Source organism: Microcaecilia unicolor, chromosome 8 (genome assembly GCF_901765095.1).
Source record: "Microcaecilia unicolor chromosome 8, aMicUni1.1, whole genome shotgun sequence".
Classification (NCBI taxonomy): Eukaryota; Metazoa; Chordata; class Amphibia; order Gymnophiona; family Siphonopidae; genus Microcaecilia; species Microcaecilia unicolor.
Genome location: NC_044038.1, coordinates 65686345 through 65974702, shown reverse-complemented (window position 1 = coordinate 65974702; position 288358 = coordinate 65686345). Strand labels below are relative to the sequence as shown.

At 43.3% G+C, this 288358-nt stretch overlaps 4 protein-coding genes across 6 annotated transcripts in view; 1 reads left to right on the top strand and 3 right to left on the bottom strand.

Annotated features, from left to right (window-relative positions):
- LOC115476432 (enoyl-CoA delta isomerase 1, mitochondrial-like) overlaps positions 1-27789 on the bottom strand; it is a 29321-nt gene extending 1532 nt beyond the window's left edge. The window contains exons 1-6 of the mRNA XM_030212808.1: positions 27697-27789; positions 22984-23088; positions 20634-20761; positions 15928-16074; positions 4436-4557; positions 3252-3430 (exon numbers count right to left, since the gene is read on the bottom strand). Of these exons, the coding sequence (XP_030068668.1) occupies positions 3252-3430; positions 4436-4557; positions 15928-16074; positions 20634-20761; positions 22984-23088; positions 27697-27742 (727 nt within the window). The 5' untranslated portion in view covers positions 27743-27789. The remainder of the gene's footprint in view (positions 1-3251; positions 3431-4435; positions 4558-15927; positions 16075-20633; positions 20762-22983; positions 23089-27696) is intronic.
- A 19769-nt stretch (positions 27790-47558) lies between these two features.
- LOC115476185 (uncharacterized protein C7orf26-like) lies at positions 47559-70936 on the bottom strand. Of its 3 annotated transcripts, none has more exons than XM_030212414.1 (7): positions 70880-70936; positions 69691-69889; positions 68955-69176; positions 62675-62840; positions 59704-60231; positions 54711-54750; positions 47559-47950 (listed from the first exon to the last, which is right to left on the bottom strand). In XM_030212414.1, the coding sequence occupies exons 2-7, from the start codon at positions 69880-69882 to the stop codon at positions 47779-47781; spliced, it is 1320 nt and encodes a 439-aa protein (XP_030068274.1). In that variant the 5' UTR covers positions 69883-69889; positions 70880-70936; the 3' UTR covers positions 47559-47778. The 3 variants fall into 3 exon arrangements, with proteins under 3 accessions (XP_030068274.1, XP_030068275.1, XP_030068276.1); XM_030212415.1 differs by having other exon boundaries at positions 70811-70887; XM_030212416.1 differs by lacking the exon at positions 70880-70936 and adding an exon at positions 70576-70726.
- A 31030-nt stretch (positions 70937-101966) lies between these two features.
- On the top strand, positions 101967-107210 carry LOC115476935. Its single transcript, XM_030213524.1, has 2 exons — positions 101967-101984; positions 106152-107210. The coding sequence occupies exon 2, from the start codon at positions 106193-106195 to the stop codon at positions 107030-107032; it is 840 nt and encodes a 279-aa protein (XP_030069384.1). The 5' UTR covers positions 101967-101984; positions 106152-106192; the 3' UTR covers positions 107033-107210.
- Positions 107211-153159: 45949 nt separating this feature from the next.
- Positions 153160-284998, bottom strand: CLCN7 (chloride voltage-gated channel 7). Its single transcript, XM_030212156.1, has 25 exons — positions 284732-284998; positions 251935-252006; positions 241703-241774; positions 240719-240784; positions 238724-238856; positions 230533-230642; positions 225489-225569; positions 223451-223513; positions 220739-220822; positions 218955-219048; positions 214380-214444; positions 213500-213616; positions 211502-211556; positions 203298-203358; positions 201311-201449; positions 197637-197730; positions 190002-190171; positions 179481-179532; positions 178048-178175; positions 175075-175160; positions 172298-172430; positions 164648-164707; positions 157172-157348; positions 156872-156952; positions 153160-156123 (listed from the first exon to the last, which is right to left on the bottom strand). Exons 1-25 carry the CDS (start codon positions 284864-284866, stop codon positions 156037-156039), a joined length of 2415 nt encoding a protein of 804 aa, XP_030068016.1. The 5' UTR covers positions 284867-284998; the 3' UTR covers positions 153160-156036.
- Between the last annotated feature and the right edge of the window lie 3360 nt (positions 284999-288358).

Below are 288358 nucleotides of genomic sequence, written 5' to 3'. Positions count from 1 at the left end.
AGCGGCTGCGAGGGTCAAAAATTTACACCAGGCATGGATGCTGTTCAAAAACACCATCCTTGAAGCACAGGCCAAATATATTCCACGTATTAAAAAAAGGAGGACGGAAGACCAAATGACAGCCGGCGTGGTTAAAAAGTGAGGTGAAGGAAGCTATTAGAGCTAAAAGAAAATCCTTCAAAAAATGGAAGAAGGAACCGACTGAAAATAATAAGAAACAGCATAAGGAATGTCAAGTCAAATGCAAAGCGCTGATAAGGAAGGCTAAGAAGGACTTCGAAAAAAAGATTGCATTGGAGGCAAAAAAACACATAGTAAAAAATTTTTTTAGGTATATTAAAAGCAGGAAGCCGGCAAAAGAATTGGTTGGACCTCTAGATGACAGAGGAGTAAAAGGGGCACGGGCAATCAGGGAAGACAAAGCCGTAGTGGAGAGATTAAATGAATTCTTTGCTTCGGTCTTCACCGAGGAAAATTTGGGTGGGATACCAGTGCCGGAAATGGTATTTGAAGCTGACGAGTCGGAGAAACTTAATGAATTCTCTGTAAACCTGGAGGATATAATGGGGCAGTTCTACAAACTGAAGATTAGCAAATCTCCTGGACCAGATGGTATTCATCCCAGAGTACTGACAGAACTGAAAAATGAGCTTGCGGAGCTATTGTTAGTAATATGTAATTTATCCTTAAAATCAAGCATGGTACCAGAAGATTGGAGGGTGGCCAATGTAACGCTGATTTTTAAAAAAGGTTCCAGAGGAGATCCGGGAAATTACAGACCGGTGAGTCTGACGTTGGTGCCAGGCAAAATGGTAGAGACTATTATTAAGAACAAAATTACAGAGCATATTCAAAAGCATGGATTAATGAGACAAAGTCAACATGGATTTAGTGAAGGGAAATCTTGCCTCACCATTCTACTACATTTCTTTGAAGGGGTGAAACAAACATGTGGGTAAAGGTGAGCCGGTTGATATTGTGTATCTGGATTTTCAGAAGGCGTTTGACAAAGTACCTGAAGAAAGACTACAAAGGAAATTGGAGAGTCATGGGATAAGAGGTAGTGTTGTATTGTGGATTAAAAACTGGTTAAAAGATAAAAAACAGAGTAGGGTTAAATGGTCAGTATTCTCAATGGAGAAGGGTAGTTAGGGGGGTTCCCCAGGGGTCTGTGCTGGGACCGCTGCTTTTTAACATATTTATAAATGACCTAGAGTTGGGAGTAACTAGTGAGTTAATTACATTTTCTGATGACACAAAGTTATTCAAAGTCGTTAAATCGCGGGAGGATTGTGAAAAATTACAAGAGGACCTTACGAGACTGGGCGTCTAAATGTCAGATGACGTTTAATGTGAGCAAGTGCAAAGTGATGCATGTGCGAAAGAGGAACCTGAATTATAGCTACATCATGCAAGGTTCCACGTTAGGAGTCACAGACCAAGAGAGGGATCTAGGTGTCGTCGTTGATGATACGTTGAAACCTTCTGCTCAGTGTGCTGCTGCGGCTAAGAAAGCAAATAGAATGTTAGGTATTATTAGGAAAGGAATGGAGAACAAAAATAAGGATGTTATAATGCCTTTGTATTGCTCCATGGTGCGACTGCACCTCGAATATTGTGTTCAATTCTGGTCACCACATCTCAAAAAAGATATAGTGGAATTAGAAAAGGTGCAGAGAAGGGCAACGAAAATGATAAAGGGGATGGGACAACTTCCCTATGAGCGGCTAGGACTCTTCAGCTTGGAGAAAAGGCGACTGAGGGGAGATATGATAGAGGTCTATAAAATAATGAGTGGAGTTGAACAGGTAGATGTGAAGCGTCTGTTTACGCTTTCCAAAAATACTAGGACTAGGGGGCATGCGATGAAGCTACAATGTAGTAAATTTAAAACGAATTGGAGAAACTTTTTCTTCACTGAACGTGTAATTAAACTCTGGAATTCAATGCTAGACAATGTGGTAAAGGCGGTTAGCTTAGCAGAGTTTTAAAAAGGTTTGGACGGCATCCTAAAGGAAAAGTCCATAGACCATTATTAAATGGACTAGGGGAAAAGCCACTATTTCTGGGATAAGCAGTATAAAATGTTCTGTACTTTTTTGGGATCTTGCCAGGTATTTGTGACCTGGATTGGCCACTGTTGGAAACAGGATGCTGAGCTTGATGGACCTTTGGTCTTTCCCAGTATGGAAATACTTAAGTACTTATGCAGTGAGTAAAGTAATAGAAACACTGCTAAAACACAGGATGGTGAGGTTTCTGGAATCTAAACGACTTGAGCAGCATGGTTTTTTTTACTAGAGGTAGGTCTTGTCAGACAAAACTAATTTCTTTGACCGGGTGGCGTTCAAGGCCTTCCACATACATGGCTTATAAATAAACTAAGTCCCATAGGTAGGGGCACATTTGTGGGGGGGGGGGGGGGGTGTTGAAGTATGTCTGTGCACAAAACAGCAGGACCTGGGATGATCATGTCTGATGATCTTAAGGCAGCCAAAACATGTAGAAAAGATGACAGTAAACGCCAAAAGGATGCTTAGCTACATTGGGAAAGGAATGGCCAGCAGGAAAAGGGAGGTACTAGTACCTTTGTACAAGTCCCTAGTGAGACCTCATTTGGAGTGTAGTGCACAATTCTGGAGACCACACCTTCAAAAAGACAAACAGGATGGAGTCAGTTCAGAGGGAAGCTACTAAAATAGCCAGTGGGTTTCATCATAAAGCATATGGAGAGAGACTTAAAGATCTCAATTTGTATACTTTGGAAGAAATGCGAGATAAGGAGATAATAGACATTTAAATACCTCCATGGCATAAATGGTGCACAGAAGGTACTGAAAGGAACCTCTGGAACACGGGGTCATAAGATGAAGGTGGAAGGGGATGACTAAAAAATAATCCAAGGAAATATTTCATTACAGGAAGGCTGATGGATATGTGCGATGGCATTGACGCAAAGGTGGTAGAGACAAGAACTGCATCAGAATTCGAGAAAGCATGGGACAAGCACAGAGAATCTCTGAGGAGTAAGAAGAAATAGATTAGCTTAGTAGTTGGCATGGATGGGCTGACTAGAAAGGCTGTATGGCCCTTACTTGCCATCATTTTTTATATTTCTCTCTGCTGCCCAACATGATTCTCTATTGGTTACGAATTTTCTTTCACTTTATTTTTCTAAACAAAAATTAATCTATTTCTAATTTGTCAGTATATAAAGTGATACAGTGATATATATATACAAGATCCTTTACCTGGAACAGCAAACCACTGCGCCATCACAGCAGAAGCAGTGCTCAGGACCTTATCTTCTGCCACCACCTCATCCACAAGGCCTATTTTCAGTGCATCAGTCGGGGAGTATAGCATACCGAGTTCAAGGGAACGCTCTGTAGCCCTGTGCCCAATAGTGTCTGTCATTATATCCTTAAACCTAGGATTAGAACAAGAGCAAGTTATCCAGTATTTTCAGTGCCGTGAGAAGAAAGTGAATTAATCTTTGGAGGTTAGTGTGTACCTTACACCAAAGTTTGTACGCGCATGTACAGAAGATGAAAAACTTAACAGTGTTTGTGTATAATACTGATCTGTTGGGAAGTCTCTTTTCTGCTACTGGCCTGGATGTAATACTGGTTAGTGCAGAGGTTCTCAACCCATTCCTCAGGGCACACCTACACAGTCAGGTTTTCAGAATATCCACAATGAATATGGATGAGATAGAGTTGCATACAAAGAAGGTGACAAATATTCACTCTGGATATCCTGAAAACCTGATTGGCTAAGAGGCATATTTTCAAAGCACTTAGCCTTCCAAAGTTCCATAGAAACCTATAGAATTTTGGAATGCTAAGTGCTTTGAAAATATGCCTCTAAGTGTGCCCTGAGGACCACACGGTAAATAGTATGTCTCACACCAACTACACATTTGGGTGTATGGTGGTTGAGGTGGTCTCACCTGTGCCATTAGTTTTGATATAATGAAGGTTGGTGCATATTGCATATTGGCTATGGGGTTTGGGTGCAATTTTGCTTGGTGTGTCTCACATTAATTAAGAGTTTGATTAGTGACTTCAAAATTCAAGTTTCTTAAAAAAAAAAAAAAAAAAAGTAATGAGGTCTCATAAATAGAAACACAAATAATTTTGGAAGAAAAGAATCATTTGGTCCACTCTCTGTCTGCCCCTTTATACCTGCCTGTGCTGCTGTTGCAAGCCTTACTTGATCATTAATCTTTTTTCTCCCTCTGTCACTAAGATTCCTGTGTGTCTATCCCATGCAGTCTTGAATTCTGCCACCATTTTTGTTCCTAAAAATAGTGCCAGAATTCAAGCACATATTGGAAATGTACTGTAAATATGTAGACTGAATTTGAACACAAAACTAATAACCAAGTTACATATCATTAGTCTGTCCAAAACAATTCTCAGAAGACCTCTACCAAAATGGTGCAACGATGCCCAGCTGTGTCTCATTGAGTCCAATGGTGTATTTCTTGTTGTCAGCCATGATTCGATAGTCACAAGACACGGCCAATAAGCAGCCTCCTGCAGGGCTGGATCCCTGGAATCAGACAGGAAAAGCTTATGTCTACTCTGACATATACCAAAGGTCCCACAGTAAGGAGGCGGTGGAATGCAGCTAAAAACAGAACTGCATTCCCTGGACTTCTGCCCTTTTAATATGTGTTTATTTCTATAGTACATGGAACTACAAAGGCCCTGGCCAACCCAGTGTTTCTGATCTACTGTTGTAGGGACACGAATTCCTTCTATTCACAAGTTTTATGTGCCCATTATTTCTTTAAAGCAAAAGGTAAAATTATGTCTTACCTGATAATTTTCTTTCCTTTAGTCCTACTGGACCAGTCTCGAACCAGTAGGTTGCGTCAACCAGCGGAGGGAGACAGAAAAGAAGTAGTTCTTTGTGACTCACTCCTTAAGAATATCGTACAACCATAGAATGTTAAGTATTTCAAATAACCAAGCAATGGTGTTTATAAACTGTGGATCAATACAGAATAGACAAGAATAAATGTCACATCAGTAATAAATACAGTAACAATGGAGGCATATACTTTACTGACATACAGATATTTCACTGAATCAGGAGATGAATAAAACTGTGCACACTGAAGAATATTGAAAAACAGGAGGCATGAAATCTGCAAGGAAAAAAAAAAAAAAGAGGAACAGGAAAATACACCCTGTAGGGGAAAGGCATGAAATCTGCAAGGAAAGCAAAAAGAGGAATAGGAAAATCCACCCTGTGGGGGAAATATAATCAATCAGGTGAGTTTCTGAACTGGTCCAGTTGGAGTAAAGAAAAGAAAATGATCAGCAAGGCATAAATTTTAACCTTCCTTTTGTTCCATACCTGACCAGTCCAGAACCAGTGGGATGTAGCAAAGCAGTACCCAAAATATTTGAAAGGTATCAATTTACAAACAAACCTTTTCCAAAGACGGGAATGTGGTAGCACTAGAGAACATGAAGGAAGGGGCCGACTATCCTATCAGGAAGTACTTTTTCATGGAGAGGGTGGTAGATACCTGAAATGCCCTCCCACATGAAGTGGGTGAGATGAAAACAGTAACTGAATTCAAAAATGCATGGGATAAACATAAATGAATCCTATATAGAAGGCATGGAACCAAACAAGCTTAGTGGTAATTAGATGGAAACATCAGTAATTGGGAAGTAAAGCCAGTGCTGGACAGACTTCTACGGTAATTGCCCTGATCATGGCTGGACACCTTCAGTAACTGGCAAGGCCAGTGCCGGGCAGACTTCTACGGTTTAGGCCCCAAAAAATGGCAAGGACAATCAAGATCAAGCAAACGTATGTAGTATAGTATCATACCTTATGCTGTGAGTTTCTTGTCGGGCAGACTGGATGGATCATACATCTACTATGTTACTATGACTACAAGATCGAAACAAGATAGAGAACATCCAAAGATTAAAACTGAATTCCTTAAAAGATTCTGCAGTATACAATCCCATCAAGAGACATGTAGGTACCAAAGGTCCATGAACAAGTACATAAATATTGCCATACTGGGACAGACCAAAGGTCCATCAAGCCCAGCATCCTGTTTCCAAAAGTGGCCAATCCAGGTCACAAATAACTAGCAAGATCCCAAAAAAGTACAAAACATTTTATTTATTTGGTTCACTTATGCTACTTATCCCAGAAATAAAAAGTGGATTTTCCCCAAGTCCATTCTAAAAATGGTCTATGGACTTTTCCTTTAGGAAGCCGTCCAAACCTTTTTTAAACCCCGCTAAGCTAACCACCTTTACCACGTTTTCTGTCAACAAATTCCAGAGTTTAACTACACATTGAGTGAGAAACGTTTTCTCCGATTCATTTTAAAAAAAGGAAACACTAAATTACTGGAGGGCACAAGATGGAATACTCAAGAAAATTATTAATTAGAACAGTGTCAAGAGACAGAGGTTCTGTTGGAGCTCCTCAGCTGATCTCCATAAGGATGTGGTATTGAAAACAGTTGAAGGAAATAAGGGTAAATGCTGAAATTTGAATGATAAAAACGAAGCTTCTTTGTATCAAAGCATCCTATAATTCTGCCCGTAGGAAGTTCTAAGACATAATCCTTAAGGCAGGAAAGGAAGGGCAGATCATGTGAAGAGGAAATTAACTTCCTAGAATGAGCACAAAGGCTCGTGGCTGACACAGAGGTCTACATATTAGAACTAAGACCATGGATAGGGAAAAAACATCCATAAGCCTGGAAACTGCACAAAGAACGGTAACCAGAGTGCCACTGTAGGAGTACAGCATTCAGGAAAAACAACCAGACAGCAGCAGATAAGGAACTAAGGGGCCCTGCGATAGTGTAGATGCCGGTTTTTGGGCGTGTGCAGGTCCATTTTTCAGCGCACCTGTAAAAAAGGCCTTTTTTTAAAAAAATTTGCCGAAATTTTGCTTGTCAATTTTGCATCCGAGACCAGCCATTGACCTAGTGGTAAAGTCTCATGCAGTAACCGTGCAGTAATGACCTACATGCATCAAATGCTACTTGGCATGCATCTAATACGCGCATACGAAAATAAAAATTATTTTTCGGACGTGTGCCAAAATTGAAATTACCGCAAGAACCACACGGTAGCCGGGTGGTAACTCCATTTTGGCGCACGTTGGGCGTGCGTAGATGCTTACGCGGCTTAGTAAAAGGGCCCCCTACTACGCTCCTAAAAAGGAATACAGTCCCTTCTTTTCACAGCAAAGGAGCACTGGTTAGGAATGAAAAGGAGTAAGTTAGGTTCTTCTGAACTTTATAAAGGTACCAATACACAGGAAACTCCAAACACAAGTATGCAATGTCAGAGGGTAATGTTGCTGAGCAACAGAGATAGGTTTACTAAACAGGTCATCCATGGAGTTGACCAGAACAGTAGGTCTGTACAGTTTGTGTAAGACAGGTAACCGCTGTGGCTGGGTAAGAGAGGCAACTGGTGTGAGTGTGTCATCCATTCTGCTGTGGAAATACAGTACAACCTGCTGCTACAGGTGTGCACAACAGCGATTGGAAAAGGTAAATTTATGTATAATCATACCTGATAATTTTCTTTCCATTAATCATAGCTGATCAATCCATAGACTGGTGGGTTGTGTCCATCTACCAGCAGGTGGAGATAGAGAGCAAACTTTTGCCTCCCTATATGTGGTCATGTGCTGCCGGAAACTCCTCAGTATGTCGATATCAAAGCTCCATCCGCAGGACTCAGCACTTAGAGAATTACACCCACGAAGGGACACTCTGCCCAGCTCACCACCGCCGAAACGGGGGAGGGGAATTAACCCAGCTCATCCCCACACAAGTGGGGGAGGGGAATCCGTCCAGCTCATCCCCGCGGAGCGGGGGAGGGACACCACACCCGCCGATGCGGGGGGATCTGGCTTATCCTGCAACCGCAACCGCGGGAGGAGCTGACTGACCCTAACACCGCCGAAGCGGGAGGGGTACAAAGCTGCCCTACAGCCGCACGAAGCGGGAGGGAGTGCCGGCAGAATTTATGTCTCAATCCAGCCCCGTAAAACGGAGGGGAGAGGAATGCAGCAGCTCACTGTAACACAAACTCGTCTCAACTCTTGAAGAATCCAAGTGAAAGAAGAACTTGAACACGAAGTCCTCCTGAAGTAACTGAAGGCTAAACTTGAACCCAAAATTCAACCAGAATATAAACAGTACAGATATCTGGGAGGGGCTATGGATTGATCAGCTATGATTAATGGAAAGAAAATTATCAGGTATGATTATACATAATTTTACCTTCCATATCATCAAGCTGATCAATCCATAGACTGGTGGGATGTACCGAAGCAGTACTCACCCAGGGCGGGACATAGAAATCCCTGACCTCAACACTGAAGCTCCAAACCGGGCCTCCGCCCGTGCAGCCACAGTCAAACGGTAATGCTTGGAGAATGTATGAGCCGAAGCCCCCGTTGCCACCTTGCATATCTCTTCCAAGGAGATGGATCCGGCCTCTGCCATCGAGGCCGCCTGAGCTCTCGTGGAGTGAGCCTTCAGCTGGATAGGCGGCACCTTCCCCGCGGCCACATAAGCCGCTGCAATGGCTTCCTTGACCCATCTTGCCACTGTAGGCTTAGCAGCCTGCAGACCCTTACGAGGACCTGCAAACAGGACAAACAGATGATCCGATTTCCGGAAATCATTGGTCACTTCCAAGTATCTGATGATGACTCGTCTCACATCCAGATATTCAAGAGCGGAGTACTCCTCTGGGTAGTCCTCCCTACGAAAGGAAGGGAGACAGAGCTGCTGATTCACCTGGAAGCGAGAAACAATCTTGGGCAGGAAGGAAGGCACTGTGCGAATAGTCACTCCTGCCTCAGTGAACTGCAGAAAAGGCTCTCGACATGAGAGCGCCTGGAGCTCGGAAACTCTTCTGGCTGAAGTGATAGCCACCAAAAAGACTGCTTTCAACGTCAGGTCTTTCAGAGATGCCCTCGACAAGGGTTCAAAAGGCGGCTTCTGCAATGCTCTTAGCACCAGGTTGAGATTCCACGCAGGTGATTAACTCCCTTGAGAAAGCGCACCACATCTGGCTGCGAAGCCAGGGAAGCACCCTTCAGGCGGCCCCTGAAGCAAGCCAGAGCCGCTACCTGGACTTTAAGGGAACTGAGCGACAGGCCTTTCTCCAGACCTTCTTGCAGGAACGCCAACACTGAAGAAATTGGAGCAGTGAAGGGAGAAAGTGAGCCTGCTTCACACCATGCTGCAAAGATACGCCAAACCCTGGCGTAAGCAGTAGAAGTAGAGCGCTTCCTCGCTCTCAGCATAGTGGCGATGACCTTGTCTGAGAAGCCCTTCTTCCTCAGACGCTGCCGCTCAATAGCCAGGCCGTAAGACCAAAGGGAGAGGGATCCTCCATCACCACGGGACCCTGATGTAACAGGCCCTGCTCCACTGACAGCCGCAGAGGATCGTCGACTGAGAGCCTGATCAAGTCCGCATACCAGGGACGTCTGGGCCAATCCGGACCCACCAGGATTACCCTGCCGGGATGCTTTGCCACCCGGTCTAGCACCCTGCCCAACATGGGCCAGGGCGGGAACACATAGAGGAGCTCTTGTGTCGGCCACTGTTGGAGAAGAGCATCTACTCCCAGGGATCGAGGGTCCCGTCCTCTGCTGAAAAAGCGCGGCACTTGGCAATTGGCCGATGACGCCATCAGATCTAGGCTCGGCTGGCCCCAGAGCTTCGTGATGTCCAAGAACGCCTGAGCAGATAGTTGCCACTCTCCGGACTCCAAGGTATGGCGACTGAGAAAGTCCGCCTTGACATTCATGACTCCGGCAATGTGGGCCGCTGAAAGCTGCTCCAGGTTCGCTTCCGCCCACTGGCAAAGACTCATAGCCTCCTTGGCTAGAGGGGCGCTCTTGGTACCTCCCTGGCGGTTGATATAGGCCACAGCCGTGGCATTGTCCGACAGGACCCGTACAGGCTACAACACCAGTACCGGGATGAACTCCAATAACACCAACCGAATGGCTCTGAGTTCCAGGAGGTTGATAGACCACTTGCCTCTGCAGGAGACTAGCCCCTGCGCTGTCCTTCCCAAGCAGTGGGCTCCCCAGCCCATCAAAGAGGCGTCTGTCGTGACGACAATCCACTCCGGGGTCACCAGAGGCAATCCTGCAGACAACTTGTCTGTCTGCGTCCACCAGCTCAGCGCCTTGCGCACTGCTGGGTCCACGGGAAGGCGCACAGCATAATCCTCCGACATCGGAGTCCAGCGCAGCAGCAGAGATAGCTGTAGTGGTCTCATATGAGCCCTGGCCCAGGGCACTACTTCCATCGTGGCCGTCATAGAGCCCAACAGCTGCACGTAGTCCCAAGCCCGAATAGGAGAGGCTACTAGGAACTAGTCCACCTGAGCCTGAAGCTTGACAATCCGATTGTCTGGCAGGAACACTCTGCCCACTTGGGTGTCGAATCGAACTCCCAGATACTCCAGGGACTGAGTCGGGCGCAGCTGGCTCTTCTTCCAGTTGATGATCCATCCCAGGGAGCTCACAAGAGCAACTACCCGGTCCATAGCTTTGCCGCACTCTGCATAAGAGGGGGCTCGGATCAACCAGTCGTCCAGATAAGGATGGACTTGTACTCCTTCCTTTAGCAGGAAGGCCGCTATGACCCCCATTACTTTGGAAAAGGTCCGCGGAGCAGTAGCCAACCCGAAAGGGAGGGCTCTGAACTGGAAGTGTCGTCTCAGGACTGTAAAACGCAGAAAGCGTTGGAGAGGAGGCCAGATGGGAATATGCAGGTACGCTTCCTTGATGTCCAAGGAAGCCAAGAACTCTCCTGCCTTCACTGCCGCTATAACAGAGCGGAGAGTCTCCATGCGAAAGTGCCTCACTTTCCAGGCCCGATTGACCCCTTTGAGGTCGAGGATAGGCCGGACAGAACCTCCTTTCTTTGGAACCACAAAGTAAATGGAGTAACGTCCCTTGCCAATCTGATTTTTTGGCACCGGAACGACCGCACCCAGGCGGATCAGGTTGTCCAAGGTCTGCTGCACTGCCACAGCTTGACCGGAGACTTGCAGGGAGAGAGTACAAACCCGTCTCTTAAGGGTTGGCAGAACTCTAGCTTGTAGCCGTCTCTGATGACTTCCAGCACCCACGCGTCTGAAGTTATAGTGGTCCACTCGCCCAGAAACGAGGACAGCCGTCCTCCAATCTGCACTGGGGCGTGGACCAAGGCCCCGTCATTGGGTACGAGACCCTGGGGGAGGACCGGAGGGAGCACCTCCGGGACGGCGGTCCTCTGCGAAAGGAATGCTGCTTGGGGGAGAAATTCCTCTTGAAGGAAGAGGGGGCAGAGGAACCCGACTTGCCCGGGCGGTACCGACGGGCTTCCAGCAACCGTCCTCTGGAGGTACCGGGACGAGTACTAGCCCGCGCCCTGACCTCTGGTAATTTCTTGCCCTTAGACGTGCCGAGATCGGTCACGATTTTGTCCAGCTCGACCCCAAAGAGCAGCTTGCCTTTAAAAGGCAATCTAGCCAGGCGGGATTTAGAGGCGTGGTCAGCAGACCAATGTTTCAGCCAAAGCCACCGCCGCGCAGAGACTGTCTGAGCCATGCCTTTAGCTGAGGCTCTCAAGACATCATACAGCAAGTCTGCCAAATAGGCTAAGCCCGATTCCAGGCTGCCTCAAAGGACGACCTTAAGGCCGCCTCCAATCTTCTGTCTTGGGCGTCCTTTAGGGCCGTGCCACCTTCCACCGGCAACGCCGTTTTCTTAGTCACCGCAGTGATTAAAGAATCCACGGTAGGCCACAGATAGGCCTCACGTTCACTCACAGCCAAAGGATAGAGGCGGGACATAGCCCTAGCCACTTTAAGGCTCGTTTCCGGGACATCCCATTGAGCCGCAATTAAGGTGTGCATGGCATCATGCACGTGGAAGGATCTAGGCGGGCGCTTCGTCCCCAGCATAATGGCAGAGCCAACAGGGGCTGAGGGAGAGACGTCCTCCGGAGAGGAAATCTTCAAAGTGTCCATGGCCTGTAACAACAGGTTGGGCAAATCCTCTGGGCTAAAAAGCCGCGCTGCAGAGGGGTCATCCGCTCCATCCGAGCGGGGATCTATCTCCTCCAAGGAATCCGCAAAGGACCGTTGGGAGACCTCAGACACGCTGCCCTCATCTACATCGGAGGAGACAAAGTCCTCCAAGGCCTGGAAATCAACCCGAGGGCGTTTACCTCTGGGAACCTCAACCTCTTTATCAGAAGAGGGAGCAGGGGCAGCGTTTTGCATGAGGAAAGCCTGATGCAGCAGCAAAACAAACTCGGGGGAGAAACCCCCCAGACTGTGCACTTCCGCAGCCTGGGCAACAGCCCTAGACGCACTCTCAACCGGCGCTCGCAATAGCGGGGGAGAGACATGCTGCGCATCCAAATGGCGTCCGGCGCGAAACTCCGCGAAGGAGCCGCGCGGGAAGAACGGCGCTTAACTTTAGCCGCTTTGTGCCGTTGCCCAAATTAAGGGCGTTCATGGCATTAATGTCTCCAACCTCAAGGGCGGCCCACGAAGAAGCCGTCCGAGCCGCGTGGCCGGCCAAGATGGCGGAGGCGAGGAGCGGGGGATGGGCGTTTATGGCGGGAAAAAACCGCCACGCCGGAGGAACGACCGGGACATTCATCGGTCACTAAACTGTCACCCATCAAGGGCGAATCAGGTTGTAAAACCCCCGCATCCCCTCTAGAAGCGCTCCAGCGATCCGGGGAGCGACCCTTTGCGCCCTCGCCCTCCGATGCCATATGCCACGAGGAGAAGAATCGGGGAACCCCCTGCCCGCTATAAAAAGGTAAAATTACCTGCTTGCCGCTCCGAGCTGTAACGAACTGGTGTCCCAGTGAGTAGCTGCAATGAACGTTTAAAGAAACGTCGAATTAAACGCCTTTAAAGACGTTTAAAATTTTTTTTTTTTTTTTTAAACGGAGCCAGCGGGAGGGGGGAGAAAAGGAGGGACCTGGCACCACCAGGTTTGCACTTGCTCAAAAGAGCCCTCAACCCCAGGCCTCAACAAAACCTAAGGATTAGGCTTGGAGGCCTAGCCAGAGCTGCTGCTGTGTGTGACCACCACCTGCTGAGATAGAGAACATACTGGGGAGTTTCCGGCAGCACATGACCACATATAGGGAGGCAAAAGTTTGCTCTCTATCTCCACCTGCTGGTAGATGGACACAACCCACCAGTCTATGGATTGATCAGCTTGATGATATGGAAACTGTATTATACAGCTGATGGGTTCATTCTGTTAAATAAAGGCGGCAGAGACAGATAAGTCCTACATGTGGCTGCTGTAGCTGTGCGAAGATGATAATCTCTTGAGACAAAACAGTACCTCAAGTAACAGTGCAAATATTATGTCACACAGAAGGCACTTTAGCCTCTTTAATGCCTTAAACTGCAGTGAAGAGAAGGAGTGGGTGGGGGGAAGGGGAGGGACTAGGCACCACTGAGTGTCAGCCTGGCTCCAGACAAGCTTTCAACATATAGAAAAGCAGCATAAACTGTCCGTTAGGAATCCCCTGCTGGTTCAGGAGCTCTGTAAGAAGCACCTAATAGAAGCTGCACAGTCTGTCCACCATCCACTTGAAGCAGAGAAATATTCTGAACATTCATTCTATGGCTGCACAATACCCTTAATGGGCGAGTCACAAAGAATTACTTTTTTTTTTTCTCTTTTCTCCATCCACTGGTCAACGGACACAACCTACTGGTTCCACACCGGTCTGGTATGGATAAAACGAATGTTTGCTTAAAGTGGTTTTTTTGCCTATAGAATCTTTATACCCTACAGTGCATGTGCTGAATGAATGCCTACAAAAACTTGTACTACACAGATTTGCTTAAGGCAAACTAATTTCATCTCTGGGGTTGTCAGGGATGTAGTTCTACAAGAAGCTGTGTGGCACACATATTCAAGTTTCATTTGTCAGCTAAACAGGAACCACTCAACAAATATGATCATGGCCAATTGCTGGCAATCTTAGTCATCATTATACAAATAGGCTGGCTGCTCTGTATGTCACACACGTGTATCTTACACAGAAGCTGGGTCCTTCTAAATCTCCAGTGACATGGCAGCATCCCCTGAACTGTAAGCAAAATTTCCTGCAGTGCACTGACATTCCTCCCAAATTCGCAGAGGACCCAGTATACCCATTAGTTTTACAGGTTTAGGGGTTCTTTTACTAAGGTGTGCTGAAAAATGGCCTGTGCTGGTGTAGATGCGTGTACTGGATGTGTGCAGGTCTACTTTTCAGCGCACCTGCAAAAAAAGGGCCTTTTCTTATTTGGCCGAAAATGAATGTGCAGCAAAATAAAAATTGGCGCACGTCCATTTTGGGGCTGAGACCTTACCCCCACCCATTGACTTAGCGGTAAAGGATCTCACACAATAACTGGGCGGTAAGCGCCATGTGTCGGAAATTTTCCAGCACAGAGTGGACACGTGCATAAAATGAAATCACCGCCCGGGCCATGCAGTAGCCAGGCAATAGTTCCAAACTGGTGCGAGTAGATGCCTAAGCAGCTTAGTAAAAGGGCCCCAATCATTTCAATTTGGCCAAGCCCAAACAGTTTTGTATCCCCTAAGACCTTGGTCTTCACCCCCAGTCCTTGAGGACTGCCAACAGGTCAAGTTTTCAGGATACTCCAAATGAACACGAATACCAAACTTTAAAACTGGAGATAACCCACAAAAACATTTATTTCAACCAAGGTATATTTATTTATTTATGAACATTTATACCCCACGTTTTCCACATAAAGCAGACTCAAAGTGGCTTACAATGTAATCTAATATAAATCTAATATGACATAATATATAATATAATATATAAGGCCCTGTTTAATAAGTCACGGTATAGGCGTTAACGCATGTTAACTGTGTACGAGCCTACAATATCCCTATAGGAATACATAATATATAATGTATAATATATAATAACATAATTATATAATATATATATTACATATTTTATACATTACAAATCATATATATTACATTATATATATGTGATATATAACATAATATGTAATGTAATATATATATTACATACATAATATATTATGGGTACTGTTTACTAAGCAGCGTTATAGCCATGTTAACGTTTTTAACACACGTTAATCATATAGGCGTGTTAACCATGTATATGCCTACAATATCCCTATAGGCACCTACATAGAACGTGCACTAAGTGTAGGTGCACTAAAAACACTAACGCACCTTAGTAAACATGGCCCTATATATATATATATATATATAAAATATACTATATAATGTAATATATAATATATAGGGACCTGTTTACTAAGCCGCGTTACAGTTTGTGTAAGACAGGTAACCGCTGTGGCTGGGTAAGAGAGGCAACTGGTGTGAGTGTGTCATCCATTCTGCTGTGGAAATACAGTACAACCTGCTGCTACAGGTGTGCACAACAGCGATTGGAAAAACTGTACTATACAGCTGGTGGGTTCATTCTGTTAAATAAAGGCGGCAGAGACAGATAAGTCCTACATGTCCTACATCATTTTTAACATGCATTAACAGTGTATGCTCCTACAATATCCTTATAGGCGCCTTCAGTTAGCGCGCGTGCTAATTGTAGGCACATTAAAAACGCTAACGTACCTTAGTAAACAGGGCCCATAATGTATAATATATAATATATTATAATATATAATATAATATATTTTCACCCTGTCAAATATATCCAAGATAATAAAATGGTCTCAATCAGCATATCTGCTAATCTCATATATTCTGAGTTTTACCACTCAGAACATTCATGGACTTTATAAGCTTTTATCTACCTCCCTTGCAAATTTAAATACGCCCCAATTCACTATATAAAATACTTGCATTAATGGCCGCTATCGTCACCATGTTGGACCCATAGAGTTTCAGCCACATTTCCTGCAGGGCTCTCCAGAATTCCCCATAATGATCTGCATTCTTCCCACACATCTCAGTTATATCTAGTCCTGCTGAGAAGATTTTAGGAATTGCCTGTAATAGGAAATAAAATAAATATGCATCAATATAGATTTTAATGTAGATTCCAGGGATTTGAATTCAGCAGACATCTTTTTCAGTAGTAGCTGAAAGCAAGCTACATTCAGGCACAGCAGGTATTTTTATGTCCCTGGACAGCTCACAATGTAAATATGCACCAGAGGCAATGGAGGGTTAAGGGGTCCTTTTACTAAGGCATGCCAAAAAATGGCCTGCGCTAGCATAGGCGCATGTTTTGGGAGCACACAGATCCATTTTTCAGCACGTCTGTAAAAAAAGGCCTTTTTTTAAATTTTTGCCAAAAAATGGACGTGCGGCAAAATGAAAACTGGCACGTGTTCATTTTGGGTCTCAGGACCTTACCACCACCCATTCAGTTAGCGATAAGGTCTCACGCGCTGTAACTGGGCAGTAATGGTCTACGCACATAGAATGCCGATTACCGCTCGGTTTTCACCTCACGTCCGAAAATAAAAATTATTTGCGGATGTGCGTAAAAAATGAAATTACTACCCGGGCCACGTGGCAGCTCCAAACTGGCGTGCGTAGGTGCCTACGTGGCTTAGTAAAAGGGCCCCTAAGTGACTTGCCCAAGATCACAAGGAGCAGCAGCAGGATTTAAACTGGGCTTCCCTGGTTATCAACTCGGTGTTCTAACCAGTTGCTACTCCTGCACTCCTGTTTACAATGACCATCTCCACTAAACTGGTAAGGTCCATAAGCTGTATCATATTGCCCAGGGTTTGCTTGATGCTGTACAAAAAATGTCACAATCACATTTTTTTTTTTTAATTTCCAACAAACAAACCATTTGCACCATTGGGGCTTAATTTTAGTATTTGGGGGATTAAAGTGAGGGTGTAGAATTTCTGGTAGAAAGGAGGTATGAAACGCTCGCTCAAACAATAAGAAGCTGGGGAAAAAATCCATTGGTGAATGCAGAGGAATTCCTTTTCTGATATTCCATTACAAATTGCAGAAAAACTACTTCCTTTTTTGTGGCGGTTAAAGACAAGCTCATGTCCTGGCTGTTAATAACTTCTATCCATCCTTCCAGCAGTCCAATTAGTTAGGCTTTTAGAGGACAGAATTCAATATAGTGATTCATCTACTAGGGAAATAACATTACCATAGATCACCACCACTTCTTTTCTTTGCATCCTATTAGGGATGTCCATTTATAAGCATGCATTTGGTAAAGTGCAGGCAAATCACTTGTACATGAGTATACCAAGAAATCACTACTACTACTACTTAGCATTATTATAGCGCTACTAGGGTTACGCAGCGCTGTACAAGTTAAAACATGGGGAAGGACAGTCCCTGCTCAAGAGAGCTTACAATCTAAAGGTAACAAACTATGTAGTCAGTGTAGTCAGTGTATCATGAATGGGGAAGGTGGTTAGGCGCCAAAAGCAAGGGAGAAGAGATGGGTTTTGAGTAAGGACTTAAAGATGGGCAGGGAGGGCGTATGGGCTCGGGGAGTCTGTTCCAGGCATAAGGTGATGCGAGGCAGAAGGGACGGAGTCTGGAGTTAGCGGTGGTGGAGAAGGGTACAGATAGGAGTGATTTGTCCTGAGAGCGGAGGTTACGGATGGGAACATAGGGGGAGAGGAGGGTAGAGAGGTAATGGGGGGCTGCAGATTGAGTGCATTTGAAGGTCATTAGGAGAAGCTTGAACTGAATACGGTAGCGAATCGGGAGCCAGTGAAGCGACTTGAGGAGAGGGGTGATATGAGAGTATCGGTTCACGCGGTAGATAAGACGTGCAGCGGAATTTTGGACAGATTGAAGGGGGGATAGGTGGCTAAGCGGGAGACCAGCAAGGAGAAGGTTGCAATAGTCAAGACGAGAGGTAACGAGTGAGTGGACGAGGGTTCGGGTGGTCTGTTCAGAGAGGAATGGGCGGATTTTGCTAATATTATAGAGGAAGAAGCGACAGGTCTTAGCTGTCTGCTGGATATGGGCAGAGAAGGAGAGGGAGGAGTCGAAAATGACTCCGAGATTGCGGGCTGACGAGACGGGGAGGATGAGGGCGTTGTCAACAGAGACAGAGAGTGGGGAAAGAGGAGAGGAGGGTTTGGGTGGGAAGACAAGGAGCTCAGTCTTTGCCATGTTCAGTTTCAGATGACGGTTGGACATCCAGGCGGCGATATCTGAGAGGCAGGCCACACATACATTTCACATACATAACAAGCACAAATTGGGTGCAGATGTATAAAACCCAAAAAACCTTGTACAATGTGTGCGTGTTAAATGTATGAAAATATCTTTGTCCCTGGAGTCCTATTTAGGCCAATGGTGAGGCTACTGCCTTTGGACTCCCCCTCCCCTACCGAAGTCCTCCACATGCCAGATTTGCCTCCTCTCCTTGGCTGCCTTCCTGCAGTCCCGCTGTCCTCTCCTTCTCCCTCCCTGCAGCCCTCCTTACTTATTTTAGTAATCTGCTCCAGCAGGAACTCTCACAGGCAGCCTTACACATCATTGGGGGCCTTTCCTTTTCTGATGCCACTTCCTGTGTATGCGTTAGAGGAGGAAAGCCCCCCCCCCCCCCCCAATAATGCGCAAGATTGCCTTGAGTCCCTGCTGGAGCATATTACTTAAACAAGTAAGGACAGCTGCAGGGAGGGGAAAGGAGAGGAGAGCGGATGGCAGGAAGGCAGTTAAGGGGAGGGCATGATGCTGGCACAGCAAGGATTCCAAAGGCAGCAGCTGTGTAAAAAAATATTTTTTATAGTTTAACTCACAGGGGGATGTTGTGGTTTCTAAAAACATGTATAACAAATGCGTTATTATGCATTAAAAAATTGTAATCTGCATACAATTTGTGCACTTAAGTTCTAGTGTGATTCAATGTATGCCTAAAGAATGTAAAATATACACGAAAACATTTTTTTTTAAATGGAAATAAGGTGAAATTTAGGCTTACCTGTTAATTTCTTTTAATTGAGTCCTGATAGACCAGGGCCAAAGTATCTGGTCTCCCCCCCCCCCCCCTAATGGTTTCACCCTGCATTTAGGGCAAGGCAATCCAGCCATGGCAAACACGTGGTGGCCACTGCAGGAGCCACAGCATCTGTCAGGCATGCAGCACAAAACATCCAGCAGAACTGAGAGCAACAGGCTCCTGCTGACTCCAAGTGCTGTGAAGTCCACCTGGCCATCTCTATTCCCCAGCTCACTGGGACCTCGCACTGCTGGAATGCTGGAAACACAAACACAACCTGTTTTGTTTTTGCACCTGAAAATTTGATCTTCTGCTGGAAGGTAGACAAAAATACTGGCTAGTTCCAGGATGCACCAGCTATTATTCTGGCAATGTCACCAGAACTTGCTTATGTTTTTCTCTACCTCCATCTGTTGGTCGGGGCACATAGCCCGGTGGTCTGGGCTGGTCTACCCGGACGAAGAGGAATTTGTTTTAAACATAGGTGAACCAAACTATTTTTCGGGGGCTATGCACACCCCTACAAACATTTCAATGACACTTCCTTTCTCCAGTATTAGCCCTCCCTGACCTTTTTCTCCATTGTAGACCAAGCTAAACATTACATCCACTGTTCCATTTTCTACTTCTTATTCATCTTGTCTATGTGACTAGACTAACTTCCAGGGAGCAGGGACCGTCTCTTAAGACGGTCCATATAGATATTGTCTAACTGATGTCTAGGCTATGGACAGTTGCATTTTTCAGTGTTGTTATAACCAAACTGGTGCCATGTTTCACCATGGAGTAGCACAAAGAATGTGCAACTGTATTAAGTAAAATTATTTTTTTGTGAAACCATGTTTGGGTATGTAATTCTATAACACTTTTTTTTTTCCAGAACACATGTGAAGTCTGATTTGGATTAAAGATAGCAAAATCCCTGACCAAAATGAACAGTGCAGTGGGCTAGGATGGATTAGAAAGGAAGAGCACAGAATCAGAAGAAGAAAATTTTATTGAAGTATCCGACGGCCTATGTTTCAGCATGGTGTCTGCATCAGGGGTCAGATGTTGTCTCAAAGGCACAAAGCTTCCTGCAGTAATTCCACAACAGGAATTATCATGAATTAAAAAACAACTTTGTGTGGACAGCTCAGCCTCTGTAACCCATATCTTCTACATGGGGTGGGGCTCAAGGCAATCTGCTGCGAGTTAAGGGATGAGCTACTCCTCCCGTCCAAGGCACTCAAAATGGGGGGAGGGGTGTCTCCTCAGAGCTCCAATCAGGAAGCAAGGGGTCCCCTCAGTCAGAATACCGGTCAGATGGTTGCTCCACAGCAGCTACTCCCTACATGCCGTGAACTGTGTTGACTTGCTACAATGCTATAATATATACGCATTTTAGAAATAACATGTTTTATGGTGGGCTTTTCTTTTCAGACCAATGATTAGAAGATCACAAAAATGCTAATTTTTTTTTAACTTTCTGTAAAGAGAAGTGTTTAATGGCTGCTGAGCTCTTTTGTCTTTGAATTGTCAGTATATCACAGTTTACCAGCACATTTTGGCATTAGGTTTAATTTTGTGACCTTACACTAAGTTCCAGGCTCAGCCTCTTACTTACAGAAGTCAGGATGACACCTCTGCAGCCACGATCGATTTCTAGCTTCTCCAGACTGATGGCAAACTCAGTGAGCAATTCCAGGTTGAGGCTATTCACAGGGGGACGCTTCATCTTCATGACAGCCACCCCTAGCACACAGCATAATCAAAACATACCAGTTACTCTATCAAAGCAAAAACCAGTACACCTTACAAATCAATTTTCATCCAAAGTTAAAAAAAAAAAAGCTAAAGGATGCATGCAGGTCTCTTATCTACTATAATAAAACGCACCTCCAACGTTCTGAAGCTGACTCCGTGGCTTCACTGAAGGGTTCGTAACGGTGTCATATCTCTCTCTCCTGCTCCCTCGCGTCAAAACGTGATGACGTCGAGGGCGGGTACTCAGACTAACTAAGGAACAAACTCGAGACGGCCAGGGCTTTCAATAACGGGGGCAGGGGATACAGGACAACCACTGGGTGGCTGGAGGGGGGGGGCAGGGAACACAGGAGAATAGCTGGGTGACTGAAGGGGGGAAGGGGAGATGAGAATTGTGGGGTGGCTGGAGGGGGGCGGGTGTCAGGGGACAGAGAAGAATCGCAGGGTGCCTGGACGGGGGGCAGGGGACAGAGGACAATCGCTGGGTGGCTGCAGGAGGTGGGCAGGGGACACAGGAGAATAGCTGGGTGGGTGGAGGAGGGGCAGGGGACAGAGGAGAATCAAAGGGTGGCTGGAGGGGGGACAGAGGACAATCGCTGGATGGCTCAAGGGGGGGCAGGGGATAGAGAAAAATTGCTGGGTGGCTGGAGGGGGGGCCAGGGCACAGAGACACACTTGCACCCAGTCTCACTCTCTCCATCACAGTAACACACTCGCACGGTCCTGCAAACCACGCGGGGGGGGGGGGGGCAGGCAGGGGGTCCTCAGACCACAGAGGGAGGGGGGAGGTATCTCTGTGACACACACTCTCTCTCTCTCTCTCTCACACACACTCATAGTCAGTGTCTTTCGCTCTCTCACACAGTCTCTCACACTATGTCTCACACTGTATCACCTTCACTCTCTATGTGTCACACAGTCACTCTCACACACACTCAGTCTCACAGACAGTCTGTGTATCGCACACATACTCTCTCTCACACACAGTGTAACTGTGTAAAACACTCTCTCTCTCACACTCACTTTGTCTGACATACGCTCTCGCACACACTCAAACACACACACACTCTCTCACAGACACACTCGCACCCAGACTCACTCTCTCTCTGTCACACACACGCACTCGCACATTCACTCTCTCTCTCACACAGTCACTCTCACACACACTCTCTCAAACATACACACTCCCAGGAAAACCTTGCTAGCGCATGTTTCATTTCTGTCAGAAACGGGCCTTATTTACTAGTAGTTTAATAATGCCCAAACTGACTTTGCAGGACAAAGCGGTGTATATAATAAATAACATAAAAGAAAGGGAAAGGAACTCCATTATTTGATAAGACAACTAAAACGCTCATTTGTAGAAATAGAGAAACGTGTAAAGGAAGAGACTGGGGATGGGGCCAAAACAAAACAAAAAGGCATAAAATCTCAGCACAAATAGCCATGTTTTGAAAGGAGGAATTGCTCTGGAGAGAGAGGGGAAGGGAGTTCTTTTGCAGATTAATACCTTTCAAATATTTGAACGTCTGTATCATGTCACCCCTGTTTCTCCTTTCCTTCAAGGTATACATGTTCAGGTCAGCAAGTCTCTCCTCGTACGGTTTGCAACGCATATCCCATGCCATTTTTTTAGCTTTTCTTTGCACCCCACTTGGAATATTGTGTTCAGTTTTGGAGGCCGTATCTTGCTAAATACGTAAAAAGACTGGAAGTGGTGCAAAGAAAAGCTACAAAAATAGTACGGGATTTGCGTTGTAAATCGTAAGAGAGACTTCCTTTCTCACACCATGGCTGACCACAATGTCACTCTGTCCTTTGGCCCCCCACCTTTGTGTTTCCTGTTGTTCTCTTTAGAGCTCCAACACTGGGAGTTCAAGCAAGAGTCACTCAGGCCTGTAAGCTTTTCCCTCATTTTAGAGCCTGAACCAAAGTCTAGGCAAGGGACCAAGGCTCATAGCTGTAGCATTTTTATACAATAATCAAGACTGTCAGAATAGAAAATGCTGACTCCATTACTAAGAAACGTGCATGGCGCCATGTGGCATCTGTAAAAGAAACCCCAAACTAATAAAGTTGCTTCTGGCTCCACGTCAGTGTTTACTGACTTGTGTTTACTGGTTACCCACAAACTCCCATCACATCAGTAGGCCCAAGGATTACATAACATATTGATTTCTATAATTCATCAAGACCTGGTTCCATATTACCTGTTGCATCATCCATCTCTACTGAAATGTAGGTATTACTGAATTGCCTTCTTTGGTTTGAGATCTGTCCATGTTTCTGATGCACACCATAAGGACTTAGTGTTGCTGAAACAAATATGTACAAAAATTGTTTAATACCTTTTTACCAAGGGAAGCACTCAACACCTGAATCCCCACCTGGTACAAGGAAACCTAAGGATGGAGTCCCCTACATCGTGTAGGAGAAGCATGACGTAGGACCATGTTTATGTTTATTAAAACAATATACCACCATTACTGGGTACAGTAACGGTGACCCACAGGAGCCCTGTTGTGGCTTGCTGAAAAGTTGAACAAACATCTTATGTAAAGTCCAGAGTACACGGTCCCTGGATTTGATTGCGAATACTATAGAAGCCTGCAGCTACCTCATTTATAGATCGCAGTTTGTACCCCGTTATATTCTTATCAACACTCAGCGATAAAAATCGATGATTCATCTGTGAGGACTAATGGATCAATGCATTATTGGAAGTTTTATTATTAATGAATTTGCCGGATACTGATGAACAGTTATCATCTAAGAGAAAATTCTTTTCTGTAAGATTTTCATTGGAGATTGAGTTCCATGGTATAGAACTCAACATGTTGTTTAAATATCATACGGACAAGCTGATTTATTTGTGAGGAAATTTGCTGTAGCGTTCTATATATGACATGATGAGCGTTTTTTATATGATGTGATGTGTGAAAGAGTGAATGATTGTGTTAATGTTCTATTTATGACGTGTAAAGAAAAATTTAAGTACATAGAAGATATTTAATAAAGATAGAAAGTGTTTTGCAAATACTTCAACGGTTGTTTAATAATTTGTATTTTGTATGCTCTATATTATGAGATTTATACTCCTCCCAGCATTTAGACAGCACTTCCTGAAATGCCTTGTCTTTGTATAATTCCGCTGGAAAAACCCAATGCCATCCCCACCCCACTGGCTTGGTCAACACACAGTCCATCCAAACCCAGGCATGGTCCAAAATGACATAAGGCGCAATGTCAGACTTTGATATCGAGTCAAAGATTTGCTTTGAGACCAATAAATAATCAATATAGGCCTGGGTGGAGTGCGCGCGAGATAAATGCGTGAAGTCTCTCTCCTGTGGGTGTAGCACTCACTAGACGTCTACTAAATCTAACTGTCCACATAGATTTGAAAGCCCTTTTCCCCCCCTGGTAAGTCGATGCCTTCACTGGGTGGAATTTATCTATCGTGGGATCTAAAACTGCATTAAAGTCTCCTCCTATCAAAATTGACATCGCCTCACTAGCCAACAACTTTGACGTAATCATTTTGTAAAAACGGCGATCATATTGATTAGGTGCATATACATTCCCTAGTACAAATGCCTAGCATGCAATTATGGCCTTACAAAGTAAAAAAATCTACCTCCAGGGTCTATAAAAAGTGAGCAAATTTTGTCTACTACTCCTTTCCTAAACAAAATGGCTACTCCTCCCTTTTTGCCTTGAGCTGCCGCTGCCAATCAATCCCCCACCCACCAAGTTTTTAGTTTGGCATGTTCAGGTATAGATAAGTGGGTTTCTCGCAATAGTGCAATGTCTATTCTAAGACATTGAAGGTGTTATAGTATTTTTGATCTTTTAATAGGTGAACTGATATCCCCTACATTCCAAGTTACCACCTTCAGGGTCTACCCCCCCCCCCCCCCCCCCCAATTACAACTAATTCTCATCTGATGAAACGTCTAAATGAGAGAGGTGGTGCCCCAGCCTACACCACCCCTCATATTCTCTCTGTCGAAATACATGCTTGCCCAAACTCCTTTGTGCGGACTGGTTATTATACAACCCCCCACACCTTGAATTTACATCCCAAGTTCCTAGAAGCCCTCCCTGAATACCTCCCTTCCCTGTTCCCAGCTACCCTCCCGCAACCCCTAATCCCCCCCCCCCAAACCATTTCTGGGGTTCCCTATATGGAACCATCACGTATAACACCTCCCATAACTCATCCCTCTATTGCCCAGCATCAATAGCAGATGTGTCAGCCATTAACCATAAATACAAAATAGGGGGAAAAAAAACCATCCCCACCTTATGAACATACACCACTTGTTTCATATGAGAGCAAAGCAGTGCTATGCCTCACTTTAAGCATCTCCAGGATCCTCTAGTTATTGAAAGACACTTCTCTATCCAGTCATTGTAGTCAGGCCTTAGGTGGATATTCCGCTCATCTAAGTGCCTCTGTTTATAATCTCTCTCTTTCCAGCGCTCCAGGTCTCCTTCTTCAGTATCCAGCTAGATTACCTCTCTGGTTCACTGCTGTTCTAAGCAGCATAGAAATTCCTGTGCCTGTTCTACTGTATTGTAAATCTTTGTTTCATCTTTATACGTCACTCTCAATTTGGCTGGATACTGTAGTGTGAATCGAATCTTCTGTTCAAAGAGACTGGAGCATATCGGCGAAAATCTTCTGCTTTGTGCAGCAACTACTGCAGAATAATCTTGAAAACACAGTATTTTGTTATTTTCGTATCGAAGCTCCCAACCTCTTCTCAGTACTTGTAATACAGCCGTTTTTTGCGCAAAGTTCAGGAGCTTACATATTACCACTCTGGGTTGCGCATTAGGCTGGGATCGTGGGCCTATCCGGTGTGCTCATTCTATCTGCAATGCCCCAAGCGCAACCGGTAGATTTAACTGCTGTGCTAACCAGGTTTCCATGAATCCTCGCAAGTCGTTATCTCCTAGTGTCTCCGGGAGGCCCACGAATCTTAAGTTGTCCCTTCTGGGTCTATTTTCTAGATCCTCAAGTTTCTCCTCATACCCAGCCACCATTTTCTGCAAGCGCGCTTGTTCCTCCTCCATCTTTACTACCCTGTCCTCCAGGATCCCATGTCTTTGTTGGTAAGCCATTAGCTGCTCTAGTTTGCTGTCAATAGGGCTTAATCGTTTGTTCAGCAGAATTTCCATGGCCCCCGTGACCTCCGCTGCCACCTCTATCACCCAGGCCAATCAGACGGAGGAGATGGATGGGCTCACCGGAGTCGCCATCTTGTCTTCATATGGCCGGATTTTTTCTCTCTCCTTTCTCACCCCTTTCGCAGCCATAGTATCGATATTAGAGTGCGATAAGTACATAAGTACATAAGTAGTGCCATACTGGGAAAGACCAAAGGTCCATCTAGCCCAGCACCCTGTCACCGACAGTGGCCAATCCAGGTCAAGGGCACCTGGCACGCTCCCCAAACGTAAAAACATTCCAGACAAGTTATACCTAAAAATGCGGAATTTTTCCAAGTCCATTTAATAGCGGTCTATGGACTTGTCCTTTAGGAATCTATCTAACCCCTTTTTAAACTCCGTCAAGCTAACCGCCCGTACCACGTTCTCCGGCAACGAATTCCAGAGTCTAATTACACGTTGGGTGAAGAAAAATTTTCTCCGATTCGTTTTAAATTTACCACACTGTAGCTTCAACTCATGCCCTCTAGTCCTAGTATTTTTGGATAGCGTGAACAGTCGCTTCACATCCACCCGATCCATTCCACTCATTATTTTATACACTTCTATCATATCTCCCCTCAGCCGTCTCTTCTCCAAGCTGAAAAGCCCTAGCCTTCTCAGCCTCTCTTCGTAGGAAAGTCGTCCCATCCCCACTATCATTTTCGTCGCCCTTCGCTGTACCTTTTCCAATTCTACTATATCTTTTTTGAGATACGGAGACCAGTACTGGTAATCTCCAGGCACTCCACAAACCCAAAGCTGCCAAAATTATAAAGCTGAATACACATTATACAAGGGATTAGTGGTAGGATGGCAGGAGCGGGGTTTTCAGCAACCACTCCTGAACATGGCATCACGTGATCTCCATTTTAATTTTTAAGTATTAAAACCGGCTTATATTGGATAAAAGTTTGGAAAACACTATTTTAGTGCATAGTTTTACTACAACCAGTTGGATTTTCAGACTATCCATAATGAAAACACATATGCATATTCAATGTGGATATTCTGAAAACCTGGCAGAGGTTTATGAAGCCCCTGATCTAGTCTAGTTTGGGTCTGGTTTTCCTTTAAATAACTTGGTAACAGTTTATCTCGGGCCTCCCTGTATTCTGTTAGTGCTTTTAACTCCATCACATCCACTGGGAAGCTATTTATCTGCTTATCCTTTGAAGGAAAAAAAAAAACTAAACCTCTTAGGACTTCTATGTATAACTTTCATTTCTCTTGGGCTCTTCTTCCCCTATATGTCCTCATGTATATTCTTAATCTGATCTTCAGACCCTACTAATCATTTCTCTCCTCTCCACCCCATCCTAAGACCCTGCGACCCACTTTTCTCATCGCCACCTATTATCCCCGAGCACAGCCCTTTATCATTCACGCCCCCTCTTTTCTCCACTCATTTTTTTCTGTTTCTGAGACCCACGTCTCACTCGCCCTCTTCCCCATCTCCACCCCCATATCAGACCCTCTCTGCACATTCCTGATCCATAGATTCGCTCTTTAAATCCCGAGTACAAAACGCCCCTCTCAACCGAGCTCCGAGGAACCTGTGCATGCTTGCATGAAACCAGAAAACCTTATTTGGTCTGACGCCAATCCAAGGTCTCGAGCCACCAACGCTCTATGTACACCTGCATAATAGTCCAGAACGAACAAACCTATGGCGCCCGTCCCGGAGCAGGCCGTGTGAAACATACCTGCCAAGAGTCGAACAGAAGAGAACCGCATTAGCGCCGCTGCCATCTTGTACGGAACTCGGGAGGACGGCTGCAGAGCGTGACACCATCAGCTGACTGGTAACACACCTCCCGCTACAGGGCGGAAGAGAAGAAATGCTAATACTGTTCAAGGGGGTTGAAGAAAAGAGGAGACGGAGGTGATCCTATCTAGTCCATTACATAAGCTGAAGCCAGAACGCGGAGCTTGTCGCCATTTTAGTACACCCAAAACACTATTGAAAACAGTAATACAAAACGTTATTAGAAACAACGGACTGCAGTTATATCATGGGAGCAAATAGATGGATATGTCTGAAACATTTAACAAAGCTGAGATTAGCATATATACCCAACTTGGCATTTAAAAGGCTGTCCTTTTATGATGCTGCATGATCGGAAATTATAGCCTTAATTAAGGACAGTTATTCAAATATTATCACATGCATACACCAAACAGTCATCCATACACACATTGCAAAAGTAAACAACAACTTCTACAGAGTACATACAAAACTTAATTTTAATTTTCTCATTTCCATGATCTTCCAAAATTCCAGATGCACGGGTCAGCAGTCCAGAACAAGTAAAGTCAGAAACAACACAGTTTATACCTAACTGTTCAAACCACCCTTAGGATTCACGTTTGGGTTTAAATAGCAAAATCATGTGCATGTAAGGCCTGGATAAACAAACTAAAATAAAGTTTAAATCAAATGCCCTTAATAAGGTAATAGTTGGTTGGTAGCAATAATGAAACAGTGATGGAATATTCACATAGCAAGCAGCCTGAGCCAACACATTTATTTTTCACTGAACATAATTAACTTTGTTTGAACTTGGCTGCTAATAGTGTGCTGAATTGGACAATGTTGGCACATTTAGACTGATTCTGGACTTCTGCATGAAGGTAGCTTTGCCCTCATGATTCAATATCTGTCTTTTAAATAGTAGTAATAAAATTTATCAAGTGCATTTTTATAATATACCATTGCAATCCACAAAACAAAAAAAGCTATTGGGAGGAAGTGACGTCACGCAGCGAAATGGAAGCTTGACTCCTCGTCTCCGTTGGAGTGGGGGTAAAAATCATAAGCAGACACACCCGAATTAATTGACCGAAGTTCCTGAACAGCAGCTGAACGCTCGTGGGATGATGGCAGCACGAAAGAAGCTTGCTAAATTCCAGTTCACCACAGAAAAGCGGGTGAGCAGCTTGAATACGATAAAGAAAGTGGTGGTGCCCCAATCCAAAATGGCGGAGCTGGAAACTGACTCGGAGCCAGACCATGAGGAACAGATGCCAAGCGATAGCGAACTAACGAAAGGAGATATAGCACAATGGTTTCAGAAGCTATTATGCCATATGCTATCTTTTTCTTTTGATCTAGGCACAGGAAAAAAAAAAAATGTGCCCAGGTATCAACCTAATTCATGTTTGATGTGGGATATAAATGTCATAAATAAACAGGGCTTTTTTTTGAGGGGGTACTTAGTACCGGCACCTTTTCCACTGTCTGCTAAACCTGACCCATGGTTCTCGTATTTTAATGAAAGAGCTCAGGTTCTACATACAAATTCTGCCTTGTCATAGATTCTATGACTGGTTGCAGGGGTCCTGGCTATTGTAGGGTGGGTCCTTCAATGATCACTCCACCCCTGAAGGGTGGCCTGGCATTTGAGTACCGGCATCTTTTTTGCTAGATAAAATGCACTGTAAATAAATAAATAAATAGACAGATAGATAGACAGACAGATAGAAACTCTGAATGTAGAGCACCTGATTCTCATAACATGATGTCTGTTTTAGTGGCCCTTTACTAGGTGAAAACAACTGTGCACAAATACAGGAAGTGCCTACAGTCAGCCCCTCCAAATGACACAATGATTTAAAACATAGAACAAATTAGTACTCTAACCGATGAAACCAATATTTCCTCTGTGTACATCCATATGCTGCACAAGCCAGCAAGTTTGAAAATATAAGTGAGATTAAATAAAAATGCTACCAACAATAAAGAATGACAAGGATGTATATGACAGCTCATAGGTTTGCTTGCTTTGTTTTGAGTATACTAGAGGATGGCTGAGTTGGGAAGAGGAAACAAAGGCTAACTTAACTGGCTTCAACTTTTTGACGTCATCCCGCCTTCTGTTTTCTTCATCCTCCTTGGTGCTAACCTCACTGCCATTCGCGTTGCTATTGGAGGAGCCCAGATGAGGCTTGAATTTGAAACTTCCTTGCTGTTTTTTTTTTTTTACAAATTCAAGCCTCATTGTAAAGCAAGATGGGACAATGACATCAGCACTCAACTATTAATCATTCATACTGTAGTCTTCACTTAGGTCGGTTTGCTCACTATTTAAGCTGGCCCATGTGTGCTCATTATTTTCAGTTATTTTGGGCACAGATTGGGCTGAAAATTTTTTGGACACAAAGCTACTTTTAGGCACAAATTGGGCTGAAAAACCTTTTGGACACTTGGCAACCCTGAGCTGCAGTGCCGCGTGCAGCAATTTCCACAGTTTTCTGACTCACCTGGTCACGGGTTATCTTTTTACCGGTTGCAGGAAACTTAAAAGCATTGAGGTTTCCTTTGGGGTTATTTGTTTTGAAGTGTTGGGTTGTATGACAATCGCAACTGCTATACTAACCAGCTTATTTTGGAAAGAGAAAGACGCCCATATTTCGACCCAAATCGGGAGATGGGCGTCTTTCTCCCGTGGGCGTCCAAATCGGTATAATCGAAAGCCGATTTTGGGCGTCTTCAACTGCAATCTGTCGCGGAAACGGCCAAAGTTGAGGGGGGGTGTCGGAGGTGTGGTGAAGGCAGGACTGGGGCGTGTTTATCGGCCGAGGAGAGATGGGCGCCCTCGGCCGATAATCGAAAAAAGAAACATTTTTAACGCGAATTTGGGTCACTTTTTTTGGACCCTTTTTTTTCACGAACAAGTCCCAGAAAAGTGCCCTAAATGACCAGATGACCATCCCTGACTCCCCCAGTGGTCACTAACCCCCTCCCACCAAAAAAAAAAAAAAACAACTTTAACAACTTTTTTTTCCAGCTTGTATGCCAGCCTCAAATGTCATACCCAGCTCCATCACAGCAGTATGCAGGTCCCTGGAGCAGTTGTTAGTGGGTGCAGTGGACTTCAGGCAGGTGGACCCAGGCCCATCCCCCCACCTGTTATACTTGTGGTGGTAAATGGGAGCCCTCCAAACCCCCCCCCCCAAACCCACTGTACCCACATCTAGGTGCCCCCCTTCAGCCATAAGTGCTATGGTAGTGGTGTAGAGTTGTGGGGAGTGGGTTTTGGGGGGGATTTGGGGGGCTCAGCACCCAAGGGAAGGGAGCTATGGACTTGGGAGGTATTTTACTTTTTTAATTTAATTGTTACAAGTGCCCCCTAGGGTGCCCGGTTGGTGTCCTGGCATGTGAGGGGGACCAGTGCACTACGAATCCTGGCCCCTCCCACGACCAAATGCCTTGGATTTGTTTGTTTTAGAGCTGGGCGCCTTCGGTTTCCATTATCGCTGAAAAATAAAACCGCCCAGCTCAAATCCGCACAAATCCGATGCATTTGCCCGGCCCAAACCATATTATCGAAAAAAAAAGATGGACGCCCATTTTTTTCGAAAATATGGTCTGTCCCGCCCCTTCACATACCCATTCTCGGAGATAGATGCCCATGGAGATGGGCGTTCACGTTTGATTATGCCCCTCTAAGTCACCAACTGATCTGAGGCATGCTTTTATTTTGCAGCTTCATTGCATGAAGAGTGTAAGGGAGGTGCTGATTGACTCCACCTCATGTTCATAGGGTCCATGCCCGACCAAGGAGGTTTAATGACAGTATCTGGCCCATTATCTGGGCTGAAGGCAATTGGCAGAGCTTATCACCATATTGGTCAGAACAAAACAATAGCAAAATTGTGAGATTTATATTGTTTTATTAAACCTCCTAGGTTTTGCATTTTCTCTGTTAGGAGAGAATGGGGGGGGGGGGGTGTGTAAGGGGAGTTGGGGAGTTTGTAAGGGGCCTGTGAAGGGGGCAAGGGTTATATTCAAAATGTGCTCCAGAGCTTGCTTTATTTGCAATGCTGTTTTGAGGATTTCAGTGCCGCGCTATATGCCTTTATTTTTGTTTATGATAACAATGAAGATATTATTTTTCAAAATAACTTTTATTGAAATTTTGTATAAGTACAATCTAATAAATTAAGCTGAAATATGAACATCAATTAAATAGCATAGTTATAACATGCTTCAAACATGAAGCATCTCAAATAAAACATATTATGACAAAACATTTGAGCAGAAGTATGAAAAGCATTACAGAAAAGATGCTGATAAAAAGTTATCTTGTTTACACCACTAGCATTTACGTTTACAAGCGGGAAAACATTTTAACAAAATGTCTTTGTGTTTTTAAAATAATAATACCACGTTCCACTACATAAAAATGGATAGACATGAATCATCCTTCCAGTGCTGAATTATCAATTTAAGAGCTATTGAAATTAAAAAATCAAATAAAGGAACATCTTCTGAGAAAGAGAGTTCAATAAGAAAGCAAGGAATTTCCAATATAAAAGCAATATCAAATGCTTATGTTTTTTTTAATTTGAAAGCTTCCCATATGAAGATAGATAGATAGATAGATAGATAGATAGATAGATAGATAGATATGAAATAAAATTGAAAATCACTAAAACAGCATTAAAAAATAGTGTAGCTAGTAGAAACAGCAGTAATAAACTGTATTTTTTTGCTCATTTTTCTACACTGTTCTATACAATACAGCTAATTTAAGTGAGAATATCCTGATTCCTGATAGGTTCATCTTAACTGTTGTTGTAATGTGCCTTGTAAAGCCTGGTATTAAGATGGAATATATTGAAATTAAATGGAAGTAAAATTAAACTCTCCTTTCATTGGGGCACATGGAATCACATCTTCATTTCATCTCTTTTATAGATGTTTACATTTTAGATGCATAAATAGATTATTCTGTTTTGAGCATGTTTCAGGGACAAGTGGGTTTATAAGTAAAAATAATAATAAATATTTTGGGCCCTATTTACTAATGTGTGCTAGCATTTTTAGCGCGTGCTAAAAATTATTGCATGCTAACCATGTAGACACCCATAGAAATATTATGGGTGTCTACACGTTAGCATGCGCTAAAAATAAATGTGCCTCTAGCACAGCTTAGTAAATAGGGCCGTTTGTTTTATGCAGATCTCTCATTTGTTTAAACATAACTTCAACAAAGCTGTGGTAAAAAGGGCCCTGCAGTAGCGACAGAACGTGGATTTGCCGTGTGCCGAGGCCCACAGATAAAAGGACTTTTTTAAAAATGGAAATGTCGGTGTGGTAAGTGTAACACTTGCCGTGTGGCTATTTCCAGGGGGAGCCCTTACCATCTCCTATTTAGGAGGTGCTAAGGGCTCCTGCACTAACCCAATCACCGGGCTGCCCAATTACCATCAGCTAAGTGCCAGTAGCACTAAAAAAAATAAAACTATTTGTGCATTGATAGCAGGCACTACCGCTGGGCTCCTGTGGATTAGAACGTGATAAAGGGGCTAATAAGCCCCTAGTGCAGTCCATTGGTTTTCTTATATTTCGTTCTTATGATGACTTATAATGTGCTAAAACTGAAAACTTTCATCACTTCTTTCTGGATGATAATAACATCATGAGAGCAAGTTGATGGATATGTCTGAAACATTTAACAATGTTGAGATTAGCAGATATACCCAACAGGGCATTTAAAAGTCTATCCTCCAGCTAATATGAATAACCTTATCAACCTACCACCTAGGAACTCTCACAGATCATCTCATTCGTACTTAACTCTCCATTACCCTACCTGTTCTGGCCTCAAGTATAAAGCCACTTACGCATTCACCTTTCCTTATGTTGGCGCTCATTTGTGGAATGGATTACCTAAATCTGTAAAAACTACTCCCGATCATCTGACCTTCAGAGAAACCTCCAAGACTACCTTATTTGGAATAGCTTACGCAAAAGTCCCGCCACTGTATCCATAACTACTGAACTGTAACTATCTTAACGACATCCTCAACTCTATTACCCCTTCCCCTTCTCTGTAATTACTCACTGATCTCTCCTACTTCCATGTACTTGATTGTTTGTGCCGGATTGATGTATGCCTTTTCAGACTGATGTAAGCCACATTGGGCCTGCCCGTGGTGGGAAAATGTGGGATATAAATGCTATAAATAAATAAATCCTTTAATAATGCCACATGTTCAGAAATCATAGCCATAATTATACAGTTATTCAATCATTACCACATGCACACACCAGAACAGGCATCCATACACACACTGCAAAAGTAAAACAACAACTTCAACAGAGTATGTCCAAAATTTATTTTTTATTTTCTCTTTTCCATCTTCCAGAATTCCATACAGGAGATGTACAGATCAGCAGGACCAAAAGCAATCCAAAACATGTAAAGTCAGAAACAACACAGTTTATACCGAGTTGTTCAACCACCCTAAGATTTTGCCTTTGGGTTTAAAAAGCAATACCATGTGCATGTAAGATCTGGATAAACAAATTAAAACCATCAAAAATTTTAAACAAATGCCCCAAATATGTAATACTTGGTAGCAATAATGAAACAGTGATGGAATATTCACATAGCAGGCAGCCAACAGATTTATTTTCCACTGAAAACAATTAACTTTGCATGAACTTGGCAGCTAATAGTGTGCTGCTTGCATTTACATCCAAACAGACTTTAAGTAGAAATAAATATATACAACAGAATTGACACATTTTGACTGACTCTGGACTTCTGCATGATGGTAGTGCTTCCTTCATTATTCAATACCTCTCTTTTTAAATAGTAGTAATCAAAAATATGAAGTACATTTTTATAATAAACCACTGCATTCCACAAAATAAAAGGAGCATGTACCTACATACCATCTTTCTCTATTGATCTAGGCACAGGAAAAAAAATTTTTAAATGCTCCCAGTTTTCAACCTAATTAAGGTTTAAAACAACCTTTGTAGTTAAAAATCATATCTGTGAATGTTGAGCACCTGATTCTCAGAAAATGATGTCTGTTTTGGTGGTCCTTTACTAGATGAAAAATTCTCAGCACCAATACAACGCATGCTAGGGTGTCCCTACAACCTGCCACTTGAAATGACAAACTGATTATGATTTAGAACAAATTACTACTCCTATCGATAGGTTATTCCGTTGTGATAGTTCCTCTGTGTATACCCGTATGCTGCACAAGCCGGCATGTTTCTAACTATAACTGAGATAAAATAACAATGAACGACAACCAGAGTTGCCAGATGGCGAAACATTTTCAAGCTCAACTAACCCTCTAGTCCAAAAATAGCAACACCACATGGGGTGGGGAACGGGGCCTGCTCACCTATGTGCTCTGCCTCCTCTTCCGGCATGGCCCATGTACTCGTGCTCCGCTCAGCTGGGCTCAAACTGAACCATAAATGACTTCATCACTCAGACACCCACCTCACCTCCTATTGGTTAAATATGAAGCCAGAATGAAACGCACCAAGCCTCAATCCAGCTCCAAATTCGACCAATAGGAGGGTGAGGAGAAACAGAGCCGGAACCAACCATCGTGGGCTGCCCACAAAAACAGAAAGTAGCCCAAAAAGTTGCAACCAGTGACTCTAAGAACTGCCCGCAAACTACTTAAAAAACCCAATGCCATGGGAAAACAGCGGTGTTGACAACCAATACTGCAGCTGATAGTTTGTTTTGATAGCATCAACATGGCAGCTGCGCAGGGGAGACGGCTTCAGCCTTTTGATGTCATGCTGGCTCCTGTCTTATTAAACCTCCTTGTGACCGATGCACACAGCAGGTGGGGCACTTGGGGCGGGCCCAAGGGTATCTGATGCCTTATCCTCCTAGGCAAATCTTCAGCCATGTGCCCTCCCCAGGATGATGCAACCATTAGGCAAGACTAGGTGGTAGCCTAGGGCAGCAAAGTGTTATAGTAGTCAAGTCAAACAATAGATCTTTTAGTCCAAAACAATAAATCTTGACTACCAAACAAATTCAACGAGCCATCAGGACATGCTTAAATCTGCATTTATGTAGGATTTTTGTGTGATGACCAAGATTGTTGAGTTTAATTATCACAAGTTCATGTGATTTCTAGTTATTTACAATTCCACATGGGACTAAAAACTTGTCTTTTTGATAAATATTTGAATGACTAATTTTTGTGAGCTTTCCTAACTTTCCAATTTGTTTTATATTTATGTAACCCGCTTAGTCTCTTTATTGATTTTAGTGGGATATAAATACTCTGAATAGAATAGAAAGTGTGGATGGGGAGAGGGGGTGCAGGCCATGGTTCCCTCTAAGCCATATACCGTATTTTTCGGACCATAAGACACACCTAGGTTTTCCTCCCAAATTTGGAGGAAAAAAAAAATGCATCTTATAGTCCGAAAAATAGTTACAGGCCCCCCTCCCTGTTCCAGGCACCCTCCCTCCGTTACAGGCTCCCTCCCTCCCTCCGTTGGAATTTTAAAACTCCTCACCTCACTCAGCCAGCCTTCTCTCTCTCAGCTCTCGGATCAGAGAGCTGAGAGAGAGAAGGCTGAATGAAGAGCGACGTGCACACTGAAGCGCTGCTGCTACCGCGAGTCACACCGACGAGGTGAGGAGTTTTAAAATTCCAACGGAGGGAGGGAGGGAGCCTGTAACGGAGGGAGGTGCCTGTAACGGAGGGAGGGAGGTGCCTGTAATGGGGAGGGAGGCTACATTCGGACTATAAGACGCACCCCCCATTTTCCTCCCAAATTTGGGATGAAAAAAGTGCGTCTTATAGTCCGAAAAATACGGTACACACTATTTGCCTTTTGCTGTGCACAACATTTTCATGTAGCACACAGGCCACTGCTCCTTCCTGTCCCATTACTGTGTATTACTGGGCTTATAGGTAATCTCTATGTGCAAGATGCCTGTCATGTTCCTGCTCACTCTTATGGTGTGGGCAAGGACACAGCAGGCCTTCCACATAGAGATGAACTCTAAGCCAGGCTGCAACTGTCCCACTGCAGCAGCAACACATGTGCTGGAATACAGGGGAATCAGGAAAGGAACAGGAGAGATATTGGGCAGAGGAAGAAGGAGGAAGAGAGTATGCTGGACCATAGTATAGAGAAGAGAGAGGGCAGGGAGATGTTGGACTGCATGGACAAAGGAGAAGAAAGAGGGAGAAATGTTGGACTGTAGGGTTGAGAATGGAGGAAGAGATGTTGGATCGCACAAGGTGGGGGAAAGAAAATAGAGAAGATATGCTGGGTGGGGGTAGAAGGAAAAGAGAGATATGCTGGGATAAGGGGGGGCAGAAGGTCCTGGACTGCAGGGGGTAAGGGGAAGATGAAAAGAAATGCTGGACCACTGGGGGTACAGGGGAAAAGAGAGGGACTGATTGATGTTGGACTGCATGAGAAAAGGGGGAGAGGAATACTGGACCCCTGGGGGAGGGCCAGGAAGGCACTGGGCAACACAGGGGAGGCTGCTGCACTGTGAGGGGAGGGAAAGACACAGGAGGAATACAGAAGAGAAACACTGGGACCAAAGAGAATGGAAAAAATAAAATGCACAAACCACAATGGTAGAAAAAAAAAAGTACTTTATTTTGAATCTATTATTTGGAATATGTTAGATTTGGGTAATACACATCCATGATGTACAAGTGGAAATGCATTAATATCACCTACTTTCTCTTATTTTAAATTTTCTATAGTAAGTATTGTGTGCAAAAATGTTCACTTACATAGCAATCCAGTCTTTAAAGGGAACTTGGGTACAGGCTAGGTACCTGAAAGTAATGTGTTTGGGGGGGGGGGGGAGGGGAATAAGGCTGAAAGTTTACCTAGGGCACCCACTACCCATGCAGCTGCTCTGATGTCCCTCAGAGGTGGTTTGCAGCCCTACCCCTACCCCCACCCTTACCTGCTATAGTTCAACATCTCCCCTTCCCTCCCCCCCAGGTCCAGCACATCCTTTCCCCTCCCCAGGTTGAAATCATCTCTGGCTAGCATATTTCCCTCCCCTCTCTGCTTCCCCTCCAAGATGCCAGTATCTTCCTATCTCCCTCCCCCCTTCAGATGTCCAATATCCTTCCTTCTCCTCTATATCCCCACGCATGGGTCCAGCATCTCATCTATCCTCCCCCCCCCCCTTTCTTCCTCACTTCTGGACCACTGCCAATGCTGCCCTACTATCTTCTAAGCCTACCTGAGCGCTTAAGTGCTGTTGTGTCTTTGCCCCCTCCCCCCCAATAGGAAGTCTACCTTAGAGGAGGCAGGACACAGCAGTTCTTGAGGGCAGGCCTGTACATACAGGGCCCGTGCAGTGCTCAGGCTTCTTTAAACTTCAGGCTTCCCCAAGAGAAGGTAGGGGATGGTGGAAGCAGACCTGGCAGGGGAAGGCTCTTGTGTGCACCTGAACCACACCTTTGCTCCCATCCCAAATTCTGTCACCCTAGGCAGACACCTAGTCTGCTTAGTGACAGGACTGCCTCTGGCTCTAATTTCCCATAGCAGCAGCTGGCTACATCCTGGCTGCAGAGTAAGTGTTCACTGCTTATATTCCCACAATTCGTACTGTTGATACATTCTGCAAGATGGTGGCAGAGCCCCCACATCCTCAGTAAGGCAGAGGGTGGGAACGGCAACCAAACTCATTACAAGCACAAGGAGTACGTGTGGCTTCAAGCTCCAGGAGTGTTGCCTGTGCCTCCTGTGTGCATTCATGGCCCTTCTTCACAAAACTTCCCCCATTTCAAGTTCCTGTTCAAGTGCTTTGGCTTGCTCACATGCCCCCCAATATGGCAGCCCACTGTTGAATCCACATGCTTCCCGGTCACGTGATGGGAGATATGTAGTTTTATATGAGAATATGTGTGTCCCAGTCCAGAGAGTGTGGTACAACCTGTGGCAATTTGGTAGTGGAGCATCTCATATAAGGCCTGTGAGGCAGTGAGTACAGGCCTGCTGAGGTACATAGCTGCTAGGTATCTCTTTGATGCTACTGTGGTTTTTTTTTTACTCAATTGGTTATGAAATGCAATATAATATAAAAGAGTTTTTATTTATTTACGGTATGTCTGTTTGGAGGCAGAAAGTGAAGAGGCGTGTTTATGTCTTTTAGTTTTGGAGAGTTTTCATGACAGAGCTATCAACTATTAAGAAACAGTCAAAGGACCACTGACATGGTTTGTCTTATATTTGTGTTTGGTTGGGGATGGTGGCTTATCTTTATCTGGAACTGGTGCTAGGAATTACTTTTTTTTTTCACTAAATACCTCGTTTGCTTTCAGTATGCAGTTGTCTTCCCTCTATCAGCAAACATGCTAGTGGTTTCCCCATGGCCTAGTAGGATATAATCAGCCACCTATGGGCTGATGTCACCACCACGGCACCAGCCCACAAAACCCGAAGGCTTTCTCAGGGTGTGAAAGTGCTTCTGCTTGTGCATCCTGTTGCTGCTCCTTTTCAGTCTGTTTTATTCACTTGGCAACATGACATAGATTTTGCTCTCTCTTCATCTATGTCATGTTGCCCTACGTAATTTTCTGTCTTAGGGGTTCTTAGGCTAGTCTGGTTTTCTAGATATGCACAATGTATATGCACGAGATAGATTTGCATACAATAGAGTCAATGCTTGCAAATTTATTTCATGCATGTTCATTGTGGGTATTTTGAAAACCTGACTGGCTTGGTGTGCCTCAAGGACTGGGTTGAAAACCCCTGAGTTAGCTTGAAGAAAGTCCTCAGGCTCAAAAGAGATGGAGGACAACCTGAGAGGCTCCTTTGTCTTGTATCATGCACACCGCTTAACAGGGTAACAATTCAAAGCTCTTACCCACTCAGGATATTTCTCTGCACAGCGGACTTCCTTTTGTCATGACCAGCGTCAGTTTGCACCAAGTGGAGGAAAGACTAAAACATATATATTCCAGCTAGTACTGCATGATTACCAATGAGGACACTGCTAAGGATTTGGCACAAAAACAGAACTAGAAGACCAGATCAGCCTTTCAGAGAGAGATGCACTAAAGTCCTCAGAAGAGCCGTTCCCTTACCGATTCCATAGCGAATCAGTAGGGAACGGCCATGCATCAAGAAAATGGAATGCAAATGAGCTGCTCGTTGTAGCTCACTTGCATCTCTATTCCCTCGGAAACCAGTCGGCTAGTTAGCCGGTCGAGCATGCGCAGAGCAGCCAAGCGTTATGCTGGCTGCTCTGCGCATGCCAAAGATGTCCAAAAAGGAACACTTGTCAGAGCCGCAGGCCGGAGCGCAAGCTGCAGCCACCGGTACAGCCGGTGATCCCTGCCGCCCCACTCTTGGAAGAAGGGGGTGGATTGCGGCTAACGGTGCAGACCCTCCTCCCTGGGAACGCGCGGCTATGGGGGGTGAGAGTTGCACCAAATTACCACTGCCGGCATTGGGACATGCGAGGACGTCCAAAAAAACTATTTGGACGTCCTTTTCGATTATGCCCCCCTCCAGGTCTCTCTCCGCCAATTACAGCGCGTTTAGCTGACACCAGTGAGAGCTAAACGTGCTGTGATTGGCTGAGAGAGACCTAGAGGGGGCATAATCGAAAGGGACATCCAAATACTTTTTTTATTTGGACATCCTTGCAGAAGAACACCCATCACAAAAAACCTGGGGAAAAACGTCCAATTGCTCGTCAGGGCCGTCCTTTTTTTAAATGTTTCAGTGAAGGACGTCCATGTTAGGCGCTTTAGAAGGATGGCCCTGACGAGCACTTGGACGTGGCTAAGCAGTGAAGGACGTCCGTAAAGAACGTCCCTGATGAGCACTTGGACGTTTTTTTCCCCCAATTTTTTTTGTTACATTTATAGAAGTTTTTAGAGGCTGCGCAGCCCCAATGAGAGGTACAGACCTCCCGTTAGATTTTCCATGGTTAGGCAATCGGAAAACGGTAGTGCATCTCATTACAATACAATTTATACACATTGGGGTACTAATTTGCTCATCTGCATTCCGTTTTCGTTAGCTGCTACCATGATCGGGAAAATGGCTCGGAGAAGCATTTAGTGCATGCCACAGTTTACTACTTGCTCGTTAAGTTTAGTGCATCTGGCCCTAAGCCTGCTTTTGTTGTTTGAGATCCTCTACCTCCAGCAGCAGGATTCTCTGGAATAGTCTCATTCCTTTCTTATAACATGTGGAGCAAGACTCTCGCTAGGAAAAATCCTCCACACCAATGAACTTGCTACTAATTCTAAGGACCCCTTGACTTTCAGATGGCAATGGCAGTAGATCAAGCATTGTAGTCCTAATGAGGATGCACCCAAATGGGACACATATTCCAAGACTCGACAGTACTGACCCCCTTAGCCATCAAAGCTGGTGCCTTTATTTCTCCCAGTGCAGATAACTTTCTATCTCCTGCACCCCTTTCATGCCACCTGCACTGGATCTCCACAGTGGCACAGGCTGCTAATCCCACTGTGCCATACTTCTGCTGCTGATTCTTTCTGACATTCCGACTGTTGTGATGCAGGAGCATGCAGATTATGTCTGCTCCACTAACGACTGAATACTCCTCCTCTGGGAGCAGCACAGGCCTGCCTAGTACTCAGAGGACCATGCTCAACCTATCCCATGTACAACTGTAGGCGCAGGGATGAAAGCTCATGTACAACTATAGGCCAGGGATGAAAGTTGCACTGCTCACTGTACCAACAGACCCTCCTTGTCCTACTCTTACTGTCTGAGAGCACTGTTTCAGTCTTTCTTCCACTTGGTGCAAACTGGCGCTGATCATGACAAAAGGAAAGCTACTGTGCAGAGAAATATCCTGAGTGGGTAAGAGCTTTGAATTGTTGCCCTGTTAAGCGGGTGCATGGTACAAGACAAAAGAACCTCTCAGGTTGTCCTTCAGCTCTTTCGAGCCTGAGGACTTCCTTCACGCTAACTTAAGGGTTCTCAACCCAGTCCTTGGGGCACACCAAGCCAGTCAGGTTTTCATAATATCCCACAATGAAGATGCATGAAATAAATTTGCAAGTATTGACTCTATTGTATGCAAATCTATGTCATGCATATGCATTGTGGATATCTTGAAAACCAGACTCGACTGAGAACCCCCTAACAGATAAAATTACGTATGGCTTACTTTTCCCAGGTGTGTACAGCAGGAGTTCTCAACCCAATCCTCAGGACATATCTAGCCAGTCAGGATACCCACAATGAATATGCATGAGATGTTTGCATACAATAAAGGTAGGGCAAGCAAATCTATCTCATGCATATTCATCATGAGTATTCCGAAAACCTAACTGGCTAGGTATGTCCTGAGGACTGGGTTGAGAACCCCCATTCTATGGAGTTGTCCAAGAATACAGGATTACTGGAAAGGAATGGTTCAGTATTAGGATGCATTACTAGACAAGCAATTAAGCTATGCCTCTTGGGATTACTGTTGGACAAAGTAGAGATATTGGGATAAAAGTGAAAGGAGTTTGGTTCTTTGCACAAAAAGTGTGTTTGGTGGGGAGTGGGGAGTGTATACTTCAATGTTGGGTACAGGAGAATCCACCATTTCACTTGCTCTGGAGAAATAAATTGCACAACCTTATGGTAATGGAACAACAGAAAACTAAGGCTCCCCCAAAATGAAATAAATTCTTCATTTTTATGTGGGAAGATTATGTTCGGTCCTTGCCCCCAAGAACACAAAATCTTATTTTGAATACTATGGTGGTGGGGGTGGGGGGGGGGGGGAGACAGGTACCTTTAAGAAGGCCCAACAATCTCGAAAAGACTGAGATTGTGGAAGGTGGAAACACCTGACACCTCAGTATGGGGTAGGAAAAGAGGGAGTCCTGTAGAGGCAAGAGGGTTTATACGAGAAAAGATCCATCATGCTGATGAAGATGTGGAGGAGGATTGGCTGTAAGTTGGGAGGGAGGGGGGAAATATGAGAGAAAATATTTGGTGATTAGAACATTGGTTGTTATTAATTTGGAATGGTTTCATTGTTTGAGGTCCATAACTGTAATGTGCACTACATTGTGTGGAAATCGCCAATAAAGAGCTTTCAGTTAAATACCACCAAAGGAAACCAAGAGGTCCATTACTATCATGGTATGCACAAAAATAAGATTCATAAAATATATATATAGAACAGCATTTTCAAAGGACATCCAAGTTAGAACATCACAAATGGACATTCATCTCATGTATTTTAAAACAGGATACAGCCTGTTCCGGAGATGAACATCCATGGGCTGGAAACATCCAGCACAAACATTCATTTTATAAACTGGAACTTCCAAATTATGAACAGCAAAAACAAGGATGTTTGTGGCCAGCACAGGAACGTCCATCTTACAAAATGGCCACACAAACATCTATACCGAGTAGAGGGGTAGCCTAATGTTTAGAGCAGTGGTTGAGACACGGGACCCAGGTTCAAATCCCACTTCAGCTGTTTGTGAATTTTATTTTAAATTGTGAGCCTTCCAGGAAAAAAAATACCTTCTGTACCTGAATGTAGACCACTTCAATAGCCTTCAGACTTGCAGGTTTGCCACATATTTAGGTACAGGAGGTATTTTTCTGTTCCTGGAGGATTTACAATTAAAAAAAAAGAGCTGAAGTAGGATTTGAACCTGGGCCCCTCGGGTCTCAGTCCACTATCTTACTACTTCTCAGATCTGCCGGTTACACATTCAGTGGACAGGGAGGGGGACAGCAACCACTGGGGGGGGGGGGGGGGGGGATTAAGGTGGTGTCATGCCTTAATCCCTCCAGTAAACAGATGCTCAATCAGAGCACTTTTCTTTACCAGGTCTAAATAACAATGTCCATCTTTTTAGACATGGCCATAACTTCCCCTTCTATAATTGCAATTGGATGTTCACATTTTGGGGCCCCCCCTAGTCCCACCCAGGCCACACCCCCTTGCAATACGGATGTTCTGTAGTGTTGAATATACATATTCTGACTTGTAAAATTGGGATTTGGATGTCTAAATGGCAGTTTTCAGATGTCCAAAACAAGCACAGAGCTTTGAAAATAAGCGCTGTAGTGTATTTAGATTTTCAGAAAGCTTTTGATATAGTCTCTGAGAGATTCCTGAGAAAATTTAAAAGCTGTGGGATAGGAGGTGGTGTTCTGCCAATGAACTGAGAACTCGTTAAAAGACAGAAAAGAGAGAGTAGAATGACATGGATAATTCTCTCAATGGAGAAAGGTGAATAGTGGAGTTTGTACTGGAACCAGTTCTTTTTAACAGTTACAAATGATCTGGAAATGGGAACGACACACAAGGGGAGCTAATTTGCAGATGACAAAACTATTCTGAGTTCTGAAATTGCATGCAGACTACTTGAAATTGCAGGAGGACCTTGGGAAGCTGGAAGACAGGGCATCCAAGTGCAAATACAATGTAATGTGTCCAAGTGCAAAGTGATGCGCATTGGAAAGAATAACCCAAACTATAGCTACATGATGCTAGATTCCACAATAGGCATCATCACCAAGGAAAAGGACTTAGGAGTCACATTGGACAATGTTAACATTTTTTGCTCAGTGTGCGGCAGCAGTCAAAAAAGCAACAGAATGTAAAGAATTAGTACCAAATAAATTATCATGATGCAGTGGTATTCCTAGGTTGGCTGCTATCCGGGGCGGATCGCCGCTGTGCCCCCCCCCCCCCAAAGTGCATCGCTCCTACCTCCTGACCGCAGTATACTAAGGGCGGGTGGGGGCAGTCCAACCCAGGTGCAGGAAGTAACGTCAAAGGGAGCAGGGAACCAGTGGAGCCGACAGCCACACGGCTGTTCTCTGCACCCCCTTGCAGTGTGCACCCCGCCCTTGGTATGCCACAGTCATGATGCCTCTCTATCATTCCATAGTGAGGCCACGTTGTGAGTACTCTGTGCAATTCTGGTCATTGCATCTCAAAATATAAAGTGGAACTGGAAGAGGTACAGAGAAGGGCTACCAAAATGATTAAGGGGATAGAAGAACTCTCATTTGAGGAAGGGTGGGCTCTGCAGCTTGGAGAAGAGACAGCTGAGGGGCGATACAACTGAAGTCTATAAAATCCTGAATGGGTAAATGTGAATCGCTTGTTTACTCTTTCAAAAGGTATAAAGACTAAGTAACACTCCATGACGTTACATAGTGACACATTTAAAACAAATAGAAGAAAATATTTTTTTCACTCCATATAGTTCAGCTTTTGAACTCTTTGCAAGCAGTTAATATAACTGGGTTTTAAAAAAGGTTTGGACAAATTCTTGGAGGAAAAGTCCGTAAACTGTTAGAATTTTAGAACTTTATCGGTAGTGCACTGAAAAACTATAAAAAATGATGTGAGCACAATGTTATATTAAAGACATTCACACTTAAAGTATAGCAATAGGAGATTCACTATAAGCAAATATTGTGCACTACTGGAGGCTGGGGGCAGTCAATGATTATACTGAGTCACAATTGCAGAGGCTTAACACAAGCATGACACAGTGTGTCTGTGTGACAGTATGAGACGTCCCCTTACAAATAATATATTGCTATTATAGTAACATTGCTCTCCCTACTTACAGTTGTGTATCCTAAAATTAAGCAAGCTGGAATCTTGCCACTTTTTGAGACTCTGCCAGGTACTTGTAACTTGAACTGGCCACTGTTGGAAACCAGATACTGGGCTAGATGGACCCTTGGTCTGACCCACTAGGGTAACTACTATGTTCTCAGATGAGGAAGAACCATACTTCCTCATCTGTTTGTACCAACGTTTATTGAACATTTGATGGTTTTACATATTTTATATAAAGACTCCTGAAGCAGGCTGACTGCCGAAATACGGTGCTGTGTCGAGTCTTCACTAATAAACTGTTTACCATCATTTGAAGTCTCCTCGTTTGTCCCTGGTTAGCCTGGTCTATTTCCCACTCCTTTTGTTTTCCTGCTCTTCTTGCTCCCCTATGAGAGAGACCACTGCCCAATTTTGTAGCTGCCCTCAGGATTGATTCCATCCTGTTTATATCTTTTTGAAGGTGCGGTCTGAAGAAATGCACGCAGTATTTTAAATGGGGTCTCACCAGACACTTACACAAGAAAAAAAAAAATAACCCCCCCCCCCCCACCAGAATTTTCTGCCATTTTCTCAGCAACCGCTTTGAATTTCAACAAGAAATGTTATGTATGTAGTCGTCAAACTTATGTATTACTATTAAACAACATTACATTATCTTAATGCTAAAATGTAACATCAACGTAGTTTACTACCTAGCGATTTTTGCACATTAAAAATGTTGACGTTAAAACACAGTAAAATAACATCAGAATTTCACAGGCACTATGAATGATCAAAGTGTCCACCCCCAGCTTCTGTTGCTTTGGGATGTTCTTAACAGCCTTTTCGGTCCCTGTGGCAAGCTGTCCCAAATCATCTGCAACACTTCCTCGAGTTCAGTGATTGACTGCAGCTTTGGGTGGCCTTCAATCATCCCCAGACAAAAGTCTACATCACTGTGACTTCATTAACAGTAAGCCGGTAGTCTGGACTTTTTTTATTCTTTTAAATTATGGTAGTTTTACAGTGCAAACATTTTAGAGTGCACAAAAATCCCTGGGTGGTTACACTAAAAAGTCTGAAACTTCATCACATTTAAAGAAACTATCTACATTTATGTGCCGCTTTACAAATAAAGCTGTAAAGTTTCACACATTAATTCTGAGTAGCTGCTGAGAAAACAGCAAAAGCCCTAAGGGGTTAATTTTTTTTTTTTGCCCAGCCCTAGGGAACTATCACCTTTTTTTCCTGCTCGTGTTCTTTTTAACCCAATAAGCTCCACCTACCCAGCACCTCAGCCAGGTCTGCAACAAAAATGAACCAACATTCAAGAGGATCCCTGTTTTTATTTATAAAAGCCTTGTAGCATGTAATGCAGTATTTCACAGACACAAGCCATGGCAGCATTACTGGTAATTAGACCAGTGAGCTGTGAACCAGGGAAGCCAGGTCAAAATACTGCTTTTCCCACTGATGTTCTTTGTGATCTCAGGCAAGTTACTTCAAGCTCCATGGGTTGCAGTAGAAACTTAGAGTGCCCTCTGGGGAAGAGATCTACCTATTCTGCTTCAAATCCAGTGTTCCTCAAGAAGTTGTAGCACTCCGAGGCAAATGTCACTCTGGCATTTCTTCCTCCCACCTCCCTTTTCATTGATGTCCTCTCCTCTCACAATGGCCAGCATCTCTCTAGGCTCTCCCCTCTCTTAGACCAGCCTCTCTTCCTCTGTGTCAACTCTCCACCCCCCCCCCATCCCCAATCCACTGGACCTTAAAACATGCCCAAGTCATTGCTGTTGATAGGAAACATAAGCAGTCCATACCATACTTCCCCCCTCTGACATCACTTCCTGTTTCCAGATTGGTGGGATAGAGCAAAGGAAAGGCTCTGGGGCTAGCTACAGGCCTATTGCTGCCACTGGTGAAAAAGATATAATTTAAGGTAAAGTGTAGAGAGGGAGGAGGAGGGAGAGAGAGACATACACAAAGACACTGGAGCAAGGGTGGGAGGAGGGGATTGAGAGAAAAGGAGGAGAAATGCAGGGGCTCCTGAAGCAGTGATGGCAGCAGCATTTTGGCACCTTTTATCTAGCACATCCCGAGCTAGTGGTTCATTAGCTCACTTGTTAATCCAGCTCTGCTCAATATAACTTACCTTTAAATAAAATTTGGAAATGCAAATAAATCTAAATCCACACTGCCACATACCGCTGTGGTATAAAAGAAAAGCTTGAAGAAGCCCGGAAGCAGAGGGTATAACAGATGGAAAAATAAATTCGAGATACAAACATGTTGAAAGTACAAAAGAAAATCCAGACTACCTTAGAAAATATATCTTTCTCCATGTGATAGCTGGGATCCTTTAGTAAGCTACAGTCCACAGAGGTTTGGAATGAAAGGTCCACCCTGCAGAATGTGCACAGCTATGTCAGAACGGCTCTTGGAGCTGTTTTAATGAATAGGCCTGTATGGGAATGTCATTCCTGGTATAAAAGTCTGTACAGGATGGGCTGGGAGCCCAGGATATGCCAATGGTGGGGTGTGGATATGAGGATAAAATCCTGGAGGTAGCGCAGCATGGGACGGTTGCTGAACAGGACCGGAAATCACCAACTGCAGCAAACTGCCAGAAATAAGATAAGATAGTGTTTACTCAAAAAAGCAACGAGCACATTTTTTTTTTTTTGGGGGGGGGGGGGGGGGGGTTAATTTCAGAAATAGCTCAAATGACAACTGACATAGAATACACCAATTATTATTCACCTCAGTACGACCCCCTATAACAGAAACATAAGTAATAACAGCAAAGGATTCACTAGACAGGCCAGCCTGTCTTTAGTACTATCATAGGTCCTACTTTTTATCTTTGGTCTCCTTCCTCTATCACTTATTACTAAGGTCCCTTTGTATCCGTCAAGCATGCTTATGTTCTGTCAATGTTGAAAACCTGCCCGACAGGGATGCGCTGTAGCATGCCTTAAATTCAATGTGCTAAATCAACACACATTAAAAAGTTTTGCATTATAAACATTTTTATTACCATTAATGCATGAAACAAACCAAAAGCTGTCTGAAAATGACTCAAAAACAAACCAAAAATATTTTCCCGTGCACATTCCTACTGCTCAAAGACCCTATCAGGGAAGGTCAGTACCGCAAGCGGTAGACGATTCAGTAATATGATGGACCAGGTTCACATCTTTGGAAAACAACCTTCCCTTTGTTTTTAAGCTCCTTATTGCATGATTAAACATTACTCAGACCTGCTAGACATGAATGTTTCTATCATAGCTCCACTTTCCCTCTTTCAGCATAAACAGTAATTCTATAAAGAGCAGCATTTTAGAAAAGATATTATATACGGTCTGTGCCAGAACCGGTGGTAGGAAGCGGGGCTGGTGGTTGGGAGGCAGGGATAGTGCTGGGCAGACTTATACGGTCTGTGCCCTGAAAAGGACAGGTACAAATCAAGGTACGGTATACACAAAAAGTAGCACATATGAGTTTATCTTGTTGGGCAGACTGGATGGACCATGCAGGTCTTTTTCTGCTGTCATCTACTATGTTACTATGTTACTCAGGAATATGGACATTCAAGTCTGTATGTGACATATGGACATTATATCAAATTGACAAACTTATTTTAAAACAAGATCTGCCAACATACAGCCTGTTCTAAAATAGATATGAAATGGGCCTCCAAGTGCTAGAGTCTAGTAAGGTCCTCTTGCAATTCTGAATAAATTTGTGTCATCAGCAAATTTAATTACCTCATTCTTGTCTCTAGATCATCTATAAATATGTTTAAAAAACAGCGGTCCCAGCACAGACCCTTGGGAAACCCCATTATCTTCCCTTCTCCATTGAGAATACTTACCATTTAACCCTACTCTCCGTTTTCTACCTTTTAACTAGTCAAGCATGAACATCCAAACTATGAACAGGGCAAAACAAGGGACACTGACATCCCGGTGGTAGTAGAGCAGCATCCATATTATAAAATGGCCATAATCAATATCCATGTGAAGGAGTAGCTTAAATAAGCACCACAGTGTGTCATAAGAACATAAAAGTTACCATACTAGGTCAGGCCGAAAGTACATCAAGGCCAGTATCCTGTTTGTAACAGTGGCCAATCCAGGTCACAAGTACCTGGCAAGATCCTAAAACAGTAAAACAGATTCTATGCTGCTTATCCTATGGACTTTTCTTTTAGAAATTATCCAAATCTATTTGAAACCCTGCTGTTCTTACCACATTCTCTGGCAAGAAATTCCAGAGTATAATTACACACTGAATGAAGAAATATTTTCTCCAGTTTGTTTTAAATTCACTACTTAGTAGCTTTATGTCCCCTAGTCCTAGTATTTTTGGAGAGTAAACAAGTGATTCAGGTCTATCTATTCCACTCCACTTATTTTACAGACCTCTATCTTATCTCCCCTCAGCCAAGCTAAAGAGGCCACTTTAGCCTTTCCTCTTAGGGAAGCCATCCAATCCCCTTTACATTTTTATCACCCTTCTCTACTTCTGCTATATCTTTTTTGAGATGTGGCTACCAGAATTGCACACTGTATTCAAGGTGCAGTCACACCATGGAGAGATACGAAGACATTATAACATTCTTATTTTTGTTTTCCATTCCTATCCTAATAGTTCCTAACATTCTATTTGCTTTCTTAGCCGCCGCTGCATACTGAGCAGGGGGGGTTCAATCTATCATCATTGATGACACCTAGATCCTTTTCCTGATTCATGACTCCTAATATGCAACCTTGTATCATGTAGCTATAGTTTGGATTCCTCTTTCCCACATGCATCACTTTGTACTTGCTCATATTGAATGTCATCTGCCATTTGGATGCCCAGTCCCCCAGTTCAGTAAGGTCCTCTTGCAATTCTGAATAAATTTGTGTCATCAGCAAATTTAATTACCTCATTCTTGTCTCTAGATCATCTATAAATATGTTAAAAAGCAGCGGTCCCAGCACAGACCCCTGGGAAACCCCATTATCTTCCCTTCTCCATTGAGAATACTGACCATTTAACCCTACTCTCCGTTTTCTACATTTTAACTAGTTTTTTTTTTTTTTTAATCTATAATAGGATATTACCTACTATCCCATGACTTTCTAATTTCCTCAGGAGTCTTTCATGAGGTACTTTGTCCAATGCCTTTTGAAAAACCAGACACACAATCAACTGGATCACCTTTAGCCACATGTTTATTCACCCCTTTCAAAGAAATGTAGTAGATTGGTGAGGCAAGATTTCCCTTGACTAAATCCATGTTGACTTTCAGGCTCATTTTCAAAAGAGAAGGACGCCCATCTTTCGACACAAATCGGAAGATGGATGTCCTTTTCCCAGGGTCGTCCAAATCGGTATAATCGAAAGACGATTTTGGACGTGTCCAACTGCTTTCCGTCACAGGGACGGCCAAAATTCAAGGGGGCCTATCAGAGGTGTAGCGAAGGCGGGACTTGGCCATGCCTAACACATGGACATCCTCGACCCATAATGAAAAAAAAAAAAAAAGGGCGTCCTTGACAAGCACTTGTACGACTTTACCTGGTTCTGTTTTTCTTAGGTGCCTGAAATGACCAGATGACCTCCCCTTACTCCCCCAGTGGTCACTAACCCCCTCCCACCCTCAAAAAAATATCTTAAAAATTATTTTTTGCCAGCCTCAGATATCATACTCAGGTCCATCACAGCAGTATGTAGGTCCCTGGAGAAGTTTTAGTGGGTACAGTGCACTTCAGGCAGGTGTACCCAGTCCCATCCCCCTCCCTACCTGTTACGTTTGTGGAGGAAACAGCGAGCCCTCCAAAACCCACCAGAAATCCATTGTACCCACATCTAGGTGCCCCCCTTCACCTATAAGGGCTATGGTAGTGGTGTACAGTTGTGGGTAGTGGGTTTTAGGGGGGCTATGGGGGGCTCAGCAGACAAGGTAAGGGAGCTATGTACCTGAGAGCAATTTCTGAAGTCCACTGCAGTGCCCCCTAGGGTGCCCGGTTAGTGTCCTGGCATGCCAGGGGGACCAGTGCACTACAAATGCTGGCTCTTCCCAAGACCAAAGGGCTTGCATTTGGTCGTTTCTGAGATGGGTGTCCTCGGTTTTCATTATCGCCAAAAATCAGAAACGACCAAGTCTAAGGACGACCAAAATTTCAAGATTTGGGCATCCCTGACCGTATTATCGAAACGAAAGATGGACGTCCATCTTGTTTCGATAATACGGGTTTCCCCGCCCCTCCATCAGGACGTTTTGCGAGGACGTCCTCAGCAAAACTTGGGCATCCCTTTCGATTATGCCCCTCCACATCTCATTAATCCATGCTTTTGTATATGATCTGTAATTTTGTCCTTTATAAGTCTCTACCATTTTGCCTGGCACTGACATCAGGCTCACCAGTTTACTTCCTGGATCACCTCTGCAACCCTTTTTGAAAATTAGTATTACATTGGCCACTCTCCAATCTTAACGGTACCTTGCTTGATTTTAAATTACATATTGCCAACAATAGCTCTACACGTTCATTTTTCAATTCTATCAGTTCTCTGGCATGTGACGAAATGCTGGGCATTAAGTACAAATTCTATCACAGGACCTGGCACCCAGATGCTGATATAAAATACTAGTGCAAGTTGGCATTTGCATGCCAACATTTAGACATGCCCACTTATACCATGTCTATGGCAGGGTAAATATGTGCACCTAAATACTGCATTTTGGTACATAAAGGACATTATTCGATGATGTCTGCATAATTGTGAGAGACATCCATGCCCCACCCATATAAATGCCCTGTTGCATTTGTGCGCTATGGGAATCAGTGCTAAGATTACAGAATATACCGCTTAGTGCCCAACAATCACTTATGTACAAATCGTAAGATTCTCATACGTAAGTGCTAGTATTCTATAGTCTAAACCAGGGGCATAGCTAGGTGGGGCCATAGCAGCATGGGCCCCCACAGATTTAGAACTGGCCCCCTCTACTTTCGACCCCTTCCTCCCGCCGCCGACCCTCCCCTGCCGCCGCCAGGTGCCTTTGCTGGCGGAGTCTCCAACACCCGCCAACCGAAGTCCTCTTCAGCGCCGGTCTCCAGCGTGTTCGCTGATCTGTTTTTGTGAGTCCTGACGTCCTGCACTTAGGAAAGTGCAGGACGTCAGGAGCCCAAGACTCACAGAAACAGATCAGCGAACGCGCCGGAGACCGGTGCTGAAGAGGACTTCGGTTGGCGGGGGTTGGAGACTCCGCCAGCAAAGGCACCTGGCAGCAGCGGGGGGGGGGGGGGGGGGGGGCGCTAAAATTTGCCCCCTCACCTCGGGCTCTGGACCCCCCTCCCACCGAGGTCTGGCTACGCTCTGGTCTGAACACACGAATAGTGTGTACATTTAAGTCTCTCCAGGAAAAGCTTATGGCACAGGTCATACACTATTTTGGTGCACCTCCTTTCAGCTGTATCCACCCGATCAATATTCTTTTGTAGATGCAGTGGCCAGAACTGGACACTCTACTCAAGGTGTGGGTTCTCACCAGATATTTGTAGAGAGGTAATATTACTTCTTCTTAGTGAACTTCTTTCCATATACCCAAAAACACTCTTAAGCCTTTCCAACTGATCTGCAACACTGAGTGGCTACCTGAGGACAGCAGAGCGGAAAGTGCTGAGAGTTAGGCTACTTTGAGGGGACAGGAATCAGCTTAAAATGTTCCCTTTTGCTATATTTTATAAAATATGAAAAATGTTTTTGAAAGGGGAAAAAAAGGAGTAGGGTTCTGTTGCTTAAATTTAAAAAACTAGTGTTAAGAAGTTATATATTGCAAGTTTGTTAAGTTCTGACTTACCTGGGCTTACTAACTTTGGTTTGGTTGCAACAAACAAGAAAAAATGTTTTTAACTATTCAACCACAAGCAATATCTGGTTAACCTAACCTCCTATAGCCTGGGTCAGAGACACTAAAAGAGATCACTTATTAAAGAATATGCCACTACCTGTTTCAAATAAATCATCCATATAAGGTGAATGAAGAATAAAAACACTTATGAAATAAAAAGATTTAAAAAAAGTAAATACCAATACATAATAAATGATAAACAAGAGGGGAAAGCATGCAGTGCATGGCTCATAGAATTCTTTACAACCACTCTGCATGTGTGTGCTCACAAGCAGAGAATATCATGGGGGCGGGGACTCGTGGTAACAGAAAAAAAATTAGCACATTTACCATAGGAGCAAAACTTTTTACCACCCCGCAGGAACAGTAAAAATCCTTGAGCCTGCAGAAAAAAAAATCCACGATCATCGCTCCCACGGATCCGGCCTCTGTGTCTCCCCCCCCCCCCCCCCCCCCCGTATCTCTACCTCATGGAGCCGCCAACAGCAATCCCTACAGGCCTGCTCCAGGGCCTTCCCTCTGCCAGATGCCACCTTCTGATGCAACTTCTTGTTTCACGATCCCCTTGGGGCCCCCCACCAAGAGGATGAGGTTTAGGATTAGGGTCAGGGTTAGGATTAAGTCCCAAGAAGGGACCTTTTGCAGGGCCTGCTTTACCACGTGGTTAAATTCTGGAGTCAAAAAAAACCCAGGGCCGCTAGACACCCCCGGTGGGCAGGAATGAAAAAGTCCATCACCTAACCAGGAAGATGGAAGTAGAGAAAACTGAATTCTACCAGTGACATCACCAGCATAAGCAGAAGTGCTCCCTGGAACAATCCAATTCAGCAGGTGGTAGCACAGTCAGCATGATCCTACCTGCTGAATTGGACTGTTCCAGGGAGCACTTCTGCTTATGCTGATGATGTCACTGGCAGAATTCAGTTTTCTCTACCTCCACCTGCTGGTAGGAAGAGATAAAACCTATTTTTGCAAAACGGTGGAGTTGACGCTAAGAAAAATGTATTAATATTTGCCATTTCATGCATGTCACAGATTGGTGGTTTTGGGATGGTGAAGTGGTGGTATTTACTTAGGGATTAGCCAGCTGAATTAAGTATTTAAAAAAATAAATAAAAAACAAAACTTGGGAGTGTGCGGTGAGAGACATATGCTCACACTCATTCAGTACTCCAGCTGCACGCCTAGTCAAGCCTGCCACAATATGATAGGTCTTGCACATATATCTCATTCCATCCACGAAGCATACCTAACACAACACTACGTACTAATGATGCCTGCACATACATGTACCTACATCACACTAAAGATATGCATTTTTGGTTTGTGTACTAAATAATGTACACTAAAATGAAAGAACACGCATTTAGTGTTACTGCATGCTAAAATTAAATAAAACTGAACAGAACATAAAATGAGTCAAGAAAAAAAAAAATTCTCCTCCTCGTACCATAATATATGGGATTCTTACTTGTTATGTGGAAGTCTAGAGCACACTGTTCTCAAATTCTCTGAAATGAAAATAGAGAGGGAAAAAAGTTGGATTTAAAAAAAAAAACAGCAAAAAGTATTATCAGCTCATATATACTGTTGATACATTTCACTCAAAAGAAATGTAATGCCAATTAAAAAGATGACAAATTCTGGCAACAGAAGCTCTCTCTTAACAGAGCAGGTACAGGCCAGGAAGCAGCAATGCAAGCCTCTCCATCTCCTCATGCCATTTCACTCAGCTTTTGTATCCACGTGCCAGTCCCGATCCTTTACTGCAAGCTTCTCGTGAAACTTTAGCACTGAAGGTCTATGCAACTTCTTTTTCACAACTGGTCCTTTTCCATAAACTTACAGATACCCTGTCCAATAAAGGAAAGGTTAGAGAGTTTATCCCCCTAGGTAGCAGCTGACAGAGACCTAACATCCTCACAGCTGACATCTGTATAGTCACAAGGACATATGGTGTGCATCCTCAGTCTGGCAGTTCCCTTGATGCTACTACAATTACTGAGGTATCTGTTTAAATAGAAAGCTGGCACTGCACCAAAGCTGGGTCAGCAGAGAGAAGAGTGTAACCAGACATCTGTCATATGGAGCATGATAGAGACAAGGAGAGGAAAGACAAGAAGCAAAAAGAAACAGAAGAGGGGACGGGGAGACAAACCAGAAGAATTGTGGAAAAAGAAAGGCTGCACAGGGAAGATCAGAAAGAAAGCTGGAAAGGGACTCAGGATGATTCTAGAGCAGTGGTTCCCAAACCTGGTCCTGGAGGCACCCCAGCCAGTCAGATTTTCAGAATACCCACAATTAATATTCATGTGATAGATTTGCATGCAGTGGCGGCAGTGCATGCAAATCTCTCTCATTAATATTCATTATGGGTATCCTGAAAATCTGACCGGTTGGGGGGCCTCCAGGACCAGGTTTGGGAACCACTGCTCTAGAGGGAAATACAGAGGAGGAAGGCAGCAGGATCTTGTAGAAACACAAAAGGAAGCACAACAGAAAACAGAGAAAGGCCAAGAAAAGAACAGAGCAAGGAGGGAGATTGAGGCGGGAGATTGAGGCTGAGAAGTAGTAAAGGGGTAGGTAGGTGCTGCTTCTGTTGCCAGCAGGGTGAGAGAGGGCTATGAGAGCAGCTGCTTGTATCGGGGGAGGGGGGGGAGATACAGGTGGCTTTGTTGTACTAGGGATGAGTTGGTACATCACTCACCCTCTCTAGTGCATCAACTAGCAGTGTCAACCCTATGCCTTTGTTTTCACAGGGAAACAACCCTATGCCTTTGTTTTCATAGGATAGAATACAACTGACCCTGGGATATTTCAAGACAAACTGGGTCTCATCCCTCTTTACCATGTGCAATAAGTATCTGAATAAAAAACTCTGCCAAACGTTACAGAGGCAATTTCCAGAATGACTGTGGGCCTACAAGTCCAGAGAGACATTAGCTCTGCAAGCCCATGGTCAAAAGGGAAACTCATGAAATAAGAGGGAGGAAGGTCTCTGCAATAGTGAAGACAGCAGAAAAGTAGCAATGACAACCAAGGGAAGGATCGAAGACAAATGAGGAGTTCAAATCAATTTGGTTCAAGGTTTATTAGAGAATCATCAAAAATATCCAGCATGCAAATGGCCAGCATACGGCAGTCCCTAATGCAGGCAACAAGCCAAAACTCGGCCGTGTCAGGTCAGTTTGCATTCTGGATATTTTTGATGATTGTTTAATAAGCCTTGAACCAAATTGATTTGAACTCCTTGGCTGTCATATTACAGGGAGCAGGATTCCATGTCGGCACAAACATTTACACCTGCTCTGAAGCAGATGCAGATAAACCAGCAAAAGGTATAAGCAGAGATTTTAAAAGCAAAGCCCTACATGTCCTATATCTCTGGAGAGTGCCTACTGCTGAATGGGAGCAGACAATCTTCAAAGGGGGTTATCCACAGGTAAACTGCCCCATTTACCGCAAAATCCCTTTGATAATTACTTTCTCTATGTTTAAAAACTAAATAGACTATACAAAGTCATACGGTAGAACTTCTTGCCCCAAAGTTCTATTAAATGGGTGCTTACATAATCATTGTACAAGTGTTAACATATTTTTAGAATGATGGTACATAACATGCATAAATGACAAAACTCTGCCTAAGCACTATTCTGTAAATATATGTATATCTTACACAGGGTGTATTCGATTGATGGGCCTACACACAGGTGGAGTCTATAAGGAGAATGAGCGGAACTCATAGTATTCTATACCAGACAGTGAGAGGCAAGCGATTACTCCAGCTCTATGGTCAGCCAGCAGCAGGGTGCAGACTATGCACAAACAAACCCTGCCTTTTATTTCTCAGTATAGTAAGGAGTCCTGTCAATGTAACATCTTAATCGCACAGAGCGTAACTCACTAGCAGAGTCCTTGCAGAGATCAGACTGCATAGCACAAGCAATTAAAAATGTAATATAGATATCTCTCCTCCCACTTCAAATAGTCATTTTGCCACTGGAATAAGACACAAGGAAGCTGATGTAATAAGGTGTGGGAGGCTTTACACACACATTTGTGAACTACCATATATGCCCTTTTGCGCAAGAACTGTGGGCAAAGACACGCGCCGACTTCAGCAAACAGCTCATTTAAAACTGAAGGCAATGAAGATATGAACTATTAAACCCCGATGCAAAGAAGTGCGCAAAAGACCTCAAGGCTGAGCAGAGGGTTTTCTAACCACAGGCCTTTAATGCCAAGTCTGAAGAGAAATAAAGTTATTCTTCTGCATCAGTGAGGATTTTATGCCAATTACTTCTCTTTACTGCCAGCATGAATACAATTTTTTTTTCTGCTTAGGGGCAGGAGGTAAGTAGCTGAGAGGAAGGACCGCAAATATGAACAGTAAAGCACTGGACTGCAAACATTCAAATGATAAGTCAGAAATAGAACAACATTCTCACAGATAAATACAAACAAGGTTTTTTCTGATACAGCTACACTGACAATTGTTGGACATTCCTCAGAGAACACAGTTTTATTCCTCCTTCACTTTTATGAACATAATTGATCGTTTAGAATTGAAGTATATGTGAGCATATGCTCCATTTGAATGTTGACGCCCAACGCAGGCATCCTTGCCGAAACACAGCCGTGTCAAAGTCTCATTCTTTCTGCCGTCTTATCTTGGACCCTGCGATATTTTTTAATCTGAACGGACTCCACTCTTGTTTGACATTCAAATGATGCCATAAAATAATATGTATGCACAGAATAATTACGCTTGGTAGAACAACCACACTAGGTGGAGGAAAAACAAGGAGTAGGGTGAAGAGCTGGCACTCCAAAAACCACAAGGGAAACATATCAGTCCAATTAAATGGTGTTTATTGAAGGTACATTAAAAAGATTCAACTCAGCAGCTGTGTTTCAGCACTCTGGGCGCCTGCCTCAGGAGTCTATAAATTACATATAAATAAACCTAGCTATTTATGTCTTTTTTTTAAACATAATATGGTCTATTTCCGCTTTTAGCAGTTTATGTATTATGTTTGTTCTTTTTATGCTCCAGTGTATAAACCTTTTGATCTCAATTTTTACTTGTTTGCGTGTTATTAGTGCTTTTTTATGTAATTTATATCCTAAATATATAAAAAAGGCAAGTTCAAACTGTATGTCAAAATACTAACTAACCAATCAAACAAATTGTTTGAACCTATAACCACTGTATAGTGAATTAGTTGAGGATTTGCTGTCGGGCGACAGACTATAAGAAACGGAAGCCCTAACCCAATGGATTGTTTAGTTCCAGGGTGAGCCATGAAAGAAGTTATGAAGCCGACCAGGAAGATAGCTGTTGGATTATTATTCCTTTATGAATTGCTTTGAAGACAACTACAGTTGGACCTTTGTGATAGTTGTGAAGACAGCAATTTGAACAGCCTTCTTAAACAGTCTTTTGAACGGCTTTGTGCACATCTGCTGATAAGTCTTGTTTTTTCCTTTTTGCTATAAATGTGGGGAAGCAGTCCTGTCTGTGGATGGGGGATTTTAGAGAATTTTTGTAGAGGCAGTAGGCGATTTGGCAGGTTTTTTCTCATTTTCTATTTTTTGAGATTGTAAGATTTTCCCATTTTTGGTTAGTGTAGAGTGAATATACAACTGCTCCTTAGTTTGACTGAAAAGAGGTTTTGTGTTTTTTTTTTTTTTTTTTTTTGAATCACATGATTTTCTCCCGTTCATGGAGTTTTTGCAGTTGATTCTTTTTTCTTTTTCAGGATTGATAAGGACCAATGATATTACCCTTCTTCCCTTATAGTAGTGGATTTTTTAGTACATTTGGTAGTTATCCCTACTGGGAGTTTTGAGGTTCCTTTTGTTAAAAATTAATTATACTAAACTCTGTACGGAGATTAGCGGAACAGTGTGTTTAATTCACTATACGGTGGTTATAGTTTCAAACAATTTTTTGACTGGTTCGTATTTATATATAATTTATAGACTCCTGAGGTAGGCACCCAGAGCGCTGAAACACAGCTGTTGTGTCGAGTCTTTTTGATGTACCTTCAATAAACACCATTTAATTGGACTGATACGTTTCCCTTGTGGTTTTTGGAAGAGCCAACTCTTCATCCTACTCCTTGGTTTGCTGCGCACCAGAATAATTATGCTAACATTATGTGCAGAGTAATAACACATTCTGGCAGAAGTCAAATGCCATCCTAATTTTTTGTAAACAGAATAAAGGCAGCTGCTAGCACACATTTGTGTGCACGTTTCTGGCGTGGTCTCCCATATTTGCACACTACCTGGTTGCAGCATTGGGGTGCAAACTTGTTTTACACGTGTGATTGGAAGCATGACTTAACACATGGTTTGCGACATTGGGCTCAAGAGATTTGTTTGCTCTGCTGCTACTAATGAGAAGTCAGTGTTAGGGGCACAGCTGCTGTCTGTCAAAAGTGACCATCTTTACTCACCTCTACTGCAAAGCAAAGCACCTGAAGCCATGGCCACCTGCAGCGCCTGGGCCAACCTGTCCAAAGACAGCTCCATCTCTTGTGCTACGTTCAAGGGATTCAGTTCTTCAGACAGTCTATTGATCTCCTCAACCAAAGAAACCACATGATCAAAGAGCACCAGCCCCAAGCGTCCAAACAGGTTCTTCTCTGTCAGATGCACCTGCAGCAGTATCAGCACCTGTAGCACACTCAGGTGTAATTTGGAGTACAGAGTGTGGCAGTCGTTGTCCACGCCCAGAGCGTTTTCCTTACCCATCTTAGTGCCCGTGGCTCCGTTGGCGAGGGAGCTCTTCTTTCTCCTTTTGTAGGCCAAGGGAGCTTTTACACACCAGCGGATCAATCCTGTAATTGAAGTCAGTTCGAGGAAGCCAATGGGGAGATTGGCGGTGATGGGTGTATTTAAAAAGATGATAAGAATTAGCCTAGGGTCCTCAAAGATCCAGGAGACTACAGTTTCAAGGAGGTCATTTGGAGGGATGAGGTCATCTGCAAACAAGAAAGAGATCACTGTATTTTAGTAAAGAAATCAAACCTTGTATCATATCAGGGGTAGTTTTACAATGGAGGAGTTTTACAGTGGAGGAGTGGCCTAGTGGTTAGGGTGGTGGACATTGGTCCCGGGGAACTGAGGAACTGAGTTCAATTCCCACTTCAGGCACAGGCAGCTCCTTGTGACTCTGGGCAAGTCACTTAACCCTCCATTGCCCCATGTAAGCCGCATTGAGCCTGCCATGAGTGGGAAAGCGCGGGGTACAAATGTAACAAAAAATTTAAAAAAAATAAAAATGTCATTTCTGTGGATAAAGTGTGTTTTACACATAAACATAGCTTTTATACAACAGTCCTGATATATGCATAACTGTACAGACACACTGTCAGATGCACCTGCAGCAGTGTCTGTACAAACGAACCTTATTCTACCACAACATTACTGTATTTGTTCATACCGGAATTAGCGAACGCCTTTATGGTACTGTGTAAGCCACACTGAGCCTGCAAATAGGTGGGAAAATGTGGGATATAAATGCAGTGGCGTTCCGAGGGGCGCTGACACCCGGGGCGGATCGCCAATGTGCCCTGCCCCCCCAGGTGCAGTGCCCCCCCCCTGCAGCGCGACCCCCCCACCCCGGCGAAGGAACACCCCCTCCCCGGGTGCATGCCGCTGGGGGGGGGGGGGGGGGGGTGCCGCGCGCCGGTCAACATTGTTGGTTTCCTTGCTCCCTCTGCCCCGGAACAGGTTACTTCCTGTTCCGGGGCAGAGGGAGCATGGAAACCAACAATGCTGACCGGCGCGCGCGGTACTCCCCCCCGCGGGGTGCACCCAGGGCGGACCGCACCCCCTCCCCCTTGGTACGCAACTGTATAAATGTAACAAATAAAATAAATAAATAACCGTGTGCATATAGCCTCTACATATAAGTACATATACTGGGAAAGACCAAAGGTCCATCAAGCCCAGCATCCTGTTTCCAACAGTGGCCAAGCCAGATCACAAATACCTGGCAAGATCTCAAAAAAGTACAGAACATTTTATACTGCTTATCCCAGAAATAGTGGATTTTCCCCAAGTTCATTTAATAACAGTCTATGGACTTTTCCTTTAGGAAGCCGTCCAAACCTTTTTTAAACTCTGCTAAGCTAACCGCCTATACCACATTCTCTGGCAACGAATTCCAGAGTTTAATTACACGTTGAGTGAAGAAAAAGTTTCTCAGATTAATTTTAAATTTACTACATTGTAGCTTCATCACATGCCCCCTAGTCCTAGTATTTTTGGAAAGCGTGAACAGACGCTTCACCACATGCCCCCTAGTCCTAGTATTTTTGGAAAGCGTGAACAGACGCTTCACATCTACCCGTTCAACTCCACTCATTATTTTATAGACCTCTATCATATCTCCCCTCAGCCGCCTTTTCTCCAAGCTGAAGAGCCCCAGTCCGCTTTAGCCTTTCCTCAAAGGGAAGTTGTCCCATCCCCTTTATCATTTTCGTCGCCCTTCTCTGCACCTTTTCTAATTCCACTATATCTTTTTTGAGTTACTGCGACCAGAATTGAACACAATATTCGAGGTGCGGTCGCACCACGGAGCACCAGCATAAGATTATCTGAATGGTATGGTGGCATTTCCAGGTATGGGAAGAGGTCAGTATTTCAATATCAATATATTTCTTAGATCCCACTTATACCTTGGATAGTTCAATACGGGATACAATCAAACAACTAGGTAGAGATGTTTAAATACTTCTGTGGCATTAATATACAGGAGGTGAGTTATTTTACGCTTTTGAGACCACTTCTTTGTGTAATTCTTCTTACATTGGTCCAACAAAATCTAAACAAGATCCAGTTTTCACCTGACCAATATAGCTGACAGAACTGATGACAGTTAACTAGTACACCAGCTCAAAAGTGCTGGGAGCAATCTATTATTATTATTATCAACATTTGTATAGCGCTACCAGACTCACGAAGCGCTGAACACCTGACACAGAGAGACAGTACCTGCTCGATAGAGCTTACAATCTAAAAAAATCTAGAGTTCTTACTGATTAAATTTATCCCAGGAAGGATTTCACATAGGTGGATTCTCAACTCCACAGATCCTTCCCCTCACACCACACACTCTCATTTACATTTTCAGAGCAGAGACTGTTGAACACTTGTAAGGAGGGGCGCAAGCGCTCAGCTACACTCCCGAGAGATCATATGGTGCTGTGACAGATGCAAGATGTACAAGCCCTCAAATACACTCTCAGAAAAGAGAGATCATAGAACACAGTAGATTACAAACTCTCAGCTACACACCTCTGAGGCGGGTTCATAAAACACAGAGTGGTGTAAAGCTGTAAGCTACACATGCTTCCTCGGGTATACCGCATGGAGATCATAGAACTAGAAGGGATACAGACTCGTCTTAGCAACATTCACCTGAGGAGAGATCATAAAGTGCTGTGACAGCTGTAATGAATTGACAGCAGAAGCGGGAGCTGGTGCTGAATATCTGCTTTAACATATGGATGGATCCAGGAAGCAGGCTACAGTAATCTTCCACGAGGGTTCTCGCCAAGCGCACACAATACACAGCAGGCGTCCTCTGCAGAGAGATCAGAACAGTTAAGTGTTAATCTAATGCACAGTGTATTACGTGTTTGTCTAGCAATGTATTTATTCTGTCACTTATAAAACTCACCTTTCTATAATTATGCTGAAAGTGAGGAACACAGAAATAATATAAAGCACAAATTGTAAGTAAATAGTCTAAGTCACAAATCTGATATACTGAAAAAAAAACAAACAAACAAACACATTCCACACCAGGCACTGCTTCAAAGATAGTGATGCACTGCTTTGCCAAGATGGCACCATGACTGGCTGTGCGTGAAACTGCTCTCTGAGTTTTTACATACCTGAGCTGCTGGAAGCACTACAAGTAAGAGGAAGGGAAAAAAGCCATTTTTCTTTGTTGCAAGGGTTCTGAAGAGGGGGCCATAGAACATCTGATCCCCTGCACAGCTAGTGCCACAAATGGGGAGGGGATTGAAGCGTCCCTGAGCCCTGGAAACCCTCTCACCACAGCCACATCCAGAAGATGAATCAGTAGATTACGAGAGAGTCACTGAGGCAGAGGCAGCTGAAAGCCAAGAAATTGATCAGCAGGGAGCTCTGGTGTGGAGAGGACAGAGAGACAGGTGGAAGCTATAAGGATTGCAACTGCAAGACAAGTTGGTACTCAGTTTTTGTAGCAGCTTTGGTCCCTGCTTCCCAAGGTGGTGTCTAAGCCTAGTGGCTAATGCTCCAAGATTCCTGGGCCTAAACGAATGGTGCTGGAGGATATTTGGGAAAGTATTAAAAGGACTGAAGTTAATCTGTGATAATAGTCAATACTTGAATTTACCAAATATTCCACAGCTAAGCTGGGAGATCAGGAGAACAGGTTGGATATGGTTGAGAAGCAGTTGGAAATTGTTTCCCTGTAGGCTGGTAATATTGATGAAGCTGGCACTACTTTTATTAAAGATAGTCTATGGTTACAGCTTAAATTGAGAACATTAGAAAATATGGATCGTACTAGGAATGTAAGACTTCTGAACTTCCCAGTGTAGATATTTGGCACCAGGTGAGCCACGATGGATGTATTTGAGACTGGTAAGCTTGAAGATATTGTTGTCTTATGTGCCAGGAGGGAGACGGAAGAAGGGACCATGGATTCTATACTTTTGGTAGATAGCCTGGACCTTTCTGCCTTTCTGGAAACAGACATAATAGAGCTCCTACAACCACACTGATAATTGTTTTGGGGATCAAAAATCAAACGTTTATCTAATTCTAAGTAATACTAAGATGTGTCCCTCTGTGATCAGAGAGTTATGTTGCTCTCTGATGTGGCTAAAGACAAGCAAACTTTAAAGAAGACATTTTCACTGTCAGCTGCTAGATCCACCTTTTTCTCCCAGTTTCCTGTGTAAGGGGCCCTTTTACTAAGGTGTCTATGTGCATACAACGCACGTCGAATTGGAACTACCGCCCAGCTACTGCATGCCCTGGGTGGTAATTCCATTTTTGACACGCATCCAAAACACGCAATAGAAATTTTCTACCGCATGGCGCTTACCCAGCAGTAATCAGCAGTGTAAGTGAACTGATGATTACAGCCCAGTTAACACGTGAGACCTTACTGCTGTTAATAGGTGGTGGTAAGGTCTCAGGCTGAAAATGGACGCACACTGGTTTTAATTTTGCCGCATGTCCATTTTTGGCCACAAATAAAAAAAAAGGCCTTTAGGCAGGCGCACTGAAAAATGGACCTATGCATATTTAAAACATGCGCCTACACCAGCACAGGCCATTTCTCGGCGTGCCTTAGTAAAAGGGCCACTAAGTGTGAAATCCAGTATCAAGGGAACAAAATATCTTTCTTCATCCAATACAATGTCTTTCTAGAACAGGGGTGGGCAACCTCGGTCCTTGACGGCTACAACCTAATTGGGGTTTCATGATTTCCAAGATGAACATGTATGAGATCTATTTTCATACAATGAAGGCAGTGCACGCAAAGAGATCTCATGTATATTCATATTTCAAGTCCTTTTATTATTTTTTGTCATCTTTTGTTTATTAACATTTATAAAATCAGTCAGTGGAACTGCTTGAATATTAGTGACATCAAGATTCATTTATAGGCCACAATTTAAAGACTATTAGACTAAAAGATTTTATAGGACTCTCTATGTGCGATGATGGGATGGTCGGTGGCTCTCTGTTGAGGGTTCCTGATTCTGAGCACACATCACAATTTATGACAAAGGTTTGTTTGTTTTTCTTGTTACATTTGTACCCCGCGCTTTCCCACTCATAGCAGGTTCAATGCGGCTTACATATTATATACAGGTACTTATTTGTACCTGGGGCAATTTGTCTTTTTGTTTGTTTTTTTAATTTTTAATGCATTTACAAAATTAATTCAAGTACACATCTTGAAAAAGATGACTAATTGTCATGATAAATTCTAATTCAATTAAATCTGTCAAACTATTCAACCACATGACTCATCTATAGTCCACAATTAAGGAGGCAATTCACAATTTTAAGGAAATAGTAAAGAAAAACTTTACCAATAAGGATTAGAAGGTTGAAAAAGAGATTCCAGGGTTACTAATGCTAATTACGGAGTAGAAGTAATTACAATTCTTGGTTGTGATACAGGTGATTCAGCTATCTTAGATTCTAAAAAGAAACTTAATTGTTTAGGATCAAAAAATACATACGTAAATTTGAGTTTAGCTTTAGTACACATTTACAGGGAAAGTTTAACCAAAATAAAGCACCCAGCTGTAAAATGTTTGGACGCAATTTACTTTTTAACATTTTTATTGGTGACTCAGCGACAATACAGTACAGTAGCCGTCAAAGCTATAATAAATGGTACAACCAGTAATAAACAACTTGCAATACTACATGAACAGCAGTCATCACATTTTTCTTTAACTCCTATATTGTCTAATATCTTATCCCCCTTTTATATAACCAAACCCTTTGTTCTCCTGTATGACCCACCCCCTTCTCCCCCCCAGCTCCCCCTCCCCCCACCCCTTAAACCCCCAACTCCATGCGGCTCTCATCTCTTCAGTAGTGAAATTGGAATCCCCGTTCCGCTAACCAAGTCCCTTAGCTAACTTTGTTGTGTCTACGTTCAAGCGATTCAAAATGGAGCTACGGGCCCTGGGAGCCAAAGTATTAATGTATGGCTCCCAGATTAGGTAAAATCTACGCTGTGATTTAGGCTTGTAGTAAGAAGCTCTCAGCTCCATTAATAGAAGTGCATGCCATCTGTTACGCCATTGCCAATACGACAGTGCTTCCGGTTGTACCCAGTTGACTAGGATGCACTTCTTCCCCACTACACATGCTTTGTAAATTAATAGATTATGACTGATAGTACCAGCCCCCCTCAGCAGATCAACCCCCAAAAGGGCTGTCTCCGGTGTTAATGTCACGGTTCGACACAAAATACCCCCCAAATATGCTTCTATTTGTGACCAATAATCATAGATTACCGCATAGGCCCACATTGCATGATAGTAAGTATGAGGGGAGTCTCCACATTTGCCACAAGTAGCTGAATCCGCTCTGCCCATTTTAAACAATCTCGACAATGAGGTATACACCCTATAAATACTTCTACCTTGGCATTCCCGCAATTCAGCACTGCCAATCTAATCTGTTATTTATCTCAATCTACCTAGCAGTGAGCCTGTAGTGATCTGTTTCTGTATGTCTGCCGTCCATCTCTCTACCAGTTTCCCCAGATTTTTTATTCACCAACTTTGTAGCAACCTTTTGTGCAACACCGAGATGGAGGCCGGATCTGTAGTTGGCATTTCATAGAGTTTGCTAACTTTGGAGGGCACATCAACTTCCAATATCTGTGTAGGCAAAGTGGCAATGTAGTGAGAAACTTGTTTGAAAGCATATATATCTGCCCACTCAATAGAGGTCAGATTCAAGGACTCCAGTGGCTTAAGGCGCCCTGTCTGGTCTACAAAATCATCTACCATAGTAAGTCCTTTATCACCCCAGCTTCGAATACGCTTGTTCTCTATTCCTGGTTGAAAGGTTCCATTGCCCCTAATGGGCAAGAGCCTGCTAATGTGTGCATCAAAGGACCAGAGCTTTGCTAGTTTCCCCCCAAATCGTCCGCAATGGTCTCACTAGATTACTCCTATGAATATGTACGGGCAGATCCAAGGCTGCTGCCTGTAATACATAGTTTAAATGCAGGGGACTCATCCAGTCTTCTTCCATCTGCAGTGGGGTATAACGAGATGACCCCTGCAGCCAGTCTCCCAGATGTCGTAGTAAATAGGCTCTGTTATACCTCCAGAGGTTCAGTATACCTATCCCCCCTCTGTTCCACCCCTCCAGCATTCCAATCATACTAATCTGTGGCCTTTTCTTATTCCACATAAATTTTGATAAGCAGTTTATTCCAGTCACCTTTGGTGAGGCTTAGCGGCAAAGTCTGAAAACAATAAAGCCACTTAGGGAATATGATCATGTTAAACAGTGATATTCTACCCAACAGCGACACTGGTAGCTCTGCCCATCTTTCCAGCCATAACTTAGTGCTAGAGATCAGCTTGTCAATATTCAGTTTATACAGCCTCCTCGGATCTCCTGGCAGTTGTATACCTAGGTACCTAAATGTATCTCTCGTTACTTTTAATAGGCAATTGATCTGAGACCACTCTACATCTGGAATATGCAGGGTCTGAACTTCAGATTTATCTAGATTAAATGTTTGGACGCAATTTAAAAAACTCTTGTCGTTTCCTTTGGCTTGCCTTAGAGACGGCTGGAAACATTCTAACTTTACAATTCAAAAAAGTTTGTTCTCTGTGAAGAAAAAATTGCTTCAAAATCCAGTCTCTATCGGGCTGTAATATAAAGGTCACTATCAATGTTGCTGTTGTCAAACCCACTCTATCATTTTCAAGTGTTTGAGTTAAATTCATGTCCAAAGTCTCTGTTGGCACTTCCATTCCTACTTCTTGCACTAAATCTTTTTTTGTAAAAGGTAGCAAATAGTAGATTTTTGATATAGGAGGATATGCCTGTTCTGGAATCTTCAGAATTTCAGTTAAATATTTTTTAAAAAGTTATAAGAGGAGCGATTGAAACCTGCTTAGGAAAATGTATTAATCTCAATGTATTTGAACGTTGTTGATTTTCCAGGATTTCAATCTTATTCTGAAGATATATATTTTCTTTTATCAAATTAACTTGAATTTGCTGGCAATTTTGTATTACTTTAGAAGTGTTTCCAATCTCTTTATCCAATGTGGTAATCTTTTCTTCTATCACAGGTATTTCCTCCTATAGAGTTTTAGATTGTTGACTTAAGGAAATAAACTTTTGTGAGAAGGAAGTTTCCAGGCCCACTAAAGCCTCTCAAATGGCTTCTAAAGTTATTGTATTGGGTTTTTTAGGCAGAAAGGACTTACTTAATAAGCCAAGCTCAGATATAGAGTCTTTCAACAGCTGTCTGGCTGTTGTCACGTTGTAACACTCGAAATGGCATCCGCGCCCGGAGACCCCGTTGCTTATTGGAGACTAGGGGTTTCCTGGTCCCTTCTCGGTGTGTCCGCCAGCATAGGGGGAGGATTCCGTAGTTTGGGGCTAAATGATAGCTCTGCTTCTGGCTGGGAGCGTAGCAGACCTCTCCCCACACTTTCCAGCAGCGAAGACAATCCCGACGCTGCCCACAGAACAAAGAAGCAGTCCAATGCCCCCACCATGGGCGAGACTGGCACTGCGGAGCTAGCGCGTTATCTGCCTCTCCTCTTAGGCATATGGATTAAGTAAAAGACTTTAATTCACCAAAATGGTAGAGGTAAGTTAGGAGCGACTTCTCTCCGCTCTCTTCAAGCCGTCATCTCCCCCCCCCCCCCCGTTTTTTTTTTTAAGTGTTACATATATTGAGATTGGGGTTTAAAAGTTTCCCCCCCCCCCCTTTCTTTTCTTTTTAATGCATATTCATTGGGGAAATCCTGAAAACCCAACTGGGTTGTGGCCGAGGACTGAGGATGCCCACCTTTGATCTAGAATAATCAAAGTTAGTGATGTGAGCACCAGTGGGAATTTATTTTTAAGAGTATTATTTTGCCATGAGCATTACAGGTTCGGACTCCCTTCTCGCATATAAACTTACCTGCAGCCAAGTAGCAGCACACTCCAACACAGGGACTCTACAGACGGCCACAGCCATGGAGACAAGCTTCCCTAACAGAGTTATCCTGCTGTCATCAGCTTTGTTGCCTTGTGGGCTGAATATGGTGGAGAACATAACCTGACGCACAGAGTCCTTGCTTTGCTCCTGGAAGTAGTTACACATGATCTCAAGAAGCTGAAGTTCCTGCAGAGAGTTCAACCTCTGCCAAAAAACATAAGTCAGCAATATTAGTACAGACATTATGATTATCTAAAAAACTAGCCCTTTTCCTGATGAACTCTTGGAGCTTTTGTTCTATAATTTTGGATCTGTTAGGACAAGATATAAGAATCACAAAGTAAGACAAAAAATATATATAAACACATGAAAAAACATACAAGTCAGTTTACATACATATGTGCATGCACACATCTTTTAGACAAGGTTTTGATTTCCAGCAACCTTTGAGAGAGGAAACGTAGTCCGGAAAAAAATACCAAACAAAACAATGCTTTATGCACTAAAGTTTGATTTTTGCCTGAACTTCAACATTTAACTCTTTAGGATAAACGTTCCTTATGCCCCAACCAAGACAATTCATTTGACAAACTAAAGGGAAGGCATGAAGCAAATCTGGATGACATCTGTGATGAGATAAACGTTACATTACCAGTTCACTTTACAATGTCCAGCAGGTAGTCACTAGGAAAGGCTTACCAACCCTGCCCAAACTTACTTTGGGTTGGCAGTTACGCTCTTTGGGAACTTGTAATATAAACTCCTCCAGCAGGTCAGTGCAACCCTTATCCCCAACCGAAAGTGAAGCATTCTGGAGCTGACTGCTCAAATAGATATCCAGATGATAAAGCACTTCCTTAGCAGCGCTAAGTGCATCCCGCCGCAGCAGCGAATGGCGAATATCACTCATTCTTCTCCTATGATAAAACAAAAACAATACAGCATAAAATTTCACATCACTAGTTGCCCTACATCCTTATTACAAAGATCTGTTCCCATAGTATTAATCTATCATTATAAAAATCCCAAAAGGTATAACATACTCCTGAGCATCAAAATCAGTACCTTCTACATATATTCCTTCCTTCTTAAACATGGATGCAACATGGTGCTCTGAAGTTCCTAAATACTGTTAGTCACCAAAAAAGTCATGCCATTTATGATTTATCTCCTACCTACTGTATAGATGAATTTGTTTTCTCAAAACATGCTATGCTCTTTGGGAGCAATTCATTACTTGGGGCCTCCATTTAGGCACCACAAGGCCATGCAGTGAGTGACTATTCCAAAACCAAACCTAACTACTTAGGTTCTGTTATAGAATACTAGCATAACCTGGTATCATCACACCTAACATTAGGCACCAGTGTGGACACCTAAATGCAGCAGGGATATCAGTAACTTATAAAATTCTGTAAGTAACACATGTAAGTGAGAGTCCTGCCTATGTTCCATCCCATCTATACCTCCTTTGCAAACCCCTACTCTAGGTTATGCAGGTATTCACAGAATAGCACTTAGGCGCCCAACTGCTATTTTTGAAGTGCACACCTGTGTATTAAGCACTAGTATTTTAAACATTTACACAGGTAAATGTGACTACCTCGATTACTGCTGTTAATAAGCCTGTGGCATGCCTCTTCTTCCAACCGGACTTTCAGAGGATCTGTGTCAAACTCAGAGAAATCAAGTCACGTGCATTTGACTGCCCTAACACGCTCAACACCTCTCTTCAAACGCGACCAGGGACAGGACTGGACTCCTCTCCTGCGTTCTGTCATCCATCCATCTCTCTCTCTCTCTTCCACTCTCCCCTGTGCAGCACGTCTCCCTCTTACCTCTCTGTCCACGGTAAACTCCTATCCCTTAGTGACACTGTCAAGTTCCCTCTCCCTCTCCAGTCCTACCTTCAAACTCGCGCCTGAAGCCGCCCGCAGCTGACCCCACACTTTTCTTCTTCCGGCGTCACGCTCCCGCCTCCTCTGACACGTCCCTCCCTCCCTGTCGGAAACAGGAAGAAGGGCGGGACGCCGGAAAAGGGAAAAGGTGCATCGAGGGGGCGAGACGTAGGAACAGCAGGACCAAGGAGGTTTAATAGAAAGGAGTGGAAATGAGCCTATCTAATCCACTGTAAGCAAGGAAGCCAATTTGGTTAATCTCTGTTTCCACTCCCCCCGCGCAGTCGTCATTGCCGTACACTCAAAAGAAAGAAGGAAAATCTATGAGCTCTGAGCTGCTGCATCCACCCACGTTGTCTTTCTTTATTGTCGGTCCTTCTGTAACAACAAGTGTAAAGCTGTTTCAGTTGGATAGGCAGTACCTTGAAAGGTGGAGAAAAGAAATAACAACTGAATATCACTAAAACGGCTTCAAAAATTATTGTACCTGGTAGAAACAGCAATTATAAACTCTGTGCTCATTTTTCTTCACTGTTCTATACAATACAGATGGCCAGATTTCAGTGAGGATAACCCACTAAAATGGGTTCATCTTAACTGTTGTTGTAATCTGCCATGGGAAGCCTGGTGTTATAATGATGGAATATATTGAAATTAAATGGAAGTAGAATTAAACTCTCCTTTCATTGGGACACATGGAATCACATTTTCATCTGTTTTGTAGAAGTTTACCTTTTAGGTACACAAATGGATTATTCTGTTTTTGAACATGTTTCAGGGGCAAGTGGTTTTATAAGTCAAAATAACATATAAATATTTTTGATTCATGTAGATCTCTTTTGTTTAAACATAAATGGGCTATAAGCTCCTGGTGCAGCCCATTGGTTTTCTTATATTTTGTTCTTGTGATGACTTATACTGTGCCAAAACTGAAAACTCTTATCTCTGGTTGATAATAAAAGGCACTCATTGTGAACACTATCCACCCTAAAAGGTTGTTTTGTGTATGAGGAATTGTGATATTGAATAAATAAGTGTATGTTTGTGTCCCTAGTCATGCATCCTAAGTTTATATAATCCTTTCAAGAAAGCCAGTTAATCATTTAACTTATTAGTGGAACATAGCCAAAGAGGCATGGTATGGTTGCGAGCCCAGCAGCTAAGGAGCAGGTTATTTTGAGTTAGTCTTTACTGGACCAAACTTGCATTCCTTGTGCCATCCCTATCCAGCTGGTAGGCAGTGTCTTAAAAGGTGGAGGATAAAGGATTTTTTAAAAACATTTATATCACACATTATCCCAAACAAAGTTGGGTTCAAAATGGCTTACATTTGAAAATACAGTGAGACAGAATAATATAATTCAGTTATATCATGGGAATGAATAGATGGATATGTTTGAAACATTTAACAAAGTTGAGATTAGCGTATATTACTATTTAGCATTTCTATAGCGCTACAAGGCGTACGCAGTACCCAACTGGGCATTTAAAAGTCTGTCCTTTAATGATACCACATGTTCTGAAATCATAACCATAAGTATAAGCAGTTATTCAAAGTTTATCACATGCACACCAGAACAGGCATCCATCACATTGCAAAAGTAAACAACAATTTCTATAGAATACATCCAAAATTTAATTTTTATTTCCTTATTTTCATTTTCCAAAAATTCCAGACAGCAGATGTACAGATCAGCAGGACCCAAAGCACTCCAAAACAAGTAAAGTAAAAAACAACACAGTTTATACCTAATTGTTCAACCACCTTTAGGATTCACCTTTGGGTTTACTACTACTAATTATCATTTCTATAGTGCTACTAGACGCAGCGCTGTACACTTGAACATGAAGAGACAGTCCCTGCTCGACAGAGCTTACAATCTAATTAGGACAGACAAACAAGAAATAAGAAAATATTAAAGTGAGGATGATAAAATAAGGGTTTAAAAAGCAAACCATGTGTATGTAAGGTATGGATAAACAAAACAATCAAAGTTTAAAGCAAATGCCCAACCCAGGTCCCCCACACCTGTCCTCGTCCTATCCATGCAACCGATTCCGGAATGCCTCCAATCTCATCTCTATTCCCCTCCTCTCCCCCTCTTCCCTTCCCTTCTCGTGTGTCCTATGGAATGCCCGCTCAGTCTGCAACAAACTCTCCTTCACACATGATCTCTTCATCTCTCGTTCCCTTCAACTGCTCGCCTTAACCGAAACCTGGCTCACCCCCGACGACTCTGCCTCAGTCGCGGCCCTATGCCATGGAGGTTATCTTTTCTCCCACACTCCCCGCCCAGTTGGCCACGGAGGAGGCGTTGGGCTTCTACTTTCGCCCTCCTGTAGTTTTCAATCCCTCCTCCTACCCCAGTCTCACTGCTTCTCATCCTTTGAAGTTCACGCCATCCGTCTATTCTACCCGATACCACTCAGAGTTGCAGTCATTTACCGCCCCCCTAATAAGTCCCTCTCTTCCTTCCTTACCGACTTCGATGCCTGGCTCTCTGTCTTTCTTGAACCCTCATCTCCATCCCTCATTCTTGGTGACTTTAACATACACGCTGACGACCATTCCGACCCCTACACTTCTCAGTTCCTCACTCTGACATCCTCCTTCAACCTCCAGCTATGCTCTACCACCCCTACTCACCAATCTGGCCATTGTCTCGACCTCGTCCTCTCCTGTACCTGCTCACCCTCCGATTTCTGCACCTCAGCTCTTCCTCTCTCAGATCATCACCTAATCACCCTCACACTTCACCACCCTCCCCCTCAGTCTCGCCCAACACTAACCACACCTTTCAGGAATCTCCAGGCTGTTGACCCTCCCACCTTATCCTCTAATATCTCTAACCTCCTCCCTTCCATCATGTCCTCAGAGTCTGTCTCAGCTTATAATGCTACTCTCTCCTCTGCTCTGGATACCCTTGCACCACCCATCTCCTGTCCCACAAAGCGTACTAATCCTCAGCCCTGGATGACCCCTTGCATCCGGTACCTTCGCTCCTGCACCCGATCTGCCGAACGCCTCTGGAGGAAATCTCGTGTCCATGCTGACTTCATTCACTACAAGTTCATGCTGTCCTCCTTCCAGTCCTCCCTATTCCTTGCCAAACAGGACTATTACACCCAATTGACTAATTCTCTTGGCTCCAACCCTCGTCGTCTCTTCGCCACCTTTAACTCCCTCCTCAAAGTGCCCTCCGCTCCTACCCTCCCCTCACTCTGTCTTCAATCACTGGCTGACTACTTCCGCGACAAGGTGCAGAAGATCAACCTCGAATTCACTACCAAGCCACCTCCTGTTCACCCTTTAACCCACTCCCTCAACCAACCAACCCAGGCCTCCTTCTCCTCTTTCCCTGATATCACCGAAGAGGAAACCGCCCACCTTCTTTCCTCCTCGAAATGCACCACCTGTTCCTCTGATCCTATCCCCACCAATCTACTAAACACCATCTCTCCTACTGTCACCCCCTCCATCTGTCACATCCTCAACCTCTCTCTCTCCACTGCAACTGTCCCTGACACCTTCAAGCACGCTGTAGTCACAGCACTCCTCAAAAAACCGTCACTAGACCCTACCAGTCCTTCCAACTACCGCCCCATCTCCCTCCTACCCTTCCTCTCCAAGATACTTGAACGCGCTGTTCACAGCCGCTGCCTTGATTTTCTCTCCTCTCAAGCCATCCTCGATCCGCTTCAATCCGGGTTTCGCCCTCTACACTTGACAGAAATGGCACTCTCTAAAGTCTGTAATGACCTGCTCCTTGCCAAATCCAAAGGTCACTACTCCATCCTCATCCTCCTCGACCTATCCGCCGCTTTTGACACTGTCAACCATAATTTACTTCTTGCTACACTGTCCTCATTCGGGTTCCAGGGCTCCGTCCTCTCCTGGTTCTCCTCTTATCTCTCCCACTGTACCTTCAGAGTATATTCACCCCCATCCTGCTCTCTGTTGGTGTTCCTCAAGGATCTGTCTTTGGACCCCTTCTTTTTTCAATCTACACCTCTTCCCTGGGCTCGCTGATCTCATCTCATGGTTTCCAATATCATCTTTATGCTGATGATACCCAGCTTTATCTCTCCACACCAGTCATCACGGCGGAAACCCAGGGCAAAGTATCGGCCTGCCTATCCGACATTGCTGCCTGGATGTCCAACCGTCACCTGAAACTGAACATGGCAAAGACTGAACTCCTTGTCTTTCCACCCAAACCCTCTTCTCCTCTCCCTCCACTCTCTATTTCAGTTGATAACACCCTCATCCTCCCCGTCTCATCAGCCCGCAACCTCGGAGTCATCTTTGAGTCCTCCCTCTCTTTCTCCATGCACATCCAGCAGACAGCCAAGACCTGTCGCTTCTTTCTCTATAACATCAGCAAAATCCGCCCGTTTCTCTCTGAGCACACCACCCGAACTCTCATCCACTCTCTCATTACCTCTCGCCTTGACTACTGCAACCTACTCCTCACTGGCCTCCCGCTTAACCATCTATCCCGCTTCAATCTGTTCAGAACTCTGCCACGCATCTTATCTTCCGCATGGACTGATATACTCACATCACCCCTCTCCTCAAGTCACTTCACTGGCTCCCGATCAGATACCGCATACAGTTCAAGCTTCTCCTACTAACCTACAAATGCACTCAATCTGCAGCCCCTCATTACCTCTCTACCCTCATCTCCCCATACGTTCCTACCTGTAACCTCCACTCACAGGACAAATCCCTCCTATCAGTACCCTTCTCCACCACCGCCAACTCCAGGCTCCGCCCTTTCTGCCTCGCCTCACCCTATGCTTGGAATAAACTTCCTGAGCCCATACGCCAAGCCCCCTCCCTGCCCATATTCAAATCCTTACTCAAAGCCCACCTTTTCACTGTAGCCTTTGGCACATAACCATTTACCTCTATTCAGGAACCTAGACTGCCCCAATTGATTGTCTGCATACTTGTCCTTTAGATTGTAAGCTCCTTTGAGCAGGGACTGCCCTTCCTTGTTAAATTGTTCAGCGCTGCGTGACCCTGGTAGCGCTTTAGAAATGTTAAATAATAGTAGCAGTAGTTTGCATGCTTTGTTTTGAGAGTACAGCGATGACGGCTGTGTGAGGAAGGGGAAACTGAGACTGACAATTGGTTTCAATGTTTTGATGTCACTTGGTCTCCTGTCTATTAAACATCAACACATTGAAAACAATTAGGTTAATATCTGCTTCCATGCCCCAGCGCAGCCGTTATCTCTTGTACACTCAAAACAAATCTGTGAGCTGCTGCATCCATGTTATCGTTCTTGGTAGCATTTTTATATATTTCCAAAACATGCCGGCTTGTGCAGCATACAAGTGTACACAGAGGAAGTATAATAACGGAATAACTTTTCATAGATAGAGTAGTAATTTATTATAAATCGTAATCAGTGTGTCATTTGGAGGGGCTGGTTATAGGGACACCCTAGCATGTGTTCATTAAGAGATTTGTTTTCTCCTGTTAAAGGGCTTCTAAGACAGACATCATGTTATGAGAATCAGGGCTCAACATTCAGAGTTTCTATCTTTTATTTATTTATTTATTTATTTATTTATTTACTTATTTATGGCAGTTATACCACACATTTAAGAAGAATTAGGTTGAAACCTGGGAGCATTTAAATTTTGTTTTCCTGTGCCTAGATCAAAAGAGAAAGATGGCTTGTGGAAACTACACCTTTTGTTTTGTGGATTGCAGTGGTATATTATTAAAATGCACTTAATATTGTTTATTATTACTATTTAAATGTGAACATCAAAACAAAAAGTAATGTATCTGAACAAGGTGCTGCATAACTGTGAATTAAATGCCAATTAACACAGTGAGAATAAAGGCTCCCATGAAACATTCATAGCTCATTTAACACAGATCCCCCACACCTGACCACTGTAACAATTTGTATTTTACCCAACCATTCAACCTGCCAGCAAACACACCAAACATTCCATATGCACTCACACAGCCCCCTCCCCTGCATAATTGCCCTACCTGTTATTAATGCAGACAAAAGGCAAGGTTAGGAGTGTGTGGGGAAAATATCCAAAACTCTTTCCCACAAGGCTACATAGCATCTGCTGTCCACATGAAACAAGTGCTGATAGGTAACTATTTCAAATCTGGCCAGTTCTCTCATATTGGCCAACCACTGTGGCAAAGATGGTGACTCCTCAGACACCCATGCCCCAATGATCAGAAGTAAACACGGGCACTAGAGGCTGATAGCGCCATACTAGCATCCACGTTTGCTCCTGCCCGATGATCAGAGCGGGCAAGCGTGTGTAACAACGTGCTCATCGGCTCTTAATGCAAGGAGCATGCAAATGCATTCCAAACAGAGCATTACCTATACTCAATGCTCAGCAGGCAACGCGCCAAAGATTGGCGCTGTTCCTGCAGCAAACCCTACTCCAGCTCAGAGCTGGCGTTAAGGTTTGCAGAGCATTGGGGAGGAATGGGGGAGCCCTGTCCAGTATGCATTTGCAAGCTTCCAGGCCCCCCAACCCCCTCTAAAAACAATCAAGGCCCTGGTGGCCTAGTGTCCCCCCCCAAGCCACAACACCCCCATAGACAGTGACATGAGGATGTAGGAAGTCCAGCATAACTCCAACCCCTTCGACCCCTCCCCCCCTGACATGAGAGCCCGGGGTACTGGAGGTCCGGTGGATCTCCAGCCCCCGTAATCCCCCCCAAATACCCAAAAAAGAATCCCTGGTGGCCCAAGTGGGCTGCCACCCCAACCCCCATCCTCCCTGGTGGTCTAGCAGAGTCCTCCCCCCTCCCTACAGCTCAGCCTTCAGAATGCCGGCATCCTGCCCAGTGCATCCTAGGATGCACTGGGTGGAGCTTCCCTACCATATAAGGAAGAAGTCCCTTAAGTATTAGAGAAGCCCTGCCCAACGCATCCCAGGATGCACTGGGCAGGGTGCCGCCATTTTGAAAGTGGCGCTGGATGAGGAAAGAATGTGCTACTCCCTCTTCCATTGGAGAGGTACCACTAGACCACCAGGGAACATCGGAGAAGGGGTGGCAGCCCACTAGGGATTTTTTTGAGTGTTGGGGGGTTAGGGGGGCTGGAAATCCATCAGACCTCCAACCCCCCAGGCCCTCATGTCTGGGGGAACTTGGGGACGGCTGGTGGAGGTCTCCGTCTCCTTGTTTGGCATGTCCGGGCTTTTGACAGCCAGGACCTGTCAAACTAGTATGGGAGGATTGTGCCTGAAATCCTCCCGCACTTTTCCCCTATGATCAGAGCTAATAGCGTGCCTATATTTGTATGCATAGGGAGCGGTATAGCTCCATGCTCTTCCAGTGCTATTTTTAGAGTGCTGTTTGAACATAAATGCTCATTTGAACATAAATGAGCATTTATAGAGAAACCGGCATTGAGGAGCAGATAATCCCTGCACCAGCAAAATATCTTGACAATGCAAAAGCAAGGCACCTTAATCCCATTCAAGAGATTGCTGGATAATCTGGTCCAACAATGGGAACACTGCCCGCCAAATACCTAAAGTGTTGCATTCCAAAGAAGAGTGGACCAGGGTTCCCAGGCAATGTTTACACTTAATACATGTCCCTTCCTCCCATAAGCCATATGTTGTCCCCCTTACCCTTGAAATATATGCTCTATGGAGGATTTTATATTGCAAGGCCACGGATTTGGTGAAGTCAGTCAGTGTAATAAAAAGATCCTGAAACTGTTGATCAGTGTAGTTCAGTCCCAACTCCATACACCATTTCTTCCATAGAGTAGAGATATTCTCTAAATTCAAAGTGTCCTTAAAGGTCTTATACCAGAAAGAGAGTGTGTTAAAGGGGGCTGGTGTCTTATAAAATAAATGATCCAGTGTCCCCAAGCCTCTTGGTGGGTGTGATGCAGTGTGGTTCAATAGTGCTGAACTTGAAGTTATGAAAAAAAATGTGAGGCAACTTCCATTTTGCTCGTGCGTGAGCAAGCAAAGAAAAGGTCCCCCCACCCTCAACAAGGAGATCCACCAGTGTACTGCAACCCTGACCCGACCAGTCCCAGAAAATGGAATGCCCCCTTTGCACTGGGAATTCTACATTGCTCTCTAGAGACAAAAATGGAGAGCCTTCCAGACATCACTCCTGCTTTCTGCGCCACACCAAGTGCATGGGTGCTAGAAAACGAAGTCTATGTTGAGATAGGGGGGTAGGATCCCCATGGCCAAGAAGGAAATTGAGAAATTTAAAGGGGGAACTCCACCTCTCCACCCACTCCTGGGGAAAAAATTTGGCCATGCCAGTAAAGGCCTCATGCATCCATTGCACGAGAGCAGCTACATTATAAAGTCTTATCTCCAGTACGTTAAGGCCACCCCCAGTTCTGGTCCAGATCAAGATTGGCCATAGTAATCTGGGATGCTTTTGCCCGCCATTAAAATTTAGAGATAGTAGAGCGGAATTTCACTTCGTCCTTACACTTCAACCATAGTGGCATAGTTTGCAACAGGTATAATAATTTTGGCACCATAATCATCTTAATCAAAGCCACCCTACCCATCAAAGAGAGGGGAATGTCCCGCCATTTTGAACAAAGCTGCAAATGACATCCAAATGCCGCTGCACATTGGCAGAGTACATGGTCGCCGGGTTATTACTCAGAAAAATACTCAAATAACACGTAGGCTGATACCACGGAGCCCTCTGCTCTCCTGTCAGCACTAAAAGCTCAGATATAGTACAATTTACTTGCAGCCCAGACAATTGACCAAAGGCTCAAACAATGTCCAAAGCTGGTGCAAGATGCCCAGGCGCCTCATCAAGATAGAGAAGAATGTCATCCGCAAATAAACTAATTTTGCACTCCATACCCCCAACCCTGATACCCCAGGATTTTGCATCCTAAACCCGCATCCTAAGCCCAGTCCCCCACTGTAGTTCCTGTGCCTCACTACTATTCCCTGAATTTATTCCAAGATCTCAATATACCCCACACACAACTGGACAAACAACAAAAAGCCCTTCACCCCTCGACCCCCATATCCAGCAGCACTCAAACCCCTGAATCAACTCCCCATGTCAGTGATCACACTAAACATACATCCAAACACATGTCCCTTCCCCACACATACCCATCAATCCCCACCCCCAACACCCTGCCCTCCCCACTTCCCACTTTACCCACATATTGAATGCACTCCCTTCCTCCTACAGTGTGCCCTCCCACAAGGATCTGATGCATCCCCTACCACACATAGCAGAGCCACGACATTCTCCCCCCCCCCCCCCCCAAGTATATTTAACAATTAAATACTGCAAATATATACCATCTAGAATAAGAAAACGCAACACTCTCTAGCATACATTGAACCCAACTTTCTGGAACACCACAGCACACCCAAAATCCCTTGGATGTTCAGACGTAACACACTGGACCTCAGCATCCAGCACTCCAGGGAAAATGGGCCTCTGAAGAAACAAAGTACCTACTGAGAAACTAGCGCCCATCCAGCCAGGATCCCAAGATAACTGAGATGAGCTCAGAATGCACCGCTGCTGCAGCATCCCCCTCCCAACACATTTCAGGCATACAGATCCCATTGGAAAGTGGAAGAGTACAAACCGATCAAGGGCAAAATCCATTTGCCTGCAGAGGGGCATTCCTGAAAGTACAAAAACGATGTTGGCACAACCTGAGCGATTCAAGGATATCCATTCAGGCCCTCCATGTAAGTCCTTGCCTCATCTGCAGATTGAAGCATCACTGTCTTGCCCCTGTGCCAGACTTGTAGTTTTGCTGGGTAAACCAGCGCAAATTGAATGCTTTTCTACATAAGTACATAAGTATTGCAATACTGGGAAAGACCAAAGGTCCATCAAGCCCAGCATCCTGTTTCCATCAGTGGCCAATTTTATTTCTACCTTTGTTGTCTGGTTGTTTCCACACACACCCCACCCCACCCCACCCCACCCCACCCCATCATGTTTGTCCCAGTCTCCAATTTCTGCTTTCATCTGGCTTTTCTTAACTTTCTTCACACAATCTCCAGTCTATCTGCCACTTCTTCTCTCCCTTGCTGCCTTCTTCACTTCCTCTCCTATATCCACCTCTGACTTTGATCTTTCCCGTTCAGCTTTCCTTCATTTAGTTTTCTGCCTTTTAGACTTCATTCATTTTTCTATTCAGTCTTCAATCTTCCTTTTTATTTTTAACCACCTCTGCATACAGTTTTCATCTCCCTTACTCCAGCACTCCCATTCTTCATCCTCTTATTTCAAAGTTGTTGTTGTTTTGCTAACTCTCCCCTCTCTTCCAGAACCTTCTCTTTCTGTACAGCACCCTCTTTCTATTTTCACTCCTGTGACCAGTATATTCTCTCTCATTTTCTCTCACCCCCCTCCATCCAGGATATCCTCTTTCCCTCACCTCCATCCAGCATCTCTCCCTGACCCCCTACTCCCCCCCTCATATGTAGCATTCCTCTGTGTCCTTCTCTCCTGTCCATGTTAGCATGTCCCCTATATTCCTACTCTTCCCATGTTCAGCATACCCCTTCTCGGTCCTCATCCCTGTGCAATGTCCAGTACTCCCCCTCTGCCCCCCCCCCCCATCCAGCATCTCCTGACTTCCTACTCACCCTATGTCCAGCATCCTCCAATATTCCTTTTTCCTTCCTACCTGATCTAGCATCATCTCTCCCCCCCCCCCCCTTCCAAGCCAGCATTTGCCCTCACTCAACCATTTTAGAGACCTATCCCCTTTCATCCATCTGGACAAGGGGGAATAAAAAAAAAAAACAAAGGGGGTACCAGACATTGCACAGGGATGAGGACCGAGAAGGGATATGCTAGACATGGGAGGAGTAGGGATATAGGGGAGATGCTGACATGGAAAGGAGAGAAGGACAAGGAGGAATAATGGATACAAGGGGGGAGTAGGGTGTCAGGGAGAGATGCTGGATGGAGGTGAGAGAAAGAGGATATCCTGGATGGAGGGGGTGAGAGAAAACGAGAGAGAATATACTGGTCAGAGGAGTGAAAATAGAAAGAGGGTGCTGCCCCTCTCCCACTTCCATCCAACGTACACTCTCTTTCTCTTCCCTTTTCCTTCTAGTGTCTGCCCCCTCTCTCACCACTGTTCCATCAGCATCTGCCCCTTCTCTCTCCCTATCTTCCAGAGTCTGTCCCTTCTATCCCACCTTCCTTTCACAATCTGTCTCCACTCTAACCCATCTCACTGTTCTTCCTTCCAGCACCTATCCCTTCTTTCTGACCTTTCCTTCCAGTGTTTGTCCCCTCTATCCCTCGTTCCATCCAGCACCTGTCTCTTCCCACTCTCCATCCTTTCATCCAGCAACTGTCCCTTCCCACTCTCCATCCTTCCATCCAGCAACTGTCCCATCCAGCTCTCCCTTCTCTATGACCCATCCTTCCAAGATTTGTCCCCTCTCTCCATCCTTCCATCCAGCACATGTCCCTTCCCTCTCTCCCTCTGACCTATCCAGCACCTGTCCCCTCTGTATCTGCCCCCTTCCTTCTAGCATCTGACCTCTCTCTCTTCCTCTCCCTCTGACACCCCCACCGCTGCACTACTCTGTCCTTGACTACTCCAGTCCAGACCAGCAGCGTCAAAACAATCTAGAGCTATTGTGGGGCCACACTGTGCAGATTCTCAGCTGCTAGTCCTTGCCCCTCCAACATCATTTCCTGTTCCGGGATGACTGCACTGAAGCAGCAGTGGCAGGAGGGAAGTGAGGCAGGTTTGTGTCCTTGTAGCTTAGAGGGAATGGTGTGCATAGGTGCCATTTCCCCTAAAATCCATTTGGGGGAGCAACCTTTCCCCTTGCACTCCACCTAGCTACATCACTGGAGAGATCAGGCCACAGGGGGTCTGAACCTGTGAAATGGGCATGAGCACATCCTATTCTCTAGTCTGTAAAAAGTGTACATAGTCCTGCTGAAAAGCATCTGTAAATATATCTAAGGGAGAAGAATACAAGAGTTCCCCTGGGGAATATCAGAAGGATTGTGGTTTTAATAGACTTGCATTCAATGTTGGGGAGTTGATATGGTTTGATGTTCCTGCTTTTGGGGAGTTGAAGAATAAACAGTTTGAGTTTTTTCATAAAGTGCTGATTCCAGTGTGATCTTTGGACCTGAGAGAGTGTAAGTGTCTCCTGAATGTTCAGACCACCATCTCGGAGCTGGAACACCCACCCCAGCCCGATCTGATGGCCAGCCTTATTCACAGCAATTTCCCTTTGGATTTCTTCAGTTTCCTGGCGGGGGGGGGGGGGGGAGTGAGGAGGGTAATCCCACCCACTAACGCTTCCTTTCCCCAGGTGGAGACACCAAGCGCCAAGCGAGTAAGGGACCGACTGAGACTGCCTTCGGTAGGGTCCTACTGGGTTGGACCCCAAATCCAGGAGTGCCCAGTACAGGGGTGTTACACAAACATATGGCTATGTATTTCCATCTCAGGAGCAAACTGTAGCGAACAGCAGCTTTTTGTATCTGGAGTTTCAACAGCATCTTTCTACAGGTCTCTACAGCTGCTCTCTTCTCCCTCCACCTTTCCTTAGATAGATTGTGGTGCCTGCTTATCTTTCTATCTAAAAACAACAGGCACAAAGTTTTCAGAGAAGCTTTAATGCTCATCTAATGGCTGAGCTAAGCCAGCAGTGCTTGTGTGCTTAATGGCTTGTGTAATTTATTGTGGTTGCACTTGAGTGCTGACATATTGGCGCTATTGATTTTTGTGCAGGAAGATCAATAGGAGGTGGGAGAGAGGTTACCATCGGGGTGGCACCCTTCAACTATACTCCAGCAACCAGAAAACACAAAGCCAGAGATTTCTTCTGCTGCCTGATGGTGTGATAAGGCTGAGGGAGCCTGGAAGAGCAGAGGCTGGGGTCTTTAGACAGAAATGCCAGTAATATGAGTGCATGCAGAGCAGCAGCTGCTGGGACATATGCTTTATCTCTCAGTAGTGCTTCATTAAAAGGGAAGTAATTGAGGGAGGTGCCATTATTTAGAAAGACAGTCAAACATGGTCGCAGAATCACATATTCTGCATATGGAACAGCCCAGAGAGGTGGAAGTTTTAAACATGTACCCCACCAATGAAAGGAAAGGGATCAACTGTGTGGAATGAACATTGTCAATGTAAGGGAGAAACAGGACTTTCTCTTTTTTCGGTTTAGATTGTAAGCTCTTTTGAGCAGGGACTGTCTTTTCTTCATGTTCAATTGTGAAGCGCTGCGTACGACAGGTAGCGCTATAGAAATGATTTGTAGTAGTAGTAGTTATTTGTCTTTTAGTTATGTATGCCACCTTGACCTGATATTCGAAAAGGCAGGTTAACAGATTTACAATACACGATAAAGGGCCAAATTTTCAGTGCCTCACCAAAGTAAGTAATTACCCAAGTTCTTGTGGTCACTTAGAATCTGTCCTGAATTTTCAAACAGCTGCTGTACATGCCACGTTTATTTAGATTTTGCTCACACCTTTTTCAGTAGTAGCTCAAGGTGAGTTACATTCAGGTACTCTGGATATTTCTCTGTCCCAGGAGGGCTCACAATCTAAGTTTGTACCTGAGGCAATGGAGAGTTAAGTGACTTGGCCTGGACTGGGTGCTGTCGTGGACAGGATGCTGGGCTCGATGGACCCTTGGTCTTTTCCCAGTGTGGCATTACTTCAGTACTTATATTACAAGGAGCAGCAATGGGATTTGAACTGGCCACCTCTGGATTGCAAGACCAGTGCTCTAACCACTAGGCCACTCCTCCACTCAAAATCCAACTATGTCCAGACAAAAATCTACATGTATACTGAAAATGTATGCCTGTGTCTTAGAACACCCTCTGGTTCTGATTCTGTTGTACACAAAACACATTCCTAAGATGACATGCCCCTCCACTGCAAACCCTGCAGGATCTGTTCATCTTAGTGAAGCTATTTCCAATGGAGAAAGGCCAGCTCTTTCCATTCAGGCAGTTTCAACCCAGTCCTCAGGGCACACCCAGCCAGTCAGGGTTTTCAGGATATCCCCATTGAATTCAATGGCAGACATTTTTGAAATATGGCCATGTTCGGTATTTTGGTTGTATAATATTGAAGGATATACTGAAAACCCCAACTGTCTGGGTATGCCCTGAGGATTGGGTTAAAAACCTCTGCATTAGTCACATAGCTGACCACCAAAGAAGAATTAAAAGTCCAAACCTTCAATATTATACAACCAAAATAGCCAACATGGCCGTGTTTCAAAATGTCTTGTCATTTTTATGTTATTACTTTACCTCTGATGAAGACATTTCAAAATATGAGCATGTTGGGTATTTTGGTTGTGTAAAACTAAAGTTTTGGATCTATAATTCTCATTTGGTGGTCATCTGGATCCTCTGTACATCTATCCATCTGCTGTGGCTCTTTTACTTCTTTCATTTATCTACAGCTCTTTCCATTGGACTCAAAGCAGAGTAATCTGGTCATTGGGTCCATTCCCTGGTGTGCCTTCCCATGGGGTCAAGTATTATATCCCCGTAAGAGGAGCTTAGTTGTAGGAGATGTTAGAATCATTGTGAAAAAATGCCTAATCAGGGATGACCATGTCATCTGGCAACAAATTCCGTGACATTGATTGAAAAAAAAAAATCACTTTATTTTATTTGCTTTATATCTGCTTTCAGTTTAGTTTTGTGAAAAGTCTCATAGTCCTTTTAGTATATGAAAGGATAGATAACCATTCCCTATTAACTTGTTCCACCCTACTCATGACTTTGTAAATTTCTAGTATGTCTCTTCTCCAAGCTAAAGAGCCCTAACTTGTTGAACCTTTAGTTCCATCTCCTTTATTATTTGTCACCCTTCTCTGAAATTTTTCTAGTTTTACTATCAGGCTCATTTTCAAAAGAGAAAAACGTCGAAAAAGTGACATGTCTGCATTTGGACGTTTATCTCACAAAAACGTCCAAATCAATTTGAAACCTCTTTTTAGATGTTTTTCTCTGAAGTCCGTCAGAAGGACGTCTAAATCTCAAAGGGGCGTGCCAGGGGCTTGTTCAAGGTGGGACTTGGGTGTTCCTAAGATTTAGATATCTTTTAGCCATAATGGAACAAAACAAAAACGTCCAAGACTAAAACTTAGATGTTTTGAGCTAGACCTGTTTTTATAATGAATAGCTGTAGTGGGAATTGAACCCACTTCCCCAGCATTAAGGTTTGCTGCACCAACCACTAGGATACTCCTGTACTCCACACAAGAGGTGCTCCAAATGACCAGATGACCACTGGAGGGAATCGGGGATCACCTCCCCTTACTCCCCCAGTGGTCGCTATCACCCTCCCACCCCAAACAAATGTAATTAAAAATATTACTTGCCAGCCTCTATGCCAGCCTCAGATGTTATACTCAGGTCCATTAGAATAGCATGCAGGTCCCTGGAGTAGTCTAGTAGTGGTGCAGTGCACTGCAGACAGGTGGACCCAGGCTTCTACTTCCCCCTACTTGTTACACTTGTGAAGGAAACTGTGAGCCCTCCAAAACCCACCAGAAACCCACTGTACCCACATATTGGTGCTCCCTTCACCTGTAAGGGCTATGGTAGAGGTGTACAGTTGGGGGTAGTAGGTTTTAGGTGGGATTTGGGAGGCTCAGCAGACAAGGTAAGGGTGCAATGCTGAGATGTGTACCTGGGAGCATTTTATAAAGTCCACTGCAGTGCCCCCAAGGATGCCCTATTGCTGTAAGGGATGTCACTTTTCCACTATTCTAACTGATGCCAAGCTTTCTATTTGTTTATAACATCTGAGCCTTGTGTCTATTGTTTATCATTAGATTTGGGCTTTGAATTCAAATCTATAGATGAAAAGGAGGTCTCATTACATATATCTAAATACCAGAGTGCTATTTTTCCATACTTCATAGCAACAGTGTACATTCCCTAATTACCTGTCCCAGTGCAACTGAAGCTTCTACCTCCTCAGTCCATGTAAATGGTTTCATCCCTGTGTGGATTCTGATGCTGTGTGAGGCTTTCTTTCCAACCAAAGCTTTTACCACACTCAGGGCATTTAAATGGTTTCACTCCTGTATGTATGCTCTGGTGCATTGTGAGGTTTACCTTCTGACCAAAGCTTTTACCACACTCTATACATGCAAATGGTTTCTCTCCCGTGTGAACGTTCTGATGCACTTTGAGATTTACATTACAACCAAAGCTTTTACCACACTTAGAACATGTGAATGGTTTCACTCTATTATGGATTTTCTTGTGTATTTTGTATGTTTTGCATTTGGATGTTTTTTGTTTGAAAATGAACCAAAAAATAAAACATCCAAATCACAAAATGTTTTTCCAAACAGCATTTTCAAAGGGAAATGATAGACTTTTTTTTTGTAGAAAATGACCTTTCCTGTTCTGATTTTGGACATTTTACAAAAAATGTCCAAATTCAGACTTAGATGTCATATCCTAAAATGCCCCTTGTGCATTTGACTTGCCCAGAGTTACAAGGAGCAGCAGTGGGAATTCAACCCATGTTGCCAGGATCAAAGCCTGCTGCACTAACCATTAAGCTACTCCTCCTCTGTTTTGGACGTTTTGCATTTGGACGTTTTTTGTTCAAAAATGGACCAACCCCCCCCCCCCCCCCCAATCCAAATCACAAGACGTCCATAGTATTTTTGAACATAAAAGATAGCCGTGTATCTTTTTCAAAAATAACTTTTCCTTTCAGAATTTGGACGTTTTATCAAAAATGCACCTCTATATCTTTTTAGAGATAGGATAACCAGAACTGCACACAATACTCAACGTGTGAATGCACCAGGGATCTATATAGAGAATTAGAAAAGAAGCTTGCTGTAAAGGCAAAAATTCATAATAAAAACTTTTTCAGGTGCATTTGACTGTGAGGGAATCTTTTGGACAATTATATGATTGAGGGGTAAAAGGAACACTCATGGAGGACAAGACTATAGCAGAGAGACTAAATAAATTCTTTGCTTCGGTTTTTACTGAGAAAGATGTAAAGGAGCTATCAGACCAGAAATGGTATTTAATGGTGATGACTTGGAGGAACTAAAAAAAATCTCTGTGAACTTGGAAGATGTAATAGGGCTAATTGATAGACTAAATACTAGCAAATCACCTAAACCAATACGTACTGAAAGAATTCAGAATAAAATTGTAGATCTACTATTAGTAAGTATAACATATTATTAAAATCATTCATGGTACCTAAGGATTGGAAGCTGGAGAACATAAAGTCAATTTTTAAGAAGGGTTCCACAGTGATCTGGAAAACTACAGATTGGTGAGCCAGAGCGTGGGTAGGAATCACATGTGTAACCTATGCAAATATATCTTGCATTTAGGCATAGGCAATTACACCAGTTCTATGGCTGATGCAAATGTTCATGTCTAAATTATAGGCATATAATTCACCTGTTAGGCTACTAATTGCTAAAAGAAAGCAGATGCCTAGCGGACCAAACCTGGTCAAACTTCACTTTCCTTACCGCGGAAACAGTCACCCAGGCGATTAATAGGTTCTCCATCTCCAACTCTTACTGTAAATTGGATACCTGCCCCAGCAACCAAATAAAATCCACCCCCCCCCCCCCCCACCGCTTCATAGCAGATCTTACATCCCACTTAAACTACATACTTCAACAAGGTCTCTTCCGTAAGGAAAATGGCAACATCCTACTCACCCCAATACCAAAAGATCCCAAGAAAAAATCAAACAAAATCACTAACTACCGCCCAGTAGCATCAATCCCACTGGTGGTCAAACTGATGGAAAGCATGGTAACCAAGCAACTTACTGATTATATAAACAAATTCACAATATTACATGAATCACAATCAGAATTTCACCCCCTCCATAGCACTGAAACAGTACTAATTACCCTTCTAGCCAAATTCAAGCAGGAAATAGCAACAGGCAAAAGCATACTTCTCCTCCAATTCGACATGTCTAGTGCGTTCGACATGATAAACCATAAAATACTACTAAGACTCCTGGATTACTTCGGGATTGGTGGACACATACTTAGTTGGATCAAGGCTTTCCTAACCACTAGAACATATCAAGTGAAATCAAGCTCAAACATAACACCACCATGGAAAGCAGAATATGGAGTACCTCAAGGATCACCACTATCACCGATCCTTTTCACCTAATGATGACCCCACTAGCCAAATCTTTATCCAACCAAGGCCTTAACCCTTTCATCTATGCAGACGATGTCACAATATACATTCCTTACAAACATGATCTGACAGAAATCACCAACGAAATGAAGCTCAGCTTGAATATCATGGACTCATGGGCAAACACATTTCAACTAAAACTCAACACAGAAAAAACACACTGTCTCATCCTATCATCCCAATACAATACGAACAAACCCACAAACATAAACACCCCAGATTATACCCTCCCTATCTCAGACAGCCTGAAAATTCTCAGTGTTTCAATCGATTGTAACCTGACACTAGAGAACCAAGTGAAATCTACAACAAAGAAAATGTTCCACTCAATGTGGAAACTCAAACGCGTGAAACCATTCTTCCCGAGGGAAACATTTCACAACTTGATAGAATCAATGGTACTAAGCCATGTAGACTACTGCAACGGAATTTATGCAGGATGCAAAGAACAAATTATAAAGAAACTTCAGACCGCTCAAAACATGGCAGCCAGGCTTATATTTGGAAAAATGCGATTCGAAAGTGCCAAACCCCTCGGAGAAAAACTGCACTGGCTCCTAATCAAAGAACGTATTGTTTCAAAATCTGCACCCTGTTTCATAAAATTATCTACGGCGAAGCCCCGAGATACATGACAGACCTCATAGACCTACCAACCAGAAACACAACAGGATGAACACGAACATACCTAAATCTCCACTACCCAAGCTGCAAAGGACTCAAATACAAATCAACCTATGCATCCAGCTTTTCCTACATAAGCACACAACTATGGAACGCATTACCAAAAACCGTGAAAACAACTTATGATCACCTAAACTTCCGGAAATCATTAAAAACTAACCTGTTCAAAAAGGCATACCCTACTGACCCAACCTAAATGCCTGTATCCCGCAACACAATGAAAACAAAGCTTGTAATGGACATAGAATAACTCTTCCTCTCTACAATTCTCTTCCTCTGTACGATTCCCTAATGTGTCTGTACACACGAACCTTATTCTACCACAACATTAATGTATTTGTTCATACTGGAATTGGCGAACGCCTTTAAGGTACTATGTAAGCCACATTGAGCCTGCAAATAGGTGGGAAAATGTGGGATACAAATGTAACAAATAAATGCCTATTTTCCTTTCTTTTTCCTTAAAGAATAGGCACTCTCTGGGAACTACATATATATATATTTGTGAGAGATATTGCTGAAGGGTTGGAAGGAAAGGTTTGCCTTTTTTGTGGATGACACGAATATAGCCAAGAGTGGATACCCTGGAGGGAGTAGAAACAATGAGAAGGGATCTCCAAAACTTAGAAGAATCGTCGAGGGTCTGGCAGTTAAAATTTAATCAAAAAATCCACTCTGGAAATATATACACTGTAAAACTACTGAGTCAATTTCTAAATGACCTCAATGCTATCCTCAGTATTCAATCAATAGACATATATACATAGAATTTAATATTAATGATAATAATGTGCTTGATTCATACCCATCCCTACCCGAGTTGGGGGGGGGGGGGGTTGATTTTGCAGGATTTGGTGACCTGTGTCCAGTTGCCATCTTCCTGCTCAAGATCTTCTCTCCTTTTGTTGGAGATCCCCAGTGTTTCAACGTGCATGTCTGGGATGGATATCTGGGTGTCACAGATGCTTCTTAGTCTTGCCACCTCCTCTCATAGTTCTTGTACTTCTTTCATGAGGGCTTCAACTTGCATGCATTCATCACATGAGTCCAGAATCGTGCCTTGGGCCAAGCAATCAGTCTGGACAGAAGCAGAGGCTGTAATGAGATTCACAGCTTTAGGGGTCCTCTGTTTCTTTAGCATATTGACATTACTGATTAGCATTCATTAGCATATTGACATTATTGATATTTGCTTGCGCACTTAAAATATGTTTTTTTGGCGCCCAGGCCATTCAATTTAGTACTTCTTGATGTAAGTAAAACCTCCCTTTTTTTTTGCTATACCATCTTCAATTTTATTAAGCAATATGCTCTGTCCTAAAATACTATCAATGGTTTGATGGGTTTAATCACTTCCGGTTAGCTTTGCGGGGTTTAAAAAAGGTTTGGATGGCTTCCTACAGGAGAAGTCCATAGACCATTATTAAAATGAGGAGAATCCACTGCTTCTTTCTAGAATAAGCAGCTTAAAATGTATTATACTGTTTTGGGAACTTGCCAGGTACTTGTGACCTGGATTGGCTACTGTTGGAAACAGGCTGCTAGGCTTGATGGATCTCCCAGTATGGCAATAGTTATGTACTTATGGTTTCGCGATTGTCAATTTTGTTTATTTTATTCATGTGTATAATTACAGGTTTATTACTGGCATTTTTAAATGATTTTTGGCTTATGTGTACAATTTAGGCTTCTCTTATGGGTGTTCTTGTATCATTTGTCAGCATAAGTGGTGTTTTTCACTACATAGGTATGAAAGTTTTTTGATCTACTGATTTATAATCACCACTTTTCTTTATTTGGTCAGCAGGTGATTAAGCATTTTCTGTTTTCACTGTACATTTTGTTTCCTAATTGGTTATATGTAGGTAATATTCTTTTTTCTTTAGAAGTACACTGTGTTAGAAGTATATTTGGTAGCAGGGCTCTTCCACAAAATACCAGAGGACGAGAGTTATAATGACCCAAATTTTATTCTTTAAAACCCGACACAGTACTGTGTTTCGCCATAAAGCCTGCATCAGGGGTCTAAAAATAGGACATACATAAAAAAAACACATATGCGCATTAAACATAAAATGCTTAAATCATATAAAATACATAGATATGTATAAAGATTCAAATGCAGTAATAAAATCATGTATTAAAATAGAATGTTAAAAAGAATGTTAAAGAAACAGATGGGCTAAATGAGTGGCCTAGTGGTTAGGGTGGTGGACTTTGGTATTGGGGAACTAAGGAACTGAGTTCAATTCCCGGCATAGGCAGCTCCTTGTGACTCTGGGCAAGTCACTTAACCCTCCATTGCCTGCCGCATTGAGCCTGCCATGAGTGGGAAAGCACGGGGTACAAATGTAACAAAAAAAAAAAAAGTATGTCACACATATCATATGTAATTACATAAAGAATGATGGATAAAAATAACATAGAAAAACTAAAGCTCTAATGATTATGGTTAAAACATTATAATAAGAATGTGAATTAATGCGTGTTAATTAAGTATACCATGCAGAACAATAAATTATTAAAGATATAGATATATATAAAGAATGAAACAGGGGACCCCTCTGTTGGGGAAACAATGTGCAGCTACAGTTTCAGTTTTATGTTTCAATAATTTTTATTGATGATCAACAAGTTAAACAAACCACTGTATGTCTCCCCTAACAATTTAAAGAACTAACCATGGTTATACATCGGGATATAAATCATACAGCTAGATCATCATCAAGATTTCACATTTTCTCCCCAACCCCCTTCCAACATGTTAAGTCATTTTATTGGGAACAATTGCATCAAAATCGAACACAGGTATAAGCAAAAATGTTCGCACCGATGCAGCAATGTTGCAATAAGTTATGCAAGAAATTCACCCCCCCTACCTTCCCACTACCCACTTGTGAGTTTTTTAAATGTTCAAAATAAAGCTTCGTGCTCTCGAGGGCATGGTTAGCCACAATGGCTCCCATACCATGCGGAACCTCTCTCCATCTGTGCTATCCAGTGATTTCACACGGCATCTATCCAGCCGCATTTGATGTATCATCTGCGCATGCCAGCATGCTAGCGGTGGCATGAGATCTGATCGCCAAGATTTCAAAATCGTGGTAATCTCAAATAAAATTGACCACTGCACATATCTCTTGAAGCCTTTAGGTGGTGTCGCAGTAAATTTGTAACTAAAAAATAATATCAGCGGTTCACATACTATAGAGCATTCCCACTGTGACTGCAATGAGTAAAGGATGGCCCTCCAAAAGGCCTGCACCAAGGGACAGAGCCAGAACATGTGCCCAAGTGTGGCTGACCCTCCTCCACATCGTGCGCATGTCCCATCACAAGACTCAGTTATTCTGGCTATTCTTTTAGGGGCTATGTAGGTTCTCATAAAAAATCTGTATAACCGTTCACCCTGAGGGACTGAAAAGTGCATTTTATAAATACTACCCAAGAACCTCTGTCCAGTATCTGTTGTAATTGTGCAGCCAAGATCCTCAGTCCACGCTTTAGTCACCCTTATGTAATCTATTTCTTGAGTTGTGTCTTTTAATTGCTGTAAGTGAAATCGTAAAGGAACTGAGACCTGTGCCCCCAAAGAGTACTGTTCCGTAAGGACATCGATCACGTCTTCCGTGAGATCTGTCCATGTTAAGGAGGACATGTGCTGGTGTTTTAATTGAGCATAGGCGAAATACTGTGATCTAGAAATACCAAACTCTTCAATTAGCGCATCTAGTGTTTTAATCTGTCCCTCTTCTGTAACTATGTGAGACAAGTAGATAATTCCTTTGTCTTTCCATTGCCCAAAAACACTAGCCCCTATCCCCGGAGGGAAATCTGGGTTATTACAAATGGGGAGCAGTGGTGTGACCTTTGCACTAAACTTATATCTTCGACATACCCACCGCCAAGTAGCTCTCATCGGGTGCAAGAGTGGATGTCTTTGGAATGCTCTTGGAGGTAAGCTGCATCCCGTATGCAATAGATAACTAAAGTGAGTCTCAGGGAATACCGCTATCTCTGCCTCTGTGTTAGAAAATTCTGTTGTACCCCGGAACCAATCATTTATGTGACGCATTTCACATGCTATTGAAAGATTCCGTAAACTCAACAGACCCATTCCCCCCTGTTCCCGTGGGGGTGGTGATCACCTCCATAGGCAATCTTGGACGCTTGCCCTGCCAAAGAAAGTTCTGTGTGAGCCTATTTAAAGCCCTCTCCTCTTTCACACGCAAAAATAGTGGGATTTGTTGGAACAAATAGAGCCATCGTGGCGCAATAAGCATGTTAAAAAGTGCGACGCCCCCACAACGAAAGGGAAAGAGCCTGCCACATCTGCAGTTTTTGTTTCATATTCTTTATCATAGGGTCAACATTAATTCGGTATAGAGTCGACAGTTCCCTGGGAATTAATATACCTAAATACTTAAGGGCCTTGTCCACCCACCGCAGCGGGAAATGTCCCCGCCAAGCTTGCTGTAATGTGTCACCCAATGCCAGTGCGCAGGATTTTTGAAGGTTTAATGAAAACCCAGAGAGTCTCCCGTAGTGTTCTATGGTTTCCAGAGTATATTGTAATGAAGTTTGCGGTTCTCTCAGCACCAGCAAGATGTCATCCGCATAGGCCAAGGTTTTCACTTCTTCATTCTCAAGAATCACCCCTTTGATGTCCTTTATCCCGTTTAGTGTCCTGATCAAGGGCTCTAGGGAGATGTTAAATAGGAATGGTGACAATGGACACCCCTGTCTCGTTCCTCTGCAAACCGGGAACCATTCTGACCTGCCCCCATTAACCACTATTTGGGTGCCCAACCCTTTATATAGCACCCGAACGGACTGAATGAAAACCTCCGGGAATTCTAGCCAGCACTTGAAATAAATAGCTCCAATCCACATGATCAAAGGCCTTGACCGCATCTAAGCTAACCACCATACAAGGTTCTCTTCGACCAGTGCACTGAGCCAATGCAAGAAGAATTCGTCGCACATGCAGAACCGAGTGTCGTTTGGGAACAAACCCCACCTGGGCAGTGCTAATTAACTCTGGTATGTATGCTGACATTCTGTTAGCTAAAACTTTTGCTAAAAGTTTGATGTCCACATTGATAAGAGAAATGGGGCGGTATGACTCTGGATCATCCGCTTGCTTGCCCGGTTTAAGTAATAGCGTGATCAGAGCTGTGTTTTCATTTTGACTGAATTCCCCATCATCTATTACTGTCTGATAGTACTCAATTAATGGTGCCACTAGGGACAATTGTAGGACTTTATAGAATTCTCTGGAGAAACCATCAGCACCAGGTGCCGTGTTCGTTTTTAGATCTCTGATAGCCCGCTGTAGTTCCCTCGGTTGCAGGGGTGACCCTAAACAATCACGTGCCCCAGGCCCCAGCTTTGACATCCCTGATTTATCCAGGAACTGGTGCACCGCTTCCCTAGATGGCGGGGCCATAGGAGCATACACATCACTAAAGTGTTTCTGCAACAGTCGTAGTAACTGGATTGTTTTATTATGTACGGTCCCTTGGGCGTCTTTTAAGGCTACAATCGTGCGATTCCCTGTCTGGGGACCCACCATCCTGGCCAATACACCTCCTTGCTTGTTCCCATATTTGTGCAGCCTAAATTTGTGATATAAAAGGTGTTTTTGAGTGTGCTCATGTATCAAGGAATTAATTGTGACCTGCAAGGCTTCGTAACTGTTCCTATGACTTTGAGTAGGGGAGGCCATGAACACGTGTTTTGCCTTGCTCAATTGTCTTGTCAAATTAAGAATACTGGCCGCTACTTTTTTCTTTCTAGTCGCCACATAAGAGATCACCTCTCCTCTCATGACTGCTTTAGCAGTACACCAGAACAGGGCAGGGTCAGATCTGTGCTCTGCATTATGCATGGAGAATTCCTCCCATTTTTGCTGTAAGAAAAGGACAAACTCTGGGTCTTTCACCAGATAACCCGGAAACCTCCAGCGTTTCACCATCGGGATCCCCGTCCTGACATCCAGCGTGAGCCGCACTGGGGCGTGGTCAGAAACCAACACCTGCTCAATGTCGGTCGCTATGACACACTGGAACAAGGATGCCGAGGCCAAGATATAGTCAAGTCGGGCCCATGACCCATGTGTACGGGATCTGTGTGTGAAGTCCCTCCCCTCAGGGTGAAGGGTCCTCCAGGTATCTATCAATCCAAGGGCAGTCGCGAAAGAAGACAACATGCCCTGACACTGTCCCTGCCCTGGCTCCCGGCTCCTCTGCCCCGTGCAGTCTACCTCTGTGTTCATTATTGCATTCAGGTCCCCAGCCAAGACTATCTCCTTTTCTTGGTATGGGAGGAGAGCCCTCAGCAGGCCAGGAAAGAAAACTGAATCTGAGGGAGTTGGTGCATACACCGATAACAAATATATTTCTTTCCCCTGAATATTAAGCTTAACCATCAAATATCTACCCTCTGTATCCCGCAAAAGAATTTCAGAAGAATAGACTAAGTGTTTGCGATACAAAATGGCTACCCCCCCTCTTCTCCCTCCCGATGATACATAGTCCACCTGTCCCACCCACGTTCTTCTCAACTTTTCGTGTTTTTCATCTGATAATCTGGTTTCCTGGAGACAGGCAATGTCAGTGCGAATCCGCTTTAAATGAGTAAGGACCTTTGCCCGTTTTATGGGGGAGGAAATCCCCCCCACATTCCAGGTTACTATGTTATATGATGAAGATCCCACTGAGCAAAGGACCCAACAGAAAGACCAGTAACCATACAATAATGGTTGCAGGGGCCCAGCCCTCCCCCCGCACCCAGAACTCTATTGCGATTCCACACAGCATTTTAGATAATTTAACTAATGTATCAACCAGCCCTCTAACACTGATAAGAATTTGCTCACAAGATTCCCCCCTATCTCTAAGACCCTTGTCTTCCCCTTCCCCTCCCACCCCCTCCCTTATGGCCCAAAACCCCAAACAAACTTCTGTGCTTGGCGATGGATGAACTCTCATCGCTGATGGTCACCCTGATGCAGGGGTCCCCCCTCCGTCTAGAAACATTCATGCTGCAAAACATAACAGTATAGAAAATTCAAGTTATAACAGTTTACTCCCCACTCTATTAGCGTCCCACTCTTCTGATAATGGTATTCCTGTCTTATTTCCAGCTTCACCTGGCACGTGCTGTCTGGCCTTCATGGTGGAGAGTTCAAGTTCTCAGGCTGCTGATTTATAAATTCCAGTGCTGCTTTCTCCGACTCAAACTTTGACCATTTGCCTCCAATTTGAACCTTTAAGGTTACAGGATATGCCAGCGTAAAGCAAATTTGTTTTTCCACCAACTTGGAGCACACTGGATGAAAGCGCTTACGCTTTTCCTGGATGCTTGCAGGATAATCTGGAAAAATCAGAACCGGAACTCCATCATAGCGCAAGGTGTCTCTTTTAGCTCGGAAACCTTGCATGATTTCCTCTTTGTGGATGTAATTATGGATTTTCACAATAACTGCACGTGGTCTTGATTGTTCCGATTGTAGTCTGCCTAAGAGATGCGCTCTCTCGATACAAAAGGCCCCACGGCTGTCTGAGAGCACGAATTCTTGCTGCAGCCACGTTTCTAGCCGAGGCCCCAAGTTCTTTTCAGGGGTTGACTCGGGAATACCGATGATTCGGATATTTGATCGACGGGTTCTGCTTTCAAAATCTTCTAGTTTGGCATTCTGAGCTCGAACTTTCTCTTCAAGCTCCTTAATCACCGGCAAGTGCTTGTTCCAGGAATCTTCCACCTCAGATACACGGTGTTCTAGCTCTGTCGTGCGCTTTGTGTTGTCAGCCATACTCGCCTCCAATTTCTCCAGCTGCCCAGCTAGCGATTCAAATCTAGCATTCTGCGCTACCCCGACCGCTGCTGTCAGCTGTGCTAGTTGTTTGTCAGAAAATTCTGGTTCCGTTTCGATCTTAGCGTCTGCCATCTTGGATTCAGCAGCGAGTGGCTGCTGTTTGTTTTTGTCGCTTTTAGCACTTCTTTTCGCAGATCCGACGGGCATTGGGACAAGGTAGGCTTCCATGCACATTAGTAAGGCCCTCTCACCTTTCCAAATAATCGCCACGGGAGATTTCAGACAGGTTAAAGTACGATAAACGGAGTGGGAACCCCGGAGCACAGCCTAGCCCCTGCTGCTGCTCTCAGTGCATCACGTGATCCCCTCAGTTTCAGTTTTAAAGTCAGTGCTTACCTTGGTTGGATGAAAGAAGTTAATCTCCTACCTAGTGGAAGAAGCTCAGTGACTCCATTTTTCATATACAGTATTTTTTGACTGTGCACATGCTCTTAATTGTTATTTAATCATTCCAGTTTTTGTAAGAGAATTGTTATTAACTTAGGACTTCATTATTGAGCAAAAACTTCCTCTGGCTTTTTTTTTTTTGCTACAGTGTTTTTTTCTCCATTAGGGAGTTGTTTTACACTGTGGTTGTTTTTGGAGGTTATACTGAAACCTATGATGATGAGTCTGTTAAAGGGTAGACCGTCTCTGAAGGCACCCTTGACTCTTGAGGTTTCCTTTGTTTAAATTTATTTAATTTACTATATGTTTGAAGTCCTTTGTCAATATCTTAGCTGTGAGAGCATTTTTGAGGTGTAGTTTCTATATAATTTTGCTCTTATGCTCTTCTTGATTTTTGAGTATTCTATAACCTCCATGCAAAATTTTGTGTGTGCTAAGGACTAGATTTTATATATCCAATAAGTGCTAAATGCTATTCTATAAACAGCGCTCTGATTTGGGCGCCATATATAGAATAGTGCCTAGTGCTGCGAGCCGCGACAACTGAAACCAGGTGTAAATACCTGCGCCTAAATTATGCGTGGATCTTAGAGGATCTATAATTAGAAATGAATGGTATAAAAAACAAAACTTAAAGGGTTGCATATGTGTTTGCTTGTCAAGTGGTGCTTAGGTGGCAACTCTGGCAAACAAACCTTTTCCGGAGATGGGAAGGCGGTAGAACTAGAGGACATGGAATGAGATTGAAGGGGGACAGACTCAAGAAAAATGTCAGGAAGTATTTTTTCACAGAGAGAGTGGTGGATGCTTGGAATGCCCTCCCGCGGGAGGTGGTGGAGATGAAAACGGTAACGGAATTCAAAAATGTGTGGGATAAACAAAAAGGAATCCTGTTCAAAAGGAATGGATCCTCAGAAACTTAGCCGAGATTGGGTGGCAGAGCCGGTGATGGGAGGCAGAGCTAGTGGTTGGGAAGAGGGGCTAGTGCTGTACAGACTTCTACGGTCTGTGCCCTGAAAATGGCAGATACAAATCAAGGTCAGGTTTACACATAAAGTAGCACACATATGAGTTTATCTTGGGCAGATTGGATGGACCGTACAGGTCGTTCTCTGCCGTCATCTACTATGTGATGGGCTGGCTTGTATGGTCTGAGTTCCGCATATAGAAATCTGGTTTTGGATGGGCTGTAGAGAGCTTCAGTGGAAACTCCAGTAATATGAGGACAGTGCTGGTCAGACTTTTACGGTCTGTGTCCCTCAAATGACAAGACAGATTTGGATAGGCTGGAGTGGGCTTTCACGGCAACTCCAGTAGTTGGAACGTAAGGACAGTACTGGGTAGACTTCTACGGTCTATATCCCAGAAACACCAAAGAAAGACCATGATCATTTATATAATATCACATTCATTGCTGATTTAATCTTGAATTAATAATGAATGTGACTGTTGGGCAGACCAGATGGACCATTCAGTTCTTTATCTGCCGTCACTTACTATGTTACTATATTCTGTGAAAGTGCATGCAAATTCTAGGAATGCCCATGACCCTCCCATAGCCATGCCACCTTTATAGATCTACCCACTACCCACGTGTGCATCTTTTAGAATACACCTTGCAAGATGCATGCATAAATTCTAATTAGCATTGATAATTAATAATTAGCAGCCAATTATCGGTTCTAGTTGGTTCATTATTCAATTAATTTGCACACGCAATTTAAAGTGCCATTTATAGAATATGGAGGTAAATGCAAAAATGGGCAAGATTATAGAATTGGGAGAATATGTGCATATGTAAGTACATAAGTACATAAATAATGCCACACTGGGAAAAGACCAAGGGTCCATGGAGCCCAGCATCCGGCCCTGACAGCAGCCAATCCAGGCCAAGGGCACCTGGCAAGCTTCCCAAATGTACAAACATTCTATACATGTTATTCCTGGAATTGTGGATTTTTCCCAAGTCCATTTAGTAGTGGTTTATGGACTTGTCCTTTAGGAAACCGTCTAACCCCTTTTTAAACTCTGCCAAGCTAACAGCCTTCACCACGTTCTCCGGCAACGAATTCCAGAGTTTAATTATGCGTTGGGTAAAGAAACATTTCCTCTGATTTGTTTTAAATTTGCTACACTGTACTTTCATTGCATGCCCCCTAGTCCTAGTATTTTTCACATCCACCTGTTCCACTCCACTCATTATTTTATATACCTCTATCATAACAGGCAGATTTTTGGCTTTTTTGTGCATATGTGCACATATATGTGGGTATATGCTATTATTCTACTCATTTACATGCCAGGCTGTCTAAAGTTTCATGGCATGAAAATGATTGCATCAATGGGGTTATATGTGTATTTTTATAACGGGATACAGAGAATTTGACATAGAGTCATGGGTTTTATCAGCTCCAGAGGAAGGAGTTTGTTCACTGTGAGTGACAAAGTTGTGGAGGCTCCCTAATTGCATTCATGCATATGTTTAAGAGGAAAGTTTAATGAGTGTTTCCCAGTTCGGTCATGGAGTCCATAATGGCATAAGATGTATTTACAAACATTGGGACTAAACTGGGAGTCGCTGTTCTAAAGGACAACACGATGAATGGGCTTGATGATCTACTAGAAAGAGCAGGGCAAAAGCCTTCCACAATAAGTTCAAGAGTATAACAAGGGTGGAAGAGAAATGTAGTTCCAGGAGAATTAGAAACAAGTGAAGTTCAAACTTCTAAAAACATCCTTTATGCTCCAGCAATATGCCAGCAAAGTCATAAACTTCTATAGTTTACCAGGAATATAAAGCATGGGTCCTCCGGAGGTCTTATATGTTCTCACCCCTGGAGGACCCAGGCTTTATATTGCTGGTAAACTGCAGAGGTTTATAATTTTGCTGGCATATTGCTGGAGAATAAAGGATTTTTTTAGAAGCTTGAACTTCACTTGTTTCTGAGTCTCCTGGAAAGCTTCTCTCCCACTCCTGTTATACTCTTGATGAACTACTTACATTGATTCAAAGGAAATGTTGGGATGGGTTCACTGTGTCCCTTCTATGGGGAGCCAACCTGTTGTCAGATGATGTAGTTTGGAGTCACATAATGAAGAGGAGTGTGGTAGCCGTGTTAGTCCACTCTTAAGGTTATCAATAGAAATCAAACAAAATAAAACATGGAAAAGAAAATAAGATGATACCTTTTTTATTGGACATAACGTAATACATTTCTTGATTAGCTTTCGAAGGTTGAGTCACATAATGGAAACGGACACCAACACTTACAGAGACTCGCACACCTGACTTAATCAGTGTTTCATCTCCATGCGAACTCCTGTTTTCTTTGGGCATAGAGTCATGGCCAAGACCTGCAGAGTCCCTCAGCTCTGGTGGTGTGCAGGACAAGATGTATCACCTCGCACACTGACCTGGCTGGCTGTGCATTGCCCTCCTGACTCCCTTTTATTGCCCAAGACTCCATCATGTAAGCAGTTCCTTTTCCCATTATGACCAGGAGTCCTATTTAAACAAAGCTTGTTTGATAAGCATTATATCCTTCAGAAGCTGCTACTCCAGGAGTCAAAATAGCATGAAATTTAATTTTACGCCTATTTGGTCAAGCTTAAGTCGAGCTACCTTCAGAGAGAGATAAGCAACCTGTGCTGGAGTGTGCTATGCCAGGCCAGCATCTGGGACTAGGCCTTTAATCACTTATGGGACAGGAATAGCACTTCAGAATCCCCTGGCACAGCGAAGGCTGCCTTCCGCCCTCCCTGCCTCCCCCTCTCTCATGTTCCCTGGTTGCTTGGTGCTAAAACAAACCAGAGTTCTGTTTGCTGAGTGTACTATTACAATACCGCTGTCAATATTTGTCAGCCATCAGCTCTGAGCTCTTCCATAAATACATCAACAGCCGTCCCCAGGTGGAGAAAGGACAGCAAGTCTCAGGTACCTGCACACAGGTAAGCACAGATCTCAGCAGCACGTTTACTATATCTTTCATTATCCCTCAGAATGCAGCAGAAGCAACCAGCTTGCCCATTTGGTCATTACTGCTATTTCATGCCTTCACTTTTGCAGATTTTGGTTGCTGAGATATATATTTTTGGATGCTGCAGACCCTTTTGTAGAAGGCTGATGACTTGGAAGCCCATAAATTCAAATTTGTGGGTCCCTTTTACTAAGCTGCAGTAAAAGGGGGGCCTTCATTGGCGTTAGTGTGTGTGGGGGGGGGGGGGTTTGTTACATTTGTACCCTGCACTTTCCCACTCATAGCAGGTTCAATGTGTCTTACATATTATATACAGGTACTTATTTGTACCTGGGGCAATGGAGGGTTAAGTGACTTGCCCAGAGTCACAAGGAGCTGCCTGTGCCTGCAGTGGGAATCAAACCCAGTTCCCCAGGACCAAAGTCCACCACACTAACCACTAGGCCACTCCTCCACTTGACATGCGCTGAGGCTCCCTTTTGTGGCAGTGGGTAAAAGGCTGCCATTTTCTTTTCTAGAAATGACTGTGAGGTAAGTGAATCCCTTGCCATGCAGCCATTTCAGGGGGGGGGGGGAAGAGCAGGTGGCTGTAAGTGATCCTGCGCCAACCTGGCAGCAACTGGGCAGCACGTGGCAATGTCTGATTACCACCAAATAAACACCAGTGATACAAAAATATTTTGTAGCGCTAGAAATGGCGCACTGTGGGTGGGAAGTACCGCCAGGCTGCCGAGGTAGCCTGGCGGCACCTCCGGATCAGTGAGTGGTAAGCCCATGTTAGGCGTACCGCCACATAGTAAAAGACCCCCTAACTTTGGCAATCAACTGGTCAATTCTCATCTGTACTATTCTGTTCTCCCATTTCACATGTCTTTCCAATTATATGAGGAAGATTTGAATGTGCCACACATCTTTTGTCTGAGGCACTACCTAAGTATGAGAGACACTGCATTCAGGATGTGATCACTGGCCCTAGCTGTCTGCTTATTCTGATGCATTTACACCCATGTAACTCCCTATAACTATACCACCGGAGGAATACCAGAAGCTGTTCTGTGTGGTGAGAGCAACAGAGCATAAGAATATTGCACAGAGAATGCATTGGTGCTATTTCACATACCTGTACGTGGCTTTTTCTTTCATTTATCTTCGCAGGCATTGAAAGTATTTGTTTAATAGAAAAGGAAAGTTCACAGACTTCCGTGAACAGTGGATTTGTAATTGCAGATCCAATTTCTGATTCTAAAGTTAGATTGTTCATAACATCACCTCATCTGATTTTAGCTCTACCCCTGACTCCTGTGGACTTTGAGGTCTTCTTTTATTTTTGTCTTTTATGTATTTTAAAAGAGGTTTTTACACATTTTGCAATAAAAGATGTTCACTATTTTTTTTTTCAAAAAACCTAATCTGTGTGCAATAGAACCTTATTATACAAATAATTTTTCAATATCAAAGATAAATTGCCCGGACAAAATTTGAGTGTTTCACTGAGATCTTTTCTCCACGTAATTAAATAATGGTTATTTATCTTTGATATTCAAAAAATTATTTGTTTAATAAGGGTCCCTTTAACTAAGCAGCAGGAGGGTTAACTCATGGGTAGTGCACGCCAGAGCGACCCTACCACCAGGGTAGCGCAGGTGCCTAGTGGTACTTCTGAAGTTAGCGCTCACTGTTTCCCTCAGTAGAAAATAATTTTCTATTTTCTACCGTGAAGGTTGTTCCTGGCAGTGCGGACCACATTGCCGCACGCTGCCTGATTACCACACAAGTGGCGCATGAGCCCTTACCACCAAGCAAATAGCTGGTGGTAAGGGCTCAGGCAGCAAATAGCTGTGTGCTACTTTTAATATTAGTGCACTGTCATTTACTGCCCCATTAAAAAAAAAAGGCCTTGTTATCTACCACAGTAAAAATGGCCCTGCGCATGCTAATTTCATGCGTCCAAACTAGTGCAGGATACTTATTACCACAGCTTAGTAAAAGGGCCCTAAAGTTGTTGTTTTTTTTTAATTACTTTGTTTAGCCACCCTCTCTTTTTAGAAGTCAGAGCTGGAGCACTCCTCTCTGCTTTTCCAACTTCTACATTCATACTTTTATGTGCATGTTTGTGATGCCTGCCTGGCATTCTGATGAAGATTTTCACTTCAGTTATCTGTGCTGTATTCATTCTTACACACAAAGGACCAGTGATGACCAAGGAGAGGAGAAAAATAAACAAACAACACCTCCAGCTTCCATTATGGTTGAAAAGCTTTATGCTGGTGTTTCCTACATTATATTAAATTTTTGATTATAATTTCATCTTTTAAAATTTGTTTACATATTATTTAATATTTCTGTGTTTATATAGTTCCCTTATATGTATTAGTATATTGTGGATGTGTGTATATATATATAATTGTGATGACACTGGAATAAAGCTTTGCAACCACGGTTGCTTCTGGAGTTTTTTGTCCTCTCCTTGGTTGTCACTGCTCCTTTGTATGTGTATTTATCAGTGGGGACCAGTCCTCTTTTCTTTTCATCTCCTGTATACATGTTTGACATATGTTAGCGTGATGCCTACATGGGGCTCTGATTAATATCTGCTCTTCATGCTTCATGTGTGTCACTGTGACTATTGCTTGTGTACCCGATGAAGAGCTGGTCATCAGCTATCTGTGCTGTCTTCATGCTTTACTTATATCAATATGATGCCTACAAGGGCGTATCTATATCCCATTTGTTTCTCCATCTCAACACTTTAAAGATGGGCTTTACATGACATTGCTGTGATTGGCCCCAGGAGTAATTACATTAAAGGGCTCATATTCAAGAAAGAAAAACATCTAAAATGTGGTACAAAGTGGCATTTGGAGGTTTTATTTGCCAAAATGTCCAAATCGCTATTCTCAAAACACATTTTTAAAACATTGAGGCATTGGGGAAGACCAGCATAGATAATATTGCAATAGTCTAGCCAAGAGATAAGTAAAGTTTACAGGAGAGCCATTTGGGATGAGAAAAATCTTAAATGTGTGTTTGTGAGAGATGGGGTTGCCATTTTACTCCATGTCATAAAGGGCTGGTTAGTCTAGTTCTGGTTTTATCCTTTGCATGAATTTTATTGTTCTGGTTTTCTTGGGAAACTCAGTGGGACAATTTGAACTTCAACAGGGTAGAAACAGGATTGTATTAGCCTGTTGTGGCAATCTTAATGCATCACAACAGAGATAAGTATATGTGTGTGCATCTGTGTTTGAGAGATAAGTATGTTTGCACAAAATTGTGTGTATGTATGATAGAGATGGTGTGCAACAGTTGACGTGTGTGTGTGTGTGTGTGTGTGTGTGTGTGTGTGTGTGTGTGTGTGTGTGTGAAACAGAAATAAGTATGTGCAGAAGATGGTGTGCGTATGAGAGAGAATATTGTGTATATGTGACAAAGATGCATATAAGATAATGTACAAGTGTGACAGAGGGCTTGCAATTTGCACTGTAGCTTAGCTATTTGCACTGATACTCCAGTATTATGTCTCAATCCTAAGCTTTTCCACTGCAGATGAAAGAATGAACGGTGACCAACAGCAGGTTGCTCCTGAAAGCTGTCTCTGAATCCTACCAAGAGATGCCCTTTCTAGGCATTCTTAATACATGCAACTTCTAAAGCACTTAGCTGCAGTAAAAAGGGCCCTGCGCTAACGGCTTACTGCGTGGCCATGCGAGGGAGAGCACTTACCGCCGCCCATTGAGCTGGCAGTAAGGGCTCCCACACTAAACCAGCGGTAACCAGGTAACACACAGCACTGCCCAATTACTGCCAGGTTAGCGCCACACTAAAAATTATAGCCCTATTTTCTCCAGCGCAGGAAATGCATTCGCTGGGGCCTGGAACTACAACCAGCACCCATGTGGGGCAGGCGGTAGCACTAGATTAGCGTGTGGTAAGCCCACATAGGGCTTACCGCCACTTTATAAAAGGGCTCCTAAGTATACATGGAACTTGCCTGAGGTTATTTTGACAGAGGGACTCAGAGAACAAGGTCCCAGGGTCTACTGCACTCTTCTTCCAGAGCTATTCAACTGCCTAATGCAAGAAGGGCAATAGTAGAGATACACTTCTGCCTATAACACTGCTCTCTTTCTTCCCGCAGTCTACACTCTCTTCCTTCCCGTGCATAAGCTGCAAGAAGCAATGGCTGCTGGGTTGATTGGGAACCGTGCAGAGCTCCAACTGGCCTCCTCCTTCCAGCACACTTTCCTTGTCCAAGACACAGACTTCCAGTATACCTCTGAAGAAGAGGAAGACGACGAAGGGGAGGAGACAGAATCAGAAGGCAGCTCCTCTTGCCAAGACTTGGAGGTAGATGGCTATTTGCCTGACTATGGGCAGAATGGTGCCGAGATGACTCTGCAGTTGCTGAGGTTTGCCGAACTTATCAGCTGTGACATCCAAAGGTACTTTGGAAAAAAGACAAAGGAGGAAGATCCTGACTCCTGCAACATCTATGAGGACCACATGTCATGCAGAAAGTCAGGGCGGGAGATGTATTTTGTGGACTTGGTACGCATCTCACAAAACGGGGATGGGGAAGATGAAGACCAGAGCGACCCACTTCCGGGCTGTGTGGAGCTGGACTGTCAGACGCTGAAGTCTGTCTGTAGCAAGGACGGAACCCAGAAGTTGGGCCCTCTAGCTGAGCTCTTTGAGTATGGCTTGCACAGGTATGTCAGGCAAGGGGTCTGCAATAGCAAGGATGGCTGGAAGCACCAACTGGGCAGGAAGTATGCCCACGTGGTCCCCATGCATCAGAGGAAGCTACCGCTCTCCTTCTGGAAAGAACCTTCCCCAGTCAAATCCTCCATTATGAACACAAACACGCCCGACTTCAGTGACCTCCTGGCCAACTGGACATCAGAAACTAATCCTGAGCTCATGAGTGGAAACAGAGAGGCAAGCAGTGACACAAGTCATCAGGCCCAGGGAGAGGGGCATTTCCATGGAGTGTCAGCTGTTTGGACACTGCTGCAGTAGGTGGACACCTAGGAGAGAGACATTTTCATGGAGTGTAACCTCTCAGAACACACATGTACTGGACGAGGCCTTGTGTGAGAAACATTAACACAGAGTGTAAGTTCTCAAGACACACCTGCACAGGGCAGAGACCTGCGAGTGAAGCATTTCTAGAGGGTGGGAACTCACAGACACCAAGCAGGAGCATGAAAAAAATGTATTTCTATGGAGTGTAAATTCTCAGAACATAGCTGCAGCCAATGGGACTCTGACTCTGTCAGTAATGCAATAACATCACTGCAGCAAAACCGGGTGCACGGAAGACAGTGTATATGACGCAGCACACTTCAACACAAAAGCATCACTAGGGATGCACACAAAGAGACAAGCAGAGGGGCCCAAGTAGCGTTGCCACTTCATCTCAGCTCAACTTCATCTGGTCTTGGTTTTGACCCATTGTCCATATGCAGTTGTAATTCTGACTTCTATCAGAAATCAATGAGAAAATCAGAACTACAACTCCCTGCATGCAGTGGGGCAAGAACAAAGACTGGATTGGTTTGTTTGGTTGAGCTGAGCTATGAATCCTAAGCCAGCACCTGAGACAAGGACCACCTGTCCCACTAAGTTTAAAAGCCTGCCCAGTAAGAGAAGGGCTGAGCAGGTCCTGTGCCCACTTTCAGAAGGGAGAAAGCTGCATTAGTTAGACTAGAAATTGTGGGGTCAATATTTAAAGTGTTTTAAGTGGCCAGGAGAGGCTCCTGGCTGTTTAAATCACTTGTCTGGTGCTAAATGCGGATATTCAGCAGCACCTACCTGAATAGTGACGCTAAACATCTGTGGTTACCACTTAAGCCAAAAACCAGCTAATTTGTGGGCAGTCTGGGGGCAAAGTCGGCATTTATGTGGTTGAGTGTCGACATTCAGTGTTAAACCACATAAATAGGGCTGCATAAGATGCAGTCATATCTTTATATGATTCACCTTGTGCAGTTAAGTGCTGAATATTGCATTTAACCTCATAAATATTAGCTAGCCACATATGTCCAGATATTCAAGGCTGATGCCTGGATATGGAGAAAAAGCTGGCAGCAGCCAGAAAAACACTGACCTCTACTGGCTGAATATCAACCCCTGTATTTCTTGCATCTGGGGCTGGGACTGCCTTGGGGAAAGACTTCGTGACTTGAGGCTAAGATTGAAAGACAGGAAGCATCAGACCTGTAGAGCACAAATTCTGGGAAACAATAATACTGAGCAGCACTAGACACAGAGTCCTGCAATAAATGACTGATGGGGTTATAGAACCTCACAGTCTGAGCAGGAGCACGAGGAGCTTAAGTCAGGGGTTCTCAAGTTAGTCCTTAGGGCACACCAGCCAGTGAGATTTTCAGGATATCCATAACAACTATGCAGCTAAGCACAAAATGCCTAGACACCCACCTGGGGTTACCCCACGGCCACTTAGAAGGTCTATCCCCAGAACAGCTCCGGTCCGCCTGCACCTGCTGCTTGTGCTCTACACTAGCACCCTCCTCCCACCGCCTGGGTCACAACTGCCTCTGTGCGAACCTCCTGCTCTCAAATTATTCCCAGTGATTTCTGGATTACTAGAGCCACGCTACTAGTGGTCCTACAGTTCCCAGACAGCACTCACAGACCGAACACACAAACCATCAGGATTCTTTATCAGTCCAGACAGGCAGAGTCAACAAACTAAACAGGTTTATTGTCACACTGGAACAATGAACAAAAAAAGTGCAATTAGCAAACAATAACAGGTAACTGAATTATGGATCAATTATAATGCTAACTAAACATTTGCTTACTTCCTAGAAAGTACCTGGGGAGATCAGGGCATATAATTCACAGTCTCAGCAAAAAGATCTGTGTCTTTTTTTCTCTTGGGCTAAGATTGAAGCAACAGCCAGTACTACTGGGTAATTTTTCAAACTCCAGGCCAATCAGAGCCCAGTCAACAAGTTTTAAAAGTATACTGCTGCTTGTTTCATGCTTGTGTTAAAAAAAAGAACATTCAGTTCCCTATAACAGCTTTACAGCAAAGAAACACCACCTGCTGGCCAAATACACTTCAGGACATAATTAAAACAGGAAAATATCTAATACATTTTACAGGCTTAAAACACACTGTTTCTTCACAAGCTAGATTTGCATACCAAGTACATAGAAATCTAGCTCATGTATATGCATTGTGGATATCCTGAAAACCTGACTGGCTGAACCCCTGCTTTAGTCTCATACTGCTGTTGCATCTTAGAGCAGCTTTCCCCATAGGCTGAAAAGTCTATGCTTGCATTAGCCCCCGAGTTTTCAATTTATTTATTTATTTTTGCTTAATCAGGACTGTTGGGGACACCAAGCAAAACCATATTTCCAGACACATAATCAGTACACAGCACTCCGGTACAGACAGTCTGGTCACATTCTTCTGTCATACATGTTGATAGTATGTATGGGAATACATAAACCTGAATCCTGTAATATCTAATATTAATATAAAGAAAATGGGACAAAAAAATCACTCTAGTATATGCTCTATTGCAGTAGTTCTCAAACCTGGTCTTGGAGGCACCTCAGCCAGTCAGGTTTTCAGGATACCCACAGTGAATATTCATGAAAGATGAATGCAGTGCATCCACTGCATGCAAATCTATCTCATGAATATTCATTGTGGATATAATGAAAACCTGACTGACTGGGGTGCCTCCAGGATCAGGTTTGGGAACCACTGCTCTACTGTGTTATATATTCAGCTCAGTATACAATTGTTAGTATTCCACCTGAGAACTTGTGCTCTTGTTCCTATCTACCTATATGTTGTGAAATGTGCTTATTCTCTGTGTCTCTGGAACGCTATATACAATAAACCTGGGTTTAATCTCTCATCATCACCTCCCTTCATTCATTGTTAAAAATGCGTAGGGAGAGGTCTTTCAGTGCATCTAGTTTGTGTATGTCTCAGAGAATGCTATGAGGGTGATTTTAGAACACAGCACCTAATCTTGCAGCGATTCTGATAGGCAAAATATGCTCCAATGTGCCCATCTTCCAAACTTACCTCCCTAAAAGCTGCTACGCAAAGTTACATCTCCAGGCACATGTCGAGAAGAATCAGCACTTCTGCATGTATTTTAAAGATATACACAGAAGCACTGATCCTGTCCCCGCTCTGCCCCTTCTTCCCTGCTGGGAACACCAACACATATTTCACATAAACTAGGCATGGTGTTTGCATAGTACACACTTGTTATGCATGTATAATGAGTGGATGAGTAGCCTAATAGTTAGTGTAGTGGCCAGGAATCCAGGTTCAATTCCCACTGAAGTTCCTTGTGACCTGGGTAAGTCATTGCCCCAGGTACCAAAAAATGTCTTAGATTGTGAGCCCACTAGGGATAGAAAAAGTACCTGTATATAATATGTAAACTGCATTAATCATAAGTACATAAGTATTGCCACACTGGGACAGACCAAGGGTCCATCAAGCCCAGCATCCTGTCTCCAACAGTAGCCAATCCAGGTCACAAATACCTGGCAAGATCTTGAAAAAGTTCAATATATTTTATGCTGCTTATCACAGAAATAAGCAGTGGATTTTCCCCAAGTTAATTTAATAATGGTCTATGGGCTTTTCCTTTAGGAAGCTGTCCAGACCTTTTTTAAACTCCGCTAAGCTAACCGCCTTTACCACATTCTCTGGCAACGAATTCCAGAGTTTAATTCCACGTTGAGTAAAGAAATATTTTCTCCAATTCGTATTAAATTTACTACTTTGTAACTTCATCGCATGCCCCCTAGTCCTAGTATTTTTGGAAAGAATAAACAAACGATTCACGTCTACCCATTCCACTCCACTCATTATTTTATACACCTCTATCATATCTCCCCTCAGCCGTCTTTTCTCCAAGCTGATGAGCCCTAGATGCTTCAGTCTTTCCTGATAGGGAAGTCGTCCCATCCCCTTTATCATTTTTGTCGCCCTTCTCTGTACCTTTTCTAATTGCACTATATCTTTTTTGAGATACGGTGACCAGAATTCAAGACAATATTCAAGGTGCGGTCGCACCATGGACCAATACAAAGGCATTATAACGTCCTCACTTTTGTTTTCCATTCCTTTCCTAATAATACCTAACATTCTATTTGCTTTCTTAGCTGCCACCGCACACTGAGCAGAGGGTTTCAACGTATCATCAAGAACGACGCCGAGATCCCTTTCTTGGTCCGTGACTTCGAACGTGGAACCTTGCATGACATAGCTATAATTCAGGTTCCTCTTTCCCACAGGCATCACTTTGCACTTGTTCACATTAAACGTCATCTGCCATTTAGACGCCCAGTCTCGTAAAGTCCTAATGTTTAGTGCAGTGAGGTGAGAACCAGAGGAACTGGGCTGAATTCCCACTGCAGCTCCCTGTGACCCCAGCAAGGTAATCAACCCTCCAATTCCTCTGGTAAAAAGAAAAAGATTGTGAGCCCACTAGAGACAGCGAAAGCACCTGTATATCAGCAGAGATACCAACTTACCCAGGTCCAGGCGGGAGATTTTTGGGACAATCCAAGATTACTGATCACCCTATCCTAGAGCATCATGGGACTTGCAGTACTGATTTCAATGGGCTTGATCAGATCAGACACTACAAATCCCCCACACTGCTTTGGGATGTAAGTTCAAAACCAGGAGAGCCTGGAACTGGGTATATCTGACACAGAAAGGTAGTATATCAAATTCCTTCCTATTTTTCTTCTTCCAGGCGATCCATCCCCAACAGTGTCTCTATTGTCTTTCCCACTTCCTTCCATTTCCCACTCATACCAGGTTCAATGCGGCTTACATATTATATACAGGTACTTATTTGCACCTGGGGCAATGGAGGGTTAAGTGATTTGCCCAGAGTCACAAGGAGCTGCCTGTGCCTGTAGTGGGAATTGAACCCAGTTCCCCAGGACCAAAGTCCACCACACTAACCACTAGGCCACTCCTCCACTCCACTAAATATGAATAAATAAAAAATAAAAAAGAACTTACTTCAGCATACCTTCTACAACACAGCCCTGATTCTCCTGGGAACATCAAGCTCAGGTGTTAGGTGCACAGCTGCCAAGTTACCTATTCCAGGAGGGAGAATTTTTGGTCGATCTGCAGCACTGATTTCAATGGATAGAATCATGGACTACAAGTCCCACACTGCTTTGGGATGTAAGTTTAAAACCAGGACCAGCCAAGAAGTCTCCCTCCTGGAATGGGTAACTTAGTAGCTCTGTAGGTGCCACCTAACATTTTTCTTGAGAAGTGTAGAAACTGATACCTTGCTGGAACTCAGATCGACCTGTTCCCACTGCTGTTCACTTAGTTCCTCTTTTACCAATCTGCGCTAGCAATTCCCATGTGGCGAAGCTGACGAAGCCCACTGTCGGCATTGCCGTGCCAGGAATCACTAGTGCAGTTCAGTAAACGAGGCCCTTATTTTTTCCCTAACATCCACTTCTACACCTTCCATGAATCCAAATCTCACAAAGTCAGTGCAAATAGTATAAATGGCACTTATCTGTTATCCAGTGCAATGAAGTCACTTAGTGAGAATCCAGCGCTGCAAAAGGAGTTACACAAATACTTCATAGAGCTTCACACTGTGCCAACAAGCTGCCGCGTTCTCGGGCAGAACTGGATTTTCACTAAGGGCCTCTTTTACTAAACCACGCTAGCAATTCCTGCATGGCAAATGAGATGAAGCTCATTCAGTTCCAGTGGGTTTCTTCTCAATTGCCACGCTGGGAATTGCTAGCGCACTTTAGTAAAAGAGGCCCTAAGTTAATTCATCGCATTGGATAACAATATTTGCATTGTTTCTATGATTAATTCAGTGAGTAAAGACTAATATAATAAAATTAAAAAAATATAAAAATAAAACTATAAACATTTCATGAAAAAACTTTCACTTTATGAACTCTTGGAGTTTTGTTTTTTTTTAGGACCTATGATGGCGGAATGTGTGGAATTAAGATACATTCCAATTCCTACAATATACTGAGATACTTTTACTCCACAATTTGTTGTAATGAGTGAAGATTCAGGGATATTAGGATGATTATTTTCATTTTTAACCTTATATTCTCACAACATCTACCAACTCCTAAGTAGTGGTTTAACATCTCATTACACAGAAGTCCAAGCCCTGTCCTATCAATGTTTTGACTATGATAAAGGGGATGGGAGGACTTCCCTATTAGGAAAGGCTGAAACGTCTAGGGCTCTTCAGCTTGGAGAAGAGACGACTGAGGGGAGATATGATAGAGGTCCATAAAATAATGAGTGGAGTGGAACGGGTAGACGTGAATTATTTGTTTACTCTTTCCAAAAATACTAGGGGGCATGCGATGAAGCTACAAAGTAGTAAATTTAATACAAATCAGAGAAAAGTTTTCTTCACTCAACATGTAATTAAACTGTAGAATTTGTTGCCAGAGAATGTGATAAAGGCAGTTAGCTTAGCAGGGTTTAAAACTGGTCTGGACGGCTTCCTAAAGGAAAAGTCCATAGACCATTATTAAATTGACTTGGGAAAATCCACTGCTTATTTCTGGGATAAGCAGCATAAAATGTATTGAACTTTTCTGGGATCTTGCCAGGTATTTGTGACCTGGATTGGCCACTGTTGGAAACAGGATGCTGGGCTTGATGGACCTTTGGTATGTCCCAGTGTGGCAATACATATGTACAGAAATAGCATGTTTTCATTTTACAACCTCAGCTCTCGCAAAACAATTTTTAAGTGGGGTGGGGAGAAATTACTTAGATAATTCAGTCAGTCTTTTACAAAGCTGGCGATTCCCACGCTTCAAATGAGAGGAAGCCCATAGGAATTGAATGGGCTTCCTCTCATTTGCCACACATGAACCTAGAGGATCTCACCCTGTTTTATATCTCCTCTCAATTTACTTTGGTCAAGTCTGCAGTGATAGCCTTTGGCCAGTGACCTACACCAGAGCTCCTTCTGGAATCCTGCCATTGCAGTCTCTAAACACCCCATCCCCCCGGTCTATGATTGCTTATACCCCAGGGAATTATGCACTGAAAATTTCAGAGTTATGCAAAATTATGTAAAAGTAAATAGTTTTAATTTTAACACAATTTGTAACAATTTTGAGAATGTGTGCATAGTGAATGATTCATTGCAGTGTGAGTGGATAGGGTGAGTGACTAATGGGTATGATGTGTCTGATTGAGTAGTGTATGCTTGTGAGACTTGAGCAACTGGGTTCAATGTATTCGAGTGTGGGGGGGGGGGGGTATCTTCAGGTTTGTAGTAGGGGACTTTTGTGCTTTTCCATGGCTGATGAAAAAAGGGTAGCAGGTAGAAGGTAAGTTGTAGACAGGGGCATTTTTGGATGGGGATGTCTAAAGGTATGTAGCTTGTGTGTTTGTGGTCTGTAAATGATTGACTGGATGGGTATATTGTGTGGATTTAGCTGCATGTGTGCGACATAGTGTTTGTTATTTCTTGGCAGTCATCCTCTTCTTTCCCCCTCATCTCACTACCTCTCGCCCCCTTCCCTGCCCCCTGCTATGGTTCCTTCCTTCCACTACCTTGCCACTGTAAAAGATTTTGATCTGCTGCCATTCTCCTCCCCCCCCCCCCCCCAATCAGCTATCCTTCCTTCCCCATTAAATTCCCCTAGCTCTTATCAGGTGTTCCCTTTCTCCATCTGGGAACTTTCTTTTGCCCCTTCCCCTCTTCCTCAAGCATCTCCATTCTCTTCCTCTTCCCCTTGCCCTTTCCTCTCCATTAGGTGCTACCTTTCCCTATCTGGGAATCCACTTCTGTCCCTCCTCTTCCCTTCCTCAATAAGCGTCTCTATTCTCTCTCCTTCCCTCAACCCCACTCCCCATTTGACTCTTTTCTCCTCCAACAGACTCCTCCCCTCAAAACATTTCCAGAATTCTTTCCCTCCTTCTCTATGATCAGGTCTCCTTTTCCTCCCAAGTCAGACATATCATGCAGGCATGTCTGGCTGCTTTCCCCTGCAGGTCTTCTCCAAAGGCCAGAAGAATATAGCAATCCTCCCACACTACTTTCCCTCCTCTAAGTTGACAGTGCAGTGAGTTGGAGCAAAGGCAAGCCCAGTGTGCAATGTCTCTGTCAAGCTCCACCAAGTCTCTAACTGCCTCTGCCTGAATGATTGGGCTGATCCCTCCATAAACAACAAGTGGGAGCATTCAGCACACTGGCTTTCGATGACTGCTCGCCCTCCACATGGCATCAGACTACAGTACCCTTTTCTGTTGAGCCCTGCTGTGTAAATTATTCAGGATTCGGTGACTATGTGCATACTTATTAATTATGCAGAAAATTGTGCACACACATAATTCCCCGGGATGCAATTGCTTCCTCTGCAGCATCTCTGCTATGGATATAATCAAACCCCCTCATGCCACAGTCTTCTGTATACGTGATGTTCTGTTAGATGAAAAGACTGGCATTAAGAATTTGGGAGCCTGGTTAGATAAATATTTATCAGTAGTACAGACTGCATTTGCAAACCTTAGAGATTATTGCACAGATTATGTTCCCTTCTTGATAGAGATCTTGCCCTTTTAAGCATGTTTATGTAATGTCCAGAACTGACTATTGTAATGCTTAAATCACAGCTTACCAGGATACCAGTTGAAAAGACTGAAGTGCAGCATGATTATTAATGAATTAGAAAGCTTTTGAAAATGTTACACCACTTTTAGCTGAACTGCATTGTCTGCCAATTGAACAACGCATTCGCTTTAAGTTACCACGGGGGCTCATTTTCGAAAGAGAAAAACATCCAAAATTGTCATAAAGCACCATTTGGATGGATTTCTTCTCAAAATGTCTAAATTGATATTTTCGAAACCTATTTTGCAAACACTTATCTATGCATTTTGTCTGCAATGCATCCAAATCACAAGGGGGCATGTTGGGGATGTTTCAAAGGTGGCATTCGGGCAGGCTTATGGTGTGCCTAACACTTGGACATTTTACAGCCATAATGGAACAAAATGAAAAAGTCTAGGGTGAAAATTTCAATGTTGTAGTCTAGACCTGTTTTTATAACAAATATGGCACACAAAGGTGCCCTAAATGACCACTGGAGGGAATCAGGGATGACTCCCCTTACTCCCCAGTGGTCACTGACCCCCTCCTACTCCCAAAAATGTGAATAAAAATATTACTCACCAGCCTCTATGACAGCCTCAGATGTTATAGCCAGGTCCAGTAGAGCAGCATGCAAGTCCCCAGAGTAATGCAGTGGTGGGTGCAGTGCACTGTAGCTAGTAATGGACCCAGGCCCATATCTCTCCCTACCTGTTACACTTGTGGTGGAAAGTGTGAGCCCTCCAAAACTCACCAGAAGCCCACTGCACCCACATATAGGTGCCCCCTTCACCCATACGGTGAAGGGGGCACCTATATGTGGATGGACCGTGCAGGTCTTTTTCTGCTGTCATCTACTATGTTACTATAAGGGCTATTATAGTGGTGTACAGTTGGAAGTCGTGGGTTTTGGAGGGCTCAGCAGACAAGATAAGGAAGCAATGGCAAGATGTGTACCTGGGAGTATTTATAAGAAGTCCACAGCAGTTCCCCTTAGGGTGCCCCATTGCTCTCCTGTGATGCCTGGGGGATCACTGTTAAAAATGCTGCCCCTCCTACATCCCAATGGCTTGATTTTCTGTTTTTCACTTGTACTTTTTTTTAAATGGCCTGAAAAACTAAATGCACAGAGCACAAAACCTTATTGCAAATTTTTTTTTGTTTTTTTAAATGATAGCAATTTTGAGGTTTCAAAAATGGCCATATTTCCTATTCGGATTTGGGACGTTTAGTGCAAAATGTCCGAAGTCCGACTTAGACGTCAATATTGAAAATGTCCCTCCACATTTGTTATTTTTGCACTCTACTGTTAGAGGGGCCTTTATATTTACAGGAATTATTAAAGATCTACAAGTCTTTTAGACAACTCAGATCATCTCAACAAGCTCTTCTTGAAATACCAAATAATGTTAAATTGCAAACTACCTGTAAAAGATCCAGTCTTTGGTCCTCTCTACATTAGATTACTGCAATGTGGTCTTTATGGGTCTTCATCAAAAACAATTATAGAGACTACAGGCAGTCTAGAACATTTTTGGGTGGTAGGAGATCTGAACACGTGACACCATATTTGATGCAGTTGCATAGGTTACTACAAGCTAGAATTGAATTGAAGATTTTCATTGTTGTTTTTAAAATTCTGTATGGTCTTAGTGCTAGTTATTTACAAGATTTTGTAATGCTTTACACTCCTTCAAGATGCCTTTGCTCAGTAAATTAAATTTCGCTGCTAAAATGTATCAAGGCCCGCTGTAGGCTGCCATCTACAGAGCAACACTCATTAGTTTGTAAAGGTGTGGAACTATGGAATCTCTTTCCAACTGCTAATAGGAAAATCAAGATTTATATGTTGTTCCGTTGTAATTTGGAAACCTGGCTATTTAGGAAATTCTTGATTGGCACTGTTTGATTTTGCTGTTTTCTGTTTTTCTTGTTTTATATTTTACATTGTATGTTATTCTCTGTTTCACTTTATTTTTGTAATCCATTCTGAACTGAAGGGCTGAGCGGAATGCAAATGCACTGAATTAAAATACAAGGTCCAAAACTATGGAATGTTATACCTTTGGATCTTCATCAGTTGCAATGTTATGGGAAATTTAAGAAATCTTTAAAAACTTTGGTTTTATAGGATGCATTTTTCTTTTAGGATAAAATTTAAATGACCCTTAATAAAATCCAAGCCTGAAAGTGATTTAATTCATGTGTATTTTTAAATTCTTAAATTGTAATTTGCTTCAGGATGTGTTTGATGAGGCAAAAAATCAAATTGTTTAAAGTAACGTGAAAAAGACCTCTGTACACTAAATTTTTCTTAAGACGAGCTGCATATACCTTGCCTGGAGGCAGGAAGACTCAGAAGCAGATAAGGAGCAGATTACCTGGGCAAATGATCCCTGTTTACTTACAGTTAAGCACTGGTAAGGTTTCTTTGGTATCTTGAAAGTCTAATAAAGTTTAAAGAGTAACTCTTGGTTTAGGGATTGATGAACTTCTGGACAGCGGTGACATATGGGACCAAGATATGAGCCAGTAACAGCAACCTGCATACAAGTCTCATAGGCAGGGCCGGTCCTTGGGCGAGGCGACCGCATAGGGCCTCGCGCTCAGGGGGGCCCCACGCGGCGCGCCTGAAGTCGCCCTGCCCCGACCGCCCAAGCTCCAGTCCCCCCGCCCTCTGAATTTATTAGTGGATCGGTGCGATCTGTATGTTCCGTATAAGGAGCGGGGAAGAAGGGAAGAAATACCATTAGTGACCTTTCGACCGGCTGCCTTTCTTGGGGAAGAAACTCCGTCGCCATGGCCGAGCAGCTGTGGGGACGCGGTCCCCCGCCTTGATGGCCTGTAGTCTTTCATCTCACAGCAGCCCGAGGTGTGGGGGAAGCGTGTGACAAGCAACTGGGGATAGTGCGAAACGAGCGGGTGCAGGCCTTCACTGCCATAGGAAGGCTGCGTGCTCGACTGCAGGCTCCAAGATACTGACAGCACGAGCAGGTAAAATTAAAAATATATACACAAGTACAAAAGAGTCTACGGTCTGTACTGTTCATGGCCTCGGCCTGCCGCTTGTTTGTTCATCTGCAACAGCAAAGAAGTTAGCTTTCCTGAGATTCATATTATTGACCTTTAGCGTTCACTTGTGATTTTTGGCAATCGAGGATGCCACATTTCTAAATTTGAAGGCAATTTTAAACCCTAGAATATGCATAATTTTGTGTGGAAAGGTGAATAGCTTTGGGAGGAAGATGGATGGTTCTCAGCTCATGCCTTCATTATTTTGAAAACTTTTTTCTTTCTTTTTTTAGTAAGCTACATTGTACTTATGCTTTTAGTGTTTTGTTTCCGAATTGGTATCAGAATGACATGTAGTTGACTACAGAAAGTATTTATTTATGGCATTGGTTTTGAGTTGTTCTAGTTCTGTGTGTTGGTAAATTTCCATTTTAATTTATAGAAAAGTTAACAAAAGTGGTATTTGATTTGTGTATGGGAGATATGTCCTCTTTATAATCTACAATGAACATTTCTATTAAAGCTGTATCCCAAAGAGTTTTATAGAGACACACACATGCACAAGCCAGCGCAAAAAAAGCTTTTATGTGATGATGGGTAAGTGCACTGCTTTTAGCATAAAGATAATGTTTTGTTCTCCAATGTGGTAAACTAGTCCTATGCAAATTTAAAGCACATAGAACTTGTGCACTAATCAGGGCATGCATATAGGATGCATGCACACGTTTCTGTGCCAAGACAGTATTGTGCCTATGTCTGAGCAAAAGGAAAGTGCATATGCTGGGATAGAAACATGGAGGCCGTCCCGATTAAGGCCTAATGGCCCATTTCAGTCTGTCCATCCACAGCATCCCCTGTTATTCACATGATTAAAGGTTGAGAAAGCAGTGGTGCCTTGCATTAACTTGTCACGAATCCTGTTTCACTTCTAAAACATTCATCTTCCTGTACATAGCAATGTGAGTAAATGACGGGGCAGGGCTAGGGGCGGGGCTAGGATGGGGCCCCACCAAATTGGTCTGCACAGGGCCCCGTACTTGCTAAGACCGGCCCTGCTCATAGGATTCAAGTTTCCAATTTATTTGGTATACCTTGTATTAATAGAAAATATAAACAAACAACCTCACTAGAAAAGAAATGGTGAGTATCCTAATCAGAGGAAAAAGCCTCAGAATAGTAACTAAGCACTCCAATGTGCTTCCCCAGTTCAGTCATCGGCAGAAAAAACCTCCCTTATAGGTACTTAATATAGGACTCAGTTTACTACAGTGAGCTAGCATTTTTAGCACATGCTAACGCTACAGACACCCATATATTCATATGGGTGTCTCTAGCATTAGCATGAACTAAAAATGATAGCGTGCCTACAGCACGGCTTCATAAACAGGACTCATAGTGTGCAAAATACATCAAAATAATCAACTCAACTCCCTTGATTAATGCAGGACATTGAACTTAAAGTGTAGTGCTCTGAATGGTCCATTACTATGCCCTGAAGCAATGGTTTTTCCGCAAAACAAGGCCCTTGGTCAGCTTGAACATCTGAACATTGGTAGCCAACACCACATAGTTCCTGCAGAGATTTTTTTTTTAGCTTTTGAGACATTTAAGCACATTTTGAGGTCTAAAAAATCCTGAGTGGTGTAGAACAGGTACCAGGGGACACTCCAATGAAATTACATGGAAATACTTAAAAAAAAATAGGAGGAAATATTTTTTCACTCAAAGAATAGTTATCTCTGGAACTCCCTACCGGAGGTTGTGGTAGCAGTGGTTAGCAAGTCTAGGTTTGGACAAGATCCTGGAGGAAAAGTGCAAAGTCCGCTATTGAGATACAGTGGGGGAAATAAGTATTTGATCCCTTGCTGATTTTGTAAGTTTGCCCACTGACAAAGACATGAGCAGCCCATAATTGAAGGGTAGGTTATTGGTAACAGTGAGAGATAGCACATCACAAATTAAATCCGGAAAATCACATTGTGGAAAGTATATGAATTTATTTGCATTCTGCAGAGGGAAATAAGTATTTAATCCCTCTGGCAAACAAGACCTAATACTTGGTGGCAAAACCCTTGTTGGCAAGCACAGCGGTCAGACGTCTTCTGTAGTTGATGATGAGGTTTGCACACATGTCAGGAGGAATTTTGGTCCACTCCTCTTTGCAGATCATCTCTAAATCATTAAGAGTTCTGGGCTGTCGCTTGGCAACTCGCAGCTTCAGCTCCCTCCATAAGTTTTCAATGGGATTAAGGTCTGGTGACTGGCTAGGCCACTCCATGACCCTAATGTGCTTCTTCCTGAGCCACTCCTTTGTTGCCTTGGCTGTATGTTTTGGGTCATTGTCATGCTGGAAGACCCAGCCACGACCCATTTTTAAGGCCCTGGCGGAGGGAAGGAGGTTGTCACTCAGAATTGTACGGTACATGGCCCCATCCATTCTCCCATTGATGCGGTGAAGTAGTCCTGTGCCCTTAGCAGAGAAACACCCCCAAACATAACATTTCCACCTCCATGCTTGACAGTGGGGACGGTGTTCTTTGGGTCATAGGCAGCATTTCTCTTCCTCCAAACACGGCGAGTTGAGTTCATGCCAAAGAGCTCAATTTTTGTCTCATCTGACCACAGCACCTTCTCCCAATAACTCTTGGCATCATCCAGGTGTTCACTGGCAAACTTCAGACGGGCCGTCAAATGTGCCTTCCGGAGCAGGGGGACCTTGCGGGCACTGCAGGATTGCAATCCGTTATGTCGTAATGTGTTACCAATGGTTTTCGTGGTGACAGTGGTCCCAGCTGCCTTGAGATCATTGACAAGTTCCCCCCTTGTAGTTGTAGGCTGATTTCTAACCTTCCTCATGATCAAGGATACCCCACGAGGTGAGATTTTGCGTGGAGCCCCAGATCTTTGTCGATTGACAGTCATTTTGTACTTCTTCCATTTTCTTACTATGGCACCAACAGTTGTCTCCTTCTCGCCCAGCGTCTTACTGATGGTTTTGTAGCCCATTCCAGCCTTGTGCAGGTGTATGATCTTGTCCCTGACATCCTTAGACAGCTCCTTGCTCTTGGCCATTTTGTAGAGGTTAGAGTCTGACTGATTCACTGAGTCTGTGGACAGGTGTCTTTCATACAGGTGACCATTGCCGACAGCTGTCTGTCATGCAGGTAACGAGTTGATTTGGAGCATCTACCTGGTCTGTAGGGGCCAGATCTCTTACTGGTTGGTGGGGGATCAAATACTTATTTCCCTCTGCAGAATGCAAATAAATTCATATACTTTCCACAATGTGATTTTCCGGATTTAATTTGTGATGTGCTATCTCTCACTGTTACCAATAACCTACCCTTCAATTATGGGCTGCTCATGTCTTTGTCAGTGGGCAAACTTACAAAATCAGCAAGGGATCAAATACTTATTTCCCCCACTGTAGACATGGGAGAAGCCACTGCGTGCCCCAGGATTGGTAGCATGGAATGTTGCTACTAATTACGTTTCTGTGACAGACTTGTGACCTGGATTGGCCACTGTTGGAAACAGGATACTGGGCTAGATGGACCATTGGTCTGACCCAGTATGGCTATTATGTTTTTATGAACTGATTATTTTGAAGTATTTTGCACACTATATTATCTATAAGGGTTTTTTTTTTCTGCCGATGACTGAACTGGGGAAGCACATTGGAGTGCTCATAAGTACAAAGTATTGCCGTACTGGGAAAGACCAAAGGTCCATCAAGCCCAGCATCCTGTTTCCAACAGTGGCCAATCCAGGTCACAAATACCTGGCAAGATCCCCAAAAAGAACAAAACATTCTATACTGCTTATCCCAGAAATAGTGGATTTTCCCCTAGTCCATTTAATAATGGTCTATAGACTTTACCTTTAGGAAGCCGTCCAAACCTTTTTTAAACTCCACTAAGCTAACCGCCTTTACCACATTCTCTGCTAATGAATTCCAGATTTTAATTACACGTTGAGTGAATAAATATTTTCTCTGATTCGTTTTAAATTTACTACATTGTAGCTTCATCGCATGCCCCCTGGTCCCAGTATTTTTGGAAAGCGTAAACAGACACTTCACATCTACCCTTTCAACTCTACTGATTATTTTATGGACCTCTATCATATCTCCCCTCAGCCGCCTTTTCTCCAAGCTGAAGAGCCCTAGCCGCTTTAGCCTTTCCTTCTCTAATTCCACTATATCATTTTGAGATGTGGCGACCAGAATTGAACACAATATTCAAGGTGCAGTCGCACATGGAGTGATACAAAGGCATTATAACATCCACAGTTTGTTTTCCATTCCTTTCCTAATAATACCTAACATTCTATTTGCTTTCTTAGCCACAGCAGCACACTGAGATTTCAACATATCATCAACGACAAAACCTAGATCCCTTTCTTGGTCCGTGACTCCTAACGTGGAACCTTGCATGACGTAGCTATAATTCTGGTTCCTCTTTCCCACATGCATCACTTTGCACTTGCTCACATTAAACGTCATCTGCCATTTAGACGACCAGTCTCCCAGTCTCGTAAGGTCCTCTTGTAATTTTTCACAATCCTCCCGCGATTTAATGACTTTGAATAACTTTGTGTCATCAGCAAATTTAATTACCTCACTAGTTACTCCCATCTCTAGCTCATTTATAAATATGTTAAAAAGCAGCAGTCCCAGCACAGACCCCTGGGGAACCCCACTAACTACCCTTCTCCATTGAGAATACTGATCATTTAACCCTACTCTCTGTTTTCTATCTTTTAACCAGTTTTTAATCCACAATAGAACACTACCTCCTGTGCCATGACTCTCCAATTTCCTCTGGAGTCTTTCATGAGGTATTTTGTCAAACGCCTTCTGAAAATCCAGATACACAATATCAACCGGCTCACCTTTAACCCAGGGGCGTAGCCAGACAACAGATTTTGGGTGGGCCTAGGCAAGAAGTGGGTGGGCACCAAGTGTTCTCTCCCCCCCCCCCCACCACCACCACAAAACTCTCAGCTGGCAGAAAAATGCTTCTTTCCAACTTGGCAGTCTGCAGCAGGCAAGCGCTGAAAACTGAGCATGCGCAGGTGCCGGTATCGTGGAGAGTAGCGTTTTTGATAGCATCACTACTACTACTACTACTTATCATTTCTAAAGCGCTGCTAGACATATGCAGCACTGTAGCAGTGCCAGTGGTATACCAAGGGGGAGGGGCGGTGGGGGCGGTCTGCCCCGGGTGCACGCCGCTGGGGGGGTGTCGTGCGCCTGTCGGCTACGTTCGTTCTGTGCTCCCTCTGCCCTGGAGCAGGTTACTTCCTGTTCTGGGGCAGAGGGAGCATGGAAACGAACGAAGCGGACAGGCGCGTGGTACTCCCCCAGCGGCATGCACCCAGGGGGGGTTCTTTCTCCAGGGGCTGTCCTTCCGCCGGGGGGGCGCAGCGCATCAGCGATCCGCCCCGGGTGTCAGCCCCCCTAGGAACGCCACTGAGCAGCGCTGTACACCAGGGGCGTATCTGCATGGGGCCACAGGGGCCTGGGCCCCCGCAGATTTCGCCCTGGACCCCCCTACTGCCGCCGTGGGTACCTTTGCTGGCGGGGGACCCCAACCCCCACCAGCCGAGGTCTGCTTCCCCCTGCCGCTGCGAGGTTTTTTAAGTTCATCGGGATTCGTCCTCCGTCACTCTTTGCTGCTGTTCAAAGAAGCTGCTAGCTGAATGCAGTTTTCGGACTGAGTCTGACGTCGCTGCTGCACATTGTACATGAGTCTGACGTCCTGCACGTACAACGTGCAGCAGCGACGTCAGACTCAGTCCGAAACTGCATTCAGCTAGCAGCTTCTTTGAACAGCAGCACAGAGTGACGGAGGACGAATCCCGATGAAGAACTTAAAAAACCTCGCAGCGGCAGGAGGAAGCGGACCTCGGCTGGTGGGGGTTGGGGTCCCCCACCAGCAAAGGTACCCACAGCGGCAGGGGGGAGGGTCGGAAATGGCGGCGGCGGCGGGGGGGGGGGGGCTATAATGTGCCCCCTCACTCTGGCTTTGGCCCCCGCTACCGCCGACTTTCAGATATGCCCCTGCTGTACACTTGAACATGAAGAGACAGTCCCTGCTCGACAGAGCTTACAATCTAATTAGGACAGACAAACAGGACAAACAAGAGATAAGGGAATATTAAAGTGAGGATGATAAAATAAGGATTCTGAACAAGTGAATAAGGGTTAGGAGTTAAAAGCAGTATCAAAAAGGTGGGCTTTTAGCTTAAATTTGATGACGGCCAGAGATGGAGCTTGACGTACCGGCTCAGGAAGTCTATTCCAGGCATATGGTGCAGCAAGATAAAAGGAACGGAGTCTGGAGTTAGCAGTGGAGGAGAAGGGTGCAGATAAGAGAGATTTACCCAGTGAACGGAGTTCCCGGGGAGGATTGTAGGGAGAGATGAAAGTGGAGAGGTACTGAGGAGCTGCAGAGTGAATGCACTTCTAGGTCAATAAGAGGAGTTTGAACTGTATGTAGATTTATGAACGGATAGGAAGCCAGTGAAGTGACTTGAGGAGAGGGCTAATATGAGCATCAAGGGGAAGTCTTCAGCTGGTGGAGCTTGGGATCCCCACCAGCTACCACTAAACATGTGCTACTGTTGGGTGGGCCTGTACCTAACTGCATTAGCCACATGTTTGTTCACCCCTTCAAAGAAATGCAGTAGATTGGTGAGGCAAGATTTCCCTTCACTAAATCCATGTTGTCTTTGGTTCATTAATCCATGCTTTTGAATATGCTCTGTAATTTTGTCCTTAATAATAGTCTCTACCATTTTGCCCGGCACCAACGTCTGACTCACCGGTCTATAATTTCCTGGATCTCCTCTGGAACCTTTTTAAAAAATCGGCGTTACATTGGTCACCCTCCAATCTTCCGGTACCACACTTTATTTTAAGGATATATTACATATTTCTAACAATAGCTCCGCAAGCTCATTTTTCAGTTCTCTCAGTACTCTGGGATGAATTCCATCCAGTCCAGGAGATTTGCTACTCTTCAGTTTGTAGAACTGCCCCATTACATCCTCCAGGTTTACAGAGAATTCATTAAGTTTCTCCGACTCGTCAGCTTCAAATACCATTTCTGGCACCGGTTTCCCACCCAAATCTTCCTCGGTGAAGACCGAAGCAAAGAATTCATTTAATCTCTCCGCTATGGCTTTGTCTTCCCCGATCGCCCCTTTTACTCCTCGGTCAACTAGCGGTCTAACTGATTGTTTTGCCGGCTTCCTGCTTTTAATATACCTACAAAAATTTTTACTATGTGTTTTTGCCTCCAAAGCAATCTTTTTTCCGATGTCCCTCTTAGCCTTCCTTATCAGCGCTTTGCATTTGACATGCTGTTTCTTATTATTTTCAGTCGGTTCCTTCTTCCATTTTCTGAAGGATTTTCTTTTAGCTCTAATAGCTTCCTTCACCTCACTTTTTAACCACGCCGGCTGTCGTTTGGTCTTCCGTCCTCCTTTTTTAATATGTGGAATATATTTGGCCTGGGCTTCCAGGATGGCGTTTTTGAAAAGCTTCCATGCCTGATGTAAATTTTAGACCCTCGCAGCCTCTCCTTTAAGTTTTTTTTCACCATTTTTCTCATTTTATCATAGTCTCCTTTTTTAAAAGTTAAACGCTAACGTATTTGATTTCCTATGTACACTTACTTCAAAGCTAATATCAAATCTGATTATATTATGATCACTTATCCAGGGCCGCCGAGAGACTGGGCCGGGCCCGGGACAAGGCCGCCCCTGGGCCCCCCCCCCCCACCCCCACTGCCGGGCCCTTGCACTATATGTAGATCCTTCAAGAGGTAGTGTGTCATGATTTAGGCTCTACACCTTTTCTGATGTTTTGGTGCCACCTCAGTAAAGCCAAAACACAATCTCTCCACTGCAAAACACTATACACAAACTTGTGCAAAAACCCACTCATAACCTTACCAAACCATAACAGCACTAATTCCAAGGACAGGACGAACTACAACCTTATGCGTGGAAAGGCAGCACTATAATTACACCGGGCTCTAAAACACCAGTACACAACCTAATAAAAAAAAAAACAAAAAGGGCTGCAAATACTACACACTAGCAGAATACTGTACCTTGATCACACATGAAAAACACATGGCAACAGATATGACATAAGGAACTAGAAATAAAAAAATATGAAGGCAAAATACTGAACTAGAAAGTTACCTCAAGAAGTCAGACTCAGCATGCAGCAATACTAGAAAAATTGAAACCTGCATGAAAAATATCACAGATACACATTTCCAAAAGCTGACATATTCCAATTAATAAATTCTGAATAAAATACTTTTTTCTACCTTTGTTGTCTGATCATAGTTTTTCTATTCGCTTTGGTCCCAACTTCTGTTTTATGCAGTGTCTTCTTTCCATTTGATATTTTTTCTCTCACCATCCTCCTGTGTCCTTATGCGTCCTGTCTACCATCTGTAGCCCTGTCCCTATCCTTCCTCAAGTTTCGGCATCTGTCCTGAAAGTGTTCCGATCCAGCCCTTAAATTGAGCATTTCTCCTCACTCTCCTCCCCTCCATCCATGTGCATGTATTTCCTGTCTTCCCTCCTCTCCATCCATATCCAGCATTTCTCCTCTCTTCCTTTTCCCTCCATCCGTGTGCATCTCCTTCCTTTGTCTTTCCTTCCCTTCATCCTTGTCCATCATTTCTTCTCTCTTCCCTGCCCTCCACTCCATCCATCCATGTTCAGCTTTTCTTCTCTCTTCCCTTCCCTCCATCCATGTGCATCTCCTTCCTGACTTCCCTCCCCTCCATCTATCCATGTCCAGCAACTCCTCATTCTCTCCTGGCCTCTCCTCCATCCAACCATATCCAGTAAATTTCCTCTCTCCCCTGCCCCCTCCAATCATCCATCCATGTTCAGCAGTTCTTCTCTCCCCTCTGCCCTGCCCAGCAATCTCTTCTCTCTCCCCCCTGCCCTTTTGTCCAGCAATCTCTTCTCTCTCCCCAATGCCCTCTTGTCCAGCGATCTCTTCTCTCTCCCCAATGCCCTCTTGTCCAGCGATCTCTTCTCTCTCCCCCTGCCCTCTTGTCCAGCAATCTCTTCTCTCTCCCCCTGCCCTCTTGTCCAGCAATCTCTTCTCTCTCCCCCCTGCCCTCTTGTCCAGCAATCTCTTCTCTCTCCCCCTGCCCTCTTGTCCAGCAATCTCTTCTCTCTCCCCCCTGCCCTGCCCTCTTGTCCAGCAATCTCTTCTCTCTCTCCCCCTGCCCTCTTGTCCAGCAATCTCTTCTCTCTCTCCCCCTGCCCTCTTGTCCAGCAATCTCTTCTCTCTCCCCCCCTGCCCTGCCCTCTTGTCCAGCAATCTCTTCTTTCTCCCCCCTCTGAGATCCAAGGCCTGCCCCCCCCCTCCCAGATCCAAGGCCCCCCTCTCCTTCCGTCCATCCGACTGAATTCCAAGGCCCCCCTCCGTCCCTCCCTCCGAATTGCAAAAGCGATCTTGTTCTTACTTCGTTGGGGGTTGGCGAGAGCAGCATGCAGAAGAGAACGCAGGGAAAAGCGTGCAGGCTCCCGCTTCAGCCTTCCCTCGTTGTCTGTGGTCCCGCCCTCAAAGGCGGGACCAGAGCTGAGAGACAGACAACGAGGGAAGGCTGAAGCGGGAGCCTGCACGCTTTTTACTGCGTCTGCGTGCTGCTCTCGCCGTAACCCCCGACGAAGTAAGAACTGAACAAGATCGCTTTTGCAATTCGGAGGGAGGGAGGGACGGAGGGGCGACCACCCACGGACTCGGCGCCGGGCCCCCCTGGAGGCCCGGGCCCGGGGACTTTTGTCCCCCCTGTCCCCCCCTCTCGGCGGCCCTGCACTTATCAAGCGGCCCCAGCACCATTACCTCCCATACCAGATCATGCACTCCACCAAGGACTAGGTCTAGAATTTTTCCTTCTCTCGTCGGCTCCTGTACCAGCTGCTCCATAAAGCTGTCCTTGATTTCATCTAGCAATTTTACCTCCCTAGCGTGCCCCAATGTTACTTTTACCCAGTCAATATCGGGGTAATTGAAATCACCCATTATTATTGTGTTGCCCAGTTTGTTTGCGTCCCTAATTTCCTTTAACATTTCTGTATCCGTCTGTTCATCCTGGTCAGGCGGACGGTAGTACACTCCTAGCACTATCCTTTTCCCCTTTACAAATCTGAGGCTTTTTCTTCCGATTAGGGTACTCACCATTTCTTTTCTAGTGAGGTTGTTTGTTTATGTTTTCTAGTTTATGTCCCTCACTCATTAGTTGATATCCTGTATTAATAAAAGAACTACACGGCTCAATAATATAAGTAATTAAATAATATAAAAATCAATTAGTAAAACATAATAATCAATTTTCATAAAGGTCAAATTAGGAAAACAATAATACAACGTAAACTATGAAGTTAGCACAAATTAAAACCTTCTACTGACTGTTTTTCTTATTAGGACATTGATTTTTAAAGCTCTTCATGATGATTCTCTTCTGTGTATTGCTGCCTCTTTTAAAATCTGTATACCACCTTGCGCCTTAAGGTCAGATGATAAAAATCTACCTGAAGTTCCTTCCTTTATGCAGGTGAGATTGGAAGAGTACAGAAACTCCTTGTTTATGATTGCAGGTCCCAAACTTTGGAATTCACTGACTTTCAATTTGCACCAGTGTACACCACTTCCCACCTTCCACAAACAGTAGAAAGCATTATTTTTTTTAAGAGGCATTCTGAGGAATTTGAGTATCAATTTTAAATTTTTAAGCTTTGTTTTGTGTTGTATGTGATTGCATTAACTATGTGTGTTTTTTGTACACTGCCTAGACTCAGAAATAGTGTGGTCTAGAGGATCTGTTAAATAAATATAAGCAGGTGAGATGAGTGGCCACCCAGAGCTCCCTCTCAGCGTGAATCTCCACCATGCCTCTGCCTAAGAAACCTCATCGTTCACTGTAAAGTTGTCTCTTCCTCAGTTATCCCAGGTATAACCCATCATTTTTTTTGTCTGTCTTGTCTGCCTTGATGATGCTAACAGGCAGAATGCTGCAAAATGTTTTAATGCACTTTGCATTATTCTATTTTTTCGCATGCTAAACAAACGTTAGGATCCGTTGGCAACGCAGCACTAGTGACCCTGAGGAAGAAACTATGAAAAAGGGATTCCTGTTGGACGCTTTGGAACAGATAGTGAAAAAGCAAAAAATATAAGTCAAGATAAGTTCGCTCCTTTCTGTTCTTTAATATTCTGGTGCTTTTTTTTGTATTATGTATGAACATATTTTTTGATTGGGGAATGGTGTATACGGATGCCTATTGAAGTTTTCACACTCCTGGTCGGATATAATAAAATGTACTATGTAACAAAAATGAAACAAAAATTAAGGGTCACAAAATAAGGAGTTTTAATGATGTATAGAGCTTTTAAGTGAGTTGTTTTTTTGGCTAAACTCACTGAACTTTAAGCTCGGCTGTGGGAACAGCCTATACTGAATTTCTCCTTTGGTCTCTTTTTCAATAACATTTCATTAAAATTTAATTATGTGCCACAGGATTGTGTAATTCTCTAGGTATCTGATATACTTTCAATGTATTGCGATTGACTATTTTTGATTTTTGTATTTCCATATTTTGTCTCTCCCTTGGGATTTTTCATAGTTGGTAGTGATTTGTTACCCTTATATGGCAGCTTTGTTGGATTATTTGTAGTAAATAATTAGCAGATTTTAGTACACACAGCTTCAGCTTTAGAAATGTTAATTTCTTTCTTCATCTCTCTCTCATTCACCCCTGAATAATTCACTGCTGAGTCACTTTAAAGTTGAAGTAACAAAACATCTGTTTACTCACAGTTTGTAGTTAGATTATAATCAGACAGGCTTATATATATACATATTACTATACATTTGTATTATCAGCTCCTTCCATGTGCTTAGATGGTAATGGATGCTCACACCACCATAGATCCTCTCAGGTTAGGAGAGATCATGAGCTCCATGTGCTCCATGTGCTGCATGTGCTGCATCTAACCCCCACAGGAAGTTGCATAGCTGTGTGACCTCTCTAAGTAATTCACATCAGAGGTCACAGAGTAATCACAGAGAAATAATAGGTGACAGGCAATGCATGTAAAATACAATTACATTCCAACAAACCCCTTCTCATGCATAACTGTCATGCAATTATTTATTCATACAAAGTCCAAGCTTTATACGCAGATCCTCAAAATGTTCTCTGGGTAACGGTTTGGTCATGATGTCAGCTGTCATCTCACTGGTGTGACAATAGTGTAGACTGATGACCCCTTCTTTCGCCAACTCTCGCACGTTGTGGTATTTCGTTGCGATGTGCTTGGTGCGTGACTGAACCTTGTCATTCTGTGACAGTCGGATGCAGCTCTGATTATCTTCCATTATCTGGATTGGTCTCTTTTCAGCTATTCCAAAATCCAGCAAAAGTTTTTCAATCCACATCAGTTCTCTGCACGCTTCCGATACGGCCACATATTCAGCTTCTGTAGAAGACAGACTCACAATACTTTGTTTATGACTGGCCCATGAAATTTGTACATTTCCATACATAAACACATATCCACTTGTGGATTTATAATTAGAATGATCCCCTGCCCAATCTGAATCACAGTAACATATTAGTTTTGGATTACTATTGGCTGAAACCTTTAATTTACAATCAATGGTACCCTTTAAATACCTTACCATCCTTTTAACTGCAGTCCAATCTGATTTGGTAGGTGAGCTGACCATTCTGCTCAAAATTCCTACTGCATTTGCTATATCAGCCCTGTATGTGGTAGCTAGATATAAAAGCTTACCCATGGCTGATCTATATTGGATGTTATCTGGTAAAGGTTCTCTTACTGTTTCATCCTTCAGAAAATCAGTGATCATGGGAGTGCTTACAACTTGGGCATCTTGCATACCTAAACTTTCAATAAGCTCATTTATTTTCTGCTTCTGGCTTAGAAGATAAGAACCATCATTTTGTTTCTCAATTTCTATACCAAGATAGTATGACACATTACCCAGTTCTTTTATCTCAACATTGAGGTTTAAACACTTTACAATGTCCTTGTACTCTTGCTCACTTTTGCTTGCAATGAGCAGATCATCAACAAAAGCTAAAATGTATGCATATTGTCCATTTGTGCACCTAGTGTACAAGCATTTATCTGCTTCACCTTGCTTAAATCCTAAATTTGTCAATATTTCATGCAATTTTTCATTCCAACATTTTGCACTTTGCTTTAATCCACAAAGACCTTTGTTTAATTTACACACTAGCTGTCTTTGTTTTGTATTTATGAAACCTGTTGGTTGTTCCATGTACAAGTCTTCAGTTATATCTCCGTGAAGAAATGCTGTTTTCACATCAATGTGGTTGACTTGCATGCCTTTTGAGACTGCAATGCTCAGAAGTGTTCTGATTGTCGTGTGTTTCACTACAGGTGCAAACACTTCATCAAAATCTTCTCCATATTTTTGAAGATATCCCTTTGCGACTAATCTGGCTTTATACCTTTCCACTTTTCCTTGTGCATTCCTTTTTAACTTGAATACCCATTTGCATCCTATAGCTTTCTTGCCAGGAGGTAATTTTGTAAGAATCCAAGTATTATTTTATCCAATGCATCAATTTCTTCTTGTGCAGCTTTATGCCATTCAGCAGCTTCTTCTGCTGGCATTTTCTCAATCTCATCCCATGTTAAGGGCTCTTGAGCTTCTGCTGACTTTGTTAGGTAAGACAGTCTTGGGGGTGGAACACCTTTGTTTTCCCTGGATGAGCGTCTGACAACAGGTTGGTCTGACCTTTCCGCATCCTCTAAATCTGAGAGTTCTTCTCCAATTGATTCCCCTTCTCCAACTGTACTGTCTTCTTCAATGATCCTTTCTGTGTCTGCTTCCTCTGCCTGTTCCTCGTTATATACAGATGAGTTGCTTTCAGACATCTGCCTTGGTATGGCATTTATATACACTGGCATGTCTATTATGGTTCTAGTTTCATATTCTGGATGATAAGGCTCATCTGGGATAATCCAGCCTTTATCAACCCTTTTGTTTTCATCAAAATATGTAACATGTCTTATGCCAACAATGCCAGTTTTCAGATTCAAAATTCTATATCCTTTGTGTCCTGGAGTATAGCCAACTAAAATGCCCCTTTCTGTTGTGGAATCCAGCTTATGCCTTCTTTGCTTTGGTACATGAGCATATGCTGTACTTCCAAATGTTCTTATGTGTGACAGGTTTGGCTTCCTACCATGCCATGTCTCATGTGGTGTGCGCTCAGCGCCTTTAGTTGGCATTCTGTTTTGTAGGTACACTGCTGTGAGAATGGCTTCCCCCCATAGTCTTTTAGGGAGATTGCTATCTGACAGCATACATCTGGTCATTTCCACAAGTGACCTAAATTTTCTCTCTGCAACAGAATTTGCTCTGGTGTATAAGCTACTGTTGTGATATGTTGAATGCCTTCTTGTTCTAGAAATGTGCGCATGCTTTGTGAAATGAACTCACCACCATTGTCGGTCTGAAGAACCTTTGGTTTTCTTTCAAATTTATTGCTCACCATGGCTACGTATTTCTTCAGCATGTCTGTGACTTGACTTTTCTCTTTCAGCAAATAGGCCACACAATATCTAGAGAAATCATCCAAGAATATTAGCACAAATCTGTTATTTCCCAATGATGGGATATTAAACGGTCCACATAAGTCACTGTGTATTAAGTCCAGCACTTTATTACTCCTATTTCCTGTGTATGCAGGAAATGAGGGTCTTACACCTTTTTGAGTAACACAGTCTATGCATTTCTCCATTTTACCAGCATCTGCACTTATCTGAATGCCGGTGGCCAGTTGCTTACTGTAAAGATCCTGGATCACCTTAGAATCACGATGTCCCAGGCGGCGGTGCCAGATTTCCAGACTACATTTACCATCATTCTTCCTTACTTGCGCCAGATGTGAGGCTTCACCTGAAATGTTCAGCTTATAAACATCATTATGCATAAAAGCTTCAGCATACACTTCATCATTTTTAGAGATTGTGCACTTACTGTTTTCAAAATGAATCACAAATCCCTTCTTATCTAATGTAGATACACTAAGCATATTGCAAACTGCTTGGGGAATATACAAGACATCACTTACAGGAATTTCTTTAACTTCATTAGACACTTTGCATTTTAAGAATCCAATACCTTTTGCTTGGATCTTAGCAGTCCCTGCATTTGCAGTTTTAAGAATACCTTCCTCTGGACACATTTCCTGAAAGAAATCCTTACAATTGGTTAAATGGCATGTGCTCCCTGAATCCAAAATCCAAGTACTTTCATTTGAATTATTATTTACCATAGTCAAAGATTTTTCTGCCATTAGAAAGCCCTTGTGTTTATCTTTGTCCTTCATACATTTCCTGGTTTGAAAATTCTTTAGTTCCATTGGCTTAGGTGAGCTAGAGGGAGTGTTTTGTGTTTCCTTACACCATTTAGATACATGTCCCTCCTTTCCACATGAGTAGCAAATCAGCTTGCCCTTGGGTGGAGTTTTCCCATAGCTCCGCCTTCCTCTGTTCTTTGCCAAGAAATTTGTTTCATTTCTCTCTGACTGACTTTGAGAACACATCTCCTCAGAATCATTTATTATGCATTCCTGCCTTAGTTTTGATGTTGCCTGTTCAAAAGATTGCCCTTCAATGGCTTCATTTACAGACCTAAAAACATCAAACTTCTTTGATAGTGAGGTAAAAAGAAATGCTCTTTTCAATGCATCACACATGGGAATTCCAGAAAGTTCTAACTTTTGAAATGAAGACATAAGATGCATAATGTGATCATTACATTTACTTTTATCCCTTAATTTGGTTTCATTCAACTCTGCCAACCAAATTGGTTGCTGCTTTGCATATGTAGTTGCATACATAGTTCTCAGTTTATATAAAATGTCCTTTGGTGTATCTTTTCCCTCCACTAATATGGCTTGTTTCTCTGAGAGAGCTTCCAAAAGCATGCACTTCACATAATAGTTTGCATTGTCCCATTCAGCCATATTTTCATCTGTTCTGTCTTGGTCTAAGCATATATTTAATCTTTTTGCTCGAAGGAGACATATGAATCTTAGTTCCCACTGCTGATAATTAAACTCAGTTAATTTAGGCACCTTGAGAGAATAGAACAATGGTGAATTTCTTCCCTCAGCCATTTTCTTTGCCTTCTGTCTGCTGTGTGGGGGGAGAGAGAGACAGACTGAATCTTTCCTTTAAAACTTAAGAGAAAAATGTGGCCTTTTTTTCTGCCTGGTAATATTTCTCTTCTTTTTCAATTCCTGAGCCCTGGGCCCATAACCCTTTTGTTGGATTATTTGTAGTAAATAATTAGCAGATTTTAGTACACACAGCTTCAGCTTTAGAAATGTTAATTTCTTTCTTCATCTCTCTCTCATTCACCCCTGAATAATTCACTGCTGAGTCACTTTAAAGTTGAAGTAACAAAACATCTGTTTACTCACAGTTTGTAGTTAGATTATAATCAGACAGGCTTATATATATACATATTACTATACATTTGTATTATCAGCTCCTTCCATGTGCTTAGATGGTAATGGATGCTCACACCACCATAGATCCTCTCAGGTTAGGAGAGATCATGAGCTCCATGTGCTCCATGTGCTGCATGTGCTGCATCTAACCCCCACAGGAAGTTGCATAGCTGTGTGACCTCTCTAAGTAATTCACATCAGAGGTCACAGAGTAATCACAGAGAAATAATAGGTGACAGGCAATGCATGTAAAATACAATTACATTCCAACAAGCTTGACCCTTAGTAGTACTACCACGAGACTACCACTAGGGGTTATCAGCAGTGGCATAAGCAACTGCAAATCCTTTCTAGACCAGGGGTGGGCAATCATGGTCCTCGAGGGCCACAACCCAGTCAAATTTTCAAGATTTCCACAATGAATATGCATAAGATTGACTTGCAGGCACAGCTTCCATTGCATGAAAATAGATATCATGTATATTCATTGTAGAAATCTTGAAAGCCTGATTGGATCGTGGCCCTCAAGAATCATGGCTGCCCTCTCCTGTATGCAAACCATCATGGATTGACTGAGGTAAGCCCGGGATGTCTCCAGAAGGGGTGAGAGTTGGGTCTTCAAGGGAGGGGAGATTCCCCCCCCCCCCCCAAGTGCATTTTTCTATTTGTCCAGCTCCAGCATCTTTAAGATGCCACCTGGAAGCATGGAACCATGTGGTAGCTTCTAGCAGCATGTGGAGTTCAATTCAATTTGCATAATAAAGTGTTCTGCATACAGTTACATGCTTTGCTTATTTTACTGTTTAATTCACTTTAAGAGGAAAAGATGCATTGAGAGAATAATGCATATCAGTAACTGTCCCCCCCCCCCCCCCCCAGTGTTTATCCAACCTTTGTAAAATTGTTTTAAAAAGCACAGAATCAAATAAGGCACAAGAACGTCTAGTGATACAGTTGTGCTGCAGGGAGTCCAGTTCATATTCGAGAGTTCACTGCTGCAACCACCAAAGGCCCTGAAGTGTCACCAGGAAGTGCTAATTCATTACTAGTGGCATTGGTTGGCTGCATGTAGTGGTGAGGAAAAAATGCCATGTCCTTGCAGCAAGGCATCAGTGTGAGAGAAGAAACATGCTAATGGCCCTGCAGATCAGGGGAAGGAGGAGGAAAGCCAAAGCCAGGCAGGAAAGGGTGGTCTGAGGTGTGGGGTTATCAAGGTGGCTGCTAGACATGCAAGAATTAAGTCTCTTTGGCAGCCATTACCAGTGCCTTCTGATGCTATAGTGAATGGCGAATTTCATGGAAGAAGATAGATTTTAAGGCAGTTTCCCTGGCTGTGGAATTGCAGGACACCTGGGGCCTTGGTTATAGGTCAAGGATCTCTCATACAATGCACAGAAGGTGGGAGAGAGGGAGCCTGATAGACTTTTAAAGGAATGTCTGGAAATAAACAAAATAGTTGCAATTAAGTAGAAAACAAATGAGAAAGTCATTTGTCTTGTGTTAAGTAAACCTCTGTCAAAGGACACTTTGTATCTTGCCCTGCTTTATACACAGCTACAAATGGGCTGCACTAAGAAGGCAAACACAGGTGTATAAAGAAAAGACTTGCTGGTCTCTTAGAAATCCAGGATGCGGTGGGACACCACACCTACCTACCTAGTCATGGGGGACATTGGGTAGGGGGACCTGTACTGCACTCCTGGAGGAAATCACCAGAGGGGTGGAGGATACAGGGCCGTGCAAAAGTCTTCACACCCTTGTAAATATTTTCCTGTTGTCTAAAAAAAAAAATATTTAATTCAAAATGCATTAAACTATGAGCTTGTTTTAACTGATTTACATGACATAGCCTGCACCTTTTTGTAAAGAATAATGATATAAATAATTTCAAAGTGATAAGAAAACAATAAAGCATCTTGTTCCCTGCCCTGAGCCTTCACACCCTTTGACACAATACTTGGCGGTGGCCATTTTTGCAGCAATAACAGATATGAAGCAGTTGGGGAAATTATCTACCAGCTCTACACAGTTTGTGCTCATTCTTCTTGATAGTATGGCTCAAGCTCTTTCAGGGTGGCTGGGGATCGTCTGTGGACTGCAGTCTTTACGTCTTGTCACTGATTTTCCATTGGATTCAAGTCTAGCTTTGACTGGACCACTCCATTGTTGCTTTTGCACTGCACGCAGGGTTAGTGTCTTTCTGACATTGAGCCTGCAAATAGGTGGGAATATGTGGGATACAAATGCAATAAATAAATAAAAATGAGTGTATGTTACTGAGTGAGAATGGAGAGGACTGGGGAAAGCAAATAAACATTTGTACATATCCTTTGGACACAAAGAAACATTCAAAAAGTAATTAAAATATGAAATGAAAAAGCCTTGACTACATACCATTGACTCAATAGTTGGTGGAAGCCTTTCTGCAACAATAGCAGCCATGATTCCTTTACTTATTTATTGCATTTGTATCCCACATTTTCCCACTGAATGGCAGGTTCAATGTGGCTTACATATTGCTAAAAGGCGGTTACAAAATTTAGCATCCATGTCTACCAACTTTGCACAGCAGGATGGTACACTTATACTCAATCATGTTGGCAGAATCGCTCAAGCTCTTTCATGTTGACTGGGACTGTCCATGGACTGCAGTCTTTAAGTCTTGCCACAGGTTTCATATTGGATTCAAATCTGGGCTCTGACAGAACCACTTGATGTAATTCACCTTCTCGCTGAACCACTTCATTGTTGCTTTTTCTTTAGGCATAGGATCAGTGCCACCCAAAGGGTGAATCTTTTCCCTAGTCCCAAGTCTGTGGCAGACTGGAACAGGCTTTCCTTCAGGATATGAATTTACTTTACACCATCCATCCTTCCCTTGAGCTTCACAAGCCTCCCTGTCCCTGTCACATCCCAGCAACATGCTGCCACACCATGCTTTACTGTAGGGTGGTGTTACTAGGGTGAGGTGATGTGTTTGTTTTATGCCACATATCCCATAGCATTCAGACCAAAAAGTTCCATTTTGGTCTTATCAGACCATAAAACCTTCTCCTACATGCATGCATCATTCCTTGAGAACCAGAGACATCTTTTGGAGAGGGTGTGGGTTAAGGAAACCTCAGCAGTTTCCTTAACTCACATCCTCTCCAGAAGACATTACATGATGTGATACCCACAAGCAAGCCTTCTCTGGAGCAGCCCCCACACTTTGAAATGTACCATAGGAAGATGGTAAAATATTCCACTATACAAAAGAAAGAGTAAAAGTTTTGGTACTTGTGTATTAATCTTGTTAGCTAAGTCCTGAAGCTTAGTCATTGAAGACATTGTTATAGTAACAAAACAGGAGCAAACCTTTTGTAGATTCTCAATGGATCACCATTATGTTACCACAGATGGCTTCTCCAACACTGGCAAAGAATTCACCATCGATGTAGACATTTGCAGAAAGTCAGAAGAAGCCTTTAATATGGTGTCCATTGAACTCTGGACACCAATGATGGACTTCAGATTTCTAAGATATCCTTGCAAGTGCGCCACCAGTCTTTTAAATATGTTTTATTTGAACCTTCGCATCTTTTTTTCTAGCATCTAAGCGACTTATAGGGGAGCCTTTGCAATTAGCTTTAGGTTCCTCTGGAAGCTGAAATCTCTAAAGGAGTATTTTATATGGAAGCCCAGCAACTTGTCAGCTACCTTTCTTCTTATGTTTTTCTTTTTCTTCTTGCGTAGCTTCTCCTATATTTAATCTTGGTTCTCATAATTTGTGGGCTTGAATGATCTTTTTTCCCTTTGGCTTTTTCTATGTTGTAAGGCCAGTGATATTTGTTTCAATTTTATTTTGTATTCTGTACAAGTGTTGATTGCTTGGTTAATATTTGAAAGAAGAAACAAAACAAGAGACTCACATTGTCCGAAAGGAACTCCAATATCGTAATTGAAGAGTAAAGGTACTGCCTACCCATCATACCTCCAGACCGCAGTACATAGTATCAGCCAAACCAAGCACACCAGCCATGCAAGCGACAATTAACAAGTTATAGATCAACATCAAATACTTCCCCAAAAAATGTGTTTTTAAAAGTTTCTTAAAGGAAGATAAGGAAGGTTCTGAGTGCAAAAAAAAAACTGGAAGCTGGTTCAAGTTCTGGGCCCATCACACTGAATTTTGATGAGGTCATGGAGACTTGGTGAAAAAAGGGTACCAGCATTAAACTCTGCTGAGTAGACTGAAGGGACCTAGAAGAAGTACATGGAACCAGAAACTGAGATAAAAACACAGGAGAACCAACATTTATTTATGTATTTATTTACAAACTTTATAGACCACATAATCCACAGTTTTAAGCGATTTACAATATCCACTAAAATCAATATATTAAATAAAATACAAAAAGTAGCCAGTAACTAATGTTCAGTTTGTAAGAGAGGAGTAACATGATTGTACTTTTTCACCCCTAGAAGTAATTTCACCATAGCATTCTGTACTAACTGGAGCTGCTTGAGTTCTCTTTGGCAAACACCCTTGAAGACAGAAGTATTACTGAGTAAAATAATTTGAAGGGCTCCTCTTTCTAATAAATGCTGAACTGAGGCGAATCTGCCACCACTTAGAAAAACATCTGCGTACTACTGTGGAGATATGAGAGTGGAAGAACAAATTAGAATCAAGTAGTACACCAATACTTAATTTCATTACTAACCAGAATCTGGGCACCACAGATAGACACAGATACTGGGCTTACAAAGTGTAGGTTCCTGCAGAAAAATACTGCTTTTATTTGAGACATATTTAATCGCATCTTATTAAGTTGCAGCCAGTGAGCAGTTTGAGTAAGGTGAGAATTCAAGAGAGACAATGCCCGGGCATCACAATCATCAAAAGTGGCCAGTATTTGAATATCATCGGTGTATATATAAGGAATTAAACCCAAAGACTGAATACTGCCTGTGGCACCATTTAAGATGTTAAATCCATGTGCAGCATACTTCCCCCCCCCCCCCCCTCACACACCTTCCTGTCCCATCATGTGCAGGATTTTGCCAGTTTTTTTCCTTCTTTTCATGTACAGCACACCTCGCCCAACACACACACACTCTTTTCCTTCCATTTCCTTCATGGACATCATTTCTTCCCTCTTCCCTTCCCTTCATATGTAGCATTATCTCCCTCTCTCTTTCTGTGGTACTCTCTCTCTCCTCCTTACCACCCCCGTTCCCTCTTTTAGGTCCAATATCTTTCCCTCCCCCATCCCACCCCCGCCTCTCCCATCAGTTTACAAATTTTTTGCAGGTTCTGGCAGTAATTAGCTTAGGCCTTCCTCTGGCCACCCCAAGGTTTTCCCTCTGCTGCGTCATGCCCTTGCAGCAAAAGGAAGTTGTGACAGAGGAAAGAACAAATGAGCTGGCCAGAGGAATGCCTGATCTAATTGCTGCCGGGAACTGCACAAAGTTTGTAAACTTGCGGTGGAGAGGAGAGAAACCAGACCCAATGGATGAAGGAGGAAAAGTAGGGATGTGATGCTGGAGTAAGCTGGTTGGGGTGACAAGGTAGTTTTTTTTTGGGTGGCACTTGCCAACCCCTAGTGATGCCTATGTGTAGGCTCTATTTAACTCATTATAGACCTTGTTAAGACAATTTGTAGAAATGGAGCTAATTTGGGTTTGCTGTGATAAAGGGTGTGAAGACATGCAATTGCAACATTTTGGTTTCTTAATGACTATTTTTAGAATATTTTATATATATATATTTTCATGCTAGAATTGTAGCAGATGTTGTATAGATTAGTGAAACAAACTCCTACTTAAATTTTACTGTCTACTAGTAAAAAAAAGGGCCGTTTCTGACACAAATTAAACGGGCGCTAGCAAGGTTTTCCTTGGAGTGTGTATGAGTGAGTGAGTGTGAGTGTGAGTGTGAGTGTGTGTGTGTGTGTGTCACGGGCCTCCCCTCCCTCCCAGTTCCAGGGTCGTCGTCCCCCTCCCTCCCTCCGAGTTTCAGGTTCCTTCTCTCCCTCCCTCCGAGGGATTGGCCACTGTCGTGGAAGGGATGCTGGGCTCGATGGACCCTTGGTCTTTTCCCAGTGTGGCATTACTTATGAGTGTTCTTCCCACTGCGCTACAGGTGCCTGATGAGCTGGCAGCGGGTGCGGCTCCTGATCGCCACTGCCTGGCTGCTGCTGCCTGCCCTGCTCTTTCCCATCGCCATCCCCAGTGCTGCCGTGATCTGCGTCTACTTCTCGCGGGCCTCACTGCTCTGTAACTCGGACTACGCCAGCAATGTGCCCACCCTCCTCCCCCGGCCAGTGCCACAGCTGCAGCGCTCTCCAGAACCAGGACTCCAGGGCGATCTGATCGGGCTGCAGCACCCGCAGGCTGCACAGAGCCGGCTGGACATGGGACACATCACGTGCCCGCCCACTCCCAGGACAGCCCGCCCCCAGGGGTGTGGCCACAATGGCAGCCTGTGCTACGGAGCCTAGCAGACCAACAGTGAAGAAGTCACGAACACAGTCAGCATGACCAATTGAACGTTGGAGGTGAGAATTATTATATAGGATAATGTGAAAAATGTACAAGGATGTGAAGCCTTTTGCAAGGCACTGTCAAAGGTTACACAGAGACACTTGGGGAGGGGGAAGCTCAGATGCACCACATATAGCAGGTTGATGAACTCTGACCACAATTAGAAACACTCTAGGGGAACAGGTAAGAATGGGGAGGTGGTTGCAGTTCAACTGCCATCGCTCACACCCATTTTGACCTATAGAACCTAACAAGGCTTTGGGCTAAAATCTTGTTCATGATCTGGCAAATTTGTACTGTGTTCAGATGGAGAAATTAACTTTCTACCTTTTAATACTGTCAAAATGTGAAATCTGAAGACAAGGTGATTATATTCTCCGAAGCCAGTATTCTACCAGTCACACAACCCAGCAAAAGCTCACTTTCCCTTGTCGTGTGCTATAAATAACCTGTAAAAATTTGATTGTAACTCTGTTGCCACCTACAGTAGCACATACTTTGTGATCAGGGTGCTGGGTTCTTAAGACCAGTAGGACACCACGTGCACAGCTTAGCACAGGTTTTGTACACACTTTTCTGCACTATTATGGCTGTCTAATGCAATACAACACGTCCCAATACAACACAAATGAATTCACCGCTATAAACACACCAAAACTAAATCTTCCTATTTCAGATACTCTAAAAATCCTTGGAGTTACTGTTGACCGCCACCTAACACTCGAAACTCACGCAAACAACACAACCAAAAAGATGTTCTACAGCATGTGGAAACTGAAAAGAATAAGACCATTCTTCCCAAGATCCGTCTTCCGCAGCCCTAGTGCAATCACTCGTACTTAGCCATCTGGATTACTGCAACTCACTGTACGCAGGTTGTAAAGAGCAAATACTGAGGAAACTTCAAACAGCCAGAACACAGCTGCCAGACTAATCTTCGGGAAACCAAAATACGGAAAGTGCGAAACCCTTACGAGAGAAGCTACACTGGCTCCCACTCAAGGAACGAATCACTTTTAAAGTATGCACACTAGTTCACAAAATTATTCACGGTGAAGCCCCAGCCTACATGTCTGACTTAATAGACTTACCACCCAGAAACGCTAAAAGATCATCCTGAACTTTCCTTAACCTCCACTTCCCAAATTGCAAAGGCAATAAAATACAAAGTGCTACACGCATCAACCTTCTCTTATATGAGCACACAATTCTGGAATGAACTACCACGCAACCTGAAGACAACTTACGAGCTGACCGACTTCCGCAAATCATTGAAGACTTATCTCTTCGAAAAAATCTATCGAAAGGATTAAAACACATGAAGCCCACGCATACTGTTAATACTGCATCAATACATACTCATTTATACTCTTATCCCCCGAAATTCTAACACACTCAAACCTTAATCTACAGGTAAAAATAACCAAACGTTCTCTAGCTATTGTTCTGTAATCTATCAGTATCCGTTGTTCTTCCACTATTCCATTGTTCTGTTCCATTGTTCTATTCCCCTTGCGATACGTAGACTTTGTTTTCACTTTACTCCTCACAATGTAACCATAATCGAGTTGTAACAAATTGTACTTCCATCAATACAATGTATTGTAAGCCATACTGAACCTGCAAATAGGTGGGAAAATGTGGGATACAAATGCAATAAATAATAAAAGGGAGTTTAGTGCACAAGAAAGCCATACTCAAGTCTCTTGTAGACATCAGTGCACTGTTTATTTAATTGGAATGGCCATGAAGATATGCACTGAAAATCCTAAAAGCCATGTGTAGTTTTTTATATTATTATTTTTAACACTAGGATTTTAGTACATGGTCTGAGGAGTTAATTCATGTTTCTGCAGCTAGTAATAGTGAGGGGTCATGCAATTTTCTTTTTTTTGTATGAGCCTGAATTGCCTGCCACCTTTTCTCTTTTTGTTGAAAGGTACATGTCAATGGAAAAAAAATGTTTTGGGGAATAAGAAACTGAGGTGCTCATGTTGCTGAGCGCAGGGTTATGGGGGAGGCGACATGCTCAACTGATCCCATTCCTGAAGCCTGGTTGAAGAATCCTATATTAGGTTTGGGGTATCTGCTTCCTATCGATCAATCTAAGCCTTTCCACTGGCCAGTTCCAGATCTTTGGAAACTAGGGAGTCCCACTTAAAGAAAGCTATGCTTGATCCTGCAATTACTAGTCATTACCGCCCAGTGTCCAATCTCACCTTTAATGTTCAAAGTTCTCAAAAAGTCATCTTCCTACAGCTTTCTGATTGTTGTGAAAAGACACTCACTTTACATTCTTGTCAATCTGGCTTTAGGACTAATTACAGCACCGAACCTGTTTTTGACGGCTCTATTAAGTGAACTTCATTCTCATTTTGATAAACAAATTTGTTTTGGCAGTCTCCCTGGATCTACCAGCTGCCATCGACCTGGTTAACCACTCTCTCCTGATCTCTCGTCTATCTTCACTGGGTGTCTCGGGTAAGGTCCTATCTTGGTTTATTTCATTTCTATCTAACTGCTCCTTCCAAGTTGTTACCTCCACTTCAATCTCTATTAAGAGGGATGCCTATTATGGGGTTCCTCAAGGGTCAACCCTTTCATCACTCCTCCTCAACACATATGTAAGTCTGCTGGCCACTCGTATTCAAACATTTGGGGTATCTGCTTACTTCTATGCGGATGATATTTTACTTTATCCAACCAATGTATCTTCTCTCTCCATCTCTCCTCTTCAATTCTGCCTAGATTCCATTGCCACTTGGCTTTTTGATCACCAACTAATCCTAAATACTGACAAGACTGTGGCTTGTTGGCTCTCTAGTTCAGTGAATCCTCCCCTCTGTGCCTATTTTTCTCCTTGGGACAGAAATCACTCTGGTCTCCCATTTTCGCTAGCTGGGGGTAATTCTTGACCTCTTCTCTCTCTTTTTCACAATATATTTCACACTTGTCCAAGCTCTGCTTTTCACTTTCAACAGCCATGGACTATCCATCACCTTTTAATCTAACAACTTCCAATTACTTATTCTTGCATTCTTTACCTTACGCCTTGACTACTGCAACATCATCTATTCAGGTTTACCTCTTCTGTTCTTAAGAAACTTCAAACATTACAGAACACAGCTGTAAGATTACTCTGTCAAGCTGGTCGCTTCAATCACACATCCTCCTTAACAACATCACTGGCTTGCTGTAGAATTTTGAATTACTTACAAATCACTCTTTCAAGGCTTTTAGATTGGGTACACCAACTCTCTCTCACATCTTGCTATTCCCTACTCACCAGCCAAGAGTCCTCCGTTCTTTAAACGGACTATCGTCTCATCCTGGCAGGTCCAAAACGAGCCCAGCTAGAAACAAATCAGACACTGTGCCTTCTTTTTTTCTCTCCCCATATTTGGAACTCTTTGCCTTTTTCTCTTTGTGGTGAACCATCCCTTAAAAACTTTAAGGTAAACCCAAAAGCCTGGATTTTCAGACAAACGTTTGGAGATCAGGATTAGTCGAAAGTTGCTGCCAGTTGGTTAGGTGAATCAACCCTTGTTCTTGGCTGTGTGCTTTATACTTTCCTTTGCATGAATGTATTATGCTTTTATTGTGTGTAAATGTATTTCTCCTCTGTTTTCTTCTGTGTGATAATACATCTTTTCTGTCATTAATTGGAGTTCCTTTCCTTTTTATGTTTTAGTTATGCACACCACTCTGCTCAGCCAGCTAGAGCGATCTAGCAAATCTAATAAAGTAAAAAGTATAGCTGTGAAATATGAATGCAGTCAACTGCATACATTTACATACCTTTAATACATGGAATATACATTTGGCATTCCAGTTACATTCATGCTCCTCCAGGCCCTGGAACAGTATCTGCACAAAATATTGATTCAGTTGCTAAAGCATGCTGGATATGCTCATGGTTCCATGGAAATCAGTGAATGCTCATGTTTATCAGCATTTTTGTGCACATATTGTTTGCAAATGGGAACATATACTTCTGAAGAATGTTTAATGTTTAAAATCTGACAGTGATATATTATTCAACAACTCCTGTGTTTTTGAAGATAAGTACCTTCACTTTGATTTTGGTGAAGCAGTATTTTTTTGTTTTGCAGAATCATTTAGAATTTGGTCATTAAGTCAACCAACGTTATAAGTCTAGCTATCTCACTGAGTTTTTAAAAATGTGGAGGAAAAAGACTTCAATAGTGCCTCTGTCTTTAATGTTTTCTAGGCAATTGACAAGTTACCATCACCAGCCAAAACCTCCACATCCCTTTCAGCATACAAATGCTTTATTTCTTCATATTCAGTTTTTCTTTCTTTTTTTTTTTCAAAAATTATACGAGGAAAGAACTTTCTTCAATAGCTGAGTCATATTGTGCAGTGATTAAGTCCACACAAGTTATGAGCACAGTTATAAACATTCATTAAAATGAATCTGTTTTCAGTTTACTTAAAACATGGCACAAATACATACTTTGGGGTTTTAAATTATGATTTGCAGCTTATTTCTCTCTTTTGTCTATTAATGCTACCCCACTTTTTGGAATGATTTGCATCAGGCATAATTTTTTTGTATTTATTTATATTACTGCATCAACCTTCAAAATGTGCAACAGGTCCTTTAGCAGAACTCTCTCACAACCTTTCTTAGGAGAGCAATTACAGGTAATTACCCTTCATTACCAAGTGCGCTAATCCTGCAAGTTTATAAAAAACTAGTAAGAAATGCCGTTTCGAAAAAAATGAAACGGGCGCTAGCCAAGGTAATCCCCCCCCCCCACCATCCTCCCTCCCTCCCGAGTTCCAGACCCCCCTCAGTCCCTCCCTTCTGAGTTCCACACACCCCCCTCTCACTTCCCTCACTCCCTTGGTTGCGAGTTTGTGATGAAAGTTCGCAGCGCTAAGCGCTCTCCCCGCTGCTGTCACTGAATCTCTGGAACTTGTGCGTTGTGCCTTCGCCCCCTTCAACGTCATTCGCCGCCCCGCCCTCGACGTCATCGCATTTTGATGTGAGGGCGGAGCTACAGTGACTGCAGGCCAAACCGGATATCTCGGGCGCCTTATCCGGCTTGAGGCTTCATTGGAACGTTGAGGGTGCCTTTTATATATATAGATGTTGATCTCTGGCAATCAGCAAGATTGGGAGGAATAATATGAATCATACTTATCTGATGCTAGGGTCCACCTTAGGAGTCAGCACTCAAGAAAAAGATCTAGGTGTTGTTGTAGAATATACACTGAAACATTCCACCCAGTGTGTGGTGGCGGCCACAAAAGCAAACAGGATACTAGGAATTTTTAGGAAAGGGATGTAAAATAAGACCAAGAATATTATAATGCCTCTGTATTGCTCCACAGTGCAACTTCACCTTGAGAACTGCGTTCAATTTTGGTCGCCATATCTCAAAAAAAGATCTAGCAGAATAAGAAAATGTTCAAAGAAGTGACCAAAATGATGAAGGGGATGGAACTCCTCCCATACGAGGAAGGCTAAAGAGGTTAGGGTTCTTCAGCTTGGAAAAGAGATGGCTGAAGGAGGATTACAATTGAGATCTATAAAATCCTGAATGGTGTAGAACGGATAAAAATGAATCGATTTTTCACTCTTTCAAAATGTTCAAGGACCGGGGGAGACTCAATGAAGTTACATGGAAATACTTTAAAAATAAATAGGAGGAAATATTTTTTCACTCAAAGAATAGTTAAACTCTGGAACTCGTTGCCAGAGGATGCAGTAACAGCAGTTAGCGGCTGGGTTTAAAAAGGTTTGGACAAGTTCCTGGAGAACAGGTCCAGTCCGTTATTGAGATGGACACGGGGGAAGCCACTGCTTGCCCAGGATTGGAAGCAAGGAATGTTGCTACTAATTGGGTTTCTGCCAGATACTTGTGACCTAGATTGGCCACTGTTGGTAGGCAGGATACTGGGTTAGACGGCCCAATGTTCTGACCAGTATGGCTATTCTTATGTTCTTAATCGGGGTTTATTCCTGTGGTTTTTCCCCTTCTTCAAATGCTTTTGGCAAAACTTGCCTTCTGGAGGGAGAACAGACTATGGAAAAAGTAAAAGTTATGTGTGACTGCATGTTTCCTGGATATAAACGCCTCCAAAGCAAATGCTGCAATGTGCTAATACTGAACCCAAGAAAATAGTCTTGGGGGGGAAATAGTGAGGAAGTGGCAGGGTATTAAGCACCCTTGGCAAACCTTGAGCTTTGTACGCATCCCTTCTCCATAACTTTCAGGCTCCTAAACACCCCCCACACCGTCCAAGTTGCTGATAAACTCAAAAAGCATAATCACCCAAAACCACTCCTTCTAGAGCAATCCTGTAAAAATGCATAATTGAACACCAAATTTGTATTGCATAAGCATAATAAAGGAATTCCCCCAAATATTTTTTATCGGGAAAGGATATTTACCAGGTAACTGAGGGCCCGATGCCTCAAAGCAAACTAGGCTTGCAAAGTTTCCTTTAGACTGGTTTTTAGACAGTCTAAATGAAATGTTCTTTTTGCAGTTTGTGAACAGAGGCTTTTGACTACTGCTTTACTGTGCACGGAAGCAGTGACAAAGTCTTATGGTAATGAGCTTGCTTGTATTAAAATAAGCTCATGAGTAATTTCATGCAATGCTCTGAATAATTTATTTGTTACATTTGTATCCCACATTTTCCCACTATTTGCAGGCTGAATGTGCTTACATAGTACCATAAAGGTGTTCGCCCATTCCAGTAAACAGTTACACAGTGATGTGGTAGAATGGAGGTTCATGTGGAACAGACATATTAGGGAATCGTATAGAGGAAGAGTTACGTTATGTCCATTACATTCTTGGTGTCGTAGTGTTGCAGGGTATTCAGGTATTAAGTAGGGTCAGTAGGTATGCCTTTTTGAACAGCAGGTTTTAGTGATTTCCAGAAGTTTAGGTGGTTATAGGTTGTTTTCACGGCTTTGGGAGTGCGCCTCCATAGTTTGGTGGCTTATGTAGGAAAGCTGGATGCAGAGTTGATTGTATTTGGAGTCCTTTGCAGCTTGGGTAGTGAAGTTAGATATGTTCGTATTGATCTGGTTGTATACCTGATGGTAGGTCGATGTGGTCTGTCATGATCCCGGGGTCTCGCCGTAGATAATTTATGAACCAGGGTGCAGATTTTGAAAGCAATACGCATGAAACTCCCTGCCCTTAGAACTAAAACTAGACAGCTTCTGAGCTGTTGGTAGGTTTTAGTGTTAGGGCAGGGTGGGGTTTCACAGCCATGCTTGCCTCCTAACTTCTCCTTAGGCAGCAGCAGCAAATTTTTCTCCCCCCCCCCCCCACTCTTACCCCATGCTTCCTACTTTCGGCCACTGTGGAAAAGTTTTCGTGCCTGCCCCCTTCACTGGATATGCGCACAAAAGCTGCTTCTACCGCACAACTCTCATGGGCATACACCAGGAAGTTCCCAAGCCCTTTACTGACCAATGCTCAACACTAACAACGTGCATATGGTTTGCATGCTGTTAGTGTTGAGCACTTGTTGCCACCAAAAAAAAAAAAATCAGTGCTCTACTTGTTGTTTTCCAGCACTGAAGAGAACAGCACCGGAGTTCTGTGCATCTCCCCCTGAAATCTACTCACTGTACCTGTTCTCTGAGCTAGTGCAACTATCAGGTTCTATTGGTGTGCTTTGACTGCAGCCCTCCCCAACCAACCCCAAGCTAATCTGCCTGACAGTTTAGCCAACCCTGGAAGGTGGGTCAGCTTTGTGGAAGCTCCCTGCTTCAATTTCTGTCTTACCTCTTCTACATAGGGGTGGGCTGTTGTTTGCAATGACATAACCCAGCCGACAACTAATTAACACCATGATATGAACTGCTGAAACAAAATTTTGTTTCAGCAGTTCATATCATGGTGTTAACTAGTTATCGGCTGGGTTTTATTAATCTTTCATTAGCATATTTATAATTATTTATGTTTTATGATTTATGTGTTTTATTTGTTTCCTTGTAGCCCCTGATGCAGCCCTATTGGGCGAAACACGGCCTGTGTCCGGCTCTTTTATTATTATAATAATAAATTGTATATTGATTCTCCACTGATCTGCTCTGTTTTATTTTATTTTTTTTATTTTTGTTACATTTGTACCCCGCGCTTTCCCACTCATGGCAAGCTCAATGCGGCAGGCAATGGCGGGTTAAGTGACTTGCCCAGAGTCACAAGGAGCTGCCTGTGCCGGGAATCGAACTCAGTTCCTCAGTTCCCCAGGACCAAAGTCCACCACCCTAACCACTAGGGCCACTTTTCCATCTTGGAGTTTGCGGATCGTCTGCCTTATTGTTTTCTTATATCCCCATGTCATTGCAGGTCATTAACAAATAAAAACTAGCAGAAAAAAACATATTTTGTGTTTTCCATTTGCTGATAAAGTATGTCCTCTCTGCAAAACGGGCACACTCTTTCCAATAAGTACATGTGTGTGAACCATTGGGAAAGAATGCATGTGCCCTATTTGCAAAGAGGGTGCACTCTTAACGACATTACCAACACAAAAATAAAGAGGGACCAAAATGTATAATGCCTGCAAACATAGGAAATGAAACAAAGAAATTCTGGGCTACAAGCCCAGCTGGAGCTAAGGATTTGTGAAGGCAGTACTTAGAGCTCTGCAGAGGAGGAGGAGGACTGATAGCTGGGAACCAGTGGCGTAGCTGGGTGGGGCGCCAGGGGAGCGGCCGCTCCCCCAAATGGAGTTCTGCTGGCACCGGCGCCTATTTTTTTCTCGTCATGTTGCATTGAAAATGTGCACCGGCGCCGACAGAAGTCCACTCTTGCGTCGCTTTCGCTCCCCCCGCGCCGTCAACCTGGCTCCACTTCTGCTGGGAACCAGTGGTAAAACTTATGATGCAAGGTTATGAAGGAGTCCCAGGGCATGGCTCTTAACCTCAGGACAATTGCTGCATTCAAGAAAGGCAAAGAAGGACTTTGAAAAAAAGATTGCACTGGAGGCAAAAAAACACATAGTAAAAATGTTTTTAGGAATATTAAAAAAGCAAAAAGTCGGTAAAAGAATCGGTTGGACTGCTAGATGACTGAGGGGTAAAAGGAGCACTCAGGGAAGACAAAGCCATAGCAGAGAGATTAAATGAATTTTTTGCTTCGGTCTTCACTGAGGAAGATGTGGAGAGATACTGGTGCCAGAAAAGATATCAAAGCTGACAAATCATAGAAACTGAATGAAATCTCTATAAACCTGGAAGGTGTAATAGTGCAATTGACAACTGAAGAGTAGCAAATCACCTGGACCGGATTGTATTCATCCCAGAGTACTGATAGAATTGAAAAATGAACTTGCAGAACTATTGTTAGTAATATGTAATTTATCTTTAAAATCAAAGGGACTGGAAAATTAGAGGGTGGCCAATATAATGTCGATTTTTTAAAAAGGTTCAAGAGGTGATCTGGGAAATTATAGACCAGCGAGCCTGATGTGAGTGCCGGGCAAAATGGTAGAGACTATTATAAAGAACAAAATTACAGAGCATATTCTAAAGCATGGATCAATGGGACAAAGCCAACATGGATTTAGTGAGGGAAATCTTGCATCACCAATCTATTACATTTCTTTGAAGGATTGTGAAAAAAATTACAAGAGGAGCTTACGAGGCCAGGAGACTGGGCATCCAAATGGCAGATGATGTTTAATATGAGCAACTGCAAGTGATGCATATGGGAAAGAGGAACCCAAACTATAGCTACATAATGCAAGGTTCCACATTAGGAGTCACTGACCAGGAAAGGGATCTAGGTGTTATCGTTGAAACCTTCTGCTCAGTGTGTTGCGGTGGCTAAGAAAGCAAATAGAATGTTAGGTATTATTAGGAAAGGAATGGAAAACAAAAATGAGGGATGTTATAATGTCTTTGTATTGCTCTATGTCAGACTTGTGAGTTCTTGTACCAAGTAGAGCGCTGCTGAGCCCGGTACTCAGACCAGGTTCTGCTTGGCGGCTGGACAACCCCGAGTTTCACCTGCGCTGACCGCTGTTCCCCAGAGGTTGAGCCCCTAAGGTGTGGGAGGCCTGCAGAACTTACGGGACGGAGCTGGAAGCGGGGTGATGAATGTATCGGCCAGGCATGCAGCAGGTCAAGAGAGTAATCCAGGTACAAGCGGCAGTCAGTAGGCAGGCGGCAGGCAAGAGAGTAATCCAGGTACAGGCAAAGTCAGCAAAGAGGGACCAGTAGATAAGAAGCAGACTACAGAGTTAGAAACACCTACCAAAGTAGAAGCTGAAGCATGGAGTCCAGGGAGAGCTCAGCTGATAAAGTGCTGGCATATGACATCAGCAAGGAGAAGACGCACAGCCATAGGACAAGAGCAGGGGAAGGAGGAACCAGAAAGACCAATAGGAGAGAAGCAAGGGAAGCCAGGCAGAGGAAGAGCAGACCCAGGTGGGTGGAAGCAAAGCAAAGCAAAGCAATCAAGGAAGCCAGGGAGAGAGAGAGAGAGCAGAAACAGGTGCATGGAAGCAAAGCAATTAAGGAGCCTGCAACCACCGCTCTCTGAACAAACCCAGAAAGGACTACACACTCATGGCTCACGCAGTGCCAGTCAAGTGTGCATGTCAACGGGTCCCTGCGTAGCCCGAGGACGCCGCTTGCATTGAGGTAGGGGACATGACACTCTATGATGCGACCGCACCTCGAACATTGTGTGTAATTCTGGTCACTGCATCTAAAAAAAGATATAGTGGAATTAAAAAAGGTACAGAGAAGGGCGACGAAAATGATAAAGGGGATGGGATGACTTCCCTATGAGAAAAGGCTAAATCGGTTAGGGCTTTTCAGCTTGCAGAAGAGATGGCTGAGGGGAGATATGATAGAGGTCTATAAAATAATGAGTGGAATAGAACAGGTAAACAAGTGGTTTATTCTTTTCAAAAATACTAGGCCTAGGGGGCACGCAATGATGCTACAAAGTAGTACATTTAAAACGAATTGGAGAAAATATTTCTTCACTCAACGTATAACTAAACTCTGGAATTCATTAGCAGAGAATGTAGTAAAAGAAGTTAGCTTAGCAGGGTTTAAAAAAGGTTTAGATAGCTTCCTAAAAGAAAAGTCCATAAGCCATTATTAATCCACTGCTTATTTCTAGGATAAGCAGCATAAAATGTATGTACTGTTTTGGGATCTTGCCAGGTACTTGTGACCTGGATTGGCCACTGTTGGAAACAGGATACTGGGCTTGATGGACCTTCGGTCTGTCCCAGTATGGCAATACTTACGTACTTATTTTTAGATTTTTAGCTTACCTTTCAAGATGATATTCAAAACATTTTAGTAGAGAGCTTAGGTAGGCTTCTGATTGTTAGGATCAGCTTCCTGACTCCCAGCATCTTCCTAACCTGGCTTTGGTTTTGCTTGCTTCCTATTTGCCAGTGCTTCAGACACTTCCTGGACATATACCTGAGCAGTTTTAGTTATTGTCACCCTAACATTAACAGGGCTAGGATACTTCTAGGGCTCAGGGGACATGTCTTTCAAACTCCACCCTCCACCCCAATAAAGTTCTCATTCATACTCACTCTTTTTTCCAGGGATAACTCCAGTTGTCTTCCCCTCATTTTCCAGAGCCCACCCCAATTCTCTTTCCTCTTCTATCTTGACCTGAAGGGGACTTTTAAATTCTGAAAGGTAGTCAAACAATGTATTATGAGGCCAATAAGAAGGTATCACCTTATATTCTTTTTCTGGTTTTATTTAATAACATTTAAAGTGCACTAACAGCAAACTCATGTTTTCTCACAAATGTAGGGCTCTTTCCCTCTTCTATTACAACTCAAACCTCAGCACTCTTGCTTCATTCCATCTCCACCCAAGTATGAACCCAGAACTCATGTTTCCTCCTCCCTAACCCCCTTACAAGCCTGACCCTAGCACTCTTCTCCTTTTCCCTTTGAAGCTGCTACCAGCCATCACCAGGGGCCATTGCTTCTTCTGCCTGCAGCCGCCTCAAATTGATCAAGCAACACCCCTTCTTCGCGCTGAACACTGGTTACCCATCTCCACTCACATCAAATTTAAACTACCACTTCTTATCTTCAAAGGACAAGGTCACTTACTAGCTGCCTCAGCCTATCTTAATAACCTTCTTATCCTTTTCACCCTTTGCCATTCTTTCTGTTCCACCAACACAATCTTCTCACTCTCCCCTCCACTACTGCTCTATACCTTAGTATTTCACATGAAACAGCTTTCAGTTATCTAGGCCCTAAATTATGGAACTACCTCCCATCTTACCTTGGGACACACAACCCTCTCTGCAGACAATCAAAACAATACTCAAAACTCACTTCTTTGCTGAGGCCTTTGACCCTTCCTCACCTTAATACTCTTTCACCTGGTTCCAAATGCCCTCCCTTCCCCCTTTTAACTCTGGTTGTAAACCACATACACACCATCACTGGCCCTCTTGCGGTACATCAAGCTTTGTGAATAAATAAAATAAATAAATCTTATTCAGCTACACAAACCAAAGTACCTGCTTTCTACCAGTCCATTTGGCCGATTTAGACACCAATGCCCACAAACACACAGCTTAACGCAAAGATTTCCTGAATGCGTCCATTGAGACTGAAATTTCATGAATGAGGGAGTGCCCTAGTGTTTGGGGCAGTGAGCTGTTAACCAGGGGAGCCCAGTTCAGACCCCACTGTGACTCCTTGTGATCTTGGGCAAGTCACTTTAACCCTCAATTGCCTCAGGTACAGACTGTGAGCCCTCCATGGACAGAAACCTACCTATTATAATTGACTGTTTACCACTTCAATAGCTTCTGGACTTGCAGACAGTATATAAGTAAGTAAAATAAATTTTAAAAAATGAACATCCCAGAGCCACATGTTAAACCCAAAGAGATCCCAGCTACGAAGATGGAGGAGGAAGTAGAGGTTCTGTCTCATGCAAGTCTTTTTAAATTTATAACTACGTTTGGATATTTCTCTTTCTTTGATAAATCTGTACATTAATCAGATAAGGACAAGAAAAGAAAACTCTAGGCCTCCTATCCATAAATGTCTCTTATAAGACATCAACTAGAGTCTGACAGTCCTAAGAAAGAAGCCTGAAAACTCAATACATTCCTAACAGAAGTCAGATACAATGAAGTGTTCCTCCACTTTAAATTTCTACAAAAATATGCTTGCATGAAGAGAGTTTCTTTCACATAGGTAGAAGGATGAAAGCCCCTTTAGAATTCTATAATCTGCCCAGCACCATGTACACTTTACTGTCCCACATACTCACAATCTATGGGCAGCAGCTGGGATATATTCTTGGCAATGTGAATAGGAATTACTGAGCAAACTGGACTTTTTCTGCCATCATATTATGATAAGGAGTAATATTGGACGAGCAATCCAGTTTCTACAGCAAGTCTAGATCCTTAGCAACACAGACTAAAACAACAGGGCAGACAAGACAGGCCAACTCCATTGTCAACTGAGATACGATAAAAGCAGAGCTTCAGTCAAAGGTGTGAAGTCGTCAGAATGCCTCCCAATCCTCCAAAATCTGAAAATGGAACAGGCGTAAAAATGCTGCTTGTGGCTCTGCATCTAATATCATCAGCTACTGGGAACTTTAATCTCTCCAGGAAATGGGTAATAATTCCTTCAATCAAAACAAAGGATAGCTTTACTGTTTTCCAAAAAAATTCTTGCACTCTGTTTAAACATTCACATAGAAATATTTTGCCTTTCAAAAACTAATACAGCTGACCTCTTGATTTGGTCTGGTTCATAATATGAAAAACGTACTGGAGATAGGTACTAAAAAAAAAACCCCCCAAAACTTCTACCTCATATCTCCAAAATTTAAAGGAATAACACTAAAGCAGCACTGCATTGCCTTACACCACTCATAACAGAGGATGACATGCAGACCGTAAAAACACAACCGATTTGATCCTTCAAAGTAAACATGAAAACAACCGAATACAACACAATTTTGAAATAAGTTTGTTAAAATAAAACAGAAAGTCATCCCTACACACAGATCAAAAAACAAAACCAGGCAGGCGGTGTTAACACTGTTTTGAGCATAGGAGTCCAGCTCGGGGCACTGCAGCAGGAGTTCATTTTAGAGGGTATGTAGCTGTCTTCAGTCTCTAGCTTGGAACCCTTCAAAAAAAGCAGGACTGGGGGTCTGGAGAGAAGAAGGAACCAGAAGTACTGGCAGCACCCTCCAAAAGGCAGTGGCATCATGGTGACAGCAGATGGCAGCAAAGATCATGTCTGTGCCAGGTAAAGTTCTTCCAGTCCTTCTCTGCCAATGCGATATCGAGCCAGGTCTTTCCGGGTCACTATCCCTACCACCTGGGGGAAAAAAAGCAGGAGGATACGAGTTACCATCCCCAGAACTCTAGCAACACAAATCAGACAGCCATGTGTTACCTCCCTCAAACACCTGTTGGGGAAGAAAGCAGAGAGACCTGGGTTACCATTTCCCCCCCCTCTCCATCTATGGAGGGAAATATAGAAGAACACGGGCTACCATCCCTGGTTTACCATTTTTCTTCCCCACCCCCACCCATCTGGGAAAAAAAAATAAGAAGGGCATTGATTACAATGATGCACAGTTCCACTGCACAACAAAAATATCAACTTCTATGTGTCCACTGATTTAGTGTTATATAATGTTCATTAACAATGTCGTCTTAATTTGCCTCGTAATATGCATTGCTTGTCGGTTTACCTGTAAAAAGGCGAGACCCAAACTGACACTTTATTGATAAAAACCATACACAGACATCTCATTTTACAGCAACTACTGCATTATTTACCTGTTTAGTGCAAGTGTTAACTATTTTACTGCAGACAGACCATCTGGCTGCAATCTATTGGTCCACTAATATTGTCTTCAGTTAAATAAGAGTCTGAGGCTTCTAATGGGCTCTGTTTTTAAAGCTTAGTGTAGCCCATGGGTATAAAACAGCACATGCAGCATTTAGTGTGTGCTTAGCTATAGTAAAACGGCCCCTGAGTTGGGAGCAAAAGACCCTCAACTCTGCATCGCAGATCTGTGAGCCACATATATGAAATCCAGGCACCACATAGTACTTACCCTGTTGTGACCATCTACAACTACCAAATGCCGGAGACCCAGAGCACGGAACAATTTAAACAACCGTGGAAGTGAGGCATCCTGCAGCAGGAAGACAGTACTCAGTTACTCACTGTACAGCGTGACACTAGGCACAAAGTCAATGCATATATACAGGAATTTCATGAGCTGAGTAAAACAGCACAGAAAGGGGAATTAATATGTGCGTTCACAGCACAGTAAGACCCTCTCATTTTACAGTGAGACCCACTCGTGTTTACAGTACCCATTTCATAGCTGAAGTATGCTCAGTACTGGTACCTGTGGTACAGTGTAGGGTGTGGGGTTCATAAATTCTGTCATATCCATCAAGCATTCACGTTCATCCTGGGACACATGTATGGACTGGATGGGGGGGAAGCGTGGATAGGCGTCCCGGAAATCTTTCAGCTTTAGTCGCCTCTGAGTAAGGCTCATGTTTGCTCGTTCAACAAACACCTACAAGTGAAGACACCAGACTCTTTACAGGAAACATGCCATCACTCCTTTGTAAGAGACTGTACAAATGTCACAACATTCTGTAAAGTGACATTTTGCTGTGTGCCAGGAATCATTCCTAATACTACACATCCTGTAACAAAACCAGCTGGATGCTGACAAAGTTGTTCTACCATCTAATAGTACAGGGGTGGGCAGCCTCAGTCCTCGAGAGCCGCAACCCAGTAGGGTTTCAGGATTTCCCCAATGAGTATGCTTGAGATCTATTTGCATGCACTGCCTCCACTGTATGGAAATGGATCTCATGCATATTCATTGCAGACATCCTGAAAACCCAACTAGGTTGCAGCCCTTGACTGAGGTTGTCCACCCATGTAATAGTAGGAGATGGTCCCTGCTATGTGGAGCTTACCATCTAGTCAAACTACATAAGAGACTGCACTGTGAATTGCTGGTCTCAGCGGAGTCTCCACAAACTGGTATAAGTCTAAATTATAGATTTCACATACAATGTGGGCTACCAAAATATGGGCACTGCAAATCCTACTCAGAAAAGGAGAGGTAATAGAGACAATCAAAGAACAGCTCAGTCAATGATCAGAAACCACAAAACTTTATTTAAAATAACCTAACGTTGCCAAGTTTCACCTCCAAAGAGGCTGAATTATGGGATTTACTTTATACTACTAGGGTCCCTATGGGCACATACACCTTGCAATGGTTAGCATCTAGCAGCGCTGAATTGCTCTCAGCTCTAATTTGAAGCTATTTATTTACAGAAACAGCCAGTTATAAAATTACTTTAATTATGTGAGTAAATGCTATTTTATGCATTACTTTATCCATGATGAGCAGACACATTCCAGGGGCAAGATTTGGATGTATATGCCTACTCCTGGGTTTATGAAAGTATGTGCTGAAATTTTCTTTAAACTACGAGCATACTTTGCACCTTGTAAAACTGATGTAATTCATGCACATAGTTGCTGCACAAGTCAGGTGCTTGTTGCAATTTGCACCTCCTGTGAGCTGCCATTAAAAAAAATGTCAGGAAGTATTTTTTTCACGGAGAGAGTGGTGGATACTTGGAATGCTCTCCCGCGGGAGGTGGTGGAGATGAAAACGGTAACAGAATTCAAACATGCATGAAATAAACATATCCTGTTCAGAAGGAATGGATCCTCAGAAGCTTAGCCGAGATTGGGTGGCAGAGCCGGTGGTGGGAGGCGGGGCTAATGGTTGGGAGGCGGGGCTAGTGCTGGGCAGACTTCTACGGTCTGTGCCCTGAAAATGGCAGATACAAATCAAGGTAAGGCATAAGTAGCACATATGAGTTTATCTTGTTGGGCAGACTGGATGGACCGTGCAGGTCTTTTTCTGCCATCATCTACTATGTTACTATCCAGCTTATTTTTGAAGGAGATCGCCGGCCATCCTCCGACACAAATCGGGAGATGGCCGGCAATCTCCTGAACCCGGCGAAATCAGTATAATTGAAAGCCAATTTTGGCCAGCGCCAACTGCTTTCTGTCGCAGAGCCGGCCAAACGTCAAGGGGGCGTGTCGGTAGGGTAGCGAAGGCGGGACGGGGGCATGGTACGAGATGGCCGGCTTCGCCTGATAATGGAAAAAAGAAAGCCGACCCTGACGAGCATTTCGCTGGCTTCACTGGGTCCCTTTTTTTCAGGACCAAGCTTCAAAAAGGTGCCCCAACTGACCACCGGAGGGAATCGGGGATGACCTCCCCTTACTCCCCCCAGTGGTCACCAACCCCCTCCCACCCAAAAAAAGAAAAACATTTTTTTGTCAGCCTCTATGCCAGCATGAAATGTCATACCCAGCTCCCTGACAGCAGTATGCAGGTCCATGGAGCAGTTTTTTGTGAGTGCAGTGCACTTCAGGCAGGTGGACCCAGGCCCATCCCCCCCTACCTGTTACACTTGTGGTGGTAAATGGGAGCCCTCCAACCCCCCCCCCCCAAAACCCACTGTACCCACATGTAGGTGCCCACCTTCACCCATAAGGGCTATGGTAGTGGTGTAGAGTTGTGGGTAGTGGGTTTTGGGGGGCTCAGCACACAAGGTATGAGAGGTATGCACCTGGGAGCAATTTTTGAAGTCCACTGCAGTGCCCCCTAGGGTGCCCGGTTGATGTACTGGCATGTCAAGGGGACCACTGCACTACCTCCCACGACCAAATGCCTTGGATTTGGCCGGGTTTGAGATGGTTGGCATCGGTTTCCATTATCACCGAAAACCGATGCCGGCCATCTCTGACATTTGGCCGGCCCGAACCGTATTATCGAAACGAAAGATGGCCGGCCATCTTTTTCGATAATACGATTCGGGACTGCTCTTTCCGGCGCCGGTCAAATAGATGGCCGGCCATCTATTTGGCTGGCGCTGTTCGATTATGCCCCTCCACGTTACTTCAATTTTTTTTGTTTGACACAGATATGTGTGTGTGTGTGCTTTTTTAATGTGGTTGGCATGCGGCTATTAATATTGGTTTTGGATGAGTTTTCCAGTTTACTGTCATAGGGATCCGAATACAAAGCAATCATGTTCCGCCTTCACCTCCTCCTCTATGGCTCACAGGGCTAAGCTTCTTGTGCCCATGATTGTCCAACTGAATGGTTGAAGCAATATGAAAGCCTTTCAAGTCACAGAGGGGCTGTGAGGCGCTAAAGTTTATAGGCCAGTTATTCACCTTAAAGTTTTAGAATGCTAGCATATATGCATGTATGTGTATCTTTGAAAGTGCATACACTGGCAATGCGCCAAGAGACTTTATCTTTAGGCGCAGTCTTCTAGTTAAGATTTCTTTATAAATGTGTAATGAAGTATAAAAATGAGCAATATGTTTTCTTTATCCCTCAACAATTTAGGTCTTTTCTTAATGTTAAAAAATTTACAGCTGGTGGATCAGTGGCTTAACCTAATATATCCGTGATGTGAATTCTTAGAAGATGCTATTGGTTCCCTTTAAAAGAATTTCCAGCTAGAACCCACTTCCCCTACCCTCCCCATCCCCACCACCTCAGCAGAACAAGTGGCCGGCTGGCTGGCTACTTTCCAGCGGATTTGGGCATCCTTTCTTACTTGGTATCAGACTCTACTTTCTTAGACTGTTTACCCCTACTATGCTCTTATGTTTCTGTTTTATGTTCCTGTTTTTTCTAGAACCTTTGTATCTTCAGCTCTTGGTTCTCTTGTTCAGGGGTGAGGGGTGGGGAGGGGGACCTTATGTTAGTTACAGCTACAACATCTAGTCGAGCAGAAGGTTTATTTCTTACTATAATGTTGATATTGTCAATTGAATTTTTTGCGTTTCTTGATTGTTGCTTGACATAAAAATAAAAACAAAGTAAAAAAAAAAAATGATGCGATTTGTTCTAGTGTATTAGAATATCTGTCAGTTTATATTGTTCTTTTTTAGCTCCCTGATGTATCCTATTCTGACCCACCCCCTCTGTTGTTGGGCTAAATAGGTGTAGAAGCATATATTTTTTCTTTTATTATTGCCTTATTATTCTATTTTGTATGCTTCTTCGCTGTATTTCTTTTCTAAGAGTGGTCTTATATTTAAAGTTGAAATTATGACAAAAATTTTAAAAAAGGATGTGCAAACACGTGAAAATAACATACGTAACTTACAGAATATGGTGGATTATACGCGTATGCCAGAACTTAGATATGTATTTTACCAGATAAGGGCAGTATTATCTAAAAATCTCTTATTGGAACCTTTGCATCTAGACTCGCTTCAATTTCATAAGTCCCAGTTATTATTTTTTCCACCACAAACTCTTCACACTTCAATTCACTTCATTATTTTCAAGACAGTTCAAAACCATTTCATTCTTGCCCCAGTGGTGCGCAATTGCTCAACTATAATTTATGGCAATTGTAAACCGCACTCAACTATTTATCGGCTTCTTATCCATAATATATCTTATTTAAAGCACTTATCTTAAATATATTTGGACTTGGGGGCTCAAATGCTTAGATATGAGCATTTACACCAGCTCTTTGGCCAGAATAAGTCCTTGCACCTAACAGCATTCACATGTATATACCCTTTTAAGCGACTATTCTATAAAGAAAAGTTCATACTCTCTGGGTGCCTATACATAGCCACAGGTCTAAAAACAATCTTGTTGAAATACATCTATACAAAAAGAAGAGAAGAAAGAGCCTCAGAACCTAGATCACAAAACTCAGCTCATAGACTAGAAAGGATAATAATTTCATAGGCTCAAAAAAAAAAAAACCTCCTTCAAAATATTTACTATACAATTTTAATTGCAAATACTTATTATTCAGTGAACTACAAGTTTTCTGTTATTGTATCTTTCTCAATTCAAAATATGCAAATCATGAAAACATTTTTCCAGTGAGGAAGACATAAATCAACTTGGTCCCACCAACAGTGGCCGGCATTTTGCATATTGCTGCATCAGGGTAAACAGGACCAATACATTTGAACTGGCTCCGATGAGCAATTCTGGACGTCGTATCTCAAAAAAGATATAGTGGAATTGGAAAAGGTTCAAAGAAGAGCGACCAAAACGATAAAGGGGATGGAACAACTCCCATATGAGGAAAGGCTAAAGGGGAGATGATTGAGGTCTATAAAATCCTGAGTGGTGTAGAATGGGTAGAAGTGAATCAATTTTTCACTCTTTCAAAAACTACAAAGACCAGGGCATACTCAATGAAACTATTTTTTCGTTCAAAGAATAGTTAAGCTCTTGAACCAGTTGCCGCAGGATGTGGTAATAGCGGTTACCATATCTGGGAAGAAAAGTCCATAATCTGCTACTGAGACAGACATGGGGAAGCCACTGCTTGCCCTGGGACTGGTAGCATGGAATGGTGCTACTAATTGGGTTCCTGCCAGGTACTTGTGACCTGGATTGGCTACTGCTGGAAGCAGGATACTGGGCTAGATGGATCATTGGTCTGACCCCGTATGGCTATTATTATGTTTTATGCCAATTTAAATTTATTAATCCTATCAAACACACAATCCAGCTTATAATTGAAAGAGAAAAACACCTGTATTGCGACCCAAATCGGGAGATGGGCGTCTTTCTCCCGTGGGCGCCCAAATCAGTATAATCGAAAGCCGATTTTGGGCGTTTCCAACTGCAATCCGTCGCGGAAACGGGTAAAGTTGATGGGGGCGTGTCGGAGGCGTGGTTATCAGTCGAGGAGAGATGGGCGTCTTTAGCTGATAATCGAAAAAAAAAGGCGTTTTTACCGTGATTTTGGGTCACTTTTTTTGGACCCTTTTTTTTTCACGAACAGGTCCCAAAAAAGTGCCCCAACTGACCAGATGACCACTGGAGGGAATCAGGGATGACCTCCCCGGACTCCCCCAGTGGCCACTAACCCCCTCCCACCAAAAAAAACCCACTTTAAAAACTTTTTTTCCAGCCTCTATGTCAGCCTCAAATGCCGTACCCACCTCTATGACAGCAGAATGTGTTCTATCCTGTGACAGCCTTTCCCTGGTTCTGATGTGGCTCTCGGGTGAGTGTGACACCTTTTCTGTTATGCGCACTGCAGAGTCCCATCAACAATGCATTGTGGTGGGTGTAGGATATTGGGCTCCGTGGTTCCACTAGCTTGTGGCAAATGCTCACGGTAGTTGGTAGGCTGCACTCCCATGGTGCTTTACCCTCTGCTTACTGGGTCAGAGTGTGCCCTGTTTTGTTTCCGGTAGTCCATGAGGTAGTGGCCATTTTTGTAAGCCAGTTTTAGATCCCTTTCATGTGTTAGCCACGTTACAGAACTTAGTTCTTACCTTGAATGTGGCTGAAAGAGGGCATTGTACAGCATTCTGCCAGCTCTGACCTACTGCTCATCTCAGTACCAGGGAGACTCGTTGCCAGTGGGGCACAACCTCTGATCTGCAGTTAACTGTAAGCGTACTTATTCCAATAAAGGACAATTTCGGAGAGATTAGTCTTCAGGTGTCAACTGGTGTGCCAATGTTATATAGCAGCAACAAGTCCTAGAGGCCTGTGTGTATGCAGGTCCCTGGAGCACTTTTAGTGGGTACCGCAGTGCACTTCAGCCAGGTGGACCCAGGCCCATCCCCCCTACCTGTAACACTTGTGCTGGTAAATGGGAGGTCTGCAAAACCCACTGTACCCACATGTAGGTGCCCCCTTCACCCCTAAGAGCTATGATAGTGTTGTACATTTGTGGGTAGTGGGTTTTGGGCTCAGCACCCGTGGTAAGGGAGCTATGCATGTGGGAGCGTTGTCTGAAGTCCACCACACTGACCTCTAGGGTGCCCAGTTGGTGTCCTGGCATGTCAGGGGGGCCAGTGTACTACGAATCGTGGCACCTCCCATGACCAAATGGCTCGAATTAGGACGTTTTTGAGCTGGGCATTTTTAGTTTCCATTATCGCTAAAAAAAAAAACAAACGCCCAGCTGAAAAACGTCCATTTTTTCGAAAATACGGTCTGTCCCGCCTCTTCACGTACCAGTTTTCGGACATAGACGCCCATGGAGATAGGCGTTCGCGTTCGATTATGCCCCTCCACTACTCTTAATATGCTAAAGTATTGTAATTATCTATCATATTTGTGATGTTTTTCTTAAATGTAAGCCATATTGAACCTCAGTTTGTTCGGGATAATGTGGGATACGAATGTTATAAAATAAATAAAATTACCCTGATGCAGCAATAAGCGAAACACTGGCCACTGTTGATTGGTGGGACCAAATTGATTTATGTCATCTATGTAGATACGTTTTTTTTCCAACAAGGAACACAATGATTTGCATATTTTGTATTGAGAAGGATATAACAGAAAACATGTAGTTCACTGAATAATAAGTATTTGCAAGTAAAATTGTACAGTAAATATTTTGAAAGAGGGTTTTTTGAGCCTATGAAATTATTGCCCATTCTAGTCTATGCTCTCTAGACTGGATTCTGAGGCTTTTTCTTCCTTTTGGTAAAGCTGTATTTCAACAAGATTGTGTTATGTTTTCAGACACTTGTCAAGTGGCACCTCCTTTTTCTGGAATTAAGAATTTTTTGGCTTCGCAGCCCACTGTTTGTGGTAATCTCTGCCTACATATAGCCCCATCATTACTGAATTGCCTTCAGAATGATTGGGCTGCAGAAGACTCTTCATCAGCACCTCTGGTTGGATCTTTGCTTCTGGCCGGTGCATGGCAAACACTTTAATTCTCTTTTTAAGAGTCATATGTCCTAATGTTATTGCTTTTCCTTCACTATCAATTTTGCCACTATGCTATATTTGGCAACTCACCTTATGCTTCAGAAGAACAATAAGCTGTGATCGCAGGATCAGCCCACATAACCTTGGAGGCTGCAGAAAGAGTAGGAAAAAATATGGGGTGAATGATAGAAAGTCACTCTACTGCAGTATAAGAATGGCATGTTAAAGGGCACTCCATGCACTGACTGGAAACCAGCAACTAAAGGCTGTTTTCAAGTTTGTATTTTCTATGACACTTGTACGTGCAGTCCTGGCTACCACACGGAATACTCCCCATAAGTGATCTTCATCAGTGACAATACTACACATGTCACTTCTGTAAAAGTGGTAAATTCTGCTTTCCATTCTAGCTTCAACTAATATGCAAGAAACATATAACAATTACTGCTACATGACAACCTAATATCGAAAAAAGAAAAACATGGTGACAAAACAAGTGCCATTTGGCAAGGTCAGAAGAAAAATAAGAGTAAATCAACAATGTGCCAAAATGTATTAATTACACAAAAGGAGCTTTTAAATATGAATCCAACCCTGTTCAAAAATTCTCACTGAAGTCTTACACAAGTTTAATGACTCACAACACACATTTATACTCCCAATGTAAAGTCTCCACAAGGAATTCAATTTACAATGACACCAACTGATCTGTACTACTGGCAGATCTCAGTGTTGTCTCTCTAAATTCAAATTTCATTGTAAGGGGACTTTGGATTTCTGATCATTTCAGTACTGCAGAAAAGCTTGAATTATTAACACATAATATTTCTAATTGCTCACTCCAGTGGCGTAGACACGGGGAGCCTTGGCGGCCTGGGCCCCCCAAGGTCTGCTGGTTTGGCTGGTGGGGTCCCCAAGTCCCGCCAGCAGAAGCTTTCCTGCAGCAATATTTGCTACCACGCTGCCTGCCCTGCTTTCCTGCCCCAGAGCACATGCTCATTTTTAGTGAGGTTGAGCTTGCACGAAGCTCACACATGCTCAGTTTCACTAAAAACAAGCATGCACACGGGGGAGGCAGAAAGCAGGGCAGGCAGCATGGCAGCAAATGTTGCCAGAGGAAAGCTTCTGCTGGCGGGGCTTGGGGGACCCCTGCCAGCCCAAGTATGTGGAGTTACGGTGGGGGTCGAGAGTGGAGGGAAGGCGGGGCAAAATGTGCCGACCCACTTTGGGCTCATGCCCCCTCCCAAATCAAGGTCTGGTTCACTCTGTTCACCATTCTTTGGAATTCCAGACTGCACAAAATAATGATTTGTGTGCACATGAAATACTATTACATAACCTAATACAGCAGTTTCCAACTGTGGGTTATGACCTCAATTGTCAAACAGACATTTGGGATAACAACATCTGCAGTATTAAAAAAAAAAAAATGGCCATGATAGCAATATCATCGGTCTGTGAAGGCTGATGGGAGGCCTCAGCGGGCACACCAGGAGGCCAGGTCCAGCCTGCAGCACAGGAAGTCCTGTGTCAGAACAGAGGGAGTGACTAGGGTTGCATGAAAATTGTTTTTTTTTTTTTAATGCTAAAATAGGGTCACATCAGGAAAATAAAAGTTTAGGAAGCACTGGCCTAATGTTAGAGGGTTATTTTTAGCAATTTCCATTAGAGTGAAAGAGTAGCCTAGTGGCCTTTGATCCTGGGGAACTGGGTTCAATTCCCACTGCAGCTCCTTCTGACTGTGGGTAAGTCACTTAACCCTCCATTGCCCCAGGTACAAATAAGTAACTGTATATACTATGTAGTTGCAAAAAAATACATCAACTCTACAAGAAAAAAAGAATAATTCAAACCCAAAGGGATGTAATTATGAGGAACATGGAGGAATTACATCCACACCTTGTGAACCAACTTAAAGAGGACCTATATAACATCCAAGGAGAAAAACAATACATTGCTATCCGCAAAAAGGAAATAAAACTATATTCTCTTCTTCAAAATCAAAGAGAGAGAAACTGCTTATCCTTGAATAGCTACAGCTCTGCAGAACCAACATCCCCAGACACCTTGGAGACACTTGGATACACATCTGAGGCATGTGAAAATCAGAGCCCAAACAAACCAGGGAATACTGATCACACCTTTACAGATGCAAACCAAATGGGGATTATAAACCTCTCGAACCATCAATTATCACAACATGAGGTCTCTGTGCTCTCCAAAGGGCTCTCATTCTGCCCATCTAGTAAACTAGATGAAATCCAACTATACTCAGACCTAGAAGAATTCTTTAGAAAAATGCGCCTTAAAACACATTTCTATAATAAAGGGACACCAAACAGACCGGAGTACAGTCTTAAACAAAAGAACACTTATTTCACCCCACAGGAGGGACAAAACTACAAGCTGGATAATTACATAGAAAGTTTCAGACATAGGGTGAAATCCCAACTTTCCAACAAACAAAAGAGAATCCTGTACAATCTTACCCCACCAGAAAGAGCGGCCATAAGAACCCTACAAACTAACGAACGCATTATCATCAAACCCGCAAAGGAGGCGCAGTGGTAATTATGGACATACAAAAATACATTGAAGAGGGGCACAGACAGCTCTCAGACAATAAATACTACAGGAAACTAACTGAGGACCCCACACAGGATTACACAAAACAGCTGAAAGACCTTATCAAAACATTTCCTACACAAGCGCAACCTCACCTGAAGAAACTCATACCAAACCAGCCTGCTGTGGGCACATTCTACATGCTACCCAAGATCCACAAACCGGGAAACCCTGGCAGACCAATCATATCAGGTATTGGCACACTCACGGAAGAAATATCTGGATTCATAGAGGGAATTCTGAAACCTCTCGTACACAAAACTAACAGCTTCATACAAGACACCACAGACTTTCTGAATAAATTGAAAAATATCAAGCAACTACCACCTAACACCCTTCTGGTCACAATGGATGTAGAATCACTATACAGCAACATTCCACATGCGGATGGCATAGCTGCATGTGGAAGACTTCTAAAAAAAATCCACACTGGACCATCAATACTCACCAGAAACTATTACAAAATTAATCAAATTCATTTTAACTCACAACTACTTCCACTTTAACAATGATATCTATCTGCAAATAATGGGCACCAGAACAGCACCCCAATATGCCAACCTTTTTATGGCTGAGCTGGAAGAGACATTTCTGAATACACACCAGACTAAACCTCTAAAATACTACCGGTACATCGATGACATTTTTATGATTTGGACGGAGGGTGAAGAAACTCAAACAATTTTATTCTGCCTTCAATACATACCATCCTACAATCAGATTCAAAATTGACTACTCCCCAGAAAAAGTCAATTTTTTGGACACCACAGTCTCAATCAGTGATGGCTGCATACAAACATCTATATACAAGAAACCCACAGACAGATGCAGCTACCTCCACAACTCCAGCTTCCATCCTTCACATACAAAAAGATCCATCATTTACAGCCAAGCCACAAGATACCATCGTATCTGCTCTGACCCAGGGGACAGAGACAGACACCTTAAAAGCCTGACTGCATCCTTCAAACAGAAAGGCTACAACCCCAAAATAATCTCCAAGAATATTGCCTCCTCCCTCAAAACAGCTAGGGAGAATCTGCTACAGCACAAGGAGAAAAAAAACAGAATCCCCCTTGTAGTGACATACAATCCACAGCTGGAAAAACTGAGGAAAATCATAAGAGATCTACAACCTATACTCCAGGAGGATGAATTACTGAAAGAGATATTCCCATCCCCACCAGTACTGGCCTTCCGACAGCCACCCAACTTAAAACACAAGCTAATCAGAAGTAAACTTCCATCACAGACTGAAAAGGAACAGAAGGGCACACATCCCTGTAATTTATCCAGTTGCAAACTATGCCAAATATTTCACAGGACCCCACAGTTATCCACAAAGGAAAGATATTCAACATAAAGGGATCTTTCACTTGCTCATCTTCCAATGTGGTATATATCATTCAGTGTAAAAAATGTAACGAAGGATGCTATATTGGAGAAACAGGCCAGATGCTTAAGACCAGATTCAATTTACATAGACATCACATGAACAATACAGCCAGTAGGGCCCCCACCCCGGTGGGACAGCACTTCACAGAACCAGGACACTGTACCAGTGATTTCACAGTGAGAATACTGAACGGTAACTTTAAAACCATACAAGAACGTAAGACCTTTGAAGTCAGAATGATTGAATATTTTAACACCCAACAGAAAGGACTTAACAAGGATCTGGGGTTCCTAGCCCATTATAAACCATAAAGCTGTATGTCTCTGTTGATCACCCCACCCCTCACCTATCCACACCCATCCTGTTAGAATATCAATGATATGCTTTGATGTCCCCATGCATACCTCCGACCCACCCCCATCCTCTCACCCTGTCAGACTGTCATAGTAATGCTTTAATGTTTTCACTTATATACACTGTCAGCTAGCACATTTGCTTATTTCCGATCTGACGAAGAAGGGCAACCTTCGAAAGCTAATCAAGAAATGTATTAAGTTATGTCCAATAAAAAAGGTATCATCTTATTTTCTTTTCCATGTTTTATTTTGTTTGATTTCTATTGATAAAAAAAAACAAAAAACCCCAAAATCCTGCAGAAAGGCAGTATATCAAGTCTCATCCCCCCCTCCCTTTAAAAATCAGCAAGCAGCTCTCACTTCTCATATGCAGGTGCAAAGTATGACGAGGAGGGGTGATGGTAAACTTTCAAAAAAACTAAAAATAAAAAGCAGGTGCAGAGATTTCACTCCACTTCCAAAGCCAAGCTAGGCCAGGCCACCAGTCAACTTTCCCACAGAGAGGGTAGGGTAATATTTAAAGATTCTTTCTTCTCAGGTAATCACATACAGGGAATCCCTTTGAAATTGCTTCCCCCACCCCCTTTTCAGCATGGAAAGCATGTTTTAACATGTAAAAGAACACAAGCTGAACATGTATGTGTAAGTAAGTGTGCTAAGACTGCACAGACTAAAATGTGCAGCATGTTTAGGCATTCATGCAGGGACCCAGGGCAGAAAAAAAGGACAGGGCTCCAAACCCAGGGGTCTAGGGCACAAACAGGGGAGGGGGCTACAAAGCCCAACTGCCCTCTTTATCTCCTTCCATTTGAAGCAATCTTGGGGACCCTTGTACTATGGGGGTCCAGGGTTAACTGCCCCAGTTGCCACCCCCTAACACCAGCCCTGCATTGCTGGGGCAGTAGAAGAGGCTGAGTGGCACATGATTTATAAAATATGTGCATGTATGCATAGAGTTCATGCACACACGTATTTCTTTATCAGAGCAGCAGTAAATTAGTACGTGAGGGTTTAAATGCTACTAGGGCTGTTTCTGTGAGCATCCTAAAGGAAGCAATACTGTAAACAATATTCTTCAAAAAAACAAGAACTTGTTTTGGGAGGCATAGAGGAGGTATCTGCATACTCGGAGCTAGCCTTTTGCCTCCTATATGATTATCCCAGAACTCGAAAGATACTTCAAAGAACTTCTTAAAAATCTGTGATATTTATTGGAAGTGTTTTATGAAGAATAGCATTTATCATATAGGCATAAAATAGAGCCTTTTTTTGCCATTCCACAAACAGGGTAATTTTATACAGGACTTCTGCATGTCCATCAGCTGCACTGCTGTCAATTTCCCAGATGGCAGAAGAGTTCACCATGAGAGGCTTCCCTGCAACCAGGTATTATTGGTCCGAAGGGGCTGCCACAAATTTGGGGGCTCTCTAGTTGAGGGCCAGGGGTTTCCTAGATCTGAGAGGGAAGGGAAGGGAAATGGGACTTGATATACCGCCTTTCTGAGGTTTTGCAACTACATTCAAAGCGGTATACATATATTCTGTCTTGTCTGTTTGTATTACTTATTTATTTTATTTTAATTTTTTTGTTACATTTGTACCCCGCGCTTTCCCACTCATGGCAGGCTCAATGCGGCGGGCAATGGAGGGTTGTGACTTGCCCATAGTCACAAGGAGCTGCCTGTGCCGGGAATCGAACTCAGTTCCTCAGGACCAAAGTCCACCACCCTAACCATTAGGCCACTCCATTTAGATTGTAAGCTCTTTTGAGCAGGGACTGTCTCTTTGTATCAGGTGCTCAGCGCTGCATGCGTCTGGTAGCGCTATACAAATGTTAATAATAATAATAATAATTCAGGTACTTATTTTGTACCAGGGGCAATGGAGGGTTAAGTGACTTGCCCAGAGTCACAAGGAGCTACAGTGGGAATCGAACTCAGCTCCCCAGGATCAAAGTCCACTGCACTAACCACTAGGCTACTCCTCCACTTGTCAAGGGTGAGGAACTATTTTCCTCTCTCCTTCATGGTCAGTGAATTTACTGACAATGAATGAGGATTAGCTCATCACTAACAGAAAGGAAAGAAAACCTGATTTCTGCCAAAGGCAGAACACTGCGGCATGTAACAGTAGCAGTGTACAGTGTTTTCTAGTACTGCAGTAATTGTATACTGTGGCGAAATAGTGGGTTTTCCACTCAAGCATGTGAATTATAAGAATATTTAATGAAGTATATTTCTCTAGTTTGGCCAGCAGATGGTGTGTGTTTTATGTTTAAAGCTGTTGCAGAGAAATGACTGTTCCACCTTTAGTTTAACACAGAAAGTAACCTGCAATGATGTGGCCAACTACTTTTAAAAAATGTTGTTCTGGGCTCTGATTGGCCCAGGAGTTCAAATCCAGTCTGGAAATACTGCATTTTTCTCCAGTCTCAGCCAGGGAGTGGAGAGAGAAAGATCTCTTCACTGAGAATCTGTGAGCAATTATATTGTGTAGTCTGTAGGCAGCTATATTTCCTGTACTCCCCAGGCACTATCCAGGTAGTGACTAAATGTTTAGTTTTAATATTGATCCATATTCAATTACTTGTTATTGTGTGCTGTTTTTGTTCCATCTGCTTTTATGGTTCACTGTTCAATATTTTTATGATAATAAACCGTTTTTAGTTTATTGACTCTGCATGTCTGGACTGATTAAAAATCCTGGTGGTTTGTGTGTTCAGTCTGGGAGTGCTTTCTAGAAACTGTGGGATCACTGAGAGTATGGCCCCAGTAACCTAGAAAACACCAGGGATAACCTGAGTGGGAGACTCGCCCAGAGGCAGCTGGGACCCAGTCGGTGGGAGGAGGATGCCAGTGCAGAGCACAAGCAGCAGGTGCAGGTGGACCTGAGCTGGCTAAGGATAGACCCTCTGCTGCAGGGGTAGCCCCAGGCGGGTACTAGGTATTTCATGACACATACTATTAAGTTTGCTCCATTAGGAATGAAAGTTTTCATTTATTTATTTTTAGCAAAAGTGTTAGGAAATTGTTCACAATTCTAACACAGCTTATTACATTGACCTCTCAGCATTCAACACAACAGTAGGCAGCTGAGATACATCCCTGAATGATAAAACAAACTGTAGCATTCTCCTGCTAAGAGTCTTGCATCACTTCTGGGCTCTGATAGAGGTAGACAGGTCTCTCTCAAGTCAGAATTACACATGGCAGGACAAGACAAGATCCTTCCCTCTTCTTTTCTTACTGGCCTGAGAAGGGGGTGGGGTGAATACTTTGTCGCTCTTCTTCAGAAGGACACATGCTCTCCCAGCTCCTCCCCTCAATGTCTCTAACTTTGCCACAAAAATACAAGGTCACCTGCCTGGGCTGTATCCGAGTTATTCTCTACTACAGGAAAACCATTATGGTTAGATGAAGTGTCACTCAGGATATCGACAATGACACCCACTTTCTCCTGCCTCCTTATGCAAGTGACCGGGGCACTCATCACTTCCCTGCAGGAACAAAAGGCACATATGTAATGATCGAACAGTTTACAACAGAAAATGTCTAGTAACACTAACAGAAGAACAGCAGAAAGTCATTACAGCCCCTATGTAGTGGATTCATTGCAGGCTGCAAAACATTTTACTGGATTAAAGTTACAATTATCCAGAACTGAACAAGCTTCTTGCCAGAAGTGACCAACGTGGTGGTCTCAAAGTCATGCATATTACATCACCTTTGGATAATCTGTATGTTACCACCTCTGTCAGCAGCAAATTATACAACATATCAAGCCTCAGTCACCCCCTCCAGTACCAAATATCCAGAACAATTTTAAAAACTATTTATATGAGTAAATTGGCTGGTTGAACAGTGCACTCCCTCCATGTGACTAAGTCTGTGTGCTGTATATTCAGGGGAGGTTCCCAGACATGTGTTTTGAACGGGATAAACAACAACAAAATATACCTTGTTGATGCATGTCATCCACTAAATACCAAGTTAAGAATCCCACAGTGTAAACAATTTAATTATATATAATTAGTATGTGAGCATAATTAAACTGTTTGCATTATATGCTAAGTTCTGTATATTGCACCTGAAAAATCTGTGTGGGAAAAAAACGCCTACGTTTTATAGAATAGACAAATTTCTGCACAGTATATAGAATACACCAAGTAGCTCGCTACACAACTAAATTTAGTTGTGCCCATTTAGACCACTTTTAACTTAGTGTAAAACCCGATGCCTACATTAAGTGCAAATCGGGTGTATTCTATAATAATGCACATAGATTTTAGAAACACCAATGCCCTGCCTGTGGCCATGCCCGCTTTTCAACTATGCAACTTAGAATTTAGGCGCAGCACATTATAGAATACACTTAACAAGTTGTGCATGTAAATCTCAATGAACGCCAGTTGGTGCTAATAATTGCTTAACATCCAATTAACAGCACTGATTAGCTAGTCAACCAAGTTATGCGCATCATCACAGAACACACTTCGGTTTCCAAACGATTTTCAGGCACTATATATAGAATCTCGGGGTATATGACTGTGAGATTCTCGACTTGTACTAATATTGACCCCATACTTTGCATTGTTCTTTTTTGGTCTTTTATTTTCAAAACATCAAGTAACAACACGCATCAAGAACAACAGAGCATAAATTGTACAATTCAAGCCTCAGAACCACCATGGGTTTTTTTTTTCTTTGAACATAAGTACCCTAGGAACAGAACCGCCAAGAGACAGAGCCAGGCTGCCGCAGTCGCTGCTATACCCCCCCCCCCCCAAACATGGGCTGCCACTCCTTCCTAAATCTGCTCCTCCCTCAGACTGTCGCTCTCCTGTTCCTGTGTACAGGGACCAGGTTATTGCATTAACGCAATTACCCAGGTCCCAACCAGTGGTGTACCAAGGGGGGGCGGTGGGGGCAGTCCGCCCCGGGTGCACGCCGCTGTGGGGGTGCCGCGCGCACCTGTCCTTCGGTCGTTACTTCCTGCTCCGGGGCAGAGGGAGCATGGAATGAACGATGGACAGGCGCCCGCCGGGGGGGTGGGGGGTGTTGCGCTGCATCCGGGGGGGGCGGGGTGCATCGGTGATCCGCCCCGGGTGTCAGCCCCCCTAGGAATGCCACTGGTCCCAACATGCTGGCGCAGGAAAGAGACAGACCCTGAGCACCAGGCTCAGGGAATTTTGCCCCACCCCCATCTTGGCGGCCCTGCCTAGGAAACAAAACCGAAAAAGGGGGAAGGGGAGATGAAGAGTTACATGTGGATTTATAAAGCACACGAAGAAAAAAACCTGGCTCTCAGCAGAAGATCTAAACCCTTAAAGCAGGGTTGTCCAACCTCAGCCCTCTCCAGGTCAGGTTTTCAGGATTTCCACAATGAATATGGATGAGATCTATTTGTATACAATGGAGGCAGCAACTGCAAACAGATTTCATGCATATTAATTGGAGAAATCCTGAAAGCCCGACTGGGTTGCGCCCATTGAGGACTGATGTTGGACACAGCCGCCTTCAAGAAAACTCGCATTCTGGAGGGGCCTCCAAATTTTCTCATTTACATACACTTAATTTCAAAGCAGTTAATTTCTCCATTCTGTAAATGTAACTCAGCTCGATACACCATTTAATCAATGAAAGGACTCCCAGCAAGGCTCCTCTGCTTCTGCTCCATCCCTTTCCCTTGGCAATGTGGGATGTTCCTTGGTGCTCCCTCCTTACACTTAAATGGCAGTAGTGGAGTTTTTGCTGATTTCCACTGATTCCTGTTCCTGGATCGGGAATGCTGCTGTCTTCTGGTTCTAGTGTTCCCTGTTCCTGCTTCCCATTCCTGTATCTGGATTCCCAGCTGTTGGACTGAGTGCTGGTAAATATCAATTCACTTTCCTGCTCCACAGATTTGTCCAGGCAGGTACTTCTGACCGGGTAGACAGGAATTAAATAAAACTGTGAAGCGAGTTGCTCTCAGTGTCGGAATCACAAAGTTTTGGAACAGGAGAAGCAGAAAGCGAGAGGAAGCTCTGTGCTTCAGAGCACTCAAACCCTGTAATCTACTCCACTGCTTGGCTATCACACACAGGATGGCAGCAATCAGACATTATCAGTATTTGCGCCAATATAGTACGTGCAGTGCATCACCTGGAGATGAGGGAGTGTGAGGTTACTGGGGCCTCCCAGTGAAGGAAAGGGACACTCTGAAGCTTGATGTGAATATCATACAGACCCTGAAATGGGAGGCGAAAGAAGATGAGTGATATATTCAGAAACACTGCTGTCACTTAAAGCTGTTTAATGGATACTGACAGGGTACTTCTCTACTTCTCTAATGCAAGCACCTCTACCCCCCCCCCCCCCCCCCCCCCCCCCCCCGGTTATGGTCTGGCATCTCCCTCTTTCCTTCTTCAACCCTCTTCCCCAAAGCCTACCTTTACTGGCTCTTTTCTCTAAAGTGGCCCGCCTCTAAGGAAACAGGAAGTTAAGTCTGAGGCGGGCCACACAAGAGGGAAGAGGCAGGTGCCGACGGCAAGGCAGTCAATGGGAATCGCTGCTGCCGCCTCTTTTAATAAACAAAGGTAGGCTTAGGGAAGGGGAATGAAAGAAGGGGGGAGACGCCAGAACGCGGCCTCAGGTGGCCTAATGGTACAGCCGCTACTGCACATACGTGCAGAATAGCAGCACATATGCCCATATGTGCACACACATGCATGTACATGCAGGTTTGCCACCTCAGTGCTGTTTTACAATTATAAATCTAATTGAAGAGTCCAAAGACTTTAAAGTGAGGGTCTAAAGTGAGGGTCTTTCAAGCAGGGTTATATGTGTATGCCCTAAGCTGCCACCAGCATTTCAACACAAAATTCACTCAGGAAATGCAGGATACCATATTGCAGCATTTAAGACCTCAGTGGTAACTCACTTCACATAAGAATCAAAATAGAGACACTTTCAGAGACAGCGTTTTAACCCTGATGCAGCCCTTTGGTGAAACACGATTCATTTTTTTTTTTTTTACTTTGTTTTTATTGAGTTTCCAACATAAAAAAAATACCATTACAGAACTACACTGGATTGCAGAAACATTACAATACATAACTTGCATCAACAACCATCCTCTTAGTCCAAAGTCTGCATATGAACCAAGCTAAGAAGAAAAAAATAATATCTAACCCCCTCCCCCCTCATATCAATCTGTGCATTATAGGAATTACCTAAATATGCATTGATGCCTAAATTTTAAGTAGGAATATAATGAAGTATAATATAAGTAGTAATAGAGTGTAATATAATATAAGGGTAACCAAGGTCCAGGTACCTAGGAACAATATATCACTAGTTTATCCAAAATATCAAAACATGATTCATGTTGGTTGCAGGTCTCTCTGTGCAAGTTAAGTAAAAGACATTTTATACTACAATTCTAAAAGTATTGAAAATTATTGAAAACAGTTTTTTTTGTACCCCGCGCTTTCCCACTCATGGCAGGCTCAATGCGGCTTACATGGGGCAATGGAGGGTTAAGTGACTTGTCCAGAGTCACAAGGAGCTGCCTGTTTCTGAAGTTAAGTTATAATAAAATAAAATTAGCATTATGACCAATGAGGAAGTAGGTTAGCCATAGGAATATATTCCTATGGAAGCGAGTTACCATTGAGGTCTTAAATTATGCAATATGGTATCCTGCATTTCCCGAGTGATTTTGTGTTGAAGTGCTAGTGGCAGCGTAAGGCATACACATATAACCCTAGTTCTACAATTATATGCAATCTTCAATAGCATGCAGTTTGCAGACGGCATACATACAGGTGGGGTGCTAAGTTATGCGTGTATCTCCAGAACATGGGCACACACACTTACACCTGCTTTATGGCTAGCGTAAGCACTCACACTTAAGTGCATCTATACCCAATAAGGGGGAAATTCTATATATGGTGACTAAACTTGCGTGCGCAAATTTGGCAGTCTGGCCGTGGGCAACTTAATTAACAAGCCAATCGGCGCCAATAATTGGGCGAGAACAAGCAATGATCAGCACTGATTGGCACTAATTAGAATTTACACGGGCAACTTCCTAAGCGTATTCTATAAAGTGGTAGGCGTAAATTCTAAAGCATGGATCTCAAAAGGGGTGTGGCCATGGGAAGAGCATGGGCGTTGATAAAATTTACGCACAGTGTTATAGAATATGCCCAATCTGTGCCTAATTTAGGCTTGGGCATTTACACCAGGTTTTAGTTGGTGTAAGTGGCCACGCCTAAATTTTAGTAGTGGAGATAGGCATACATGATTCTATAAACCACACCTAACTTTAGGCAAGGCTTATAGAATAGCACTAAGCACATTTTTTTCCGGTGCCATATATACAATTCCTCCCTAAGTGCCTACTTTCCTTTATAGAATATGCGCCAATCATATGCCCTCTGGTTGCCTTATAAAGAACTGTCCTCTGTAAGGCTCCAGAACAGTAGCACAGTCCAAAGTTTCACACCATTCAAGAATGCTATTTTTCTTTAAAAAAAAAAAAAAAAAGCCACACTCCCAGGTTGCTTTCCATCATCTCTATCCTGCTCCCAACTTGACTCCAGAAATAATTCTCAGTCAGGGGTCACAAATGCACTCATTCCAGAACCTGGGTAATATGGACTCTAAGTCTCATGATTAGGTGTCACCACAGAACAATGGCTGATACTGTCTCCATTTCCCATATTTATCACAGCTAAGTAAATGGCGTGCTGGCAACATTCAATTCTTTGCCATAAGTTCGCAAAAAAAAAAAAAAAACTTCAGCCTTTATCTGCACCTGAACTAGCTACATGTATTAATTAGAAATAGTTTAGCTGCACTGAGGCTGCCAGGACCCATGAATTCTCTTAACAAGCCTCATAGAAACCTTACACATGGCTATGGGATGGTAAAGCAGGGAGCAGAGGCCCCCTCACGTGCAGCTGCAGTACCACAGAAACTGTAGGCAGTCCATTTGGTATTAAGCACTTAAGATCTAATTTAACAGCCCCATGTGAAACCCTATCACAGCTGCTTCAGACCCAAATGTGGTGTGGTGTGGTGTGTTGTCAGGCATTTTTCCTTTCTACCATTTATGGAATGTACTCTTACCTCAATGAAACAATCCCCTACTATTTTAGCCGTCATAAGCACCAGCATGACTGGAAATCCATATGTGACGTTGCCCGTTGCTTCAACTATAATGACTGTCAGGCTCAGTGTCATGCGGACAATCCCACCTGAGGGGGAAAGCAGCAATGAACTCAGTTTATGGAAAGACAACAAAGCAAGGCTGCAGTAGAGAGACTGATTTTCTGTTTGGTCCTCTCCATTACAGTCATTCTTGATTTTAATGTAAATAACAAATAGCAAAACATTGCTAGTTCATCCTCTCTTCCTAGCTCAGATAAACAACACTAATGAGGGCTAAACACCATTCACCTACTTGACAGGCAAGTTGATTTCCACTGCCAGCGAAAATCAGCAAAAAATCCACTACTGCTGCCATTTAAGTGTAAGGAAGGGGCACTAAGGAACATCTACAGTCAAGGGAAAGGGATGGAGCGGGTCGGAAGAGGAGCAGAAGCAGGCTGCTGCAGCTGCCAACGAGGAACAGGAGGTACAGTATCGGGAAAGCTCACCACTTCTCGCATTCCCCCCCCCCCCCCCCCCCCAAGACGGAAACAGCAGCAGAAAGTGTCATGGAACCTGGGAGGAAAGAGACGGTTGGGGGCAGTAGAGAGTGAGCTGAGAGGGAGGAGGAGAGAAGAGAAGAAGACTGCACCTGAGTTGGGGAGGAGGGGATTGAGGACTGCGTCTGAGTGGGGTGAAACGTGGAGGAAAGAAAGAGGAAACTGGATGACAGTAGAGTAGAAAAAGGTGCATGTATCATATACTTTGGGGTCCACAGGCACAGAAATATGACCCTAGAACCCTGCTTCTTGTTGTTCTTCAGTGGCTTCTATTTCCTGTATCTGTTCCAAAATCCTTTTGCTGGTTCACAGAGGTTTTTACTGAGGTAATCCTCTATCTGAGCAACCTTTAGATTCTTCTGAGTTTCAAACAATTTTTGCGAACTAAGATGTCAACCAACTAGTCCTTCCCTTGCCATGAGTCTACCAGATAGCCCGCCTTTTGCTACTTTGCCCCCAGTTTCTTAGAACACTTTGCCAAGCTATCTGAGGAGATCCTCTAGACTCTATTTCAAATACGGTTTTAAACCTATATCTGTTCTCTTGGGCTTTCCCTAAAATGCAGTGTTCCCTGTGTCATGCAGGGAAGCGGTGCAGGCTGCTGCTTTCTTATCTTTTCCTTCACCCTTTGGTTTTATGTAAACAGCTTTGTTGTAACATGATCAAAAGGTGGTATAATAAACATATTAATAAACTAAATAAGAGAAACCCACTAGCAGACAGGAGGAACCTTGGACATAGCAAATTATTTTCCCATTTAGAAATATTGTGAAGATGCAGCACTTCCTAAGACAAGCTTCTACTGCCTAGGAACGCTAACAGAGAGAAGCATTTACTGAGCTGGTTACTTACCAAGCTGGGCTGCCGCTCCCATTAATGCATACTTGCCAGGGTCAGCCCAGGCCTAAAATCAGAGGGACATAAAAATCAAGAAGTTGAATGTAGATGCAGCTATTAAAAAAACAAAACACAGTTTATAGTTTATTCAAAAATGTGATATACCGCCCACTGCATAGTTTAGAATATAAACTTAAAATAAAATAGATTTTAAAAGATTACATGATCCTGGTTTCTCTACGAAAATCAGTTAATCTAGTAATGAAGGACAATTATGTTTCTTGTAAAAAATTGGAACTTCTGGAGAACCAATTAAGGAAAAATAACTTGAGAAAGATACATTTTCCTAAAATACCCTGTATATAGAGTTATATTATTAGTGACTTTTGCCTTTGATTTAGATAGGAACAATGTTTTGAAATTGTATTTCCGACATATGGTTGATAGTTTTTTTGGGTTCAATGATAAATATATTTCCTGACATATCAAGGGAATCGCAGACTAGGAGGTGTGAACTCTTGGCTTTTAAGCCAAGAATCATTGCCCTAGGTGGGACGATTCCCTTGTAAGTGTTTTATTTCCTGATTACTTATTTGTTGAACCCAGGAAATTATAAGAGTTTGTGGAATTAAAAGAACAGATGAAGAACCCTCTGCAGCAACTTCCTTTAAGTTACCACTGTACCGGCTGCAATTACCGATTAACCTTCCTCCCTCAGAAAATATGAATTGTAAGATTAACCATTCCGTGTTTTTCTTATTTTCTTTGAGATTGTTTTCCTGATCTTGGATCCCCCAATTGTGGACTAACAAATATGATATTTTTCCTTAATGTTTGTTTTAATTGATATTTTCTCTTTTCTTTCCCATTTATGTATTGGACATAAATGTAATATAAAATGAATAAATAAAATAATTTAAAAAAAAAGATTACATGATCCTGAGCAAAAATTAAGAGAAGGAAAAAAAGTATAGACGATAATTGGTGTCCGTCAATCATCCTCCCAGAATGCAATCAGAGACCCCACCACACAAGCTGCAACCAAATACAATGTTAAGAATTATTCAAAGAAGAATGCAGAACAAAAACTGAGAATATCATTGTGCCTCTGAATGGAGGTCCCTTGTGTGAATGAGCCTTGAGTATTGTGTGCAATTCTGGATGCCTGTCTCAAAAGGATATAGTGCAACTAGAAAAGGTTCAGCAGACAACATAAGAACATAATAGCCATACTGGGTCAGACCAACAATCCATCTAGCCCAATATCCTGTATCCAACAGTGGCCAGTTCAGGTCACAAGTACCTGACAGAATCTCAACTCTTGATCTTGATCTTGGGAATTTAGCCTTTATTAATTTTTGATTTATTCATTTTTAGGCTTGCTTTTTTATTTTATCCCGTTTATATTGTTTAGTGTGCATAGAATCCCAAATAGTAGCAGGATTCATGCTACTGATCCCAGGGACAAGCAGTGGCTTTCCACATGTCTATCTCAATAGAAAACTCCTGGAACTTGTCCAAACCTTTTTTAAGACCAGATACACTAACTGCTGATACCACATCCTTAGGCAATGAATTCCAGAGCTTAACTATTCTTTGAGTGAAAAAATATTTCCTACTGTTCATTTTAAAACTAGTACCATGTAACTTCCTTAAGTGTCCCCAAGTCCAACTTTTTGAAAGAGTAAAAAATCAATTTACGTTTTACCTGTTCAGCAACCCTCCGTATTTTGTATACCTCTATCATATCCCCCCCTCAAGTCATCTCTTTTCCAAGCTGAAGAGTCCTAACCTCTTAAGCCTTTCCTCATATGAGAGGAGTTCCATCCACTTAATTATTTTAGTCACCCTTCTTTGAACCTTTTCTAATTCCGCTATATCTTTTTTAAGATATGGCAACCAGAATGTCACACAATACTCAAGGTGTGGACGCACCATGGAGTGATACAGAGGCATTATAATATGCTCTCTTATTTTCTATCCCTTTCCTAATAATTCCTAGTAATCTGTTTGCTTTTTTGGACGCCTTCACACACTGGGCAGAAGATTTCAGCATATTGTCCACGATGACACCTAGATCTTTTCTTGGATGCAGATTCCTAGGATTAAGCCTATCATCAATTAACTATGATTTGAATTATTCTTCCCAATGTGCATCACTTTGCACTTGTTCACATTAAAACTCATCTGCCGTTTGGATGCCCAGTCTTCCAACTTCCTAAGGTCTTCCTGCAATTTTTCACAATCCACATGTGTTTTAACAACTTTGAATGGATTTGTGTCATCTGCAAATTTAATCACCTCACTCATCTTTCCATTTCCAGATAATTAATCAATAGGTTAAATAGAACCAGTCCCAGTACAGATCCCTGTGGCACTCCACTATTCACCTTCCTTCACTGAGACAGCTGACCACTTAACCCTACCCTCTATTTTCTATCCATCAACCAATTCCTAATCTACAACAGAACATTGCCTCCTATCTCATGGCTTTTTAATTTTCTCAGGAATCTCTCATGAGGGATTTTGTCATACCACTTCTGAAAATCTAGATATACTATTTATTGTTTATTGTTTGCATTTGTATCCCACATTTTCCCACCTCTTTGCGGGCTCAGTGTGGCTTACAATAAGATAAGAATAATGAAAATACATTTGTTACAACTTGGTTATGGGTTATATTGTACAGGTATGCGAAATAATCGAAATATCATTAGGAATATTACAATGGGACATCAACATTGAGACATTGGGAGGAGACAAAGGGAAGCTTAAGGGCAGTGTTAAGACACAAAGGCACATGGTGTACATATTTCTATGAGTAAATGTATGAGTAATGTGGAATTATGGGGGATGGGAGATCATAATTGGATGTATGATGCATTGATGAACAGTGAGTGTGGACTCTATGTGTTTTGGTTCTTTCCGTAAATTGTTTCGAATAGATAGGTCTTCAGTAATCTGGATCAACTTTATCCATATGTTTATTCACACATTCAAAGAAATGAAGCAAATTGGTGAGGAAAGACTTCCCTTGGCTGAATCCATGTTGACTCTGTCCCATTAAACCATATTTGTCTATGTGTTCAGTGATTTTATTCTTTATAACAGTTTCCACTATTTTGCCTGGCACTGACATCACGATTAACGGTCTATAATTTCCCAGATCACCCTTGGATCCCTTTTTTAAAATAGGCATTACACTGGTAACGACAGGTTACAAATCACTTTAAAGCAGATCTGCAAATTCATATTTGAGTTGTTTCTGTACCCTGGTGTTTATATTATCTGGTCCAGGTGATTTACTAATCTTTAATTTGTCAATTTGGCTCAATACACTTTCCAGGTTCACAGAGATTTCTTTCAGTTTTTCTGCATTGTCTAACTTGAAAACCATCTCTGGTACAGGTAGCCCTCTTACACCTTCTTCAGTAAAGACAGAGGCAAAGAATTCATTCAGCCTCTCTGCTATGGCCCTGTCCTCCCTTTTACTCCTTGATGATTTAATAGTCTCAGATTCCCTCACAGGCTTTTTGCTTCTGATGTACCTGAAAACGTTATGAGTTTTTGCCTCCGAGGCAAGTTTCTCTTCATATCCTCTTTTGATCTTCTTTATCAGTGCTTTTCATTTAACTTGCCAGTGCTTATGTTGCTTCATGTTTTCTTCATTTCGATCTTTTTTCCATATTCTGAAAAATGTTCTTTTGGCTCCATTAGCCTCTTTCACTTTTTCTTTAACCATGCTGGCTGTCATTCGCTCTTTCTAACTTTATTAAAGAAGTGGAATACATCCGATCTAGGCTTCCAAAATGGTATTTTTAAAACAACAGTAATCAAAGGGATTGATCACTTCCCTTATGAAGAGAGACTAAACAGATCAGGGTTCTTCAGCTTCGAGCAAAGACAGAGGGGATATGATACATAGTTATAAAATCATGAGTGGCATGGAACAGTTACATAGGGAACAGTTGTTTATCTTTTTAAAAAACATAAATAAGGCTACTCCATGAACCTAATGACCAGAAGACTGAAAACAAAAATTGTATAAAGTTCTTCCTCCACTTTAACATATCATTAAGCTATGGAATCTGTTGCTGGAGAATGATCAAAGCAACTAATGTATCGGGATTCAAAAGAGGTTTGAACAAGTTCCTGGAGAAAAAAGTCCATATAAAATTAATAGGTAGACTTACTCATCCCTGGAAATGAGTTATGAGAAATAGATTTATGTTGGGAATCAGTTGGTCACTTGTGATCTAAACTGGCCACCATCACAGACAGATTACTGTACTCAACTGGACCTTGCTCTGACTCAGCATGGCTTTTCTTATTTTTTTATGACGTGGAGGGGCATAATCAAACAGGGCACCCAAGTTTTCCTGAGGGCGTCCTCGCAGGACGTCCCTGCGAAGGGGCGGGGAAACTGCTATTATCGAAACAAGATGGGCGGCCATCTTTCGTTTTGATAATACGGTCAGGGACACCCAAATCTCAGCATTTAGGTCGACCTTAGAGATGGTCGTCCCCAGTTTTCGGTGATAATGGAAACCGAGGACGCCCATCTCAAAAACGACCAAATCCAACTCATTTGGTCATGGGAGGAGCCAGCATTTGTAGTGCACTGGTCCCCCTCACATGCCAGGACACGAACCGGGCACCCTAGGGGGCACTGCAGTGGACTGGCTGAACGGAAAAAGCCCTTCCCTTACCGATCCCTTAGCGATTCAGAAAGGAACGGGCATGCATGAAGGAAATAGCATGCAAATGAGGTGCTCGCTGTTAGCTCATTTGCACACAATTTCCTTCCTAAGGAGGGGAAGCCAGTTGAGGACATCCAAAATGTGGATGTTTCTGTGAGAAGGACGTCTATGCCTTTGCGACACCCCCTTTATTTATTTATTTATTTGGATTTTGGATCACAAGTAGCAGCAGTGGGATTTGAACTGGCCACCTCTGGATTGCAAGACCAGTGCTCTAACCACTAGGCCACTCCTCCACTCCACTCCCTTGAAATTTGGCCATCCCTGTGTGTGTGGGGGGGGGGGGGGGGGTTCAGGACGTACAAAATGTTTGAAACAAGGACATCCACGCCTTCGCTATACCTCCACTGAAACACACGCACGCTCCCCCCACCGGGACCTGCATACTGCTGCGATGGACCTGAGTATATTTGAGGCTGGCAAAAAAAGTTTTTATGTTTCAACAATTTTTATTGATGATATAACAAAAGTAACCGTCAACAATCTCAATATATATCAATTGGAAAACAAGACAAACAGAGTACCAGCATGGCGAAAATCTCATCATCAAAATATTTAACATTTTCTCCCCCTCCAACTCCACCCCCCACCCCACCCCCTCAGAGTATATGCCACGCTGTTTATTAACTTTTAAGTGTATTTCAAACAACTAAAACTCATCATCACAATCAAATGCTGTAACCATCATCATTCAAAAGAAGCGTAGAGAGCCTGGATTCTTATAGCTCCCTACCATTTTATGGTTCAACAATTTATCTTAATAATTCAACATTTACAGTACAGCCTGCCAATTCAATTTGAACCTCCTTAGGTAACATGTCATAACCACACAATAGTAACGTTCACCGTTATCCTCCATAGTTCGTAATAAGTCCCCCCCTTCCCCCCCAACAACACTGCTATACCCATCAAACTTTTACTTGCCTACTCCCCCCCTCACCCTCTATCCCCTTCCCCCCTAATTATAAGAAAAAAACATATCGATAAATCAGACCAATAATGAAAATCCCCCCTCTAAGGAGATACACAAACTTTTGATCTATATCTGAAATGAACGACTCCCTTTCAACTGAGAACTTAAAGCGAATTGATCACTAAACTCCTCCCTTTAGGAGATAAGCTTTGGATATATGGCCCCCAAATGTCCAGAAACTGCCTCCGCCGCTTAGGGGAACAGCCCACCCCTCTCCTTTCAAATAGCATGAATTCATGTAATCTGTTCCGCCAGTGCCAGAAATCCGGGGGGGGTCTCCTCCATCCATTGACTCATTATAAGCCGCTTACCAATCAGACAGGCCTTGCGAATCAACTGTCGGGCCGCACCACCCTGTAACAAAAAAAGCTCATGCTTATCTAGCAAGATCCCCAAAAGGGAACACATGACTCTGGATCCCAAAAGAGTGCCCAGATACCGAACAATGGAGTCCCAAAAATGCCGCACCTTGTAACACCCCCTCAAATAATGAAAAAACGACCCAGGAGCCCTCCCACACTTCCCACAGAGAGGAGTGGATACTCCTCCCATCCTGAACACTTGAGTCTTTGTTAGGTAGGCCCTGTGTAGAATACGATACTAGCATTCTCTAAGTTCTGCATTACCCGTCAAACCTGAAATCCTAGATGTCAAAGCATTGAAATCCAAAGCCAAATGTGGCCTTGCCAAATCGTCCGCCCAGCGCTGTTGAATTTGCCCTCGGGCCTTGGGCACCATATATCTTCCCAACGCCCTATGCATCCCAGAGATTGAAAGACGTTCCCCCTGCATCGAATGAAAAAACTGCCGCAGGAAATGACAATGCCGAGAACCTAAAGCCCCCCTGTCCAATGAATCAACATAATGCTTCAGTTGGGCGTGAGTGAAGATACCTCCCATATCATACCCGAGTCCCAATGCCCCCAGATTCAACATTACCCCTGCCGATCCAACAGATGTTCTAACCTAGTTATACCTTGTCGCGCCCATTTCTGAAAAACCACATTCTCCAAACCCGGTCGGAACAACAGGTTGCCCTGAATAGGAAGAATATCCGAGATCCATCTACTCAAGCCAAACAGCTTCATCATATCTTTCCAAAGACTTCGCAGAGGGGTCAATAATATACTATTACGCAACTCCACCGGAATCATCTTGCTGGGAGCCTGTAGTAAAAAATGAAAATTACACGGCGTATAATACTGGTTTTCCAATCGTCTCCATATGTAATCATCTCGCGCCAAAAACCAGTCCCCAATGTAACGCATGAGACAAGCCCAATTATAACGCCGCAAATCCGGCAGGCCCAAACCTCCCTCACCCCAGGACCCCTGCAATAGATTCAACGGCAGCTTTGCCTTCCTTCCCCCCCAGCAAAAACATCTAATCACCCTACCCAACTGATTGAGGTCTCTGGCGCTTAGATAAATGGGCAACATATGCAGCAGATATAGCCATCTGGGGAACTCCACCATTCTGAACAACTGGATCCGCCCAGAAAGCGACAAAGGCAAAGACATCCAAGCTCGCAACCTCTCCGATGTGGCCTTCAACAAACCAGAGACATTCAGATGGTACAACTCTGAAACCCTCATCGACAAGCGCAGACCCAGATATTTAAAGGATCGCTGCGCCCAATGAAGAGGGAACTCCCCATCCCACTCCCGCCGTATCTCCTCCGCTGATGGCAACGCCAATGACTTGGAATAATTGAGAAGAAACCCAGCGAAGTCTCCAAATTCTCGAAAAAGTTCTAAAAGGGCAGGTAAAGAAGTGCTCGGCTCCGTAAGATGCACCAGCAGGTCATCCGCAAAAGCAGAAAGAAGAAATTCCGTTCGCCCAACTGGTACTCCCTGTATCTCTGGATGCTGTATGATTTCCCGAATGAGAGGATCCAAGGAAAGAACAAACAAAAGAGGAGACAAGGGACATCCCTGTCTGATCCCTCTATAAATCCTAAAAGACTCTGAGCGTTCCCCATTCACCCACACATACGCCCGCGGTTCCGAATACAAGACCTCAACAGCATCCAGAAAAACCCCCCCAAAGCCGTAATGTCTCAAAACAACAAACATGTAGGACCAGTTCACCCGGTCGAACGCCTTCTCCACATCAAAGCTAACTAAGAGCGATGGCAGGCGTTCCCGGGCTACAACTTCCAAAGATGTCAAGATAGATCAAACATTCGCAAAAAAAAAGTTTTTAAAGTTGTTTTTTTCAAGGTGGGAGGGGGTTAGCCACCACTGGGGGAGTCAGGGGATGTCATCCCCGATTCCCTCTGGTGGTCATCTGGTCAGTTCGGGCACCTTTTTGAGGCTTGATCGTAAGAAAAAATGGACCAAGTTGGCCAAGTGCTCATCAGGGACGCCCTTCTTTTTTTCATTATCGCTCGAGGACGCCCATCTGTTAGGAATGCCCCAATCCAGCTTTCGCTACGCCGACACGCCCCCAGGAACTTTGGTCGTCCCTGCGACGGGAAGCAGTTGGGGATGCCCAAAATCGGCTTACGATTATGCCGATTTGGGCGACCCTGAGAGAAGGACGCCCATCTCCCGATTTGTGTCGAAAGATGGGCACCCTTCTCTTCGAAAATAAGCCTGATAGATTAATCATACATTAATTAGGTCCATTAAGAACAGCAGGATCAAAGCTATATTGGCTCATTCCTTTTTAATGCACCACGAACTGACGGTGAAGGTTCAACATGATCTTAAAATGAAGAAGCAGGAGAGTTACTGAAAGTAGGCATGCTTGAATTTGAACTCGGACCACAATGTACATGACATTTAGTGAGTAGGCCAATTCTACCCACCCATTTATCCAATTGTTCAAGGAATCATGTGTGGCCTCTGGTATGTTCATTACTTGCTATCTATGAAGATGTGAAGGGCAAGTCTATAACCGTGCATGTGTAGCTACATGTGGCATATGTGCATAAGTCAACAACCAAAAAATACATATGGTAAAAAAATACAGTTGTCAGATGATACATATACACAAAAGGGAGAAGTAGAACAAGGAGGTTCTGACCTCTGTGTGTCTTTTACACAAGAATATATTTATCTATCACAGAAGAGTATCAGAAAAATAATAGGGCTTCTTATGGGACATCCCATTACAAGATCCAACCTTGAATCTTATATATTCAATCATTTACTCTTCTGGATTTTTTTTTTTTTTTTGTGGAAAATGGTAAAATTTATTGGGTGGAAAGTTTTTTGTAAACATTCTTCAACATACCTTCATCATTATATTTCAATATATACAAGGCAATCCCAAATCATAAAATCACTTAGCTTAAATCCTAAAGCAGCTGCTGAGATGTTAAAACCCTGGAAAAGCATTTTGGCAGTTTCTATCTGCCTGCATCCAGAGTTTGCTGTCTTTTGTTCAGATCGCGATCAGATGTGACCCCAAAAGGGACTACCAAAAATATGCCATTACAAAAGTGTCCCTTTGGAGCCAAATCTGGTAGTGATAAAAACAAAAGACAGCGAACTCAAGATGCAGGCAGATAGAGACTATTCCAGCATTTTAGCGCCTCTTTCCCTCTTCATCATTATACTGCAATACATAAAGCAATCATATGATTTGGGATTTCTTTGTATATTGCAATATAATGATGAAGCTATGTTGAAAAGGGGTTTGATAAAATGTATTGTGTAAAAAGGTTTTTTTGTAATTTCACAAAAAAATCCAGAAGAGTAAATGATTGAATATATAAGATTCAAGGTTGGGTCTTGTAATGGGATGTCCCATAAGAAGCCCTAACACCTTTAAAGAGTCTTCATATTTATCAGATACTCTTCTGCAATAAATATATTCTTGTTTAAAAGAAACGTAGGAGTCAGAACCTTCTTGTTCTACTGTTCCCTCTTCTGTTCCCTCTTGTGTATATGTGCATAAGTGCCAACAGTGGTGAAGCAAGGGGGGCTGCCACCCGGGGCGGTTCGCCGTTGCACCCCCCCCCCCCCCGACCCAGTGCCTACCCTCCTCAACTCCGTCCAACCAGCTCCCACACCCTACCTTTAAAGAAATCTCAGAAGCCGTGGCGAGGCGAGGCGCAGTGCCTGGCGCCTGCATGTAAAAGAAGTGTGGATCGTTTCATCGGGTCTTCCCTCACTCTGTCTGTCCCGCCCTTGCGGAAATAGGAAGTTGCGTCAGCAGAGGGCAGGACAGACAGAGTGAGGGAAGACCCGATGAAACGATCCACACTTCTTTTACATGCAGGCGCGAGGCGCTGCGCCTCGCCTCGGCTTCCGAGATTTCTTTAAAGGTAGGGTGCGGGAGCTGGTTGGACGGAGCTGAGGGTAGGCACTGGGTCTGGTGGTGTTGATGCGCCGAGGGGGGGGGGGGTCATCGTGCTGCACCCGGGGGGGGGGGGGAGCTGGCAGGGAGCACCCCCCTTGAGCTGACACCCGGGGCGGACTGCCCCCCGCCCCCCCTTGCTACACCACTGAGTGCCAAGATAATTGGCAATTAGCATGTAACTGTAAGAAGGGCTGGAATGTGGGTGGAGCACAGAAGAGGCCTAGGTGTGTCTCCAAGTTATGCACAGATCATGGAACACTTAGGCACAAACAGTTAGTTACACCTGCCAGTGATCTGGTATAACTGCACCTAACTTTAGGCACGTCAATGCCGATTTACATTAAGTATTCTACAATGGCAACTTGCCGCACAGATACCTTTATAGACTTGGTGCCCAGCGCTCAGCATTGAGGTGCCCAGTTATATAATTGCCTGTTTGGTGTACAATGTCTTTACAGTCAACACATTCAAATATTAACGGACTGAACTCACGGCTCCACCAGTTCCTGACGCCAACAGAATACCAAAGAGTCTTCCCCAGGCAGCCCCGATGAGCAAGGATGGGATGAAGACCCCCGCAGACACAGTCAGCCCATATGTCCAACAGGCCAGGATGAAATAAACCAGAGTGAAGAGACCCAGGGTCAATGGGTTAAAGGAACCTGTGGGGGAAAAAATAACTAGTTACTAAACACACATTGTTTTTGTTTCTTTTGGAATTAAATTGTTTTTTAATTTAGCATGGTTAATTACATTCTACTCACTTAAAAAAATAAAAATCAACCTAGACTTCTAAACAGTTGGAATTTTGTTTTAGAGTTTGTGAATGATAACCTGAACCTCCAATGTTAATAACAGAACTATAACATGCTATTTGATGCTAACATGACAATGTAGGATCCCCCAAAACTTGATATAGTGCCCAAGTGTTAACACCATAACCAGTGCTCAAAAGCACCATTTACACAACCAAATATGAAATAGTGCCTCCGAATATTTTAATGGAACATGTCAGAGGGGGTGGTACCAGCAGGACCTTCACAGGTGCAAAGGCTCAAAGGCTCCCCAGTGCTTATTATTGCTGCTTCATTCTTTGCTGATATAGGCCCAAAGGCACAGTAACAGGGGCAGTAGCAGCAAAAGGAGGGGGAGGAGATCAGCCCAGACCCTATGATCTGATGCCTCTCCTGTGCCCCCTGCCATGTATATGGAGCTTATCAGGTTTATATTTATTGCCATTTTTATACTGCTATTCAAAATTGCGCTAGCCTGCTATTAACGTAATGAAAGAGACACCAGGTGTCTCATAGAAAAGGAGTTGGACTTTAGAAAAACATTGTGAAGAAAGTATCTCAAGAAGGTAGATGTGCTAGAAATGCTACATATCATACAGGAGTTGTTCCAACTCCCCTGCAGTCTTTGACCGAGTAAGTAGGGAATCAATATAAAGACACATAGTGAGGGAAACACAAATCAAATAGCAACAGAGGAAAAAAAAAGCTCAATTTTGAAGATATTCATTATAAAGCAGCAAGAGTTCAGCCAAAAGACAGGGGCAGATAGAGGAAGAGGACAAGACAGAAGATATTGAAATTGAGGGATATGAGAAGGAAAGAAATATGAGTCATCTACAAAGCAGTGAGAGAACACCTAATAGAGGAAACGAGGGAGCCAAGACCGAGTGTAAACAGAGAAAACAGAGCCCCCCCCCCCCACCAAGAACACTAACAAGGTGCGGGGAGAGGAGTCAGATAAAGAAATTATTGGGATGGACTTGAAAGACATGGTTATATAATAGAAGACATACACAGTAGGGCCATATCTAAACATAGAATAGTGTTTCAGAACGTTAAGCCTCAACCTGTTGACTAATGATGACCCCCAAGCTGGTTGAAACCTTATCTACCACTCTATGACTGCCTGTTTAATTCACCTATGGTCTGCTGCTTTTCTTTATGTTGTCATTCACGGAATACCTGCTAGACCAGAATCTGTTCATCTAAAGAGGCATGAGCTTTTTAAAAATTCTCACAAAACATATTCAAGCTCTACTATGAGAAGCCATAAACATACTGGGCTCAAAGTGTTTCTTTCCTCATGGGATTATTTGTTTTGGTAGAGAAAGGGACATTATTGTCTATTTTTATTTATTGCCCTGATATGCAAGAGTTTTAGAGAGAAATTTACAATGTGGTTTGAGAAGCTGTGCACTTTACACACATGAAAAAATGTCTCTCACAAATACCACACCGAGTTAAATTATTCTTTGACAGATAGGGGTACAATTCTAAGTGATAAAATCCATCATCTCTCACATTGGAAGTATGGTTTGATAGGTTGTGGAAGGCTATAGAAATCAATACGTTAGTTGTTCCTTCAAATGAGAAGTTGGACTCTACCTGTCCTTTACAGAATACCTATAATAAAAGATTTAAGAGATTCTGTGCGAACATCCACAAATCATCAATATAGGGGGTATAGGCTTTTTTTTCTCTCTCTCTCAATACCTCATCACAGAAAAGGTGATGTTTTGAGAGGTTGAGATGGGCTAACTAAGTAGCCAATGACATGTAAGTAGATTTGGGCTCTTAATTATGTATGGTTCTGAACAATAACAAAGTCCAATAACCCAGGGGTATCTGTAAACCAAAAAACAGAGCCTAACTTCCGTTGAATGCTATAAAAATGAGTGTATGGATGTGAATATGTTTTATATATATATATATATATATATATATATTATATATATACATATACATATATATATCTACTATAATAAAACTCACCCTCAACGTTCTGTAGACAACGTTCTGAAGTCACTCAGTCACTCCCTGAAGGGTTCATGGATTCATGGTGGTGAAGCCACAACAATGACCATGTCTCTCTGCCCCGCCCTCGCATGACGGACCAATCAGAAAAAACACCCTCAACATTCTGAAACACAAAGGACCAACACAACACCGTTCCCAGGCAACACTAGGCAACGTAAGACAGACCAATCAGAGGAAACTACGTGACAATAAGGGAGGAGCATACCCCAGCAGAATGGCTCATTATCTGTGCAGCACGGAGAGCACAGAACCACCGCTGGAACGAGAGAAGAATATTCCTGCTGTGGGTATGTGCAAAAATAGACCAGCACAGCACATCCCACAACCCCCAAGCAAAAAACAAAACAAAAAAAATACACACATCAACAACCTGCACACACACCGCACCCTCACACACACACACACAAAATAACTCTGTGACACATACACACAAAAAAAGCCACATGCTAGCGCCCGTTTCATTGGTTTCGGAAACGGGCCTTTTTTACTAGTATATATATATATATATACATATATATATATCAGGGGCGTAGCTACGGGTGGGCCTGAATGGGCCCAGGCCCACCCAGAGTCCGAGTCCATCCCCGTCCATCCATATCTTCAAATCCTCGCCCGCAGCGATGAACCGGCGGGCGGGGCGCCAGTGCGCCACTCTCCAGTAGTAAAAGCAGCAAGCCGGCAAGTTTGAGTCCGTCCTTCGCTTCCCTGCCTTCTCTGCGTCCCACCCGCCTGAAAGGAAATGACATCACAGGAAGGCGGGACGCAGAGAAGGCAGGGAAGCGAAGGACGGACTCAAACCTGCCGGCTTGCTGCTTTTACTACTTGAGCATAGCGCCCTGCCCGCCAGTTCGCCGCTGCAACCTCAGGAGTGGAGTGCAAGTGAGCCAGCCCACTGTAAGGAAGCCATTTGGTAAATTTCTGTTTCCACTCCCCCGTTCAGCCATCGCGTCGCCGTTCATTCAAAACACAGCAAGCAAACCTGTGAGCTGCTGCATCCACATTGTTGTTCTTTGCCAAGAGTTGAGAGATGCTGCGAAGGGGGAGAGAGGGGGGTGGAAAGAAACAGGATGGGTGGGGGAAATTCTGGCCACACTGGATCACAGGAGAGGGGGGCAAGACGAAAGAGAGAAGTGACAGGAAGATGCTGGGAGGGGGTGAAGGGTGGGGAGAAGAGAGGGAGCAGATGCTGGGCTAGAAGGGTGGAGGGAGAGAGACATTGGGAAATGTGGAACCATGTGGGAGAGGCCAAGGGGGTGGCAAGCAAATGAATGCAAGGAGGATGGTGATTACAGGGGAAAGAAATATGGTAAGGGGGAATAGATTGAAGATGGAAGGGAATGGATGGCTGGGGAAGTAGCGAGATGGGGACTAGGAGAACTAGTGGGTGAAAAGGAATCTGACAGGTATCTGAAAAGTAAAACAAAGGAAAAGGGGTTAGACAGGATAAAATTTGGGTGGACAGAACAGAAAAGAAAAAAAAGAGGAAAGAGCTAAAATGGAAAGTTCAATATGTCAGAGGCAAGTGAAGTGAGGGAATGGAACAAGAGAGGAGAAAAAGACAAATGGACAGCAGCTGCTTGAAGGAGAAATAGCAAAAAGATTGGAAAGTTCAAAAGAGAAACTGGATCAACATGATGGAAAAAGAAAATGACCAGACAACAAAGGTAGAAAAGGCATTTTATTTTGAATCTTAACTGAAATATGATAGCTTGAGAAATGTGCATAGCGGATGTCACTTTCCTCATGAGCTAAAGTGTTTCTGTTTCTATTTTGAGTTGGGAGGTGCTGGGGGAGAGGTGGAGAATAGGGGGAGGAAGGGGGCGGGGCAGAGAAAATTTTGTGCCCACCCACTTCGGGCTCAGGCCCACCCAAAATTGGCTGTCTGGCTACGCCACTGATATATATATATATATATATATACACATATATTTTTTTTACATATACACTACCCCTTCCAAGACTATTTTGGAAATGGAGGGAAAAGACTTAAAGGTCAAAATCTATGCCTAACTATTCTGTACAATTTTGTGGCAATTTCAATATTATGCTATTTTGATTTGCATATGCTACATCTTTAAAGTTCAACCCCAAAAAGTTTATAGCAAAAATAGTTAAATACATAAAACATACACCATACTATGATGCATCTTATTAGACCCCTTTAATAGTTTCTTTCTTGGAATTATTAGGAATAGGATGGTAAATAAGACCAAGAATACTATAATGCCTCTGTACTGTTCCATGATGTGACCTCATCTTGAGTACTGTGTGCAATTCTGGTCGCTGTATCTCAAAAAAAAAAAAAAAAGATATAGTGGAGTTAGAAAAGGCTCAAAGAAGAGCAACCAAAATGATAAAAAGGATGGAACTCCTCCCATATGAAGAAAGGCTTAAGAGGTTAAGGCTCTTCAACTTGGAAAAGGGATAGCTGAGGGGGGGGGGGGGGGGGGGGGATATGATAGAGGTGGTGTAGAATGGGTAAACGTGAATCAATTGTTTATTCTTTCAAAAAATAAGACTAAGGGACACTCAAGGAAGTTGCATGGTAATATTTTAAAAATGAAAAGGAAGAAATATTTTTTTCACTCAACAAATAGTTAAGCTCTGGAACTTGTTACCAGAGGATATGGTAACAGCTATTAATCTATCTGATTTAAAAAACATTTGGACAAGTTCCTGAAGAAAAAGTCCATAGTCAGCTATTCAGATAGACATGGGGAAGCTACTGCTTGCCCTGGGATTTGTAGAATGGAATGTCGATACAAATTGGGTTTCTGCCAGGTACTTGTAACCTGGATTGGCCATTGTTGGAAGCAGGATACTGGGCTAGATGGACCATCGGTGTGCCCCAGTATGGCTATTCTTATGTTATGTTCCTTCTGCTTTACCAAAGAGCAGTTTTATAAGACACAATTTCTGCATGTTAACTGGAAAATTCTTTATAAAATGACCTCCTTAGAGGCCATTTCTCATCATCCAGACCAATCCAGAACATGTGGTTTGTGCCCGTCAGGGTGCCATGAAGCAGGTCAACTTATGTGTTATCTATTCATTGACTGTTTTATTTGACTATATTACTGTTTATTGTATTTAATTTAATTTTATGTCTATATATGTTGATTTTATTATGTATGTGATTTTGGGATCTGCTTAGATAATGAGGCAGAATATAAATCAATTAAACTAAACTTCAGCACTATAAAAGGCACTGTGCAGCTACAGCTCATCAGTATTCACCTAACAAAGCATGAGGACTAGGGAAAAACAAACTACCCTAACTATAAACTTTAGAGAAGAGGAATGCAAAGATGAAAAAATACCCATTGACAGACTGAAGGAAAGAAATTAGCAGGTTAAGATCAAAAGTTTCCATTAACAGCCTCCCTGCAGAGCTTGCAGTCCTACAATCTAATTTTCAAAAAGAAACTCTATAAAATATGTACTCCACAGTTAACAGGTACAAACTCCCTGCTGAAAAGTATGCACAGGGAGTTTAAAATAAATACCCTGCATACCTGAGTGAGCTGGACCCAGCCCCACCCAGGTCCCCCCATAGCATCTCCTCTTTTCCTTATACATATGGGGAGGGTCAATTTTCAAAGGAGGATTTTGTGCAGATCAACACACATTTATATACAGATAATCCTTTTGAAAACTTCCCCCGTAATATTGGGCATTATAATCCTGTCATTCACAAAAATGAAATATTGACTGGTGTCTTTGTTGAAAGAGTAAATAGAAAAAAATCTTAAGAGCAATGCCTGAGCATTTGGTATTTCTTTCTAATTCGCTGAGCTTGAGGACTAAACAATACCTTAACCTACTGATCCATGCAACCATCCCAGACAACAAACTAATAACTTTTGGACAAAAGAACATGATTTATGCAAGCCACTGTCCCAGTGGGTGGAAACAATGTGGGGGCAATTCTATAACTGGGCACCTCCAATTAGCCACCCAGAGAGCAACTGGTAGGAACCTATACAGTAAAGAAAACGAGGCAATTCCTTTCCTTTATTTTATTACATTTGTACCCCGTGCTTTCCCACTCATGGCAGGCTCAATGCGGCTTACAGATTATATACAGGTACTTATTTGTACCTGGGGCAATGGAGGGTTAAGTGACTTGCCCAGAGTCACAAGGAACTGCCTGTGCCTGCAGTGGGAATCGAACCCAGTTCCCCAGGACCAAAGTTCACCACTCTAACCACTAGGCCACTCCTCCACTATTTATAGAATACTAGTATAAAAGGCCCATTTCAGTAGGCAATGAAACGGGCGCTAGCAAGGTATTCCCTCCTCCTCCCTCCCTCCCACCCTCCCTGTCTCCAGACCCCCCTCCCTCCCTCCCTTATTCCACACCCCCCTCCCTCCCGAGTTCCAGCCCCCCCTCCCTCCCAGACTCCCCTCCCTCCCTTTCTTCCTTCCTTTCCTTCTGAGTTCCACACCCCCCTTCCTCCCTCCCTTTCTTCCTTGCTTCCGAGTTGCAGACCCCACCTCCCTCCCTCCCAGTTCAAGGTCCCCTGAAGCCCGTCCCTCCCTCCCAGTTCAAGGCCCCCTCACGCCCCTACCACCGAGTTCCAGATTCCCCCCTCCCTCCGATTTCAACACCCCCCCCTCGGCGTTACTGACCCCTTGACCCCCATGGCGTGACCCTGTCGACCCCCCCCATTCCCGCAGAAAACCCTCCCCCTTCGCGTACCTGTGCTGACGACAGCCACATTTCTCTTCTTCTCTGCGCCGACGATTGATGTTGTTCGGGTGGTGGATAGATCTGTTATGCATCTGAGCGATGCGATTCGACGTCATGACGATCGGGCGCTAGCAAGGTAATCCCCACCCTCCCTCCTTCTCTCTCTCCCACGGTGAGTTGGTGAGTGTGAGCGCTCCACCCTCAACGTCACCACGTTGTAATGCAAGGGCGGGGCACACACTCATGGGCAAAAGCGATCTACACAACTACAACTTCCGGCTTCATTAGAACGTTGGAGGTGCGTTTTATATAGAGAGATTAGTGTAACTGGGAGCACCTAGGTATAGCAGGTACCTGCGTAACTTACAGTACTCAGTAAGTTACATGCATAAGTATGTCCTACCCATGCACCGCCCTATGTATGTCCCCTTGCAAATCCACAAAAGGTAAGCTAAGCAGGTATTTGCAGAATAGCGCTTTGACATCATGTTGGCATATGCTATTATTCTAAATATCTGTGTGTGTAATGCGCACCTAATTTATAGAATTACCCTCTGTATGCTTAACTATCTATAAACAAATGTGAAAAACACAAATGCTGACCTGCTGGGTCATGAAAAAGGCTGCGAACACTTCTCTCAGGGGTAGTGAAGAAGGTAGATGCCATGGAATTATATTGTCCATCTGCACAGAACAGCTAGGAGAGGAGACAAAAGCCAGGAACATCTGTTAGTAGTGACAGTACAAAGAGGAGCAAGGCAGAGGAAGTGAGGCTTGACAGGTCTCCAGCCTACTGCTAGAGGTGGCTGAAAGTGTTAAGCGTACAGTTATTCCTGAAGTTCACTATAAGAAAGTAATGTCCAAGAATGGCTCTGAATCTAATGAGAATGCAAAATGGACTCTTTTATGAATATTCATTGTGGGTATCCTGAAAACCTGACTGGCTGGGATGCCTCCAGGACTAGGTTTGAGAACCACTGTTCTATGCTATCTTGGGTCTTCTCTTATCTCTTTCATTGCACTTTTAGTATATTCTTTGGTGGATCTTCCTCCACTAATATCCTATTATGATGAGCTTGGGTTCCTTAAGGCACTGCCCAATGCCGTGTGGGACACCAACTCATAATGTGCACATATGAAGATATTGGTGGTGGGTAGGGCTAGGGGTAATCTGCACAGACCTGCATTTACAACACAATCTTTATGTTGACAACTACGAGATCAGCTCCAATGCACCAGAAATCCCACCATGAATCCCCAAATCTCAACCTGCCTGTTCAACTTTGCCACCTGGGATGCCTCACCACTACCTTAAAAATGTATGGTGTCCAAGACATTACTTACAAAAAAACAAACAGACAAAATGACTGCAGATAAAGACCATATGGTCTACCCAGTTTACCCATCCAGATCATCCCTTCCTTCCCTTAGAGATTCTATGTGCTTGTCCCACACTTTCTTGAATTCTGATTCAGTCCTTGTCTCTACCACAAAGGAGTATTTTCTCAGATTGCGCCCAAGTCTATACTCTTTTACGTTATCCTGACCCCTCATTCCAGAGCATCCTTTCAACCGAGACTCACCTCCTGTGTATTCATTCCACAGAAGTATTTATGTCTCTCTTATCATATCTCCTCTCTCCTGCTTTTCTTTCAAATTCTATATATTGGAATCGTATGCTTTAGGATGCAGAGAAAGGCAACAAAAAAAATAAAGGAGGTGGGACGGCTTCCCTATTAGGGAAGGCTAAAGCAGCTAGGGCTCTTCAGCTTGGAGAAAAGGCGGCTGAGGGGAGATATGATAGAGGTAGCACCTCACTACTGGAGAGTTTGTTCTTATACAGAGTGATTCAAGTATGGGAATCTTTTCCTAACAAACTGAAACAATCTCCATTATACTATTTATTCTGAAAAAAAAAAACCCTAGACATTTGAAAAATTCTTAATTTCTTTCTCACATTTATCACTACATTTGTAATTCGCTTTAAACCTTGATGGGAGTTGGCAGAATACAAATAACATACCAGTATATGGCTTCCTTTCTTTTCTTTTCTTTCCCCTCCCTAAGTAGAACCTTGCACTCTACCAAACAACTTTCTATGTTCCAAAAGCTAAGGGTGTTAAGTTTCATATTTATTTTGAGTAGGTCCTTTGGCTTTATAGCAGAGGAATAATCTTCCATGGACCTTAAGAAGTCTGCCTGAGTATTTTAATTTTCATTATGAGCTGAAAACTTTTTTTTTATTCGGTGTGTATTTTGGAAATAACAAATGATTTATTTATATTGATCTTTAATAATATAATGCAACACTTACCGGACGTAAAATAATTGTTATTTTTCCAGACTTGCTGAATTATTTAGGGCTCCTTTTACAAAGTGGCATTACTGATTATTGTGTACTGAATCGAAGAAGCCCATGGGAATTGAATGGGCTTCTTCGCATTCAGCATGCCGCTAACTAGTAGCGCTGCTTTGTAAAAGGAGCCTTTAATTTGTTAACTGTTTTGAAACCTATAGTAAGGGAATTTAGCAGTATACCAGATAAAATACACTGGATATTTAATGATGTTCTAGTATCTGCTCTTATTCGCCATCTGGGTTCACTTTGTCATCTCTCTTCCTACCTGTAGAGGGTACTTGCTCAAGCCCTGGTATCTCTGTTCTTACCTGCATAGGGTACACACTCGGGCTCTGGTGTGTCTTTCTGAATTGTAAAAGGTGTGATAGAAACTAAAACAACCCCCATTAGTTTATCACAGAGTAATATAGAGGGGCATTTTCGAAAGAAACGTCCCAAGTTGCGATTTGGACATCTTTGCAAAACGTTGAAATCCAGGGGCAGGGAAAAACGTATTTTCGAAAAAGGATGGACATCCATCTTTCGTTTTGAAAATACCGTCAGACATCCAAATCCAAGGACATCCTTAAATTTGAACATCCCTATATTTGGACGTCCTTGGATTTGGATGTCTCTGATTGTAAGCGATTTTCGAAACCAAAGATGTCCAAGTGCTGGAAGGAACCAGCATTTCTAGTGCACAGGTCCCCCTGACATGCCAGGACACCAACCGGGCACCCTAGGGGGCACTGAGGGTGGACTTCACAAATTGCTCCCAGGTACATTGCTCCCTTACCTTGTGTGCTGAGCCTCCCAAAACCCACTCCCCACAACTGTACACCACTACCATAGCCCTTAGGGATGAAGGGGGGCACCTACATGTGAGTACAGTGGGTTTTGAAGGGCTCACATTTACCACCACAAGTGTAACATGTAGGGGGAGGATGGGACTGGGTCCACCTGTCTGAAGTGCACTGCAGTACCCACTAAAACTCCTCCAGGGACCTGCATGTGCTGTCATGGACCTGAGTATGACATCTGAGGCTGGCACGAAATATTTTTAAAGATGTTTTTTTGAGGGTGGGCGGGAGTTAGTGACCACTGGGGGAGTAACGGTAGGTCATCTGGACATTTCGGGCACCTTTTTGTGCCTTATTCGTAAAAAAAAAAAAAAAACACGTCCGGGTGAAAATGTCCAAGTGTTCGTTATCGATTATGGGTCAAAGACGTCCAAGTGTTAGGCATGCCCAAGTCTTCGCTACGCTTCCGACATGCCCCCCTTGAAATTTGGACATCCTTGCGACGGACTGCAGTTGGAGACGTCCAAAATTGGGTTTCGATTATACCGATTTGGACGTCTCTGGGAGATGAACATCCATCTTCCAATTTATGTCGAAAGATGGACGTCCTTTTCTTTCAAAAATGAGCCCGACAGTCACTTCTGTATTAAACACTAAGAATTCAGCACAAGATAAAGAATTTCAACACTCAAAAATTGTGCAGGAAAAACTGGTGCTACGATACAGTAAATCTATACAAAACAAAAGGAAAATAGCTAATCCAAAATGATGTTCTATCATATATTTGTTTATTTTATTTTTTTATAAAGGAGAAAACCCCTCAGAACCTATCGGACCTGACGTCCTAGGTATACAACGTGCCTAATAATGGCCGTTGATAGTTTCTATCATGGGGGGTTGAATTTTCTCCTTATTTATTACGTGCTACTGCTGTGCTTCAAAAATGACATTCAATTCTGACTGTAATCACACACAGGCTTAGTCTAAAGTGCCCATAAACGCGAAACATCGCTTAGCTTTTAGTACATGAATGCAAAACAACACTTAGCTTTAATGCCTCTGTTCTTACCTGCAAAGAGCACTTACTTGGGCTCTAACTATAAAGGGTAATCGTGTGGGCTCTGTATCTCTTATCTTACCTGCAGAGGATATTCTATTGAATTCTCTTGCAGAGGTTGGCAGTCGTTGGAATAATAAATCATGATAAAGGCTATGGTTGCAGTGACTGCAGCCACCAGCATGGCTTCTACAACTTGCAGATAACGGCGATGGATGTACCTAGTAAATCAAAAGGTAAGTGACATAAAGCTTTTGCTACCTCAAGAATTCTTTAAGAAATACACCAGACAAGGGTCATGTAATTAAGCCACAAGATCAGCTAATGGATATCAGATAAAGTCATGGAATGAGATTATAGATATGTACTGAAAATATTTTCATTGTATTTAGTTTTTTGTTTTGTTATTTGAAATAAACAAAAAAAATGTTTTAAAAAATATAAAAAGGAAAACAAAATTGTGCCAGGTCAGCCCCATCCAATCTGTGTGTCTATACTGCCTGTGTTTCCCCCCATCCTTTTGTCTTGCCTATAGCCAGATCCAAATAGTGAGGAAGCAATTCCCAGTCACTCCTGTCACATTCGTGCCATGCTCCAAAACACAATCCCCTGGATTCTGTATATGGCGCCCAAAACTGGGCACTGATCCAAGATGTGCACCCAACTAAATTAGGTAACGAGCCAATTATGCACCAATTTGAATTTGCGCACACATCTTGCTGTGCAGTATTCAATAACAGTGTACCCCAAATCCCATAGTTCACAATCCAAAAGGGGGTGTGGCCATGGGGTATTCCTAAAATTTGCGCTCTCTGTTATAGAATACCAGGGATGTGCCGGGAATTACACCTGGTTTCAGCAGGCGTAAGTCCTAGTACTCAAATCTGGGCGCTGAAATCGCCACTCACTTCTACAACAGATCTGGGAAGGCGGTAGAACGAGAGGACATGAAATGAGATTGAAGGGGGGCAGACTCAAAAAAGATGTCAGGAAGTATTTTTTCACGGTGAGGGTGGTGGATGCTTGGAATGCCCTCCCGCGGGAGGTGGTGGAGATGAAAACGGTAACGGAATTCAAACATGCGTGGGATATGCATAAAGGAATCCTATGCAGTAGGAATGGATCCTCAGAAGCTTAGCCAAAATTGGGTGGCGGAGCAGGTGGCGGAAGAGAGTTTGGTGGTTGGGAGGCGAGGACAGTGGAGGGCAGACTTATACGGTCTGTGCCAGAGCCAGTGATGAGAGGCGGGACTGGTGGTTGGGAGGCGGGAAATACTGCTGGGCAAACTTATACGGTCTGTGCCCTGAAAAAGGCAGGTACAAATCAAGGTAAGGTATACACATATGAGTTTATCTTGTTGGGTAGACTGGATGGACCATGCAGGTCTTTTTCTGCCGTCATCTACTATGTTACTATGTTAACAGGTGCTCATCTTTGCGCCCATTATAGAATAGCATTGAGCGCTGAATTTATTCAGTACTGATTTTCGAGAACCTAATCTAGTCTATCAATTTAGCCAAGGCTGGCACCAATCTGCAATGACTGCGAGCCCCATGGATACTGGGGAGGATGCGGATCTACCTGCAGTGAGTGTGGGACCCTTGGACGGCAGACCTGGGCAGGGCTGAACTCAGCTGCAGCGAAAGTTAAATGTAGTACTGAGGAGGAATCAGTTCATGGGCAGCGAGTGTGGGATCCTCGAGACTGCGCTAGAAGAGTGTGCTCAGGCTGTAGCGCTATAGGCTCAGCTTTGCAGCAATGAGGAGAGAATAACTCTCAAAAGCTTATCAAACATATATTAAGGTAGTCCCATAAAAAAGGTATTGCCTACAACTGGGGTATGTGAAAATAAGGGCTAACAACCAAGTGGACTAACAGCAATCACAATTCTCTGCCAGGACTGTGGAACTTTCACACAATTGGGGGGGAAGGGAAGACAGTGAGCAACACTTATTTTTCACAACAAAACTATGTGCACAATTTGCTTCTAGAATACACACTTGTAAATATATAATTTGTTTCATGTTTAAATCCCCCACATACATTTATTACTGCTCTGACCACTTTACCTGATTCTGAATATTGTCAACCAGTAGTTCGCTGCGTTGAATACTGCACCTAGGATGCCACCTAGAATCGGTGATAAAAAAGCAAAGTATTAATTGCTCTGATATAGCATAAATCTGTGGTTAAGTTAAAAGTGGATACCAGAGAGGGGACAGTTTCAGATACAGCAGTTCACATATCCAGTCAGAAACAACCTCCTCCCCTTGCAATTCCTTTGCACCACTGGCACCACTATACACAGATCACAGAATGAAATAACATCCATATATGGGGTAACCATACAGTTCCACATCCAGGAGGACAAGCTGAGCCAGTCCTTGTTTTAGTTTTACCACAATGTGTACAGGAAAAATACATTTTGGTTTCCCGATGCAACCTCGCATGGAGTGGAGTCAAATGAGGACTGGCATAGGTTATTCCCCTAGATTCAGAGCCCTACAGTCACCCGTATAAACATTCCCATCCTAAATTCCTCTACCACTGACTAGATTACAAAGAGTTTAGAGTGACCCCCTTATGGGTCACGAAACATGTTTACACTCTTGAAGACACTGACAGGCTGATAATCAGAAGCAAACACGGGTGCAAGAGGCTATTAGTGCCATACTAGCACCCCATGATCAGAGCCACCAAGCGCGTAAAACAACGCACTCGCAGACTCTGACCGCAAGTAGCATGCAAATGCACGTTAAAACAAGAATTTTATTATTCCTCCCCAATGCTCAACAGGCAGTGTGCCAAACACTGCTGAGAACTTCCTTATATGGTGGTGAAGCCTCGCCCAGTGCATCTCAGGATGCGCCATTTCCAAAGGGGTGCTGGAAGAGGAGGGAGTGTACTACTCCCTCCTCCACCACTAAGGTACAGAGAGATTGGGAAAGGGGGCCACTAGACCACCAGGTTGTTGGGGGGTGGGGGTTGCTTTGGTGGCCTATCGGGCCTCCAGAGCTGTTTATTTGGTGCAACGGGTGTTAGAGGTCCTCCGGACCTCTAGCCCATGTCGCTGGCTTGGGGTGGGGTTCGGGGGGGGGGGGGGGGGAGGGCATTAGGCCACCAGGGCCTTGCAGTTGCAGGGCACTCTGGGGGTCACATGGACAACCTGGACCTGTCAAACAAATGCAGGAGAATTGCGCCTGAGCATATGCTCCGCAAAATCCTTGCGCACTTTTATCCTATCATCAGAGATAACAGCGTGCTTAAATTTGCATGCTATTATCTCTGAAAAAAGGGGCAGTAAAGACCCATGCTATTCCAGCGCTATAATTAGAGCGCTATTTGGAACAGCGCAGGGCTTTTGATCATCTAAACTAATTATTAGAAATACACACACACACATATATATATGAAGAAATACACACGCACCCGCACACACACACACATCCTGAAGAGTGAGATATAAAACAATGTGAAAGACGAGCAGCAAGACTGGAAAAGTGGCACCACCCATGAACATATTAAGTACGATCTGGGACAAGAAGCAGCTAACTACTCCAATGAAGATGAATTTGTATAACAGTACTCTGATATCCACTTTGTTATACAGTGCAGAAACCTTGGCCAGTAACAAAAACTCTCCAGAACAGACTAGATAGTTTTGATTCACGCAGCTTAAGAACACTAAAAGGCAAGTGCATGAAACGATTAAAACCAAAACAATAAGAGTGTCAACTAAAGAAGCACCAGTTAGTAAGATACTACAGCAATGGTGACCTAGATAATTTGGGCAGCCACAAAGAATGGATGAACAGTGCATACCAAGGCAAGCCATGAACTGGAAACCAAAATGGACAAATGTCCAGGAAGGCCAAGAGAGACGTTGCATCAAACAGCTGAGAAGGACCTCACTGAACTGGATATCAGAGGCTGAGAAGCAGTTGATGAACCACAAGACCAACAAGTATGGAAGATGCATCTGTCTGCCTTATATGCCAACTGGTTTAAGAAGACATTATGATACATAATCCCCCTTTCATATTGTTGTATACCTTATTCTGTATTTATATGTAAAAACCAGGTCAGCAGGTGTCAAGGTGTGATCCTTGACCTTTGCCAGCAGGGACGGTGCAAAGGTATTAGGAACCCTAGGTGAACTTTTACCTTACATACCCTTGCCTTGCCCTTCACCACCACAATTAATCAAGTACTTCTCAAGATCTTAATAAACAAAACTCAGCAACCATGATAATACTAATACCATTCCTTCCAGAACAATCCTGTAAATATATATAACTACATATCTAAAACTATTGTACTTTTTTTGGGATCTTGCCAGGTATTTGTAACCTTGATTGGCCACTGTTAGAAACAGGATGCTGGGCTTGATGGACTGTCCAAGTATGGCAATGCTTATGTGCTATATACAACGGAAACAAAATTTCCAAAAGCAATTTAACTGGATAAATTGTTTGAAAATCGACTCTCTTAAAAATTATATACGGATGTTTCTTGAATTTGTGTGGCTATCATGACATTGTTTTGCTTTGACTGTAGTAGTCATTTTTCTCCTCCCAAAGAAGTCAATGCCCTAACAACTGCTTAGTCTGCCACTGCCTAACCTGTCTAGTGATATCTACTTAGTTAAGTAGCATGGCTGAATAAGGAAGACATATTTAAAGATGGTGATGTCAGCACTAGCATCAAATAAGTACAAACGAGACCACTGTGGGTTGAGGTCTCTCTTTATCTTTTGGGAAGCTGAGAGATGTGTTGCACTGCAGTCAGTAAGGAGATATCTGTGGTTCAGTGTACCTTATGGAAAGAGCAAAATCCTATGCCTAGACCCTGGGCCTAGATTGCTGAAAGAGCCTTGAGATGATCATAGAGATGAGAGAAAAGGAATCCTATCTGAAACTGAAATTGACAGAGTTTGAGTTGTTGAGAGATGGGTTTACGAGTAAAACTGTAGCTGATGAAATGCTTTGCTTAGAGGAGAAAAGTCTGTTTGGCTATAGAGTGAACTAGAATCCTAATGGGTACAACTGCAGGCTGAGAATTGGGAAGCCAGAGCTCAAATCCTGCTTCTCCTAATGATACTTGTGTTCGCCTTGGGCAAATCGCTTCTCCTTCCACTGCATAAGTCTTAAAATCTTAAAATGATTCCCTTGAGGGAGGGAGACTTGATTAGACAAATTATTTAGAGAATTCTTCTGACATTATTTCTACTAGGGCTACTCTCCTGGTTACGTTCTCTACTGAGAAGGATAAGTTGATGATCTTGAAATCTTATTTCAAAGAGAAAGAGTACTTCTTTGCAGGCAAGAGATTCAGAAATTCCCGGATGTGGCTTGTGCATGCAGATAAAGAGAAACTTATTTCTGGAATTAAGGTCCAAGGTATTAGCTTGGATTTTACGGCTGCTCTGAACCTTTGCATCACCCAGAATTCTCATTAGAATATTAATGAGCTGACTGTAATAAATTTGTATGAGGTTCTCGGTGGCTGCCACCAGCACATGTTAGAGCCATGGAAAACCCTTTTGCAGCTTAGGGGTTTGGGGGGGGGAGGGGTTAGTGTGTAGGATTTTTTTTTTAAACTTTGTATGGTTTGATTTTCTTACAAGGTGAATTTTTCTTGATAAATTTCAAAATTCTAATTGGGAAAATAGGCTTAGACAGGAAAATAACTTGTGTACCTGCTTATAATTCACCTTGATCTCTAGTTTAAGAGATGGTGAGTAACTGAATCTAAAATCCAAAGCCAGTGAAAAAGAATCTGGGAACCCAGTCCACTACAACTTCTTGGCCAGCCTTTTATAATCCCCAATAGCCAGAGCTGGGTTCCACACCCTATCAGCAACTGGTTTCAAATAACCTGGGTCAGTAGCTGTCAGATTATGGTATATGGTACACATCTGTATCAACAGATTGTGTAATTTAAATTTATTCAGGAATGATCGAGACCCAGTATAAAATAAACCGATAACCAGCTAATAAAGTGAACTTGCTTACCTGTAATAGGTGTTCTTTGAGGAAAGCAGGATACCAACCCTTACAAGTGGGCAATGTCATCTGATGAAGCCCAGGGAAGAAAATATAAACAAAGCTCAAGAGTTTCCCAGAATGTTCTACCAGCATATGCAGGAGTTCCCACACCAATGTGGTTGCACAGGGCCACCTTAGTTTAGTACAAAGTTACTAACAGATGAAGTTGGCTCGAATGACTACACTTTCTCCTACTACAAAGCAGGATCACAGCCCTACTAATGGGAAATCCGTATCTACAGGTTGCCTTAAAAAAAAAAAAAAAAAAAAAAAAGGAAAAGTAAATGTCAGAGAGCAAAAACCACATGAGTTTGACTGCCAACAGTCAATTTTTTATTCTTCTTTTTTGCTCTCCAGAAAAGCAACCTGGAAGTAATAAAATAAATGGACCTGGGAGGATGGAGTTGGAATCTAATCATTAAAGAGATTCTTCAGGACACACTGACCAAGGAATCCCCATCAAAACAATAACGAGATTTCAACCTCGCAAAGAAAGTCTACTTTACAGCATTGTGGATCTCTTCAATGGAGATTGACCTGAGATGGGTCACCGGCACTGCCATGACTTCTGGGTCCTATGCCTCCCAGATCCTTAGGCACAACAGAAAGAGATGCAATTAAGTGGACTTTGTAAGGACTTTAAGGGCCCTGTTTACTAAGCCATACTGTAGATGCGCAAACATTTTAGAGCGTGCTAACGCTAGAGACACTCATAGGAATATAATGGGTGTCTCTATTTTTAGCACACGCTAAAGTTAGCACGCCTATAGCACAGCTTAGTAAACAGGGTTCTAAATCTTCTCCAGGCAGAAGACATGTGGCTTGGGAGAAAATGTTGAAAAGATAACATCTACTCCTGGTTAAGATGGAAATTCATATTTACTCCTGTCTGGTGCCTTCAGACATGAGAGTCTGTAGGCACCAATACCCATAGCAGTAGCTCTCAATGCAATCTTGAAAATACAGGGTCAACCTAACCACGTATTTTCCATTCTACCAGTGTCCTAAGGCCATCATGTTTCTCTTTTGAGAAAAATTCTAACAACCTTCTACTTTGTCCAATGAAGTTTGGCTGTACTGAAGTATGATAGTATGCAGGAAGTCAGCATATCTTTCTGGTAAACCCTCCTGTTGAAAGGTGCAAGTATCCCTCCATGGGGGCACTGAGAAAAGGACTCTTGTCTGCTTGTCCTTCTTGAGACCACATTTCATTACAAAGTTGTATAGCAATTATCACTTCTTGAGCACAGAAGCCTTCTGCACCCCTAGAGCCATCTCATCATTGTGACTTACGCTGCTGCTGTGTGTGAGCTTTGGACTGTATTTCATTCGAAGGAACATATATCACACAAAATTTTGGAAAGCATCAGCCTTCTGAAATTAGTCTGTTGAAGCCTCCTTTGTCATTGGTGTGACCCCTGACGCAGGTGCGGTAGCACCGAAACAAGGCCCGTGTCAGGTCTTTCTTCAATCAAAGTTCACTATTAAAGGATTTTTTAATGAAAGGACTGTGTTCTCTTTTGTTTTTAAAGGCCCTTTGTGCTGTTTTTTTGCTTGGTCTTTTTCTGTACTTGGTTCCCTCTCTTTGTCACAGTATATAAGCCCACCATTTCTCTAGTAGAGACTTTTTTTTTTTGAGGCAAGGATCTGACAGACGACCTGATGACTCCTCATGATTTGAGTAGTGCTCAGATCTGTCAGACATTAAATCAGAAGTGCATTCTAATAGAAATGTCCAAGTGTGAACCTGGCTGGCAGTCAAAGCCTCATACAACGGGAACCTTCATTACTGGGGACTAGACAAAGATGAAAATTGTTGCCTCAAGTTTCAGTAGAGAGAGAGCAGGACACGGCAGAAGGAAGGCCACTGAGTCGGTGTGAGACTGTGAATCACTGCAGGAAAATGTAAGTACTGAATACATGGTGCCAGTAGATTCTGTGAGAAAAAGTGGAGCAGACAGGAGTCAGAAGGAATCAGAGGGTAGAAGTGTGGGGCTCATGGCAGTAGCCACATTTGTCCCCTTCCTAAGGATGGCCTTAAATACTACAGCAACTTAAACAGGAAAGAAGTGTATCACCAAAGAAAAAAAAAGGCTTTTAAAAACACTCTGGAACAAATAAAAATGACGACGATGATATGGCACTGGATCCTTTCAGATCTAAGTCAGTGTTTGAAATCTTGCTCTAGTCAGTAGTGACTGAAAAACATAAGCTATTTTGTGGCTCATATGAAAAGAGCCAATGTCCCCATGACAAAAAAGACGTTCTCAGGAACTGGCAGGAATGGACTTCACTGCTGGCAGTCTTAGCAGAGAGACCAAAGACTGCATAGGAATAAAAATCAAATCAGCCTCGTGCCTTCTGATGCAAGTTTCCTCCAGTTCAGTGGGGAGGGGAGGAAGAGGCCTGTACGTTCATTTGGCATGTCAATGCAGGTCCGCCACAGCTGTAGCCCTGGTACTAAATGAAAATTTGAACCATGTGGTTTGAAATTTTTTATTCAGCGCTAAAGTAAGGGTGGGGGAGGATGTGGTCAAATGCACAGCTTTTCTTCCCCCCCCCCCCCCCCTCTCTCTTGTAATCATGTTGTGCCACTGCTGGGGGTGGGGATAGAAAGCTGAGCACTTGCTCCCTGTAATCATGTGTCCTTGCAGCACTTTGAGATCAGGCATAGTAAGTTACACTGGAGCATTACATTTTCCAAAGATTTCCAAATGTTTTCAGATCATATATTTGATAATGTTTTAAGCATTGCAGCACTAGCAGGAACAGATATTCTCTATAAGTAAGCTACGTTTTAGTCAGTGGTCTTGGTGAAATCCATTAGCAGATGGAGTCAGAGCTTGCAGGGATGGGGACAGAGCTCATGGGGACGAGGACAAATTTTGTCCCTGTGTCATTCTCTACTCTGCTCTCCTATCAGAGCAACACCTTGATGCTGGATTATGTACCCGATAAACTCTTCATTATGAACACAGTTCTACTGATACTACTGAACTTGTTCTGCTACCACATAGAATTGAACGCAGGTTCAGATACTGAATCCCTTACTTCAGAGAGGAGCCTGAGAAGGGTAATGCCCTCCAGCGATCTAGGGTCTCACAATCCTACATGCAAGAGAACATAACAAGCCTTTTCTCTGTGCAGAAGCTTAGAACTAGAACCACAGACTGACCGTGACAGCTGAGAGCTTAGTGCTAATTAGGAAGGCCCCCGAAGTAAAGTGAGCACACCATAGACACTAACGCCTAACTTATAAAGTGTCCCATACCCAGTATGGACTATTCTAGGGACAACATTGGAAAAAATGTTCAAAAGCATAAGGATCACAGCTGGCCAAACTGGTGTTGGGGGAAGTGAGAAGGAGACTTCACAAAGTGTACATAAGCTGGGATCACCTCATTTGTGTGTGAATACTTGCAAGTGTGTGTATAACTTAACACAGCAACAGACAGCAGATAAAGACCAGCAAGGTCCTGGAGTGGAGGAGTAGCCTAGTGGTTAGAGCGCTGGTCTTGAATTCCAGAGGTATCTGGTTTAAATCCCACTGCTACTCCTTGTGATCTTGGGCAAGACACAACCCTCCATTGCCTCAGGTACAAAATTAGATTGTGAGTCCTCCAGGGACAGGGAAATACCCAGTGTACCCGAATGTAGCTCACCTTGAGCTACTACTGAAGAAGGTGTGAGCAAAATTCAAATAAATAAAATCTAGTTTGCCCAGCAAGGTGGCTAGAGTTGTACCTGCTGCTCTGTGCAAAACATACAGTTTTGTTTAGATTATTAGAACTTGATATACTGCCCTTCAATACATATCAGAGCAGTGTACAATAATAAAAGAAATCAAATCATCCAGCAAAGAAAAGAACTCCATTTACCGCAGGAAAGCAAGGAAAAGAAAGAGAAAAAAAACCCATAATGTGCCAGGGCAGATGGCCAGGCCTTATTGAGCTGAGTCCTGGGAAGGAAAGGCCTGAGAAAATAAGTGGGTTTTGAGTAGGGTGTGAAAGCGGAGAGGGACTGCTCAAAACCCACAGGTTACCTTCTCTATGCCTTTGTTTCAGATTGCACCTGTCTCTTCATACAAGCTACACCGTCTGTGAAGGAAGCCTGCACTGCTGCTGCCTGTGCTGCACTGGGGCAAATGGTGTGGGAGGAAAGTTTGCACTACTATACTCAGCTATAAAGTTAATTGCATATACAATGTTAAAAAACAAAAATCTTACCGATTGCTCCCATGCATATGAAGATAAAAATTTCATAGATATCATATCCATTTTCCTACAATGAATAAACACCACAATATTGCTACTTTTGATACAAATTACGAATAAGTGGTAAGAAAAATACATATTTGCAGAACAGCTAACATTACTTTATCTAAAAAGCAGAGAACCATCTGAAGCTAACACATAATATTGGGGGTGCGAGAAGAGGAGGAATCAAAGCTAAATGGGATTTTCTTTGGGATATGATTTTAAAACATACGTACTTATTCCTAAACAGAAAACATTAGAAAATATAAAAAGCTCATAAAGCATCTGTCAAAGAAAGATAAGAACTATAAAGCAGAGTCAGCTTTACAATAGGGTAAGCAGGGCGGTCACTTGAGAAGCAACACAAGGGATGCCACTGAGAATGCCACATGACCTCCTGCTGACCCAACTTGTCCCCACTGGGGGGTGAGGGGAAGGATATGACTGGAGTGGGAAAGGGTGAGGCCTCTTCAACCACTCAGGGAGTCACTCACTCACCCACCCCAAGGCCAGTCCTGACTATAAGCGATGGAATAATGTCTATAAAGCCCCTTTACTGAATCAAAGCCGACTGCAGCACTTCATTCTCCCCATGAGGCTGGGTAACATGTTCTGCACATCAGATTGAGTGTGGGGAGATTACTTTCATAGGGTAGCACATTATAAATAATCTCTACATCACAAGGCAATACGGTAATCAAAAACTTCCAGATGCCACCTAGTCCAGCTGCTTATCTCTGGTCCATTTACCCATAACATCACAGACAGATATTTTATATCCCCCCCCCCCCCACCTAAAGGATGGAGAATCTATCACCTCTGTAAGTTACATGTTTCGATTCTAGACTATCCTCATAAGTAGAAAGTTTCTACTTGTGTCTAACTCCAATCTTCCCATTACAGCTTTCCCCACATTTTCTGTCCTAATCCTAGGAGTTATTGTTGACAGTTCTCTAACTTCACTGCTCAGATCTCCTTGGTTTTAAAATATTCTTTTTTCAAACTCCACATGATTCTTTCTATACAATCATTACTGCATCCATCCGCACTTAATATCCTTATTCACTCACTAGTCATCAGTCAACTTGATTATTAAAACACCCTGTATAAAGAAATTAAGGCTAAAAGATCTTAAAACGTGTCCAACTGATATAAAATACTGTTATCAAACTAATTACAGCCTATAAAAAATACGATCATGCACCTCCACTTCTAAAAGCAGCCCACTGGCTGCCAGTCTCGCATCGTGTAATTTATAAGATTGTCCACAAGATCTGCAGCTCTGGGGAACCTTTATTGTTATTGCGACTTCTGACCCCCCTATAGCCCAACCAGGTCACTTTGTTCATCCCAACAAAACTGTTTAATTGTTCCCTCTTTTCGCAAAATTGTTTATGGCTCCACCAGATGTTCAATTTTTTTCCCAGTCAGGGTCCCAAATTATGGAACGTGCTGCTTGCTTTCAGAGACACCCATTCTTGCAAGAGTGTATTTCTTATTTTTGACAATAAATTAATTAAGACTTGCTTCACCAATCTGATTTTGTAAGTCCTTTTTTGTATAGGTTCTCAGGTTATCTGGGAGCTGTTTATAACACTAACTCAGCATCTGAGATCTGCATCATCTCTACTTCAGTTAAAGAAGGATTTGAAAACTTTCCTTTATACTGACATTTACACTTGATTTTACTACTGCAGTGCTTGGCAGATGCCAGAATGACAAAATATAGCCCCATCCATTGTGTTCTCCATGCCCAGCTTTCCTATCAGAACTGTAGTTCTACCCACCTTCCCTTTATCTATTGTCTCTTGCTTCCTGTTCTTTCCTTCACTCTCTATAGATTGTATGCCGCTCAGACAATATTTTTGATGGGTGGGATATAAAGTCTTTAAATAAACTTGGAAACTTGGGTCTTATCCTTTATATGCACCACTTTATAGACTACAGCCCACATAGGAAATGCTTTACCTTGGTATCGAACCTGCCAAAGTTGATCAGTCCTGGGTAGGACAAATCCCCTGGCTTATTATTGTAAATGCTGAGCACAAAGTTTAATGTGAAAGTGGAGATCATCGAGGCGAAGAACTGGAAGGAGAGAAAGCGGAGGTTTACTGAAACTGGAAAGAAAACTAAAAATACAAAAATATCTTCACTACTTCAATCTCGGTGCAAACTTTACTGATACAAATACTGTGCGGTGAGTTGTAAAAATCCTATAGAACTGATGACAATTATATTATAAAAAGATTTGCTTTCTCCTGCTACCTGAGAATGAACCTACAACAAATCCATCTTAGAGCAGTGAATGAAAGCACGCAACTTCCCTGCCCTCTTCGGGGTTTGCTATTGTGCAGTCCATGAGGGCTTTCTTCTACAACAAGGGAAATGACAGAACAGGGGTAGGCAGGTAAGGGAAGGGGGGTACATTGGAAAAGGATCCATTTCTTAACTTCCTTAATTTCCTACATCACTGAGGCAGGAGATAACATATATTTACACATCACCAGCAGGAAATAATCAATAGGAATGGCAAATTCCTATAGAATACTTAGGCAAAAGCATCACTTAAATCTGCCCCTCTCTGGGAAAATTCTGGTGACTTCTGAGGCCTATTGCTTAATAATATAGATGATTCTGGACAGCCAACCCCCCCCCCCCCACCCCCACCACAAAAGTACTGGTTTGAAAAGAACCCTCCAACTGTGAAGCTTTGGGGACTACATAGGAGGAAAGAAGCAAGCAGGTGCCCTCTACAACATTCACCCCAAGATGGGACAAAGCTGAAATCACCTGCCAAGTAAATCAGGCCCCTTACAGCAAGGCCAGAGCTAGCTTGCGACACACTTACAATTCTCCATGTCAGTAACTGATTCCAAAAGGATGCACCTTCTTCCAAGCTGAAAAGGACACCCCCTGCAGGCAACAGATAACATGAACACAAATTACTTCACCTGTTCAGTTTTAACTTTTTTTCTCCTGTTCTGCAATTTTATCAAAAACACAGAAAATGACAGCAGACAAACATGGCCTAACCAGTCTGCCAATCCATACAAACTACTAAGCTCTACAATCTCATAAACTCTTTTTGAAATAATTTGTATTTGTCCCATCGTTTCCTGGATTCAGATGCCATCACCTCCACTGGGAAGTTAATCAATACGTCCCCCATCCTTTTTATAAATATTTTCTTATATCCCCCCTTCACCCTCATCCTATGATTCCTCGATCCAGAGCTTCCTTTCCATTGAAAAGACAATGGGTGAACAGTAAATAGAATTCACTCTGAGGAAAGGGGTGTTACCAATTGGTGTGACCCAGGGATTGGTCCATGGTCTGTTTTTTCTTTTTTTTTTTTTATATTTCTATAAATGACATTGTAGAAGGGCTGTTGGGAAAGGTTTGCCTGTTTGGGGATAACACTAAAATCTGTAGCAGGGAAAACAACCTGGAAAAAGTGTAGAAAACATGAGAAGGGATCTAGCAAAGTTTGAGTGGTGGTTTAGAGTTTAGCAACAAATATTTAATGCTAAAAAAATGAGGGGTCATGCATTTTGGCTACAAACTCCCAAGAGAGTGGTACAATATAAAGAGTGAAGTTTTCCTGTGTACTAAAAAAGAATGGGACAGAGATGATTATATCTGATTAAATTAAGACACAAGGAAAACCCACAGAAAGAAGTCAAGAAGGATCTAAACTGTTATAGAAGATAGAAAAATTAATACATGGACATTGTTTGAAACTGTGCTTTGGGTGGGCCGTAGGCTAGGCAGAAAAGTTTCCTCTAAGAAGTGCCCTGAATGGCAATGTGAAACTTCACTGATCCACTCCCAAGGTTAGCTGGGGAAACTACAAAGGCAGCCTACACAACCTTAGAGATGGGCTCCCAGCTGAAGACCGTCACAGCAATAACTAGACTAAGGAAAAAAGCCCTGGGTAGCTATGAATGAAGACTCACTGCAATGGATCACAGCCCTGGGTCCGAATGAGCTGGAAGGACAGGAGGAAGAAACTGCAGGATCATTTAAAAAACAACCTAAGCAACCCTTCCATCAACAGGAGCATTCAAGGCAAAGGGACAAAAAGGACCTGATTCAATGAGCTTTCTTCCCCATAACAAAATAGGAGAAAGCCTCAATCAGTTGGGCCCTTAAGAATTATTATTACTCTGAAATAAATTTTACAAGTCTTTGTAGGTAAAAATAAATAGAGAGGGTAATATTCAGCCAGTGGCGGCCAATGGTACTTAAGCCACTGAGAGCCATAAACTGAATTAACCCCAGATATTTCAATGCCAGGCAATTTTGAGCTCCAGCATTGAACATCTGGTTACAGTGGCCAGGCAGAAGTTAACCGCACACTGGCCAATATTCAAACCAGTGCTCACGTAGATCAGCGGATAAAATTAGGACAGCCTTTTAAAGACTGTCGGTTTAAAGACGAGTCAGCACACCATTTCTGGTCTTCTTCCCTCCCCCTGCGTGATCTGCATGTCTTTCTCTCCTTCCTCCCTCCCACAGTGACTGTGATTCTTCTGGTACGCCTACATGCTGCATCTGAAGCTAACGCTAACAAAGAAACTGCAAGCTAGGCCGGTGTGGGGCCTTAAGCATCTACGCATGCTCAAGGCCTACAGGATCGGACAGGACTTCAGCATGCATATATGCTCAAGGCTCCTCACCAGTCCAGCTTGCAGTTTGTCAGCGGTAACTTCAGATGTAGTGTGCAGGTGTACTAGAAGAACTGCAGTCACTGTGGGGGGGAAAGGGGGGGGGGAGAGAAAGATGTGCCCAATTTTTGTAGCGCTGGATATGACAGCACAGTGGGAACTACCACAGGGCTGCTGTGGTAGCTGGCCCAGCGGTAGTTCCTTTTTAGCATGCGATAAGCCCGTGTTGGTGGTATATGTGTTCCTGGGGGTGAAGACTGGGCAGAGCTGAGGCTCAGTTGCAAGATATGCAGAGATGTCATAAAATGTATGTATCTGCACAAACTTAGTTGAAGAAGTTATTTCTGCCTTGGAACAGATAAACACTTTGTGCAATTCTGGAAACTATTTTATAAAACACACACAGGCACACTTTACAGAACAGGCACAATGAGATTGTACCCATGTGGCTTTACAAACCTAATCACTCCATTATAAAATTACCCTCCCTACATAGGCATACAGCTTACATTTTCCAGAGTACACATGATACTCAAATTTGCATGCTCACTTTGCATTTCATTACATATACGTTCATATATTTTTCCCCACAACTCAGTTTTCAAATTCAGTTTAGGTAGGTACCTTGTTTGAAAATGGAGATGTTTTGTGTGGACTTAAAAATACAGGCCGCAACTTTGAAGTTAAGATACTCTATTGAAAATTTAGCCCTAAGGATTTGTCAAGGTGTAATGTGTGTTTATTCATCCACCATCAGTGTCTCTCAATTTCCAGCAGGAACCAAAGGCTAATACTTACATCTTATAATAGAAATAATTACTTAAAATACAAACACATACAGTGGGGGAAATAAGTATTTGATCCCTTGCTGATTTTGTAAGTTTGCCCACTGACAAAGACATGAGCAGCCCATAATTGAAGGGTAGATTATTGGTAACAGTGAGAGATAGCACATCACAAATTAAATCCGGAAAATCACATTGTGGAAAGTATATGAATTTATTTGCATTCTGCAGAGGGAAATAAGTATTTGATCCCCCACCAACCAGTAAGAGTTCTGGCCCCTACAGACCAGGTAGATGCTCCAAATCAACTCGTTACCTGCATGACAGACAGCTGTCGGCAATGGTCACCTGTATGAAAGACACCTGTCCACAGACTCAGTGAATCAGTCAGACTCTAACCTCTACAAAATGGCCAAGAGCAAGGAGCTGTCTAAGGATGTCAGGGACAAGATCATACACCTGCACAAGGCTGGAATGGGCTACAAAACCATCAGTAAGACGCTGGGCGAGAAGGAGACAACTGTTGGTGCCATAGTAAGAAAATGGAAGAAGTACAAAATGACTGTCAATCGACAAAGATCTGGGGCTCCACGCAAAATCTCACCTTGTGGGGTATCCTTGATCATGAGGAAGGTTAGAAATCAGCCTACAACTACAAGGGGGGAACTTGTCAATGATCTCAAGGCAGCTGGGACCACTGTCACCACGAAAACCATTGGTAACACATTACGACATAACGGATTGCAATCCTGCAGTGCCCGCAAGGTCCCCCTGCTCCGGAAGGCACATGTGACGGCCCGTCTGAAGTTTGCCAGTGAACACCTGGATGATGCCGAGAGTGATTGGGAGAAGGTGCTGTGGTCAGATGAGACAAAAATTGAGCTCTTTGGCATGAACTCAACTCGCCGTGTTTGGAGGAAGAGAAATGCTGCCTATGACCCAAAGAACACCGTCCCCACTGTCAAGCATGGAGGTGGAAATGTTATGTTTTGGGGGTGTTTCTCTGCTAAGGGCACAGGACTACTTCACCGCATCAATGGGAGAATGGATGGGGCCATGTACCGTACAATTCTGAGTGACAACCTCCTTCCCTCCGCCAGGGCCTTAAAAATGGGTCGTGGCTGGGTCTTCCAGCACGACAATGACCCAAAACATACAGCCAAGGCAACAAAGGAGTGGCTCAGGAAGAAGCACATTAGGGTCATGGAGTGGCCTAGCCAGTCACCAGACCTTAATCCCATTGAAAACTTATGGAGGGAGCTGAAGCTGCGAGTTGCCAAGCGACAGCCCAGAACTCTTAATGATTTAGAGATGATCTGCAAAGAGGAGTGGACCAAAATTCCTCCTGACATGTGTGCAAACCTCATCATCAACTACAGAAGACGTCTGACCGCTGTGCTTGCCAACAAGGGTTTTGCCACCAAGTATTAGGTCTTGTTTGCCAGAGGGATTAAATACTTATTTCCCTCTGCAGAATGCAAATAAATTCATATACTTTCCACAATGTGATTTTCCGGATTTAATTTGTGATGTGCTATCTCTCACTGTTACCAATAACCTACCCTTCAATTATGGGCTGCTCATGTCTTTGTCAGTGGGCAAACTTACAAAATCAGCAAGGGATCAAATACTTATTTCCCCCACTGTATATATGTGCATCACATGAGCATCTCTGTGCTTTATAGGGGAAAGGGCATCACAGGGAAAGTCTGCTCCTTGACAATGAGGACAGACTGAAGGGAAAACCCGGTACCCAGCTGGTGAGCAGACAGAAGTGGCCGGACCCGGTTGGCTAGACCCGGTCCTGGAGACACAGGTAGTACATTAGGTTAAATACCATAACAGGTCAGTGGAGTTACTGGTGGACAAGCACTAAGCATCCTGGGAGGACAAAGAGTCATCATATGGCAATGCTCCGCTATAATTGGGTGAAAGGACACAAAGGCAAATAGAAAATTTACAATACTTTACCAACAGGGGCACCAAAAGCAGCTGATACACCAGCAGCAGCTCCAGCTGAAACAAAATCTCTCTTTTCAGTGTCTCTGCGAAAGTATTCAAAGATCTATAATACAAAAGAAGATGTTGAAGAGACGGTGCAGGAATGGCCATTGTAAGCACTTCCTTGAAATAAACTGGAAGGACTGGAGTTAAATACCATGTAAGGAGGACCGTACTTGCAGACAAGCCTTACATTACCTTTACAAATAGTGTCCTCAACTGTGACTCTCATTAATACAAAACAAAAAAGTGGACAAAATATACTCTATGGCAATTTAAACTCCCAGATCCCACAGTAATGAAGGCAGGCACTAGGAATTATAAGGGTGAGCTCTCAGGACTTACAGCAATGATAGGAAAGATCAGGGCGCCTGCACCATGAAGATACATATGCATATACAGTATGTTGTATCTATTTTATAAAAAGGTAACATATGCTTCTAAATGCTTTTATTAAATAGCTCCCATAAAATTGGTCCACCTATGTTTGCACGGATATAAGCAAAATTTATAACATACAAGCATTTCTCACAACTCTGCATATCTCTGCTCCGGGAACGCTTACACTTGCTCCATGTCAACGCACACATTACATGTCAGAGGCATGTACTTTTACATGCATCTATTTCTACTGGTAAAATGCTGGTTATCAAATTATTTTCTACAAGCGAGAGCTCTTGGGTCCTATAGCAACGAGACGTAAGACTAGGTGCTTAGGAAAGAGATTGCAGATCCTACATTTATGACAGACATAGATTAGGTACTGAAGGGGCAAAAGTCACAAGTCCCATGGAAACAATAGGTATGGATTAGGTACTCAAGGGGGCCTGTTCACTGAAGTGCAATAAAGGTTTGCAATTACCTTGGAAAAATTAACATCCAGTATCTACAATGTCTCTGTAGTACCTGTTGGGAGCATGTCTAACATCTGGTCCTACAGTTACTACACAGTACTTACTTTACCCCACGGCAGCAGGTTAACCAAACCTACCACCCACATTTGGCCACTTCATCTACCACTAGGAGTCACAGGTGCCATTCTGCTCCCAGGCCACTGAAACAGCAGAAGCAACTGGGGATTGCTCCTGTTCCCTGCCAAGACACCAGGGAAACCCCTGGTAAGAGCCAGGGTTTGGAGACAGTAAGTGCACCCATACTATCTACAGCCATGACAGCACACAGTAACTTACCATGCACTAACTTCAAGGTGCTGTCCACACCCATAATCTGGTCATTCTCCACCCCTTTCCTGCCCCCTACCATGGCAAGCAAATACCAAGAAATTAAGTGTGAGGGAACAGTCGCCACTGGGCAGTAAATGTTACTGCACACTAATTCACATGATAACCTCTTACTGCACATAAGTAAACAGGTCTCTAAGTGGAAGCACTGAGACCCAACAGTACTGACAGATAATGACTGGGTACTGTATGGGAGTCATCTCATGTTCCACAGTAATTAACACTGTGCATGGAGAGTATCCCAATCTCAGGGGCACCATGTGAGATCCATCCTCTTTCATTTCCAAATGGTATTCACCAATGCCTCTCAAAAGCCCCAAATTGTTGGGGATTTCTGGTTATACATAAAGAATACACATGAGATACATCTGCACACAATTGAAGTATTGTACATGCAAATCTGATGTATATGCATCAGGTATATTCTGAAAACCCAACCTGTTTGCAGCCTTCAAGGACCAAACGTGAATACCACTACCATATATGATGTTTAATTCGTTACAAACACACAACCTTAAAATCTTTCTTCAGTGACGTTGATCTTCCTTGTGAAATGCCAGCAGCGATGACTGATCCGGAATGAATCATTGGGCCTTCCTGCACACAATGGAAACGAGAAGTTACAGCACAGAGACAATCTGAGCCACTGCTTCCAAATCCAGTCATAGAGGCAAGTCTTGGAGAATTTTACTTCACATGCCCACAGGAAAGGATGAAGGTTTAGAACTCTGTGAGGCTGCTTGGACTGCAGACAGAGAGAGGCTGCACCTAATAAAACTAGATAAACAAAGTAAGGGGTGCTGATCTCCCCAAAGCCCTCAGCACATATCCTATAAGGGCACCTGTGAGAGCTCTTTACTGTTCTGGAATTTATTTTCAATGTTGCATTTTACTACTTTCTTGCTCTTATCCTTGTCACGGTACTCCTCTCTTTGCCTACACAATGCAAACTATTCCTAAAGCATAAGATCTACTATTACTACTGCATTTTCTCAAAAATAAAGCAAAGAAAATCAAATACTTACAATGTAATACATGTCATTAGGGATGGCCCAAGAGTATCCAACACACTAGACCAGAGGCTTCCAATCCAGTCCTCAGTACACACCTAGCCAGTCTGGTTTTCAGGATACCCACAATGACTATGCATGAGATAGGTTTACATATAATGGAGGCAGTGCATGCTAATTTAATGCATGCAAAGTCATTGTGAATATCTAGAAAAACAGACTGGCTTGGTATTTGCTACGGACAGGGCTGAGAACCCCTGCACAAGGATAACCTTCAGCTGTGCAACTCCCAAGTTATAATCCAGCATCTCCCCTTCCCTATCCCCTCCATAGTCCACCGTCTCTCATTTCTTCCCTCCCTACCCTATCCCATATAGTCCCTTTTCCTTAAAGGACCAGTTCCCTCCTTGCCTCTGCTGCTGCAGTCACCATCACTGCTACCCTATCTTTCTCCAAGCTGTCCAGAACTATTTAAAAGCAGCATGCACAGCATTGGGTTTCTGATTACAGATGTACTTTCAAGGTCTGCTTGGCAAGTTCTTCTGCTGGTGGAATGTCTGTGTTTGATATGGTAACTGGTTTGGTGTCAAGTAGTTTGTATAATTTCTTCATGTCCTTGAAGTCAGTTCCAACTTGTGCTTTATAGTAATTCCATTTGGATTTTTTAATCTAATTTTTGTATTTTCTTTGTGACTCTTTCCATGTGTTTAGTGTTTTGGGTGTTTCTATTTTTTCTCCATGCTCTTTCAAGTCATCTAGATATTGTTTTTAGTATTTTCAAATTGTCATTGAACCAAGGTGCTTTATTGGGTTTGTATGAGGTTTTTGTTCATATAGGTGCTATTTCATTTAAAATGGAAATGCATCTCTTTTCCGATTCCGCGAGGAAGCATTCAGAATCAGCTAAAACTGACCAGTTGTTGTCATATATCGATTGCCAAAATGTTTTTGCATTTACGCGACCTCTTATATTGTAAGTTGTTTTTTCTTCTACTTGGTGATGTCCCTTCTTCAGCCAATGTAAGGTTAAGTTTAGTTTGAAGTGATCGGACCATGGAATGTCCGACCATTTATGTTCTGTTATTATGAAGTTTCGGTCTGTTGTAAATTTATGTACAAGTAAGTCAAGTGTGTACCTTTTATGTGGGTAGCATTCGAGTGTGACCAATTGAAGTCCCACAACTGGAAGAATTCCATGCATTCTTGTACACCATTTGCATTTGGGTCTTCCAGATGGAGGTTAATATCTCCTAAGACTAGTACAATTGAATTAGAAGTACAAGTAGTTGATAGTCCATGAAGTTTGTCTGGGCATCGTTCCATTTACCTAGTGGTCTGTAGAATATGACACAATTCAGATGGTCAGATAAGGTTTTATGTTTAATCCTGATTGAGGCAATTTCGAGTTGAGATGTCATTGACTTTGCAGTGGTCTCAGTGATGAAATGAAATCTGCAAATTAGGGTGATACCTCCTCCTCTTTTTTTATCCTGGTGGGCATAGGTCCAGGATTATGGAATCATTTTGGTCATGAATCCATGTTTCGATGATGAACAGCAACTCAATGGCTTCCTTTGTGATCCAGTCTATTAGAGTTTCTGTTTTGTTTACTGCGGATCTGGAATTAATGTATCCTAATTATATGGTATGATTCTACTATATTTGGGATTGTGGTGACTTTTATTAGTTGTTGTTTGTTTATTGGTTTAGATTTGTAAATCTAATTTGCATAAATAATACAGCCAAGTTGAATTCTTTATGATATTTTTCATGGCTGAAGATTATACTACTTTTTGAAGTTATGTTGAAAGGACTGACGATTATACTTGAGTGCTTCTCTTACAGTGATTGAGGTAAGCTGACTGCTTCTTGCTTCTCTTGAGGTGTTAAGGGGAAGTCTGCTACATGATGGTCCATAATATATTATACAAAAATTTTGTATGCTTTAACCTGGTGGGGGGGGGGGGGGGGGGGGGCAATAAGTTTTGATTTCATACATCTATGTTTGACCTTCTTTGATTTGTGCCTTTATAAAATACGCAACACAGAGGCACCCATATGGCTTTATAAAATCAGCCCCATGAAACCAGAGGCATATGTTTACACCTGTTCCAAGGCAGATGTAACTGTATGCATGTATATACTAGAAAGACAAAGCCCTCACCTTTTTGCGCTTATATCTTCACCACTTCTATAAATAAAGACCTTTTCTTACCTTTCCAACAGCTAGTCCTCCAGCAACTGATAAAATCACACCACAGACTTTAACAATCAGGGTCTGTAAAAGAGAAAATAGACAGATAACATCTTAATGTGAGCTCAGTTGTCTGCAAAAAAGACCCCTTAATAATCCACAAATGAGGGAAACCTCGTAGAACCACTAATAATGTTAATATCCACAAAACTACAGGCAAGGTGTACTCACTGTAGAAACAAAGAAAAACTGGGTGAGGAAGAGATCTCAGCAGTCCATGACCAAGCACCTCATATTCAACAATCAGGAATCACATTGCTGCTGCCCACTTGGACAAACTTCTATCATTAATCTGAAAAGCCTCCACTAGATAAATCTGATATTACATTTAATTTCACTTTAGATATAGTATCACCAAAAGTGGGGTATAAGACAGCACTTATCTTTAAACATAATCCCAATGGGATGCCATTTCATCTACAACTTCATCAGGGTACCCAAAATTGCTTGCATTATATGCAGATCGCAACTTTACCCAACAGCTATCTATATAATATACACATTATCTCCCCAGAAACTGCTGTACTAAAAAATAGTCACTTCCTACAGACTCAGGAATTGATAAGAATCTATCTCATTCCCAGCTACTGTAGGGGAGAGGAGTGGAAAGAAGATGTCTGTTATGGTCGCAGTTGTCAAATGTCAGCTTTGGTCTGGTTCTGAGTTCCTTTGTTTTAGTCCTGAGTCCACTTCTTAGGGTCAATGGTTTTGGTAGCACAATAATACAACACACAAGTGTGGTTGGCAAAAGGTATTTTATGTACAGCACAGAGTGAGTGTCAGAAGAAAGTTAGCGAGCAAGTGCGTGTCAGCAGAGTGAGTGTGTTTAAATAAACTGAATTATTTCCCATGCATCAACCTGTGTTATTTTGTCTTTGGGTTTAAATAACTGATTCTTTTCCCACACACCAGCCTGTGATATAATTTGGTTAAAGTAGGTGTGAATTCCTATAAAGGCACAGTCTATACAGACAATGGTTTATTTCTATTGTGTTTCCTGAGCATTGGTTCTGGTCTGTTTTATTGCTTGGAAGCACAGGTGTTTCACGACATTCCTAGGGATCAGACTGGGGGGGGGGAGGAGTGCTGCTTGCATTCTCTCCCAGAGGCCTTTAGCTGACACTCTCTGAATAGGCCCTGAAGCCTCAGTTAGGCTAACTTTAGGGGTTAGAGCCTTGCACAGCATACGGTAATAACGACAGAAGGTAGGGAAGAAAAAAATCATCTCCCTCCAGATGACATTCCTGGGGGGAGCATTTTTCATCCTCCAGATCCTAGCTCCCAGTAAAGACTTTTCTATTACCCTCCAACTCCTGGCCTGGAAGGGAGGGGGCAAATCATAATGCAGAAGAGATAACTACAGCACACTGTCCAATCCCTCACTATGGTATAAGCAACTACTACTACTACTATTTAGCATTTCTATAGCGCTACAAGGCGTACGCAGCGCTGCACATAGAAGAAAGACAGTCCCTGCTCAAAGAGCTTACAATCTAATAGACAAAAAATAAAGTAAGCAAATCAAATCAAATCAATTAATGTGTACAGGAAGGAGGAGAGGAGGGTAGGTGGAGGCGAGTGGTTACAAGTGGTTACGAGTCAAAGCAATGTTAAAGAGGTGGGCTTTCAGTCTAGATTTAAAGGTGGCCAAGGATGGGGAAAGACGTAGGGGCTCAGGAAGTTTATTCCAGGCGTAGGGTGCAGTGAGACAGAAGGCGCGAAGTTGGCAGTAGTGGAGAAGGGAACAGATAAGAAGGATTTATCCATGGAGCGGAGTGCACGGGAAGGGGTGTAGGGAAGGACGAGTGTGGAGAGATACTGGGGAGCAGCAGAGTGAGTACATTTATAGGTTAGTAGAAGAAGTTTGAACAGGATGCGAAAACGGATAGGGAGACAGTGAAGCAACTACATAATACTAATGTTTACAGTATAATTAATGTAATCAAGGCTAGGATGCAGTAAAAATTATTGCATCCCACCTCTTTTAAACCAGACTCACCTTCAACCGGACCACATGAGGAATTTTCACTCCATTCAGGAAACACTTGATCTGGGGAATTCCACTGCCAGACGCTATGGGCTGAGGACATTAAAAAAAAAAAAAGCTGCCACTACATTACACAATCTGATACAATGCAAGTATTACAGAAAGTGTTAACAGAAAATCTAAAACAGAGACCATATTCCACACATACCGTGGCTTGTGAATTAGCGTTGCACATACCAAGACAGTAATGAATCTAACGCAATTAGAAACTTTATAGAAACTATGCACCATCAATAATGTTTGATATAACAATTCTTATAAACTTTATATGTGTGATGGTTTGCAGGGTTGTATAGGATCCATCATATATATATTAATATGCAAAACTAATCCATTGTTAATACTGGGATTAATATTCAGCCACAGTCAATGTTTCATTTAAACTCCGGCCACCACAGTTATAGTCGGATATTCACTGCCAGTATCCAGATATAACTTGACTGTTGACATTTATGTGGATACCAGTGAAATTCAGACCAGTATTCAAACTAAGAAATGAACAATACTCATTCCTACCCACACAATTCTATTACTTCAAATTGCATGAATCTTATCACTACAGTTATAATTAAGTGTACTTCTACCCTATATCTTACTCTGTATTGTTCACTAGAAGCTGTTGTCCCTCCCCAGAGTCTTTTCAGCCTCACTAGAATTACTTCTCTCTATATGCCAGGGGCGGGCCTGGACGGGCCCAGGCCCAACCACTTTTCCTTCAGGCCCGCCCACCCTAACAAGCCCCAACCCAAGTGAGGCGCCAATCTTTTCCTGCCTCTTTCACCCACTCTCGCCGTCCGCGTGGTCTGATTATTTTTACTCCCTGAAGCGCCGTTCTCCCTCCAGCACCGGCGATTCCCATAGCCTTCTGCCAGTGTGCGTCGTCGGGGGCGGTACCTCTCCTCAGGCGCGTCCCGTGGGACGCACCTAAGGAGAGGCCCTGGCTGACGCTGTCCCAATTGGTTTAGCCCCTCTCTGTTGTGCTTCTAAAAGCATAGGGGATGCTGTTTGACCCTTGTCTTCCTTGCATTTTTGGTAAGTCACTATTACTTTTATGCTTTACATTTGCTGCCCACCCCCCCTTGACAGTAAAATGTCATTTGAGAAAAGAATCATGGCCCGGCTTTCATACACGCAAAGAAGCTACGTGTAAGCCGGTATACTTTTTTTTGTGCTCCAGCTTCCTTGTCTTGTTTCTCCCCTTCTTGCAATAATAAAGAACCGGTAGGGATAGACCTCCCGTTAAAATCTGCACGGTAAAGATAGGGACTGCTTTTGTGCATGGGATCGGAAACGGCAATGTATCGCATTGCATGCACATTATAATAGTAATTAGCTCATTATAATAGCTTTGCATTCCGTTTTCGTTAGCTGCTACCGTGACAGGAAAATGGCTCAGAGAACCCTTTTGTGCATGTCCCAGTTTACTACTTGCACGCTAAACCGGCTAGAACTAGTTTAAAAACCACATTGCTGGTTCGTTAAGTTTCGTGCATCTGGCCCTTAATGGCATTTCTACTCGTTAGTAACTCTAACTGGGGTTTGTAACAGAGTCAATGAAAGAATTAAGAAATTAGGGCTTACCTGATAATTTTCTTTCCATTAATCCTTCCCACTACTCCAGAACCTGTAGGATAGTTGTACCCATCAACCAGCAAGTGGAGATAGAGATTTGAAAACTGAGCTGGGACATATCTCTCTTGGCATTCAGTCCAGCTCCTCAATATTTATGTTGACAAGCAGTAAGGATAAACTCAGAATAAACACAACAACCTTAACTCGTTAACCTAACACTAACCAGACAAGCAAATATGTGTGGACCTCTCTCATCTCTAGACAACTTGAAAAGAACAAGAGATATGCAAGAAGCACCATGCAAGGCAACAGTCGTTATTTGACCCATTACTTTACACTGGCAAACATCTCAGAAACCTTGGGCAGGTCTCTGGAATAGTGGGAGGGACTAATGGAAACCTAATTTCTCCTTCCTACTACTTTCTATAGTGCTACTAGACGTACGCAGCGTTGTACACATTATATGGAGGTACTTTCTCTGTCCCTAGAGGGCTCACAATCTAGTTTTTGTACCTGGGGCAATGGAGAGTTAAGTGACTTGCCCAAGGTCACAAGGAGCTGCAGTGGGAAATCGAACCCAGGTTGCCAGGATCAAAGCCTGCTGCACTAACCATTAGGCCACTCCTCCTTATTTTCAAAGAGAAGTAGGCACATGACTCCTGGAAAGTACATGCATACATTCACATCTATTTAGTATGCACAAATTACCCAGTTTATTTTACATTCATTTTATAAAGTATGTGTTGCATCCCTTCTATGATTTCCAGATCAATGGGGTAATTCTGTAAATGACGTATGCATACACAACAACATTTTATGGAGTGCTTATAAAATGGCCCAGCCTTATACAAAGACATCTTCATTTGGAAGTTTGCAGATGCTGACAATTCTCTCAATTCACTTGAGACACGTGACCACTTTTTTTTTCGATCTCTGACCCAGAGCAATTGAAGCAACTGCCATTCTTCATGGGTATGCTGACAGATATATCAACTTAAGAAACAGCTGAAGGACATTCTGTTTAGCAAGACATTTGGACTTAAGTAATTAAATCAAATCAAACTACTTGAGACAACCATTTTTTGGTTGTGATGAGTCCTGTAGCAGGTATTTGTTTTTAGATTCTTCCCATGTTTTGTATTGTTGTTGATTGTTTTATCTGATTTATGTGTTATATGGTGCACAAATTTCTGATTACAGCATAGTTTTATTACGTGGAACATAATGGACAGGAAATAAAATAAATAATAAATTTTTTAAAAAGAGTCGGTTCATAAAGTGCCTGCTTTTATGTAATATAGACATAAGCGATCCTGGAAAAGGAGAAGGGGTGAAATCTACATTTAAACATGAATTTTATAAAATATAAGCACAGATTTCTACTGGCACACAACACATGCGGAGGGGCATTTTCAAAAAGACGTCCATGTCAGAATAGAAACGTCCAGCTCATAATATCCAAAATGGATGGCCATCTCACATGTACTTTCCAATAGGAAATACGGCATGATTTCCTGTTTGCAAATACGTGAGATGGACATTCATGTGCTGAGGACATTGTAATAAAAAGGATTTTAGAGATTGCTTTTCAACTCTATCCACCTTGACCAACAAGGGCACTCGGGCTCTGTATTTGTGATTAGAAGTAATTCTGTTTAAAATGATTGTTTAACTTTGATTGTGTGAAAATAAGTTGGAATGTAGAAGATAAGACACAGCTTTAATTAATTTGTTAAGTGAAGGGAAAGGTGAAGCCTGTTTTCGAGTAGACTGGCCATTTGGACTAGGAAACATGTGACCACATTCCCACAGTATGGCTTGTTTACCTAAACAGAGAAACTCTCAAGCATTCTGTAATTTTCCTTAGCTCTGAACATGAGTTCTAAACCTAATAAAAAAGGGGGGGCCTCTAGCAGTGAAGTGGGAAGCTCATCTATGGGTGGAACCAAAACTCCTGGTCAAAGAAGCTCCTGGCTTTCGCTGTGAACAGGGCCCCTCAGCTGATGATAAGAGCCTGGATGATGTAAGGACCAGTGATGATTGTTTATAGTGTATTATTGCTTCTTTTCCTGGTCTAGGAACTCTTAGCATTGTTTAGATGTAGGGACCACTGATGTAGTGATTGTTTATAGATAGGTTTTGTTTAATTATAGATAGTATAGGTACTGTTTCTTTTCAGTTACATAGCTAATCATTGTATATATCTTAATCATTGTAGATTTTAGAACCTCTAATAAAAAGGTCTCATTTACCTAATACAAATCCAAAAGAATCCACAGTAATTACTGAGTAGTCTGTGTCAGTGAAGCAGGCTGTAAATCCATAGCAGTACAGACATTCAGCATGAACAGCCATTTTACAACCTGGAACATGCAACATATGAAAGGCAAAAAGCAGGGACAAGCATGTCTATCTGAAAGCATTCTAAGAATGACCACACAGTTCTTCCTGCAGAGCAGAGCAGAGGAGTAGCCTAGTGATCAGTGCAGTGGTCTATAAACCAAGTGGCCCAGATTCAAATCCCACTTGAATTCTTATTTTGTAATTGTGTGCCCTCCAGGAACAGAAAAATACCTACTGTGCCTTAATTTACACCACTTCAACAGCCTTCAGACTTACAGTGGCTTATATGTTTATATACAGTAGGCATTTTTATGTTCTGGAGAGCTCACAATAAAAAAAAATTTAAAGGAGTTAAAGTGTGATTTGAACCCAAGTCCTTTGGTTTAAAGTCCCCCGCACTAACCACTAGGCTACTCCTGACTTGCTTCCTGCTTTGTTAAGAATGCCTGTAATACCTGAAGCTGTCATACAGCTTGGTATCCCATTTCAGTTTCACTTTCAGTGGAGAGGGAGGACAGCAGCCATTAGGGGAGTCATGAGGTGTCATGGCTTAATACCTCCAGCGGCCAGCTGCTCAATCAGAACCCCTTTTTGTAACCTAGACATGACTGAAACAGGTATAACTAAGGACGTTCTTTTTAGACTTGAATGTTTCTTCCCATTTGGTAATCACCGTTGGGACATCCTGATTTTGGGCCCTCTCTAGTCCCCACATCCCCTTGTTATATGGACGACCCTTTTCTGCCTTTGTAAAATCAGGATTTTGAGACATCCATATGCTTTGAAAATAAGCTCCAAAGGTCTCCTGTGTTTGAACAGATGTAAATTTGTGTGGGAGCTTTTGGGGAGGGTATTTTATAAAAGGTACATCAGTGAACGTGTTATCTTTAAAAATGCCTCCCCTGCCTGGATCCCGTGTTATCATCCTGTTTAGATTTGATTTTAGAACACCTAACTGAAAACTCCCAAAATGCATCTGTTTCATAAAGGCAACACAGACACTATGTGCCTTTCTGAAATGGGCTCCCAGAACCACACAAAGGTTATTGGTCTATTTTTTTGAGAACTTTGAAAACTTTACCTCACCAAAGGCCACCAGGAGAGAACCAACCATCACAAAAGCAGAGTTCCAGGATGCCCAGAGCAGGAGAGAGAAAGACAACCCTCCATTCTCTGTGAACTTGTCGATATCTGATGGTATCAGTCAGGAAGGGCTCCACGTTATTAGTGAAAACAAACCATGAAGGACCAATCCCACACCTGTGAGCAGCAAGTTACCAAACAGGAGACTTCAGGCTCCTTTTGATCCTTGCTTCAGCTTCCTGGGCAAGGAGGAAATATCTGTATTGCCACCCCACCACTTGCTTCAAGCATCCAATGACTATTTCATCTAGTCTCAAACTAACGGGGGACAAAAGATGCAATAACATTAGCAGCCGAGAAGGTTCCCAGATACAAGCTTTCTAATATAATTATATAAGCTGTTCACCCAACAAATCAAATCTCAGCAGTAACAGAGACTGGGCCGCTGAGAGGGGGGGGGCAGGGGGGGACAAATTTCCCCAGGCCTCCAAGGGGGGCCTAGCGCCGGGGTCTCTCTCCTTCTCACAGGCCACCGGTGCTGCAGTCCCCGGTCTCACCTGCCTGCCCTCGGTTCCATCCGCCACCAGGCCCCCTGCATTCAAATTGGCAGCGCCTCACCTCCGTGTGAAAGCAGCAGATCACCTTCCTTTGGGCCTTCCCTCACTGTGTCCAGCCCTCGTCTGATATAAGTTCCTGTTTCCATGAGGGCGGGACACAGGGAGGGCCCGAAGGGAGGTGATCTGCCACGTTCACACGGAGGTGGGGCGCTGCCGATTTGAATGCAGCGGGTCCGGTGGCAGACAGAGGGGGGCTGTTGACAGGGCTGGGGGTGGGCGGGTGGAGACTGGGGCACCGGCGGGCTGAGAGCAGAAGAGGGAGGTGACTGGGGGGGGTCCCAGGGCCGGTCTTGTCCCGGGCCCAGCTCAGTCTCTCGGCAACCCTGAACAGAGAGCTACAAAGGGAGGGGTACGGAAAGGAAAAAAGGAAACCCTTCGATTCTTATTCTAGTGAACCAAGTCACTGAACACATATTTTCCAAGCAAATAAAAGAATGTATAGTTCTGCCTTAAATGTTCAACTAGGCAAGCTCTGTAGCACTGTAAAGCAGGGGTGTCAAACCTCAGTTTTCACCACTCTGGTTTTCAGAATTTCCATAATGAATATGCACGAGATCTATTTGAGTACAATTGAGGCACTACATAAATCTCATGCATATTCATTGGGGAAATCCTGAAAATCCACATGGATTGTGGCCCTTGAGAACTGAAGTTGGACACCCCTGCTCTAAATTGTCTCATCTGACAATGCAATCCCTGGAGCACATAACCAAAGACTAAGTTAAGCTCTGCTTTTAATAAAAACTAGCTAAGAAAAGTCAGGAAGCAATACATCTTTGAAGTTGCAATCAGTAAAGCGAATGCTACATACCTGTAGAAGGTATTCTCCGAGGACAGCAGGCTGATTGTTCTCACTGATGGGTGACGTCCACGGCAGCCCCTCCAATCGGAAAACTTCACTAGCAAAGTCCTTTGCTAGCCCTCGCGCGCCCACGCGCACCGCGCATGCGCGGCCGTCTTCCCGCCCGAAACCGGCTCGAGCCGGCCAGTCCAGTATGTAGCAAGACAATACACTTCAAGGGAAGACACAACTCCAAAGGGGAGGCGGGCGGGTTTGTGAGAACAATCAGCCTGCTGTCCTCGGAGAATACCTTCTACAGGTATGTAGCATTCGCTTTCTCCGAGGACAAGCAGGCTGCTTGTTCTCACTGATGGGGTATCCCTAGCCCCCAGGCTCACTCAAAACAACAACATTGGTCAATTGGGCCTCGCAACGGCGAGGACATAACTGAGATTGACCTAAAAAATTTACCAACTAACTGAGAGTGTAGCCTGGAACAGAACAAACAGGGCCCTCGGGGGGTGGAGTTGGATCCTAAAGCCCAAACAGGTTCTGAAGAACTGACTGCCCGAACCGACTGTCACGTCGGGTATCCTGCTGCAGGCAGTAATGAGATGTGAATGTGTGGACAGATGACCACGTCGCAGCTTTGCAAATTTCCTCCATGGTGGCTGACTTCAAGTGGGCTACCGACGCTGCCATGGCTCTAACATTATGAGCCGTGACATGACCCTCAAGAGCCAGCCCAGCCTGGGCGTAAGTGAAGGAAATGCAATCTGCTAGCCAATTGGATATGGTGCGTTTCCCTACAGCCACTCCCCTCTTGTTGGGATCAAAAGAAACAAACAATTGGGCGGACTGTCTGTGGGGCTGTGTCCGCTCCAGATAGAAGGCCAATGCTCTCTTGCAGTCCAATGTGTGCAGCTGACGTTCAGCAGGGCAGGAATGAGGACGGGGAAAGAATGTTGGCAAGACAATTGACTGGTTCAGATGGAACTCCGACACGACCTTTGGCAAGAACTTAGGGTGAGTGCGGAGGACTACTCTGTTGTGATGAAATTTGGTGTAAGGGGCCTGGGCTACCAGGGCCTGAAGCTCACTGACTCTACGAGCCGAGGTAACTGCCACCAAGAAAATGACCTTCCAGGTCAAGTACTTCGGATGGCAGGAATTCAGTGGCTCGAAAGGAGGTTTCATCAGCTGGGTGAGAACGACATTGAGATCCCATGACACTGTAGGAGGCTTGACAGGGGGCTTTGACAAAAGCAAACCTCTCATGAAGCGAACAACTAAAGGCTGTCCTGAGATCGGCTTACCTTCCACTTGGTAATGGTATGCACTGATTGCACTAAGGTGAACCCTTACGGAGTTGGTCTTCAGACCAGACTCAGACAAGTGGAGAAGGTATTCAAGCAGGGTCTGTGTAGGACAAGAGCGAGGATCTAGGGCCTTGCTGTCACACCAGACGGCAAACCTCCTCCAATGAAAGAAGTAACTTCTCTTAGTGGAGTCTTTCCTGGAAGCAAGCAAGATGCGGGAGACACCCTCTGGCAGACCCAAAGAGGCAAAGTCTATGCCCTCAACATCCAGGCCGTGAGAGCCAGGGACTGGAGGTTGGGATGCAGAAGAGCCCCTTCGTCCTGCGTGATGAGGGTCGGAAAACACTCCAATCTCCACGGTTCTTCAGAGGATAACTCCAGAAGAAGAGGGAACCAGATCTGACGCGGCCAAAAGGGAGCAATCAGAATCATGGTGCCTCGGTCTTGCTTGAGTTTCAACAAAGTCTTCCCCACCAGAGGAATGGGAGGATAAGCATACAGCAGACCTTCCCCCCAATCCAGGAGGAAGGCATCCGACGCCAGTCTGCCGTGGGCCTGAAGCCTGGAACAGAACTGAGGGACCTTGTGGTTCACTTGAGATGCGAAGAGATCCACCAGGGGGGTGCCCCACGCCTGGAAGATCTGTCGCACCACACGGGAATTGAGCGACCACTCGTGAGGTTGCATAATCCTGCTCAACCTGTCGGCCAGACTGTTGTTTACGCCTGCCAGATATGTGGCTTGGAGCACCATGCCTTGACGGCGAGCCCAGAGCCACATGCTGACGGCTTCCTGACACAGGGGGCGAGATCCGGTGCCCCCCTGCTTGTTGACATAGTACATGGCAACCTGATTGTCTGTCTGAATTTGGATAATTTGGTGGGACAGCCGATCTCTGAAAGCCTTCAGAGCGTTCCAGATCGCTCGCAACTCCAGAAGATTGATCTGTAGATCGCTTTCTTGGAGGGACCACCTTCCTTGGGTGTGAAGCCCATCGACATGAGCTCCCCATCCCAGGAGAGACGCATCCGTGGTCAGCACTTTTTGAGGCTGAGGAATTTGGAAGGGACGTCCCAGAGTCAAATTGGAGCAAATCGTCCACCAATACAGGGATTCGAGAAAACTCGTGGACAGGTGGATCACGTTCTCTAGACCCCCGGCGGCCTGATACCACTGGGAGGCTAGGGTCCATTGAGCAGATCTCATGTGAAGGCGGGCCATGGGAGTCACATGAACTGTGGAAGCCATGTGGCCCAGCAATCTCAACATCTGCCGAGCTGTGATCTGCTGGGACGCTCGCACCCGCGAGACGAGGGACAACAAGTTGTTGGCCCTCGCCTCTGGGAGATAGGCGCGAGCCGTCCGAGAATCCAGCAGGGCTCCGATGAATTCGAGTTTCTGCACTGGGAGAAGATGGGACTTTGGGTAATTTATCACAAACCCCAGTAGCTCCAGGAGGCGAATAGTCATCTGCATGGACTGCAGGGCTCCTGCCTCGGATGTGTTCTTCACCAGCCAATCGTCGAGATATGGGAACACGTGCACCCCCAGCCTGCGAAGCGCCGCTGCTACCACAGCTAGGCACTTTGTGAACACCCTGGGCGCAGAGGCGAGCCCAAAGGGTAGCACACAGTACTGGAAGTGGCGTGCGCCCAGCTGAAATCGCAGATACTGTCTGTGAGCTGGCAGTATCGGGATGTGTGTGTAGGCATCCTTCAAGTCCAGAGAGCATAGCCAATCGTTTTGCTGAATCATGGGGAGAAGGGTGCCCAGGGAAAGCATCCTGAACTTTTCTTTTACGAGATATTTGTTCAGGGCCCTTAGGTCTAGGATGGGACGCATCCCCCCTGTTTTCTTTTCCACAAGGAAGTACCTGGAATAGAACCCCAGCCCTTCTTGCCCGGATGGCACGGGCTCGACCGCATTGGCGCTGAGAAGGGCGGAGAGTTCCTCTGCAAGTACCTGCTTGTGCTGGAAGCTGTAGGACTGAGCTCCCGGTGGACAATTTGGAGGTTGTGAGGCCAAATTGAGGGTGTATCCTTGCCGGACTATTTGGAGAACCCACTGATCGGAGGTTATGAGAGGCCACCTTTGGTGAAAAGCTTTCAACCTCCCTCCGACAGGCAGGTCGCCCGGCACTGACACTTGGATGTCGGCTATGCTCTGCTGGAGCCAGTCAAAAGCTCGCCCCTTGCTTTTGCTGGGGAGCCGCGGGGCCTTGCTGATTCGCACGCTGCTGACGAGAGCGAGCGCGCTGGGGCTTAGCCTGGGCCGCAGGCTGTCGGGAAGGAGGATTGTACCTACGCTTGCCAGAAGTATAGGGAACAGTCTTCCTTCCCCCGAAAAATCGTCTACCTGTAGAGGTAGAAGCTGAAGGCTGCCGGCGGGCGAACTTGTCGAATGCGGTGTCCCGCTGGTGGAGAGACTCTACCACCTGCTCGACTTTTTCGCCAAAAATGTTATCCGCACGGCAAGGCGAGTCCGCAATCCGCTGCTGGATTCTATTCTCCAGGTCGGCGGCACGCAGCCATGAGAGCCTGCGCATCACCACACCTTGAGCAGCGGCCCTGGACGCAACATCAAAAGTGTCATAAACTCCTCTGGCCAGGAATTTTCTGCACGCCTTCAGCTGCCTGACCACCTCCTGAAAAGGCTTGGCTTGCTCAGGGGGAAGAGCATCAACCAAGCCCGCCAACTGCCGCACATTATTCCGCATGTGTATGCTCGTGTAGAGCTGGTAAGACTGGATCTTGGACACGAGCATAGAGGAATGGTAGGCCTTCCTCCCAAAGGAGTCTAAGGTTCTAGCGTCCTTGCCCGGGGGCGCCGAAGCATGTTCCCTAGAACTCTTAGCCTTCTTTAGGGCCAAATCCACAACTCCAGAGTCATGAGGCAACTGAGTGCGCATCAGCTCTGGGTCCCCATGGATCCGGTACTGGGACTCGATCTTCTTGGGAATGTGGGGATTAGTTAATGGCTTGGTCCAGTTCGCAAGCAATGTCTTCTTCAGGACATGGTGCAAGGGAACAGTGGACACTTCCTTAGGTGGAGAAGGATAGTCCAGGAGCTCAAACATTTCAGCCCTGGGCTCGTCCTCCACAACCACCGGGAAGGGGATGGCCGTAGACATCTCCCGGACAAAGGAGGCAAAAGACAGACTCTCGGGAGGAGAAAGCTGTCTCTCAGGAGAGGGAGTGGGATCAGACGGAAGACCCTCAGACTCCTCGTCAGAGAAATATCTGGGATCTTCCTCTTCCTCCCACGAGGCCTCACCCTCGGTGTCAGACACAAGTTCACGGACCTGTGTCTGCAACCTCGCCCTGCTCGACTCCGTGGAACCCCGTCCACGATGGGGGCGTCGAGAGGTAGACTCCCTCGCCCGCATCGGCAAAGCTCCCTCCGCCGACGTAGTCGGGGAGCCTTCCTGGGAGGTGGCCGCGGTCGGTACCGCACGCGGTACCGACGTCGGGGACCTCAACCTGGGCGATGGGCCAGCCGGCGCCACGCTCGACGGTACCGGTGGCGCAAGCACCGCCGGTACCGGAGGGGTAGGGCGCAACAGCTCTCCCAGAATCTCTGGGAGAACGGCCCGGAGGCTCTCGTTTAGAGCGGCTGCAGAGAAAGGCTGAGAGGTCGATGCAGGCGTCGACGTCAGTACCTGTTCCGGGCGTGGAGGCTGTTCCGGGCTGTCCAGAGCGGAGCGCATCGACACCTCCTGAACAGAGGGTGAGCGGTCCTCTCGGTGCCGATGCCTGCTGGGTGCCGAATCCCTCGGCGACCCAGAGCTCTCGGTGCCGACACGGGGAGGAGACCGGTGTCGATGCTTCTTCGATTTCTTCCGAAGCATGTCACCGGAGCTCCCCGGCACCGACGAGGAGGACGTCGAATCCATCCGTCGCTTCCTCGGGGCCGAGACTGAAGAAGGTCGATCTCGGGGGGGCTGTACCGCAGGAGCCCTCAGGGTAGGCGGAGACCCACCCGAGGGCTCACCGCCACCAGCAGGGGAATGGACAGCCCTCACCTGCACTCCACCCGATGCACCACCGTCCGACGACATCAGCAGACGAGGTCCTGGTACCACCGACGTCGATGCAGCTATCCGATGTCTCGGCGCCGATGCAGAGGCCCGATGCCTCGATGCACTCGATGCAGGGGCGGCCGAGGAAGATGGTCTGGACGCTGACGACGTCGATGCACTCGAAGATCCCGGTGCCGATGCCGACGAAGAGCCCGAGAACAACACGTTCCACTGGGCTAGTCTCGCTACCTGAGTCCGCCTTTGAAGCAGGGAACACAGACTGCAGTTCTGAGGGCGGTGCTCGGCCCCCAGACACTGAAGACACGACGAGTGTCGATCAGTGAGCGAGATAACCCGGGCGCACTGGGTGCACTTCTTGAAGCCGCTGGAAGGCTTCGATGTCATGGGCGGAAAAATCACGCCGGCGAAATCAAAAGCCGAAATGGCGAAATTTGAAGCACCAAATTTAGAGGGAGAAAAAATCTCGACCGAGGCCGAAAAGAGGCCTACCCCGACGACGAAAGAAAACTTACCGGGGCAAAAAAGCTGGAAGTACGGGGAGGATTTACACGAAACCCGGCGGGGGGTTTCCGGAGCACTTCCCGACTAGGACAAAGCTTTCCCGAAGGAAAAAAACACGTTCAAAACAAATTGGACGCGCGAGGTCGACTTTCCGGGGCTCGACACGGCGAAAACACGACCGTACCGAGTGCGGACAAAAGAAGACTGGCCGGCTCGAGCCGGTTTCGGGCGGGAAGACGGCCGCGCATGCGCGGTGCGCGCGGGCGCGCGAGGGCTAGCAAAGGACTTTGCTAGTGAAGTTTTCCGATTGGAGGGGCTGCCGTGGACGTCACCCATCAGTGAGAACAAGCAGCCTGCTTGTCCTCGGAGAAAATTACCTAAAGGACCAATAACTACATAAGGGTGCACCCCCATGAAAAATATATCATCAGTTAGCTGGATTATTAGAGTCTTATGGTTAGATCTTATTAAAAAAAAAAAAAGCAGGATGCAGGAGGAATCTAAGATGGGGGTCTCATGTTCTCATCTAGCCATACCTTCTAGGTATGGGGGGTGGGGGGTGGAGGCACATATCCGTCCCTGAGAGGAAGTGTTTGGGGGATACTTGATTAAGGGTGGGATTTTATTACAGTATTTTATAAATTTATAGATATTTTATAGTTATTATACTTAATATTTTTGCTGTTATCCATCTTGTGTCACCTTAAAATAAGGAAGGTGGTATACAGAAGGAAAAGTTATGTTAAAATGGTAACCTACCAAGGAAAAAAACCAAAACAACTGTTCTGAGAGATCACCTGCAGGTGGTCACAACTCTGACTGGCAGTTGGGATGTAGCCTTAGGAGTGTGGACAGGCTAACTGGTATTTTCCAGCCCTCATCTAATGTTACTTTTTAAGCTGAGCCTCTCAGTGCATGGATGGAAAGGATACTTTCTTTCACTACGTGATATTTTAACCCAGCCAGTTTTTCCACAACGATATCGATGAAGCAAGCAACAAGGCCTGTAAGGATCCCAATCAGGCCACAGATGATCCAGCGTGTGATTTCCACTGTTCGGAAACCCTGCAGAAAAAAAGTGAAGTAGATGACACCTGACATTGTCCTTGGATCTGAATATCATCTGTGAATGGCTACCAGGCCCTAAGAGTAATAACTAGTGAAAAGCAGGGCAGGAGGAAAGAGGATCATGTCACAACTTGCAACCCAGCTCATTCTCTAATTATAAAATATCTGTACATAGGAAAAATACGGCTCTAGTAATTTAACTGTAGCTACACTAATTCCTTATGATTTCCCCTACAACAGAGAGAAATATTACAAATGCTGCAGGATTTGGGCACTATGATGTCACAGAGGATATTACATTCATTGCGAGGAGAGACAGTGTCACTTAGGGGAGTTATTTTTAAAAGCAAATTTCTGTGGTGAAGAGAGTGTTTTGTACTTAGAAATAGCCTTTCCTAAAACTTCCCAGACTATAAGCCTGTAAATGTATGTGACTACAGTCTGTGTATAAGTTTATCCACTCTGAGCGAAGAAATTCCTCGAGCGAAGGAATAGGAAGAGATTAGTTCTTATGCATACATTTCATAAATACACTCTTTTTTTTTTTTAGGAAACTTTTGCTTACCAATAATGTGTAAATGTGAGTATATTGTTTCTGTGGGGTAATTTTCAAAAAGGAAAGCAGGCCCAGTGAAAGGATATTAGCTGCGTTAGGCAAAACTTCAGCTTGCACTTCCTTCAACTAACTTTCAGGGCCCCTAGACCCTGCACTAAGGATCTGATAATTAAACTGAGCAAGCATTACCACACCACTACTCCTCCTAGAAAGGACTTGTACAAAAATGCATAAAAGTTGAACATCAACTTTTAAATGCATAGTATACACATGAGGGCAATTTCCCAAACCCACAGAACCAGGGAAATGGGCAATTTGAAGATTATTCAGCCTCCCTGCAGGAGAAAGTACAAGCTGCTGGTTCTTTGTCAGTGTGGCATCAGAACATATTGTCTTGTTTTATCTGCAGCTGCTCTGGGCTATCACCTAATCTGTCTAACAGTTGAGCAGGCCCTGAGGGAAATGTACAAGCATACCACCCCTTTGAAAACTGGTAACAACCGTAGCTTGATGCACCCTATTATAAATCACCTGCTTGGCTGTCAAGAAAAGCAATATATCAAGCACTAATAAACTATAAATTAGTGATAGGATCCAGGAGAGCTGCATTCGTCTTTCTTCTGCTAACCACATTTGCTCTGGTACGATACCTTCCATTGCTTCAAAAACCCACTCTTACAGTATTAGTAGTTTGGCAGGGCTTCAAAGTATCCTATATAATAATTTGCACCTTCAACGTTAAATGTCTGGCTGCCTGGGTTCGTAACATCTCCTGACGTCAGCCAGCCTCCAGCGTTCCATTCCCCCTCACTGTCCCGCCCTCGCGTCAAGACGTAATGACATCAGAGGGCGGAACAGTGACAGGGATGGGAATGCTGGAGGTGAGCTGACGTCAGGAGGGATATTACAAACGGAATGGAAGCCAGCGCCAGCCAGCCAGAGAATGTTCAGGTACAAATCGAGGAGAGGAGAGAATTGCGGGACATCGAGGGGAGGGAGGAAGGGAAGGGCAGAGAATCGCTGGACATGGAGGGGAGGGAAGAATTGCTGGACATGGAGGGGAGGGAAGAATTGCAGGACATGGAGGGGAGGGAAGAATTGCTGGACATGGAGGGGAGGGGAGGGCAGGGGAGAGAGGAAAAAAAAAACCTTACATGACAGCCTTCCTAGGGCCCGTTTCATTGTTGAGGAAACGGGCATGGTTCCACTAGTGTATTTATAATTTGCTTGGTGATGTCCTGGTTTAACAAACCATAGAAATGCTCATATAAATAGAAATAATGCATTCGAGTGTTATACTCACTGTCCGATTGATCCGTCTTTCTTCTTCCAAAAATAACAGATTTTCACTGTTATCATAATCCAGACTCTAAAGTAAATGGAAAATAGAGATTTTCACTAGACAGTGGAAGAAAGGCTTCAACACATGAGATATTCTGCCCAAGCACTGCAAGTGAAGTGGAGGTGTAGTCTAATGGGTACAGCAACGGGCTGAGAACTAGGGATGCCAGAGTTCAAATCCCCTCTGTGGCTACTTGTGAACTTGGGCAAGTCACTTAACTCTCAACTGCCTCAGGTACAAAGTTACCTGTGAGCTCTCTGAACAGAGAGCAATTACTTATTGTACCTGAATGTAACTCACCTTCAGCTACTACTAGAAAAATAAAACAGCGTGTTAAGTTAGTTCCCTCATGAAAGCAGGACCAGGCCACACTTCTAAGGTTTCTTAAAGTCACACTAATGATAGCATAAGAGGAAAGTAGCAGATCAGGTACTTCTGCTGGGGAAATCTGAATTAGGTCTCCTCTGCATCACTCAGCATCAGTGTAGTAGACAGACAGACCATTAAGGGTGGGGCCTGCCCTCCTCGCGCCCCCCAAAAGAGATAGCGGAGCTGGCCAAAGACCTCCTCACAGCAGAAGGATCACTTACACTTCTTGGGCAGACTGGATGGACTGTGCAGGTCTTTTTCTGCCGTCATCTACTATGTTACTATGTTACCCTGTGCAATCAGAAGCAGTGTCCCCAAGCTGCTGCCGCCCAACCCCTTGAGCATGCACAGAGACTGGTTGTGTCAGTGGCTGAAGGACACTGCTGCTGGCTGCACAGGGTGTAAGTGTTCCTTCTGCCACGAGAAGGTCTTCGGCTGGTGAGGTTTGCAAATGCTCAGCACGAAGTTCTTTATAAACCAGCACATGGAGACTAAAGGTATCCAAAGGAATCTTTGCATACCAGAACACAGAGAGCAAATTCTGAGCGTGTAACCTACTCCCACAAGAGGCATTACCTCATACTTGAGAGATAAGAGTTTTTCATTGTGAGGTATCTCTTTCGGAGAAGGAGGCGATTTCTCGGTTTCCTGTGAGACAGAAAGAATTATTAAAAGGCAGTTCTCATTCCCATAACTTCAATCTGAATTAAAAATGAAAGCTTGAATATTGAGTAAACAGCATGTCTCAGACTCTGAGCTTCTTGTATATAGCTGTGTTTTTATCTAGACAAATGGTTTCACTACACAAAATGTGATGGAAAAGACCAAGGTACAGTCAAACAGACCATCTTGCCACCATCCATGTTTTTTTAGAGCCATTTTAAAGACTAATGAATGTTTGCTTGTTAATACCATGTTGAATCTAGCTTTGAAAGTAGTCTTTACACACTGGAAAGCTTTACAAGAAGTTACTTATCAAGAATGGTGGAATTTATTGTTTCAAACCTATAAATATGAAACATATTTTGCTAAAAAAACATCTCGATATGCTTTGTATAAAGAAAAATGGGCTCCATTGATATCCTATTTTGAAGATGTGAAGTGAGAGGTGTATATTGTACTTTTTCTTTTTTTCTTCATGTATATTATTACCATCTGTGTCACATGCATGAACTTTATACTGCTTACATACTTTAAGGTGTCTTTTTTTGTTATTATTTTAACTCAATTTAAATATCATATTATAGTACAATTGTTGTTATTAATGTTCTATCTTTATTACAAAATCAATAAAAACATTAAGACTAAAAAAATTACCATATTTTCAAGCATATAACGTGCACAATTTGAACGTATTATACCCCAGATTCTATATAGCGTGACCGAAATTACACACACAAATCCAGCCATATTTCTTAACAAGCAAATCAGTGCCAATAATTGTCACTTAAAAATAATTAACACTAATTACAATTTACGCACACAACTTGCTAAGCGTATTCTTTAAAGTGGTGAATATAAATTCTAATGTGCACTGGCAAAAAGGGAGCATGGCCATGGAATGGGCGGACCGTGGGAATTCTGAAAATCTACATGCAGGGTTATAGAATACACTTGCTCTGCGCCTAACTTAGGCGCCGGTATTTACACCAAGTTTTACTTGGAGTAAATGGACGCACTTAGAGTTAGGCATGGCCACTAGGCATTTTCTATAAATTGTGCCTAAATCTAGGTGGAAATATTTTCGGCACTGACTTTTCAGGTGCCATATATAGAATTTAGTCTTATATGTGGAAAAATACAATACTTCAGAGCTTTGGAGGAATCTTGGACTCTACAGGGGCCTCTGCATTACCAAAGGTTCTGGGGCCATGTGAGGCTCTAGACTCTCCAGGCAGCATCTCCACAATAACAAAATTTGTAAAACGGAACTAAACAAATTGGACAGAGATTGTGATTTTATGTTTTGAGAGGAATTTTTTTTTTTTTTTTAATAATGTTAATTTTTGTAATGTAAATCAAATTTATTCTTAAATGCTTATTAAATATTGTAATTTCCTTCAAATGTTGAAGTTTCTTATTTGTAATCCGCCTTGTAGCATTTGTGAAAGGTGGAATAGAAGTCTGTAAATACAAAAGAATGCAACTCATAATTAAAGCAAAATTTAACATTAAAAGAAGAGATACGAGAATGTGTGACTTTACTCACTATATAGGTAGTTCCTGGATAATAAAGCCAGGCAGTAACCTCTGACTGAAGTATTACAGTTGCTATGTTAGTCCACTTAAAGACCCTTTTTACAAAAGCTTAGCGTATGCTAACAGAATTAGTGTGCACTAAATTCTAAGCAGCCCATAGGTATATAATGGGTTTCTTAGCACTCAGCATACACTAATGTCCATTAGAACACACTAAACTTTAATAAAATTGACCCCTTAACAAAGAATAAGGTTGAGAAACATGCCGTAGGTCAGTGTTTCCCAAGTCCGGTAATGGAGTACCCCTTGCCAGTCAGGTTTTCAGGATATCCACAATGAATATGCATTAACTTGATCTGCATGCACTGCCTCCATTATATGCAGATCTCTTTCATGCATATTTACTGTGGCTATCCGGGAAACCTGACTATCAAGGGGATACCTCCAGGACCAGACTTGAGAAACATTGCCTTAGGCGATAACCCTTTTAGTGCACTAACCCAACATGTCTCCCTTGATTTCTCTGTACAGATTTTGTAAGTATCCACTATTGATTGATACTATAGTTTCTATAAAAACTAATTTCATAAAGTAGTCCAGGAGGAGGGCACTAAAGAAGTTGTAAAAATGTATAAAGTTCTCATCTGTCTCTGTCCAAATCAAGAAAATGAGATCAGAGGAATAAGGGGAATGATTTCTTGCTGATCCTGTTACATATGAGCAGACCTTTCACACGTTATCACAGCAGAACTGAATTTTTATAGGGTTTGTATATGGGGGGGGGGGGGGGGGTGTACTGCCCTGTAAAGATATGCATTATATTTGAAAAAGGGATCACAGAAAATAAAAGCTAACTCTAGAGGGGTGCAGGATCTGGGGCAATTCAATCACAGCAGTGCCTCCCCCCCCCCCCCCCCCCAAGACTGAAGAGCTGGGAGGGCAGAAGAGGGAAGGAGGTTTAGGGAAGAAAAAAGCCTGCTGTGAAAATCTGTTCCTGATTTTTCAGCTGATCCTTTTGTTATATACAGTATGAACAAGTATGTTGTGGGGAACTGCTTGGTGTAGAAGCCCTTTATCTCTGTACTACTACTACTACTACTACTATTTAGCATTTCTATAGCGCTACAAGGCATACGCAGCACTGCACAAACATAGAAGAAAGACAGTCCCTGCTCAAAGAGCTTACAATCTAATAGACAAAAAATAAATAAAGTAAGCAAATCAAATCAATTAATGTGAACGGGAAGGAAGAGAGGAGGGTAGGTGGAGGCGAGTGGTTACAAGTGGTTACGAGTCAAAAGTCTCTGTACTTAAATAAGTGGACATCTAGAAGGGAGAGCCCTTGGCCAAAGCTGACAAGTTTCTATTTATTTGGGAGTTTATGGCCAGGTTCTAATTATTTTTGGAACTATGTTCTTGTCTAATTTTTCCATAGCTCTCATCAGTTTGAAGAATTTTCCTTGTACATGCTTACGGAATGTAAAACGTTTAGCAATTAAAACTGCAGGAGACCAGCAATTGATCTTTTATATAACAGAAAGTGTAAAAATATGGCACTCAATTAAAAGGAAGCAACAATCCATTTGGACTTGCTCACAGTCGCATGCATTATTATTTTTTGTTTCTTTATATAATGACTAGTAAAAAAGGCCCGTTTCCGTAACAAATGAAACGGGCGCTAGCAAGGTTTTTCGCGGACTGTGTATGTTTGAGAGAGTGTCTTTGACTGTGTGAGAGAGAGTGTGAATGTGCAAGTTTCTGTGTTTGACAGAGTGCAAGTGGGTGCGAGTGTGTCTGTGAGAGAGTGTGTGTATGTGAGAATGAGTGTGTGCGAGTGAGTATGTGAGACAGTGATTGTCCTCCCCTCTCCCCCCCTGAGGTCTCAGGACCCCCTCCCCTGTGGTCTGAGGACCCCCCTTCCCTCCCTCTCTGTGTTCTTAGGGACCCCCCTTCTCCCCTCTCTGGTCTTAGGGACCCCCCCTTGTCTGTGGACCTCTGAGATTGAGTGTAATTGTGTGTTTTAGAAAGATTGAGAGAGCGTCGCAGGCAGCAACAGTGTGTTTTTTTATTTGTGTTTTTGTGACAGCCTTCCTCCATTTCCTTGCACCTGACATTTAACTTGTTAATTCAGTGGCTGTGTTTGTTTTTTTGGTTTGTTTTTTTTTCTTTCACTGAAGTGGGAAACCGAAGTGCATTGCTGCCAGCAGGTCTGGTCTCAGATGGGATACAGGCCAGCTCAGTGCAGGAGAGAGAGCCTGATTAGCACAGAGGGGAGGAGGGAGGAACAACTGAGCCTGCTAGGCAGCTCCCCGCCTTAGGGAGGGAGGAAAAGCAGAGACTGCAAGGCACAGGAAGGGTTAACCCCCGTGGCGTATGGAGGAAGGTGTGCGGGAGGGGGCGGGGTTGTGTATCGGAGGGGTCTGCTTCTGTAGTTCCATTTCTCTTTGTAAACTCGTGTTGGCTATGCGGACCGTCAAGTTTGCTGGTGCAACTTTGGGGGGGGGGGGGGGGGGGAGGGTGGAGCAGGTATTTTTGATAGGTCCGTGATGCGTGATTTCCGATTCATTCAGTGTCTGCTCCACCCTCGACGTCATCACGTTCTGATGTGAGTGAGGGCGGGGCAGACAGACTGATGATCTTACAGCTTCAACTTTAGAACGTTGGGAAGAAATTTCTGAGGCTTCATTAGAACGTTGGAGGTGTGTTTTATATAGAGAGAAGTTTTCTTTTCTGTGACAGTATATCTAAGTTAGTATGTTGATTATTTTGTAACTCTGCTAAAATTCAGTTCACTAATGCTATACTTTCAGGTTAGGTGCCAGTATATCTGCCATACTAACCACTTCTGCTTCTAGAACACTCGTGCTTGACTGATATCAAACCCTGAGGACAGGGCTACTGCAGCAGTCTGGAGCATCCACTTTTATCGAAATGTTCAAATATCGCATACTGCACAGCCGTGGAAAAAAAATCACTCGAAACAGTGATGATGGACACAAATCCAAAGGGCAAGAGGAACTACTCAGTTTAGTAAGCAAAGACCTAACCGTGGTTTCAGAAACCTTCTCACTGTCTAGCCGACAGACTCTGGACAGTCTGAGGTGTTTTTTGAAACCACAGTTGGGTCTTTGCTTACTAAACTGAGTACTACTGCTTGTCCTTTGGATTTTTATCCATCATCACTCTTTCGAGTGATTTCTCCCATGGCTGTGCAGTGGATAACCACTTTAGTGAATCATATGCTGCAAGCAGGAGGTTTTTTTTCCTTAATAATGGGTAAAATAGTTTTGACACCTCTTCTGAAATTGTCTATTATTGACCCAAGCCTACCCTCTAGCTATAGGCCCATGGTCAATATTCACCCTTTTTACAAAACTGTTGGAATCCACCGTATTCAAACAATTGACAGATTTTTATAGATAAGTTTTCCATTATTAGTCCGTTTCAACATGGGTATCGTACTTTACATAGGACAGAGACTCTGTTGATAGCATTAACGATGAAGGCAGGAAATCTGGTTAGTCGCAGGACACACGTAATTCTCCTGCAGTTCGACTTGTCAGTATCTTTTGACATGGTAGACTATGACATACATATTGACTCTCTGGCTGACTTAGGAATTAGCAGGACTGTTTTAGACTGGTTTAAGAAATGTTTGCAGTTAGGTCATATGCAGTGAGGATAAAGAAAACTTTATCACAGTTTGGTCCCCAGATTACAGAGTCCCTCAGGGCTCACCCTTGTCCCCTATCATTTTTATTTAATTTATTAAGGAAAACTTGATATACCATTATAAACTAACGGGTAGACGTAGCCAGTGTACAATAACAAATTTCAGAAATATAAGAAAGGAACTACAACTATTGACAGGAAAGTGCACAAACATCCATTCATACAAAATAAAGTGAAACCTAAGAGAAGGTTAACACAAGTGTTAGGGGGAGGGCAGACACACACCTTACTTGAAAAGGGAAGGGGGAGTGATAAAATAACAAGGACAAAGGGGAGAGAAGTCGAGCCTACAGCAAAGAACATTTCAAGAATATTACAGGCCTTATGAAATAGCAGAGTCTTTATATATGTGTTCATTGAAATCAGTATCATTAAATAAGGATGAATTTCTTTATTCTTATGCTAATGATATTTTTGTTCTTATAAAGTTCATTCTAATATATCGATAACTCTTGACAGGCTTCGCAACTGCATTTTTTTAATTAAAAAAATAGGCCAGTTGTAACAGACTAAAACTGAATCCTTTTAAGACTAAGCTGCTCTGACTTAGAACCCAGAATCCTTCTTTTCCTAGTTGTTTGACCTCAAATAAAATAACTTTTTTCAAAGTTTTGGGAGTTATTTTAGACTCAATGCTGATGTTTCAGCTACAGATAAATGGGTTAATGAAAAAAAATGCTTCTTTAAAATAAGAAAACTAATATCTATCTGTTTAAACCTACTCATCCTATAATTTGCACCTCCGTCTGGATGCCTGGGTTCATAACACACTTCCCATTGGTCCGCCCTGGCGATGACGTCAGAGGGCGGATCAATGAGAGGGATGGGAACCCAGCACCAGCCAGGGGTGAGTAGAGAATCGCCCCCTCCCTCTGAGTTGCAGCCCCCCCTCTCCTCCGAGTTCCAGCCCCCTCCCCTCCGAGTTCCAGCCCCCTCCCCTCCGAGTTCCATGCCCCCTACCTACCTCCCTCCCTTCTCCTCCCCTCCCCTTCGAGTTGCAGGACCCCCTCTCCCCTTCGAGTTGCAAGACGCCCCCTTCCCCTCGAGTTCGACGGCCCCGCGCCTCCCTCCCTTTCTCTCTCTCCCTCTCCCCTCCGAGTGCAAGCACGACCTGTCCTCCGGCAGCCCCTTGCCTTCCTGCGTGCTGGCAGTAATTTAACAATTCTTACCTCGGGGTCCGGCATCTGCAGTGAAGGCAAGCGGCACTTCAGACTGCTTTCTCATGTGTCTCAGCTCTGCCTCTGGTCCCGCCCTCATTCCCTGTTTCCGGAAGGGCGGGACCAGAGGCAGAGCTGAGACACATGGGAAGGCAGTCTGAAGCGCCGCTCGCCTTCACTGCTGACGCCGGACCCCGAGGTAAGAATTTTTAAATTACAGCCAGCAGGCAGGAAGGCGAGGGGCTGCCGGAGGACAGGTCGTGCTTGCACTTGGAGGGGACAGAGAGAGAGGGAGGCGCGGGGGTCTGGAACTCGGAGAGGGAGGAAGGTAGGGGGCATGGAACTCGTAGGGGAGGGGGGCTGGAACTCGGAGGAGAGAGAGAGGGAGGGAGGCAGAGAGGGAGGGAGGCATGGAACCTTGCTAACGCCCTTTTCATTTCTTTCGGAAATGGGCCTCTTTTACTAGTTTTGCTATATTAGTTCAATTTATGATCCTATCATAGCTTGATTATTGCAACTCTCTCTATGGGGGAAATGCAGCAGGAGCTATAAGGAAACTGCAACTGATACAAAACACTGCTCCCCGTATGGTTTTCAAACTGTCAAAGTTTGACCATGTTACTCCACTCCTCATGAAGCTCCATTGGCTCCCCTTACAGGTGAGGATTGATTTTAAAATTTCTTGTTTTGTTTTCAACATTTTAATGGATTAGCTCCTGATGAGCTATTGTCTTTGGTATGTTTTCCATCAAGCTTGATGGCCCATCAGCAGCGTTAAAATTATATGTGCATTTTTCCTTCTTCTAAAGCATTTCGTTTTAAAAAGATTCTAGAACAATCATTTTCAATCATTATCCTATAGAGTAATTTATGTTTGGAATTCTCTTCAGTTCCATATTCAGAACTGTAACTCCTACCTTCTATTTCGTAGAAACTTAATTCTTTTTAGAAAATTATTATTTTTAAATGTTATTTTTACTACTTTTGGCTCTGCTTACTTTGTAAACCACTTCAGGCTCTGATTCCAGGGAAGAGGTGGTATATAAATGTAAAGATTAGATTAGATTGAAATATGTTGTAATTCTGGAGATGTTACAAAGACATAACTAAAGCAAAACCAAATCCAGTAGTGCAAGTCCAGGAAATTCACACTGCTTTGCTCCCCTCCTCTAAGGAAGGCCTTGCAGAAAGTATACTTAAATTCCTCTTCTTCAATCTTTTGGCCACTCAAGGGGTAATGCTTCCAAAAGGGTTGGTCACTCAACTGTGAAATGCCTCAAGGCTCCACACCCATCCCTGTGCATACACCTTAATTATATTGAATCATCATTCACTGGGTGCACACCATGTGCAAGTGTTTATATTGTTTTAAGTCCTGGGCTTATTAAAAGTGGATTTGGAAGTCTTCCTAACTGTTGTGTCACCAACTGAAAAGACCAAGTGGGACATGAGAACAGACCTTCATTTATGGAACTGTTTGCCCAGAAGCACTCATATAGCTAGTAAGTGTTTAGATTTCACCAAGGTCTGACTTTAGTTGACTTTTACTTACATGTTCCTGTGCTGTTCTGGTTTGATGTCATTTAGATGCCAACTTTCAAAGAAATTTCTACAGGTAAAGAGTGGATATACCATCCTTGAAAATTGCACTCCCTACCCCACAGGAAAAAAAGGAAAAAAAAAAAAAAAAAGACAACCTGGAAGTGGGATCAATGTAGTCTGGTTGAACTACACACTGCACTATTTAGCTTGTATATTTTGTGCCTGCTAAGTATGTGAAATTAATAAAAAATAAAATACCATCTCTAAGGCACCTTTGGGCATGAGATTTCCAAAGAGAAACGCCACAGGGCATTTCCCTTACAAATCAGGTTAGAGGCCCAGAAGAAAGCCTGTGAGTGCAGCTGCTGAAAATTACATGCATCATGTTTGTTCAACGTGGTTGTTTCTCTGGTTGGATTTTGTTTTATTTTTATGTTTACAATTTAACTGCTTTTGATATTATGTTATTTTTATATTTTTAAATGTTTTGTGTAGTTTTTACTCTGATTGTTATTTCTTGATTGCTGTTTCTCACTTTGAGCTGCTGTGTGGGAAAGAAGGCTTTAAACTGGGAAAATAAATCAAAGCACCAATAATATCTGAAAGCCTCTATGTGGCTTTCACTCATCAATGTCTCTTCAGAGCTGGTAAATGCAATATAGCTCTCGAACATTAGTCACAGATGTATTAAGTCAGTTCAGTAAAAAGGTATTGCCTACAGTTTACTTGTTGATTCTTATTTCTGACTGAAACACAGATTAACAAACACTGTGTAAAATGAGATCTTACAGTCTTCTTAACTCTCTTTAACTTGTAATCCCAACTGAACAGCTATTGATGCTCAGTGAAAAAAGCCAAAATTTTAAGAAAATACCTGCCTTCTTTCTAGTCTGAGATATCTTTCACTGGAACAACCTTAAAATTAGATATGTGCAGTCTATAAACTAAAGTACCACAACATCTATTGATTGTTCTTATGTTGGGCCAATAAATGGTTCCACAATCTACAAAGAATCCAGTTTTAGGTAGGACCACACTGTATAACGGCATCAGATCCAGCTATGTTCAAGGCATCAACTGTGTAGTAACTGAATGTGAAAAAGTGACTTTCATATGTATGCTGAGCAACTGTGAGCCAGAGTTTGTAGAGCATTTCAAGTTCACAATGACACTTTGTACCAAAAAGAGATGCAGATTGCTGCACCGCAAAGGCTTCCTTGGACCTACCCAAGTATAAATTACAGCAATGGAGTGGAGTAACCTAATGGTTAGTGCAGTGGGCTAGGATTCCCCAGGCACAGAAGGGTAATTAAATTCTTTTTTTTTTCAAGTAGAGAAAGAGAAAGAGAGACTAATGGGCTCACCTTCTACCGCCTGCTGGAGTCTGAGAAAATACTGAGGCTAGGGTCACATAGCCAGGGCTCTTATTGGCTCTCCAGAGTCAGAAGTTTCTCAGTCTCCACCTGCTGGAAGGCGTGCACAACCCATCAGTCCAACCCTGGGCCACACCGGAGGGACGCTAAGGAATGGTTAGTGCAGTGGGCTGAGAACCTAGGGAACTGGGGGATTCCCACTGTAGCTCCTTCTGACTCTGGGCAAATCACTTAGGGGTCCTTTTGGAAAGCGGCTGTAAGCCCAAGGTGAACTTACCGCTTGCTAAAAGGGAACTACTGCTGGGCCACCACAGCAGCCCAGCGGTAGTTCCCACCCCCATCATATCCAGCGCTACAAAAATATTTTTATTTTTGTACCGCCAGTGTGTACCCTGACAGGAAGTGCCTCCCTCCCCCCAAAATGGTCACGCGCCAAATGCTTCACTTGCCGCAAGGCCATTTCCTGAAAAAAAAAAAAAAACAAAGACCTGCCTTTTACCCACTGAGGTAAAAGAGAGCCTCGGCACACATCAAAAACATGCACCAACGCCAGGGCAGGCCCCATTTTGCTGCAGCTTCGTAAAAGGAGCCCTTAACCCTCTATTGCCCCAGGTACAAAAAAAACAAACAAACCAAAAACTTAGCAACTATGAGCCCTCCAGGGGCAGAGAAAGTACCTGGATGAAACTACTTTGGTTGTACCACAGAAAGTATATCAAAACCATTACCCTTTACATTTACTCTAACTGAAATTCAAACTGTCCTCTTGAACATATAGGCTGTTTTGTGCTTCTAGACAACTCACCAGTTCCTGTATATCATCATCCAGATTCACAGTGCTCAGCTGACCAATGCGGAAAAAATTTGCATGGGGAAACTGAAAAAAAGAACGTTTTATTTACCAAAGACAATGTATGCATTTAGTCCAAGTATTGTAAAACGTATGCCTTAACAACATTCATCAATCAGAAATCAATTTACACATTTGTTACCATGTTAGTACATTTGGCTGAAGCATTGATGGAGGCAATGGGATATGTGGCACTTAATTTCATACTACACTTTTGAAGACATCCAAACAATTTTTTTTAATAACAGCAGCTCTAGCCATAGAAACTGTGGGCAGGATCCAGTCAATGGGAATACTGTGGGGGCGGAGCACTGCTCCAATTATAGGAATAGAGGAAGTAACCTGGAGGAAGTTCTAGCAAGTTGTCTGGGGGTGAAGAGGGGAGGGGAGAACTGAAGAAAAATAAAATCCCCCCCTTAAAATGCCCCAATGCAGTTCTGTGGGAAAAGCAGTTCCAATAATTGCAATACACACACACACACGTAAACTGCATAGCAATTAAGGAACAGCATTTTTCAAATAGCCCTCCTCTCTCATATCCTCTCCCAATCACCGATATATAGAGAACCAACCTAAACACACATTCAAACATGCAGAGACACATACATGTGGCCACAGATGGAAATATGTACAGATATATCAGTCCACAAACAACCCTTTTATTTTTCTCTATAACAAATAAGTGGCCAGTTGTACAATACTTGACTCACAAAAAAGGCCTCTAAATAGAATTATAAAATGCCCATGCAACAAATATACCCAACACCTTCTTAAAATACTTCAGCAACAACATTTTAGTTGACAGTGTATGTCCAAAGAAAATTTTAAAAGTCTCAGAATTTTGGATCTCATTCAGTTTTCAAGCAATTCTAACTTATAATGTAAGGACAAACTGCCCTTGATACCAGAAACTGATGCATTCTGAATGAGAGCAACCTGACAGTTGACAAATAAATGAAGCCATTGGACTGACAGATGTCCCTGATGCCAAAAGTGGCCCATCCCAAAGCTGAAGATTTACCACCACAATGCTGGAGATAAGGCCAATGAGTGAGATTTCACTCACGTGCTCCTGTCATGTCTTAAACCAGCTCTAGCACATATATACTCCAAAAACTGATATTCCAATCAAATAGAAAATGCATTGTTTTCTACCTTTGTTGTCTATAAATTTTATTTTTCACATTGTGTTGGTCCCAATCTCTAGTTTCTGCTTTCCTCTGTCTTTTCTTACCTGTCTTGCTAGGGTCTCCTTGTCAACATGGAAATATTTTTCTATGTCCACCATTCATCTTCTCTCTGCATCCCTAGTCACCATCACCTCTGTATCCCTGCCCCTATCTTCTTGTCATGTGGAGCAGCGCCCCCCCCCCCATTTCCCTATTCTTGCCCTGTCCAATGTAACTGTTCCGTCCCTATGCTCCCCTACCATGTGACATCATTCCATCTCTCTTCCTTTCCTCTTATACCTCCCCCCCCCCCCAGGGCAACCTCTCTCCCCTCCCTCTACCCACCGCTCCATTTTTGTCACTTTTCTCTGAACCACTTCAAGTCTTTTTATGTCCTTAGCAAAATACGGCCTACAAAACTGTCCAAAACACTCCAAGTGGGGCCTCACCAAAGACTTGTACAGGGGTATCAACACCTCCTTTCTTCTGGTGGTTATACCTATCTCTATGCAGCCTACTATCCTTCTGGCTGTGGCCACTGCCTTGTTGCACTGTCACCTTCAGATCCTCAGACACCATTATTCCAAGGTTCCTCTCCTGAGCTGTATATTTATGTTTATTTCTTTACTTGATATACTGTCTTTGCATAGGCGAGTTCAAAGTGGTTTACATAAAACAATGAAAGGGGGAAAGGAAATCCATAAACAAGAGTAAAAGAGGACATGCACATTAAAGAGAAAATACTCAAACACAGCAAACAGGATTTTAAAAAAATGTTTTAAAAACTTTCTCCCATAGTCACTGCCATTCAAGTTAGCTCAGGGGGGCACCAAAGGCCATTCTGAAAAAAATGAGCTTTGAGGGATGTTTTGAATCTGGAGAGAGAAAGATCAAAACAAAGTGAAGGGGGAAGGTCATTCCACAGTTTTGGGGCCAGGAAAAAGAAGTCAGTGGACATAGTGGATTCATAGTGTACAAACCGAGGGGAGGGAAGAAAAAGGCGATGGCCATCTAGAGAGTGAAGAAAACAGGCTGGGGTGTAGGGGATGATGACAGAAGAAAGATAAGAAGGGCTACCAGAGTGAAAGATCCTGGTTCTTACTCACAATGATCTTAAACCAGGACCTTAAAAAAAAAAAAAGAGAGAGATAGAGAGAGAAAGCCAATTTAATTGAAGAGGAGTGACATGATCTTATCTTTTGGCATGCAGAAGTAAACAGGCAGCAAAGCTCTGGATAGTCTGAAGACAGCATTGCTGAATCTGGGTGATACCAGCATACACGGAATTGCACTACACTAGGCAGGATATAATAAAGCCACGGATTAGGGTATGCATGGAGGGGAATTCCAAGAATTTGTGAATTGATCAGACAATGTAGCCAAAAGAAACTTATCTTAACCACATGGAAGACCTGATTTTCAAATGAAAGATGAGAGTCAAAGATCACTCCAAAGTAGCGGAAGAAAGGAACCGGTACTTATTAATCTCTCTCCTATCTGGTATATCTCTTTTGGATTTCTGCACCCGAAATGCATCACTCTGCACTTCTTGGAGTTAAATTTTAGCTGCCAAACCTTTGACCATTCTTCTAGTTTTTGAAGATCTCTTCTCATGGTTTCTACCCCATCCGGGATATCCAGTCTATTGGCTACCTTCACGTCATCTGCAAAAAGGCAAAATTTTCCTTCTAACCCTTCAGCAATGTCTCTCACAAATATATTAAACAGAATTGGCCCCAGTAACAAACCCAAAGGCACTCCACTATTCACCTTCCTTTCCTCCAAATGGATTCCATTCCATTTACTGCCACCCTCTACCACTTGTAGGTCAAACAGTTTCCAATCCAGTTCACCACTTTGGGTCCTCAGTTCAGCCCTCTCAGCTTATTCATGAGTCTTCTATGAGGAACCATATCAAAGGCTTTGCTGAAATCCAAATTACTACATCTAACGCATGTCCAGTTCTTTGGTCACCCAGTCAAAGAAATCAATCAGATTCTTTGGCAGGATTTTCCTTTGGAAAAGCCATGTTGCCTCAGATCTTGCAATCCCAGGGCCGGCGGAATGTGGTAAGCAGGTTATGCATGGCAGGGGGGCACCAACATTCAAGGGGTGCCAGAAACTGCTATGCTTACCCTGCGCTAACACTGCAACCCTTCCGAGAAGACCTACCTTGATCCTTGAAGGCCACCCTGGTGGTGGTAATGGCTTTTGCGGCTGCAGGGGCAGGAAAGAATCCCACTCTTTCCTGCCTTCTGCCGCTCCTCCATCTCCCTTTGCTCTTCTGTGCCACAGACTCCATGCCATATTTTAAAAATGGCTGTTGTGGCTTCCAGTGGAAGTCTCGCGATGTCTACATATGGGAAGCTTTCAAATAAAATAAAAAGCTGTCGAGTAAAAAACAAAACAAAAGTAACTTTTGTTCTTCACCTTTTAAGGCACTGGGCTGAAAAAGGGGGCGGGGTGGGATAAGAGAGAACGGAGATGCTGGACGGGGAGGTCCATATCCATTTGTGAAGAGGGACCATATCCATTTGTCTCCAATCCCACGGAACATCTCCCTTCTCTAAAGATCTATTAAATAAATCCTTAAGCGGTCCCACCAAGATTTCTCAGAGCTACCTCAGTATCCTGGGATGTATCCCATCCGGCCCCATAGCTTTGTCCACTTTCATATTTTTAAGTTGTTTATAAATGCTTACTTCGGTGAATGGTACAATATCCACTCCATTCCCAGACATTCTCTTGGCAGCAGACCACGGTCCTTCTCCAGGATTTTCTTCCGTGAACACTGAAGAGAAATATTTGTTTAGCAAGTTCGTTGTATTCTCATCATTCTCCACATAGCTATTCTCAGCATCTTTCAATCTTAACAATTCTAGTCCTAGCTTTTCTCCTTTCCCCTATCAAAGAAAGGTCTCATCACCTCTTTACATCGTTAGCCATTTTTTCTTCTGCCTGTGCTTTAGGTAGCCATATTTCTCTCTTCACTTCTTTGAGTTTATTCCTGTAATCTTTTCCATGATCCTCTTGTGGCGTTTTTCTGTATTTCATGAACTCGGCTTCTTTTGCTCTTATTTTTTCACCCACTTATTTAGAGAACCATATAGGCTTCCTGTTGCTCTTGTTTAACTTTCCTTGAATAAAAAAATCTTTTGCCATATTTATAGCAGATTTCAGTTTGGACCACTGCGCTTCCACTTCTCCAATGCCTGCCCCTGTTGTCAGCTCCTTCTTCAGGTATTCCTCCATTTTACCAAAATCAGCAAGTCTGAAATCCTGTACTTTTGAGTTTTGAGCATCTGCACTCCGTTTTCACTCATATATCATCACCACGTGTAATGATCACTATTGCCTAGGTGGGTACCCACTCGGACATTGGAAACACTTCCTCCATTTGTGAGCACTAGATCCACCATCGACCCTTCCGTCATGGGTTCAGACACCATTTGTATGAGCAAAGCAGTTTGACAGGCATTCACAATCTCTCTGCTTCTGCTGACAGGACATTCCAATCTACATCAGGCAAGTTGAAATCTCCCAACAGCAGCACCTCCCCTTTCATTCCAAGCTTACGGATTTCCTCGATCAGTTCCTTGTCCAGCTTCTCCATTTGTGCTGTCGGTCTGTAGATAACACCCGTGTGGATACAGGTACCATCTTCTCATTCCAGAATATAGCTTTCCCCAGGTTCCCTGCGTTTCAGTCACTCTGACGTTTTTCACATACAGTGCCACTCCTCCACCTCTTTGGCCCGCCCTCTCCTTCCTAAAAAGATTACAGACCAGATGGTTGCATCCCATTCGTGAGAATCATTGAACTGTGTCTCTGTAATAGCAACAATATCCAAGTCTTCCTCAAACATCAAGGCTTGCAAATCTTGAACCTTTTTACTAAGACTATGAGAATTTGTGCTCATTGCTTTCCATGTGTTAAGTGAGTTTAGATGGTTTTCTATATTAATATTACATTCCCACTGCTGTCATGTTTTTGCTGGGGGTGACATTCTGAGCTTACTTGCTTCCTATTGTCACCCCCACCCTCTAGTTTATATGTCTAGAAACATACGGTCTGAATTTATCCCCAAGGGTCCTTTTCCCTGTCACAGAAAGGTGTATCCACGTACTGCCCCATCCTCCTATTTATCTAAAAAAAATTTTTTACACTAAGCTTCACATCATTTATTGAACTCTTCTGTTTTATTTAGTCTTTCCTCTCCCTTCCCATATGCAGGCGGCATACCTTCAGAAAAAACTACAGTCCGAACTAAAGACTTGAGTCCCTCCTCAAGCTTCTGGGACACTCTCTGTGCTCCAAACTTGCTATTGTTGGCCAGGTCATTTGTCCCCAGATTATAATATCAGTATTAGAATCCTTATTCTCTTCTTGGATCACTTTCAGTATTTGGTTGGTACTTTCCGTAACAGAGGATCCTAGAAGGCATTTCACTAGGTTGGGACCCTTGAACTCAGGGCCGGTCTTAGGCCGAGGCGAACGAGTCGGCCGCATAGGGCCCCGCGCTTAGGGGGGCCCCGGGCGGCGCGCCTCAGTCAGCCTTGACCTAGTTCCGCCTGCCCAGGGATCGCCGCCGCTCGTCCCAACTGCCCGCCCTCTTCTCTCCCCCACGATCGATCCCTTTCCTTTTTTTTTTCTTTTAAATTTACCTCCAGTCCAGCAGCGTCAGTGAAAGCGCTCCCAGTAAAAGCGCTTCTCTTCGCTGTGTCCCGCCTTCTTCTGACGTCATGACATCAGAAGAAGGCGGGTCACTGAGCGAAGAGAAGCGCTTTTACTGGGAGCACTTTCACTGACGCTGCCGGACTGGAGGTAAATTTAAAAGAAAAAAAAGGAAAGGGATCGATCATGGGGGAGAGAAGAGGGCGGGCAGGGGAAAGAGGGACATGGATGGGATGGCAGGGCTCAGGGAAAGAGGGACATTGCTGGAAACATGGGTGAATGGAGGGGGGCAGGGGAGAGAGGAACAGATGGGAGGGCAGGGCCCAGGGAGAGGAGAAATTTATGGAAATGGAGGGGAAGGGAGAGGGGAGAATTACTGGATGTGGATGGAGGAGGGAAGGGCAGAGAGGGCCAAGGATGGACTTGGATGGGATGGCAGGGCCCAGGGAGAGGAGAAATTGCTGGAAATGGAGGGGAGGGGAGAGAGGAGAAATGCTGGATGTGGATGGAGGGGAAATTGTTGAATTTAAGGGCTGGATCGGAACACTTTGAAGGCAGATGCTGAAACTGGAGATAGGATAGGGACAGGGGGCTACAGAAGGTAGACAGAACACATAAGGACACAGGAGGATGGTGGACATGATGAGAGAAAAAATATCAAATGGAAAGAAGACACTGCATAAAACAGAAGACACTGGGACCAAAGCGAATAGAAAAACTAAATGATCAGACAACAAAGGTAGAAAAAAAGTATTTTATTCAGAATTTATTAATTGGAATTTGTCAGCTTTTAGAAATGTGCATCTGTGATATTTTGCATGCAAGTTTCAATTTTTCTAGTATTGCTGCATGCTGAGTCTGACTTCTTGAGGTAACTTTCCATTCAGTATTTTGCCTTCATATTTGTTGTGTCATGTGTTTTTCATGTGTGATCAAGGTACAGTATCCTGCTAGCATGTAGTATTTGCAGCCCTTTTTTTTTCACAAGGTAGTGTATTGGTGTTTTAGAGCCTGGTGTAATTACAGTTCTGCCTTTCCATGCATAAGGTTGTAGCTCGTCCTTGGAATTAGTGCTGTTATGGTTTGGTAAGGTTCTGACTGTGTTTTTGCACAAGTTTGTGTATAGTGTTTTGCAGTGGAGAGATTGTGTGTCCGCACCTCTGACCCCCCGGGGTTATGAGAATTGGAACTACTAATTGTGGACTTGAACTGAATAATTTCTTGGGAGGGGGGGGTTCATGATAGCATTGTGCTTATTATTTCAATCAGTTTTTCTGTACAAGTTTAGCTTCATTTGTCTTTATTTGAAATTTCATAAATAAAAAAATTTCTAAAAATTGAATAATCTTATCAATGGGTGGGGCGGGGGCGGGGCTAGGATGGGGCCCCACTAAATTGGTCTGCATAGGGCCCCGCACTTGCTAAGACCGGCCCTGCTTGAACTACAGAGCCCTATATACTCATCCCTGCCCTCACTGCTACAAGAATGACTGTAATCTAACCCAGGCCCAGATGCATCAACCAAACGTAAAAAAAAAGCAAAAACGTAAAAGCCATTACCGAATTTAAAAAAACGAACAATGCTCAAAAAAAAAAAAAAAAAGTCGCACATGTTCGGTGCGGTATTGTAAAGAACAATGCATCAAACTGGTGTAATCCCCTTCGGTAATCGGCTCCTAAAGCATGCGCAGAGCAGCCCAGCGTTATGCTGGCTGCTCTTCGCATGCCACAAACATCAAAAAACCAAAACACAAACACGTGGATCAGGAGGGGGCAAAGGCACTCGTCAGGAGCATCCTGTATGGACGGGCCTTGCCCCCCCCCCCCCACGCCCGTGGTCGTCGCCACTGCTGCTCCCCGCTTCCTCCGCCAGCATTAAATAAAAAAAAACAAAAGTCAAAGCTTTAAGAGCCCCGGCTCCCCTCCCTTCCTGTCTCTCAACTCTTTCTTTCTGCACACAGCTCCGCCTCCCGCCATCCTCCGCCCCGTGCCCCGCCTCCGAGATCGTCGCCGTCGCTCCCCCCCTCCCGCATTACCGGGCCCATGCAGCGCCTCTCACCTCTATATGAAGGCGCTGCACGGGCAAGAAGACCATCAGATCACTGCAGTCTTCAAGACGTCTCTCTCCTTCGTCTTCCCTGACCTGGGCCCGCCCCTGTCTGACGTAGATTTCTTACGTCAAACGGGGGCGGGGCCAGGTCAGAGAAGGAGAGAGACGTCCTGAAGACTGCAGCGATCTGATGGTCTTCATGCCCGTGCAGCGCCTTCAAACAGAGGTGAGAGGTGTTGCACAGGCCCGGTAATGCGGGGGGGGGGGGGGGGGGGGGGGGGGGCGGCGGGGAATGGCGGGAGGCAGAGCTGTGTGCAGAAAGAAAGTGTTGAGAGACAAGAAGGGAGGGGGGCTGGGGCTCTTAAAGCTTTGATTTTTGTTTTCTTTATTTAATGCTGGCGGAGGAAGCGGGGAGCAGCAGCGGCAAGCACAGGCGGGGGGGGGGGGGGGGGGCAAGGCCGTCCATAAAGGACGCTCCTGACGAGCGCCTTTGCCCCCTCCAGAACCTTTTTTTTTTCTTTTTCACTTTTATAGTGATGCAGGGGGAGCATGGAGCAGCAGCGACCTCGGGCATCAATAAAAGACGCCCCTGACGCGCGTTTTCACCCCCTCGCTTTTTTTGTTTTGTTTTTTACATTAAAGTTTTTAGTCGGATAGCTTTCCGGCACTTTTCCTGCGTTAGGGTGGTTGGAAAACTTTGATGCATCTCGTTTCTATTGGGTTTCTACACAATTTGCTCATCTGCATTCCGTTTTTGTTTTCTGCTACCGTGGTCAGAAAATGGCCTTTAATGCATGCCACGGTTCGAAAATTCTTCGTTCAGGGGTCGTTAAAGGGTCGTTAAATTTTAGTGCATCTGGGCCCCAATCTGCAAAAAGAGCAATCTATATTTATCATTGAAAAGAGCTGTCAGCTTTTCCATAAACCCAATCTGCTCCTCCACTGGGTCACTGAATTTGCCTGCTTCTGTTTCAAATTTGTTGTACACAGCCTGAGTGCAACTGTTACATAAAAAAAATCAATAAAGTCATAACAAATCAAGGGGCCCTTTTACAAAGCTGCAGTAACTACTAACACGTGCATGTGAATAAGCAGAAGGCCAGCAGGAAGGGAACCAAATGAGTATGCAGGAAGTTTGGCACAGTCAAGCAAAAAAAAAGCTTATGAGGCCAGGAAGCTGAGAATGCCAGGATCTGCAAAGTGTACAAAAAGGTAATATAAAAATGATTCCAGATAATGAGCAAAAGGGGTAATAGAAAAAGACTGAAACAAAATGTTTTGCACTAAATACAAATTCTTACATGTGACCTCTAACACAGCAGCTCCCTAATGGGGTTGCAAAATCATCATTTGAGATCATGACCATAGATGCGAAAAATAAATAAATAAATAAGTACATAAGTAATGCCACACTGGGAAAAGATCAAGGGTCCATCGAGCCCAGCATCCTGTCCACGACAGCGGCCAATCCAGGCCAAGGGCACCTGGCAAGCTTCCCAAATGTACAAACATCCTATACATGTTATTCCCGGAATTGTGGATTTTTCCCAAGTCCATTTAGTAGCAGTTTATGGACTTGTCCTTTAGGAAACCGTCTTACCCCTTTTTAAACTCTGCCAAGCTAACCGCCTTCACCACGTTCTCCGGCAACGAATTCCAGAGTTTAATTACGCGTTGGGTGAAGAAACATTTTCTCCGATTTGTTTTAAATTTACTACACTGTAGTTTCATCGCATGCCCCCTAGTCCTAGTATTTTTGGAAAGCGTGAACAGGCGCTTCACATCCACCTGTTCCACTCCACTCATTTTATATACCTCTATCATGTCTCCCCTCAGCCGTCTCTTCTCCAAGCTGAAAAGCCCTAGCCTCCTTAGGCTTTCTTCATAGGGAAGCCGTCCCATCCCTGCTATCATTTTAGTCACCCTTCGCTGCACCTTTTCCAATTCTTCTATATCTTTCTTGAGATGCAGCGACCAGAACTGAACACAATACTAAAGGTGCGGTCGCACCATGGAGCGATATAACGGCATTATAACATCCTCACACCTGTTTTCCATACCTTTCCTAATAATACCAAACATTCTATTCGCTTTCCAAGCCGCAGCAGCCCACTGAGCAGAAGGTTTCAGTATATTATTGACGACGACACCCAGATCCCTTTTTGGTCCGTAACTCCTAACATGGAACCTTGCATGACGTAGCTATAATTCTGGTTCTTTTTTCCCACATGCATCACCATGCACTTGCTCACATTAAACGTCATCTGCCATCTAGCTGCCCAGTCTTGTAAGGTCCTTCTGTAAGTCTTCACAATCCTGTTGCGAGTTAACGACTTTGAATAACTTTGTGTCATCAGCAAATTTAATTACCTCGCTAGATACTCCCATCTCTAAATCATTTATAAATATATTAAAAAGCAGCGGTCCTAGCACAGACCCCTGAGGAACCCCAGTAACTACCTTCTCCATTGTGAATACTGCCCATTTAGCCCCACTCTCTGTTTCCTTTCCTTCAACCAGTTTTTAATCCACAATAGAACTTTTCCTCCTATCCCATGACACTTCAATTTCCTCTGTAGCCTTTCATGAGGTACCTTGTCAAACGCCTTTTGAAAATCCAGATACACAATATCAACCGGCTCCCCTTTGTCCACATGTTTGTTTACTCCTTCAAAGAATTGAAGTAAATTGGTCAGGCAAGATTTCCCCACACAAAAATCGTGCTTACTCTGTCTCAGTAATCCATGTCCTTGGATGTGCTCTGTAATTTTGTTTTTAATAATAGCCTCTACCATTTTCCTCAGCACCGAGGTCAGACTCACAGGTCTATAATTTCCTGGATCTCCCCTGGAACCTTTTTTAAACAAACCAGACAGCACTATCAGTTTACAGGGGCCAACAGGTCACTGTAACTCAGTCTATGCAGGGTTAATGGGAGGTGGGACCTCCAGCAGTACTGTCTGTCAATTGTCACTAGAAGTTGGCCTGGAGCAAAGCACAGGAGAAGTAGGGCTGGTTATATGAATAATAATTTCAAACAACAACAAGGTTGAGAGAAATCTCAGTGCTGTTTACATAAGACTTTGCTACCACTATTTTATAGATTAGAATTTTTTTCCATTGAAGGAGGATTAAGAAATAAAAAAAACTTGAGCAAACAACATACACCATTTCAAAACTGTGCAAGAAAACTGATTTGGTGATCTTCTGCCCAGTCCCTGACTATGGACCTGTATTTAGTATGATGTTATGCAACTGAAAGCTAAAGACTTGGATGAACGATGCCAGGCTCATCCCCAGTTAACTGATAAGAAGTGCCAGGCAATGAACATCCATTAGTCTTTACAAAGTCTCTCTAGCTGGGTCTGGCAAGAGTCTGACCAGGCTCCAACAGTATTGACACTCACAGAAAGGCAGTATATAAAGTTTAATAAACAAACATATTGCCAAGGGCAATTTACAAACAAACAGCTTCCAGAGGTCAGGAACCAAGAGGGAGAGAGTAAGTTAGATGTTTTACTGCCTTCACCTTATTCTCACTCTTAGGCCCACTCCACAAGTGCCATCCTGTAAGAATGAAGGAACTGAATCAAGTTGCTTAGGTGTTTCTGTCATCACCACTTCTGATCAGCCAGGAGACCTCAAAAAGCAATTCAATACTGCTCCAGGCTAAGAGTGGTGTTAGGAGAGCTAGGCCTAACTTTCACTCCTTTGCTATACCTGCTAACTTCTAGTCCTCTATGAGAAAGGAACTGCCTACACAAGCTGGGCATACTCTGCATACAGAAAAGGGAAGAGAAACTAAAGCATGTTAACTGAAAATGAACAGGAAGTGAGAGCCCTGCACTTCTCAATCCCAAAGACCTTCTTGGAAGATCTGTAACTAGTAATGAAAAGATGTACTTTCTCAGCTTCTGCAATTCATTTTTTTTTTCGGGGGAGGGGGGGCCATAATGTACAGAAGGTATTTTGCCATTTCCTAGCTATGGAATAAATGCTTCATAAATCAAACAGGGCACAAAAGATCTTTTAGTGTTGAGAGAAAGGAAAAAAGGATAAATCACTTGATCAGCACAGAGTCTGCTTTATGCAAGATAAGTAGTCGCAATTTGTATACACATGTATTTTTTGAAGTTTTCTTTGATATAAAATTCTTTTCTCAATATAAATTTCTAATGTTTTCAATAAATTTTCAATAAAGTATGAATAGTAGTTTTCTAGGAGGTATCTGGTCCAAGGTGGAAAGTGATTGGTTTTATGCGGTAGGCTCAAGGGTCTGGAATAGCTGAGCGCTATAGGAGTCCTAATAGCCTGGCCACTGATACAAATCTGATGCCCCTAGTTCCTTTTTTCCTTTCTCTCAACACTAAAAGATCTTTTGTTCCCTGTGATTTATGATTGTTCATGAGGAAAATTAGTTGGCTTTCCTGGTCAAGGATACTCTCCCTCTTTATTTGGAATAAATGCTGAGCACAGTGGTTCCCAAACCTGGTCCTGGAGGCACCCCAGCTGGTCAGGTTTTCAGGATATCCACAATGAATATTCATGAGAGAGGTCTGCATGCAGTGAAGGCAGTGCATAGAGACCTCTCTCATGAATATTCTTTTTTTTTTTAATTAAAGTTTTATTAAAGATCAATGAATGCACAAGCATCATAGCTCAGCATATCAACAACCCCTGAAATACATCTCTCGCTTCCCCCTCTCTCATGAATATTCATTGTGGATATCCTGAAAACCTGACCAGCTGGGGTGCCTCCAAGAACAGGTTTGGGAACCAGTGGCTTAGTGAATACAACTCTTGGTTATCTGTAAATGTGGGGACTAGGCATTTGTCAGAAGAGAGTGGTAGAATGCACATAATGAGAGATTATGTCTTCACAATAGGACATGAATCTCAGATCAATCAATAAAAAAAAAAAAAATGCTCTATTCCAGGTAAGCCAAGAAAAAAATTACTCTCAAATGTTTGTACTTCCCCTTTAAGAAAGGAAACTATATCCGATTATTACAACATAAATGCAGAGAGCACAACCTGAGATCCAATGACTCACCCTTCTTCCCCACAAGAAATGTCCTAATGTCCAGATCAAGCAAAAGCTGGACTGTCTGGTATTGCTCTGGTGATAAAGAGTTACTTCTCACTGATAAAATGCATTCTGGTTCTATGTAGTGAAAATGAAATGCAAAGCTCAGGATGTGTTTATAACAGTATTAGGTAAGTGTTCCCCACTACTGGACAGTCTTCAGTCTCTTAGTGAGGTCCGAGACGGTTGTTAAAGATTGGAGGTGTCCTATCAGAATGTGCGTTTCCATCAAACATTAAGCTTGTTCCCTAACCTTCACTTTGGCTTGCTTCATAAGAGCGTGCACAAACTCAAGGGTGCAGCTCTTAGGCCTCTAGCAGGGAGAATGAAACAGTGGCTCAAAAGGATTTATTGTTTATTTATTACAGCATTCAATATACTGCCTTACAGGTTATTAACTACATCAAAGCAGTATAAAGTCCAGATTCAAACCAGAAAAACACAGTTAGTTGGGGGGGGGGGGGGGGGGGGGGGGGGAATCCCACAAAATGAGACTAGACACACCAGACCTGCCAAGTCTCTCTCATTTACAGGAAGACACCCTGGACCTAAGAGAGAGAGTCGCATGATGCTGCAAAGGTACCAATATAAGGAAAATGCAGGGTGAATTTCTCTCCAAAAAGTACTTTTGCAAAGGTGTGGTTAAAGAAGAAACCCATAGTGAGCAGAATTTCCAACAACTGTAAATATTTGCCAAACACAGTACAAACAGCACATCTAGATGTAGTATGAAGATTTTCATCTGCATCAAGTAACCCAGGGAATGGTTTTCTTTGGAATAACCCCAACTCAAATGATTGTGTGGGGGGACTTTTTTCTGAAACAGGAAACACAGTAACTGGTCTTTTCTTGGGATACTGAACTCCTACTTACTATTCGAGCCCTGTCAGGCCTGTCACTGAGTTGTTCTCATAAGAATGGATTTTCTCTGTCAGAAGCAGGATGAATCAGACACACAAATCATCCAGTGGCATCGACATGGACTAACCCTCTCAGTTCTTACACAACTGCTACCTCAAGCATCTCTTCTGTATGTCATTTATAAAATCTTTTACACTTCTTCTCTGTACAAAAGTAAATCAAAGCAGTGTATCTTTATGCCAAAGCTAAAAGGCACACAGTTCTGCTTTTGCATTTGTTTTCAGCTGTCCAGAGGAAGTTTTCCTTTTTCTCCGAGCTCCTTTTGTAATCCTACATCCTCAATAACAACAACAAAATAAGAGGCAAATAACACTGCACTACAATGATCATGCACCCAATAGAAGGAGAAGTGGAAAAACTAGAAGGATATAGAAACAAATGTACAACTCTAGACATATACAATAAAAACAGGAAGGAAGATGAGTCCCCAGACCAAAATGCAGTCAATTCAAAACTACATCTGATACCTGATATTTTGGCATCCAGCCTGCCTCAGGTGTTTTTAATATTTCACAAAAATCTGGACATATGTTCAAAGACAGACTGGCACTTGGGAGCATAACCAAAGAGATGGGGGGGAGGACTAAAACAAACATAAAAGATAAATGAAACAAAACAAAAAAAACCCTCTCTCTGACCTCATGTGCAACTTTCTTTAGTCACCTTATTTTCTAACTCCTCTTACTCTCTTACCTATCTATATGTTCAATCTTTGCTTACACCAGGGCTTTTTTTGAGGGGGTACTGAGTACCAGCACCTTTTCCATTGTCTGCTAAAATTGACCCATGGAATCCAAGTTTTAATGAAAGAGCTCAGGCTCTACACACCAATTCTGTCTTGTCATAGATTCTATGACTAGTTGCAGTTGGCCTGGCTATTATGGGGTGGGCCCCTCAGTGATTACCCCACTCCTGAAGGGTGGCCTAGCATTTGAGTACCGACACCTTTTTTGCTAGAAAAACAACACTGGCTTACACCCTACACTGACAATTAAAATGTTCTATTACATATTGTGCTGACACTAAGTAGTATACTACGCCATACTTTGTATTATTTGAATATTTTTACTGCTGTAATTGTCCATTGCTCATGATTGATTTATTCTTACTGTATACCGCCTTGAGTGAATTCCTTCAAATAGGCGGTAAATAAATCCTAATAAAGAAAGAAAAGTGGATGACAGCATGGGCTGTCATGGTAGAGACCAACACTTCTGATGAACTTTTTTCCTTAAATTGTACTTTTTGGTTAAAAAAATAATAATTACTGAGATATGATGAGCTGAGCTCCAAAAACAAGGAGAAGCTACTAGAAAGGTAATGGGCCAACATTCAAGGTTTACTTCTGGTCTGCAAATGTATGAATGTCCCTATCCATGGATTTTCGGTCCTTATATAGATAGTAATGGACTAAAAATGTGTGTGAATAGCCCAGACCATCCACACAGAAAAAGGGTGAAGGGAGGGCAGCCTGTGAAATCATCCAGACAGCTGCAATAGTCACTCACTATCTGGATAAGTAAATGGCTACTTAATGGTGGCATTGCAAAACAAAAACATATCGGTGTTGTAGAGCACAATTTTCTCTTTCAGATGATACTGTTCACAAGCTGATTCAGGCAGACTCTTTTTTAATAATGGGCTTTGAACTTTGGTACACTTTACCATTTGCGCTGACAGTGCCAACTTTGAAGAGATCCTGCAGGGCGGTTATAGATGCTGGTTAGTTGCAAATCTGGCAGTATTATGTCCAGCACAAACATAATGCTTGTTCAAAATTTCAAGTCCGTATCTTTGTTTGCATGGAAGTTGTTGCGGTCTGAATATTGGTCCAAATATGTTCCGATGAGTCGCGACCAATTTTGATGCACACTTTGAATCAACTTGTTTGACTGGATTTTGCATCCATAATGTTAAAATGTATTTCAGGCACTGCCCAAGGGTAAAGCCCTTCTGGATAGAACTTGGACATCAAGTATCACAAATGTGGAACATACACTGGCAGCCAACACCAGGACAATTATTTGATGTCTTTAAAATTGGTGGCAAGTCACCAGAGAGACTCAAAGAGTTTTTGAAAAGAGTAATTCTGATGGGCAAACGTACCATATTACAACTATGGTTACAACCAGACCCACCCGAAGCACCACAATGGCGTGGTGCTATGATGCAATGTTGTATGTTGGAAAAAAAAAAAGTGGGAGACTTAGCCTCAAGGAAGGGAGACCAGTTCTGTAAAACCTGGCTCCCGTTTTGGGATACCTTGACACCCGTTGTGAGAAGTAGGATATTGAATTGTTAACAGAACTTGTAGCGGAATAGTTGAGGGTGGGAGAGGGGGGGGGGAGGGGGGAGGGAATATACAAAAAGTTGATGACATTATTGTATGTACTGTTTGCATTATTTGATGTGCTATGTTCATGTTATCAATAAAATGATATGGAAAAAAAAAAATGTATTTCATCGGAATTAGCATCAAAAACTGTACAGGATTTGAATTTTTTAGCCATTCTTATAAATGAGTTTGGATTTTATTAGACCCCAAAAATGGCATTTTAGTAAATGTTGCGCGCTCATGGACTGAAAACCTTTCAGAAAAGGGGGTCTAGAGCCAGAGTAGGATTAACGCGCCTATGGGGAGGGTGGCAACAGGGAGGGCTGGGGTTACCTAATATGCAATATTATAACATAGCATGTCTCTTGCGACATGTCAGGGACTGGGTACTTTCCACTGATTATCATACACCCATTGACATGGAGGGAGATCTCTTTAAACCTTATACATTGATATCTTTATTGCATACAAACAGACCAACATTACCAAGGGCTATTCGGCAGTCAATGCTTTTGGGCCCACTGCAGGCCGCATGGAAGTTCTTGGGGAAGTGTTTGGGGGGAGACGCACACACAACAGAGCTTTTAACCATTGTGGGGAACCCAGGATTTCTACCCGGGTTAGCGAATCAGGCTTTTGTGAGGTGGGCACAGGCAGGTATTAGGGATATTGGACGAGTGGTTAACGCAGAGGGTCAGATTAAAAATTTAGGGCAAATACTCCAACAGGGGGAATTAGCATGGGGCGATATGTTTGCTCACTGTCAGTTGAAACATTATATCAGGACCTTAGATACTGAAGCACTGAAAAGTGGCTTGGGTAAGAAGATTCAGGAGCTGTTTATAGAGCTCTCAGACGAAGCCCCATCTATTTCCGCCATTCAGGGGAAGATACAGTGGTGGAAATAAGTATTTGATCCCTTGCTGATTTTGTAAGTTTGCCCACTGACAAAGACATGAGCAGCCCATAATTGAAGGGTAGGTTATTGGTAACAGTGAGAGATAGCACATCACAAATTAAATCCGGAAAATCACATTGTGGAAAGTATATGAATTTATTTGCATTCTGCAGAGGGAAATAAGTATTTGATCCCCCACCAACCAGTAAGAGATCTGGCCCCTACAGACCAGGTAGATGCTCCAAATCAACTCGTTACCTGCATGACAGACAGCTGTCGGCAATGGTCACCTGTATGAAAGACACCTGTCCACAGACTCAGTGAATCAGTCAGACTCTAACCTCTACAAAATGGCCAAGAGCAAGGAGCTGTCTAAGGATGTCAGGGACAAGATCATACACCTGCACAAGGCTGGAATGGGCTACAAAACCATCAGTAAGACGCTGGGCGAGAAGGAGACAACTGTTGGTGCCATAGTAAGAAAATGGAAGAAGTACAAAATGACTGTCAATCGACAAAGATCTGGGGCTCCACGCAAAATCTCACCTCGTGGGGTATCCTTGATCATGAGGAAGGTTAGAAATCAGCCTACAACTACAAGGGGGGAACTTGTCAATGATCTCAAGGCAGCTGGGACCACTGTCACCACGAAAACCATTGGTAACACATTACGACATAACGGATTGCAATCCTGCAGTGCCCGCAAGGTCCCCCTGCTCCGGAAGGCACATGTGACGGCCCGTCTGAAGTTTGCCAGTGAACACCTGGATGATGCCGAGAGTGATTGGGAGAAGGTGCTGTGGTCAGATGAGACAAAAATTGAGCTCTTTGGCATGAACTCAACTCGCCGTGTTTGGAGGAAGAGAAATGCTGCCTATGACCCAAAGAACACCGTCCCCACTGTCAAGCATGGAGGTGGAAATGTTATGTTTTAGGGGTGTTTCTCTGCTAAGGGCACAGGACTACTTCACCGCATCAATGGGAGAATGGATGGGGCCATGTACCGTACAATTCTGAGTGACAACCTCCTTCCCTCCGCCAGGGCCTTAAAAATGGGTCGTGGCTGGGTCTTCCAGCACGACAATGACCCAAAACATACAGCCAAGGCAACAAAGGAGTGGCTCAGGAAGAAGCACATTAGGGTCATGGAGTGGCCTAGCCAGTCACCAGACCTTAATCCCATTGAAAACTTATGGAGGGAGCTGAAGCTGCGAGTTGCCAAGCGACAGCCCAGAACTCTTAATGATTTAGAGATGATCTGCAAAGAGGAGTGGACCAAAATTCCTCCTGACATGTGTGCAAACCTCATCATCAACTACAGAAGACGTCTGACCGCTGTGCTTGCCAACAAGGGTTTTGCCACCAAGTATTAGGTCTTGTTTGCCAGAGGGATTAAATACTTATTTCCCTCTGCAGAATGCAAATAAATTCATATACTTTCCACAATGTGATTTTCCGGATTTAATTTGTGATGTGCTATCTCTCACTGTTACCAATAACCTACCCTTCAATTATGGGCTGCTCATGTCTTTGTCAGTGGGCAAACTTACAAAATCAGCAAGGGATCAAATACTTATTTCCACCACTGTATGGTTGTTGAGATCTGGGGCAGAGTTAGCCCAGCTTAGGCAAAGATGGGAAGCAGATGTGGGGACAAGCCTTGCCAATTGGGACATTGTAGCTCATATAAAGGGAATACCTAAACTGATCAGTGGGGCGCTCTATCGAGAATGTGCCTTCTGGGTTTTACACAGGGGCTATTTCACGCAAGTACAACTATTTAGAGCGGGAGGCATACACACGCCCATTTGTTTGAAATGTAATAGTAATGAAAATACCTACTATCATGCATTTTGGGAATGTATAAGGATAAAACAGTTCTGGAGAAGAGTGGAGAGATTTGTGTCCCTCATGTTGTCAAGACAAATCCAAGGAACAGCTATACAATTGGTCCTGGATTGTCCGGGCTCCTTTAGGGGACTGAAAGCAGATGAAAAACTACTTTGCAGCAAACTGTATTTGCTTGCAAGGAAATGTATCTTGCAGTCATGGACTACACCTGATTCTCCTGAGTATTGGCACTGGAGAAATCAAATACACCAATTGATGATGTGGGAGATGAAAGAAGCCAAAGGCTCCTACAAAAGGAAAAATCGATTTATAAAGATCTGGGGACCTTTTATAAACACTCTTACACATCGAGGTAGAAGTCTTGTACTTAACAAGTTATGATGGGCCAGAATGATAACTTATGATAGGAATTTGCAATAAACACAGTGTAACCTATAAGGGAGGGGAGGGAGGAAGGGTGGGGGGAAGGGAGGGGGGGAAAGACAGGGGGGGAGGGTAGAAGGACGATAGGGTTATAGGGGGGAATAGGGAGGAGGAGAAAATTACAAACTTGAAGATGAAGCACTGTATAATAAGGTATTAAAGCGTTGTAACAGGATACAGTATTTATGTGTATCAGATACCTCCTATTGTGGAGTGTAAGTTCAATTTGTCTTCAATAAAAATTGTTGAAACATAAGGGGGTCTAGATCTGCAACTATTGCAGTTACAGACCTCAAATTTTGGGAAACTTCGTTTAACACCTGACTCGCGCAACAGATAAAATTTGAACAAAATTAGAGAACATGATGGGTTTTTTTTTTATTTTAGACCACTTGGCATGGAATGACCCGTATGTTTGTTTTTTAAATAATTTACGGAACTGACCTAGCTATATGCAAGGACTTATTCAACTCTCTGATAGGAACTCTAATCCTCAGTCTAGGAACTTCCTCACTCTCTCGTTTCCAAGTTGTAGGAATATTGTTTATAATTCTTCACATTCAACCAATTTTTAATATTTGGCATCACACTGGTAGCTCTATAGAAATGATAAGTAGTAGTAGTAGTAGTACTTTACCATCTGAAATTAGGCTTTTGGGATCTTATGGACTGTTTTGAAAGGCGCTGAAATGTTTTTCTTTTTTTTTAATTCAGGCGATTTCTGGATTTGTAATATGATAGTATGTTCCTTTCTGCCCTTCCATAAATCTATTGTGCTTATTTAGCTGTTCACAAAGTGTAAGTCACATTGAACTTTACAGATAATGTGAGTCATAAATGGTTAATGTAATGTAATGTAATGTAATGTTGTCTCAACCTGTGAGCCTATAGAGACTTTAGTGCCACCTGGAAAAAATCCATTTAATAGCATCCAACCTTATTGAAAGTAACATACATCACCACCAATATACTTCTGACCTGTCATCAGAGATCTTTATTTCTTTATTGGGATTTATTAACTGCTTTTATAAAGCGATTCACTCAAGGTGGTGTTCAGCAGGTACTGTTTTGTTAACAGCATAATACTGCCCTGAAGAGCTAAAACACAGTAACTGTTGAATGATGTAATTCTTGACCAAAACTAATACAGTACTGTGCTCTACTACTACTTATCATTTCTATAGCGCTACTAGACGTACACAGCGCTGTACACTTGAACATGAAGACACAGTCCCTGCTCAACAGAGCTTACAATCTAATTAGGACAGACAAACAGGACAAATAAGAGATAAGGGAATATTAAAGTGAGGATGATAAAATAAGGGTTAGGAGTTAAAAGCAGCATCAAAAAGGTGGGCTTTTAGCTTAGATTTGAAGACGGCCAGAGATGGAACTTGACGTACCGGCTCAGGAAGTGTATTCCAGGCATATGGTGCAGCAAGCTAAAAGGGGAGGAGAAGAGTGCAGATAAGAGAGATTTACCCAGTGAACGGAGTTCCCAGGGAGGAGTGTAGGGAGAGATGAGAGTGCAGAGGTACTGAGGAGCTGCAGAGTGAATGCACTTATAGGTCAATAAGAGGAGTTTGAACTGCGGAAGCGGATAGGGAGCCAGTGAAGTGACTTGAGGAGAGGGCTAATATGAGCATAGCGATACTGGCGGAATATTAGTCGTGCAGCAGAATTTTGAACAGATTGAAGAGGAGAGAGATGGCTAAGTGGGAGACCTGTGAGAACCAAGCTGCAATAGTCTAAGCGAGAGGTGATAAAAGTGTGGATGAGTGTGGATGTGCTAGGTGGGTGTTCTGGCTTAACATATCTCCCATTTATCAAGAGATAAGCTGGCCGATATTCAAAGCGAGTCAACCAGCCGGGAACAGCCACCTACCGGTTAATTTAATTATTGGCGGCTATCCAGTCATTTTCAGCAGCACTTAACTGGCCATCTTCACTGAAAATGACTTGTTAGAGCCGAAGTGCAAGCCAGCTATGTCAGCAACATTCCAGGGCGGAGTCCGGTTAGCTCCCGATATTCAGAGCTAACCAGCCAGTGTTAGCACATAAACAGGACTGCATAAATTGCTGTCCTATCTTTATGCGCCAATGAATGACCGGCCTGCTCTGTACATCGAATCAACCGGGCATGCGCGAGCTTTAAAAAGCTGGCTTTAGTTCTACTGGGTTACTGATTGAAAGTTGCCTAATACTTGAGAATGTGTCTTGGGTCTGTAAACCAAGAGACCTCAGAGATTCCAATAGAGTGTCTAAATGAGTACTATAATCTCCATCAACCAAAGAGAAAGCACAAGTGCAAGAGGTCAAAAATCTGCCTACCAGTACCCAAATTATCTCCCTCTGCCATACCCAAGCTATCCCTGGCACCCCAGATGACCTTGTGGAACCACAGGCCTGGTGCCAGATCAGCTACTAAGAAACTCCCAATAATTCACGTTGTCATTTGTGAACAGCATCTAGGTATCTCAAACCTGGCTATATGAAAACAGGGGATTACCACTGTCTGAACTATGCCCAACAGGTTTCAATATCCAACACCAACCAAGACTAGGGAGAAGAGGTGTAGGGGTGGAAGTCCTGACTCAGGTCACAATCAAAACAGCAGCATCAACATCCTTCATCTAACGGAATCAAAATCCCTTTTATCCATCTAGAAGAAAAGAAACCAAACTGGCTACTCATAATATAACCACCACCTCTTAACAACAAATCATCTGTGGATGAACTCCTTGATCTGACTACAGACCCGACCCCAAGTTTCCCTAGGTTGGTGATCATAAGAGACTTTAATCTACATACCAAAACCCCAAATACCACCTAGTGCTGTCTTCCTGGACATGATCACCTGCGTGAATCCTAGTGCTGTCAACAATTCCCCAATCCATGAAAAGGGTCACATACTAAATTTGGTATTTTGCAAGGGGGGGTGGGGAGAGGAGGTCAACATCCAAGAACACTGGGATAGTGGTGTTGAAATAACACCTCTATCATTGACTGACTGCTTTCTAATCAAATTTTCTCTAAGTCATCACTTGAAGCAGATGGCGCTTTCCAGAGTTTGAATGGGATCAGAGACAAGAAACATCTGACAGCTGAAAACTTCCTAAGGGTCTTGTACTATCCACATGTAGATGAAAAGAGAACTACAGTATCGCAGCAGTTTGATACTTGGAATACACACTTAGCTAAAGTCCTAGAAACAACAGCATCACTAAAAAAGGTATTATGCCCCACTCACAAAATGATCACCTTGGTTCTCTCTAGAGCTTCAGACCCTTAAGCGCCAAAGACAGAAACTGGAAAGGAGATGGAACAAATCTCACCTGGATGAGGACTTGGCTAAACTATAAGAAACATATAGCAAAGTACAGTCAAGCCTTAAAAGCAGCTAAAAGAATATTTCTCTCAACACACTGAATAGGCTGTCAATTCAACCAAACACCTATTCAGCACAGTAAACAGACTACTCCAACTCCTACAACACAGTGAGCCTGCCAAGTTGAAAATGAACCACAATGACTCTTGCTGCATACTTTGCCAACAAAATTAAGTCTTTGACAGGACCTAGAGGTGATGTCCCCTGTCAGATAACTATGTGTGCACAGATATATGGGACTTAATTCGATAACAGAAGAGGGCCTTGATAACATCTTAAAAGCCCTTCGACCAGACACCTGTTCCCTTGGCCCCCTGACCACAAAAGAGTGCGGCAAACAAGCAGGGGTCTCACAGAAGAAGTAAAAAAAACAAAACCTGTCAACGCTTCTGTGGCAAAATGGTAAATTTTCCAGCATATGAATTGTGAGAATATTTCATGAAGTGTATTTCTCTAGTTTGGCCAGCAAATGGTACATGTTTTATGTTTAAAGCTGTTACAGAGAAATGACTGTTCCTACTTTAGTTTAACACAAAGAGAAAGTAACCTGCAGTGATGTGGCCAGCTACTTTTTAAAAATGTTGTTCTAGGCTCCGATTGGCCCAGGAGCTCAAATTCAGTCTGGAAATACCGGATTTTTCTCCAGTCTCAGTTTGGATGTAGAGAGAGAAAGACCTCTTTACCGAGACCCTGTGAGCAGTTATACTCTGTAACCTGTGAGCAGCTATATTTCCTGTACTCCCCAGGTACTATCCAGGTAGTGATAAAATGTTTAGGTAGTTTTATATTTGATCCTTATTCAGTTGCTTGTTATTTGCCTGTTATTTTCCATCTGTTTTTATAGTTCACTGTTCAATATTTTTATGACAATGAACCTTCTTTAGTTTATTACCTCAGCTTGTCTGGACTGACTAAGAATCCTGATGGTTTGTGTTTTGGGGTCTGTGGGTGCTTTCTAGGAACTGTGGGACCATTGGGAATGTGGGGAATACCTTAAGAGCAGGAGACTCGCCCAGAGGCGGTTGGGACCCAGTCAGTGGGAGGAGAGTGCTAGTATAGAGCACATGCCCAGGTGCAGGTGGACCTGAGCTGTGCTGGGGACAGACCCTCTAAGTGGTTGCAGGATTAGCCCCAGGCGTGTGGCTAGGCATTTCGTGACAGCTTCCCTTTCTAATAGGCAACTATTAGCACCCTCTGAAAAAGAACAACCAACTGGATCAGGGCAAGCTTGAAAGTTACTGCCAGTGTCTGGGAAAACTTCCAGACAATTGTTGAGCTGAATGCTGCTGTTTGTTCTATAAGAGAAAAACTGGCTAGATCTGTGTCAACCTGGATTCAAGCCTGGTTATGGAATGGAGACAGTCCTCATATCCCTGTTAAGCCGATACACAGAAAACATGACAGGAGATTTGCCTCAATGTTAGTACTGCTGGATTTCTCAGCAGTTTTTGAGTCTATGGACCACAATATCATGCTAGCTCAAGTGGCAGAAAAAGGTGTCAGTAACACAGATTTTATGAGATACACAACAGTTCATACTGTTCAGCAGCACTTCATCATCACCACTTCGGGCACTGACAAGCATCCACACCATCACCTATTTTGCTTAGTATCTACCAAAGGCCATTAGCCAAGCTGATTTGATAAACTCTATTCTACATCCATGAGGATGACATGACCCACCGAACCAGATTAACCTACAGCTCTGAATAAATTGATTGCTCGTCTTACAGCAATTCAAGAATGGGCTAAATACAGCAACGTTTGTCTGAACACCCCCCCCCAGCAAAAAAAAGATCATCTGTGGGTCCCTAATGCAAGCAGTCACATATCTGACATCAAAATCCTTTTTGTGAGCAATGAACTCTCCCTTAAATTACAGGTCAGGAATCCTGGGATACAGCTGGACTCAACATGTATGCAGATTCCCCCAATCCAAGCCACCTTCAGGAACTGCCCCTATCATCTGCAGCAACCCTCACCATACAATGAAAAGACAAGTATTTCCACAGTGGCTCACCCCATAATAACATTAAGACTGGATTACTGTAATGCACTGTGCATTGATGGGACTACAAAAGGCTTGCAATAGCACCAATTGATTAAAAATGCCACAGCACAACAGAAGGTTACAGGTAATGTGTTCCCATCATATCATTTCTTAAACAACTTCACTGGTTACCAGTACAATACAGAGCTAAATTTAAAATATGCCCTCTCTCTGATCTTCAAGGCTCTTAAAGGAAATGGGCCAGAGTGCACAAAGAACAGGATCTCCTTCTATGCACTTCCAAAGTTGCTAAGGTCCTCCCCAAGGAGTATCCCTAACCACACCCTTACCAATGGAAATCACATGATATGGCACCTGCCAATGAGCCTTCACCAGAGTAGCTCCCACCCTCTGGAATGCATTCCCTGAACGTCTTGCACTAAGTGAAGCCTATCTCTACTTCAGAAGTAGGTGAAAGCCTGGCTCTTCTCACAGGCCTTTAATGGAAGAAACATCTAATCTCACACACATATACACACAAGGACTAATACTGGATGCACTTACTGCAGCAAAACTTGCTTACAACATATATTTTATTTATTTATTTTATTGCATTTGTATCCCACATTTTCCCACCTATTTACAGGCTCAATGTGGCTTATATATTATTATGAGCCACTTAGATGTAGGTGGCATAGAAATTAATAAATAAATATAGACCTTTTTAAGATTTCATGTGCAAGTTTTTCCTTAGTCAGGCTTATCAAACACCTGTAACTATATCTTGACTGTCTATATGTTTAATTTCTGCTGGGAAAGGGACTTGATATACCGCCTGTCTATGGTTACAATCAAAACGGTTTACATACTACACACAGGTATTTTTTTTTTATACCTGAGGAAATGGAGGTGACTTGCCCTGAGTCACAAGGAGCTGTAGTAGAAATCAAACCCAGTTCCTCAGGGTCAAAGTCCACTCCACTAATCACTAGGCTTACCTCCTGTGCTGTCTATTAAGAGGTTTGTGTGCTGTGTTAACAATGGAAATAACATACTATGTTTTAGTGTATACTGTTAATTGAAATGTTTTTACTACTTTAATCACATAATACCTATGTCCGGGTTATTTTCAATATATATACACCACCTTGGATGAATTTCTTCAAAGAAGTGGTAAATAAATCCTAATAAACAAAATCAATGTATAGTGCTAGTTTGGTGACCACATTGTATAGATACTCAATGGTGATACTTATATATACACATCAGCACAAAATATAGGGAACAAGTTAAACCCACAGCTAGTGTTTACTTATTCTGGTCATCGTAGGCTCCAAGAGGCCAAAGCGGAAAGCTATCACCAGCCAAACCGTGGTGAAGGTTACTGAGGGTTGTACGCGCAGCTTAATAGCTGAGCAATGCAAAAAGGAGTTGAGCACAGGAGTTAACTCATGCAGAAGACATGGCTGCGCACTGCATAAAAACATATGGTCAAGAGGCCATTAAATATTCTGCGGCAATGCAGAAAAGGAAAACAGTGTTTTTTGTTGGGCAGACTAGATGGACCATACAGGTCTTTTTCTGCCGTCATCTACTATGTGACTATGTTACAACATGTGCACAAAAAGCTGCACTTAACAGAAAACCTTTGTGCACATGCATTCGGCAGGCTCCCCCCTAATTTGCATACAACCTCTGCACGCATAAAAATGTGCACATACTTAGCTGTCTGCATGGTGTAGTATTACACCTGTAGTAGAAACCGCGCACTCAGACATCCAAGCATGGCTCTTCTGCATCAGTCCCTAAGTTTTTATGCATCACTACAAGACTGACAGAAAAACCCTAGCAAATTATATATATCCTAGTCTAGGTCTTGCAGAAACCAGGGCTACTACAGCCACAGACAAGGGATTTCATACAGAACTAAAGCTGTCTCTGTTGTTTTTGTCAACAGATAGCTAAGTGCCCAAAATACCAGCAGAATAACTAGATGTCTGCACTATAAACACTTCTCCCTGCAATTTAACCTGCCCCTGAAGAACTGTAAACATCAAGCAATTGTCTCCCTGTTAGCAGGCTCTATGCCAATTGCTCATGAGGTAATCATATGAGCCTGCTAATGGGTGAGAAAATGTGGGTTACAAATGTTACAAATAAAATAAAAAATATATCCTCAGTGAGATTCTGCATGATACAATCCTAAACTGTCCTGTCCCTTCTCTGGTTCATCTTTACACAATTCTGAATTCTTGTTTATCCTAGTATACGAAACCAAAAATTCAAGGGTGAATGAACATCAGAAATACAACTTGCACTGCAACAAAAGTTGTTTCAAGCATCTGATTCCAAATAAATTAGTTTTGATTAGACTGTAAACCCGCACGTGAAGACGCATGAATTAAATCCAAATAAAATAAAGCATACACCGTGACCAGAATGAACTTCACCAATAAGCTAGAGTATGTTGAGAAAGATGTCAATCTCTCACACACTCAGCTCATGTTCTTAATATTTGATCCATTTATGATTTATTAACTGTTTTATGAAGAGATTCACCCAAAGAGGAATACAGCAAGTGTGGCTTGACAATACTTTGGTGTTTCCTTCCGGAGCTTATTCACATGCTTTCCCACTTGTTTAATCAGGCATCAAACAACAAAGTTCTCTGGGTGCTTAGATGTAAGGGGGATATAAATAAATAAATCTCCTCTCTATCCATATCTAGCACAAAATCATACTTCTGTTAGTAATGACATTCTTGTATTTTTCTCCTTGACCACTATATCTGATTTTTTAGCATTTTGTTTTTTAATGAGATGGCAGGGAAATATTTCATATGATCACAAATGCTTCATTCTCTATGATTCTGTCTGAAAGAGAAAAATGAAGGCAGATAAAGACCATATGGCCTATCCATCCATGTCATCTACTACCCCTTCCTCTCCTTTAGAGATCCCATGGATTTGTCCTAATCTTAACTGAATTCCGATACAGTCTGTGTCTCCACCACCTCCACTGGGAGGCTGTTCAACAAATTTACCACCCTTTCCATGAAGAAATATTTCCTCAGATTACTCCTGCATCTGTTCCTTTTCACCTTCATCCTACACCTTCTGTCCATTTATACCATGGAGGTTAAACATTTCTATTACATCTTCCCTCTCCCACCTTTTTACCAAAGTATACATATTGAGATCTTTAAGTCTGTACCCATACACTTTATGATGAGGGCCATGGACCATTTTAGTAGCTATCTTCTGGGCCGACTCCATCTTGATTATATCTTTTTGAAGGTGAAGTTTCCAGAACTATATTAGTACTCTAAAAAAAAGCCTCACCAGAGACTTATACAGAGGCATTATCACCTCCTTTTTCCTGCTGGCCCTTCTTCTCCCTATGCCCCCAAGCATCCTTTTAGTTTTTTTTTTTGTTTTTTTTTAATTCTTTATTTATAAGTTTTTCATTTACATACAGTGACATAAATGAGGATATATCAGAAAATGCAATAAAGTAAAACTACTTAAAGCCATTTCTGGCTTAAAATAGAAAATAGTTTTTAAATTTTGTCCACAATCATTTGAATCAAGATACTAGGCAATAAAAAAAAAGAAGGAAAAAAAAAAAATAACATAGCAATAAACTAAGTATTAACGGTTGGGTTAATGCAGAAATTCTACAGCCAACATAACAGCGTTCTCATATAGGGAGGCTAATCGCTGGGCTTAACAGCTTCCTTCATTACTATAAATTCTAGCAGCTTCGAGGGAGAGAAAAATATATAATTAACTAATTCAAAAGTTACATAGCATTTACAAGGAAACCTTAACAGAAAAGTTGCACCTAATTTAATAACTCTAGATTTATATAATAGGAATTCCTTTCTCCTTTTCTGTGTGCTCCTTGCCATATCAGGAAAAATTTGAATTTTCTGACCCAAGAAACAGTCATTTAAATGGCGAAAGTATAGTCTGAAAATATTGTTTCTATCTAGTTCAAGAGCGAATGTCACTATTAAAGTTGTTCTTTCGGTAATCACTTCCAGGGAGTTCTCAAGGTATTCTGTCAAGTTGAGATTAATGTCGGCCTGAGGTTGTTGTTCTGCAGGTCTCACTATTCCAGAAATATATTGGGCCCTTGTAATAGGGGGAACTCCCTCTCCAGGAATTCCCAATATATCTACAAAATATTTTCTAAGCATATCAATTGATGATACTAAAGGGCATTTAGGAAAATTCAATATCCTCAGGTTGTTTTTCCTCCCATTATTCTCCAAATACTCCATCTTTCTTTCCTGAGTTTCTTTTTCTTTTACCAAAGTTACTGTTAGATCCTGTAGTTGTTTAAGCTCAGTCTCCATTTTTAATATTTTTTCATTCTGTTCTTGAACTTTTGTAGATATATTCTGACTATTTTGCTTCAGTTCCACAATTTCGCCATTTATGGAAGTATTCATATGAAGTAAAGTGTTTTTTACCTCCTGGATTGCGTCCCATAGCATAGGCATCGTCACCTGAGTTGGTCTTTTCATTCCTCCACTGCTCTCTGGAGTTACTCCGTGGGGGGCAGGGAACCCGACCAGCGTTAGTCCCTGACTTATTATCTCCTTCCCCGGAGTAGAGGTACTCGAGGGACCCCCCTCCACAAACTGTAATTCCAACTGTTGTGGACCCGTCGATTCCGCTACACTTCCAGGCTGTGGGGGAGCGGTGAGAGAACGAGGGCTCAGCGTTGCGCCCTCTACGCTGCGCTCTGCTCCAGACTGGAGCGAGCCCGTCGAAGTAGAAGTCTGCACAGCCAAGGTCCCGATTCCGAAGTTTTCAAGCGTCGTTTGATGAGAAGCCGAGGTAGGTGCCGGCGTTTTCCCCTTTCTTTTCCCCATCTAAAAGTCGGGGTAGGAATTTCTCTCTCGCGAACGCCGTCAAATCTTAGGAGCTCCGGGTTCGCACAACCGTTATCGGCGCCATCTTGATTCTTTCCCCCTAGGATCTCATCCTTTTAGTTTTTACTGTCCCTTTTTTGTTTGGCCTCGTTAAGATCATCACATATGACCACACCCAAGCCCTGCTCCTCTTTCATACAGAGAAGTACTTCACCCCCTAAACTGTACCACTCCCTCAGGCTCTTGCAACCCAAATATATGATCCTGTATTTTTTAGAATTAAACTTCAGCTATCATTTCTGGACCATTCTTCCTAATTCTAATGATTTATTAATATTTATATTATGTTTAAATCTTTTTATTAATTTAACACATCAACAAAGCAATACAACGCAGAATTTCCAAAGTACATTCCACCTGGCTTTCATCAACCAGCTGCAAGTTCACAAACTACACCGCTAGATTTTACAAAAATGTTCACATTTGCACTGTATTTAACATACAATTCAAATTCCCTGCCCTCTCTAGCCCACCCTCCCTCCCTTAACTACCCTACTATAAAAAAAAAAGGAAAAAGGGGTGGGGGGATATTAAAGCATTTCATGTATAAACTGTAACTGATTCTTAATTTAACAATCGGCTGCATGCCTGGTGAGATAATGTCAACCAAAATGGCTCCCATATTGCTATAAGCCTACGGTCTTTTATGCTATCTAAATCAGAGATACCCAGTCTGTCCATCCTCAACTGTTCCAACATGTACAATTTCCAACGCTGTAAGCTAGGAGGGGAGGACTGGACAGACTTGCAGTGCCAAAACATAAACCCCAAGCGCGCTCATTCCTTCCCACATTTTGGGCATTTTCCTTCTACCCCAAGCCCAGCTTGCCTCGCTCGGTTCGGTGAAATAAACAGTCTCATGATAAACTTGTACAGCGTCTCCCTGTGTTGGATCAAGATCACTTTGCTGATGTATTGAGCTAATGGAATTTTGTAACATGGTATAAGTTACCTCCATTCCCAAATCAAGAGTTTTATATTTGATCCTTATTCAGTTGCTTGTTATTTGCCTGTTATTTTCCATCTGTTTTTATAGTTCACTGTTCAATATTTTTATGACAATGAACCTTTTTCTTTTATGACAATGAACTGCAGATGCCAGTTCTCTATAGTGAATGTCTGGAGTATTGTCCTGTAGAAATCTATATTGGTACGATAATGGTACTCCCTGAGTTCCTCCCAAGGTGAGTGCCTCCGATAGGACCTCCGGTACATCTTCAGTTAGATCAGTCCATTGGAGTGAGTTTATATAATGTTGTATATATTTAAAAAAAATGAGTTTAAGGCAAAGCATGCTCCCTTTGCAGCTCAATGAAGGTCTTCAATTTCCCCTCTTCCACCACTACATTAAACAGATATCTCAGGCCTTTCTTCACCCAAATGGAAAAGGTCCCCCCCATGCATTGCTGGTGGAAATGCCAGATTTCCTGTAATGGAAAAAATGGGGTCACCGATGCCGAGAATCCAAAATGATGACATAACCATCTCCATGCTTTCTGTGCCACCCTGAACATGGGAAACTCCTTAAAGATTCCAGGTGGTAAGGATTTGGTATCATGGAGAATGTGACTTAAGATGTATAAGTTGTATGATTTCACCCTCTAATGATGTAGCCGAAAATTTCTCTACCCCCCCCTCCCAAGCCAATCATTTATATGCCTCATCTCGCATGCAACTGTCAATTATCGAATATTGAAGATTTTTATATTATATCTGTACAAAATATTATATGCAACCTTTCAGAACAAAATATTTGTTTTAATAATTTTTGGATCACCATTTCAAACAAACATAAAATAGTAATTTCACAGTGCAGGGCAAGCCAATCTTTCAAAGACCAAGCGCAGAGAAAAAATGAACTGTGACAAAAAGTCACTTGTTTCCTGTTATACTTCTTACCCTTAAAAGATCACTAATTAAAAATTCCACAGCCCCTCATTACCTCTCTACCCTCATCTCCCCCCATGTCCCCAACCGAAACCTCTGCTCACAGGACAAATCCCTCCTCTCAGTTCCCTTCTCCACCACCGCCTCCAACTCCAGGCTCCGCCCTTTCTGCCTCGCCTCACCCTATGCTTGGAATAAACTTCCTGAGCCCATTCGCCAAGCCCCCTCCCTGCCCATCTTCAAATCTTTGCTCAAGGCCCACCTCTTCAACGTCGCATTCGGCACCTAACCTTTATGCTTCTATTCAGGAAATCTAGACTGTCCCATTTTGACTGCCCTATTTGACTGACTGTACACTTGTCCTTTAGATTGTAAGCTCCTTGAGCTGGGACTGTCCTTCTCTATTAAACTGTACAGCGCTGCGTAACCCTAGTACCGCTTTAGAAATGTTAAGTAGTAGTAATTATAATGGCTATCAGACTATGGGTTCCACAGCTCTGACTTCAGAGGAAAAGCAGTAGATGGCCACAGCACTACTGCCCTGATTGCTCTTGCCAACTAAAGGCATTCCGTTGGGGGGATGGAATTCAAGAGGATGCCAGATAGTAAAAGAGAACCGGCAGAATACTAGCCATGCTCATAGGCTCCCCAAAATAATAACTAAAAAAATCTTGAAAAAGAAAAAAAACAAAAAAATTCTCTTAGTAGCAGTATAACTCTTAAGAGACAAAAAAATAACGTTAAAATCAGACTTTTCTATATACTCACATGACAGCAACAACATATTGATACCGACATTCAATAGCGCACTGACTGCCAGGATCAGTTCCTAGTCAGTGTCCTGGAGGCGCACGGCCCCCTGATTGGGGGGGGGGGGAAATAAAATATATATATATAAACGACTCTTATGGTGTATGGTGCTATAAGTTTTTACATAGTTAAAGTTCGACCCTCAGCTTTGAAATACTCCTAAACAACTGATTTATTTCTTTACCTACAAGACTGGGGCTGCCTCTGGGAGAGACGGAATCCATGTAATGCTCTATAACGGTAACTAATAAAACATAAACCTGTAGCAGCATCCTACAGCAGAGAGTTGCAAACACCTTCCCCTCTACGACACAACCTGCTATCTCACCTGACGGCTATGCCGACCCTCGGGCCCTGAGGTGCTCCCGTTCAGTAACGGGGTGCCTTCCCCGGGTTCCTGCTGCCGCTTCTGCTCCTCGTCATCTCTCCCGGACCAGGTCACCTTCTTGGAAATGTTTGCCATGGCTTTGCAGCGAAAGGGCACAGGACCGGAGGTCGGGTGCCTGCTCTTCCACACCGGAACCAGCACCGTGCTCCAAACTCTCTTAGTTCCCAGTGCCGGTATCCCGTACCTCACGCCTGTTTACTCACGTGATCTATGCAGTTCGGCCCCAGCCGGTGTCTCGTGACCCCATTGGACAGCTGACTACGGGGCCCCAATAGGGTCAAACTCAGTCCCAGCTGGGAGCTGTAGTTTCCTGAAGCCCGGAGAAGCTAGTGGATGTGTTTAGGCCGTATTGCCTGCTGGGAACTGTAGTTTTCTGAAGAAGTTAAATGGATGCGGTCAAGGAGATTTAATAGACAGAAAGTGAAGTGATGTCAAAACGCTGAACCCAATTAGGTCTCTCTGAGTTTTCCCTTCTCCGCGCAGCCGTCATCCCCGTATACTCAAAGTAAAGCAAACCTATGGGCTGCTGCATCTACGTTTTCGTTCTTTATTGTTGGTAGCATTTTTATTTAATCTTATTTATATTTTCAAACATACCAGCTTGTGCAGCATACGGATGTACACAGAGGAAGCATAAAAATGGGATTACTTTTCATAGGTAGAGTACGAATTTGTTATAAATCTTAAGTGGTCAGTTGTAGAGGCTGGTTACAGGGATACCCCAGCTCGTGCATAGATTTTTTCCCCCCCTGGTAATGGCCACTAAAACATACACCATGTTATGAGAAGCAGGTGCTCAACATTCAAAGTTTTTATCTATTTATTTATTTATTTATGACATTCATATCCCACATTTAACATGTATTAGGTTGAAACCTGGAAGCATTTGAAAGCTTTTTTTTTATTTGTGCCTAGATGGTTTGTGCTTGTGGGAACTTGCTCCTTCTGTTTTGAAGACTGCATGGCAGTGGCGTTCCTGGGGGGGCTGGCACCCGGGGCAGATCGCCGATGCGCCCTGCCCCCCGGGTGCAGCGGACCCCTCCCCCCCCCCCGGCGAAAGGACACCCCCGCGAAGGAACCCCCCCCCCCCCGTTCCGGGGCAGAGAAGCATGGAACAACGGAGGACAGGCGCGCGCGGCACCCCCCCCCCCCCCAGCGTCGTGCACCCGGGGCGGACCGCACCCAACGCCCCCCCCTAGGAATGCCACTGCTGCATGGTATATTATAAAAATGCACTTAATATTGTTTATTACTTTTATTTGCTACTGGTTGATATACAGCAGAAGTTAACCGAGTCAACTTCATGCTTTGTTAACATAATTTTTAATAACATTTTCTCAGTCATTACCCAAATATCAATAAAATTATAATGTTAATTATACGACCGTGTCTGCCTCTTATGGTAGCTTTTGTTAATTAAAGCTGTGTCAGAAAAATATTTGCAGATTACAACACATGGACGTTCCTCTGCTGATCTTTTAGGCTCAGTCTATGTGACCATTCTATGCGCAGGGGGCCTGCAGCTGGCTGCATCCGCAAGACGGATATCAGCCATGTCTCCAAAAACTTCCTCAGCTCCGCCTCTGGTATAGACTCAGGAAGACCACCTAGCTCCAGGTTCCCTCTATGGGAGCGATTCTCAATGTCATCCGTCTTATCCTCAAGAGATTTCAGTTTATCCTGTAATGTGGCCGTCAGGGTCGTTAATTGTTGCACCTTATCTTCCAGGTCAGAAACCCGCTGGCAGAAAGCTGAGAACTCCCCTTTCAGGCCTCCAGATTCCCATCAACATTGTCCAGTTTGTCCGAGACTGATTGCATATTTTTATCTAGTGAGTCCTCAATAGCTTGTTTTACCTCCATGACAATTTCGGACACCCATGCGGCCGCCTCCCACCGCCATCTTGGAGTCGCACCTCACTAGCTTCTCCTCCCTGCGAGCCGTTGTTATAGTCATAAATGCAGGCAAACAGCTTCGCTGCTTCTGTTTATTTTTCAGAAGGGGTTGTGCCTTGCAAGCCCAGCTTTTGGTTCCAATAGAATGCTTTAGAAGGGTGAGTTTTGGCAATCTGAGCTGGGAGCTCTTCCCACTTGCGTCTGCTCTCTCAGCACGACATCATGTGACCCATGTACATTTATTTAAAAAGGCATCTGTTTCATATGCCAATTTTATAAAGCCAGGTTAGCACCGCAAATCCAAAATAAGGACTCTCCAAGTTCCCTCTTTTCCATGGAGACTTTGTGGTTGGTTATTGTGGCAATGAGGCTTGGAGAGTTTCTCACTTCCTTGGATCTAATGGAAGCCTATCTGCATATTCTGATCTGGCAAGGGCATCAGCAGTTCCTTTGCTTTGCAATTTTGAGACAGCATTGTCAGTTCTGTGTGCTTCCCTTTGGTCTGGCAACAGCTCCCCGCACATTTTCCAAGGTTATGAGGGTTGTGGCCATGGTGTTGAGGAAAGAGGGTATCCTGGTCATAGGATCTAGCTCTGTGGGTGCTGAGTGTCAGCATTCATTGTCTAGGTATGGTCCCGGGTCCAGTTCACAGAGGCAGTGGGTTTGTAGGGGCGGTTGGGTCCAGTTCACAGAGGCAGTGGGTTCCCAAAGAATACACAATCCACACGGGTTTGGATATATAGAAAGTATATTGTATTTGCATATATATATAGGCTCACAGCACTTAGTACAGGGAAATAGTACAGTGTTGTATCTGTGTGTGTGTTTAAATGAGAATCAATGAGAGAAAGGAAGGATAGTGGTGTTCAGAGGAAGAGAAACTCTTTGGGGTAGAGCTGGAGAAGAAGGGGGAGCAGAGAAAGAAAGAAAGAAAGAAAGAAAGAAAGAAAGAAAGAAAGAAAGAAAGAAAGAAAGAAAGAAAGAAAGAAAGAAAGAAAGAAAGAAAGAAAGAAAGAAAGAAAGAAAGAAAGAAAGAAAGAAAGAAAGAAAGAAAGAAAGCAGAGCCATGTGCAGAGAGAGGGAAAGAGAGAAAAACTGCCAGCCCCCAGAGCCCTGTGCTCTGGGGCTCAAGATGGTGGTGTGCAGAGAAAAAGAAAGAGAGAGAAGTGAAGTTGAGTAGAGCCATGTGCTTCTGCTTTATACCTCAGGAACAGAAAGAGTTCAAATAACTTCTTTCATTCCCAGCCAAACTCCAGTTTACTTCCCTGAAGTCAGGAAGGTGACCATTTTCACAGATTTTACTCTTTGAAGTTCTTAGTTCTGGAGCCTATCTATCTGGCTTCCTTTGTTCTCAAGCCCTGCTCCTAGATAGGACAAAAGGAGGCTAATTTTCAAAGCACTTAGCCTCCCAAAGTTCCATAGAAACCTATGGAACTTAGCCTCCCAAAGTGCTTTGAAAATATGCCTCAAGGTATGTTAATCAGGGGTAATTAAGAAAATACAGGGCTAGCAGGCAGCTGAGCACCATTTGGTCCATTTGCCATCCTTAGTGATTCCTGAGGGAGGGGGGGAGTTCTCAGAAGTCAGAAGCTGGTTTGATATTAATCTAAGTATGTCAAGCTGGTTTCATATTAATTTAAGTATGTCCAGCAATCCTGACACTGAGCACCCC

Excerpts from the sequence above, each read along its gene's own strand:
- LOC115476185 (XM_030212414.1), bottom strand. The coding sequence starts at position 69,882 with ATGAGTGATATTCGCCATTCGCTGCTGCGGCGGGATGCACTTAGCGCT. Across the intron at positions 69,177-69,690 it reads AGCGTAACTGCCAACCCAAA|AGGTTGAACTCTCTGCAGGA; the intron begins GTAAGTTTGGGC and ends GTTTTTTGGCAG. Across the intron at positions 47,951-54,710 it reads TCTAGACTTCCACATAACAA|TTTGCTGCAGTTGGTGATTT; the intron begins GTAAGAATCCCA and ends TATTTCTGGCAG.
- LOC115476935 (XM_030213524.1), top strand. The coding sequence starts at position 106,193 with ATGGCTGCTGGGTTGATTGGGAACCGTGCAGAGCTCCAACTGGCCTCC.
- CLCN7 (XM_030212156.1), bottom strand. The coding sequence starts at position 284,866 with ATGGCAAACATTTCCAAGAAGGTGACCTGGTCCGGGAGAGATGACGAG. Across the intron at positions 225,570-230,532 it reads TCCTGGTGGCCTTTGGTGAG|CCCATAGCGTCTGGCAGTGG; the intron begins GTAAAGTTTTCA and ends TAATGTCCTCAG. Across the intron at positions 190,172-197,636 it reads CCTTTTTCATGACCCAGCAG|GTTCCTTTAACCCATTGACC; the intron begins GTCAGCATTTGT and ends TTTCCCCCACAG.